The 288,358-nt window shown below is 41.2% G+C and overlaps 2 protein-coding genes across 7 annotated transcripts; one reads left to right on the forward strand and one right to left on the reverse strand.

Annotated features, from left to right (window-relative positions):
* Positions 1–7,358: 7,358 nt before the first annotated feature.
* On the reverse strand, positions 7,359–62,617 carry LOC126334898 (lys-63-specific deubiquitinase BRCC36-like). Of its 3 annotated transcripts, XM_049997606.1 has the most exons (7): positions 62,499–62,583; positions 61,175–61,481; positions 39,283–39,490; positions 39,108–39,196; positions 10,515–10,646; positions 10,323–10,431; positions 7,359–7,655 (listed from the first exon to the last, which is right to left on the reverse strand). In XM_049997606.1, the coding sequence occupies exons 3-7, from the start codon at positions 39,449–39,451 to the stop codon at positions 7,504–7,506; spliced, it is 651 nt and encodes a 216-aa protein (XP_049853563.1). In that variant the 5' UTR covers positions 39,452–39,490; positions 61,175–61,481; positions 62,499–62,583; the 3' UTR covers positions 7,359–7,503. The 3 variants fall into 3 exon arrangements, with proteins under 3 accessions (XP_049853563.1, XP_049853562.1, XP_049853564.1); XM_049997605.1 differs by lacking the exon at positions 61,175–61,481 and having other exon boundaries at positions 62,499–62,617; XM_049997607.1 differs by lacking the exon at positions 61,175–61,481 and having other exon boundaries at positions 39,283–39,459; positions 62,499–62,588.
* On the forward strand, positions 21,951–171,993 carry LOC126334897 (Golgi pH regulator A). 4 transcript variants are annotated; one of them, XM_049997603.1, is made up of 10 exons: positions 63,475–63,728; positions 63,937–63,999; positions 69,679–69,842; positions 80,248–80,354; positions 93,516–93,741; positions 113,063–113,262; positions 142,198–142,379; positions 158,906–159,091; positions 159,332–159,397; positions 167,583–171,993. In XM_049997603.1, exons 3-10 carry the CDS (start codon positions 69,796–69,798, stop codon positions 167,781–167,783), a joined length of 1,215 nt encoding a protein of 404 aa, XP_049853560.1. In that variant the 5' UTR covers positions 63,475–63,728; positions 63,937–63,999; positions 69,679–69,795; the 3' UTR covers positions 167,784–171,993. The 4 variants fall into 4 exon arrangements, with proteins under 4 accessions (XP_049853559.1, XP_049853561.1, XP_049853558.1 ...); XM_049997602.1 differs by lacking the exons at positions 63,475–63,728; positions 63,937–63,999 and adding an exon at positions 21,951–22,161; XM_049997604.1 differs by lacking the exons at positions 63,475–63,728; positions 63,937–63,999 and adding an exon at positions 62,700–62,781.
* The last annotated feature ends 116,365 nt before the right edge of the window (positions 171,994–288,358 follow it).

Here is a 288,358-nt window from a genome sequence, read left to right on the forward strand (position 1 = left end):
GTACCTACAGGATGGCCAAGTATATTAAAGAGATGGTGACTAACTTCCACTGTTCCGACTGCCTGATAAAAGCTTTTCAGTATCTTCTCTTCACACTAGCACCTACATCAGAGTACTGCAGCCACTGCCTAAATACTCATTAGCGACTATCTCTGGCTGCCTGCCTACAGCCCGTTCCTCAGTTCAAGTCAGCTGCTGCTATCCACACTGACTATTTTCGTTACCGGGAGCCAGAGAGAGAGAGAGAGAGAGAGAGAGAGAGAGAGAGAGAGAGAGAGAGAGAGAGAGAGAGAGAGAGAGAGAGGGGGGGGGGGGGGGGCGAGCCCAGAGCAGTGTGCTGTAGCATCAAGTGCAACTTGTCCTTATTGGGTATTTTTTAAATATTAATATCGTTACTTTTCTGCAGAAGCTGGGTGAAGGGATAGAGGGGTCTCTCCCTACTTGGTCACATACTGTATCCTGAGCCCTCCATTGGCTCCTCATGGCACATTACGGTCCCCACCAAGGGCTCGCTCTCTTTCTTTCTTTCTTTCTTTCTTTCTCTCTCCACTCTCAGACTTATCTCTCTAACCAGGAGTGCTTTCTGTTGAGACTAAGTGATTGCTTATTACGGGTCCCTGCACAGAGCTTCTTTGTATCTTTATAACTTGGTGGCTGTTTGCTTTCTTATTGCGCACAGCTGTGCAGCAGGCACCTCGGCTCTCCAGCTGCGCCGTGTTTCTTTTATGACCCCTCTGCCACGCCTTGCATCCAGCGCTGCATTTTTAATTCACTTACTACGTTCTATTTCCAGTGTACTGCCTGAGAATGATTGTAATTAGACTTGGCTTTTTCCTATGGTTCCAACATCTCCCCTGCCAAGGAAATTAGTGTTACACCTCACAGTAGCGTCAGTTGTGACTTTTTATTTTCCTTTTGATTACTACTTTACAGATTTTACATTTATTTGTTACATCAGCATTTGACATGTTATGTTTTTTCATTACACACTTGGTAACTCAGGTCCATTAAGCCCCTTGGTAAAACATGATGACATTATACATGGACAGCATACAGTTACAATTATATCAAAATACAATTACATTAGACATTGATACATAGGATTAAACATTGATATATATCAAAATACAGTATCATTAATTATTGATAAATACAATTACATTGCAATTACAGCAACTTCATTGAGCATGGCCAAGAACATTTAACATTGACATTATACATTTCATAAGACAACTTTTACTTTAATTTTTTACAATTGGGCTTTTTGTATACATATTTTTATCATTTTACTGTTATTTAATGTCTGTTTCTGAACAATACCGTCTCTTCTTGGCCTTTTCCACATCTTTCATAAATTACTACATCTTCAGACCCTTTATACTTTGTCTTCTAGTTAAACTAGTTTCTGGGTACTGGTTCACAATGGTGTTTCTTATGCATTCTTTAGAACAACAATCACTGTCTTCAAAATATTTCCACATGCTCTTAAAACAGTCTTTGCAACATGTGCATTGTTTGCAACAGCATATTATTATAATAAGGATAATTAGTGCTATGGATACATTTGTGGTTAGAGAATAGTGTGTGAAATACCATGAATATTTCAATTCTTCCTCCTGTCTCTCTACCATTCTCTGGACGTCATCCAATCTTTTTCCTGCGACCTTCAAATCGTCCAACTGAGTTACTACATGATCCAATGGTAACTAACGAAACATTGAGACATTTCGCTTTTCTTCATTTACAACACAACAATCGAACTCTAAATTAATCTGCAGTATTATTTCTTTCTTGGTCACATTACTGTGTCTGTCTGTATAAATACTGGTTCTATATCCCATACATTTACTATAGAAACTTATTGACTACCCCTTTCATTATGAGGACCCTTGGTGGTTCCTTTCCACATAGTACTGTTAAGCCTTCTTCCTTAAGAGCTACATATAACCATTCATTACGGTTTAGATGAGTCCAAAGGCTCTCATTCAGTGAGACTACCTTTCGCACACAGTCTACCGGAATTTCTCTCACCATCTGCGACAACTTGGCTTCACACTCTTCGTGGTCAAATGTTGATAACAAGGCAAATGACTGCACAGTCGCCTATTCTTACTTAGTTATTTGCATTTTAGTTGCTCCACAGAAAGTTTAGCGTATTGCAGTTTGGATTCAATTATTAGTAAGAATTCTTTTTCTGGCTGTATATACAGGTATCTCCCTTTCATCTCTAGGATCTCTTAGGTAATGGAAGTACTCTATACAGGTTGAAATTACTATTATCTATCAATGGAATGTTAATTATATATCCTAATATGCTACCTGAGATGAAAACATCTAAAGCAATTATTCTTAGTACTGCTGCCTTACCAGACCTTTTTGCCTTCTGAAACCACTCTATTATTGTATTTAGATGCATATACGTAACAATTCTTCATGTAGTACTATATATTTCTACTTTTCCTACATTATCATAGTACAATCCTGATGAGCTCGGAAACTGTCACCTGGAAATTGTTCGTTGCATACTCTGATGCAGTGATGTATGTTGCTACCACTATGATGAGTTTCACAACTTGCCAATTGATTACCATACCTGAAATTTAAAAGAACTGTTTCAACCTATTGGCATGTACTTTTGTTTCCTTATTTCTCTTAATTTTTATTACTACATTAGGACCTTCCACTTTTAATACTTCAAATGGATCTCTCCACTGCGAATTTAATTTCAGAGATCTACCACGTCTCACCGACTCATCGTGCAGTAACACTTTATCTCCTACCTTGAATTCTTTTGGATTCAGCTTCATGTCATTCTGTCCTTATAATTGGGTTTTCTGCATGCTCGCTCTTAGCCTATTTACATACAATTCATGATCGTAACTTACCTGTTGTGTTTCTTGCTGCAGTGCTCCTGGTACGTTGACCTTTCTTCCACATGATAGCTTGAATGGTGTGTAACCTGTGCTGCTGTGTGGTGTAGTATTGAACACAAAAATTGCATATGGCACCCATTTGTCCCAAGAACTTTGATCTCCTGTTACAAAGTGCCTGAGATATTCTACAAGTGTTCTATGACTTCTTTCTAGTGCACCATTTGATTCTGGGTGGTAAGCTGTAGTATATATGTGTTTCACCCTCAACAATTTACACACTCTTAAAAACGTCACTCAGAAAATTTGAACCCTGATGCATTAACAACACTGATGGAATTCCATATCTTAAGACAATGTTTTTCACAAACGCTTCAGCTACCGTTTCGGCGTCTTGTTTTTCAATTGGAACTGCCAAGGTAAACTTACTTAAATCGTCCTGAAATGTTAACATGTAAAACCATTGTGCATTTTTCAAATACTATTTCAGCTGTGTCTGTAATTTCTAAGGGCATCCTTGTTTTCACCTGTGTGTTTTTATTCTTTTGACATGGTACTATAGTTCAGTTCTGCCTTCTTCAGTGCTCTGGATGCATATGCAATTCTTCGCCAACCTTCTTTCCTTGTGATAACGCAGCTCCCAAGGCTGCGTTACTAGCGTCCCTGGTTTCATAAAATCAGGGTACTGAAGTAGTGGAGGGTTTATCAGTTACTCCTTCAGCTCCTCTAACGCATTGTTCTGTCATTCGCCCCATTGGTACTCCACTCCTTTCTTTAAGAGCTCGTGGAAGAGTTTCGCAATTTTGCTAAGGTTTGCAATAAAACAGCGGTAACAACCTATTAATCTGAGAAACCCTTTTAATTCTTTGGTTGTCCTCGGTTGTGGGAAGAGCTTCACCTTCTCCATATCTCGTGATTTTCCTTTGTCAGTAATACAATGACCTAGAAAACTTGCATCCTTCCTCAGGAATTCACACTCGTCTGGTTGCAGCTTCAAATTGTGCTCTCGCAACCTGTCAAATATTTCCCGGAACTTTTCGTTATACTCCTGCAGGTTTTTCCCATAGCATACTATGTCATCTAAATATACGAAACATTTCACAATTTGCAAACCTGCCAAGACTGTATTCATCAGTCTCTGGAAACATCCTGAGGCTCCCTTCAGTCCCATCAGCGTTCTTTTGTATTCATAATGTTGATAATTTGAGCTGAATGCCGTTTTGTCTCCGTCCTTCTCATCCGTAAAAATTTGACGGTACCTGCTTGTGAGGTCAAACGTCGAGAAGTACTTGGCTTGCTCTAACCCTAGGACGCCCAAGCATTTTTTTCTAACTTGGATGTCTTGGAGGGGGGGGGGGGGGGTTTCGGCAAGCCCACGGGTATTAAATAAGTTTACTGACAAAAAATTACAACTTTCAAAATGGTTTATGTATTTTAATTAAGGCATTGGTTTATAAATGATGTTAATTGTTATAAATATTGGATTGAGTGGACAAAAATTTGACATATTACAATACAAAATATAGATGTGTTCATATACAATAGATTACTCTGAGTCCTCAACTTCAAGGCAAGAGACACACTTCATAATTTTTTTCTGAATGTGTGTTACACACATGTTTATGACACTGTCCACAATACTGTTTCGGCTTACTTAGATTGTTTTACTTCTGCTCCTTTGTTTTAGCTTCTCTTACACAAATATGGAATCGACCTTTCCCTGCGGGAGGCTGACGTCCTCCTGTTGTCACTTCTTTGATTTCCTTTTGTAGAATAGTCTCCATTGATTGAACAATTTGGTTAGATAACCCTCTTGCATTGACACTTCTTTCTTCTACCTGCAATTTTACTAATTCCATCCGAGCTTGCAGAAGATAAAGTTTCTGTTTGTTGTGTTTCTTTTCATTCCATCTTGGATGTTGCTGGATGAATATGGTGGTTGCATTGATAGCGCAAATGTCGATGAGAGTGAAAAATACAGATAGAGGCCATCTCTTTGTTCCCCTCTTGCAGGTGTCCGTACGTGCCATTTCATCAATGGTATCAATTCCACCTTTAGTAGAATTATAATATGCATTTATCTCAGTTTTATTCTTCTCTCCTCCAACAGTGCCTTTATCTTGGTGCATTGTTGACAGCATCAGTAAGTTTTCACTTGGTTTCATTTTTCCTATGTAGGACACCAAAGTTACTGGAGGCCTACCTGTTGATGGGTCTGTGAACAAGAACATTGATGAATATAGCTCTCGATTTGAAGTGTCCTTCTTTATGTCTTAAATATGCTTCCTGTTTGACTGGAGAGTTCCTACTCTAGTAACTTTGTAGTCTTGGCATAACTCTTCAGCCAAATCCACGGGTACGATTAATGTTTCAATTTTTTGGTGGTTATGTTGAAAAGTAACCATAAGTGTACAAAACTTCTGGTAATAAAATAATTGTTTTCTATGACCTTGTCTTTTATTTATGGCCTATCGGAGGTTGGGGGAAAAAAACAGCCCTTGTATATTAAAGCAAGTAATTAATTGGTAGTGAGATTTTCTAATGATGGTGGCCATTTTGATTTACAGTTGTGGGACAAACAACAGTTCAATATCACTTCTTGTGTAGCAGTTAGACCTAAAATCCAAGAATTTTTGGGAGACAGAGCTATACTGAAACAACACAACTACTCCCAACCCCTCCATGCACCAGGCAGCGGAACTTACATTCCTAACAATCTTCATACATAAGAGGAATATGTTCATTTATTCAAAATTGTCCTCTTCTGTGCTCATTCATGGGTTAATCATTATGTTAGCATCAAGGAGAAACTTCTATGGCATGTAAAATATTGCTCAAGAAACTAAAGAAAATAACAGGCAGGAATTGTAACACTATTATCATCTGTCAAACTGTCACTCCCGTAACACATTAAGAAAGTACACTCTGATATCTTCGGGATGTGGTATTCATGCAGCAGATGTCAAACATATTGTTATAGGTACACACACCACAGAAAATTAGGCTCCAGTTGTCAACAACTGTCAACTAATAAATGAAATGCAATGAAATGAAAGGGCTAAAATGAGATCCTCCGTACGTTCTATTGCCATGAAATTCTGCATATGAGGAATCCTCACCCTCAGCATCTTTCAGATAGCTGAGCTCTCATTTGTGGCTCTGAAAAGAACAGAACATGAAGCACATGATGATAGTTATTTGATTTTTGTATCTATTTCTTGGTATGGTTGGTTATATTTGCTGTTTCAGTAGTGCCATTAGGTAGAATCAGACAGTGTAGTTTTTTTTCACAGCATCATAATATCACAGTACGAGGCAATATATGCACACCTGACAAAAAATTAGTCACTTCCAGGAGACATCCTGAGAATACTGTGTAATGCTATCTCAAGTCTCAAAAACGGCCTCGCCTCAAGTTTCTTTAGGTATGCCATGTCCATATGAAGTTACCAAACTGTACAGATGTTGATTACCACATTTCACCCATTGTTCCAAACAGTCCCAAACATTTTCTATGAGATTAAGATTGTGAGAGTTAATGGGTCAAACAAAGTGCGATCACAGTGTGAATGAGCGGGCCCCCAAAGCATCATGAAACCACCTCTAGCCTGAAGTACAGCCTCAACATACTGCTGGTTGAACACCTCATTAATCTGTCAGTGCACTCACTGCCTTGTATAATTGGAAAGAGGCAAAATCACATCTTACCAGCCAACACTGTACAACTCCAGTCAGCTGCTGTTCAGTTTCTGTGTTGTTTGGCCTACAGAAGACATCAAATGGCCTTTCGCAAGGCACCTGACTCCAAATAGCCAATGTGCGCATTTCCTGTTGTAACGTTCTGTCAGAAACTGGTCGAGATGGTGGTGGTTGTTGGGATGTGTAAGGGGGACTAAACAGCTAAGGTCATCAGTCCCCCACTGGTCGAGATGGATCTGCATTCATTGACAGTAGCAATTTCCATAATTTTTTTAAACCTACTGTTATTCTTTGGTTAGCATGTTTCTACAACATCTCTTCTTACATCGTATTACAAGTCTGGGTGGTACACTATTCCTTCTAGTCAACATTGGACGCTCCACACTGATATACCAACGAATTTGGTAATGTCATTCACAATGTGGTCATCGGTAGATCCAAAGACATTTAGCACTGTTCTGTCATTTAGTAACGTCTCCACACTGACCCATCTTACTGCACTGATTCCATACAATCATCACACATACGACTTATGGCAGTGGAAGAGGATCACGTGAATATCTGATACCAGTTCTACACCACCCGTAGCACTCCAGAGTGACCAGCATGCTCTTGTAAGACGGTGACTAATTTTTTGTCTTGTGAGCTAATATTGTGTGGTCTATCATATAATTCAACTGCAGTTACTTGATATGGTAACCACTGTTACCCTTTTCTCTTTATCACAATGTCGATTTGAATGGTTGAAAGTGGAACCACTCACAAACTATTATCTACAAAACAACAGTATTCAAGATTTTCCTGAAGAGGATTTTAGCTGACATTTATTGTAATTTGGGGGTATACACAACATATTAAATTCATTTTGTCCACATTGCATCCCCTTGTAACAACACAAGCACACAGTTTCCACATATCACAGGTAAAGCAATCTCTATTGGTTGGATGATCTTAACTTCAGGAGAGCCTCCTTTTCACGCTGTAGCTCTTGACACCGCTTCTCATTGGCAGTTATCCTTTTTTCCAGAGCTGTCAGTAATGGTCCAGATACGGCCTCAGTAATACGGCAGAGAGCATGGGTTAGTACTGGAAGAAATAATAAAAGTTCAGAGGCAGGATTATCACTAATAATTGCATTCAGCAAATTCAAAAATTACTCATCAGTTACTATTGGCTCACTATTAAACAACATGAAATGCTCTATACGGGACATTAAATTGTTAAATCGAAGAAGACTTTATTCCGTGGCCAATGCGCTGCCTATTGCTGAATACTGACGACAATTAAGGAAGCTTCTTTCAAATCTTCCATGCTTTGTCTCGAATAATTACATATATTGATGTATGTATATGGCTGTTGCTCTACAAACTTTCTCAGAAAAACTGAGGGTTCACATGTTTTTTTGCATTTACAGCCAAGTTTTGTCTATCATGATATCTCGACAACTTCCTTAGTTGTTTTTATACTGTGCCGAGTGCAAATTTCATTGCTTGCTGTTTGGACTGCAACCAAATTGTTAATGGAACATAATGCAGTGATGTGATTGAAACTTCCTGGCAGATTAAAACTGTAATCGGACCATAACTTGAACCTGAGACCTTTGCCTTTTGTTGGCAAGTGCTCTATTGACAGAGATATCCAAGCACAACTAGTCCTCACAGGTCCAGTTCTGCCAGAATTTCTTCTCTTACCTGGAAATGCCTTTAAGGTCATTTCCTGGTGCTGTTAAACAATAAAATGATCAAAAGAAATTCAAAGCATAAATAGTTATATGTAAGAAGAATGCCACAAGACAATAAACTTTACTGAAAAAAGTCTTACTAAGAGTGCATCGAAGTGTTGTCTGAGAAGATCTAAGCACACTGGGTGCCACACTCCATGCTTTACTTAAACAAAGCATCGGCCCTTGTTAATTAAATTATCCACCTTTCTAATTTCAATTGCCTCCTTTATTACACTGTCCCAAAAATTCATCACCTGTGCCATGATGATGGTACTTTCGTATTTCAATTAATGAAGAAGCAGTCAGAATTTTATACCTCACATACACTGGTGCCATTTCAGGGAAGATCAGGAGAATACTGGCAAAATATTGTTTTAATGTATATCAAATACTCCAATAAAATTAAATGGTCTGAAAGGTTATGTGAAAGATAATATGATGTTAAAAAACTAGCTTTATACCATGTGCCATGCAAATGAATGTTGCATGTTGGGGAAACTATAGCACCTGTTGAAGAAAAAAAAATTTAAAGATAACAAACATTACATCAGACTTGAGCAGACAATTCGATCAGCTGCTGCTGAACATTGCCTTAACCGCGAGCAGGAAATGAAATACAAAGAGACCACATATTGGTGCAGGCAGCAAATTTTTGGAACAGCTCAATAATGGAGGCAATTTATATCAGTGTGTCAGATAATTTAATCAACAGGTACAGACACAATAGCTTAAAAGCATGGGTATGCCATTCAGCTTGTTAAATCTCACTGGAAAAATGTCTATGTACCCTCTCTGGTCATAAATAAGTAATTTTCTATTAAGACTTTTCCACAAGGTGCACTGTCTAATGGCATTCTTCTTACTAATAACTTTTTACATTTTGGCATTCTGTTTCTATTCGGTTTGAATTTATGTTGACTGTTTCATTGTTTAATGATGCCAGCAAACAATCACAAGGGTGACATGCAGTGTGTTATGATCAGTTTTGTTGTAGTCCAAACAGCAAACAACTAAATTTGTGCACAAACCTGACAGCTAGGGAAGTTGTTGAAATATTATGTAAAGAAAAAAAGATAATTCTGCTATAAACCAAAAAACTTTTAAATTATATTGATATTATTAAGAGAACAGCTGTTCTAGTAGCAATGTGGATTTATGGTGGTTGGTCAGAAAGTAGTACTTCCTACTTTCAACACATACAGTACTGAAATAACATAGCAAAAGTTTGGTGTTTGGTACCAAAGTACTGTTTTCTAAAGTTTTTGGGAATACTGGTAAGCTTCAGCACTGTTGTACTTGAGAAAACAGCTAATGTCAGCATCTGAATCAGAGAAGTGTATGTGCTGGAATTCCTCAATGCTGAAGGTGAAACCCTGAATTTTATGTATGAGAGCTGTGAGACGACTGTCTCTGAGTGATCAAAAGAAGAGCACCCAGTGCACAACTACCTTAACTGCACTGAACACCCAGTATGTAATCCCTGAAGATACTTCAATCTTATTTTCATGAAATGTGCACATCAAAGTCTCTGACGATTTCCATGATAGTGCAAGAACATATATGTGTAGCAAAGACTGTTCAGTCTGCACAACTTGAATGGGAATTCTGCTTTATTTTCCTAAATTTGTCACTGAATACTACGAAAATTTCACTTGAGTTTTCTCATGAATTAAAATTTATATATTTGGGGGCAGTACTTTCTGAATGACCCACACATTTCAGCTATAGAAAGTCGCAAAAACCAGAAACTTTTATGTAATGAAGTTTATTTTTATTCAGCTATTCTAATACAAAGCAGGGAAAATGGAAATATTAAGCATCCTCACTACGTATACCACCTGGCAAACAGTGTGCAGTACAATTTGTAATGCATATGGCTGTTTACAAACATTGCAACCATAAAAATAGTGAAAAAGTTACTAAATTACATGTGCTTGTCCTTACTGAAGCTACTTTTCTAAGTGCTTGTCTTAAATATAGCCACATTTGTCTGACATCATTTTACATACAAGAATTTAATCAGCAATTACCTGCTCTGTTGTTCAACTGTGCAATGTAGTTCAGATGAGGAATCTTTGTTGTTTTGTCATAGCTATCCTTTTCTTCTTGAAACAGAATTTCTGGCAGTACCGCCATTGACTAAAAATTAATAACTTAATATTAGACATCTTAAAGAAATTAAATATCTATATTGAAATCGAACTTCATCTCTGTAATTCTACCTGAATATTTGGTGTAGATAGTGACACCGTTGGCTCTATATGTAGAGGTACTTCCAGCTGTCTGAACTGTGGAGAATCTCCATGTGGATTTTGAGTGACAGACTGGAAGCATGTGATTTGAATTTTCTGCTCCTGTGGAAAAAAATACAAGTGGGATTTAGTTTTGATGATGGCATATTGCCCAACAAACAAGCCAATATCAATGATTATTAGCTAATTTTCCACACATATTGTTGAGTCTATTTTTAAGTGTTGCCTCTGTACTGATGGTCACCTTTCCTATGTTCAAATTCAAGATGATGCATAACCAAAGGCTATGGCTGCATAACTAAACTCTGTATGTTAATACTAAACTAGTATCGAGCTATGAGCTTATTCTTAGAGGTAGACTTAGATTGCAATCTTGGCTAAAATAAAAACACCGCACAGAGAAAAGTATTCTGACGCTAGTTCATCTACATCTATATCTACATGGATACTCTGCAAATCACATTTAAGTGCTTGGCAGAGGAACTACCTTCACAATTCTCTATTATTCCAATCTTGTATAGCATGCAGAGAGAATGAACACCTATATCTTTCCATACAAGCTCTGAATTCCCTTATTTTATTGTGGAGATCATTTCTCCCTATGTAGGTTAGTGTCAACAAAATATTATCACATTTGGAGGAGAAAGTTGGTGATTGGGATGTCATGAGAAGATTGCGTCGCAATGAAAAATGCCTTTCTTTTAATGATGTCCAGCCCAAATCATGTATCATTTCTGTGGCACTCTGTCCCATATTTCGCGATAATACAAAACTTGCTGCCTTTCTTTGAACTTTTTCGATATACTCCGTCAATCCTATCTGGTAAGGATCCCACACAGCGAGCAGTATTCTAAAAAAGGACAGACAAGCGTAGTGTAGGCAGCCTCCTTAGTAGGTCTGTTACATTTTCTACGAGTCCTGCCAATAAAACACAGTCTTTGGTTAGCCTTCCCCACAACATTTTCTACGTGTTCCTTTAAATTTAAGTTGTTCATAATTGTATAACTAGGTATTTAGTTGAATTTACGGCTTTTAGATTAGGCCGATTTATCGTGTAACCGAAGGTTAACAAGTTCCTTTTAGCACCCTGTGGATGTGCCTCACACTTTTTGTCATTTAGGGTCAACTGCCACTTTTCACACCATTCAGATATTTTTTCTAAATCGTTTTGCAGTTTGTTTTGATTTGTGATGACTTTATTAGTCGATAAATGACAGCGTCATCTGCAAACAACCGAATACGGCTGCTCGGATTCTCTCCAAATTGTTTCTATAGATAAGGAACAGCAGAGCGCCTATAACACCTCCTTGGGGTAGTTAACTCTATTCCTATTCCATTGCCATATCTTTGATTCCTGGAGTTCAGCAAGTTATTGTCTCTAAATAAAAAGTAGTAGACTCAGCTTTTGCAAATGTCACGTAGCAAAATGTAAGGAGAGTAGTAGCTAGGTATGTTATAAAGCCAGTGTCAGACTTCCTTCAGCCCACAACTCTAGTATTCCTACCTTTGAGTCAAATATGGGAAGTTAGAGGAACTGGTAACTGGCCGCAAAACAAACCCCGCTACAAAATGATACTGCAGATCTTAATGCAAAAGAAAGACAATTTCAATAATGACTATTCAGTTAGAAGCTTTGGGACCATACAGGAAATTACAGAGGTCATACATTAGTACAATTTGCCAAAGATGAAAACATGTTTATTGTTAACAGATGCTTAAAAAACAAATAGAAAAATGAATTTGCTAGGCTAAATTAACTAAACATGAAACAGACTATATTATATCAAACAGCAAATGAATTTTACAGATCAACACAGTTTTAAACCATTTTAGACTTTCACAATAAAGGACATAGGCAAGGGATAGAAAACTATGTCTATCAGCATATTCTGTGTAACATACATGGTACTCACCAAAATAACATGTTGTTTTAGAAGTAGATAAGAGCAAAATGGATTATTTGCAAGTTGTGAACAAAATTACAGAATGGAGCAATAGTGGTGGCCTTCTGAATAATACAGGGTGATTCAAAAAGAATACCACAACTTTAGGAATTTAAAACTCTGCAACGACAAAAGGCAGAGCTAAGCACTATCTGTTGGCGAATTAAGGGAGCTATAAAGTTTCATTTAGTTGTACATTTGTTCGCTTGAGGCGCTGTTGACTAGGCGTCAGCGTCAGTTGATGCTAAGATGGCGACCGCTCAACAGAAAGCTTTTTGTGAACTGACGACAGTTGTTCAGCGTGCATTTTGAACGAAGTATGGTGTTAAATCTCCTGATAGGTGGTGTATTAAACGTTGGTATAAACAGTTTACAGAGAATGGGTGTTTGTGCAAAGGGAAAAGTTCTGGACAGCCGAGAACGAGTGATGAAAATGTAACACGCATCCAGCAAGCATTTGTTCGCAGCCCAGGAAAATCGACTCGCAGAGCTAGCAGAGAGCTGCAAATTCCACAACAATTCATATTTCAGCAGGACGGAGCGCCACCACATTGGCACTTATCTATCCGTAACTACCTGCACGTCAACTACCCGAGGCGATGGATCGGCCGCCAGGCAGCCTGTGACAGAGCACTTCATCACTGGCCTCCAAGAAGCCCTTATCTTACCCCCTGCGATTTTTTCTTGTGGGGGTATGTTAAGGATATGGTGTTTCGGCCATCTCTCCCAGCCACCATTGATGATTTGAAACGAGAAATAACAGCAGCTATCCAAACTGTTACACCTGATATGCTACAGAGAGTGTGGAACGAGTTGGAGTATCGGGTTGATATTGCTCGAGTGTCTGGAGGGGGCCATATTGAACATCTCTGAACTTCTTTTCGAGTGGGGGGAAAAAAAAAAAAAAAAAAAAAAAAAAAAACACCTTTTTAAATACTCTTTGTAATGATGTATAACAGAAGGTTATATTATGTTTCTTTTATTAAATACACGTTTTTAAAGTTGTGATATTCTTTTTGAATCACCCTGTACAACACACACACACACACACACACACACACACACACACACCAGTGTGTGTGTGTGTGTGTGTGTGTGTGTGTGTGTGTTTCCATTATTTGAATATACATATAAGTGATAAAGCTTCCAGTTCTAGTGGGAGACTTAGGACTGGAACATAAGGCAGGCAAGGAGATTTCTTATCACATCACTAAACTATCCATAAACTAAAAAGAGGTTGAGGAAAATACACTGATCGAGTGTGCCTGAATCAGCTTCATTTTACTGATGACATACGAGCTGAAGTGGTTAGAGAAGCTAACAAGTTTTTCAAAACCAAACATTTAATGTGACCGAAGCTGATAGTAAGCAATAGCAAATTTTGACTTCTCACAGAGAGAAAGCATTCAAAAATGACATTCAAAACACAGAGCTCCTAAGCAAGAAATGGAGAAACGAATTTAGCAATCACCAAGAGACAGGAAGTCAAACAAATGGCTCAGGGAACAAATAAAATTATTGCAAATTAAAATGAAATGGAGGCGAGTGGAACATACAGTTAGATGTACAGATGGTAGTTATCCTCAGGTATATCTTTTAATGGGTTCCAAGCGATAAGAATGGACTGAGATAACAATGCAACGGAAACTGGATAGATGAAATTCAGAAATATGCAGGAAAACTTACAAGTACATGGATGAGATCTGCAATGCTTAGAGAAGCCTGGAAGTCAGACATTTTATTTCTCTCTGTTTAGCTTTGTGGAACTGGTAGAGTGTTTGAAGATAACTATATTAATTACCAAGTAAGTCCTAGGTTATCTAGATTTGGACAATGAAGGTAACATGCAACTGACATTTTGTCGCCATTTTTTCCCCCTATTCCCAGCTTTCCATTCAACATTTCTCTTTCTGATCTGTTCCAACCTAGTGGTAATTAAATCTACTGTCAATGTCATAATCTGGGGACTGCTATTGATTTCCTTGCTGGAGTTGTTGACTTCTGAACTTCTGATGTATCGCCATTTAATTCCCTATTGTAGATCTCTATTTGTGGCAAACTTCCACAGGGCTGAAGTAAATGATGTCAGCAAAAGTGGTGGCTGAAGGGTTTTACTCTCTTCTCTTTTTCCCCAGGGCATATATTACGACTTCCAGCTGCTGGCTCTACCAATGAGATTTCAGAATTAGGGCTCTGGTTCCCCAAAGGCTGTGAGGGAATTGAAATTCTCCTCTCAAATGCTAAAAGAGAGAGAGAGAGAGAGAGAGAGTAAAAATATTCAAGAATTGTTGGTTTGAAACTGAACTCATTTATTAAATTTCTTATAGATGGTACTGCGCGTCTGTACCTACACACGAGAAAGAGTGCTTATGTAGATCAATAGTTAGTGAAATTTTGTGATGTAATAATAGTCCAGTCAACAAAGACCCAAAAAGGGTCGATTAGTGCAGTAATAACAGGGAAGGCCATGAACAATATACTACAAATTCTGACCAGTGGAGTCTGAGCATAGGGGAAAAGGGTGGGGGACATTTAAAGGTAACTTTTTTTGAGTTTTTCTTGAATAACACCAAAACCGCAGCTTCTACTGAAAATGTTTCGCAGCACAAAATCAAACTACATCAAATTTCCTTTTAAAAAAAAGCCCTGTTCATTTTTTCTCTTGGATTAATAGTTTCCAGGTTCCAATGGATGGAAGAATAACTGATTATTAAAAGTATTGTTTTAATGGCATAAAATTAATGATTATTGTTAAATGAAGTGGTTTAATAATAAATATTAAATGTGTGTACCTCATCTAAGTACAGTAGAGACATATTAAGGGAAAATTAGTGTGCTCGGTGTATAATAGGGGGGAGGGGGTGGAGGGCAGAAGTGCTGAGGACTTCCCTCCTCCATAGACCTACAAACTGAAGAGCAAGCAGGCAAGTCCCCACACTGTTTCTACCCAATTACACCATAAAAGCTACTACAGGGCGTTTCACAAAGTTACACGAGCCTTCTGTAGTGCCCTTTATGAATCACGTGCACAGATACGCCCAAAAAGGGGGGATAAGTTCTTAATAACACTAGTGCAAAAAACATGTATGGACAGACTCTATGTAAATGTCTGCACACTGTTCTACACTGCTACACTGTAAATCTATTCTTGGTCACCCCATACAGCAGCTGTAGCATTCTTTCGCGAAAGGTAACTTCTCCAACCACGAGCACTGCTCAATTTTCAGTTTACAGACAGACTATACCACTCCAGCATTTCTTGTCCAGACATCTTTCGTGAATAGACAAAATAACATCACTGAACTAAATTGGTTAGATTAGATTTACTTTCATTCCAATTGATCCATAGTGACGAGGTCCTCCAGGATGTAGTACATGTCAGAAAAACAATAATACATGACAAATATTTACAACTAAAACAAATAAGCTAATGAACCTTCCACAGCTCCCCAAGTGAAATGATCGTCATATTCTATTTTTATTTGGACACTATATGAAAGGATCATTTTACAACACTCATTTACTAAGATCGCTTTAATGCACTGAATTTAAAATAAATAAAGTTTTTTGTTTATAAGGTAATTAACATATAAGAGAACTAGTAAAATACTTATTTACAATGAACACATTACTGCACTGAAATGGTGCAGAAGTTAGATTGTACTATATATACACAAAGAGCACGTGCCCCCCCCCCCCCCCCACACACACACAAAATCAGTTGGTTCTACTGAGAAATTCATCAATGGAGTAGAAGGAGTTGGCCACCAACAAATCCTTTAGGCCTCACTTAAACTGAATCTCATTGGTTGTTACGCTTTTTATGGTTGCTGTTAAGTTACTGCAAATGTGTGTTCCTGAATAATGCACACCTTTTTGTACAAGAGTAAGTGACTTTAAATCCTTGTGAAGATTATTCTTATTTCTAGTACTGATTCCATGAACTGAGCTGTTGGTTTGAAAAAGTGATATATTTTTAATGACAAATTTCATTAAGGAATAAATACATTGGGAAGCAGTAGTTTGTATCACTAGTTCCCTAAATAGGCCTCTGCATGATGTTCTTGAGTTCACACTACTCTTATTGCACATTTATGTGCCGGTAAAACTTTAGCTTGGCTTGATGAATTACCCCAAAAAATAATACCATATGATATTAGTGTGAAAGTAAGCATAGTATGCCAGCCTTTTCATTTTTATATCCCCTATGTCTGACAGAATTCACATTGCAAATAGAGATTTGTTTAAACGCTTCAGCAGTCCTGTGATGTTCTCCTCCCTATCGAATTCATTATCAAGCTGTAACCCCAAGAAGTTAACACTGTCCACTACTTCTATCTGCTTGTCATCATATGTTAGGCATCTACTCATGGGACATACCTTACAAGTTGTGAAGGGCATGTAGTGTGTTTTTTCAAAGTTTAGTGACAAGGAGTTGGCTAGGAACCAGTAGTTAATATCCACAAATATTTAAGTAGCCGATCTTTCTAAGACTACACTTGATTGCTATTTATTGCAATGTTTGTAACATTGGCAAACAAAACAAACTTGGCATCTGGTAATGTTACTGATGAAAGGTCATTGATATACACAAGAAAAAGTAAGGGCCCTAAGACTGAATCTTGTGGGGCCCCACATGTAATTAGTTCCCAGTTGGATGATGCCTAATAGCTTAATACATGTCTCATTCCTAATAACGCACTTTGTTTCCTGCCAGAGATACAAGATTTGAACTATTTTGCAGCATTTCCTGTTACACCATAATATTCTAATTTACTTAAAAGGATATTGCGATTTACATAGTCAAATGCCTTTGACAGAGCACAAAATATACCACTTGCCGGCAATTTTTTGTCTAATGAATTAAGTACATTTTCACTGTAAGTGTAGCTAGCCTTTTCAATATCAGAACCCTTTAGAAATGCGAAGTGAAACTTTGACATTATGTTAATTGCAATAAGATGGTTATAAAGCTGATTGTACATTATCTTTTCTACAAGGTGTACAACTTTGCTTCCACCGTTTGCCAACAGGTGGTGACAACAGTAAGTAGCGGTCAAACGAAACAGATTGCTGACGTCAGGCAGTTAGCTTGGACCTTGGTCAACATAACCTCACTCATACATTAGTCAATTTGTGTCTGCATCAAAGTTGTTTTTGATTGAAAATGTCAGTTTACGAGCCTAATTCTTGTCATTTGCGAGAGGTGTTACTGTTTCATTTCAATATGAGGAAAACAGTGGCCGAGTCTCATTGAATGCTCTCAAGTACGTACGGTAAGGATGCTATTGGTCAAATAACATGTCATGAGTGGTTTCAAAGCTTCAATAACGGTGATTTTAACATCTTAGACTGGCATAGTGGTAGAAGAGAGAATGTTTTCGAAGATGCAGAATTGAAGACATTCCTGAGTGAAGACTCGCTTCAAACTCAAGAACAACTGGCACGATTCGTGGGAGTGACACAGCAAGCCATTTCAAAACGTCTCAAAGCTATGGGCATGATTCAGAAAGAAGGAACTTGGGTCCCATGTGAGCTGAAACCAAGAGACGTTGAACGGTGTTTGTGTCTTAGTGAACAGTTGCTTCAGAGGCAAAAACGGAAGGGATTTCTTCATTGCATTGGGACCAGGGACGAAAAATGTGTTCATTACGATAATGCTAAATTCAAAAAAATCAGGAGGATATCCCAACCATGCTTCCACGTCAATGGCCAAACCGAATATTCACAGCTCCAAGATAATGTTCTGCATTTGGTGAGACCAGCTCAGCGCTGTGAACTACGAGGTGTTAAAACCAAGTGGAACAATCACAGTTGCCCGTTATCGAACACAATCAACGTGTTGGAGCAGAACATTGAAAGACAAACAGCCACAATACAGTGAGAGGCATGATAAAGTTATTTTGCAGCACAACAACGCTCAAGCCCGTGTTGCAACAGAGGTCAAAATGTACTTGGAAACGTTAAAATGGGAAGTCCTACTCCACCTGCCATATTCTCCAGACATTACTCCCTCTGACTATCACCTGTTTAGATCAATGGGGCATGGCCTGGCTGACCAACACTTCCGATCTCATGAAGAAGTCACAAATTGGTTCGATTTGTGGATTGCTTCAAGCGATGAACAATCATTTCTACGTAGGATTCGTACACTGCCCGTAAGATGGGGAAAAGTAGTGGCCAGTGATGGAAAATACTTTGAATGATACAAGTGTAACCAATTTGTTTCATTAAAGCCTCAAATGTTGGGGAAAAATGGCAGAAGCAAAACTGTACACCTTGTAAAATTTTTGAGAATGCTGGCAAAAGTGAAACTGGATGGAAATTTGATGCTATTTCTTTATCTCCCCTCTTAAACAGTGGCTTAACTTCAGCATATTTTAACCATTCAGGAAATATTCCACTGATAAACAACTGGATACACAGATAGCTTAATATGTTACTTAACTCAGAATCACATTCTGTAACTTTGTTGATGTTTCGTCATACCCACCAGATGTTTTTGATTTTAAAGATTTTATGATGGACAATACTTCTGCTGGGGTGGTGAGGGTCAAATTCATGTTATGGAAGTTACTTGAAATGTGATTTGACGCCACTTCAGTGACTTGCGATCAATGGGGATGAAATGATGATGATTAGAACAACACAACACCCAGTCCCGGAGCAGAGAAAATCTCCAACCCAGACAGGAATCGAACCCAGGCCCTTAGGATTGACAGTCTGTCACCCTGACTACTCAGCTACAGCGGGCGGACTATACTCATCTGTCACCAATGTATCATTTACTCTTAATGCTATTTGCCCCTCTTCACGTCTGGTTTTACCGGTCTCCTCCTTCACTATATCCCATACTGCCTTTGTTCTGTTATTTAATTTGACTCTTTTCCTTGTACTCAATTACAGTTGTTCAGGGCACTATTACATAAAAAACCTCAACAGCAGCAACTGAAATCTGTCTATCACAGTGAAGAGACTGCTCGAAGTGTAACATGCTGTCAATGTGTGTTTCACAATATCTGTTTAATTGTCTCCATTGTCAATGGCTGCAATACTTTTTATAACATGAGAGGTTTAAAATGCTTCACGTCAACCTCAGCTGTCCCAACGTCTGAAGAGGCCCAAAGACTTAAATTGGTTGCATATGCAACAGGTGGAGGTCACCTATGAGTTATGGAACTTCAGATTTTTAACATAAGGCAAGTAATGCATCACAACAAATTACTGTTAGAGACCTGAATATGACCAGTACTATTCCATCAGACACATTCACATCCATCTTGCAAGATATACTGTAGAGGCACGGTAAGCGGCTCGATGCAATGCAGCCCACTCTACACATGCCATGAATTCCTGAATGGAAGAGAATAATGCAGTGTAACAGTAACACAGTTATTGGTGAAAAAAGTGCACATAACTTTCTGGCCATTCATTAATTTGCCACCAACTGTCTACAACATGTTACATGTCTTCGCAATATGGTGTCAATGATAAACAACAGGAAAGAGCCATATTTACTAAGCCAATACCTTTCCTGCTGACACTACATAGGCCACTGACATATTTACAAATTAAATGCTTTTCAGTCATCGTTTATAGGGATGTATTTTACATAAAAGTGCCCACTTAACAACAGTACATAAGCAATCACTCAATAAGCATAAAAAACTCCACTATATAAATGAGCACAATGAAGAAATTTTATCTACTCATATAACACAATTGGACAAGAAATGCTGGAGAGGTATAGTCAGTCTGTAAAGTGAAAATAAAGCAGTGCTCATGGGGGTGAAACTGCCTTTCCCAAAAGTATGCCACAGCTGTTGAACAGGATGACTAACAATGGATTTACTTTATAGCAGTGTAGAATAGTGTGCAGAGATTTACACAGAGTCTGCCCACATGTGTTTCCTGTACTAGTATTATTAATAGCTCATATCTGTATTCCATGTATTGTTAAAATCTCTGCCAGTGATTCATAAGGCACGCTACAGAGGGTTGTCGTAATTTTGTGACATAACTGGGTATAAAAAATGTAGGGATTCACCTGCTTGCTCTTTAGTTTGCAGCCGTGCAAAGGAAAGAAGTGCATGACCACAATCCAGTGATCTACCTTCCCTCACATTTCTAGCCTCCACCCCCTACCCTCTTAGACCTCCAGAACACAATTTATCTCTTAATATTATTCTACTGTGCTTAGATGACATACATACATTTAATACTGTACAGATTCTTAACCGACTTCACTCAACAATAATCATTAATTTTATACAATTAAAAGAGTATTTTTAAATAATCTGCTATTCTTCCATCCATTGCAATGCGAAAGCCACGAATCGCAGGAGGGGGGGGGGGGGGGGGAAGAGGACCATTTTTGGTAGTTTAATTTTGTTCTGGACAACATTTTCGCTAGAAGCTGCTGTTTTCGAGTTACCCAAAGGAAACCTAAGAAAATGCCCCTCCCCCCAACCTACCTCGAGTTTGCCACTCCACCGGTTATCATTTTAGGTACATTGTCTGTGGCCCCCTACCACTGCACAATTTTGCGGATTCACAAGTTTTTTCCCCATTATTTTCCTTTGTGGACTGTAAGTGCATCTATGCTCTATCCATCATACATCTGCATATGAGTGGTTGCCTTTCCTGATTTTTTTTTTTTTAATACTTAATTTCAGATATGCTTCAATTTGTGACCTAAAATTTAGTCCAGTCATCTTATGTTTATTGAGAAAGAATCACACTTTAACAAAGACCTGTAGGTTTGTTCTTCAAAATCTCTTTCTTCACACATAACCATCACATGAACTTGGCCCATTCTTTTTTTCAGAATTATGTTTCTGTTACAGTCTTCAGTGTGTTTTTACATGTGTGCTGCTGATCTGCCAAGTCCTGCAGGCAGATTTTTTTAAAAAAATAATAATTATTTGATTGTAATTTCATAGTAGGCCACTCTTCTAATATTATTTCTGGAGTAAGCTACTGAATTACTGCTGTTTCAGATCTTTAGGAGCCAAAGTATGTGTCACAGGAAATCAATTTATATGAGAATATCTGCAGTATATGCGCACAGAGCAGAGATCACAAATTACTGAAACAAACAGGATCTGCCTATCACTGAATGTACAACAACACAGAAAGCTTATTCAGTTTTTCAATTGACAAACAATATTAAGTTTTCAATGTTGAACAATATCATTTTTCGAAAAGTATTAACAAAAATTGCATCATCATGTTTTACATGGTACTCAACAAATTGACTGTAACTTGTGGGTGTAGTTTAAGCAGACATTTAAATATATATCTGTATTATCTGTTAATAAAAACATGTAAGGGAAAGTAACATCTATTAAAGTTATCCCTAATCCATACCTGCAGCTGTAAATTATCTTCAGTAAGGGGCATGGATATTCTTAGTCCTTCGTTTGTATCACCCAATAAACATTATTTATGTGAACAATAACTGTTTTCTCCTTGCATGTAGCTATATTCCTTTTACAGACCAAAGGGATGTAAAGCACAATTCCAAAGTGCAACAATGCATTCATTCCTTTGTTTGCCCTGGAACAATATCAACTCATCAAGACCAATGGCCACCTACCAGATTTAAAGGGCAAAACATAATGTATAGCTGATAACAGAGAAATTTACATAAAATGGAAGTTTTTGGTGGTTATGTAAGTAGTATTCAAAATGTTTTGCAAACTATAACTTCTTTATTAGCCTTAATAATGTCATGATGCAGAAACCTGATTTCTTTCATTTATATTTAGCATTTACATAATATTTCTATGGTCAGATGTTCTCCAAATCATTATTTTAACCCAAAAATAAGACAGGAGACAACTTTCAGTATGTCATCTTTCTGGAGTTTAGATGGGGAAATTGCCAAGATAGGTGTGTAAAATTACCCCAAAACTGCTCATATTAAAGACAGTCATTAAATCTGAGCATGGGTTCAATGTGCATCTAACTTATTTCCCTGATTCACAATAGAGGATTCTACTTGTTATTTTTATGAGCAAGTAATATGTTAATCTGTTTCACACAGTTAAAACTTATTTCCTCTTAAGGTCCACAAAATAAGTTCTTGGACCCATAAGATATAAAATGAAATATATTAGAAAGTAAACTGCCACTAAACTGGTTTTTTGTGTAGAACTATCCATGTTAAACATTTCAAAAATCTAATAATCAACATTCTAAATGGGACCTATGTAATTGTGTTGCTTACTGCATAGATTCTTTCCAAAAGAAAGAATGAATGGGTGGAGATAATACAGACTAAAGAGGATGCCTAGCAATGCAATACCAGAGACTGTTTTCAAGCAGGAGCAACCAGAATTCCACATACGAAAATCTTATTTCCAACATGGGCTTGGACTGCATGATCTGCTTCCTCTTAGTGACACTTCTCTCCATGATGTGTGTATCTCTTCCAGTATTGCCATATCATCTTGTCAGAGAAAGCTTCATCTCCTTGTTAATTGTGTCTCTACCCTTTCTTTCATCCTCTTTTCATCATCTTTTTTCTCCAACCCTCTCATCTTCTCACATCTGTCACTTTTGACAACTTATCACCCTTAAAAACTCTTATTTCTCTGTCTCACTGGCTGCCTTCAGAAAACCAGAACATCAACTTCTCAGAAATGTAAATATAACCTCTATTATCTAACAGTTATGTGATATAAGCTGTTACAGCTCATCTGATCTGGGATGCTCAGAAATTTTCCACCTGCTCACTATCATTTATTATCTTGCACGACTAACCGTTTCTCCATTTCCCTTTAATTCTAAAAGCAATGGCAATTTGTTACCAAGTGTTTATATCCAAGAATGGTACTCTGTGTTTATCTGTTAGTAATTTTCTTATTTCAAGAAATGAATCACATAATTATTTACAGAATATGAATTACTTTTTAGAGTTTCGTTCCTATTTACTTTAGATACCACAAAATTTTAGGTTTTGGGATCCCTACGCCCATTATAAAGCAGGTGCAAAACAGAAACGCAATGCAGTGTGGAAGCAGGTGCACATAAAGAACCTCATGATATGTAAATTAAACATGGCACTAAAAGCAAGCATGAGAGAACAAGTGACATATAATGTGATGAGGAGGAGTCAGTACTAAAGCCCTGCAGACTAGTGACCCGTCAGAGGAGTCTACATACAGCTGTGGTGTGTGACAGGGTGTGACTAAGCTTCACACAGCACAGTGGAAGTTCCTAAAGACGACTGATGCTGCCTCGCCTAATGACACAATCGAGTGAGCACTCCCCACAGCCATGCAGATGTTACACACACTAGCTCACTTGCACTTACCACTACATCTTGCACTTACCTTCCTCTTTCTGGTCAGTGCTGTTAACATCTGTTATTTGTGCTATTAGTACATTCACTCAATTTATTCATGAAAGCCTACTTTGTAGCTACATTGAAGCACTTTTTTAAATTAATTATAAACAAAATTGACAATTATAATCAGGTGCCACATTCTCTACACTCATATTTACCATTAAATCTGTTCAAAATATCTCTCACTGTCAGTGGGGTTTTAGCTGCAGACTGAATACAAGCATTATTTCATTATCCATTCATTGACACATATTTTCAGTCCCACTGCTAAATCAATTACCTCCAGTAACATTCAGTATTTGATTATCACTATAATTTTAATTATACATAATTATACTCAGTCATTGCGGTAATATCTGGTGAATCTCCGGCACATAGCACACACTTTCTCCTAGCAAACAAGAAAAACTGACACCTATGTTTCTAAATGCATCCCTACACTCAGCGACTGCTTGTCTGCTCGGTGGTGAGGGAGGAAAATGCTGGCCATATGCTTCCACACTGTGTGCATAGCAAACGATGAAGAATGAACACTGCTCACATGGGTGCAGTGCTCTAGCACAACCCAACATAGAGAAAAGTTTGACTCACTGAAAAACGTTCCGAGATGTTATCTTTTTATCCATTTTCCAGCTTTCACCGGCGTACAGAAGGACAGTCTTCACATTTGTATTAAAAATACGGATTTTTGTTTTGTTTGTGATATTTCTATTATTCCATATTGGATACAATTGTATGAAGGCAGCATTTGCCTTTTTAATGCGGTTTTTCACGTCATCTCCAGCTCCACCATCTTCCGCCACTATACTACCCAGATACAGGAATGAGTGGACAGTCTCCACCCGCTGCTCACCTATTAACAATGGCACCTCCATGTTCCCTGATTTACTGTCCTTCCCCATCTTTTGCCTGTATTTATCTTGAGGCCAGCAGTTTCTGCAAGTTTAAATTAGCTTGCCTATCAGACAGCCTTGGAGCTAATAAAACTATGTCGTCTGCAAAATCCAAATCCTCCAGACATTCATGGATCTCCCACTGGATTCCTCGTCTCCTGCCTGCTGTGACTCTTCTCATAACAGAGTCTAGAACAAGTAGAAAAAGTGTTGGTGACAAAATGCAACCCTGCCAGACTCCTGTTACTTTTATGGGCTCTGTTATATTTCCCTTGAGGAGTACGCAGCATTTGTAGCCATCATATAGATCTTTTATGATGTTTAAGATCTTCTGTGGTATGTCATACTTCTGCAACACCTGCCAGAGCACTTTACGTTTCACGGAATCGAAGGCCTTTTGAAAATCAATGAATGCCAGGTACATGGTTGCTTGGAATTCTTTGCTTTGCTCTAAAATGATCCTAAGAGTGTTAATAAGATCAACACAACTGCGTTGTGCCCTAAAACCGGCCTGTTCTTTATGCAGTCGCTTATCAAGGGATTCTTTAATTCTGTTTAAAATAATTCTGGTGATGACCTTACTGGGCACTGACAACAATGTAATACCACACCAGTTATTACAGTCTGACAAATTTCCCTTTTTTGGGAGCTTTACCACCAAACCATTTTTGCACTCCTTTGGAGATTTCTCTTCAAGCCAAATAAGCTTCAGCAAAGGATGGAGCATTTTAACAGTACTTGCAATATCTGCTTTTAAGAGCTCTGGTGCTATGTTGTCTAGGTGTAGAGCCTTTGTATTTTTTAGTGTTTTCAAGGCAATCCTAAATTCGTCCATTGTGGGGCACTGCAAATTTATATCTTGATCTTCTTAGACTTCCTCTGGAACGTCTCTTACCTGTTCCTCTTGGTTGTCTTCACAATTTAACAGTTCCTTGAAGTGCTCCTCCCATCTCTGTGAATGTGCCTGTTGAGTTGATATTTCCTTGTCTTTCTGCCTCTTCTGCCAATTTTGCTTGCTCATCTATCCATTTCCTTTTATCTCGATGTAGTAATATTTTCACTTTTTTGTTCGCCTACGTGTGTTCTTTATGTGCGTCGTTCTTCTCCGCTCTTGTCTTACAAAAATTTAACTTAAGTTTTAGTTCTTTCCGGTGGCTGATTTCATTCCATGTTGCATCGGAGATCCACTCCTTCCTTTGATGTGCCTAAAATCCTAAGATTTTTTCTTCCACATCAAAATAACTAACTGTCTTTGATTTTTTGCCAGCATGTTTCAATTCCCTCTTCCATAAGTTTTCTTCAGAGAGGACCTGGAATCTGTTTCGTAGTTCAAGGGCAAATGTTTCTTTGATCTGTTGGTCTTTTAACCTTGCCACATCTATTTTCTTGCATCTGTGATTGAGCTTGGTTCTATTTGCCACTATCTTCAGTCTGAATTCCGCCAAAACTAGGTGATGGTCACTTCCAACGTCTGCCCCTCTTCTATTTCTAACATCTAACAGAGAGTGTCGGAACTTGCGGCTTATGACTATGTGGTCTATTTGACTTTCGGTAACGTGGTCTGGAGAAACCCACGTTATCTTATAGCAGTTACAATGTGGAAACAATGTGCCTCCAATGACTAGGTCATGTTCAACGCATGTATCTATCAACAGTTCACCATTTACATTCCTGATCCCCATGCTATGCACGCCCATGATATGTTCAAGCCCTTCATTTTCTGAACCAACTTTTGCATTGAAGTCACCCACAAAAATTTTTATGTCCCTAGAATTTGTTTGTCTAAGGACTCCGTTAAGCTCTGTATAAAATGAATCTTTTAATTCTCCTTTAGCTATTTCAATAGGTGCATAGCATTGAATTACAGTGATATATCACACATTTGTTTTAAAGCATGTGGTTATTATCCGTTCTGAGACTGGTTTCCACTCCAGTAAGCTCTTCATGCTGCTTTTAGATAGTAACAGCCCTACACCATTCCTACGCATCACGTCCTCACCTGTCTGACCCGCATACAGCAATACTCCACCATTTTGTGTTTGGAATTCCCCACATTCTGGCCCCCTTACTTCGCTTAGTCCCAATATATCCAGTTGATAGTTCTCCATCTCTTTTTCAGCCTGTCTTAGCCTCCCTGCTTCTCTCAACGTCCTTACATTCCAAAAACCGATACGGGTTTTCCTTTTCAGGCCAAAGATCCATCTGGCTGTTTCTTAGTTTCTGTGATATGTGTTTTTTGGTGATGCAGATTATGAGTCCACAGCCCTCGAGTGTCCTGGTGGGGCTGCCACCTCATGGCCTGGTCATCCCAGTTACAAAGCTTCATAAATAGAGGTCTTCGACATACAATGAATATCTGGTGGCCAGAAAAAATATGCAGTGAGGAGCTCTGGCGAATAACAAACCAGATACCTATAGAAGACCAGATACAAGAGATAAAGTGGGGCTGGTTGGGGCACACCTTGAGAAAACCAGATGGAGCCATCGAGAAAAAAGCATTGGAATGGTATTCCCAGGGAACAAGGAAGAGAGGAAGACCAAGGGGCATATGGAAGAGAACAGTGGAAGGGGAAGCAAAAAGAGTTGGCAAGACCTGGGCAGAACTGAGGCAAATGGCCAAAGACAGAGATGGATGGCGAGTTCTCCTGGATGCCCTATGCCCCCATAGGGGCCAAAGGAATTAAGTCAAGTAAGTCATAAAAAGTTCTGGGTCGTGGAAGAAACAAGACATCATTAATGGCAATAATAATGCTAACTCTCTAAAATCAAGTCAATTAGTCATGGCTGTGGATAAATGTATGTACTTGATAATTTAATATGGTGGGAGCGCATGAAAATAACAGTAATTCAGTAATATAGGCTGGAGTGGACACAAAGGTCACCAGCTTTTCCTGCTGCTGGTATAGTCTGCAGTCAATACTGACTTGGCATTCAAACACAAGATTAAAATCATGCCCATGTCTACTGTTATTTGGATATTGATGGTGGTGGTGATGATGATGGTTTATGGGGTGCTCAGCATCATGGTCATCAGCACCTGTATAAGTTCCAAATCTTTCCATTTCTAGTCTCCACACTTCCCGAATGGTGATGAGATGATGAGGACAATGCAAACACCCAGCCTACAGGCAGATAAAATCTCTGATCCGGCCAGGAACCAAACCCAGAACCCCGTGATCCAGAGACAGCAACGCTAGCCACTAGAACACGAGCTGCGGACTTATTTGGGTGCTGAGTAAAAGATTGCCATAAGCGAAGTGATGACAAATGAAAGAATAATCCTATCAAGATGGCAATAGTTAATGGCAAAGTGTTTGCATCATAGTAATATAATTCATCTTTCTGCTGGACAGCATTCACACTAAGCTCAAGTTAGACACAAGGAATGGGACTACATCCAAAGTACAAAGTTCCAAAATCTTTCAAGAGATGTGGGAGATGATTTACAGAAATAAGTCAGATTTTAAGTTCGCGATGTTCATTGCAGTACACAAAAATATTCAGTACAGCAAAGTTAAAACTGAACAGATTCAGAACTTATTTAGCCTGATATAGACAGTGAAAGTGAACTGAAGTAAGTGATAAATGTTTTTACAGTCCACCAAATCATCACCATCATCATCAATGGTTGTAAAATCAGGCAAATATAGTTTATGTCTTCTGGGCAAATGATAAATAACTTTAACATATATAAAAGGGTGGTTTGAAAAGTTCTCAGAGCAGAATATAAAAAAGCACTCACATCACTGAAACTTTTTTTATTTTTCAATGTAGCACTCAGACCAATGATGTTCCAGTGCCTTGACCCCATCTCAAAAATGAGTTACCTCCATGTCTCCAAAATAGTTGTCAACTCCGGCTACCAATTCATAATTTGACATGAACCTTCATCCATATAGAAAAATTTTCAGTTTTGGGAAGAGATGGAAGTCTGATGGAGCCATATCAGGTGAATAAGGCAGGTGTGCCAACAATTCATATCTCAGTACATGTAATTTTGCCATAGCGACAGCACATGCGTGCGGGTGCACATTGTCTTGATGGAAGATGACTTTCTTCCTTACTAAACCTGACATTCCAGGAGGTTAGCATAGTATTCTCCAGTAATTGTTTGCCCAGTGGGGAGATAACCCACAAACAAAGAAATTGTCTTTGCTTTCTTTGGTGGCAGAGAATCAGCATGTTTCCACTGCTTTGACTTATTTTATCTCTAGGGTACAGTAGTGCACACATGTTTCATCTGTGGTCACAAACCACTACAAAAAACCTTGTTCATTTCTCCTAGAATAGGACAAACATTGTTCAGATATGTCCACTTTCTTACATTTTTGATCCAATGTGAACAGTTGCGGCACTCATCTTGCAGATAATTTTTTCCCGTTTCTAATTCTACAGATGACATCTGGCAAGCACGAGCAATTTCATGCGCTTTCAATTGGCAATCCTGCATGACAATTTTGTGCACTTTTGCAATGATTTTTTGGTTTGTGACACATCTTGGCCGACCACAGTGCGGATAATCATCTAAGCACTCGCAACCAAATTTAAATTCATTTTTCCTCTTCGCAATAGTTGAATATGAAGGAGCAGAGTCCCCCAGTGTATTATGAAAATCAGTATGAATGTCCTTTGTTTTCATACCTTTCTTTATAAAGTGTTCCATCTTCACTAATCACTACACGGAAACGACAGAGCCATGTAACTGCCACAGATCTCTTCCAATAGCACTGGCATTGTTCGTGTTTACAGCCAACAGTCCAATGAACATCATGTGAACAACTCGTTGCGCTAGTGCTGACCTCTTGTGGGGATTCCGAGAACTTTTCAAACCACCCTCGTAGTATTGATTGCACACTTGTGTATGCATTGTCTGTTGTACAAATAAAAATTAATGTTAAACAATCCTGAACACAAGCTCCATAATGCCTTGAAAATAGGGTTGCTATTAACTACAGACGTACTTTAAATCTCTTGTCAACAAACAAAGCTTATTTTAAATAAGCCTAACCTTGCTAGAAACTTTTTATCTATAAGACAGGGATCAGGGAACTTTATATCATTATAATAATAATTTATTTTGGAAAAAACCACAAACAGATAATTGGTTCAAATGGCTCTGAGCACTATGTGACTTAACTTCTGAGGTCATCAGTCACCTAGAACTTAGAACTAATCAAACCTAACAAACCTAAGGACATAACACACATCCATGCCCAAGGCAGGATTCGAACATGTGACCATAGCGGTCGTTCGGTGCCACCCTGTAGTGCCCAGAACCGCACGGCCACTCAAACCGGCAAAACAGATAATTAATCCGATATATTTAACAGTTGTACTTGAAATTTAAACTTGGCATTTACAGAACTCTAGGCATTAGTTCCTGAAGAGGGGCAGCCACCTTTTTAGAAATTGCACGGCCACCAGTCTGAGGATGATTAACTGATCTGGCACTGCAACATTAGCTACCACGGCCTTAATTGGTTGGTACTGTGAGCAGTTATAAGCAAATGGAAACTACAGCTGAAATTTTTTTCCCAAGAGTGTGCAGCTCTACCATATGGTTTAATGATGAGGTTCTTTTGGGTAAAATATTCTGAATGTAGAATAAACCTCCATTCAGATTTCCAGGCAATGATAACTCGGGAGGATGTCATAAAAAAAATTAAATAAAAATGGCTTTCTACATGTCAGAATATTAGATTTCTTAATTAGGTAAGTAGGTTAAATAATTTATAAAGGAAAATGAATACACTGACATTAGGTATAATGTACAGTGGCAGGAAGAACTGGCCTACTGGTCAGATGAGTACAGGGTGGTGGTTGTTGTTGTTGTCTTCAGTCCAGAGACTGGTTTGATGCAGCTCTCCATGCTACTCTATCTTGTGCAAGGTTCTTCATCTCCCAGTACCTACTGTAATCTACATCCTTCTGAATCTGTTTAGTGTATTCACCTCTTGGTCTCCCTCTATGATTTTTACCCTCCACACTGCCCTCCAATACTAAATTGGTGATCTCTTAATGCCTCAAAATATATCCTACCAACCGATCCCTTCTTCTTGTCAAGTTGCGCCACAAACTTCTCTTCTCCCCAATTCTAGTCAATACCTCCTCATTAGTTATGTGATCTACCCATCTAATCTTCAGCATTCTTCTGTAGCACCACATTTTGAAAGCTTCTATTCTCTTGTCCAAACTATTTATTGTCCATGTTTCACTTTCAGACAAGGCTACACTCCATACAAATACTTTCAGAAACGACTTCCTGACACTTAAATCTATACTCGATGTTAAATAATTTCTTTTCTTCAGAAATGCTTTCCTTGCCATTACCAGTCTACATTTTATGTCCTCTCTACTTTGACCATCATCAGTTATTTTGCTCCCCAAATAGCAGAACTCATTTACTATTTTAAGCGTCTCATTTCCGAATCTAATTCCCTCAGCATCACCCGACTTAATTCGACTACATTCCATTATCCTCGTTTTGCTTCTCTTGATGTTTATCTTATACCCTCCTTTTAAGACATGGTTCATTCCGTTCAGGTGCTCTTCCAGGTCCTTTGCTATCTCTGACAGAATTACAATGTCATTGGCGAACCTCAAAGTTTTTATTTCTTCTCCATGGATTTTAATTCCTACTCCGAATTTTTCTTTCGTTTCCTTTACTGCTTGCTCAGTATACAGATTGCATAACATTGGAGATAGGCTACAACCCTGTCTCACTACCTTACCAACCACAGCTACCCTTTCATGCCCATTCATTCTTGTAACTGCCATCTAGTTTCTGTACAAATTGTAAATAGCCTTTTGCTCCCTGTATTTTACCCCTGCCACCTTTAGAATTTGAAAGAGTATTCCAGTCAACATTGTCAAAAGCTTTCTCTAAGTCTACAAATGCTAGAAACGTAGGTTTGCCTTTCCTTAATATATCCTCTAAGATAAATCATAGGGTCAGTATTGCCTTACATGTTCCAACATTTTTACCGAATCCAAAATGATCTTCCCCGAGGTCGGCTTCTACCAGTTTTTCCATTCGTCTGTAAAGAATTTGCGTTAGTATTTTGAAGCTGTGACTTATTAAACTGATGGTTCGGTAATATTCTCATCTGTAAACACGTGCTTTCTTTGGGATTGGAATTATTATATTCTTCTTGAAGTCTGAGGGTATTTCGCCTGTCTCATACATCTTGCTCACTAGATGGTAGAGTTTTGTTAGGTCTGGCTCTCCCAGGGCTGTCAGTAGTTCTAATGGAATGTGGTCTACTCCTGGGGCCTTGTTTCGACTTAGGTCATTCGGTGCTCTGTCAAACTCTTCACGCCGTATCATATCTCCTATTTCATCTTCATGTACGTTCTCCTCCATTTTTATAATATTGTCCTCAAGAACTTCGCCCTTGTATAGATCCTCTATATACTCCTTCCACCTTTCTGCTTTCCCTTCTTTGCTTAGAACTGGGTTTCCATCTTACCTCTTGATATTCATACAAGTGGATCTCTTTTCTCCAAAAGGTCTCTTTAATTTTCCTGTAGGCAGTATCTATCTTACCCCTAGTGGTATGTGTCTCTACATCCTTACATTTGTCCTCCAGCCATCCCTGCTTAGCCATTTTGCACTTCCTGTCGATCTCATTTTTGAGACGTTTGTATTTCTTTTTGCCTACTTCATTTACTGCATTTTTGTATTTTGTCCGTTCATCAATTAAATTCAATATCTCTTGTGTTACCCAAGGATTTCTATTAGCCCTCGTCTTTTTACCTACTTGATCCTCTCCTACCTTCACTATTTCGTCTCTCAAAGCTACCCATTCTTCTTCTACTGTATTTCTTTCCCCCAATCTTGTCAATCGTTCCCTAATGCTCTCCCTGAAGCATTCTACAACCTCTGGTTCTTTTAGTTTATCCAGCTCCCATCTCCTCAAAGTCCCAACTTTTTGCAGTTTCTTCAGTTTTAATCTACAGTTCATAACCAACAGATTGTGGTCAAAGTTCACATCTGTCCCTGGAAATGTCTTACAATTTAAAAACCTGGTTCCTGAATCTCTCTCTTACCATTATATAATCTATCAGATACCTTCTAGTATCTCCAGGGTTCGTCCATGTATACAACCTTCTGTCATGATTCTTAAACCAAGTGTTAGTTATGCTCTGTGCAAAATTCTACCAGGCACCTTCCTCTTTCATTTCTTGCCTCCAATCCATATTCATCTACTATGTTTCCTTCACTCCCTTTCCCTACTATCGAATTCCAGTCACCCATGACTATTAAATTTTTGCTTCCCTTCACTATTTGAATAATTTCTTTTATCTCGTCATACATTTCATCAATCTCATCATCTGCAGAGCTAGTTGGCATATAAACTTGTACTACTGTGATAGGTGTGGGCTTCATATCTATCTTGGCCACAATAATGCGTTCACTATGCTGTTTGTAGTAGCTTACCCGCATTCCTATATTCCTATTCATTATTAAACCTACTCCTGTATTACCCCTATTTGATTTTGTATTGATAACCCTGTATTCACCTGACCAGAAGTCTTGTTCCTCCTGTCACTGAACTTCACCAATTCCCACTCTAACTTTAAACTACCCATTTCCCTTTTTATGTTTTCTAACCTACCTGCCCGATTAAGGGATCTGAAATTGCACGCTCCGATCCGTAGACCGCCAGTTTTCTTTCTCCTGATAACAATGTCGTCCTGAGTAGTACCCGCCTGGAGATCCGAATGGGGGACTATTTTACCTCCGGAAAATTTTACCCAAGAGGATGCCATAATCATTTAACCGTACAGTAAAGATGCATGTCCTCGGGAGTACAGAGTTATTAATACAAAATCAAATACGCGAATGCATACGTGCATCTAACAGTGAATAAGAATGTAGGAATGCAATTAAGCTATTATGAACAGCATAGTGAATGCATTATTGCAGACAAGACTGACACAAAGTCTACACCCAACTTTATGTGCCAAACACCTCTGTATATGACAAAGAGACTGAAATAATGTACAATGAGATAAAAGAAATTATTAAGGTAGTTTTGAGAGATGAAAAAATATAATTTTGATGGGCAACTGGAATTCAATAGTGGGAAAAGAAAGAAGAAAAACATGGACTCAGTGCAAGGAATAAAAGGGAAGCCACCGTGTAGAATTTTGGACAGAGCATACATAAATCATTGCAAACAACAATGTAAGAAAAGACAGATTGCTACTTACTGTAACTAAGACACATTAAGTTGCAGACAGGCACAATTAAAAGATACAAAGTTTTCAGCCACAGCCTTCATCAGTAAAAGGGAGACACACATCATTCATAGACACAAGCAAGCACACCTCGTGCACACATCACTACCAACTCCAGCATCTCTGGCCGGAATGCAACTACCACGTGGGATGCAAACAGTGATCTGGAGGGGGCAGGGGAGAGGAAGGGAGGTCGTGGGGCGGGAGGTGGGGAAGAAATGAGTAAAAAAGGAGAGGAACGTGAAAAGACAGGCAGATGCATTGGCTGAGGTCAGCAAATATATATGATGGGAGGTGAGAATGGGGAGATGACAGGACAGGTGGGATGGAAGCTGTTGGATCGAGGGTGTGGAGACAGTAAGTTACTCTACGCTGAGTCCAGCATAATTACGGGATGAAGAATGTGTTTTAAAGATAACTCCCATGCACGACATAAAGAAAAGCTGTTGGTGGAGGGTAGTGAAGCAGCCACTGAAATCAAGTATGTGATGTTCAGCTGTATGTTGTACCATAGGGTGGTCAACTTTGCTCTTGGCCACAGTTTGGCAGTGGCTGTTCTTTTGATTTCAACACATCTGCCGTCTTTTCCTGTTCCTCTCCTTTTCACCCCACCTCCATGTTCCAAAACACCTGACACTGTACCTGCTGGCATTCTACCCCTGCACACTACACCAGACGGTGTTCACCTCTCTGCCCACCCATACACTACTATCCCTTCCTACTACCCCTCCAGTTTGCTGGTTGCATCCCACATGACAGTTGCATTCAGGCCTGAGATGTTGGAGTTGGCAGTCATATGTACAGTACATGAGGTGTGCTTGCTTGTGTGCACGAATGATGTGTGTGTCTCTTTTACTGATGAAGGCTGTGGCAGAAGGCTTTATGTAAGTGTCTTAATTGCGCCTGTCTGCTAGTCAATGAGTCTTCTTTACGGTAAGTAGCAATCTGTCTTTTCCTACTAAGCTGATATTCCTACCTGGAGGTTCAATTGTTTAATCATTGGAAACACTTAGTTTAAGGATCATTAAAGAACACTGTATACTTGGAAGAGACCGAGAGAGACAGAAAAGTTTCAGATTGATTATACAATAGCAAGATAGAGATTTCAAAATGAGATTTTAGACTGTAAGATATTTTCAGGGACAGCTGTGGACTCTGACCATAATTTATTTGAAAACTTGAGGAATTGCATAAAGGTAGGAAATTAAGGAGATGGGACCTGGAAAAGTTAAAAGAGCCAAATATTACTGAGAGTTTCAAGAGGGAATCAGGCAATATTTGACTGACACGGGGGATGGGAATACACAGATGAATGGATTAGCACCGAGAGATGAAATAGCGAAGATAGCAGAGGATCAGACAGCCACAAAAGATATCCTTTAATAACACAGCAGACATTGAATTTGGTTCATGAACGAAGAAAATATAAAAATGCAAAGCAGGCAAAAGGAATACAGAAGCCTAAAAAATGAGATTGAGAGAAAGTGCAAACTGGTTAAGCAGGTATAGTTTCAGGACAAATGCACAGCTTTGGAAGTATACGTGTTAATGGGAAGGGTAGATGTCATCCACAGGAAACAAACATACAGTTGGAGAAAAAGAGAATCAGCTGTATGATGATAGGCCACTAATAAGGAAAGAAGAGAAAGTTGATATTTGGAAGGAATATAAAAAAGGGGCTATATACAGGAAATGGACTTGGAGGCACAGGAAGTAAATGAAGATGAGATGAAAGATACTATACTGCAATAATAATCTGGAAGAGCACTGCAAGACATAAGTCAAATCAAAGCTCCCCGAGTAGACAACATTTCCACAGAATTACTGAGCTCCTTGGGAGGCAAGGCTATACACTAGATACACGAAATACCATCAAATTTTGAGAACATGAATTCCAGTAAAAGGCAGGTGCTGACGGGTGTGAATATTACCAATATCAGTTAAATAAATCATTGTTGAAAAGTACTGAAGTGAATTATTTACAGAGGAATGGAGAAACTGCTAGAGCCAGAATTTGGGAAAAAATAGTTACAGAGAATCTTAGAAGATAGATTTATGAAAGGCAAACCTATGTTTGTAACATTTGTACATTTAGAGAAGGATTTTGAGAGTGATGATTGGATAACACTCTTTGAAATTCTAAAGGTGTCTGGGATTAAAAAAAAAAAAAGAAAAGAAACAAAAGATTATGCACAAATTGCACAGAAACCTGAATGAAGTTATAAGAGTATAGGGACATAAAAAGGAACCAGCAGATGAGAAGGGATGGAGACAAGTTTGTAGCTATTGCCAACATTATTCAATCTATATGTTGAGCAGAATGTGAAGATGAAATTCAGGAAAGGAATTACAGTTCAAGCAGAAGAAATAAAAACACTGTGGTTTACTGAAGCGAAGGATTTGGAAGAACTGTTCAACAGAATGGCTAGGGCTACAAAGAGATTACGAGATGAATATCAACTAAAGTACAGCAAAGGTAATGGAATGTAGACAAATTAAATCAGGCAATGCTGATGGAATTAGATTATACAATGAGACACTGAATGTAGTAGATTTATTTTGCTATTTGGATAGGAAAATAAGTGACAACATCCAATGTATGGAGGGGTAAAACATTACAATGGGCCGTCTACATTCTAAGCGCGAAGCCTGTTGTGGGCAGTCATGAAAATGTAAGATAACGCAACAGCTGATTTTTATTGCCAATAATGAAATGATATTTTTATTTTGATTGCTGGAGAAATATTAACTATTTAATGTAACAACTTTAATGTACAAGGTGCTAGCAGAAACAAATACACCCTAACACACAAGTTGTTTAACACAGAGCTTTCATTAATTGCTTTTCTGAACCTTGGCCTTTGCAATACTCTCAATGCAACTACACAGAAAATAATGGAAAATTAAACTATCAGCTCCAAAACTAACATAGATCTCTGGCTATACTACAGATCAGTCAGTCACCCACACATAAAATTCAATCACCGAGACAAAATCACTAACAACATTCAAACACAGCCAATGCTATGAATTTTGATTGTGGTGACAAAATTACGAGAATTACTGATGCGTGAAGAGCCCTTTCTTCTTTTTTCATTCTTCATTACCTGCTTACAGGAGTTTTTTTTCATTAATTTATACAACACTTTTTAACTGTCTGTGTTAAAATATAGTGTAAATAAAATAGAAAGAAACTTCCACATGGGAAAAATATATTAAAAACAAAGATTCCAAGACTTTACCAAGCGGGAAAGCGCCGGTAGATAGGCACAATGAATAAAACACAAACACACACACAGAATTTGAGCTTTCGCAACCGGCGGCTGTTTCGTCAGGAAAGAGGGAAGGAAAAGGAAAGATGAACGGATGTGGGTTTTAAGGGAGAGGGTAAGGAGTCATTCCAATCCCAGGATTGGAATGACTCCTTACCCTCTCCCTTAAAACCCACATCCGTTCATCTTTCCTTTTCCTTCCCTCTTTCCTGATGAAGCAGCCACCGGTTGCGAAAGCTCAAATTCTGTGTGTGTGTTTGTGTTTTATTCATTAAAATATAGTGTTTTACATATCAATAACAGAAACATCAATATACATCAAAAGCAGAGTGTGAAGGAAAGACCATCCAAAAACATCATTCTTATGTTAGTGGCATGAATACATAAGCAATTCACAGCGGTTCGTTGGATACCACATCATATCCTCCCAATGGAAGCTGCCAACTTGTTAGAGAGAGTTGTGCAAACATCTTTGCTTTAAACCACGAACAAAAGCAACTTGTGAATGGCCCTTGGTACAGTTTGGCTGTATGGAGGATATAAAATGTAGAACAGAAATGGCAAGGAAAAAAAAATTCTTAAAGAGACAATTTGTTGACATCAAATACAGATTTATAAGCTAGGCAGCTCTTTTCTGAAGGTATTTGTCTGGAATGTTGCCTTACATCGAAGTGAAACAGTGCAGGTAACAAGAGAATAGAAGCTTTTCAAGTATAGTGCTACCTAAGAATGCTAAACATTAGATGCACAGATTGAATAACTGATGATGAGATAGAGAACAGAACTGAGAGAAAAGAAATTTGTGGCATAACTTGACTAAAAGAAGGGATCAGTTGACAGGACACATTCTGAGACATCAACGAGTCATAAATTCTGCAAAGTATAGAAGTATAGGGGTAAAAATTGTAGAGAGAGTCCAAGGTTCAAATAAAGTGAGCACGTTCAAATGGGTAGTTGGTTGCAGTAATTGTGCACAAATGGAGAGTTTTGCACAGGGTTAGCTAGTGTTTAGAGCTGTATAAAACCGTCCTTTGGACTGAAGATGATGACGGTAATGGTGACAATGAAGACAACAACAAAGAAAATGACAACATGCAAATGTTGCTACACAAGTAAAGAATGGAGATGCCACCATAGCTTAACAAAAATATTTGAAAATTTGTAACAGAGCATACACTACCATACTCTTAGCTCAACAGAACGTAAAAAAAAAAACAACTGACAAACTTCAATAGCACACCAACTCCCACAATCATACCTTAGGTATTTTGGAGGACCGAAGAAAATTTTGGTCCTGTGTAAACATGCTTATTATATCAAAAGCTTCTCCCAACTTATTTGATCTTTCAATGCCTGAACAGAAGACAAGAAAAGGACAGCTGAAATCAAAGATATTCAATCTGAAACATGCACTTGTACAAGGAGACAGTATTAACGTAGCTGACTGCTGCATAAATTGTTAAATCTGCGTCATAGAAAAAATGTACATATGATATAGAGAAGAAGTTAAAATTGTTGGAAGCTAATCGCACACATGGCAAGCAGCTATACAGGAATGGAAAAAGAGTATAAGAGGCTGTTATTTATTAGAAGAATAAAAGAGCAGAAAACAAAATTATGGGTAAGTACCATTAATGTACGTGTGCCGTAAGAGTTTAGAGATTATTATATGTTTGAATATAATGATAAAACAGGGACAAAAGTGAACAGGCAAATTCACTATCCTTCTATTCCTGAAATGCATTTAGCGCTGTGCCCACAGATGACAGCAATGGCTATATGTGTGCGAGCTGACCATGTGCGAACCTGTGTCAATGTTTGTCTCTAATTCATATTGCATGGAATTAAAATATTCGTACCTTTGATGACTTATCTTCATTGAAAACAGAAATTATTACTCCCACAAAACCTGGATCCATGACCTGGTACATTGATTGTGTTTGCACATCTGAAACAAATACCATGCTAAAAGTACTACTACAATTAAGTGATGTATTCAATTAAACCATATGAATGACTGAATTATTGTCTTACCCACATGAGATGGCCACACTGTAATATGAGGATGAGAGTGGTACCAACCAATTACTCTCATTGGCTGGTTTAGCTGGCCAGCCAACTTTTCAGCAAGGTTTGATGCATTTGACAATTGTTCTGGAGAAATTTCCACTCTGTCACGCCGTTTATCTGACCGCCTCAGCATTGCAACAGCTGAAATGTGTGCCACTTTGTGTGAATCAATCTGTGGAATGAAAATTTCAAGTTTCACTTTCTGCTGCAACATATCTGCCATTGGAATATTACTTGTCCCTGTGATACAAAGTGATCTTGACTTCTACTGAATTACTGTCTCAAACTTAAATTTCTATGCTGGAATGAGTGGACAATCAATCAGCACCAGGGACACGTAACATAAGCAGCACTGCAGGTTGGGGGCAAACGGAGAAACTGCTGTGGCAGAGCACGCACTATTTGAGACCAACCACATAATAAAATTCCCCGATATGGAAGTTCTTGATAGAGAGAAGTGCTATAACACTCATTCGTTCTGGGAAACTATGAAATCCACAATCCCCGATATGGAAGTTCTTGCTAGAGAGAAGTGCTATAACACCCTTTCGTTCTGGGAAGCTATGAAATCCACAAACATGGCAACAGCTTCAACAAGAAAGAGCAAAGTCTGAAAAGGAATAGATCCTGGATTACTGTGTTGCAGCAAATTACTGTTGGAGGTAATAGTGCCCGCAAATCAGTCGCCAGGAGGCCAATCTCCAGAGATGGTGCACTAGTGGCCTCTTTCACCAGGCAGTCAACAGTTTCATTTCTGGGTATCCCAACATGGCCCGGGGTCCAAACAAAGACCACAGATCTGCCGCAACGGACAAGAGTATGAAAGGACTCCTGGATAGCCATCACCAGATGAGAACGAGGGAAACATTGGTCGAGAGCTCGTAAACCGCTCAGGGAATCGCTACAGATAACGAAGGACTCACCAAGCAGGAGCGGATATACTCTAGGGCATGAAAGATGGCGACCAGCTTAGCAGTGTAAACACTGCAGCCAGCCACCCAAGAACGTTGTTCAGAATAGTCCCCTAGAGTTAGTGCATAACCGACACGACCAGCAACCATCGAACCGTCGGTATAGACAACGCCAGATACGTGGCCAGGATGGAATAAAAGCGGCGTCGGAAGGCCACCGGAGGGACTGAGTCCTTCGGGCCCTGTGCCAAGTCGAGCCGAAGGCAAGGGCGAGGCACACACCATGGGGGTGTACGCAGAGGTGTCCGGAAAGGAGGTGGTACAGGGAAACACACAAGCCCCGAAAGAAGCTGTTTGACACGTACGGCGATCGGACAACCCGACCGGGGCCGACGTTCTGGCAGACGGACGACTGACTGCGTGAACAGGACACGATAATTTGGATGCCCGGGCAAGCTATAAACATGGGCAGAATAAGCAGCCAGTAATTGTTGGCGTCGTAACCACAGTGGAGGGACACCTGCCTCCACAAGTATGTTGTCCACAGGGCTGGTCCTGAAGGCACCAGTGGCAAGGCGTATCACACTGTGGAGGATTGGGTCCAGCAGCCGCAATGCAAATGGGGATGCTGAGCCATAAGCCAGACTCCCATAGTCCAGACGAGACTGGATTAACACCTTGTAAAACCGTAGGAGAGTAGATCGGTCGGCGCCCCACCTGGTGTGACTCAGGCATCGCAGAGCATTTAGATGCCGCCAACACGCCTGTTTAAGCTGCCGAATATGAGGCAGCCAAGTCAACCGGGCATCAAAAACCACCCCCAAAAACCTATGTGACTCCACCACTGTAAGAAGCTCGCCATCAAGATAAAGCCGCGGCTCTGGGTGAACAGTGCGTCGCCGGCAGAAACGCATAACGCAGGTCTTGGCTGCCGAAAACTGAAAACCATGCACTGCAGCCCAAGACTGCGCCTTGCGGATTGCGCCCTGTAGCTGACGTTCAGCAGCTGCAATGCCAATAGAGCTGTAGTAAAGGCAGAAGTCGTCAGCATACAGGGAAGCGGAGACAGAATTTCCCCGGCCGCAGCGACCCTGTTAATGGCTATTAAAAACAGACAGACCCTTAGAACAGAACCCTGTGGCACACCATTCTCCTGGACTTGGGAGGAACTATATGAGGCCGTGACGTGCATGCGGAAGGTACGATACGACAGAAAATTGCGGATATAGATCAGCAGAGGGCCCCAAAGGCCCCATCCAAGAAGTGTAGAAAGGATGTGATGACGCCATGTCGTATCATACGCCTTCCGCATGTCGAAAAAGACAGCGACCAGATGCTGACGGTGGGCAAAGGCAGTACGGATGGCTGACTCCATGCTCACCAGATTGTCGGCGGCGGAGCGGCCTTTACGGAACCCACCCTGAGACGGAGCCAGAAGGCCCCGAGACTCCAGTACCCAATTCAAGCGCCGGCTCACCATCCGTTCAAGCAACTTGCAAAGAATGTTGGTGAGGCTAATGGGATGGTAGCTGTCCACCTCCAAAGGGTTCTTCCCCGGTTTCAGAATGGGGACAACAAGATTTTCCCGCAATTGCAACGGAAACTCACCCTCGACCCAAATGCGGTTGTAAAGGTCAAGGAGGCGTCACTGGCAGTCCACTGAAAGGGTTTTCAGCATCTGAGAGTGGATGCTATCTGGGCCAGGAGCGGTATCAGGACAAGCGGCGAGGGCACTGCGGAATTCCCACTCACTGAATGGAACATTGCACAATTCAGGATGGTGGGTGCGAAAAGAAAGACTCCGACGTTCTATCCGCTCTTTAATGGAGCGGAAGCCCAAGGGGTAGTTGGCAGAAGCGGAATTCAGAGCAATGTGCTCTGCCAAGCGGTTTGCAATGACGTCGGAGTCAGTACAAACTGCTCCATTCAGTGAGAGAGCAGGGACGCTGACAGGGGTCCGATAGCCATAGAGGCGGCGAATCTTGGCCCAGACCTGCAATGGAGTGACATGGAGGCCAATGGTGAACACATACCGCTCCCAGCACTCCTACTTGCGTTGGCGGATAATGCGGCGGGCTCGCGCACGCAGCCGTTTGAAGGCGATAATGTGTTCGATTGAGGGATGTCGCTTGTAACACTGGAGCGCCTGCCGGCGAGCTTTAATCGCTAGAGCGATCTCAGGCGACCACCAAGGCACAGTCCGCCGCCGAGGGGACCCAGAAGAACGGGGAATGGCAGATTCGGCGACAGTAATGATGCCGGTGGTGACCGACTGAACTACTGCATCAATGTCATCGTTAGAGAAAGGTTCAATAGCGGAAGTGGAGGAGAACCAAGTCCCAGTCGGCCTTATTCAGAGCCGATCTGCTAGGGCGCCCAGAAGACTGACGCTGTGGTAGTGACAGAAAGATCGGAAAGTGGTCACTACCACAAAGGTCGTCATGCACTCTCCATTGGACAGATGGTAAGAGGCTAGGGCTACAGATCGAAAGGTCAATGGCGGAGTATGTGCCATGCGCCACACTGAAGTGTGTGGAGGCACCAACATTTAAAATCGAGAGATCGAGCTGCGCCAATAAATGCTCAACGATGGCACCTCGACCTGTTGCCACCGACCCATCCCACAGAAGGTTATGGGCGTTTAAGTCGCCCAGTAACAAGAAAGGTGGCGGCAATTGGGCTATCAGAGCAGCCAGGACATGCTGCGCGACATCACCATCCGGTGGAAGGTAAAGACTGCAGACGGTAACAGCCTGTGCCGTCCACACCCGAACAGCGACAGCCTCTAAGGGTGTTTGGAGAGGTACAGACTCGCTTTGAAGAGAGTTCAGGACATATATGCAGACGCCACCAGACACCCTTTCATAAGCTGCCCGGTTCTTATAATAACCCCGGTAGCCACAGAGGGCGGGGGTTCGCATTGCCGGAAACCAAGTTTCCTACAGAGCAATGCAGAGGAAAGGGTGAAGGCTGATAAGTTGGCGGAGCTCAGCTAGATGGTGGAAGAAACCGCTGCAGTTCCACTGGAGGACGGTGTTGTCCATGGCTGAGAAAGGCGTGACGGAACTGGGAAGGGAGATTACACCACTGGGTCACCTGCTGCCTCCGATTTAGCACCTATGACAGTGCTTTCCATGGCGTCTGATGGACCGGCAAGATCGAGGTCCTCAGCGGACGCCAGAATCTCCACCGCATCCTCAGATGCAGAGCTAGAAGGTTTCGGTGGGATGGCTGCCACCGTGAGTTCCTTGGGCTGAGAGCTCTTCTTGGGTTTCTCACGCCGTTCCTTGGGTCGCACTGGCTGGGAGGGCTTCACCGATTCAGTCTCTGGGACGGAGGAGGATCGTGAAGCCCTGCGACCAGTTGATTGCTGGCACTTACGCCACTGTCGGTCGTCAGCCTTCTCGCTGGCGGAAACCTGGGAAGGGAGGGACCCAAGGGACCCCTTGCGAGCGTGAGAAGCCGAAGAAGTTGGACACTTCTCCGGCTTAGAATTGGGGACGGACGTCCCCGATGGGTGGGATGGTGTTGCTCCTGAGGTAGGTGGCCCAGGAGCAACCTGGTGGGTCCCCCCACTGGTGAGGGGGCAGGAGGAGTTGTACTACTCGTTGATCCGGCCACAATTGGAGAAACAGACAGGGCTAGCACAGGTGTTGTAGCAGCAGCGTAGGAAGATGTCATTCTCACAGGATGGAGTCGGTCGTATTTCCTTTTGGCCTCAGTATAGGTTAGTCGGTCCAGGGTCTTGTATTCCATGATTTTACACTCTTTCTGGAAAATTCGGCAGTCTGGCGAGCAAGGTGAATGGTGCTCCCCGCAGTTGACACAGATGGGAGGTGGGGCACATGGAGTATTGGGATGTGATGGGCGTCCGCAATCTCGACATTTGAGGCTGGAAGTGCAGCGAGAAGACATATGGCCGAACTTCCAGCACTTAAAGCACCACATTGGGGGAGGGATATAGGGCTTAACGTCACATTGGTAGGCCATCACCTTGACCTTTTCCGGTAATGTATCCCCTTCGAAGGCCAAGATGAAGGCACTAGTAGCAATCTGATTTTCCTTCGGACCCTGATGAACGCGCCGGACGAAATATACACCTCGGCGCTCTAAATTGGCGCGCAGCTCTTCATCAGACTGCAAAAGAAGATCCCTATGGTAAATAACTCCCTGGACCATATTTAAACGGCAACATCCCCCAACTTGTCACAAGCGAGTAACCGTCGTGACTGGGCAGAGGATGCCGTTTGTATCAGGACTGACCCCGAGCGCATTTTTGACAAGCCCTCCACCTACCCAAACTTGTCCTCTAAATGCTCGACGAAGAACTGAGGCTTTGTGGAGAGAAAAGACTCCCCATCAGCCCTCGTACAAACTAAGAAGTGGGGCAAATAACTGCTACTGCCATCCTGAGACTTACGTTCCTCCCACGGTGTGGCCAGAGAGGGGAACGTTTTCGGATGCCCGAGAACGCTTAGAGACTGCTGGCGGCTGGCCACCAGCGAGAGACGATGTACCACGCTTCATTGCGGGTCATCCGCCCTGATGCCACCTACTCCGACCAAGGGCCCTCCCCACGGGCGCCACCCAGCCATGGCAAGAGCCACCTGGCAGGATGGCCATTGCCGGGAGTCCCGATACCCCAGGAGGATAGGCATCTACTCCTAGGCACACGTGGGGAGTTAACGGTGCAGGCATCAGTAGAGCGATCCCTGTGTTGTCAGGGGTCTACAACCAACAGGGAACATGGTGGCCCCACCACAACGGACTGGCTACCGTGCTGGATGTTAGGTAACATGCGGTCCATGGTCGCCGTCGGTGCAGAAAGAGGCACTGCACAGTGCAAGGTGTAATCAGCACGCAGAAACAGAATCATGCCCAAGAGATGGAGAGCGGACAGGACTGCAGTTCAACGGTGTATAAGCTGGCGAAAGCTCTGATCGCAAGATGGACACAATGCACCAAGTAAGGCGCCCTTCCCCAATCGGCTCGCTCTTCGGAAAATTGTGAGAGATGGAGGTCAAACCCAACAGGGGACCATCATACAAGGCTGAAAAGTTTGAGACTCCTTTTAGTCGCCTCTTACGACAGGCAGGAATACCGCGGGCCTATTCTAACCCCCGAACCCGCAGGGCGATATTACCCTTCTTAAACACTGGTGCGAATTGCACAATTTTCCAATCTGTAGGTACAGATCTATCAGTGAAAGAGCAGTTGTATACGAGTGCTAAGTAGGGAGCTATTGTATCAGCGTAATCTGAAATGAACCTAATCGGTATACAATCTGGACCTGAAGACTTGCCCGTATCAAGCAACTTGAGTTGCTTCGCAACCCCTAAGGTATCTACTTCTAAGAAACTCATGCTAGCACCTGTTCGTGTTTCAAATTCTGGAATATTCCATTTGTTTTCCCTGGAGAAGGAATTTCGGAAAACTGCATTCAATAACTCCGTATTAGCGGCACAGTCGTCGGTAACAGCACCATCGGCACTGCGCAGTGAAGGAATTGACTGCGTCTTGCCGCTTGTGTACTTTACACATGACCAGAATTTCTTCGGATTTTCTACCAAATTTCGAGACAGCGTTTCATTGTGGAACCTATTAGACGCATCTCGCATTGAAGTCCGTGCCAAATTTTGCGCGTCTATAAATTTTAGCCAGTCTTCGGAATTTCGCGTTCTTCTGAACTTTGCATGGTTTTTCCATTGCCTCTGCAACAGCATTCAGACCTGTTTTGTGTACCACGGGGGATCCGTTCCATCTCTTACCAATTTATGAGGTATGAATCTCTCAATTGCTGTTGCTACTATATCTTTGAATTTGAGCCACATCTCGTCTACATTTGCATAGTCAGTTCAGAAGGAATGGGGATTGTCTCTTAGGAAGGCTTCTAGTGACACTTTATCCGCTTTTTTAAATAAAATTATTTTGCATTTGTTTCTGGTGGATTTGGAAGAAACGGTATTGAGCCTAGCTACAACGACCTTGTGATCACTAATCCCTGTATCAGTCATGATGCTCTCTATCAGCTCTGGATTGTTTGTGGCTAAAAGGTCAAGTGTGTTTTTGCAACCATTTACAATTTGCGTGGGTTCGTGGACTAACTGCTCGAAATAGTGAACAAGTATTTTTGACAACATATCGAGGGAAGGTTGAAGTCCCCACCAACTATAACCGTATGAGTGAGGTATTTATTTGTTACGAGACTCAAATTTTCTCTGAAATGTTCCGCAACTATATCATCGGAGTCTGGGGGTCGGTAGAAGGAGCCAATTATTAACTTAGCTCGGCTGTTAAGTATAACCTCCACCCATACCAATTTGCACGGTGTATCTACTTCGACTTCACTACTAGATAAACCACTACTGACAGACACAAACACTCCACCACCAATTCCTGCCTAATCTATCTTTCCTGAACACCGCCTGAGACTTCGTAAAAATTTCTGCAAAACTTATTTCAGGCTTTAGCCAGCTTTCTGTACCTATAACGATTTCAGATTCTGTGCTTTCTATTAGCACTTGAAGCTCAGGGACTTTCCCAGCACAACTACAATTCCGACTGTTCCTTGATCCAAGCATGTCCTGTATTTGCCATGCACCATTTGAGATTGCAGTCCACCCCATACTTTCCGCCCAGTCCACACCACACAGCCTCCACTGCCTGTGTAGCCGCCAGCTGTGTGTAGTGATGCCGCTCTCCATGCTACTCTATCCTGTGCAAGCTTCTTCATCTCCCAGTACCTACTGCAATCTACATCCTTCTGAATCTGCTTAGTGTATTTATCTCTTGGTCTCCCTCTACGATTTTTACCCCCCCCCCCCCCCCCCCCCCCACACACACACACACTGCCCTCCAATGCTAAATTTGTGATCCCTTGATGCCTCAGAACATTTCCTACCGACCAGTCCTTTCTTCTTGTCAAGTTGTGCCACAAACTCCTCTTCTCCCAAAATCTATTTAATACCTCCTCATTAGTTACGTGATCTACCCATCTAATCTTCAGCATTCTTCTGTAGCACATTTCGAAAGCTTCTATTCTCTTCTTGTCCAACCTATTTATCATCAATGTTTCACTTTCAGACATGGCTACACTCCATACAAATACTTTCAGAAACGACTTCCTGACACTTAAATCTATACTCGATGTCAACAAATTTCTCTTCTTCAGAAACGCTTTCCTTGCCATTGCCAGTCTACATTTTATGTCCTCTGTACTTTGACTATCATCAGTTATTTTGTTCCCCAAATAGCAAAACTCCTTTACTACTTTAAGCGTCTCATTTCCGAATCTAATTCCCTCAGCATCACCCGACTTAATTAGACTACATTCCATTATCCTCGTTTTGCTTTTGTTGATGTTCATTTTATATCCTCCTTTCAAGACACTGTCCATTCTGTTCAACTGCTCTTCCAAGTCCTTTGCTAACTCTGACAGAATTACAATGTCATCGGAGACCTCAACATTTTTATTTCTTTTCCATGGATTTTAATAACTACTCCGGATTTTTCTTTTGTTTCCTTTACTGCTTGCTCAATGTACAGATTGAATAACGTTGGGGATAGGCTACAACCCTGTCTCGCTTCCTTCCCAACCACTGCTTCCTTTTCATGCCCCTCGATTCTTATAACTGCCATCTGGTTTCTGTACAAATTGTAAATAGCCTTTCGCTCCCTGTATTTTACCCCTGCCACTTTTAGAATTTAAAAGATAGTATTCTAGTCAACATTGTCAAAATCTTTTTCTAAGTCTACAAATGTTAGAAACATAGGTTTGCCTTTCCTTAATCTATTTTCTAAGAGAAGTCATAGGGTCAGTATTGACTCACGTGTTCCAACATTTTTACCGAATCCAAAATGATTTTTTCCGAGGTCGGCTTCTACCAGTTTTCCATTTGTCTGTAAAGAATTCATGTCAGTATTTTGCAGCTGTGATTTATTAAACTGTTGGTTTGGTAATTTTCACAACTGTCAACACCAGCTTTCTTTGGGATTTGAATTATTATATTCTTCCTGAAGTCTGAGGGTATTTCGCCTGTCTCATACATCTTGCCCACCAGATGGTAGAGTTTTGTCAGGACTGGCTCTCCCAAGGCAGTCAGTAGTTCTAATGGAATGTTGTCTACTCCCGAGGCATTGTTTCGGCTCAGGTCTTTCAGTGCTCTGTCAAACTCTTCACACAGTATCGTATCTCCCATTTCATCTTCATCTACATCCTCTTCCACTTCCATAATATTGTCCTCAAGTACATCGCCCTTGTATAGACCCTCTATATACTCCTTCCACCTCTCTGCTTTCCCTACTTTGCTTAGAACTGGATTTCCATCTGAGCTCTTGATATTCATACAAGTGGTTCTCTTTTCTCCAAAGGTCTCTCTAATTTTCCTGTAGGCAGTATCTATCTTACCCCTAGTGATATACACCTCTATATCCTTACATCTAGCCTCTAGCCATCCCTGCTTAGCCATTTTGCACTTCCCATCGATCTCGTTTTTGAGGCGTTTGTATTCCTTTTTGCCTGCTTCATTTACTGCGTTTTTTTATTTTCTCCTTTCATCAATTAAATTCAATATTTCTTCTGTTGCCCAAGGATTTCTACTAGCCCTCGTCTTTTTACTTACTTGATCCTCTGCTGCCTTCAATACTTCATCCTTCAGAGCTACCCATTCTTCTTCTACTGTATTTCTTTCCCCTAATCTTGTCAATTGTTCCCTTATGCTTTCCCTGAAACTCTGTACAACCTCTGGTTTAGAGGGAAAGTGTTAAGTGCCATAAGAAGTAACCGGACACAGACTGCAATTGGAATCCTCTATCTGGGCTGCCGGTGCGCGAGATGAATCGCTGTGTTAAGCCAAAAGGAGACAGTAATCAGGATTTTTTAAAATTTTATTATGGATTTAGGGTGCAAAACTACTACAGTTATAAGTAACCATTCTGTGGCTTAGTGAAGGTTAAAAAACAGAAATTTACATCAGCAGCAATGGGAGTGAAACTCAAGAAGGAGAGAAACTAAAAACAGAAGGAAATCTTAGGAAATTGCTATTTGTTTTCCCCGGAAAGAGCTTCTAATGACCGATGTTATCACACTAACACCGATAAACTCAAGGATGGGATCGGCTTAGCGCATGTCATCTGCTAACGGGTGCATAGCGGGTTTAACACTGAAGTAAAAGGTGTTTCATCGTCCACAAATGAGAGCAGTGGGGACAAAGCATGGCAGGATCACCACTTACAGGATGGCAATGGCCATTAAGAAAGTGCCCAGTCCAGTCTAGTTAAAATAATTACCTCCTCCCAATGATGAGGCTGGGAGGAAGAAGTCCAAGCATATGGAAGAGGTTTTACGTCTTGTAATTTACTATCGGCAAGTGCAGACCAATGTGTGCGCCATAAAAGATCAACACAACAACATAAAATGCTCTGTAGATTTGCGAAGGGAACCATGAGAACAGCAGGCTGAGGAAGAGAGGCTGCAGCCTTTGCAACTATAATCAGCTGCATCATTTCTGTGGATACCAACATGTCCCAAGATCCTGAGGAATGCCAAAGAGTTGCCCCTCAAGTGGAGCATCTGGAGGCAGTCCTGAACCTGGTGGACCAGAGGGTGGATGATCATAAAGAGCCTGGAGGTTCGTAAGAGAGCTGAGTGAATCCGAGCATATAGCAACGGGTGTATTGGACAGTGTAACATCATAGATTAAAGGTCGACCTGCGACAGCAATTGCACAACTTACGTGCGGGCCACTAGACGCCACCGCGAGCACTAAGAGTGCATTGCGATTGCAGGCGCGCGTGTTGTGTACTGGCCACGAGGTGCCCCCACGAGTGCAACCGTATGTAAGTGCCGACAGAGTTCGGCCAGCTCTCATTTTGTTAGCATCTCATTTTTGCCTATTCTCTTATTTGCTTAGTTGCTTACCTCTTATTCGTTTATGGCTTATGTTAGTGTGCTCTCTTTCAGCCATTCTGATTGTTTTGATTTACTCCCAATTGAGAAGTGCTCATTTTGGCATTTCACTTTTGCACATTTCTCATTTTGCTCCCTAGCTTTTTACAGTTGAACTGATTAACATAGCCTCATGTTCTGTTTGTTCATTTCTGCCTGTTCATATTTTGATGTTCTTTAAATACTGTAATAATTATCGGAAGCATTTCTTCCCTTAAACTTGTGTAAAGTATTCTCGATGTAGGATTTCTTCTGTGACACAGGTGTAAGGCTTTGAATATAAATTATATAAGAAACTGTGCTTTAAATGGAATTTATTTTTTCTGTTTGTAATACATCAGACGACAATTTTGTGATAAGAGGGAGAAATTTGAGGGGTGAACCCATGGAAATAGTCTTAAGTGACCCCCTTTAAAAATAAAAATGTGTGTGACACTGCAGGCACCAAAAATTTATATATATAAAACATATACGTCACAACAGCCTGGAGAACAGCGTAAAGCTCTGCAGTAAAAACCGAACACTGGCAGGGAAGCCGAAATCTAATAGGGGTGTCGCCAACAATATATGCACTTCCAATACCAAAGGTGGTCTCAGAGCTGTCAGTGTAAATAAATGTGGCATCCTCCATTTGTGCACATAGAGCAGCAAATGGTGTGGTTAAACCCCTGACACTGTGTAGGGTTGGGGATATGAGACCAACTGAAATAATCTCATACCCGCTTTAATACTCGATGGATGTTGAACTCTGTCAAATATCAAGAAGAGAGGGCGGGTTGGTACCAATTCCTTTTCAACCCTTTTTATGACTATGTACGGCCTTAATGCCCTGATTAAACAATTAACTTTGAACGTCCTCATTGGATAAACTATCGAGTGATCTTGTATGAGGTGTGATTGGAAAGTTTTAAGAATGGGCTTGTAATTGTACAATGATGGTACTTATAGGCTACTCTGATGCATCTCCTTCAGTAGTCCTTTCTGACTGAATACACCGACTCCAACGGTGTTTCCACTTTTGGAAACATTACTGGACTTTTCTTCCTGAAGTGTGTTCAGGATGCTCTCCATATTTGCCTGGGTGTCTCCAATCAAGTCAAGTCGCTTCCCTTTCAGTGAAAATTTCAGTTTAAGAAAAAAGGTAGAAGTCTGCAGGAGCTAAATCAGGGGAATATGGCCATTTTGGAAGCACATGCATTTTGAATTTGGTCAAAAATTCAACGATGGAGAAGGCACGATGAACCGGAGCATCGTCATGTTGTAGCACCCAACTCCTGTCTTTCCAGAATGCAGGCCTTTTCTTCCACACCTTTTTGCACAAATGCTCAAGCACACATTTTGAGTATTCCTGTTTAATTGTCTATCCTCCAGGGGTAAATTCATGATGCACAATAGCGGTAGAATCGGGGAAAAAAAAAAAAAATCACCAGCATTGTCTTCAACTTCGACGGACTTTGCCATTCTTTATTCGGTTGTGGTGAACGCGTAGTCTTCCACTGCGAAGACTGAACTTTGGTTTCAGGATCATAACCACATACCCACAATTTGTCACCTGTAATTACCCTATTTAACAAATCTGGATCATTTGCACTCCAGTTAATTGGTTCTTTGCACACTTCAAGTCAGTATTGTCTCTGGTCACTTGACAACACTTTTGGAACGAATTTTGCGGACACACAATGCATGTTCAGATCTTCTTCAGTTAAAATTGACTGAACTGTATAGAAACTGAAATTAAGTTCATCAGCCATCTCCCTAATTGTACGTCTACAATAAGAGTGCACTAAGTCGCGAACTTTCACAACATTTTCCTTTGTTTTTGAGGTGGAAGGGCGGCCAGATCGTGGTTCACCTTCAAATGATTCACAGCCATTTTTAAATATATTGAACTAGACAGAAACATTTGACTGGCTCGTACAATTATCTCCAAAAGCTGCTTTTAACAGTTCGAAAGTTTCAGAAGCTGATTTCCCAGTTTTAAAACACAATCACACACAAACTCGTTGCTCCATTTTTACGTCCATTTTCACGCAGACAGCAATAAGCCCTAACAGATCCGCACTCAACCAACTGCCACAATGAACTGAATAAAGGAAACTCAGTTTCCTGTCACAGGGCATTCAAGGACAAGGCAATGACTCACTCCCCACCCCCCATGTACCTGCCGGGCAAACCAGTAAGCAGTACCAGATCCATTCTTAAAACTTTCCAATCACACCTCATATAAACCACTCTGCATAATGAGTTTAAAGTATGGAGCACACCCACTTGGACAGGAAAGGTTTATAGTAGTGTACTTCAAAGCAATTTATGTGCCTGGAGGGCACTGTCTGCTTCTAACAAGGTGCTATTTCATAACCGGGAACAAGACATTACAGGACCCAAAATTGCGTCGACACCTTTCTGAATAATAAAAGGGTGGACTGTGGAGAAGTCTTGACCTTCGTCAGACCAAGAAACAACTAGGAAACTTGGCACTGACGGAAGAATTGTGGAAGGATTGTCCATGGCTGAGACTCATCTAGCTTTCTCTTGTGGACAGAAGTCGTAGAAGTAGAAGAAACCATTATGAAAGTATCCACCATGATTACCAGCGTCTCTGATGGCGCAGTCCTTCCTAGTGGGGCCCTCTCTGAGGGCACTCCTGCCTTAGGTGATTGTCCACACCTCAGGTCACACCTCTTGAGAAAGGGACAGAGGGACCAATCAGCACGTTCGGAAGGTACCAGCTTGGGTAATTACCCCTCTCTGGGCTTGGCCTTTACTAGGGGATACATATGTGGTCTACTTGGCTACCTGGAGCAGGGAATTACGCATTACCCCCATCACCAGCTACATGTGGGAATGAGTGGGTTGGCCTTCAGACATGTACAGGGAGGGAAGAAAGAGAAAGGGAGGAACAAAAATTGAAAGGAGAGAAGAATTCTCAAACACCACAGCGGAGAAGAAGGTAAAGAGAAAAAGCAAGGAAAAGAGGCCACCGAAAGGATGGAGACTTTCCATTACAGAGATAAAAGAAGAGAAACCATGTCATGTCTTCCAACATATGTGCAAAGGGGCGGGGGGGGGGGGGGGGGGGGGGATCAAGGACAGGGAGGGATGTGGAGAGAGAAGGTATGCAGCCCAGAAAGGAAAGAGAGTTGCACTAACTCGGGGTCCCATGCTCGCCACACATGTATCCACAAAAGAGTTGTGGAGCCCCTATAGGGGAATTAGGATGGTGAGGTGGACTATGAATTTGGGCAGCATAATTTGCAATCAGTTGTTTTCGCCTGATCTGCAATGTAGGAACACCAGCTCCCACGATGAGGCTGTTCGCTGGGCACATTCAGAAAGCTCCCGTAGCAAACTGAATTCCACAGTTGCGTATAGGATCCAGCAGCCCAACGCTAAGGGTAATGCTGAACCATACACCAAGCTCCCACAGTCAGGACCGCACAAGGGCTTTGTACAGCAGCAGCAATGTAGGGTGATCAGCACCCCAGTCGGTGTGGCTTAGACATAGAATAATATTAAGATGCCACCAGGTCATCGAGATAAAGTTCTGGATGTGGGTGGACAGTATGACAACGACAGAAGTGCATCACGCAACTCATGGCAGCTAAAAATTAAAAGCCGTGAACAAGGGCCCACGACTGTGCCTTTTGTATGGCTTTTTTTATGTTCAGCTGCGTCATTAGAAGAGGATCATAAGGAAATACAAAAATCGTCAGCATATAAGAAGGGGACACTGATGACCCCACTGCTGCTGTGAGACCATTAATGATAATTAAAAGAGTGGGATGCTAAGTATAGAGCCCCATGGGACTGCATTCTCTTGGGTGTGGGGCAAACTATGGTAAGCACTGACTCAAACTCTGAAAGTGCAGAGTGACAAAAAGTTCCAAATAAAAATTGGGAGAGGAGCCCAGAGACCACACTCGTGGAGAGTAGCGAGAATATGGTGTCACCAAGTGGCATCGTAAGCTTTCGGCAGGTCAAAAAAGATGGCAATAAGGTGTTGATGCTGGGAAAAGGCAATTCGGATGCAGACTTCAGGTAGACCAAACTGTCAATGGTGGAGCAACCTTGGCAAAAACCGTTCTGGGAAGGAGCCAGAAGGCCCCGAGTCTAAAGGAACCAACACAACTGCTGGCTTGCCATATGTTCAAGCAGCTTGAACATAACGTTGGTCAGCCTGATAGGACAATAGCTATCCACATCTAGCAGGATCTTATCATATTTTAGCACTGAAATGATGATACCTTCTCACCACTGCGACGGGAATTCGCCATCGCTCCAGATGTGGCTGAAGACGGTGAGGAGGTGGCGCTGGTAATCCATGATAGTTGTTTAATTGTTTGGGAATGGGTGCGGTCCGGTCCAGGGCATGTGTCAGGACAATCAGCAAGGGCAATGAGTTATTTCCACTCACTGAAGGGAGTTATAGGGCTCAGGGTGGTGTGCAGTGAAAGATGTGTGTTGTTATTCCACCAGCTGGTTTAGGAAACGTTCCCAACACTCTTGCTTTTGTCATCTGATGAGTTGATGGACCTGGCCGTGGACCCGTTTGAAGGCAGTGAGGTGCTACAGGGGTGGGTGGCACTTATGACACTGGATGGCCCACCTAGTCTCTAATGACCACAGCAATTTCCAGTGACCACCAAGGCACTGACTTCTGCTGGGGGCAACCTGAGGAACAAGGGATTGCTGATTCAGCTGCGGCAACAATGGTGTGGATCACCTCATCAATGTTGCCATGCAGCAGAGGTGAAAGTGTCTCAGGGTCCAGGCGAGTGACACTGGAGGAAGGACAGGAAGAATGGAAAGTGGTTACTACCACGAGTCATCATGAGCTCTCCAGTAGATAGACAGTAGAAGGCCAGAACTGCAGATGGACAGATCAGTGGCTGAGTATGTGCCATGTGCCACACTTAAGGGTGGGGGCACCTGTATTTAGCAGGCAAAGGCCGAGTTTAGTTAGTAGATCCTCGACATCTTTACCAGAAAGGGTTATGGACCTTAAAATCACCTGGAAGTAGAAAAGGTGATGAGAAATGGTTCGGCACTTCACCATCTGGAAGGAGGTAGATGTTACAGAAGGTGATTTCCTGTATAGTCCTCACCCTAACAACCACAACTTCCAAAGGCATTCAAAGAGGCACAGGCACAACAGACAGAGATGGGTCTGCGTTGTGGGAAACCAGGTTTCTCGAAGGCCAAGGCAGGTGTAATGCTTTAAAGTTGTTGTAACTCAGCCAAGTGGGAGAAAAATCCACCGCAGTTACACTGGAGAATGATGCTGTCAGTCATCTGGGAATGCATGGAGGGGCCAAGGAGGCAGTTTACGCCTCTGGGTCACCTTGTGGCACAGGTTGAGTGCTGGTATTGAGCACCATTGGGTCAGAAGCATTGGCAAGATCTAGGTCCTTTGGGGACACCAGAATCTCCATTTCATCCTCAGATGCAGAACTGGTAGGGAGAGGTGGTGTGGGGGCCACCAGAATCTCATGGTTCTTAACCAATTTCTTCTTCATTGGGTTGCCCTCTTGCTGCTCTTTAGGGGCTTGCTCGGAGGGCTTCCCTGAAGCAGCATCAGGGACAGAGGAATAGCATGAAGCCCTTCGATCAGCAGCACGTGAATCCTTCAGCCACTGGCTTAGTGTCCACTTCGGCATTTGTGGAGACCTTGGAAGGGAGAGCCCCTAGGGACCATGTGAGAGGAGCAGTAGGAGGCTGTTGCTTCTCTGCGTGGAGTGTGCGGACCAATATCTCTGGTGTTTGTGGAGGCACTGCCACAAAAGGAGGAAGTTCTGGAAGAAACAGAAGAAGTAGTGCCCTCAACCACCATGGGACGCAGATGTAATAGGGCAGCCCTGAGGGCCCACTGTATGAGGTAAAGGTGAGGAGGCAACTGTCGCCATTAAGGGTGATGTCAATGTAGCTGCAGCATACATAGATATCAAGTGAAAGGGATGTGACTGTTCATATTTCTGTTTAGCCATTTAGTCCAGGGTCTTGTACTCTAAGTTTCTGCTCCTTTTGGAGTACTGTGCAGTCTGGCGAGCAGTGGAAGCAGTGCTCTCCACAGATAACACAGGCGGGAGGAGGTGCATGTGGACTATTCGGATGCAATAGACGTCTGTGGTCTCGACATGTGGTGCTGGACTTACAGGGGAAAGACATGTGCCCAAACTTTCAGCACTTTAAGCACTGCATAGGAGGACAGATGTATGGTTTTATGTCACATCAGTATTTCATCACCTTGACATTTTACGGCAATTAATCACCCTCAAAGATCAAGATGAAGGCACCAATAACAACCGCCATTAAAGGGGGGAGGAACTACATCTCATGGTGGAAACTCTTTTTTAGTGTAAGATCAGTGTCCAGTGGGAAACTCAGCCAGGCAAGTACTAAAGATGTTAAAAAAAGTTCAAGATACTCACAAAAGTAAAGTGAAAAATAATGTTAGTGAATTTCATCAAAATATTGGGGGATTGAAGAATAAAATTGATGAGCTTCTGCTTTGTTTAGAAGGTATAGAAACTGAGAATGTAATAGATGTACTATGCATGTCTGAGCATCACATTGTCACTGATATGCAAAAGGTTAGCATCAATGGGTATAAATTAGCTGCACATGTAAGTAGAGATAATATGAAGAGAGGAGGAGTTGCCATATATGTCAAAAGCTTCCACAGTGTAAAAGATTTAGAAACTAAAAAATTTTGTGTAGAGCAACATATGGAAGCATGTGCCACTGAACTTTAAACTAAATGATGGCACTTTCATAATTGTAACAGTGTATAGGTCCCCCTCAGGGAATTTCCAGCTATTTCTAGAAAACTTGGATGCTTTGTTGTGCTATCTGTCAGACAAGGGGAAGCAAATTATCATTTGTGGGGATTTCAATGTTGATTCCCTGAAAGAGTGTAATAGGAAGAATGACCTTGTAGTATTACTCAGTTCTTCCAATTTGAGCTCCGTCATTGATTTTCCTACTCGCATAACAAAGAACAGCACTACGTTGATAGATACCTTTTTTTGGACCAAAATAAGTTTAAGGACATAAATGCTTATCCTGTTGAGAATGGTCTTTCAGATCATGGTGCACAGCTAGTTACAATACATGACATAGCTCCATGCAGTATATCAAATCAGACTTTCAAAGCTGTGCATTCAATTAACAATATAAATATTGCAAACTTTACGGAAAGCCTACAGCAGCTACACTGGGATGAAGTGTATAAGGAACCCGATGCAAACTTGAAATATAACTTATTTCACAATACATTTTTAAGGGTATTTGAAAATTGTTTTCCTCAGAAAATAGTTAAACATAATTCCAAGAAAACATATAAAAAATCTTGGCTAACTAAAGGAATAAGAATTTCTTGCAACCGTAAAAGAGAACTGTATCTAACAGCAAGAAGGAGTACTGACTCCGAAATTGTTCAATATTATAAAAACTATTGTGCGGTACTAAGAAAAGTTATTAAAAAGTCCAGAAGCATGTATCATGCCTGAGATCAGTAACTCTGATAATAAAATTAAAGCAATTTGGAATATTATTGAAAGGGAAACAGGACAACCAAGAGCACAGGAAGACTTTAGTGCCATAAAACTGAATGACAAGTGTACTAACAAACAATCAGAAATTGAAAATATTTTCAATAAACATTTTTTAAATGTTGTGGAGAAAATAGGATCTAGATCTTCACTAGAAGAGGCAAGGCTACTAATAGAAGAGGCCATACCTGTGCAGTTTGAAACAACTCACCAAACTCTCCTTCTGAAATCAGTAAAATAATAAACTCACTGAAAAGTAAAAGCTCTTATGGAATTGATTGCATTTCCAGCAAGATACTTAAAGCTTGTTCCCCACAGATAAGTAGGATTCTCAGCCACGTATGTAATAGCTCTTTGGGGCAAGGTGTTTTCCCTGATAGAATGAAATATGCCATTGTAAAACTATTGCATAAAAAGGGGGATACGCCGGATGTCAACAACTACCGCCCAATCTCTGTTCTGACAGCTTTATCAAAAATTTTTGAGAAAGTAATGTATTCAAGAGTAGCCTCCCATATTTGTAAAAATAAAGTACTAACAAAATGTCAGTTTGGTTTTCAGAAAGGCTTTTCAACAGAAAATGCTATATATGCTTTCACTGATCAAATATTAAATGCTCTGAATAACCGGACATCACCTTTTTTTTTTTTGTGATCTCTCAAAAGCCTTTGATTGTGTAAATCGTGGAATTCTTTTAGACAAGCTAAATCATTATGGTTTGGTGGGGGCAGTGCACAAATGGTTTAATTCATTGGAAGAATGCAGAAAGTTGAAATAAGTGGTTCATGTAATGTTAAAACAACAGCTGATTCCTCAAACTGGGGGGGCTATCAAGTACGGGGTCCCACAGGGTTCGGTCTTAGGTCCTTTACTGTTCTTGATATACATTTCTGACTTACCATTCCACATTGATGAAGATGCAAAGTTAGTTCTTTTTGCTGATGATACAAGTATAGTAATAACATCCAAAAACCAAGAACTAAGTGATGTAATTGTAAATGATGTTTTTCACAAAATTATTAAGTGGTTCTCAGCAACTGGACACTCTTTAAATTTTGATAAAACACCGTTTATACAATTCCGTACAGTAAATGGCACAAGTCCAGTAATAAATATAGACTCTGAGCAGAAGTCTGTAGCTAAGGTAGAATTTTCAAAATTTTTATCTGTGTCCATTGATGAGAGGTTAAACTGGAAGCAACACATTGATGGTCTGCTGAAACGTCTGAGTTCAGCTACGTATGCTTTTGGGTTATTGCAAATTTTAGTGACAAGAATCTCAGTAAATTAGCTTACTATGCCTACTTTCATTCACTGCTTTCGTATGGCATCATATTCTGAGGTAATTCATTGTTGAGTAGAAAAGTATTCATTGCTCAAAAATGTGTAATCAGAATAATTGCTGGAGCCCACCCATGGTCATCCTGCAGACATCTATATAAGGCTCTAGGGATCCTCACAGTAGCTTCACAGTATATATATTCACTTATGAAATTTGTTGTTAACAATCCAACCCAGTTCAAAAGTAATAGCAGTGTGCATACCTATAACACCAGGAGAAAGGATGATCTTCACTATGCAGGGTTAAATCTGACTTTGGCACAGAAAGGGGTAAATTATGCTGCCACAAAAGTCTTTGGTCACCTACCAAACAGCATCAAAAGCCTGACAGATAGTCAACTAACATTTAAAAATAAATTAAAAGAATTTCTAGATGACAACTCCTACTTATTGGCTGAATTTTTAGATATAAATTAAGGCGTGAAAAAAAAATACAACTTAAACATTAGTGTCATGCAATATTTTGTGTAATGTAATATCTTGTACAGACATCTTTTATTAACCTGACACGTTCCACATCATTACGAAGTGTCGTATTCATGATCTATGGAACAAGTATTAATCTAATCTAAACTCCTATAGGCATGCCGGGTGAAGTGAACACTGTCATTCTAAACTGGCATGGGGCTTGTCAGATTGTACGATATGGTCACAATGGAAAAATAATCCCATGGATCATGTTGAGGTTTTTATGGGAGGTGATGGGAACAGGAATATCACCCAGCTTGTCATATGCAAGTAACATCTGCGACTGAGCTGGGGATGCCATGTGAATCAGGACTGGCCCATTGCGCAATTTGGACAGCGCTGTCACTTCCCCAAACTTATCCCCCAGGTGTTTAATGAAAAATGAGGCTTTGTATCCAGAAAGGAGTCCCGATCTGTTCTGCTGCACACTAAATGCCTCAATGAATAACACTCTCTCTTTTCCACAGTGCTATGTTTCTCCCTTGGTGCACCTAGGGAGAGGAATTATTTAGGGTCATACTTCTCAGCGTGATAGCCTATCTTTCCCTTCTTAGAGACTGACGACGCCATTCAGTAAACAGCAAGAGATGACTTGGTCCGCTTCATTGTGGGTCATCCACTCTGGTGCCACAAACTCCATGCCAAACGGGTGCCATCCAGCCACAGGAAAGGCCACCTGGCATGACAGCCATTGCCAGGAGACTTGATGCCCCTAGAAGACAGGAATCTACTAATCATACATGGGCTGTTTACAGCTCAGGCATCAGCGGTGCGATGCCTGTGATGTCAAGGGGCTAATACCAAATGTATACATGACAGCCCCACCATGACAGATTGGCTGCTGTGCTGGATACTGGATGCAGAAAAATCCAATATTGTCATGGGGGCAATAGAGGGCAGTGGACAACAGAAGCAGATGATTTTCTCCTGAAGATATCCCTGCCCACATAGATGAATTGCAGGTGGATATGCAGAGCCATGAAAATAAGATGTGCAGAAGATCTAATTGCACTATTGATATCTGGTGCACCATGTAAGGCGTCCTTCCCCAAATGGCATGCACTTCTGTGAAATTTTGAAAGTGTGAAGTCAAACCTTAAAAGAGGACCAGAACTTATTGGGCCGAAAAGTGGGAGACTCCTTTTAATCACCTCTTACGACAGGCAGTAATACCTTGGGCCTTTTCTAACCCCCAAACCTCCAGGGCGGGGGGCGGGGGGGTGTTCTGATGAGCCATCATGCATAAACCACATCTGTAGTTTGTCCTGACATGGCACATCATATAGAAAGATAGGCACTAAGTTCTTCTGTGGTAGCACATATGGCCTAGTAATCTATCACCAAGAATGCCCTTCCCGGGAAATTGATTGAGAATGGATCCTGATGCCTTCTATCCTCAAGCACATGGGGAATTTCACTGGCCCACACACGTTGCTTATGGAAACTTACAATGCCATTCCGCATAACCTGTGCCTCATCAGCAAACAAAATCTTGTAGGAACCACAATGCCACAAGAAGTGTTGCCAGAACTGCACTCTGGCAGGACGGTCTTGTATCCTAATGGCCTGGACGCACTGAACATGGTACGGATACAATAACTGCTCATGAAGTACTGTGCAGACCAGAGGATGACTAATACCTTCAGCTGCTGCTATTCACTGCACACTGGTTCCAGTATTGTTGTCCACTGCATGTAGAACACATTCCTCAATTCCAGGTGTACAAACTGAACTAGGCCTTCCACTGTTTACAGAATCTGTTTCCCCAAGATGCAGGAACAATAGGCTGAACAGCTAAACAGATGGTACCCTGCATGCTGGAAATTGTTCAGTGTACTGGTTATGGGATCTTAGATTAACTCCACCTGCTTAACCATAGCAGTAAGTCATATCTGCCATTTCCCTTGTGGAATAAAAGTCCTCCATTGCTAGGTTGTGTTAGAGCATCTGCAAGAGAGAAAACGTGCTGTACCACACCACAAATATCACAATAACATGTACTGTTAATGTGACCTGTAAGTAGGCCAAACATCAAAGTACACACCAGGAGTTAGGAGAAATGTATGTAAATGTAAACAGATGTAACAAGACTTCAGTACAATCACACAACATAAATGGAACAACTCGCTGCAGACCAATGAGCCAACTAATGTTGGCATAGATACTGCATGACAGTATCCCAGCATGCTGTTGACCCAGGTACGACACGGAATGCCAATGCAAGAACATCCGCAACAGGATGTTCATGATGCCTTCCAACCTCGTAGTATTCTATGCCAGGGGCTATAATTAAGGTTAATTATTGGGTAGTTATCTATAGTAGGCCAAGTACTACATTGTTGTATGACATCACAAGAGCACCTCCTATGAACACATGTTCACACGTCATTCATCAGAATGTATGCTTTGCAAGACCCATGATCATAAGACATTTTTCCTCTTGTTTTGATGCATACTACCGTCCCCTGAAATACTGGACAGTTTTTTTAACACCCTATATATTAAGAACAGAATTGGTCCCCAATATACGCCCCTGAAGAACTATGTTAATTGTGTTAGTCATATTATGACTATGACAGACAAACATACTTCCACTTATAAATCTCATTGTCTAACAATCTCCAGATGGTACTATGTCGTTATCTGTATAATTTGTGATGTTAAAATTTGCTTTCGCTACACTAAGTAAGATAGTTGTCCCAACGTAACACTGTAATCGCGTTATTGTACAGTAAATTGCTTTTCTCGTACAAACAATGTACTAAAAATGGTTTACTGTACCAAACAAAAGTAAATAAATACGGTAACGATGAAGATGACATGGTCAAAGGGCAGAGAAGTAACCATAGCCTGATATTCTTTCTTAACACAGTTTATTGTTTGAGGAATTTAAGCTTTATGAAACGTACTCTCTCAACTTCATCTCCCAACAAAATTGAGAATATCAGTGACAGGCGTCCTTACCTCTCCAATAAGAAGTCCCATGACTTCTTCTTTCTCAGTAGATAAAGCATGTTGCAAGCAAACCAAATAGACGTCAGCAGCCATTTTAACGGACGTTAATGCCATGATTAGGTTCAGATTTAATTTATGCTAGTTGCTCTATTTACACTCACTACTTCGCCCACAGTATTCGAATCCCGTGCGGCATTTGTTAAATTGTATGTTTCGTATTTTGATACTGTACCATACTGCCAACTGTACGAAATGGTTACGTCGTTGTTTTTCTTCCAACGAATCAGAATAGGTAATAAATGGCTGTGGGCTGATAAAAGTAACAGTCCTATAAAACTAGGGTCACTGGCCAAATAACAATGAAAGACGTTCATTGTTAATCACTACGCAAAATAGAATGCACTCGTTTGTAATCGGGAGTTCTTCGCCTACGCTGGAAGCGACCGCTTGGTTCTGCAGAGTGCGTGTACAGAAAAGGGACTAAAAGTAGAAATCAGAAGAAAACATGGGATTTGTAGAGGATACCCTTATAATACTTGTAACTCAGGTAGGTGGCTGAACGATTGCTTCGTCACTGAAGGGGGTAACCTCATTCGGCGAGATGCTCTCATGTTTGCCAACATGCATTATCTTTACTGACGTTTACGGGAAATGAAAGATTTGAAAACTTGTATAAAAGCCGTAATTACTCTATTGCCTGATATAATAATTGCATACTCAGCTTGCATAATAATGTTAGCACAGAAATAAACAGAAAGAAACATGTGTAATTAAGTAATCAGTCGCGTTAGTATAAGCCATGATATCAGTTAAAACATCACTAAAAGTGACTTAATATTGTTGCGATACAAAATGCGGGGACGTAAAGCAATAATAATCTTGCATTACCAACCTTTGTATTAACTAATTGTGTAATATGAACTGCGCGATCGTATTAAAAGTAGTGTTGCATTGAATCTGTGCTCTCCAGCATACAGCTGTGACTTTATTTAGTTGCCCTTTAAACTATCTGTAATGTGAGCAATACCTGGCAGAGAAGTATGGGACATCACTCACCAGTTTGCTAAATGACTAACGATTGAAAGATATTTGGAAATGAGACTACAGCCATAGTAAATCAGTTGGCTCTTGCCACTTACGCTGGACTTGCATTCAGTAGTATGACAGTTCAAATCCATGTCTGGTCATCCAGATTTAGATTTTCCATGATTTCCATAAACTACTTAAGGGAAATGCCAGGTTGGTTTCTCTGAACGGGCGTGGACGATCACCTTCCCCATTGTGCCCTAATCTGAACTTGTGCTCCATCCCTATCTTCCCTTTTGCCATTGGAACATTAGACACTAATCTTTCTTCCTTTCTCTTACCATTGATTGAAACTGTCTACAATATTGGCGCTGCTTTCAAGTGATCTCACATATAATTAAAATGTCAATATTATCCCTAGTTCGGGGGCAACTTCATGAAGGAAATGGCATGCTTGACCAGAGGAACCTATAGACAAGCATAGGTACCTGTTTTATTGATGTTATAACAAGAAGTTATTACAGCTGTTCAACACTGGTGCTTTTATAGAACAATAAGCAAATGTTGATTCTGTTCAGGTAAAGAGTACAGCTTTCCAAAAGGCTGTTCGTTCTTTTTTTTAAAAAAAAGGTCATAGGTTTCTGTGTTTGTGAGAGAAACAGAACTGATAATGAAAGTTGGGATAAACATTTTTCGAGACTGGAAAAATCACAGTGTAGAAACTTACATCACTTGAAGTATGTATCCTTACTACACGTAGATTAAATTAACTTTGCACTAAGGAAATGTGTGTCATAACACACACACACACACACACACAGCAGGTGCATGGGAGAGGAATGTACACAAGAGAGCTTGTTCTAGCAACCAGTCAGTCAGTCAGAGAAACTGCGTGTTGCAAATGGTGATGGGTGAGGGTGATTTGGGAGGGGGAGACAGAACAGAGGAAGAGGGAGATTTGGAGAATAGGGTGTCAGTGCAAGAGGAGTGAAATTAAGGACAAAGGTCAGGGTTAGGTAGTTGTGGGGTAGGGGCTAGTGAAGACTGAGCTCAGGAGGACACAGGCCAAAAGATGTGTTTCAGAGGCATCTCCCATCTGTACAGTTCAGAGAAGCTGGTGTTGGGGTAGGGTGGTTGTCAAGTCTGCTCTTGGCCATTGTTTGGTAGTGGCTATTCATTTGGATGGAATGGTAATTGATGACCATGCCCACATAAACTTCTGTGCAGATATTAATATGGAGATAGTGTATAAAGTGACCGCTTTCACTGCATATGATAAGGTGGATGACTCTGTAACGGGTTTGGGCTATGATGTGCTGGGTCAGTGTGTCGGACTGGTCTATCACCTGGTTGATCCACATTATTACAACCCAAGTGACAATTTTTTTTAAACTTCAATAGTTTGTAGGTTAACTTCTGTAGTAGGTTGATAATTCTGTGAAAAAATAGGAGTAAGCAATAGGAAAATATGGGTAATACACAAATGCACAAGAACCAAGAGGGAACAATAAGAATGTAAGTCCCAGGTGTGTGTGCTTGGATTAAAAGGAAGTAAGGCAGGGATGTAGTATTTTGTCCCTACTGTCCATTCTGCGATGGAAATAAATGAAAGGTTTAAGAATGTGGGATTAAAATTCAAGGTGAGATAATGTCAATAAAAAAATTTGCTGAAGGCATTGCTGTCCTCAGTGAAATGAAGAAGAGTTACAGGATGTGTTGAATGAAATTAACAGTCTAATGAGTACAGAGTATGGAATTGAGAGTAAACGAAGAAAGACAAAAGCTATAAGGAGTAAGAGGTGTGACATTAGTGATAAATTTAACATAAAAATTGTGAACCATGAAGTAGATGAAGTTAAGGAATTGTAGAACCTTAGAAGCAAAATAGCACGTGGCAGATGAAGTAAGGAGGACACAAAAAGGAGACTAGCACAGACAACAAGAGAATTCCTGGCAACGAGAAATGTACTAGTATCAAACATCAGTGTTAACTTGAAGAAATTTCCGAGTATGTACATTTGAAGCACAGCATTGCATGATAGTGAATAATAGATTGTGAGAAAACAGGAAAATGAATGTGGTGCCACAGATGGATGCTGAAAATTAGGAGGACTGATAAAACAATAAATGAGGAGATGCTCTGCAGACTTGTGCGGTAAGGACCATATGGAAAACACTGACAAGAAGAAGGAACATGCTCATAGGACATGTGTTAAGACATTAGGAAATAACATTTATTATACTGGAGGATACTGTCTAGCAGGCTGTTCTATCACTGGCCTGTATGACATGGGTAATCCTCATGATTGCTCATGAGCTGGCATAGCTAGTTTAGGCTATCCACCAGATGGTCCTACTACACACATTCTGCATATACATGAACCTCTTCGCTAGCCCTGTTGTTTAGCCAGTGCAGAACTGTTGCATATGACCTGGCATGGCTGCAGGACTGTCCATACAGCAGCTGTTTGCCTGCTCCTGCCCACCTGAGCTTGTGGGTGTCTGGTGGTCCACAGGTCGGCACGGCTTGATGTATAGGGTATAATTTGTCAGGAAAGACAGAGACTGGAATACATGTGACAAATAATTGAGGCTGTAGTATGCAACTGCTACACTGAGATGAAGAGATTGGCACAAAGGAGGAATTTGTAGCCGGCCCCATCAAACAAGTAAGAAAAGGAGCTATCAAGATGGGTGATGCAATTGCTGGTTCTATGTTCCTAGGCATTTGTTTAATGTGACTGTGACCCCCTATGATAGACTGGCCCAACCATCACACATTTATGTCTCCATAATTGTTGGTGTCACCTGAAAATGAAGCTTTAGACTTTGAAACTGGTCGTGTAATAAATAAGAAATTACGGACAACGGAAGCAATTTTTTATTCTACCAATATGTTTCTCAGTTTCTGATGTTCACATTATCAAATAGGATGCACTAGGATACTGCGAGGTTGGGTAGACAATGGGATACCAATTTGGGAGTGGTAGGAAGGATTCTGGACAGGTTGTTCCTAATTTATGGGCAAAAGATAAGTAGTTGGAACCCTGGCAAAGAATACAGTTCAGTTATTACAATCTGCAATGAGGGGAGTGCTCCTTTACAGCTGGTTCCTGGAGATGGCCATAGGAATTTACTAAGAAACTTACAGAAATATAACCATGCTGGTCTAGTGGGTAGGGCATTAGACTCTGATCCTGGAGGTCCTGATTTCAGTACCGGATAGGGTGGGGATGTACCCATGTACCCCTCAGTCCCTGCAGGACAGCCCTAGGTCCACTAAGCTTGCTATCAAATAAATACTGAGGATCTGTGTGAGAGTAAACGGTGGCTGGTGTGATTGGATCATCACCCTCGCTCTCCTAGTGCCACAACAGATAGAAAGACTGAACTCTACTGTAGCCTAGTCATGGGCTAGCGTCACAAACTTCACCTTAACCTATATTACTTATCAAACGGCAGAAGATGTTGGTACAAAGAGACCTAAAGAAATGGAAATCTCAAATAGAGCGTGTCAACTATTAAAAGAGAAGGTGAGTGTTTCAATCAAATGACAGTGGCAACATGGTAGAATAGGAATGAAAACTATTCAGAAAGACTATGAGAGACTGTAAGAGGATACTGTGAAGACATGATAAGAGAAACAGTTGAAAATGTCAGGAGATTGAGAAAGCAAACCAATTTCATCATTTAAGATGGGAAAGCCACAGTAACTAATAACAGAGAGAAAGTTTACTAGTGTTTTTAATATTCCCCTATATGATTGTGTAGTTAAGAGATGAGCCAGAAACACAGGTTACCTAGTGATGGCAATGATGACATTTCAGAATTAATGACAGATTAAGTATAAAAAAAAACTATCTTTCGAAAGAAAGGAAAAAAGGGAGTAAAATAAAAGGGGATAGCATCTGGCACATCAGTAGAAATGGCAATGGAAGCTGGAGACAAGGTAGTATATACATAAAGAACTTGTAAAGTTATTTACAGTATTTCTGTGGAGTAAGACCATTCCCCAAAACTGGATTAATGCTGTAATTATTCTACACCACAGGAAAGGAGACAGACAAGAAATAAAATTAGTTTCTATCAGCCTCCATTCCTTAATGTGCAAAATATTCATTAAAATTGTCACATGTTGTGAAAAAAACACTGATTTTTGATATGGCTCACAAAACACGCTGTTTTAGAAGTGAATGTAGCACAGTTATGCTGTTTCTGTTGTGAAAGAAATTGTAGAACAGATTAATGTGTGTGAATTCAATTTTGTCATGGATACACGAATTTTGAGACAACTTTTCACTCACTTTCAAGAAAATCTATTTGCACAACACTTGAGAAACAAGACATTGATTGAACCTACATTAGTATATTAAAGCATATGTATATCAGTGCTGTAGTTTCCATTGGGCTTCATCTGCACAGTGAGAAATTCAGAATCTAAGGTGGAGACAGACAAGGATATTCCATATGACCAAAACTATTCACAACAGCTTTCAAATCTTTGAACTCGGACGACAAAGAAGAGCAGTGTGTTAATGGAAAATATCGCAAACACTTTCAATTCAGTGATGAAACTGTACTGTTTGTAAACTTCAACAAAAGATGAAAGAAGTCAATAGATCAAGCTTGAAAGTAGACGTGAAGGTCCGTTACATGTCTGAAGTAATGTACAACAAAACATTGAAAAGTATCAAGTTATAAACTAATTAATGAGCTATTGTATTAGGACAGTTGAAGACAATGGGCTGGACAGGAAGAGAAATAAATATGAGCGTAAAATTGGCCTCCACTGCATTTAATTAGACACATTGGTTTTCTAAAACTAAACTTTGAAAGGTGTGACTGAAATAGAAAATTTACTGTTAGTGAGCATTACCGGTTTTGACTTACAACCTTGAGACATGGACAACAGCTATTGCCTGCTTAACTTTCACAACATTGTAGTCCGTCCCTAGGTCAGTGTCAGTTTGAACCCCTTGCCACAGGGGAAGATCCAGGCACAAGACCTGCCTAATCTACCCACCCAACACTCCTGTCACAAGCTTGTCCTACTCCTTCAGACACCGGGCCACCTGTAGAAGCAGCCATGTCATATTCCAGCTCTGCTACAATCATTGCACAATTTTTTTTATATATATTGGTATGACTACCAACCAGCTGTCCACCAAGATGAATGACCTCCACCAAACTGTGGCCAGGAGTAAAGTTGACCATCCTGTAGCACAACATGCTGTTGAATAGAACATGCTTGATTTCAATGGCTGCTTCACAAGTCGAGCCATGTGGATCCTGCCCTCCACCACCAGCTTTTCTGAACTATACTGATGGTAGTTATCCTTAAGACTCATTCTCCACTCCTAAAATTACCCTGGCTTCAACTTACAATAACCTACTGTCCCCACACCCTCCACCCGACAGTTTCTGCCCCCACTGTTCTAACAGCCTCTCCACATACCCTCATTGTGCCCTGCTCCCTGCCAGCACGCCCACCACCAGTCCTCCCCTCTCTCTGTTTCTTTCATCTCCACCCCCTCCCCCCCTCTAACCCCCTTCCCCACAGGTCAATGATGCTTTGCCTGGCAGCATTGTCCTGCTGCCTTATAGTCCCTACAAGCTACAAGCTTTGCCAGACCACACTCTTCTCTCCTCCCCCCCCCCCCCCCCCTCCCCACACACACACACACACACACACACACACACACACACACACACACACACGCACACACACACACAAAAGTTGCAGTCTGGCCGGAGCAACTGAAGATAGCAATCGTGTGCGTAAGGTGTGCCTGCCTGTGTGTGTGTGTGTTTTTTTTTTCCTTTTTCTGAAGAAGGCTTTGGCTGAAAGCTCAGTGTGTAACAGCCTTTTCATTGTGTGTGTCTGCAACTCAATAAGTCATCTTTACAGTGAGTAGTAATCTATTATTTTTATAAATGCAGCTAAATATTTTTCGGATGTCTTCTTTACATTGTCCCTTATTGATTTACTTTACTTCTTCAACTTACAGTGAGTCATACTGAATACTAAGTAAATATTACAAAATATTTGAGCAACTAGTATTTGCATTGCACAAATGTTAGAATGTATTTTTCTAAATAATTAAGTAATTTCAATTTTGTCGGTAGCTTTGTCTTATATCTTTATGAGCTTTTGATTTTTCAGATATTATTCTTTGTTGGAGGATGGGTGTTTTTTGTGAAGCAGCTTTTCCGTGACTATGAAGTTCACCATACCCTGGTGCAGCTTATATTCTCTGTTACCTTCTCCTTGTCATGCACAATGTTTGAGCTGATAATATTTGAAATTCTTGGTATTCTGGACTCAAGGTGAGTGTAAATGTGTGTAGATGTCTGTAGAACTGAATTTTGAAAGATCCAGACTTATAATATTCACAATAGTTCAAATAATTACAGTTAAAGCTAAATATGTGAAGATAAAAAATCTACTCACCAAGCAGTGGCAGTGGAACACACACAAAAAAGGATTTAAATTTTTACAAGTTCTCAAAGCCAGTGGCTCCTTCTCCTGGAAGAAGAGTTGAAGGGGAAGGGAGGGAGTGAAGGAAAAGGACTGGAGAGGTTTAGAGAAAGGGGTAAAAAGTTCAGAAAAGTCACCCAGAACTCTGGGTCAGGGGAGACTTACCGGATGGGATGAGACTGTTGGGCAGACATTTTTTCACAATGTTTAATCTTGCTTATGATGATCATTATTTTGTTTCTAGTTTATGCTCCGAAAAGAAATAAGTAAGTGTATGTAGTGTTGCTATTTTGATCAACAGGGTGGGGACGGACATGAAATTACTCGTTTTATCAAGTGAACTTTTAGTGTTATAGTGTTGCTGTGAATCCTGACTTAAGTATCTGCACTCAGAACAGTGTGTCTGTTTTGGCATTGTTGCAGAGTAATGCCATATTTCTGATTTGATGAGTGATGTCTCATAAATATATTACAGATGTTAAGTGTTCATTGCCAAGAACTCGGTGTTATCTGTGTGTTGGTTTAACATGGCATTTCCAAAAGAAGCAATAAATTTCTATTTTTATGTCACAGATAAACAGAAATATAATGAAAACAATACAGGATAATCCACAAATAATGCTGCAAACACAAATTTAGTTTTAAATATTTTTGATGACAGGAGCTTAGGATACGAGGCCAAATAATGAGAACTTGAAAATAGTACTCATATAATCCATGAAAACTACAAACTATTATCAGAAGCATACCATTCCAAATGACCTGCTGGAAAATATATCTGAAAATCCTGTTCCATGAGCTGTAAGAGATATAATCTGCAATTTATACGGCAGTTTCTACAACATTGTGAGTGAGGGAACATCACACAATTTGCTGATGCTATGTATAGCCATGAACTTTCGTGACATCAAATATTTTGTTACATTGTGGTTAAATTTTTTATTGTGACGTGTTATGGCTCTTTAAATCCACGTGAGAGTGACAAACATTCTGGAATAAATTGGGTCTGATATCCCTTACAGTTTTCTTGTAAAATACTGTCATTTCATAAATGCAGCAAATGCATTGCCAGCTATTATGAAAATATACATATAGATGTATCTTCTATATTGCAAAACAGTGAAGTTGACACTGGAAAGTGAACATCATCTCTTCAGCCCCCTAGTATTCCCTTCTGTAACTAGCAATCACCGCTTTATCCCTTGACTCATGACTACAACAGACAATTTCGCTGGAAATATGGAAGTCTGATGTAATTGCTTTTACCCGCAAATATCTGGGAATTCTAAAAATCTCAGGGAAATCAGAAAGACCATTGAGTATTTACTGCTTGTTGACAGAGACGGATAGATTGAATAATTTGGTCGGAAATTACTGGGTGAGGTTCTGTTTTCGGAGAACAGTTGGTTGTGGAATCATTACGTAAGGGCAAGCAGTGCATTTGTTGTTAATTTTGCTAGTTACTCAGTTGCTATTTGATGGCTAGTACACTTTATGTTTCAGATATTGTTTTGTACCTGACTTTATTGTTTGCATTAAATCAAATAATTAGTGCATTAATGTTTCATTGATCAGCACTGAATAGCCAGGCTCCGCCTGACTAATTTCAGTACAAACTAATACTTTGCCAACTTTATGAAACACTTCAAGTCAATAATGACCATATCATGATTCATTATTGTTTTGAAATGTGATACATTATTGCTAGAAAGTTTTTACATATCAGAGATGCACTAAGTTGGCTCAATACAGAACTGTGATGACGGGTAATCATAACAACAGGCTTTCCACTGGTGGTGAAAGGAACAAGAATTATATCTTTTTAACTTTGATAATCGTTGATAAAACTGTAAGTAAACTAGTATTTGCTTTCTGCAGTATTGGATATAACAAATATTAGACTATATGTTCACAAAAGTCTCCCGGAAAATAGTCACAAAATCTAGCTCCCATACATAATTTACTATGTCTCTGTATTGCCAACAATTTCATTACTGTGAATGAAAAATGACTTATGGCAGAAGTAGGAGCAGAAATAATTTTCGAGAAATGTTTCTTTTGCAATATTATTTACCAATTTTACTGCATGTTATGATAACATTTCACATTTTACTCAAAGCTCTACTATCTAAAGAAGCACTGGTTTATAAATATTCCAGTTCTGATTCTTTTTCTCTCAAGATTTTATGTGAGTGGCTGGAAAATTTGGATGTTGTGTTAGAGATTAGTGGAAATTCATCAAAAGATATGAATAGAGCAAACTTTATCCTAAGTCAGGGACTATAGAGAAGTTTGAGAATGATTTGCTGTTGCATAATAAAGTCACAGTTTTCATTTCACTGGAATCTGATATGAAACCGTTACTTTGAGAATTTCAGATGCATTCTCTTGCAGCTCAATTTTTATGCACTACCCAGACCTTGTTGTTGAGAAACAAAAATGAAATGACTTTGAAGCCTGAAATGTTGGTAAACACTTCTGCCGTAACACTTCAAGATGTTTAACACAACGTAATTTTTTCCCTGTAAAGCTCCGGGATGTGGAACATGTCAGAAAACAAGAATACACAATAAATATTTACAAAATAAGAACAGATATGCTAATGTACCCTCCACAGATACCAATTAAATTGGCCTTGGGGGTGTGAAATCAGGCAAAAAAAGAAAAAATCTTAAACATACTTACATTTAAAAGGATATAAAACTTGTCACCCTTAGGTACATATGATTATTCTTTGGTAGTTGTAGCAATACAGAGCTTTTTTTTTTTTTTTAAAAAAAAGGTTTTCCTAAGAAATTTGTCAGTGGAGTAGAATTGCATGAAATAGCAGAATTGTTTCAATTTCAAGCTGAGAATAAAGCAAGCGGTCAAAAATGTATCTGCAAATGTTCCCCTACTTCCACTGTCTTATAAATTGCCAAAGGTTCAACTTACTTGATACCAGCTTGACTGAGACTAATCCCAATTTGAGCCAAAAATTGTAGGATTAAATTCTGTCAATATTTGTAGGAAATGACACAGTTGCTACATAATTGATGTTGCAGTGCACGAGTTCTATGAACTCTTAACAGGACTACAAATAATTGATGCATTCAGAGCATACAGTCACACATAAAGATAGTTTTGACCTAACTGGAGGGCATCCTGGATGAATATTAGCAGAGTATGTAGTTACAAGTATTTCCTGTCTCTGTTAGCAGAGTACAAATGTACAGCGGCATGACAGTAGACTGGACTGTGTATATAGTATGTCTGTCTGAGAATATGAAAGGCATATCAATCCTCACACATTAAGAGCTCTTTGCCATTATCATATCCAGTTTGAGTATTCTCAGTGTAAATTACATTTATAATAAAACATTTTTCATTTTCTGCAGTCATGTCATTACAAAATTACATGGCTAAATGATGTGCCCAAACAGATGAGAAAAAGTATTTATTTTTGTTTATACCTCATTTTCATTCCAGACTAAATTCAGAATGATCATCGGTAAGTGATGTGGCAACTCAGTTTTATTTGCAACCATGAACATTAGTAAAGCAGACCCTATTCTTGCATACAACAAAAATTATTGATGGGAAAATTTGAATTTCAACCTGGCAACTTAAGAAACCCATTTAATGGTATAGAATTGCTTTTGGAACAGTATAATTTCTACAGTGGGCACCATTCAAATAATGTCAGAGGAAAGCAATGAGTACCAAACAGCTGATTGTCACTGATGTGGTTAATGTTGCAACATTGTGCCTGATTAATACAGCTGTCAGCAGAACTAGTTGCTTATATTCAACAGTAAAGCAACAGCTACAGCTGCAGCTGCCACTTATTTGATTAGGAAGCAAATGCAGTAGTACACCAAGATCTTCCAATTTTTCTGTCACCTCTGTATTGGACGCAGGAATGTGACAGTGAACCAAGCACACAGGCAAGGTCCCATTTTGTCATTGGGGAGTTATATGTTGGTGACAGTAGAATTGTTCTGCAGTCTGTCGCAAATGACAGTTCTGTAAACTTTTTCAGTAGTGTTTACTGAGAAGCACACTTTCTTCCCTCCAGGAATTCATATATTTGAGTTCATGGAGTGTTTCCTTAATGCTCACATGTTGATTGAACCTACCAGTAACAAATACAGCAGCATGTCTGAGAATTTATTCAATATTTTCCTTTAATGTGGACTGTTCCCAAACTCTCAAGCAATACTTAAGAATGACTTGCACAATTGTGTTACACGCAGACTCCATTATAGATGAACTAAACTTTCCCAGACTTCTTCCAACAGATTAAGTTGAGCATTTGCCTTACCCACAACCAATCTTACATGCTTGTTCCACTTCATGTCACTGTAAATTGTTGGGCCTAGTATTTAATCAACATTAGCAGTATCAAGCAGCACACAACTAATGCTGTATTTGAACAGTGCAAGATTGTTTATCCTGTCATCTGCATTAAGACACATTTTTCCACATGTAAAACAAACTGCCATTCATCACAACAAATAGAAATACTATCCAAGTCATCCTGTGTCTTTCTATTATCACTGGATTTTGACACTTTCCTGTGTACTCAAGCATCATAAGCAAACACTCTGTTGATCATTTATGTACATAGAGAACAAGAGCAGTCTGATCACTCTTCCCTGAGACACTCCTGACAATGCTGTTATATCTGATGAACAGTTGCCATTCAGGACTATGTTATGAATTACATTAAAGTCTCTGAGCCACTCACGTTTTTGAGAACATATTTCATATATTCAGACCTTCATTAAATGTCTGCAGTGTGGCTCTGTGTCAGATGCTTTTTGGGAATCTGGGAATATGGAATGTACTTTTTGCCTTTCATATATAATTCACAGGATATAATGCATGAAAAGGGCAAGTTGAGTTTTACAAGGGTGGTGCCTTCTAAATCCTTGTTGATTTGTGGATAGAAGCTTTTCTGTTTGAAGGCTGTCTATTATTGATCTTATAATTAAATGAAATCCTGCTTCAATCATTAGTGTAGCTCTCTATTATATTAAAACTTAGAATATGCTCAGCAACTGTACAGCAAACCGACATGAAATATATTGGACTACAATTTTTTGGGTCCATTCTTTTATGGGGTCATGCTTTTTCCAGTCACTTGGGGCTTTCTGCTGGATGAGAGATTCATGACATGCAAGATAAGTAAGGGGTCAGTGTTGAAGAGTACACACTGTAAAGCCAAATTGGGATTCCATATGAAGACATGTGTGGGGAAAAGGGCTAAACCTCAAATGTAAATACTCAGAGATAAGTGTTGCCATCTGTTCATGCGTACGGGAACTATCAAATTTGACATTGGTATCACCCCTAAATATGCTATTGTGATATTTAGGGGTGAGATCAGTGTCAATTTTGTTAGTTCCTGTACCAGCAACGGATGGCAACATTGATCTCTAAGCTTTTACATTTGAGGATTAGCCCATTTTTCTGTGTATGTCTTTACATGGGTCTGGTGCCTTATTTGTTTTCAACCATTCAACTGCTTTTCAGTGCTGGGAATGCTTATCTGTATCTCCTCCATATGGCAATTTGTATGACATTCAAAAGATCACACATGTCTGAATGATCCTCCTGCATCAATAATTTATTAAATGCAAAATTTAGAACTTCAACTTTCATTTTGCTACCTTCAGTTGCCACACCACACTAGTCTACAACAGAGACTGGATAGAAACCTTTGACCAGCTTAGTGATTTGGAATTTGTTATATGCTTCATGCATCAGTATTTTTATAGATGCACAAATTTCTACAAACTTTAGCCTGACAATATTTCTGCATTCTTTTTTGAACTGAGATAAGCTCTGGTTTCTTGGCATATTTAAAATATTGTTGTTGAACCACAGTGATTCTTTTCCATCCTCAATCCTCTTATTCAGCGCATACTTCTCCAGAGTGTGATTTACAATCAGTTTAAACGTTGTCAATAACTGCTCTACATCCATTATAATGGAACTAAATGTGGCCTGTTCCTTGTCTAAGTAGGATGCTGACAACTGCTTAACTACTTTCCTAGCCTTCTTAGGGATTTATTAATTTTAGTAACCATTGTGGCTCCGATATCTTCGTGACTGCCAAGACCTGTCTCTCTGCTGACGCTGTCGATAGGCTCAGGCTTGTTTGTAGTTTTCTTTCCTTCTCATCCCGTATGGTAAGTCTCCCCTGACCCGCAGTTCTGGGTGACTTTTCCAAAATTTACCCCTTTTCCTTGACCTCACAGTCCTTTTTCTTCACGCCTCTTCCTTTCCCTCCAACTCTTCTGCCTGAAGAAGAAGCCACTGGCTCCGAAAGCTTGCCAATTACAACTGTATTTTTCTGTGTGTGTTCTGCTACCACTTGGTGAGTAGATTTTTTACCTATTCAGTTTTGATTTTGATAGACATAATATTTTTTGCGTTGCAATGAACACTTCCCCTGCATTTTAGATATATATTCCACCTCATCAAATATGTCTGAGCTTTCTACTTTTGGGTCTCATTCAGCTCTCAGTTCTGAATGTAATTTGAGCAGACAGCTTTCCTGGCTGGCAGCAAATTCAGTCACTTTGTTATGAATGCTTTGGCAATTTACTGTTAAAAACGCGACATTCAAAGTCTCTCCACTTTTTATAAAATCTGATTGCTCTCTCTGCATGTTCACTGGCGAGTGATCATCATAGGACGTTACATACCATAACATAGGTCCAGAAACCTGCAGCAAAGACCATCATAGAAACAGTGGAGCCTCTTGTTGAGATCTACCAACCAAAGAATCCTGATTAATTCTGGTTATTATATGGCATATTGTAAGCTCTGCTTGCACCCTACAAGTAAGGCCAGTAATCTTCACCACTTGTGGCAGCCACCTTTTGTAACTGAATATGACCTCAGAACCCTAGCGACAGGGATCATTGGTGCCAACATGAGCCACAACTTGCAGGTGGCAACAACGTTCACCTTCATTAGCTGCAGGCAGGTTGTCTTCCCCATCTTGGATGAGGCTCCTTGGCAGACGTGCTGAGTGTACACTGGACTTCTTTCCAACTCTCAATGCTGTTCCCTAAGGGGATTCATATCACACCTAACATTGGAGCTCAGATAACTAACAAACCCCTCACCCTGTGTGCCAGCTCAGACCTCGCTGCAGGAGTGGCCACTTGACCATTTGTAGGATGAATGGGCGAGGGCGGAGTGTCAGTTTCCACATCCTGAAGTGAGTACAGTTCCTCTCCATCAGGTATGCTGAAGTTGCCTCCGCAGCAGAGCTCATGAGGCAAAAAAGTGTGACACTTGATGTGCACCACTTTCTCCACCACCACTATACCCTGAGGCAGCGGCCTGTGGTTACTAACAACATCTTCAGCTGTTTTTGAACTGCAGACAACTCCTCCTGTGCACATAGATGGTAAACATACTCACTATCCATCGTAATATTAAAATTCAAAACTACACAACTGTGATGTTACAGGTGGTGCTAAGCTACCCTACAGAACTATGAACTACAAAGATTGAAAACAATAAACAAAAACAAACCCTGTTTGCAGTACCAAACTTCCTAAGATAACAAATGCAAGCTAATAGAAAGCATTCATACTCTCACTGATGCTATTTTACTGAACAAGAGCAGACAAGGAAATTTTGTGTGGTGTGCTGTGGAAGTTGCTTCTGGTATCAGTGTTCTGTCCCTGTTTTCCTGCTCCATTTGAGAATTGTGCACATGAACAATATCTGTCTGTCTGTAAGCTTCCATATCAGTTATAATTTCTCTCATTTTTCATGTTATGGTTATTCTGTGAGATATATATACACCAACAGGGGAAAAAAAGAAAAAGGAAATGATAACACCAAGCAGAAGGTGTGTGACACAAGCAAAAGTTAAAAGGCGTGTTTCTGCATCTAAAGATGATGTCTATTCAGATTTCACAGCAGTTGCATAAGAGTGGCACTAGTGGTGCCTCTATGAGAATGCAAATCAAGTTTGCTTTAAATACATGCAGTAACACTCATGAGTGTTAGTTACCTTTGAGATGGATATGGTGAGTTAGTGTTAGTCAAGAATTCCTTTAAGGTGACAAAGGTGCCATTGTCAGCACCTCTCTGAGTTTGAACAAGGTCTTGTATTAGGGCTAGGAGAAGCTGGATGTTCTTTCTGCAGTATTGCAAAAATACTTGGGTGGAATGTAGCCACTGTACACGATTGCTGACCGCCATGGTCACAAGAATGTATGGTTGCAAGATTACTGAGTTGTGGATGGTTACGTGGCATTACTGAGAGCGAAGACCATCATTTCAGCATATAGCTCTGACACATTGTAATGCAGCTGCAGCAGAAATTTGAGCAACAGTTGACACCACAGTGGCACAGCAAACTTCTACAAATCAGTTATTTCAATAACAGCTCCAAGTGAAATGCCCTGTAGTGTGCATTCCACTGGCCCCAAACCACCTCCATTTGCAACTTCAGTGGTGTCAGGCAAGAGCTCATTGTAGGGCATAATGGAGGTCTGTTGTGTTTTTGATGAAATCTGGTTCTGCCTCGGTGCCAATGATGGCCGTGTGTGGGTTAGGAAGAGGCCAGTTGAGGGCCTGCAACCAACCCGTATGCATGCTAGACACATCGGACCTTCATCTGTGTTTATGGTCTGGGGTGCAATTTTGTATTACAACAGGAGCACTCTTGTGGTTATCCCACACCCTGACTGCAAATTTGTGTCAGTATGGTGATTCGACCTATTGTGTTGGTATTAATAAACAGCATTCCAGGGGTTGTTTTCCAGCTGGATAATGCTCACCTGCATACCACTGTTGCCATCCAACATGCTCTATGGAGTGTCAACATGTTACTTTGACCTGTTCGATCACCAGATCTCTCTCCAATTGAGCACATTTGGGACATCATCAGACGATAACTCCATTAATTGTCCCTGTACTGACTGACTTAGTGCAACAGGCATAGAATTCCATCCCACAATCTGACCTGGCACCTGTACAACGCAAAGCATGCACATTTGCATGCTTGTATTCAATGTCCTGGTGGTTACACCAGTTACTGATGTACCAGCATTTCACGTTTGTGATTGCTTATCTCATGCTTACATTACCCTGCAATCTTGCAACATTAATCACTTAAATATCTTACCTAGGCGAATGTGTTCTCAAAATTTCATTAATGTACATTAATTATTTTTTGATGTTGCAACTGTTTTTTCGTTGGTACATTTTCTGTCCTATGTGGTGGGGGTAGAAACTGTTAATTGTACTTACTGTACAGCAAACCACAGGAAAGTAAACACATGTTTTTTTAAGAGACTGAGTCCACAAAGTGAGCGAAGCCCTAATGAGTCCAGGACATAGCAAAGTTGGTGTAGTGATAAAACAGTTCCAAATCAGTAACCATTCGAGACCGGAAACAAACGAAGTCAACTTGGCTGTGCAGTAATGTGATAAGAACAGCTACAAAGTACACCAAGGAATAAGCTATGCCATAAGCCAGGCCACAGGCTCAGCACCAAACATTTGTCACTGTATGGTGCCACGTGAAATGCATATCTTGGCGGTGAGTCCCCTGGTGAGGAAGCCCGCAGCAGCCACTTGCAGTCTTAGTACATCTGATGTTTCCATGCCCATGTTAAATGGGGAATCTGAATCACTGTGAGATACAAAAATATATATCTAAAAAGAAATATATTGCCTGAATGTTTTTGGAAAGTACACTCTCAGAATTTTAACCATAATCCTCTCCATGATCCTCAATGCCACTTTGGCAGGGTCTGCCATTGGAGTCTGAAAAGCATCTACATAATACTGTAATGTTTGATGAGTAAACCTGTGATGATACGCACTGTTCTTGCTTGGATCCTCTATATCTTCTCTATTAGTCCTACCTGGTGGTATCCCATATTGACAAATATGACACAAGAATAGGTTAAAAAAAAGTATTTTGTTAGCCACTTCTTTCCTGAATGAGACTTTTTCTTAGGATTCTTCCAGTGAATCTCATCCTGTATCTGCTTTTTCCTACAAAGGTTTTTTGCTATATGGAAAGTAGCTAATTTTTGCATGTTTATGCTGTGCTAAACAATAAGATACAATCAGAACTACTTCATTGATTGCTTGATAGATATTTCTTTTTCTCATTGCCATTCAAGCACACAGTTTTTTGTAAATTAATGACATTCAGGATAATTTTTGCGATTATTTAATACATGAAACTGTTCTAGGTATCACTTAGGTTAATTCTTTTTTTTCCAGCTCAAGATACTTCCACTGGAATGTTGGATTGTATCTGATGTTGTTCATGGTGATAGTACTTATACCATTTTATATTGGCTACTTCATTCTGAGTAATATTCGTTTTGGTAAGTATACATTCTGTTTATCGGTGACAGCACCTGTATGCTTAATTTTCTCCATCTCTTTGAAGATAGTGCACTGGGCTTGCAGCTGAAAGATTTGATTATGGAAGTCTTTCTTTCCTTGCAACAGCTATTTTCTTTATGCTTTTCTTAAAGAACAACTGGTCTCCTACACCATCATAAGTTATTTATGATCAAAAGAATACGTCAACAATTGAACTATTAATCAGCTTCAGGTAAACCTGTATTGGTGGAAACCTGTACTAGCCATCTACACTTTTCACAACTCCTGATCACAACTTACCACCCTTTCACACAGTAGGCCTTGCATCCAGATGTGGTGAGCTCAAGCAACTGTGTATACATTGAACTTTATGTGGCCTCTCACATAAAAGGTGTGCGTCTTTGCCTTCAGCTCACTGTAGCTATCATGCAGTTTGTGAAGTGAGCTGTCACTGCAAGTTAGTTAGTGAGTTACATGTTCCATGGTTCACTGTACACCTTAGATCGCGATGATGTAGAATGAGTCATTTTACATTCACATCACAAATTAATTTGTCCATGCAATTACATTTGGAACGTTACAAAAAGAAAATAAATATACAGATGTGAATTAGTAATTCCTACTCACCATCTTTACATGTTACAGTAATACAAATTATTCTATGGAACAGAAGTAGTTCTCAAGGAGAAACTTCCTCAGTTTGCCATCAAATTTTACGTTGCTGCCTGTCAGACATTTTGTGTCACTGGGTGAGGTATCAAACATTTTTGTTGCTGCTTTGTGCATCCCATTTTGTGCTAAAGACAACCATAATGTGGAGTAATGAATGTCATTTTTCCCTCTGGTATTACAAATATGTATCTCATTTGTCCTTTTGAACTGTTGTGGATTTTTTACAACAAATTTCATAGGGAAAAAATATACTGTGAAGCATTAGTCAGAATGCCCAACTCCTTGAACAGATTTCTACAAAATGTTCATGGGTGAGCACCACTTATTATTCTTACAGCATGTTTTTGCACATTGAAGACTTTCTTCCTCAAATATGAATTATCCCAGAACATTATTCCATATGACATTGTCAAATGAAAATATGTAAAATATGTCAATTGAGTTGTCTCTCCTCAAGATTTGCAATTATTGTAAGTGCAAATGTAGCTGAACTAAACTGTTTTAGGAGTCCCAAAATGTGTTTTTTCCAATTTATATTCTCATCCATATGGACCCCTAAGAGCTTTGATAGCCACTGACTGTCAGTCGTGCATGGTACTGCTTATCACTCTACACACATTGTTTTGCTACACTTCGGTATGACAGCAACTGTGTTTTTCTGCCTGTTGATTACATTGCTAGTTATACAATATTCCATATTTTTTTGAAACAAAGAAATTTATTTTTTTCTCTTCAGAGTCACACTCACCCTGTTTTTTGTAGTTATTCCGCATATTGGTGTCCCCTTTTTGAAAGAATGATTGTAGTGTAGTTCTGTGGACATCCCCAATATATGCTAAAAACTGAAAAATATTCTCAGGATCCATTTGAATTGTCTTGTGAAGGCAAGGGCAACGGAAAGCCCCCTAAATGTAATGAAGAACTACTTACTGAGTGACCCAATTTTGTTTTTTGGCACTAATGACCTTGCTGTTTAGTGCCCTCTACCATAAATTATCATCAGCTTAATTTTTCCAACAGGCAGCAGTTAAGCTACTATTTGACATTGGAGCCATAGTCAGTGGGAGTTTGATTCAGTGTGCCAATGACTGGTAAAATGAAGCAGCTCACTGCATCCATATGCACAGTCTTCTGGGTGAAAAGAGCCTTAGTCGTATGCTTATATTTACTAGTACCTTTATTTCTCAGTGTTGGGTGTTACCATATTAGTTATTAGACACTGTTGTGAATGAATAAAGGCTCTGAAATTCAAATTTTGGGTTCACTAGCCATTCCACTGAGGATTTTTTAGGAAAGGGTCTTGTACAAATGATGAACTGATTTTCATATTCTTCCATAAATGTGCAGTCTGGAAAAATTGAGCTTGCATTTAGGACTGTGGTTATGATGTGAGTGCCCTAATACAGACAGACCTTTGATAATTTTGTTAAAGGTGTATAAGATGGTAGTTTCTTCAACACTGTTACTCCTGTTCCTTTTACCTGTGGTTATCAGAACTTCCACTCCTCTCATATTACCTTCATTTTGCCACCCAAAGAAAGAATGTTTATGTAGCTCTAACCTCAGTTTTGTGATTTTGGCACCAGGAAAGACATATGCTTAGGGATTATTACTAAACTGAAAAGAATCGGTGACCACACAGAAAATATAGATGTAAATGGAGGTAACAGGAAGAGTATAGCCATTTAACAAAAGATGATTCACTTACTCTTCTGCCAACACAAATATGTTTTCTATGTAGTATTGTTATGAACAGCAAACTATCAACTGTGAAGGAGGCTAAACAACAAAATACTTTGAATCTAATAAGCATACTCTGTGCTTATGATGGCAATAGTAGTTATGATTATATTTCTGGAAGGAGGTGGACTTCCATCTTAATAATAATCCTCTCAATGCATATGGTGATTCTGTAAGCACATGATTCAGTCATTGTTACTGTTGACCACTTTTACTTTAACAGAAAAAGCTTCATTCCCACTTCTGCTGCGGAATCATTTCATCAGTGACATTTCAACAAAGGTGTGTCTGCACAATGCCTTTTTTCTGTTCAACTTTGCACAGTCACTTACATTTCCAACAGCGTATCTATACATATGCATTTCTACAAACCTAATTTTCTAAAAACGGAGCTCACACATGAAAACACATTGCTTCCCAGGTTTAGGAGGGAATCTGTTTCACCCTTTAGCAGGTGACAGGCATTTGGTACCCATGAGTGTTTCGTTGTGTACTATGTCGGCATTATGCTGTAAGGCAGTTTGTGTGAAATAATGTCTGTTGACTCCAAAGAAAGCACACTGAAATTTATGCATGCTGTAATTTCTTGTGAGAGTTGTGTAATCAGCATTTTATAAAATAAAATACAAATGAACTATTGAAAGTCAATTAACCTTCACAGAATGACCATGGATCTCCCTTAAGTATTTCTGCTTCAGGAATAATCACTGAAATATTTTGTTTTTAATTGCAGCTTAATTAGCTCAAACTGGTATATAGGTTGCTGGTTGTCAGCTAATGAGCTATTTTGCCAATTTTGTCTCTGCGATTTTCCAAGTGGGAAATCGTAAGTCTTGCTGTGACCTCATTGTGGAATTTGCAAACAACACGTTGCCATCACTTTGATTTCTTGTATCTACAGTCATCTTGTGATTTCTGTTTGTCACGCCTTTCATCACAATAAACAGAACAAATTTCTGAGCAAAGAATGGATATGTAGCAGACTGCTTGAACGATTAGGCAACATGTGGGCATGAGAACACACTTGAATTTGTGTGCTCTTTCCATTAATTTTTGTGCATACACTTTAGTTCCCATGTGTCAGATTGTTCATGAGGGAAGAGGCATTGTGTTTGACATACCTTAATGTTGTCAGTCTATAGATCTTCACTTTTCCAAGATTTTTAATATCTAGAAATTACATATTTGTTTGTGTTTTTTTTAACACACCAAACTAGTGAGAATTTATAAATCTGTGCAAGTTTAATGTAGGGGAATGAAAAGTCTGTCAGAATTTGATAATGTTGGAGTAGAGATAACAACTCACTGAATAGTAAGTGGCAGTGAGTCATAAACAAGACTAGAAACTTTGAATACTTGGTGGATTTCAAAAGAATCCTTTTCCAAACTAGAGTACGTGCACATGTGCACGCCCCCCCCCCCCCCCTCCCCCACTCACACACACACACACATACACATGTGCACGGGACTGTAGGTCTGCAGCTTGACTGAGGTGACAAGTTTTATTGGGGGGAGTTGGCAAGGGAAGAAAGGAGGTGAGGAGTGGGAGGAGAGTGAAGACTGGAGAAAGATGGCTGGCAGCTCAATGGGAAGCAGCACATCTATGGGGTAAGAATGAGGTAGGGGGAGGCAGCAGATGCATGGGATAGCAATGCAGTGCGGGCATTGGCAGCAGTGGGTTTGTTAGCGTGTTATGGTGCTATGACAGTGATATGGAGAAATGGATTGTGGGAGAGAGAGGGGGCACTGACAGAGCATAGGAAGGGGAGAAGGAGGAATGAATGGGTGCAGGGTGGATGAATTTACAGTCCTGGGGCAAGATGGAAGTGGGTGTGGAGTAGGGGTTTGGCGGATGTTGAGGCCAGAAGTATTGTGGGTGTTACGGACCTGTTTGTAGAACAGCTGCATCTACATAGTTAAAAAAAAAGCAGGTTTTGGAGGGGCTGGGGGACAGGAGGGGGGGGGGGGGGGCAGGATCCACATGGTACAAATTGTGAGAAAGGCATTGAAATTGACAATGTTGTGCTCAGCAGTGTGTTTCATCACTAGGTAGTCAGCATTACGTGATGCCTCTACTATTTGATGAGTTGAAATGTTTACTCGTAGATTACCACATTATGAAAAGTATAGTTGCTACTCACCATATAGGGGAGATGCTGAGTCGCGGATAGGTACATCAAAAAGACTGTCACAAAATGAGCTTTTGACCTACAAGGCCTTTGTCTGAAGTAGAGAACACACACACACACACACACACACACACACACACACACACAAACGCTAATGCAGATAACATTTCACATGATCACATCTCTGGCAGCTGAAGCCAGACTATGAGCAGCAGTGCGGGATGGGAGAAGTAACCGGGTGAGCGTAATGAGGAGGCTGGGGCAGGCAGGGGGAGTGATACCAGGGTAAGGGTGAGGGATGTTAAAGTGCTGGTAGTGAGAGCATGTTAGGACATGGTGGTAGAGATGGTAGGGCATCTAGGTGCAGTCAGGAGGTTAGACAGAGGGCAGGAGAGACAGTGTGGACAGCAGAAAAGGAGAGAAGTAAAAAGACTGGGTACAGTGGTGGAATAGAGAGCTGTGTAGTACTGAAATGCTCCTCTGTGACCTGACGGTGGAACTTTGGCAGGTGGAAAGATATGACAGAGGAGATCTGTTTTTGTACAACGTTCGGAGATGAATTACGGCCTGTAAAGGCCTCAGTGAGATCCTTGGTATATTTTGAGAGGGATCACTATTCACTCCAGATGTGACAGCAGTGGGTGGTTGTGCTGTATGGAAGGGACTTCTTGATATGGAATGGGTGGCAGCTATCAAAATGGAGGTACCGCCGGTGGTTGGTTAAGGTTGAGATTGACAGAGGTACTGATTAGCCATCTTTGGGGTGGAGGTCAATGTCGGCTTGTTGGGTTGAGTAGGACCAGGTGAAGCAAATGGGGGAGAAAGTGTTGAGGTTTTGGAGGAATGTGGATAGGATGTCCTTGCCCTCGACCCAGATCAGGAAGATGTCATCAATGAATCTGAACCAGTTGAAGGGTTTATGATTCTGAGTGTTGAGGAAGTATTGCTTGAGATGGCCCATGAATAGGTTGCCATAGGATGGTGTCATGCAGGTGCCAATAGCCATGTCTAGAATTGTTGTTAGGTAATGCCTTCAAAGGAGAAGTAATTGTGGATGAGGATATATTTGGTCATGGCAACTAGGAATGAGGTTGTTGGTTTGGAATCCATTGGGCATTGGGAAAGGTTATGTTCATTAGTGGGAAGGCCATGGGCATTAGGAAGGTTGGTATAAAGGGAGTCGGCATCAATAGTGAGGAGCTGGGTACCATAGGGTAAAGGAATAAAACTGTGGAGAGTCGGTGGAGGAAATGGTTGGTATCTTTAATATTGGAGAGTAGGTTGCGGGTAATAGGCTGAAGGTGCTTGTTCATGAGAGCAGAGATTCTCTCAGTGGGGGCTCAGTAACCACCACAGTGGGTCAACCTGGGTGGTTGGGTTTATTGACTTTTTGAGGAAAAGTTCATGACTGTGTTTCAAGTCTGTTTCGGTTCTAAGACTGTGTGGTGGTGGGAGTGGGTTTTGGTGGGTAGAGTAAATGTAGCAGGTCTGGGGGACAGGGTTTGTCAGCTATGAGGGGATGTGTGGGAGGTTTGGTGGTTGTTGTTGAGGTGGTGGACAGTGGTAATCCAAGGCGGCAGTAGGAAGTGAGCAAAGTGGAGTGTATTTTGAGGTAGCGTTATGCATGTTGCTTTAGTTCCTGGAGGGCAAGAGTTTGTGTGCGTTAATATGGGATCCAGGAATCTGGGATTGCATAGCAGGAGATTTTTATGGATGGAGACAAGGTACTGCAAGGAGGTTTGGGTTGACTGATATGGTTTTGAAGGACTGTGTTGGTGAGGCATAAGGATTTGCAGAATCTGAACAGATGGAGGTCATTATGGAAGGAAGGGTGGCAGCCAGAGGTGGATAATTTGATGGTAAGGCCATTTGGTGGGATGTGTTTTCCCATTTTTTTTCCACCACCATGGATCCTTGCTCCTTCCTTCTGCGTCAGTAGAGAAAAGTTTCCTTATCTCTAGCCACAACACAGTCCCACGTACTATTCCTATGTTTTTGCTTCGCTCATAGCAAATGGCCTTATCAAATTATCCACCCACCATCGCCCCAAAGATGGTTAGTCAATATTTCTGTCCATCTCAACCCTACCAACTATCAGCAGTACCTCCATTTCGACAGCTGCCACCCATTCCATACCAAGAAGTCTCTTCCATACAGCCTAGCCACCTATGGCTGTTACATCAGCAGTGAATGAGAGGTCCATCTCAAAATATACCAAGGGTCTCACTGAGGCCTTTAAAGACTGTAATTACCCTCCCAACCTTGTACAAAACAGAGCTCCTGTGTTACATCTTTCCAGTTACCCGATACCTCCCAAGTCCCACTGTCCAGCCAATAAGAAGCATTCCACTTATGATTCAGTACTATCCACAACTGGGGCAACTGAATTACATTCTCTGCCAGAGTTTTGACTACCTGTCGTTGTGCCCTGGAATGAGAAATGACCTACCCACTATCCTTTCCACCCCTCCCACAGTGGTATTCCGCTGCCCACCAAACATACACAATATCCTCATCCATCCCTACACAACGGCTGCTCCCAATCATTGCCTCATGGCTCACATCCCTAAATAGACCTAGATGCAAGACCTGACCCGTATATCCTCCCACCTCCATATACTCCAGTCCGATCATAAATATCACCTATCCCATCAAAGGCAGGGCTTCCTGGGAAACCAGTCATATGATCTACAAGCTAAGCTCCAACTGCTGTTCTGCATTCTACATGGGCAAGACAACCAACAAGATGCCTGCCCGCATGACTGGCTAGTGACAAATTATTACCAAGAAACAACTGGACCACCTCTTGCTGAGCACACCGCCTAACACAACATTCTTCATTTCAATGACTACATCATAGCCTTTGCCATCTGGAACCTTCTCACCAACACCAGCTTTTCTGGATTGTGTGGGTGGGAACTTTTTTTGCATTATACCCGATGTTTCCGTAACCCACCTGGCCTCAACCTTTGTTAGTCATTGTCCTTATCCATATGGCCCCTTCCCTTTTCCCATTCCAGGACTGTGCAACCCTCTATTTCAGCACTGCACCCAGTCTTTTTACTTCTCTCCTTTTCTGCTACCCTCCCTCACTCTGTTGCCCCCCCCCCCCCCCCCCATCTAACCTCCTGACTACACCTAGCTGCCGTACCATTTCTCCACTTCGTCCTTCATGCTCCCACTAGCAGCACTTTACCATCCCCCATTCCTACTCTGCTATCCCTTCCTCTGCCCCTGCCACAGCCTTACTCCCACCCTGTTGCTTCTCCCGCACTGCTGCTTCTAGTCTGGCTTTGGATGCCAGAATTGATATATTCCATCCTGGATTTTCCATTGTTTGGTTTTACTTCTAAATTATATACAAGTACAAAGTAGTTCAGTGCAGCAGCTGCTGAATAATGCTTTCTGTGGTTATGTACCTGAGAGGCAGCAGAATGTAGGCACTCTGCAGTGTGTGTGTGCAACTTGTGCTGCCTGAGAACCACCCATCTGTTCCATTTGCAAGAGTGTAGGCTGGGCAAAATTAAATTTCATGATTTGTTTCTAAAATTCTTTCTATACTTAGAAGCACTGATTCTTAAGGTTTTCTTTTTCAAAATCTCTGTATCAATTTACTGGGACAGGTAATATGCAGATGTAGCGCACTTCAGCAGATTCCTGTGAATGAAAAGTCTTGGCGAGTTCTGCTTTTGAATATTCCTTTTGGTTGCTATCAGTATTAGCACCTTCCTTGTGGTGCGGCTAGTGCACCTGCTATTTTGCAAACATTTTTAAAGCAATTGACTATGCCTGTCCTGGGTTGCATTAATTATGTGGATTATATTGTTGTCATGGGCTCCTCCATGGTTGATCACTTGAAAAATTTGTGCACGTTTTTTTCCTGTCTTACAGTCTGCAGGCTTTGTTTTCTGTCTTTTAGTCTGCAGGCTTATGGCATATCCTCACAATTTTTCCCCCCTTCTATTGTTTACTTGGGGGCTCAAGGTTTTGTGTGATTGGGTTTGCCCTCTGCCAGACCACATTTCCACTGTTACATTTATGCCTTATGCCTCGCCCCTCATCCACCAGGGAGCTTCAGGCCTTCTTATGGAGGATAGCCTACTGCCAAGAATTCCTGCCTGGGGCAGCCACATTGGCCCACCCATTGCATGCCTTGTTATGCAAGAAGGTGCTTTTTGCTGGAACTCGGACTGCAAACATGCTTTACTGCTCTTCAAATGTTGAAATCCAAACTACTCTTGGTCCCTTGTTTAGCTATGTTCTCTTGTGACCAGCACATAATTTTGGTAACTGACGCCTTACAGTGTGGCATCAGTATGGTCCTAGTGCACTGATATGCTGACAGCTCTGAATGACCTGTAGCTTTCACCTCTAAAACTCTCAGGCCAGCCCAGCAGCATTACTATCAGGTGGAAAAAGAAGCTTTTACCATAGTCTGTGCTCTCCAGAAATTTCATGTTTTCTTTCTATGGATTCCAGCTTCAACTTATTACTGACCAATAAATCTTTGGTTTCCTTCATTAACCCTCACACTTCCTTGCCCGACAAGGCAGCACACCACCTACACTGCTGAGTGCTGTTCTTGTCTCACTACTATTACGAAATCCACTATAGATCTACGTCTAAACAGCCAATGCAGACGCCTTGTCCCACCTTCCTGTGGACACTGATCCCAACTTTGATCATGAAGAAGTGCTTTGCTTCCATTTTGATACTGAAACGCAGGCCACATCTGAGGTTTTTCCAACTATGAGCTTGTGCATAGCGGCTGCTGTGGCTACCAACACAGTTCTCTGCCAGATGGTTTGGTTTGTTCAACAGGATTGGCCATAAAACTGCTGGGTTGTGCTTTGGACCTCCTGCATAACTATTTTTCGTTACAGTGTCACCTCTGTTTTTCACAGTGTTTTGCTGTTGCCCGTGGAAGACCTCTTTCTTAGAGTAGTCATTCCTGCCGCATTATGGCATATGGGTCTATGCCTTCTCCACCAGGACTAGTGGAGAGTTTCACATACTAAACAGTTAGCTAGGAGACATGTTTTTGGCCAGGGATTGATGGCAAAATTGTCAATTTTATCACAGCTTGTGAGCAGTGTGCCTGACAATAGACAGCTCACATGGCATATCTGTCTGCTTGGCCCGCTCCATGCCAACCATGGGAATGATTTCATGTAGACTTTGTAAGACCCTTCCTGAATTCCTATTGGCTCTTGGTTGTGCACACATTTCCCAAGTTTCCTAACGTTCTCTGTTGTTTGTCGATGTCAGCTAGGATCACAATTTGTACACTTTTGAGGGTTTTTTCTATTGAAGATTTCCCGTGTACCTTAGCTTCTGATAACGGCTACCAGTTTGTTTCTCACACCATTCAGTTATTTTTACCTCATCATGGCATGGCTCCACCATTCCACACTCAATCAAATAGCGAGGAGGAATGACTAGTGCGTACATTCAAGTCCCAAATGAAAAAGTTTGTTCTGTATTATTTGCCAGATGACATCCTTCTACGTTTTCTGAGCACTTGTCGCTTCATGCCTCGGGAATCAGAGTCCAGCTTAGTTACTTCCTAGCTGGCAACCAGGAACGCTACTCCACCTTCTTCTGCCTGCATTGCAACTCCCTTGATTGGGTTCATCCTATCAATTCATGATGGGATCATCAATGTTTGGTCACTGGCCCAAATGAATACCGTACACTGTTGTCCATTGCCGGGGATGCCGTCTATGTGATGCCCATAAGGCCGGCCAGCTGGTGGTGCATCACTTTGATCAGTTGCACTCTCGCTTGCAATGGGCAGCTACTGGTTCGCAGGTGTAACCCCCTGTCGCCATAGCCTTCCATGTTACCCTCTGCCTTGAGCCTGTTGTTGCCTGCTGTGGAGGTGCATCCATCCCATTGGCTGCCTCCTCCACTTGAAGAGCCCTCAGGTTCCAGCTTCCTGGTTCCAAGCATCGGACCATCTGTGGCCTCAGGTCCATTGCCACAGCCTGTTGCTCCGGATAGGACACTTCAAATGGCCGCTTTTGCATTGTCATCTCAGCCTCATCGCCAGTGGATCCAGCACCGTTTACTCTGCACCGGGCCTTCCCTTCTGCTGATGACACCGAGATGACGATGGCACCCTCTCCCCATGTGGTATTTTCAGGTGCCACATGGGCCCACTGCCCTTGGGCATGTTCCCATCTCTGCACATTCCAGCCCTATGCTTCGGTGCTTGCTCAACACATCATCCCGTCCCTGCCTTTGTCACCGGCTGTTGCTGCTCAGGATTCAATCGATGTGATTCACATTGTGCTGCTGGTGTCTCCTCCATCGCCTGGGCACCCTGTTCACGTAAGAGAAAGGTGTGCTGTATGCTGCTAGTACTGCATACGAGTGCGAGTGCGCTGATCTACTTAAATCAATTGCCAACTGTATCGGCTCATGTCAGCCACTAGAGGCTACCTGTAGGAATTGTGCACATGCCATCTACCAGAGACACGCTGGTGTATGCATGGAGCAACACTGACTTGGTTTCTCTATGTCCTTTCAGTTTGTACCTCTCACAACAATTCTTCTGTGTATCGTTTACATTCCGTCTTCTGTATGACTCTTTTGTCTTGTTACATGTGGAGTCACAAGAGGCTTGGTGCAAGACCTGCCATATTCATCTACCCAGCACATCCTTCTGCAATACCATCACAAACTTATTCTATTTAATATGAGGCAGAGCCACCTGTGAAAGCAGCCATGTCATGTAACAGCTCTGGCACAGGTTGTGCACAGGATTTAATGTAGACATGACCACCAACCAAAAAACCATCCAAGTGAATGGTCACCACAAAACTGTAGCCAACAACAGAGGTGACCATGCAGTGTTAGAACATGCTGCCGAACACTGTTTACATTATGCCTGCAGTGAAACAATAAATTTAGTTAAAATGTGTTAATAAATATTTAGAATTGGTTTGGTGGCTAATGTCCACACAAACTGTTTGGTGAGAGGTTGTGACTATGGCCACCCACATGGCACCATCCTATGCTAACCTATTCATGGGCCATCTCGAGGAATCCTTTCTAAACACCATAATCCAAAACCTCTCACCTGGCTCAGATTCACTGATAGCATCATCATGATATGGACTAAGGGTGAAGACAACCTATCCACATTCCTCCACTACCTCAGCACCTTCTCCCCCATTCATCTCATCTTGTCCTACTCAACCCATAAGCCACCTTCCCTGATGTTGACTTTCACTTCAAAGATGGCTACATCAGCAGCACCATCCATCTCAAAGCTAACAGCCACCACCTAAACTTTGACAGCTGCCACCCATTCCATACCAAGACATCCCTTCCATACAGCCTAGCCACTGGTGGCCATTGCATCTGTAATGATGAGCAGTCCCTCTTGAAATATGTTGAGTGTCTCACTCAGGCCTTCACAGACCATGATTTCCCGCCCAACTTTATACAAAAACAGATCTCTCATGCCTTATCTCTCCAGTCACCCACCAACTCCCAATCCCCCTGCGGGCCCAGGGGTTAGAGTAGGCCCGAGGTATTCTTGCCTATTGTAAGAGGTGACTAAAAGGAGTCTCACACTATGAGTTCGAGTCCCATTCTATTGTTTGACCTGCCACTTTCAAAATTCTACAGAAGTGTGGGCCATACGGGAAAGGATGCCTTACGTGGTGCACGAGTGCCCTTAGATTCGATCTCCTGAATCTCTTGTCATGGCTTTGCATCCCCACCTGTGATTCAACTATTTAGGCGAGGACACTTTCCAGGGTATTTCATCTTCTTCTGCTGTCTCCTGTCCTCTTTTGCCCCCCATGACAATATTGGATTTCTCTGCACCCAGTATCCAGCACAGTAGCCGGTCCGTTGTGGTGGGGCTATTATGTACCCATTTGGTGGTAGCCCCCTGACAACACAGGGATCACACTGCTGAGGCCTGAGCTATAAAATCCCCATCTATGCCAAGGAGTAGATGCTTGTCTTCCTGGGGCATCAGGACTCCTGGCAATGGCCATCATGCCAATTGGCCTTTGTTGTGGCTGGGTGGCACCCATAGGGAGAGCCCCTGATCGGAGTGGGTGGCATCAGGGCGGATTACCCGCAATGAAGCAGACTAAGTCATCTCTTACTCATGACTGTATGGCACCAGCAGTCTCTAAGAAGGGCAAGATAGATAAATGCCAACAGGTTTGACCCTAAATCGTTTCCCTCCCTCGCTACACCATGGGAGGAACGTAGGGCTACAGAATGGAGAGAGCCATATTGTCTCGGTTTTTAGTCTGTAGCAGAACTGTGTGTGTGTGTGTGTGTGTGGTCTGTTTCTGACAAAGGCCTTGTTGGCTGAAAGCTCACTTTGTGACAGTCTTTTTTGTGCCTATCTGCGACAGCATCTCCGTTGTATGGTGAGTAGCAATTATTCTTTTCATAATATTGTTACATTCCATCCTGGATTTTCATTTTTTGAGAAAATATTCTTTGCATTTTAATACATTCAGGAAAAGAAACATGCTTGAATATTATTCTCCATTTTATTTATATGGTGCAAAGTGTGGTGTGATATTATGCAATTAGATTGCAAATGAACAAATGATCAGACTATTATTTACTCTTTCTCTATAGTGAGACGACAACTTATTCGACCCCTTACTGTGCTGATCTGGTTGGTTTACATCTACTTCTTCTGGAAGATTGGAGATCCATTTCCAATACTGAGTCCCAAACAAGGCATACTGTCCATTGAGCAGGGGATCAGCAGAATAGGAGTTATTGGAGTCACTGTGATGGCCCTGCTATCAGGATTTGGTGCTGTTAATTACCCTTACACATCAATGGCTTGCTTCATCAGGTAATACTTCCTTTAAGGTACTTTTTTCTGTTAGTTGTTGAACATATGATTGACAGAAGCAGAATACAGATCTTAGAGTAGGGGAGTTGGGGATTGCTATAAACTGGAGATAGAATTTGTTTGCTTATTTGTAGAAAAAGAAAAATGATTTGTGTACATTTCAAGTCATTAATTCTACTTCAGGTAGATGTCTGGGAACACATTAATTAATAGATTTTCATGTTGTGGCAAACATAATGAAATGTCTAGGTTTTATTAATTTACATAATTTTTATACCACTTGTCTTCTACACTGATTACAAAACGTTGTAGAACTTCATAACATGTCAAGGTGTTATTATTATTATTGCTATTATACAGTGCATATGACCAGCAAGTTGTTTCATATTGACTCTTTTTATAGAACAATTTGGAATGAACCAAAAGATATTTGCAGTATGTGCACATTTGTGAACTGCCTTGGTTTATACTGTATGAACTGCAAACTGTCATTGTAGGCTACATATTTATTTTAGATTGTATTGGTTTCAACCTGTGACTGTCTCATTGCTTATTTGTGTATGTGCCATGTCTTTACTTTATCTGCCTATAACTACTGTTTCATTTATTTCAGAATGTAAACACTTCATGCCTCTCTATGTCTGTTAGTGCACAATTTCAGATGCTTAAATTCATGTACATTCATCTTTGTCCATATATAGCAGGGGTAGCCACACAGGCCTCATGAGCTGCATGTGGCTCTTGCTCTTATCTAGTATGACCTACTCTTGTAGCAAGTAATATGATTATTTGAGTAAAATTGTGATTATTGCTATTGCCCTGACAATTATGGTCTGTGAGAAGTGTAAATATTAAACGTAGATGAATGCATAATGTAAATGTAAATATAAAAGATCTACCCACCAAGCAGTGGCACACACACAAAGGGATTTGACCTTTACAAGCTCTTCGGAGCCAACGGCTTCTTCTTCTGGTGGAAGAGCTGAAGGGGAAGGAAGAGGGTTGAAGGAACAGCACTGGACTTCTCAGCCCACTCCCTTCCCCTTCAGCTCTTCTGCCAGAAAAAGGAGCCATTGGCTCCAAATGCTTGTAAAAGTCAAATCCCTTTGTGTGTGTGCCATTGCTTGGTGGGTAGATCTTTTATCTATGCAGTTACATTATATTATCAATAATTGATTATTTTTGTTGTTAGATGAATGTGTGATATACACACTGTGCTGTCATACAATATATTAATTCACCACTGATTTGGACCATCTTCACAGTGCTAGCAAAAAATAGAAAGAAAGTGAAAACTGCGAATATCAACACAAATTACATTTTTGTGAGAATTTTTAGTTGGAAAAATTAAGTGTACATATGAAAAATATCTACTGTGACAACTTCACGTCACACATCTTTTTTAAATTTTTTTAATTTTTTATTTTTTAAGGGAATGAAACCTGTAACAGCAGTAAGTGAACAGCACCATTTGCTTAGGCACAACACCACCCTGTAGGGTAACACACAAATGTTGATCACAGATTCTACAAGGTCAAAGAAAAAGTTCTAAAATATGTGGACGCTATAGTACAGTCACAGAGAGATAAACATGTTCTCAAATTACAATAAAAGAGCTACAATAGAAGAAGACATAAATAAATTAAAATATATTTTTCCCCTCTATACAAATTTTCTTTTCTTCTTCTTTTTTCTTCCTTTTTTCCTTCTTATAATTTTTTCCTATTTTCTTTTTCATTTCTTTTCAGTACAACATTATATAACATAATAGTCACATTACACTATTATAATGTTGCATGATATAATGTCACATGATAAAAACGAACCAACCATTTGGTGAGAACCACCACATATAAAAATATACGTAGGCATATACAATTATATGCAATACAACAGGCGTGTGATGCTTTTGCAGTGTCACTTGATACTAAAATGTCACATGATAAAAACAAACTTACCTTTTGGTAAGACATACGTCATACGAAAATGTACATAGGTTTTGATGTTTAACAGTTATATTAGGCAATCCAGCTACCATGAATCATACAGACTGGCAGCAACAAAACAACTCCAATGTCAAATTCATATCAGAGGTTCGAGGATATAAATAGTGTAATCAAATGTGGAATTGTGTTCTGCATACAGTGTTATGTAATATAATAATCATATGATACTATTAAAAATCCAGTGAAATTAGAGCATCACATAACAAACCAAGACAGGGTGTATACGACCTGGGACAACCAGGAGATATGGGAAAAACCCGGGAACTTTTTAGAATTCCGGGAATTTTTCATTCTTTTAGTTTTCAGTTAGATTTTCATAATTTTGGCTCGTAAGAACCAATATTCTAACAAAGGATATTACTGTATGCCGGTATTGCAGACTAATACTGCAGCAATAAGACATGAACGAGAGAAAAAAAAAGAAAATAAAACTTAAGTTACAAAGGAAATGTGCCGTATACAACAACAAAACACAGTGCTCATACAAGCGTCTGCCAACAGCAAAATGTGTCAAAGGCTTTAGGAAGACTGAAATGCTTCAGAACAACAAATTGCCTCCGATGAGCGTGATGTCACAATTGTTTACATTAGATTTCTTTGAGCAGTTGCGAGCGGGCTCATGCGCATGCACAGTTCGGTCGCATACGAGCAGTACCTTCTCCTACTTCTGGCTACGGAAAAGTGGTTTTTAGCTGTATAAGCAGTAGCATGAAGCAGCCAGATGCTACACGGAAAGATTTTACTGGCGCACCCAATCCGCCGGATTCACTCATGCGCAAGAGACCTAGATCTAGGTGGCGGAAGAGGGGAGGAGCAAACTGAGGTGTCAGCCCTGGGTGGCAATTTCAGGGTGGGGAGGGGGTGGGGGGGTGCCAAATTCATATTCTTGAGGAAAAAGCTTGTTTCACACAGTGACTAGCATCCAGCGCATGTAGGTCTATCGATTATTCATTCATTTAAGTAGCAGTAGCTTACCGAGACATGGAGCAATAGGAAAGTAACCGCTTTTGTGTCATTTACGAGTTCCTAACCAGGAGCGAATTTTATTGTATCATCTGTGTGCTTTAATAGTTTAGTTTCTTGAGTTTCTGCGTGTAAATTTAATATTTAATAGCCACAGTTGTCACGTTTTTACTTGTGTCGGAAAGTAAACTGATTTTGTGACATATTACAAGTTCCTAATCAGGGGCAAATTATTTAGTTCAGTAGTTAGGTTTACGAATACCTGCACATTACAAGATGCAGTTTGTGAGTTTCCATCATGGTCTAGAGTAGACTTTTGCAGCACGTGCCAATAGTCAGTTTATCTGCATAGTTTAGTTTTCCATGGACTTTAGTATGGACAGGGACTGAGAGCTGAGTTGGTGACACTTTGCTCTAAGCTTCCGGCTGTGATGGCTTCGGTTAGACAGCTTGAGGCTGCAATGGATGGGCACCACTGTTGTGGGCCGGCTGTGGGAATCCAACGGACGTCCAGCATGTCAGAGTCCTCCGATCAGTCCTCACCAGTGGCCAACCCAGTTACTGCTCACACTGAGGCTTACCCTTCACCTGTGGTCGAATGGGAGGTCGCCCCAGGGTGAAGCAGGCGTTGAAAGACTTTCCAGGTGGCTGCACTAAGGCCTCCGCGGTTTGTATGACAAACAGGTTCCAGGTGCTGTCTGTGGCTGACACTGTTGCTGAGCCAGATGCTGTCGCCTGTCCTATTTCAGAGGAAACCACTCGGCCTGCAAGATACAGGCAATCACAGAGGGTGGGATTATTGGTAGTTGGGAGCTCCAACGTTAGGTGTGTTGTGAGACCCCTTAGGGACTTGGCTGACAAGAAGGGTAAGAAAACCAATGTGCACTCAGTGTGCATACCGGGTGGAGTCATTCCAGATGTGGAAAGGGTCCTCCCGAATGCCTTGAAGAGCACAAGGTGCAGCCAACTACAGGCGGTTGCTCATGTCGGTACCAATGATGTGTGTCACTTTCGATCAGAAGAGATTCTCTCTGGTTTCGAGCAACTGACAGTAGTGGTAAAGGCTGCCAGTCTTGCTTGCAAGATGAAAGCAGAACTGACCATTTGCAGCATAGTCGACAGGACCAATTGCGGACCTCTGGTACAGAGCCGAGTAGAGGGTCTGAATCAGAGGCTCAGACGATTCTGTGATCGTGTAGGCTGCAGATTCGTCGACTTGCGCCAAAGGGTGGTTGGGTTTTGGGTTCCACTGAATACGTCAGGTGTCCACTATACGCAGGAGGTAGCTACATGAGTAGGAGGGGCTGTGTGGCATGGACTGGGCAGTTTTTTAGGTTAGAGGTGCTCAGGAAAACACAAGAAGGGCTTCAGTCACAAAGGGTGCAGGCTGAACACAGGAAGAACGTAGATACAGGAACTATTGGTATAACAGTTGTAAATTGCCGTAGCTGTGTTGGGAAAGTACCAGAGCTCCAAGCACTAATAGAAAGCACTGATGCTCAAATTGTTAGAGGCACTGAAAGCCGGATAAAGCCAGATATAAGCTCAGCCAGAATTTTTGCGAAGAATCTAATGGCGTTCCAAAAGGATAGGCTAAACACGGTTGGCGGTGGTGTGTTTGTTACTGTCAGAAGTAGTTTATCTTGTCGCTAAATTGAAGTGGATACTTCCTGTGAGTTAGTATGGGCAGAGGTTATTGTTGGCAACCGGAATAAAATAATAATTCAGATGATACAGTTGCTGAAAGGTTCAAAGAATACTTGTTTGATTTCGAACATTTACCCAACTCGTGCAATAATAGTTGGTGGTGACTTTAATTTACCCTCAATATGTTGGCAAAAATACGTGTTTACTTCTGAAGGCTTAAATATCATCCGAAATTGGGCTAAACGCATTCTCTGAAAATTATTTCGAGCAGTTAGTTCATGAGCCCACGCAAATAGTAAACAACTGTGGAAACACACTTGATCTCTTAGCAACAAATAATACTGTGTTAATAAGGTGCATAAAAACTGATTCAGGGGTTAGTGAACACAGGGTTGTCGTAGCGAGATTGCATATTGTAATCCCCAAATCCTTGAAAAATTAGCGAAAAATATACCTATTCAAAAAATCATATGAAAATTCAGTTGACACCTTCCTAAGAGACAATCTCCACTCATTCCAAATTAATAAAATAAGTGTAGACCAGATGTGTCTTAAATTCAAAGAAATAGTATCGGCAACAGTTGAGATAATTATACCAAATAAATTAACAAATAGCAGAGCTGATCCTCTTTGGTACACAAAATGGGCTAGATCACTGTTGCAGAAACAACGAAACAAACATGCAAAATTTAAACAGATGCAAAATTCCCAAGATTAGCTATCTTTTACAGAAGCTTGAAATTTAGCGCAGACTTCAATGGAAGATGCCTGTAACAGTTTCCACAATGAAACTTTGTCTCGAAACCTGGCAGAAAATTCAAAGAGATTCTGGTTATATGTGAAGTATGTTAGTGGCAAGAAACAATCAATGCCTTCTCTGCGCAATAGCAATGAAGACAGTGCTGCCAAAGCAGAGTTACTAAACACAGCCTACCGAAATGCCTTCTCAAAAGAAGACGAAGTGAATATTCCAGAATTCGAACCAAGAACAGCTGCCAACATGAGTAACGTAGAAGTAAATATCCTCGGAGTAGTGAAGCAACTTAAATCACTTAATAAAAGCAAGTCTTCTAGTCCAGACTGTACACCAATTAGGTTCCTTTCAGAGTGTGCTGATGCATTAGCTCCATACTTAACAATCATGTACAGCAGTTCACTTGACCGAAGATCCGTACCCAAAGACTGGAAAGTTGCACAGGTCACACCAGTATTCAAGAAAGGTAGTATGAGTAATCCACTAAATTACAGGCCCATATCGTTAACGTCAATATACAGCCGGATTTTAGAACATTTATTGTGTTCGAACATTATGAATTACGTCTATAGACACACAGTCAACGTGAGTTTAGAAAACATCATTCCTGTGAAACACAACGCTCTTTATTCACATGAAGTGTGAGTGCTATTGACAAGGGATTTCAGATAGATTCCATACTTCTGGATTTCCAGAAGGCTTTTGACACTTTGCCACACAAGCGGCTCGTAGTGAATTTGCGTGCTTATGGAATGTCTTCTCAGTTATGTGATTGGATTTGTGATTTGCTGTCAGAGAGGTCACAGTTCATAGTAATTGGCAGAAAGTCATCGAATAAAACAGAAGTGATTTCTGGCATTCGCCAAGGTAGTTTTGTAGGCCCTTTGCTGTTCCTTATCTATATATATGATTTTGGAGACAATCTGAGCAGCTGTCTTCAGTTGTTTGCTGATGATGCTGTCATTTATCGACTAATAAAGTCATCAGAAGATCAAAACAAACTGTAAAACAATTTAGATATGTGAATTGTGTGAAAATTGGCAGTTGACCCTAAGTAATGAAAAGTGTGAGGTCATCCACATGAGTGCTAAAAGGAACTCGTTAAACTTCGGTTACATGATAAATCAGTCTAATCTAAAAGTTGTAAATTCAACTAAGTACCTAGGTATTACAATTACGAACAACTTAAATTGGAAGGAACACATAGAAAATGTTGTGGGGAAGGCTAACCAAAGACTGTGTTTTATTGGCAGGACACTTAGAAAATGTAACAGACCTACTAAGGAGACTGCCCACACTATGCTTGTCCGTCCTCTTTTAGAATACTGCTGTGCGGTATGGGATCCTTACCAGATAGGACTGATGGAGTACATTGAAAAAGTTCAAAGAAAGGCAGCACGTTTTGTATTATCGCAAAATAAATGGGGAGAGTGTCACAGAAATGATACAGGATTTGGGCTGGAAATCATTAAAAGAGAGGCGTTTTTTGTTGCAACGGAATCTTCTCGCAAAATTCCAATCACCAACTTTCTCCTCCGAATGCGAAAATATTTTATTGACACTGGCCTACATAGGGAGGAACGATCACCAGGATAAAATAAGGGAAATCAGAGATCGTGCGGAAAGATATAGGTGTTCATTCTTTCCACATGCTATACGAGATTGGAATAATAGAGAATTGCAAAGGTGGTTCGATAAACCCTCTGCCAGGCACTTGAATGTGATTTGCAGAGTATCCGTGTAGATAGATGTAGATGTAGATGATTTTGAAACACATCCCTGTTAGTTTTTGAACATTTTGAACACTTTCACAGTTGATATCTGAATGAATCATAAGCTGATTTTGGAATGTGTGCATAGCATACGTGATATCTCTGCCAGGGGAATCCCTGTCGCATCTAGTAATAAACTTCCCTGCAGACAAAAGGGGATGGGGCCATACAAGCTGAGCGGAGTAAAGCCGAACGGGTGAAAGCCAATGTTTGTTTGTGTGGTTGACTGGGTTTGCAATTGATCAGTATTGTTATAATTACTAATGAAAGCCATAGATTTAGACTACCAGAGTGGAAATAAACGACTAAAAGTTAAGAAAAATTCTACATCTACATCTACATGGTTACTCTGCAATTCACACTTTAAGTGCCTAGTAGAGGGTGCATCGAACCATTTTCATACTACTTCTCTACCATTCCACTATCGAATGGCGTGTGGGAAAAAGGAACACCTAAATCTTCCTGTTTGAGCTTCGATTTCTCTTATTTTATTATGACGATCATTTCTCCCTATGTAGGTGGGTGTAACAAAATATTTGGAAGAGAAAGTTGGTGATTCAAATTTTGTTAATAAATCTCACCGCAAAGAAAACTGCCTTTGTTTCAGTGACTGCCACCCCAACTCACGTATCATATCAGTGACACTCGTACCCCTATTGCGCGATAACACGAAACAAGCTGCCCCTCTTTACACTTGTTCGATGTCCTCTGTCAGTCCTACCTGCCATTGCTCCGCAGCAATATTCCAGCAGAGGACGGACAAGTGCAATGTTGGCTGTCTCTTTAGTGGGTTTGTCTCATCTTCTAAGTGTTCTGCCAACAAAGCGCAATCTTTGTTTCGCCTTCCCCACGATATTATCTATGTGGTCTTTCCAATCTAAGTTGCTCGTAATCATAATTCCTAGGTATTTAGTCGAATTGACAGCCCTTAGATTTGTGCTATTTAACGTAGACCCAAAATTTATCAGATTTCTTTTAGTACCCATGTGGATGACCTTGCACTTTTCTTTGTTTAGTGCCAATTTCCACTTTTCGCACCGTACAGAAATTCTCTCTAGATCATTTTGTAATTGAAATTGATCGTCTGATGATTTTACTAGACTCAGATTATCTCCTAGATCATTTGTGTAAATCAGGACCAGCAGAGGGCCTATGACACTACCTTGCGGAACGCCAGATATCACTTCTGTTCTACTCAATTATTTTCTGTATATCACTACTTACTGTGACCTCTCTGAGAGGAAATCATGAATCCAGTTACACAACTGAGATGATACTCCATATGCACACATGTAAGGAACGGTATCAAAAGCCTTCTGGAAATCTAGGAATATGGAATCTATCTGAGATCCCTTGTCGACAGCACTCATTACTTCATAGGAATAAAGAGCTGGCTGTGTTGCACAAGAACGATATTTTCTGAATCTGTGTTGGTTATGTATCAATAAGTCATTTTCTTCAAGGTGGTTCATAATGCTCGTGAACAATATATGCTCCAAAATCCTACTGCAAATTGAGGTCAATGATATGGGTCTGTAATTCAATGGGTTACTCCTATTTCCTTTCTTGAATATTGGTGTGACCTGTGCTACTTTCCAGTCTCTAGGAACAGTCTTTCATCAAGTGAGCGGTTGTATATGATTGCTAAGAAAGGCGTCATTGTGTCTGCACACTCTGAAAGGAACCTGATTGGTGTACTAACAGGACCAAAGATTACTTGTTATCTTCTTGGTGTATCCAAGAAAATGAAATTTTGAGAGAAAGTTTTTGGTGAGACTGCAACACTAGTAAGGGCCAGTTGTACAGTCCTCGGCCAGCAGGCCCTAAGTTCTATTCTGGTAGTAGCATAGAAAATGTGTTGTGCAAACACGTAATAACGCCTAACCGGAGAATAAGCTCGGGATAACTAAACCGGTGATTGTAGCACGGTTAGTGAAGTTAATCGGATAATAAGTTTTCACACAGGCAGAAGACAAGATTGTTTGTTAGAAAGAGGAAGGAGAAGATAAGAAGCTAGAGCGTATGAATGAAATGTGTAACTGTTTCCTAAGATAAAGCTTTTTGATTGTAGTAGGCCTGATAGGCATTTGATAGTGGTTCTTCATGAATTATATTCTGTGGTTTCGTGAAAATGACCATTTGCTCCAAAACAGTCTCGATTATTTGTGGTATATTACAATTGCTGCAATATTAGACAGGCCTATTTCGTTGTATATAGCAGACAGTGACAAAATACAGCTAATCAGCTCCAGAAACAATGCCAGTCTTGGGTACTGTTTGTATTAACAGTATTTCAGTATTAGATGATGACACTTTGTTCTTTCATATAGCAAAATGTTAGTATTTCAGTATTAGATGACGACACTTTGTTCTTTCATATAGCAAAATGTTTGACGAACTTCGATGAGGTGATAGATTCTTTCGCAGAAAGGAAAGCACACCATGTAAAGCTGTAGCGTGATTAGAGACGGAAAAAAAAAAACAAAAAAAACAAAAAACCGCTAGGACTTTAGGATTGGAGAAACGTGTACTGTGTCTTACTTGTCTTTACTGGTTTTGGTTTTATGTATTTTATATTTAATTTTATGTCACACAAAACAGCAAGTTATTAGCTAATAGGCAATAAAGAGTGCAAATTTTCTTAGGAGTTCTTGTTCTTCTGGTTACAAATAATTCCATCCAGTATTAATTGTGAGGGGCTGTTTTTTTTTTCTTTCTTTCTTTTCTGTCTCCCCCCCCCCCCCCTTTTTTTTTAATAGAGGCAGGATGACAAAACAGTTCAGTTGACCGGGAGCAGATAAGGCACCACAGGACATTTTAATTTCCACTGTCCTGAATATGGTTTGATGGCGTCCATTACAAAATATACACATTTGAATTCAACAAAGTGAAATACAGTGACGTGCAATAGAAGAATGCTGTGTGAAGTGGCATGACACTGCACTTTGGCACATTAAAGACCAATAACATGTCTTGCATTTCCTTGATGACACATGTTTTATGTATGTAAATATTTCGATTAGATTTCCTGACTGTGTTATAGTTTTGGGTGGATATTTTAATTTACCAGATATAGACTGGGAGACTCAAATGTTTATAACAGGTGGTAGGGACAAAGAATCCGTGAAATTTTTTAAGCACATTATCTGAAAACTACCTTGAGCAGTTATACAGAGAAGCGACTCATGGCAATAACATGTTAGACCTTCTGGTGACAAACAGACTCGAACTATTTGAAACAGTTAACGCAGAACAGGGAATCAGCAATCATAAAGCGGTTACAGCATCGGTGATTTCAGCCATAAATAGAAATATTTAAAAAGATAGGAAGATTTTTCTGTTTAGCAAAAGTGACAAAAATCAGATTTCAGAGTACTTGACGGCTCAACACAAAAGTTTTATCTCAAGTACAGATAGCGTTGAGGATCAGTGGACAAAGTTCAAAACTGTCGTACAACATCCATTATGTGCCAAGCAAGATCGTAAGAGATGTAAAAGAGCCACCGTAGTACAACAACCAAGTTAGAAAATGGATGCGGAAGCAAAGGGAACTTTACAGCAAACATAAACATAGCCAAAGCCTTGCAGACAAACAAAACTTACACGAAGAGAAATGTAGTGTGAGAAGGGCTATGTGAGAGGCGTTGAATGAATTTGAAAGTAAAGTTCTATGTACTGACTTGGTAGAAAATCCTAAGAAATTTTGGTCTTATGTCAAAGCAGTAGGGGGATCAAAACAAAATGTCCAGACACTCTGTGACCAAATGGTACTGAAACAGAGGATGACAGACTAAAGGCCGAAATACAAAATGTCCTTTTCCAAAGCTCTTACACAGAGAAAGACTACACTGTAGTTCCTTTTCTAGATTGTCGCACAGATGACAAAACGATAGATATCGAAATAGATGACAGAGGGATAAAAAAACAACATCACTCAAAAGAGGAAAGACCACTGGACCTGATGGGATACCAGTTTGATTTTACACAGAGTATGCGAAGGAACTTGCCCCCCTTCTTGCAGCGGTACCTGTAGGTCTCTATAAGAGCATAGCATTCCATAGGATTGGAAAAGGGCACAGGTCATCCCCATTTTCAAGAAGGGACGTTGAACAGATGTGCAGAACTATAGACCTATATCTCTAACGTTGACCAGTTGTAGAATTTTGGAACACTTATTATGTTAGAGTATAATGACTTTTCTGGAGACTAGAAATATAATCTGTAGGAATCAGCATGAGTTTCGAAAAAGACGGTTGTGTGAAACCCAGCTTGGACTATTCATCCCCGAGACTCAGAGGGCCACAGACATGGCTCCCAGGTAGATGCCGTGTTCCTTGACTTCCGCAAGGCGTTTGATACAGTTCCCCACAGTCATTTAATGAACAAATTAAGAGCATATGAACTATCAGATCAATTGTGTGATTGGGTTGAAGAGTTCCTAGATAACAGAACGCAGCATGTCATTCTCAATGGAGAGAAGTCTTCCGAAGTAAGAGTGCTTTCAGGTGTGTTGCAGGGGAGTGTCGTAGGACTGTTGCTATTCACAGTATATATAAATGACCTTGTGGATAACATCGGAAGTTCACTGAAGCTTTTTGCGGATGATGCTGTAGTATATCGAGAGGTTGTAACAATGGAAAACTGTACTGAAATGCAGGAGGATCTGCAACAAATTGATGTGTGGTGCAGAGAATGGCAATTGAATCTCATTGTAGACAATGTAATGTGCGGCGAATACATAGAAAGAAAGAACCTTTATCATTTAGCTACAATATAGCAGGTCAGCAACTGGAAGCAGTTAATTTAATAAACGATCTGGGAGTAGGCATTAGGAGTGATTTAAAATGGAATGACCATATAAAATTAATCATTGATAAAGCAGATGCCAGACTGAGATTCATTGGAAGAATCCAAAGGAAATACAGTCCGAAAACAAAGGAAGTAGGTTACGGTACACTTGTTCGCCCACTGCTTGAATACTGCTCAGGGTGTGGGATCCGTACCAGATAGGGTTGATGGGAGAGATAGAGAAGAACCCAAGGAGAGCAGCGTGTTTCGTTACAGGATCATTTAGTAATCGCGAAAGCGTTACAGAGATGATAGATAAACTCCAGTGGAAGACTCTGCAAGAGAGACCCTCAGTAGCTCGGTACGGGCTTTTGTTGAAGTTTCGAGAACATATCTTCACCGAGGAGTCGAGCAGTAAATTGCTCCCTCCTAAGTATATCTCGTGAAGAGACCATGAGGATAAAATCAGAGAGATAAGAGACCACATAGAGGCACACCAACAATCTTTCTTTCCTTGAACAATACGAGACTGGAATAGAAGGGAGAACCGATAGAAGTACTTGAGGTACCCTCATCACACACCGTCAGGTGGCTTGCGGAGTATGGATGTAGATGTAGACTCTGCACTACGAACATTTTTTGAAAGGTCGATTTAATTTTTAGCGTCCTACCTCAAACGCTGGAGGGAGGGGGGCGCCACTATCTAGTATTGCCCCAGTTCGGAAACATCATAGATCCGTGACAGAGGACTCTTGAGTTGTGGTGGGAAGGAGGGTAGTCTCCACGTGAGCCATGTTTACGTTTAGTGATTTTGCAGTTTCCTTTTCGTTTATTGCTCTCAAGTCAGATGAAAACAAAACAAATTTCTGTGGCCGGTAGCTATCAAGTGAAATAAAATACATTCACATAATTGTGGAAGGCTAAAAGTTGAGTTTCAGATTTGATTTTATTTCATTTCCACCTTTCTAACAGTCAAGCATTAGTCACCTTGCAGAACAATGAAGTTATTTTTGCCGGTTTGCTAAAGAAATTTGGCTTTTATTACTCTTTTCCTCTGAGGCAATCCATTTATTTGAAACGAAGTGTTTGATTCCACACTACTGGCTGCTTTCAACTGTGCACTGCATTTCAAGTGCACGTTTTCATCTTTTAGCACGTGTGGCGTTATGTCATAATAAAGAACCAAACATGAGATAATATAGTACTGGTGCTCCAAGAGAATTTACACCTGAATGTGCACTTTAAGCCAAATTATGCATTTTAGTATGGTTTACGAAATTCCTATGCTCTTGGACTATCCTCACTTGTGAAGGGGTCATACAGAATCTGTAATTATTCATATTATTACAACATGTGTGACCATACTGTCCATCACTAACCAATTTTATTAAATCGAGCAATGGAAACTCCAGGTAGGAATATCAACAATGCAGAAAAAGATATATTAAATCAAATGATGGAAAATCCAGGATGGAATGTAACAATATTATGAGAAGGTAGCTGAGTGGTGAATGCGACAGAATGTCAGACCTAAGGGCCCGGGTTCGATTCCCGGCTTGATCAGAGATTTTCTCTGCTCAGGGACTGGGTGTTGTATTGTCCTAATCATCATCATTTCATCCCCATCGACGTGCAAGTCGCCGAAGTGGCATCACATCGAAAGACTTGCATCCAGCGAATGGTCTACCCAGTGGGAGGCCATAGTCACACGAACATTTACATTTACATGAGAAGGGAAATTGCTACTCACCACATAGCAGAGGTGCTGAGTCACAGATAGGCTCCACAAAAAGACTTTCACACTTAAAGCTTTCGGCCAATGGCGTTTGTCAACAATAGATACACATACGCACACACATCTTTTCATAGGTAGCTATTAATGAGTAATGTATACAGCACCTTATATTAATGATGTGTGTTATGTTATTGTCATCCAGCGGTTTTTTTTTTTTAATGGCGTATCAGTGCTAATATTATTATTATTATTGTTATTATTATTACACACTGATATAAAGCGTATTTAAGTTACTTAATGTGGTTAAACAGGGTGTATACAACCCGGGACAACCAGGAAATCCGGGAAAAACCCGAAATATTTTTAGAATTCTGGGAATTTTGCATTGTTTTAGTTTTCAGATAAATTTCAGTAATTTTGACTGGTAAGAACCGATACTCTAACAAAGGATATTACTGTATCCCGCTACTGCAGAATAATACTTTAACAATAAAACATAAATGAGAGAAAAAAACGAAAATAACTTAAATTGCAACGAAATGCGCCATATACATCTACGACACACAGTGCTCATGCAAGGGCCTGCCAACTGAAAATGTGTCAAAGGCTTTAGGAAGACTTCGCAGTGCTTCATGACAACAAATGCCTCCAATGAGCGTGAAGTCGCAATTGTTCACATTTGATTTGTTTTAGCAGTTACGCAGTTGAGTCACGTTTGAGTAGTAGATTCTCCAGCTACGGGAATGTGGCTGTTGGCTTGCAAGCAGCCGCAGCAAGCAGCTAGATGTTACCGGGGAAGAGGGAGCGCCAAATTCATATTCTTGAGGAAAAAAACTTGTTTCATAAAGCGCCTAGCATTCAGCACACATTTTTCTATCGATTATTGAACACATTGATTTTTGAACACATTTTAAGTTGATTTCTGAATGAATCATAAGTTGACTCTTGAATGAATGCATGCACAGTGTATGTGATGTCTGTCAGGAGAATTCTCGTCGCATCTAGAAATAAACTTTCCGCAGACAAAAGAGGACGGGGCTACACGAGCTTCAGGGAGTGAAGGCGAACTGATGAATGCTAATAGCTGTCTGTTTATGTGGTTGATTGGGTTTGTGAATGATCGGCATTGTTATAATTACTAGCGAAACCCATAGATTCAGACTACCAGAATGGAAATAAACGACTGACAGGAATAACAGGCGAGAAAGATCATGTATTATCTTCTCAGTGTATCCAAGAAAATGACATATTGACAGAAAACTTTTGGCCAGATCACTACACCAGTAAGGACCAGTAGTACAGTCCGTGGCTAGCAGCCGCGTAAGTTCTATTCTGGAAGTAATGCGGAAAACATGTTGTTCGAACACGTAATAACGCCTAACCGGAAAATAATCGCGGGATAACGAAACCTGTGATTCTGGCAAGGTTAGTGAAGTTAATTGGCGAACAGATTTTGACAGTGGCAGCAATAGCTACATAATTGGTGATGACAAGATTGTTTGTTAGAACGAGGAAGGAGAAGAAATGGGGACATCACACAAATTATGGAAGAATAAAACGATTCCAAATTTATATAAAAATTTCGTAATACTACTTTTTGATCTCATGCTTGAGAAGCTGGTGCGTATGAATGAAATGTGAAACTGTTTCCTAACATGAAGCGTTTTGCTTGTAGTAGGCCTAAAGGCATTTGATATTGTTACTTCGTGGATTATATTCTGTCGTGTTATAAAAATGGCCATTTGTGCCAAAACAGTCTCGTTTATTTGGTGTGTTACAAAATTGAGACAGGGTTGTAGCCTATCCCCCATGTTATTCAATCTATACATTGAGCAAGCAGTAAAGGAAACAAAAGAAAAACTCGGAGTAGGAATTAAAATCCATGGAGAAGAAATTAAAACTTTGAAGTTTGCCAATGACATTGTAATTCTGTCAGAGACAGCAAAGGACCTGGAAGAGCAGTTGAACGGAATGGACAGTGTCTTGAAAGGAGGCTATAAGATGAACATCAACAAAAGCAAAACAAGGATAATGGAGTGTAATCTAATTAAATCGGGTGATGCTGAGGAAATTAGTTTAGGAAATGAGACATGTAAAGTAGTAGATGAGTTTTGCTATTTGAGAGCAAAATAACTGATTATGGTTGAAGTAGGGAGGATATAAAATGTAGACTGTGAATGGCAAGAAAAGCGTTTCTGAAGAAGAGAAATTTGTTAATATCAAGTAGAGATTTAAGTGTCAGGAAGTCTTTTCTCAAAGTATTTGTAGGGAATGTAGCCATGTATGGATGTGAAACGTGGACAACAAATAGTTTAGACAAGAAGAGAATTAAAGCTTTCAAAATGTTGTGCTACAGAAGAATGCTGAAGATTAGATGGGTAGATCACCTAACTAATGAGGAGGTACTGAATAGAATTGAGGAGAAGATTGGGGAGGAGAGGTATTTGTGTCACAACTTGACTAGAAGGGATCGGTTGGTAGGGCATATTCTGAGGCATCAAGGGATCACCAATTTAATATTGGAGGGCAGTGTGGAGGGTAAAAATCGTAGAGGAAGACCAAGAGATGAATACACTAAGCAGATTCAAAAGGATGTAGGGCGCAGTAGTTAATTGGAAATGAAGAAGCTTGCACAGGATATAGTAGTATGGAGTACTGCATCAAACTAGTCTCTGGACTGAAGAGCCCAGCAACAATAACAACAATATTTTTATCCCCAAACTTCTGATACGGACTTGACTTTGGAATTGTTTCGATTATTGTTTGGTTTTTATGCTCTTTGTTTTTAACAATACTGCTTCCTATAATTTTTCACCATTTCTTGTCTCTGTATAGGTTTCTCTATGCCGGTGATCTCACCAAATTGTTGTTTTGTTTTGTGACACTGTAATTTCAGTGGATTTCTTAATAGAATCAAGTGAATACTATATTACATAATACTGTATGCAGTTCCTCATTTTGTTAAGCTGTTTGTATCCTAGAACCTCTGATTTGTTCTGATACGGATTTGACATTGGAATTGTTTTGCCGCTGCCAGTCTGAATTATCCATGGTAGCTGGATTGCCTAATATAATTGTTTAACACCACATATCTATGTACATTTTCATATGATGTAGGTCTTACTAAATGGTCAGTTTGTTTTTATCATGTGACATTGTAGTATCAGGTGACTTTGCAATAACATCATGTGACTGTTGTATTACATATTATTGTACATGTCTATGTATATTTTTATACATGGTGGTTCTCACCAAATGGTTGGTTTGTTTTTATCATGTGACATTATATCACGCAACATTATAATAGTGTCATGTGACTATTATGTTACATAATATTGTATTGAAAAGAAGTGTAAAAGGAAATAGGAAAAAATAATAAAAAGGAAAAAAAAGAAGAAAGAAAGAAAAATTGTACCGAGAGGGAAAATATATTTTAATTAATTTGAATCTTCTTTTATTGTAGTTCTTTTATTGTAATCTGGGTGCATATGTGTCTCTCTGTGACTATGCTATAGTGTACATGCATTTTGGAACTTGTTCTTTGACCTTGGCTCGTACCTTATTTGATCAACAGTTGTGTGTTAACCTATTGGGTGTTGTGCCTGAGCAATGGTGCTGTTCACATACTGCTGTTACATGTTTTCAATGTTTTCTGTTTGCTCAAGCTGGTGTTAGAACATTAAGTATCATTTTATGACATTTTAAGTCAGCAATGGTGTATACTTTTGTGGTTAAATAGCATGTATGACATATGAAGTTGTCACATAGATATTTTTCAAAAGTGCATTTGATTTTTCTGGCAAATAATTCTCATGAAAATGTAATTTGTGTTGATATTCACAGTTTTCACTTTGTTTCTATTTTCGCGCTGGCACTGTGAAGATAGTCTGGTGGTGAATAACTATATTTTAGGACGTCACAGTTTACATCACACATTTCTCAAACTTTGTTGGTGCAGTTCAGAGTAGCCTGAAAATTTGTTTGGTAAATGTTAAGAAGAGAAGAAAAGAGTGGTTAATAAAAAGTGGGAGGAGGAATTCATTTTTGCTGAGAGAAACAGTAAATGTGTCCTTTGCGTCAAATGACATTCCCATAGTTAAAAACAAGTCATCTTAAATGCCATGATACTAATCATTGCAATTTCAGTAAAGGCTTGCCTCTGAAATAAGGCAAGGTACTGGCGCAACTAAAGCTGTGAGGATGGGTTGTGAGCCGAGCTTGGGCAGCTCAGTCGGTAGGGCACTTGTCTGTGAAAAGCAAAGTTTCTGAGTTTGAGTCTTGGTCCAGCACACAGTTTTAATCTGCCAGGAAGTTTGTAGGCTTTCCTGTTGGTTCTCAGTTAAGACAATCTGAATCTGCATCATTGAAGGAAAATTTCAAGGTCAAAGTAAAGTTATGTCCATGTTTACAAAATAAGCAGATGTAGTGTGATGCTAGCATTGCCTTGGTTTTTAGTGTGGCAAAAGCAGAGAAACCTCACACAATGGGGGAGTTTATAAAGAAGAAAATGGCACAAGTTGTTTCTATTTAGATCCCAAAAATAAGATTAATTTTGTAAAAACTAAATGGTTAATCAAATGCCCACTGCTAAACATACAGTAGAGATGTGAGTTTCTGTTACAATTTGTAATATTGTATGCAATTTCCAAAAAATATTAGTGAGTGTCCAGCAGTGAGCCAGGCTTTGAATAAGTCTACAGATATTGAAGATCTACTGTAACTTGTCATACTTGCAAGATATCTGTCATATTTATTGGAGGTGGTACAATAGCTCTTAGGCCTGTTAACTCTGAAGGCTGTTACATGACTTGTGTCTTCAAAGAAACTCTGGATGGTGTTTTAGTGAAATTGATTAAATGTGATAATTTTGGGTTCTATCACTTCATTTATGCTGAGTGTTTTATGTTTCATTTTGCTGAACGCCATTTTAATAACTGTTGGTTACTATATGGTATTGTGATTTTATTTAGAGAACCATCACAGCATGTTAAAATAATTCATCACTATTTTTCATATAGTAGTCAAGCGCTATGAAGGCTGCTTCACTTTTTGTTTTTGTACATTATTTGTGTACATTTGAAATACGTTTCTTTCACACAACTTTTTTGAAATAGTTAAATGGAACAATTTCATGTAGAAGAGATTTAATGAAAATTGTGTAATATTGTATACAAATGGTTAAAGGTAAAACATCTAGAACGTTGTGTTAAATCTTTGAGCCTTTGACAAGAGAGGGTAAGTATTAGCAACTTGTAGATTTGACTTTGTTATAAATGATGCACCATTTTGTCACAGATACTTTGTTCTTTATCCATCTTCCGTAACCATCTATTTTTCCTGTGTGATTTCGTTACACAGTTTAAAGGTGAATGAGAAACTGATTCACTTCCAGGTTCTTCTCCCAGTTGACTCACATTGTTACAACTTAAATTTTCTTTTAAGCTCATATGGTGTTTACTTTGTGGCCAATCATTGTAGTGCCCCACTTTGGTGTGGCATGTGGGAGTGAAGGCTTTTTTAGTTTTAATTGAGTACCTGTTATTAATACCATTTATACTAATTTCTTGTAACAACAATAAAAGTTTCAACCTTTGATAATAATTTACTTGCTATGTATTACTTGTTAAACTTGAAATTATCTTTTACTTATATGAAGGCCGGTTGATCCAAAGAATGTCCAGGCTGTGGAGAAACGACTGATGCAAACAATGGATATGATACTAGTCAAGAAGAAGAGAATAGCTCTTGTTAAGAGGGGTACACTAGCAAGTAGTGCAAGAATGGGATCAGGAAACACCAGCATCTGGAGTATGTTTAGGACTGTAACTAAGACCATCAGCAGTAATAGTACAGAAAGTATCCTTTTGACACAGTACTTTTCCCTGCTGTTTGCACTTGCATCTATTTGGGCAGGTTGTGCTTTATGTGCAATCTGATGTATTTAGTACCTAAAATTATTGAATATATTACTTATTTCAGTTGTAAAGAGCACTGTGCATAATAATTTTAGTGGTATGTTTCAATGTTTTTTGCAGTTATTTTTATCTCAATTTTACAATTTTTTCTGAGCATCACATGGAGTTAAATTGAGGAATGGTTGATTTATTAATGGTTGTTGTTGTTGTTGTTGTTGTGTGTGTGTGTGTGTGTGTGTGTGTGTGTGTGTGTGTGTGTGTGTGTGTGTGTGTGCGTGCGTGTGTGTGTGTGCGTGTGTGTGTGTGTGTGCGTGTGAGGGGTGGGGCGGGGGGGGGGGGGGGGTGGGGTGGGGGGGGGGGGGAAGTAGGTTGTAAAACTGGGAGATGGGGCTCGAGTGCAGTGGGCAGATTCAAGTGGACGTGGGATTGCATGGTTGTACAGATACGTGAAAAGACTTGTGCAGGATGAATTGGCATGGAGAGCTGCATGTCAAGCTGTCTTCATACTGTGCCCTGCAACAACAACTAACATAGAACGCTCCAAGTTAGGCGACATAATTTGATAAAAATAGAGGATAGAAAAGTTATTTCACCTTTATTCAAACCGTAAAATTAAAGATTAATACATGAAATTGACTTCAGAATTACAGATTAAATGTCTACTTGGCTATAGCATTTCAACACAGGTTTCATAGGATGTCTTTTGTTCTGTTTTATGTGACAGATGTACACATATATAAACAAAAGCAGAATCATTATTGGCAATGTCATATGTGTTAATGACTTCAACAAGTGAATTTTCATATTCTAGTTTCCTACAAAAATGCAGTCATCCACATGTGCCCAACCTCATTAGACAGTCCCCTAATCATCACACAAAATCTGAAGATTGAAAAAATTCTCCCGTATAATGAAAAACACAAAACAATTAAACTCTTGGTGGTAGCAATGTTTTCATAATTTATTTTGGACTATATTTAATACAGTAATTGCTAGGCAAATCATAAGTGAAATGTTTAAACTGCTTAAGTTGTGCAGAGAATAGTGTCTTGGAGAGGAGGGGAGGGAATGAACTATTTTGAACATGAATGTATTGAAACTGAATGTGAATTAAATGAAGATACGACTTTTGACTTATAACCCTGTGAACAGAAACAGTATAGTTTTCTGTCTATGAGAAAATAATGGTGGCAAATGCCACTTCGTTTTATGTAAAATCTATTAATAATATTTGTAAACCCAGCATGGTATAATATTTCAGAACACATACATAAGATATGCCTGTATCAAAATGAGATTCCAGGCAAGAGACAATGAAATTGTCTAACATTTGCTTTTGTTTATCATGCGGTTACTGACAGTTGATGGAAACAAAACTGTGTCTATGTCTACTTTTATATATATATACTTCTGTCATCATTAATTTCAGTCAGCTTGTGAGTGCTACAGAAATGCTGCATGAACTCAAATGTGAATCCCTATTGTACCAGAGGCTTGCTGTTTATGAAACACTATTGACAAAGTTTAGAGAATAGGTTTTAAGACAGGCTGCAGAATGATCCTACTGTTATCAATATAAATTCTGTGTAAGAACCATGAAGGCAATAAAAGAGAAATCACAGCTCTTATGGAAGAATATAGAACTAATTTTCCCTTACCTTCACTTTTGAGGGGAACAAGAAAGGGAATGACTAGCAGCCATAGAAGCCACCCTCTGCCATGAACAGTGTGGAGGCTTGCAAAATATAATAGAGGTAAACATTCGACGTGGGAAAAATATATCTAAAAACAAAGAAGATGTGACTTACCAAACGAAAGCACTGGCAGATCGATAGACACACAAACAAACACAAACATACACACAAAATTCAAGCTTTTGCAACCAATGGTTGCTTCATCAGGTAAGAGGGAAGGAGATGGAAAGACGAAAGGATGTGGGTCTTTAGGGCGAGAGTAAGGAGTCATTCCAATCCCAGGAGCGGAAGGACAGGTATACATTCGCGCGCGCACGCACGTGCGCCCACACACACACACACACACACACACACACACACACACACACACACACACACACATATATATCCGCACATACACAGACACAAGCAGACATAATTTAGGGAGGAGGTAGTATGGACCAAAAAATGAAAAGGAAAAAAAAAATCATGTTGTAAAGTGGGCTGCAAAATGTATAACTTAAGGGTTACGAGCATTTTTTCAACGAAAGAAATGTGTTTCTCAGTAGCAAAGATGAACAGGTACTCAAAGCTCTTAAGGTATGCACTGTAGATATTTCTAGAAATTTTTTTCTTGTTTTGGTACATAATACCACATCTCAGAATATGGACAGCAAAGAACTTGCAGTAGAAGAGATGTGTTTCACAATATTAAAGGTGAAGGTAAAGGTAATAGTTGGCAAAAGTTCACGCAAGAGAACTTGAACTGGATGATGGCGGCTCACAGTGCTAGTTGCCACCCATATACACCTGCATTGTTGACATGGCAAGCTACTTCCTACATTGTTAAAACAAAGGACTATACCCTCCTGTGCTATATTACATTTATGAAGATTAAACTGCATATCTTACATCTCCATACAGGGAATAAATTAATTTCTTTGATGTAATTTTTTGCTATAAAATTATATTAAGAAACAGAAGTTGATAAAATGTAATTATCCTCCCATCCAGTCTCCCACTACCTCCTGAAGTCCCACAGTCCAGCCACAGAGGAACATTCCCCTCGTAACTCAGTACCATCCAGGACTGGAGCAACTGAATAACATTCTCCGTCAGGCTTTCGATTACCTCTCATCATGCCCTGAAATGAGAAATGTCTTGCCCACTATCCTTCCCACCCCACCTACCGTGATATTCCACTGTCCACCGAACCTGCACAATATACTCGTCCATCCTTACACAACCCCTGCTCCCAGTCTCATACCTCATGGCTCATACCCCTGTAATAGACCTAAATGCAAGGCCTGTCCCATACACGTGTTGTGTGTGTGTGTGTGTGTGTGTGTGTGTGTGTGTGTGTGTGTGTGTGTGTGTGTGCGCGTGTGCTGCATGTGTGTGTGTCTACTGCTGACAAAGGCCTTAATGGCCGAAAGCTTTAATTGTGCTAGATGTTGAGTAGCAACTTTCCTTCTCTGGTATTATTATATATAATGTGTAGTGGAGAGGACATACATCAAACAACAGCATGCAGACCTTCTACAACTCTATCTTCCCTCTAAGTACAATTCACTGTCAGAAATGCATGGTTTTTAACCTCTGAAGTTCGTTTTTTAAATCAACAATTTTGATCATAGAAAAAGAAAAAAAGTAACATACACTGCTCTTGGTTTGTGGCTGTGAAAAGACATCTGTATTCTTCACCAACACCAACCATGTAAATAAACAATTCTGCACCTTACAATGATAGTGTGAACCATTGAAATGCATAGTGAATGTTGCAGAAACTGTTTTATTTGTATCGATCACCGGTCGCAGCCTTCATAATGCCATCTCTTATGGATGAAATATTCGTTCTTTACTCACATCAACACAATACAACCAATGTAAGATGTAACTAATTCTCGTGACTGATACAGTGCATATTTAAAGGAAACATGATTTGCATCCTCCTAGTGGTGCTACTTGTGTCACCCTAATGTGACTGGTGCAGAATTTAAATAGACATCTTTTTTCGGATGAAGACATCTGCCTGCCAACTTTTAATTATCTCGCACAACTCCTTCTTGGTTTTTATTTATTTATTTATTTATTTATGTATTTATTTTTCCTGTCAGTGTAGTGTGGCTGAGACTGCATGGAACATGCTTCCAGAGCCTCCATATGATTTGCATCCTCCTAGTGGTGCTACTTGTGTCACCCTTATGTGACTGGTGCAGAATTTAAATAGACATCTTCTTTCATATGAAGACATCTGCCTACCAACTTTTAATTATCTTGCACAACTCCTTCTTGGTTTTTATTTATTTATTTACTTATTTTTCCTGTCAGTGTAGTGTGGCTGAGACTGCATGGAACATGCTTCCAGAGCCTCCATATGTCTCACTCTCTAAAATTGTCATTAACACTTCACTTTGTATGATGTAGTTTTCATGTAATAGATCTTGCCTTGTCCCCCTCCGGTCTTCAAAACCAACCAGGTCCAGTTAGGAAATTCTTTTAGTTTTCCATTTTTTGATGTGTTGATATGCATTTCTCATTATTATTTCTAACTAGCAATTGGTCTGGTGACCTCCTTCGACTATTCATAAATTTGCAATAACCATTGCATCAGTATCCTCTCTGTTGGAACTGATCACCTGATTATCTTGCCCCTTCATTGTTCCTGTAATTATCGTAAGAACTGTACATCGAGCAGTCGTGAGAAGCATGGCTGTATACTCTCTCTGATAATTGTCGTTCCTGAGTGTCCATTGTTATGGAAATTGCCACAGCTGCTGTTTTTCTGTTCAAGGCCGTGCTATTAATTCTGTTTGCTGCTTCCTTCATTCCTCTGTCTCTACTCTTTGACATTGCTTCTATCTGATCCAGTATTAAATATAATTCCTACACATTGCAGTGTTGCAACAGTGAAACTTTTCCAAGCGTGGATAATGGTAACCTTTGAATCAAAACTTTTATTGATTCTTCTCTATGTACTTGATTATTTTGTTATGCAATCTTGTCCCAGTTGTGTTAGTGTGTGTGTGTGTGTGTGTGTGTGTGTGTGTGTGTTTTAACCATTCATCATTCCAGCTCAGCATGAGTAACCAGTGGCTGTTGTTTGTTTCACAACTAATATTTCTCAGAAAAGTGTCTTCTGATTGTTCATAGCTCACTCTGGTATCCTTTAATAATACTATTAGTTCTTTCTCCAAATGTTTATAATTAGTACAGAAACACAATAGAATTTAAGTTATGAAACAATTACCCTATAACAAAAGTGTTAACTACTAATAGTCAAAATAAATTAGTAAAACAGTTACATACAGAAAGCTAAGCACAAAATTAGATCTGGTATTATATTCTTTAAAACTGAGGGCCTACCTTTCTCTTTTATGAAAATGCAGAATATACTCATGTATATTAATGATAATTAGTCAAAAGTGAAAAGACGAATTTAAAGAGGCAGATGGCAAAACAGAGGGAAGTAAAAATATCCCATCTTGCTTCTTCATATTATTTGTTTTTTACACTAAATTCTTCTGGAAGTTATGTATTAAAATTCTTAAGAACTTCCATTCCTCTCAATTTTCACGCTTAAGTCTTTTAATTTGTGGTGACTTCAGATCCATTCATGATGACAGGTTTCAAATTTCTGGATGAAATTGTGGTTACTGTCTTTAATAGTCTAGAAAACTTGTATTAGAAGTTTGTTACTTTTGGTATCTACTGTCAGTTCGTGGTAACTTATGGATATTGAAGTTTGCATTGTCAACTGCTTGCTAATTACACCATAATGTCCTATTCCTGTGGCACTTTCCTCTCCAGGAAATTCAGAATGTATTAAAATGTTTTCAGTTAGTTTTACTTCTCCAATTTGTTATCCATTCCATCTTCAATGACTGTTGACTTCAGCATGCCATTACACTGTCTGTACCTGTAATTCACAGACACATTGTAAAGTGGGGGAAAAAAAGCAATATCCTAATTAAATTTTGTAGTTCACTCCTAATCAACAGTGTCCTACTTCTTAAACAATGCATACTTTTGCAAATACTGATGCATCTACCATTTGTTGATCCTGCAGATCAGTCATTTCTGAAGATTGCACAGTGTCAGGTCCTGGAACATGTCAGCACTTTGTAACTCCCATTTTATACTTCCATATATGTAGGCCATGTTCAGAGGGTGCCACAGCAAGATAATTTTTAGGATCTGTCATTCAGTTTTCACAATTCATTAGCTGATCAACAACAGAAACACTGTAACACAACTGGACTTGTGATATTTATTATTACCTTTTTGTCACACAGTTCCATAGCGTATGCCAATAGCAATTGCTTAAGAGAAAAGCATCTTTCCTATGAATATTTACGAGTAAGCACCCTGCAGAGACTGATTCTAATGTTAAATAAAGAGAATATCTGGCCAGTACAACAGTTGGTGAAAGTTCACACAAGAGAACTCGAATAAAAGTGATGCTGGCATTCAGAGTTAGTTGCACGTGTATATTCCTGCATTAATGACAAAACTTTCTACATTGTTGATACAAATGAATATGTGCTCATGTGGCATAATACAATTATGGAGGTCTTACGAAGTTTACATGCTTCAATTGTTTCCCTACTACCAATTTTGTGTGTTCATTCCATTTGATATCACTACTTATTATGATACAACTATTATTAACTATATCCCATAACATGAATACAATTGATACTTGACTTTGACATAGCTTCAGAGTAGTAATGTGATGTGTTTAAGTAAAGTATTGCTATGTGTTTTGTAATCTATTTAATCCACTCTTAAAAACCAACTGACATGGAATAACACATGTAGTTTTGAAATGTTGAATATCATATGTGATCTAGTTGAAAAATACTTCATGTTTTGCAGTTCACCTTGATTTTTGTCATCAGAGTGATTAATAATTTGCCATATATTTCTTTTGATTATGGGGTAACACCACTTTATGACCATAAAAAATATTTGCTTGACGATTTTGTTTGGTGATAAAGAAATAATACTTGGGGTAGTTATTGAGCTATGCGCTGAAGAGCCAAAGAAACTGGTACACCTGCTTAAAATTGTGTAGGGCACCCATGAACACACAGAAGTGCCGCTGCACGATGTGGCATGGACTTGACTTATGTCTGAAATAGTGCTGGAGGGAATTGACACCATGAATCCTGCAGGGCTGTCCATAAATCCGTAAGAGTGTGAGGGGGTGCACATTTCTTCTGAACAGCACATTGCAAGGCATCCCTGGTATGCTCAATAGTGTTCATGTCTGGGGAGGGTGACAAGTGGAAGTGTTAAAACTTAGAAGAGTGTTCCTGGAGCCACTCGTAGCAATTCTGGATGTGTGGGGGTGTCGGATTGTCCCGCTGGAATTGCCCAAGTCTGTTGGAATGCCCAATCAACATGAATAGATGCAGCTGATGAGACAGGATGTTTACGTATGTGTCACCTGTCAGAGTCGTACCTAGACATATCAGAGGTTCCATATCACTCCAACTACACACGTCCTACACCATAACTGAGCCTCCACCAGTTTGAACAGTCCCCTGCTGACGTGCAGGGCCCATGAATTCATGATGTTGTCTCCATACCTGTATATGTCCATCCACTTGATACAATTTGAAATGAGACTCGTCCAACCAGGTAACATGTTTCCAGTCAACAACAGTCCAGTCTAGGTGTCGACAGGCCAAGATGAGGTGTAAAGCTTTGTGTTGTGCAGTCTTTCAGGGGTACATGAGTTGGCCTTCAGCTGCAAAAGCCCATATCAATGATGTTTCATTGACAGTTGTTAATTGACTAGCATTGAAATCTGTGTAATTTGTGGAAGTATTGCACTTCTGTCACATTGAACAATTCTATTTATTAATCATGGGTCCTGTTCTGGAGCAATGTTGGAGATTTGATGTTTTACAAAATTCCTGATATTCACGGTACACTCGTGATATGGTCATGTGGGAAAATCCCTGCTTCATCGCTGCTGGTCCCATCGACCATGTGCTGATTATAACACAACATTTAGACTCACTTAAATCTTGATAACCTGTAGCTGCACTAACCAATTTAATAACTGTGCCAGACACTTGTCTTATATAAGCATTGCTGTCCACAGCACTGTATTCTACCTGGTTAGATATCTTTGTATGGGAATATGCATGTCTATACCAGTTTGTTTTGCACTTCAGTGTATTTAAGCAAATAAAAAAAAATCTCAGAAAACTTTAAAAATGTTGACACTACGGGAATTCTGCTGAGGCATGTTGAATTTGAGGCATTCTGCGGCACCCACTATAACAGGTGCTAATTTGAATCTGGAGAAAAGAAAAAAAATTCTACATAATCTACATGAGTGTAGCTAGTGAACCACATTGGGGATTTTGGTATATGTTTTTTGTGTAATTAGTGAGTGTTAATACCTATGCATTTTACTCTGAAACATTATTTCAAAACTGTTGTTAAAGATTAAAATAAAAAGACTGGAAATTGTTTGAGCTATGTCATGTGCCATTTTGGAAAATCATATACCAGGAAAAACACTTTTAAAATTTTTGAATGTGTTGTAGACATGAACGAATGAAAAAATTATGCTTTTGAAAACTCTTACCATTAATCTGCTGTCCCAGGACTGGCATGTCGTACTGTTGCTGTTGCAATCGAAATCATATCCACTAGTTTATCATAGAACTATTGAAGTATCGATTGTGGCAATTCCAAGATCACACAAAACTTTACAATTCCGTTTAGCCCTATGCCAAGTAGGACAGTTTGACTGTTGATTTCATAAGCATTCCATATAAAGTTTTTACTTGGTCTAACAAGTTCTAGGCAGTTTGACAAGCAATAATTATTATGAAGCCTTAGCCTCAAGGACTTGTTCTTGCAACATGATGTCGGCATTGCATGTTTTAAACGTTGAAAAATAACAAAGAAAATGGCAGAAAATTTATAATTCTACACCTCAATCTGTAATTCACATCAAAATCCAGGGTACTGTCTTTCAATTTCGTAGCAGAGATGCTAACTCCTTCTGAACTGATCTCAGCATCATATCTGTTCTTAGGACTTTGCAAAAGTAATGTCTTATGGGATAACAGCATTCAGTGATTTTATAATGTTACTTAGAATCCGTCTTGATCGCATTCTTCCCCCCCCCCCCCCCCCCCCCCCCCCATATGACCGGTTTTGGTTCATTCAGAACGATCTTCAGATCTGACATTTCAGTTACAGGAGTAACCAGTCCAAATCCAGCAACTTTCACATGCTGCGTCACATAAATGTGACATAAATGTGACGCAGCATGTGAATGTTGCTGGATTTGTACAGGTTACTCCTGTAACTGAAATATCAGATCTGTAGATGGTTCTGAATGAGCCGAACCCTTCATTAAAAAATAAAAAAAAAATGCAATCAAGATGGATTTTAAGTAACATGTTCTTAGGACACTTTGATGATACACTGCTTTGACACTGTACTGGATATGATGTTTTTGTACCTCCTCTGCCTGAGTACCCTTTCTTACCACTCATTATCACTTGATAGACAAAACTCTGTACTGTAAGATCAGAAATGCATTATCAAAAGTCAGTGATGCACTCAAAAATCAAGCTTTGAAGTGAAAGACTTGTCTTTTCCATTCATGTACAGACACTTGTTGATGCCAAGATAACATGTTATTGTTGCAAAATGCTTATAACTATACCCAGACACCTATGTGGGGTATTGAGTTTGTGCAGGAAGGACAGTTTGCTTTATCCGAGATGCTACAGGAAGAGCTCGCAGTTTTTCTTTTTTAGTGTTTTTAGACATTTTGTCTCATATTTTAGAAGTTTCAAAGCACCTTTTAATCCAATAAAAAAAACAGTTTTTTGATAATTCTACAGTGGTGTTACCCCCGTAACTACAGCCAAAGGTTTATAGGTGCATTGGATAATTATTAATGTCCCAAATGTTTCGTATGTTTCAGAGAGTTATTTGAAATTTTTTATTGTGTGATCCTGTGATCAGGTCCAAGAACGCTTATAATTTAGCCTAAGTGAAACATCTTTCTTTTTATTAAGTGTTTCATGTTGACTTTTTCTATTTATTCATGTTCATAATTTAAGGAATGTTCTATATCCTTGAAAAAATATTGTGAATTGCTGGCACTGTTCTTACTAAATTGTAACAGAAAACATTGAAACATCTATCATACATAACACACTAGTCCTCAGACTTCTTGGTAACCTACAAGTTTGTATGTGTGTGTGTGGGGGGGGGGGGGGGGTGGGGGGGGGAGGGAGGGGGTGTCAAAATCAGGAGTGTAATGGTTTATTACTGCATGTTAAAAATATTTGTCATATTTAATTCAAGTCATAGGACAGCAGAATGACACATAATGCTCGTTTGGATGACATCACGTGTGATTGGTTCGTTAGCAGGGTGCCCATTATCAGTATGAGATGGACTGGGAGCTGATTAACACCAACAGCTATCAAGAAGATTTTACAGGGAAAGAAAGATTTGAGAGTAGTATGGGCTAGGTAGGCCACAGTACTAAGATCTTTAACTTGACTTAAATGCCTGAGGATGATGAACCAACACAGCACTAGTTCTGGGTGAAAAAATTGTTACAGTCCATGAGTAACACAGCTAACCTCTTCCTGCATTTTGTCAACTGTGGGAGATTCTGTACATACTTAGTGAATATGGCTAGTGTTGTACCTACTGATACCTAAACCAGAAACATTGTCACAATATCCTGTTCACTGAGAAGACATAAATTTAGGCTAGAGACTGATTCTCTTCATATATTCATTTGGCATCCCTCTGAGATACATTACAACTCTACCAGTATTATGGGAAAGGATCAATATTGTGACAACTGTGTTCTTGTCTGGGATGGTATCATGTTACAAACACCAACATGACTATATGTATGATATGTTTTCTAGGGATACTGTTGGGGTTTCAGTTAGAAGAACAGATACTCTGAGATACTATGTGTGCCGTTCTTACCTTGTTGGTACCATTTGATTATAATGTCTGACCACACAGGACTTGCTTGCTGAAGGAGTACCTGCAATATGCGGTATGTATGTGCCTAGTGAGGCCAGCTGTCCCAAGAGACATAAATTCTATTGAGTATGTCTCCAAGCAAAGGGTTAGCCAATCTTCAGAGGACACTTGTCCAGCACTTGGAGGCAATACTGCAAGCAGCACTTTGTGTTCTGAGTCACAGTGTAGTGCAATGTGAGTAAATCACAAACCATATTTACCAGGGTTGTGATAAGTTCTGGAAATAAGGAATTTCAAATGTGTCAGAGAAATTGGGGAAATATCAGGGAATTAAAAAAAAAATACTGGAAAAATCTTGTTTTTATCTCAGTAGATGAAATCATTTGTTTACTGAGATGTCATGCATCCTTGCTGGCTGGAACCAGCTGAGTATGTGTGTCGCTTCCCTACTCTCTCAGTCTTACTGCTTCTTCCCTTTCTACCACTTCCCTCAGCTTGCAGTCAGTGCTGCCACCACTTCGTGCTGCTAGCTTAGCAGCTGCCGACAAGAAGCAGGGAGGCGTGAGGAGTTGTTTATTTGTCTCTGATTCTCAGAGATGGAGGTCATGTTTGCATGAGTTGTGTCTGATTTATTGAATGTGTGTGTGCTCTCATTTTTGGACAAAGGCTGTGGCCAAAAATTTAGTTGTGAGTATGATTGTCTTTTCTCTGTGCCCCCCCCCCCCCCCCCCCCCCCCTGCAGGCCCAGGGGTTAGAATAGGCCTGAGGTATTCCTGCTTGTCATAAGAGGCGACTAAAAGGAGTCTCTCACCTTTTGGCCTTTATGTGATGGTCCCCTGTAGGGTTTGACCTCCATTTTTCAAAATTTTCCCGAATAGTGAACCAATTGGGGAAGGGTGCCTTACATGGTGCATCGTGTCCATTGTGCATTGAGATATTTAGCCTTCTTTATTGCCATGGCATTGCAGACCCACTCATCCTCCATTTCTTGAGCAAGGACACCTTCCTGGGTGTATATTCCTCCACCCACTATGCCATGTCGTTTTCTGTGCCGACAAGGACCATGGAATTCTTTGCACCTCATATCCAGCACGATAGCCAGTCCATTGTGGTGGAGCCGCCATATACCCTGTTGGTTGTAGCCCCCTGGCGACACAGGGATCACTCTGCTGATGCCTGCACCATTAACTCCCCAAGTATGCCATGGAGTAGATGCCCATCTCAGTGGGGCATCACAACTCCTGGCATTGGCCATCCTACCAGGTGGCCCTTGCTGAGGCTGGGTGGCGCCTTTAATTGGGGAGGGGGGGGGGGGGGGGGGGGGAGCTGCGTGGCATCAGGGTGGATGACACACCATGAAGCATAGTACGTCATCTCTTGCTGGTGGTTTGCCACCAGCAGTCTCTAAGCGGGCAGTCTTACTTCAATGTTAGGAAATATGACCCCAAATCATTTCCCTCCCTGGCCACACCATGGGAGAACGCCAGGCTAAAGATGGCAATGAAGCTTATTTGCCCTGGTACCTCATATGTACGAGAGTTGATGGGGCATTTTTCATGCCCTTGAAGCCTCAGTTTTTTGTGGAGCATGAGGGAGGACAAGTTTTGGGAGGTGGAGGGCTTGTCCTAAATGTGCTCTGGGTCAGTCTTGATAAAAACAGCTTACTCTGCCCAGTCACAGGCATTACTCACTTGTGACAAGTTGGGGGATGTTTCTGTTACCATCACGCCCCATAAGAGCTTAAATATGGTCCAGGGTATTATATTGCACAATGGCCTTCTTTTGTAGTCTGACAATGAGCTGCACACCAATTTAGAGCGGCGAGGTGTTCATTTTGACCTGCGCGTCCATCGGTGTAAGAGGGATAATTAGGTTGCCACCTGTGCCTTCATTTTGGCCTTCGAGAGTGACACATTGCCCGAGAAGGTCGAGGTGATGGTCTACTGCTGTGAACTCAAGCCATATATCCCTCCCATGATGCGGTGCTTTAAGTGCTGAAAGTTTGGCCATATGTCTTCCTGCTGTACTTCTGCGTCACATGTCGAGATTGTGGACGTCCATCACATCTCAATACTCCATGTGCCCTGCCTCCCATCTGTGTCAACTGCAGAGAGCATCATTTACCTTGCTCCCCAGACTGCAGGATTTTACAGAAAGAGAGGAAAATCACATAATATAAGACATTGGACCAACTGACCTACACTGAGGCTAAGAGGTAATTTGAGCGCCTACATCCTATGGCTATGATCTCCTCTTAAACCGCCACTACGAGAACAGTTGTCACCCCATCAGTTCCTCGCTTCTCAGAACCAGAAAACTACAGCTGCCCCCTTGATGGTGGCGGGCACTTCCCTCCCTGTTGCTCCAGTACCACCTACTTTGGGAGCAATAAGCCCCCCCCCCCCAACCACCAGGGATATCAGTCCCCACTTCTGAGCTGAAGAAGCATAAGTCCTCTTTGGCTCCTCTTGTTAGGAAGGGGTCCCTTGGGTCACCCCTTCCAGGTTTTTGCTAGTGGGAAAGATGACACCTGCCAGTGGCTGAAGAGCCCAAAAGCAGTTGGTCGTAGGGCTTCATGCTCATCCTCAGTCCCAGATACTGAGTCAGTGAACTCCTCCCAGCCAGGGAAACACAAGGAGCAGCAAGAGAAATCCAAAAAGAAAGTCCCCAAGGCCAAGAGAATTAGGGTGTCACCCACACCACCGCTACCTGCAAGCTCTGCGTCTGTGGATGAGGTGCAGATTCTGACGTCCGCTGAGGACCTAGATCTGACTGGACCAGAAGACACAATGGATATAGACAGCTCAGGCAAAAATCGGTGGCAGCATGTGACCCTGAGACATAAACTGCGTCATTGAATGTTCCATGCCTTCCCAGTCTCACAATGATGTCATCCTCCAGCATAATTGCATTGATTTTTTCCACTGCCTGGCTGAGCTACGGCAGCTGTCAAGCTTTACACCTGCTTTCTGCATTGCCCTCCAGGAAACCTGGTTCTCGACAATATGAACCACTGCCCTCAGCTGCTAAAAGGGGTACTACAGGAAATGTAGCAACTATAATAGAGAGTCAGGTGGAGTTTTCATTAGTGTCCTACACGCAGTCTATAGTGAAACTGTGCCACTTCAAACCCCTCTTGAATCTGTGGCTGTCAGAATAAGGACGACACAGGAAACAACTGTCTGCAATGTATATATTCCTTCAGATGGTGCAGTATCTCTTTCCTACTTTTGGGAGATTGTAATACCCATAACCCCTGTGGGGTGGCACCTTGTTTACTGGCTGGGACAGAGATGTCGAAACTTTCCTGCCTCGTAAATACTGGGGCTGCCACACATTTCAGTGTAGCTCATGGTAGCTACTTGGTCATTAATTTCTCAATTTGAAGCCCAAGATGTCTCCCATCTATCCACCAGAGTGCATATGATGAACTGTGTGGTAGTCATCATTTCCTCATCTTCCTGTCACTGCCCCAGCATCAGGCCCATGGACGCCTGCCCAGATAGGCTATAAACAAATTGGACTGGGAAACTTTCACCTCTGCTGTCACTGCTGGATCTCCCCCACATGGTAACATTGATGTGATAGTTGAGCAGGTTACTACCACAATCGTGTCTGTGGGAGAAAACACGATTCCTCCCTCTTTAGGGTTCCCCCAATGTAAGGCAGTCCCTTGTTGGTCGCTGGAAGTTGCTGAAGAAATTAAGGAGCATCAGTGAGCTCTACGGCGGCATATGCAGCACCCTTCCCTGGAGGACCTCATAGCCTTTAAACAGCTGCTTGCCCGTGTTCGCCAACTTATCAAATGATGGAAGCAGGAGTGTTGGGAGAGATTTGTCTTGACCATTTGGTGCCATACATCACCTTTCCAAGTCTGGGCAAGGATCAAATGTGTTTCCAGGTACCAAACCCCAACAGGTGTTCCAGGTGTTAACATAAATGGCGCGTTATCTACCGACACAATCGCAATTGCCAAGCACTTTGCTGAGCACTATGCTCGAGCCTCTGCATTGGAGAATTACCCCAAGCCTTTTGCACTCTCAAACAGCGACTGGAAGGGAAAGTCTTCTCGTTCACTACATGCCACAGTGAATCCTATAACGCCTCATTTACAGAGTGGGAGCTTCTCAGTGCCCTTGCACATTGCTCCAACATAGCTCCTGGGGCAGATCAGATGCACAGTCAGATGATTAAACATCTCTCACCTTGTCGCGTCCCAAGCGTGGGTTTTGCGAGGGATTGAGCGACACGGTTCGTAAACGGGAATTAGCCGGTTGACCTAATTGAGAGGGAGACTTTTGATCTGGCTAAGATGTTAAATTCCCTGGTGTGAAGGTACAAGGCTAGGATGTTGGTAGAAGTAAACTCGTATGGACGTTATAAAAGTTCTAATTTATTCATAAAGAATACAGATCACCCTAACTGCGTAGTGATTGTACCTACAGAATAGCCAAGCCCATTACAGAGATGGTGACTGACTTCCACCGTTCTGGCTGCCTGATAGAACTTTCCAGCACTTTGCTGCCCACACTAGCACCCTACGTCAGAGTCCCGCAGTCGCTGCCTAAACGCTCATTGGCGACTATCTCCAACTGTCTGCCTGCAGCCCGCCCTCAGCCCAAGTCGGCTGCTACTCACGCTGACTACCGTCGCTGCCTAAACCCGAGAGAGAGAGATCCCCGGAGCGGCGTGCCTCCGAGTTTTGTTAGCTCTTCTCCTTCGACCCCGCCAGCGCTTGGCATGACGTAGCGTTGAGTGCAACTTTTCCTTATTAGGGATTGTTTTAGTATTAACTTCAGTACTTTTCTTCAGAAGCTGGGTGGAGGGGTAGAGGGGCCTCTCCCTATATGGTCACGCACTGCGTCCTGAGCCCTTCATTGGCTCCTCATGACGTAGTGCGGTCCCCACCTAGGGCCCTCTTTCTTTCTCTCTCCGCTCCCAGACTTCTCCCTCTAGCCAAGAGTGTTGATACTGTAAGTTATTGCTTATTAAGGGACCTGCCCAGAGCGCCCTTTTTATCTTAATAGCTGAGTCTGCTTCCTTGCTTATCACGCGCAGCTGCCTGGCCGCTTGGACCGCCGCCTCGGCTATCTGGCTGCGTCGTTATCTTTTGTGACCCCTCTGACACGCCTGGCGTCCCCTGTTAACTCTATCTCCCCGTATGATTTCTGGTGTATCGTCTGAGAACAACTGCATTTAGACTTGGCTTTTCTGCGGTTACAACACCTCCCCCGCCAGGGAAATTGGCGTTACTCCTCAGAGTAGCGTCAATTGTGACTCTTTTATTTTATTTTTTTCCATTACATGCTTTACAGATTTGTTTATTACATTAGCATCTGATATGTTATATTTTTCATTTTCATTTAGTAAAGTCAAATTCATTAAACACACAATAATACAATTACATTATACATGCCTAACATTCAGTTATGTCAAAAGCATTTGCATTAAAATCAAAAGACACTTTCATTGATACATACATTCACATTTCAATTAGAATTACATTTCAAATACAGTTACATTTCAATTACACATTTCAAATACAGTTACATTTCAATTACATATTTCAAATACAGTTACATTTCAATTACACATTTCAAATACAGTTATTTAACGTCTGTTTCTGAAAGCGACCGTATCACCTTGGTCTTTTCCACATCTTTCATAAATTACTATCTCTTCAGTTTCTTTATTACTGTGTCTTCTAGCTGAACTAGTCTCTGGGTATTGGTTCACTATGGTATTTCTTATACATACTTTTCCACAACAATCACTGTCTTCAAAATATTTCCATATACTTTTAAAACAGTCTTTACAACATTTACAGTTTTTACAACAGCATGTTATTATGATTAGAATAACTATTGATATGGCTACATACGTAGTTATGGAGTAATGTGTGAAGTACCTGGAGTACTTCATTTCCTCCTCTTGTCTCTCTACCATCTTCTGGACATCATCCAGTCTTTTTCCTGTGACTTTCAAGTCGTCTAACTGTGTTATTACCTGGTCCGATGGCAAATCTAATGCTAACGTTGAGACATTCCTTTTTTCCTTGTTTACCACGCAACAATCGAATTCTAGATTGATCTGCGGAACTATGTCTTTCTTCGTCACATTACTCTGAATCACTCTATCTGTTTGTATGAACACTCTAGTGCCATACCCCTCACATTTACTGTAAAAACTAATTTTTCCTACCCCTTTTATTACTAGGTCCTTTGGTGGTTCCCTTCCACACAATACTGTTAAGCCTTCTTCCTTCGGTGCTACATATAGCCATTCGTTACTGTTTAGATGAGTCCAAAGGCTCTGATTCAGTGCGACTATTTTTCGCACACAATCTTCCGGAATTTCTCTTACCGGTTGCAACAATTTGGCTTCGCACTCTTCGTGGTCGAATGTTGACAGCAAGGCGAATGCTTGTTTGCACAGTCTCCTATTTTTACTTAGCTCCTTGCATTTTAGTTCCTCCGCAGAAAGTTTCGCGTACTGCCTTTTGGATTCATCTATTAGTAAGAATTCTTTCTCTGGCTGTATGTACACATATTTACCTTTCATGTTTGGAATTTCTTTTGGTAGTGGGAGTACTCTATACAAATTGAAATTGTTATTATTTATTAATGGAATATTAATTACATATCCTAGTATGCTACCCGAGATGAAAACATCTAAATCAATTATTCTTAACAATAGATAACCTGAGGACTCCGTAAGAGGAACAGGAAACTTTACATCTTTTAGTTCTTCCCGTATTAAACTTAGGTATTTTACAATTTGGACTGGATTAATTATATGAGGCTGTAGTATTCCCTTCTGAGCATTTACAATGGCATTTATCATTTGTTCGTATTCCTCTTCGATCTGACCAAACACTGCCGATAGTTGTAATACTTGCTCTGTTACTGTGGCGAAGGATGCTACACGTTTAAACCCTATATCGGTTTCCTTCACGTATTCCTTCATGAATCGTTCTAGTCTTTGCATACCTGTCTTCAGAACGTGCTCATTTGACTCTAGTGTATATACCGTCCTGTTTACTCCCGCCAATGTGGCTCTTACCACTGCCACCTGTTCCTTTGTTAGCCTCAACAACCCTTCTGAGTTTTTCTCAATAGCGTCTATTCTTTCCTTATAGTATGCTGCATCTGCTTCGTCCAACGTCCCGAACAGTATTTTACTTACCTGCCCGACGAAGTTGAATACTCCTCTCTTCCTTCTGGTCTCGTGTTTCGTTAGCTGCTGTACTAAAAGTTGCAATCCTGTGATTTTTTCCACATGATGGGTTACTTGTTGGTCTAGTACCCTGCATTCTATTAATCCTACATTTAATTGTGTTAGTGTTTCTCGGCACCTTTGTACCGCTGCCCTACCATACCTCTCTGCATTCTGAAACCTTTCTGTTATTATATCTAGATTTACGTATGTGACTATTCTCCATGTGGTACTGTATATTTCTACCTGTCCTCTATTATCGTAATATAGTCCTGATGAACTCGGAAATGGCGTCACTTGGTACTCATTTGTTGCCTGCTCTGATGCAGTGATGTAGTATGCTGTTATCACTATGACGAATTTCACGACCTGCCACTTGAGTGCCATACCTGAAATTTAAAAGAATTGTTTCAGCCTGTTGGCATGTACTTTTGTTTCCTTATTTCTTTTAACTTTTATTTCCTACGTTAGGACCTTCCACTTTTACTACTTTAATTGGACCTCTCCATTGTGAATCTAATTTCCGAGATCTACCCCGTCTCACCGACTCATCGTGCAGTAATACTTTATCTCCTACCTTGAAGTTTTTTGGATTTTGTTTCATGTCATACTGTTCCTTACTGATTTTCTTACTTCTTATAATCGAGTCTCTGGCCACTCTGTGGGCTTCCTGCATTCTCGCTCTTAGTTTATTTACATACATTTCATAATTGTAACTTACCTGCTGTGTTTCTTGCTGCAGTACTCCTGGTATGTTAACCTTTCTTCCGTATAGTAATTCAAATGGTGTGTATCCTGTGCTGCTGTGTGGTGTAGTGTTGAACACAAAAATTGCATACGGTACCCATTTGTCCCAAGAACTTTGATCTCCTGTTACAAAGTGTCTGAGATACTCTACAATAGTTCTATGACTTCTTTCTAGTGCACCATTTCATTCAGGGTGGTACGCTGTAGTATTTATACGCTTTACCTTCAACAATTTACATACACTTTTAAATACATCACTCAGAAAGTTAGACCCTTGATCTGTTAATAATACTGATGGAATTCCATACCTTAATACTACGTTTTCCACAAATGCCTCAGCTACTGTTTCGGCATCTTGTTTGTCAATTGGGATTGCTAAGGTAAATTTACTCAGATCGTCTTGGAATGTTAACATGTACCTTTTTCCTGTATTAGATACATCTAGTGGACCCACTATATCCATCGCACACTTTCCGAATACTGTTTCTGCTGTGTCTGTAATTTCTAAGGGCATCCTAGTTTTCATTTGCGTGTTTTTATTCTTTTGACACGATGGGCATTTCGTAATGTAATTTTCAATGTCACGCTTCATTCCGCGCCACTGCTTGTATGCTTTAATTCTTTCGAGTGTCCTGTGCATTCCTTGGTGACCTCCCAAGGAATTGTCATGCATTTCCTTTAGTATATTTTCTTTTTCTTCTGGACTAATTTCCTCACCACTATCCGTTTCCTGTTCTATTTCACTCGACACTTGTGCTTGCCGCACGTTTACGGAACTTTCTTCCCCATTTGCTGTTGCTGCCGAGATCTCTGTCTCCACCTTCTGCTTCGCATCTATCTCTTCCTTCCCTTCATGCCTTATTCTACTCAGCGCATCCGCATTACTATTTAACTTTCCTGGCTTGTATATTACTTCATAATCATACTCCTCGAGTTTCAGTCTCCACTTCAGGAGTCTCGAACTCGGATCTTTGACACTAAATATCCACGTTAGTGGCTTATGGTCTGTCACTACAGTGAACTTTTTGCCATATACATATGGTCTGAACTGTTTTACTGCGTAAACTATAGCCAACAACTCTTTTTCCGTTGTGCTATAATTTAGTTCGGCTTTGTTCAATGCTCTGGATGCATATGCGATGGGCAAGTCTTCGCCAATCTTCTTACCTTGCGATAACACTGCACCCAAGGCTGCGTTACTCGCATCCGTTGTAATGATGAACGGTTTCGTAAAGTCAGGGTACTGAGGTAACGGAGGGTTTATTAATTTCTCTTTTAGTTCTTCGAACGCATTGTTCTGACGTTCGCTCCATCGGTACTCCACTCCCTTTTTTAAGAGCTCATGGAGAGGTTTCGCAATCTTGCTGAAGTTAGCAATGAAACAGCGGTAGTAACCTATCAATCCGAGAAACCCTTTTAGTTCCTTAGTTGTCTTTGGCTGTGGGAAGAACTTCATCTTCGCCATATCTGGTGATATTTCTTTGTCAGTGATGCAATGACCTAGGAAGATTACTTCCTTCCTCAGGAATTCACACTTGTCTGGTTGCAGCTTCAAATTGTGCTCTCGCAACCTGTCAAATATTTCCCGGAGCTTTTCGTTATGCTCCTGCAGGTTTTTCCCATAGCATACTATGTCGTCTAGATATACAAAGCATTTCACTCCTTGTAAACCTGCCAAGACTGTATTCATCAGTCTCTGAAAACATCCTGGGGCTCCCTTCAGTCCCATCGGCATTCGTTTGTATTCGTAATGCTGATAGTTTGAGCTAAATGCCGTTTTCTCTCTGTCCTTCTCGTCCGTCAATATTTGATGGTACCCGCTTGCAAGGTCAAGCGTCGAGAAGTACTTAGCTTGCCCTAACTGATCCAGTATCTCGGAGATATTCGGTAGTGGAAATGCATCGCCTACAGTGATATCATTTAATCGTCTGTAGTCCACTACGATTCTCCATTTCTGTTTGCCACTAGCGTCTAGCTTCTTTGGAACTAACAGTAACGGTGCGTTCCAAGCGCTCTTACTCTCGACAATTATGTCATCTCTTAGCATCTGCTCTATTTGCTCCCTTAGCACTTCCTTTTGCGCTTCCGGGATCCTATACGGTCTAGCGTTTACTACCTTTCCCGCGTGTTCCGGTGCAATCGGTATTCTGTGCTTCACTGCGGAAGTATAGGACAGGTTGTCCCCAGGTAGATGAAATACATCTCCGTATTCCGCGCAAACCTCTGCTAGAGCGCTTTTCTCTTCAGCGTTCAAATGATCCATTCTTAATTGCCTTCGCAACACACTAGTACGACTTTCTGTCTTTCCTATGACATTAGTACAACATTTTACTTCGCGTATTTTCCCTACTTTTTCTAATTCTTCCGTCATTAACCTGATGTTTCCTAACTGCACTCTGTCTTCTGACAAGTTTAATGCTCTTACTATGCATTTCCCATTTCGCACTTTTACTAACGCTTCAGGTACATGTACCCCTTGTGCAATCTCCTGCCTAGGAATAATCATTTCCTTTTCGATTCCCCTTTTTACATTTCCTTCCACCTTTAATAACATTATTTTTTCCTCTCGGGGCCCTATTTCCCCGCCTACTTCTGAATCTTGTTCGTTCTCATGTCTCTTTGGCTCTTCCTCTACTACTAAGGGTATATCTCGCCCTTTTAGTCTCACTATTTTACCTGCATAGTCTAACTTAACTCTATGCTCTGTCAAGAAATTTCTGCCTATCAGTCCATCGTACGGAATATCTAATCCTCTCCCGTACACGTGAAATTTTTGCCCTACTTGCTCAGAACCGTCCACACTGAAGTGTACCTGTACCGTACCTATTGTGCTGACGGCCTCACTGGTTACACCTTTTAGCCGAAGCCTTTCCGCTTCATTAATTGCAAGTGTACTATTTATTGGAATACTCGTTCTCTTGAGCAGACACAACTGTGCTCCAGTGTCTATTAGCAACTTCAAATATCTTTTTAATTCTATGCAGTATAAAACCAAAACGTCATTTTCTGTTGCACAGTCGATTACCCTAACTGAGGGTTTACCTATCGCAACAAGGCCCGAATGTGCGGCCTTGCCGCCTCTTAGTTTCCCTGCACCACTTTACCGGTTTTGCTCGATACTGGCACCCTGCCTTTTCTCCATGCGTGCCAGGGCCCTGCGTGACAATCTTTCGCGTAATGTCCCGGCCGCTTACACTTGAAACAAGCAACGTCTTTTACCCTCGTACACGGAACTCCACAGTTCCCTGGTAGATTACATTGTGGGCACCTCCACTCTCGTAACCCTCCATCAGCTTCCCTATGATTTCCTCTAAAGTCTCTTGTATCTATCGGCTGAATTTTTCTTAATCTTACCCGGCATTCCGTGTCTGTATGTCCTGGCTTGTCGCACCCGTAACAAAAATTCGTAAACTCTTTGCCCGTCATTATCCGTACTCTTCCCTCTGGCCTATTCTTTCTACACTTGCTTGCCATGTGCCCTCTCAATCCACAATTGAAACATTTCAAATCTCTAATATCTCTGGTATTCTTCACCGTTTCCTTTCCCCGGTTGAAAGTTACTCTTGGGGCTAGTCCCCGCTCTTTCATTGACAGTATTGCACTTTCTTTTTGCAATGCTAGTTCCACGGCCGCTGCTAGCGTGATTTCATCGCCTCTACTTCTTACTATCGTCTGTATTCTATCATTGCTTAACCCTTGTATAAAGCATGCTCTTCCTAGTGAATCAACCAGTTCTATTGTGCCCTTTAAGTTCTCCCTAGCCGTAATTCTGCTTACTGCTTCCCTGAAATCCCTTTGCATTTCATCTATTCGGCTTGCCCATGTCGCAATTGGCTCTCCTTGTCCCTGTCTCGATTGAAATATCTTGCACGCGTAGTAGTCAATGGTACGCTTACTCGCATAATTTTCCTCTAGAACATGTTTTACTTCCTGCCATGTCCCCGTGCGTTCCCTTACTTGCAGCCTCGATCTGGCCTCTCCGGTTATTTTGGCTTTAACAAACTTCAGTAATGTTTCGTGTTCCTCCGGTTTCACAAGTTCAAATGCAGCGTCTACATTTTCAATAAACTCCCTAAGATCTCTCTTATTTCCTTCGAACACTTTTGGAACTATACACAAGGCTTCTTTCACTGATATCTTACCGCTACTGGAGGATGACGGAACTTCGTTAGTTTGGGCCATCTTACCAACTTAACTATGTTAGCACTTTACAATACAAGATACAAAATTCTTACTATAATTTTATATGTACCGCTTCTCTTGTGGTGCGCCGTCTGTTCCGCTGATCCGCGTTGTCCCGCGTTGTGCCGCGCTGTCTCTGTGCTCTCTATGCCCGCGCTGCCGCGATGCGTCGGCCGCCGCTCTGCTGGGCTGTGCCGACCCCGTCGCTCGCCTCGGCTGCCGCTGCTACGGCTGCTGCCGCTGCTCGGCCAGGACCCCCGGTCTCGAACGCTGGCTGCTTAGGCACCTCTGTGCCTCGTCGCTCCGCGTCGTGCTGCCGCTATCCTGCGTTGCCCTGCACCCGCGAGGACTACTTCTCTGGACTCTGTCGTAGTGGGGCTACTAATGCTGAAAGTTGCGAGTCGCCACAACTTCCTGCTAATTGCCACAGTCGCTGTAGCAAAATCTACTGGCTCCTATCTACTTTTTGCCTATATGCCTTTGTGGTTCCCCACACCTGGCACCAAAACTTTTATTTATGTCGCGTCCCAAGCGTGGGTTTTGCGAGGGATTGAGCGACACGGTTCGTAAACGGGAATTAGCCGGTTGACCTAATTGAGAGGGAGACTTTTGATCTGGCTAAGATGTTAAATTCCCTGGTGTGAAGGTACAAGGCTAGGATGTTGGTAGAAGTAAACTCGTATGGACGTATTTATTCATAAAGAATACAGATCACCCTAACTGCGTAGTGATTGTACCTACAGAATAGCCAAGCCCATTACAGAGATGGTGACTGACTTCCACCGTTCTGGCTGCCTGATAGAACTTTCCAGCACTTTGCTGCCCACACTAGCACCCTACGTCAGAGTCCCGCGGTCGCTGCCTAAACGCTCATTGGCGACTATCTCCAACTGTCTGCCTGCAGCCCGCCCTCAGCCCAAGTCGGCTGCTACTCACGCTGACTACCGTCGCTGCCTAAACCCGAGAGAGAGAGATCCCCGGAGCGGCGTGCCTCCGAGTTTTGTTAGCTCTTCTCCTTCGACCCCGCCAGCGCTTGGCATGACGTAGCGTTGAGTGCAACTTTTCCTTATTAGGGATTGTTTTAGTATTAACTTCAGTACTTTTCTTCAGAAGCTGGGTGGAGGGGTAGAGGGGCCTCTCCCTATATGGTCACGCACTGCGTCCTGAGCCCTTCATTGGCTCCTCATGACGTAGTGCGGTCCCCACCTAGGGCCCTCTTTCTTTCTCTCTCCGCTCCCAGACTTCTCCCTCTAGCCAAGAGTGTTGATACTGTAAGTTATTGCTTATTAAGGGACCTGCCCAGAGCGCCCTTTTTATCTTAATAGCTGAGTCTGCTTCCTTGCTTATCACGCGCAGCTGCCTGGCCGCTTGGACCGCCGCCTCGGCTATCTGGCTGCGTCGTTATCTTTTGTGACCCCTCTGACACGCCTGGCGTCCCCTGTTAACTCTATCTCCCCGTATGATTTCTGGTGTATCGTCTGAGAACAACTGCATTTAGACTTGGCTTTTCTGCGGTTACAACAACCTGACTACAAGCGACATCTCCTCATCATCAACCGGACCTGGTGCGATGGTGTTTTTCCATCGCATTGGTGGGAGAGCACCATCAATCCAGTGTTCAAACTTAGTAAAAGTCCGCTTGATGCAGATAGCTATCGGCCCATCAGCCTCGCCAATGTTCTTTGTAAGCTGCTGGAACATATGGTGTATTGGTGGTTGGGTTGGGTCTTGGAGTCAAGTGGTCTACTGGCTCTATGTCAGGGCAGCTTCCACCGGGGTGTGCCTCGAGGCTGGCACCCAAACAGCCTTTTCAAGATGCCAACACCTGGTTGCTGTCTTTTTTGATTTATGAAAAGTGTATGACATGACCTGGCAACATCATATTCTTGCCACCTTATACGAGTGGGGTCTTCGAAGCCTGATTCCGATTTTTATCAAAAATATCCTGTCACTTCGTACTTTCTGTACCCAAGTTGGTTCCTCCCATAGTTCCCCACATATCCAGGAGAAAGTGGTCCCACAGGGCTCTGTATTGAGTGTCTATTTTTAGTGGCCATTAATGGTCCAGCAGGAGCTGTAGGGCTGTCCGTCTCACCCTCTCTGTCTGCATATGACATCTGAATTTTGTACTGCTCCACCAGTACTGGTGTTACTGAGCGGAGACTACAGGGAGCCATCCACAAGGTGCAGTCATTTGCTCTAGCCCACGTTTTCCAATTTTTGGCTGCAAAGTTGTGTGTTATTCACTTCAGTTGGCGTCGTACCATTCATCTAGAACCAGAACTATACCTTAATCATGATCCACTCGCTGTAGTGGAGGCATATTGATGCTTAGGACTGGTTTTCAGTGCCTGGTTGACTTGGCCTCCTCACCTTCATCAAGTTAAGCGGAAGTGCTGGCAGCACATCAGTTCCCTCCGCTGCCTGAACAACGCCAACTGACGTGCAGATCACTCTACACTGCTACAGCTCTACAGACCCCTTGTTCAATCCCACCTTGACTATGTGTGGGTGGTTTATGGTTCGGCCATGCCCTCAGCATTGTGTTTGCTCGACCCAGTGCGCCACTGTGACAATTGCCTAGCGGCAAGAGATTTTAGGACGAGGCCAGTGTCCTTGTGGAGGCCGGAGTCCCTCCATTGCAGATTAGGCGTGCCGAACTCCTGGCCAGTTATATTGCACAAGTTCGTAGTTCTCCTGCGCATCCTAATCACCGTCTCCTTTTCCCACCCACGGCAGTTCATCCCCCACATCGGCAGCCCAGGTCAGGGCTTCCAATTGCAGTTCGTGTTTGATCCCTTCTTTCCGAACTGGAGTCCTTGCCTTTACCACCACTTGAGATCCATTCACGTAGACCTCCATGGTGTACACATAGGGCGCAGCTTTGCCTGGACATTTCATATGGGCCTAAAGATTCAGTTAACCCCACGGCTCTCCACTGACACTTCCTCTCAATTCTTGAGATGTACCAAGGCCACGAAGTGGTTTACACCAATGGCTCGATGGCTGATGCTCACATTGGCTTTGCATATGTCCATGGAGGACATATTGAACAGCATTCCTTGCCCAATAGCTGCCGTGTTTTCATGGCCATGCTGGTGGCTACACCTCATGCCCTTGAGCACATCCATTCATGCCCTGGGTAGTCATTTCTTCTGTGTGCTGACTCCTTGAGCAGCCTACAAGCTATCAACCAGTGCTACCCTCATCATCCTTTGGTAGCAACCATCCAGGAGTCTATCTATGCCGTGGAACTGTCCTGTCATTCAGTGGTGTTTGTCTGGACCCCAGGTCATGTTGGAATCCCAGGCAACGTACTTGCCGACAGGTTGGCCAAGCAGGCTACGCAGAAGCTGCTTATGGAGATCAGCTTCTCTGGAACTGACCTGCGTTCAGTACTACGCCGCAAGGTTTTGCGGCTGGGTTATAAAATGGCATAAACTGCAGCACCCACAAAAAATTGCGTGCCACTAATGAGACTCTTGCAGGGACTCTGTGGTTCTCTGCCAGCTCCGCTTTGGCTATACTTTGGTGACACACAGCTGCCTCTTGTGCCATGATGACCCACCTCAGTGTTAGTGCGGCTCCCGTCTGACAGTGGTCCATATCTTGGTAAGCTGTCCTTTTTCTTTGACCGCCCTACAACAACCTCTTCAGTTACCAGACTCGTTCTCATTAATTTTAGCTGACAACACATCATTGGCTAATGAAATTTTACAATTTTTACATGACAGTGAGTTTTATTATTTCATATAAGTTTTAACGTATGTCCTTTGTCCCTCTGTGTTCTGTGCTCTAATACTTTTGGGGTGGATGTTGTAATGTGTCGCAGAGTGGCTGGCTTTTCCTTTTTGTTCTCGTGGTTGGCCAGTCATGGTCATCTTCTCTCTTCTTTTTACCACTTCTACCTGGTTCTTGCTTCTCTCTGTGGTTTTCTTTTCCTGTTTTGTCCATAGTAGTGTTGGTTGCCCTTTTGTCATTCTTCTGGTTCTTCCTTTCTCCTGTTATTGTGCTGTACATCTTCTTTCTTTTCTCCTTTCCCTTGTGTAATTATTTTACCAGAAACAAGGGACTGATGACCTCGCAGTTGCCCCCCCCCCCCCCCCCCCCCCCAATATTTTAAACCAACCAACCAACCAACCAACCTGTCTGTGCCTCAGCAATTATCTTTACGGTGAGCTGCTACCTATCATCATTAGTATTGATTCTCAGAGTATTAACACAAGTTATGTGTTGCATGGATTGATCACCACAGTCTCATTTCGTCAACATCGTGTCTGGACATGTGTATAGCTGGCTCATGAGTGGACTTCCCTGAAGGGCCAAAACTGCAGGCCATTTCTGTGGGTACCTCCAATGGATCGTGCCTGCCAATCTGAAGCCCATCCTTTCCCACTAATGTAAGGCCCTGTCTGGTGGATCTAGTCTCACCGATGTTCCTGCTGGCCAGGTCTGTTAGTGTGTGGCATAATGTGGCAGATTTTTGTCGTTTATCTGTGGGCACAGGACACTGGTGCTCCTCTGCAGGCCAGAGGTCATTGGCAATGGATTTCAGGAATTGTGACTGCCTCACTGCATGTACATTGTACAGTGTGGCATTTTAGAAACATTTTATTTATTCTAGTACATTTTGTCACTTCAAAAGTAGTTTATGTATTAGAAAATATGGACAATAAGGAGAACAAAATTGTTGCAGTCGCTGGCAGTTTGTACGCTATGTACTCATACATTTCTTGAAAGAAAAACCACACAATACCTGTAAAATAATAGAAATAACATAGTGGGTAATAACCGACAAAAATGAACAAAGTAGAACGAACATTTTATTGGTGGTCACCTATAGTGTTGTTATACACAACTCTTCCCTGCCTTATATACTTCTTGCAAGAGGCCTGTTTTTTTCTGAGATTATTTCTGAAATCAGTGAAGATATTTTAAATGTCTTACAACTCCAATGAAATGCATATTTTTGTAACCAAATGTGTTTTGTTTTATTGAAATAAAATAACATCAGTGGTCTTAATAAAACACCTGTACCATTTGGCTTACTTTCTCCATCTAAAAACAGATCATTACAAAAGATGTGGATGTTAGTACTGAAGATTTTTGCACACATGATTAGAAATACAGATGTCCTTACATTTTTTGTCAACTTATTCTTTACTTACCCTTGAGATCGGAAATTTGTCAGGGAAAAACGCTAAAACACATCTGGAAATCAGGAAAATATCAGGGAATTCCAGTTGGGGAGGGACTCATGACTTGTTACTGGTGCCCATGGCCCATAGTTAATTTTTCTGCCCGACCTTGTTTATCCATAACACTATGTCACAAGTTACAGTGTGTCCAGTGAACCTTTTAGTGCACACAGTATCATTGCATGTGGCCTTGAATCATGTATCTTTAAGGTACACAAGATATCGATATAACCATTAGTATTAGCAGTATTATAGTATAAGCAATAATAAGTAGGAACTATACAAAGCTTGAGACATATGAAGAAAAAAACAAATAATGCCATTAAGATATTGGAAGTTGGAACACAAAGAGAAGCATGATTATCACTTGAATAGGTAAGTACTGAAATTCAGCGTAACAGTTAGAGGACTTATTTTATGAACCAAACTAACACGCAGTGTAGAAAGAAAAATTAAGACATCCATATCCTAAAATACTGAGTGTATAAAATCTTACTAACCAAAGAAAAATTTTGTCATTCAAGAAAAATTTGTTCCTGTTGAGGAGTATTCATCTAATTGTACACAAAAATCAAAATATACAAGAAGACACCATGAAAAAGTTACAGTATTTACTGCCATAGGGTTTGTATAGTTTTCACATATTATTGCTGATGTATATATTATCACTGAGAAATTTTAATTAATAATAAGAATTGAATTTGATCGTTAGAAAATAATTTTCTTCACTAGATGTAGTAGAACAGAGTATTTTCTAGCAGAACAGAGCATGTTCACGCATTGAAACTGCTTTTCAGAACATAAAAAACTGTCCCTACCTTTCTTTGTAATCATCACTACAAGGACCTTGACAGTTATTCTCAGATGTGTCTCAGCTGAAACAAGAAATAGCTGGACTGGAGGAATTGAGCAGGCAGCTTTTTCTGGAAGCACATGACCTGCATAACATGCGGGAACGAGCTGAGTGGTCCAATACATGGAAGGGGAAGTATTTCAACTTCCTTGGATACTTCTTCTCACTTTACTGTATGTGGAAGATATTTATAGTAAGTATAAGCTAAGTAGACATATTATAGCTCAGTTAGTTACATGTTACACATATTATTCATGTGGTATATCATAACTGCTGAGTCAGTTTAAAGGCTTTTTGATCTAATTACACTTAAAAATATGGCCAATTCCTAAGTGACTGCCTTACAGATATAGCAGTGAAAAATATCTATTTGATGCTTTGTGGACAAAGGATCTACTGCTGTAGTATTTGACCGAAAGGAGTATGTTAGTGAAGGTCTACGCCAGCTGTCTGGCCTTCTACTTATAGCGGTTGCCATCAAGATCCCGTCCCTGTGTTTCGAATTGCCCTCAAAACCTCAGGCCCCTCACAAGCACTAACACCTCAATCCATAGAACATCACACCTCCACCCAAAACGTGCACCCCAACCTTTTACCTTCTTCCTAAGATTCACAAATCAAATCATCCTGGCCATCCTAAAGCTGCTGTCTTCAAACCACCCACCGAACATATATCTGACTTAGTTGATCAACATCTGCAACTCATAGTACAAAGACTCCCCTCCTATATCAAAGATACCAACCATGAAATCCATGACTGATGTTGAGTTTTAATGTAGTTGATGATTTGAACTACTTCGTAAAATATCTTTTGCAAAGGTTCAGGCAATCTTTTGTCTACTAAGGCTTCCATTTCACCTCAGGGGCTACTGCTTTGATACGAGCTAGAAGTCCTGTTTTTTTGCCAGACATTGACTTTATTTTATGCAGTAAAAATATCATCTGTTGTTGTATGCAATAGTTCACACGGAAAAAAGACAATCTTTGAACACTTGGTCCTCCCATAAGAATCGTGCGAAAACCAACATTATAGCCTTTTTTATATGTCTTTGCTTTCATCCAATTGTAGAGCGTACATGTCACTCGTGCAAAGTCTAGCCAGCAATGTTTCTTCGATGTTAACTGCCATATCAGTAATTCGTCTTTGAACAGTATTATTTGAGAGCGGGACAGTTCCTATTACCTTAGCAGCTGCATCACCTAACATTCTCTTGCAAAGTATTATTCCTGATCGCAGTATAAGTTCCTCAGCAATTGTGTGGTTTTTTCCACATTTAGCAACAAGCTGAGGCACCTTGTAAGATGCAAGGGTTGCGTTTTCATTTACATTTGCACCACAGTGTTTGGTAATTGTTTTATGAGATGTTTTTGACTCTCCTAATTTATTTTTGAAAAATCAAATGACTTACTTTTGTACTCTGGTTACTTTGTTTCAAGATGACATCAGAGTTTTGCTGGTTTCATACACTCGTTCGAAAGGCTTTCATATCAAATTACACATTGAGGTTTAGGCTGTTGCTCAGGTCCAGTGAACATAAAACTGATTTCCAAGTAATCAGAGTTATATTTTCTAATTTTTCCAGTAAGCTTAATACTGATCTTGGAAGGGTTAGGTTCAAGGGATGCCGATGATTTAGGTTCAATAGACACTGACAACTTTGGTTCAAGAGTCACTGACTTACTTGCTTGAACATCAGATGCATTATCTTCCTCTTCATATGTAGGCCTTTCTTGTTTTAACGAACCACTTTTTAACTGACAGTCCATTTTTAACTACGTGATCTGTAGCTTCCGCGAAAAACAACGCTTTACAAACACTACTGTTTTAATACAGGATAATGAATATGTAAACAACATGGTCTGTGAAAGCACTGGCAATAAATTAAGTGGTCGATTGTCGTCTGAAATGCGAGTTTCTGTGTAATGTGACTGTCAGTTGTCAGCTGCAAAGAGGCAGCACGCGCAGTCTAATGGCATACAGCAAAACTATTTGCCTCTAATTCTAGTTTTGTACTAGAGTGTGCTAGTGTCAGTTGGCTCTAGGAAGGTGCTGAGATGCAAAAGTTAGCATCCGCTAAAGCTCTGCTCATGCAGGAAGCAGCCAAAACAAAAAATCTGTTATCATACAAAATATATTTAATATGTTTTTTATTCTAATAGCATCTTGCGGACTCCTCTGGCATAGCTCGCGGATCCCTGGGGGTCCACGTATCACCTGTTGGGAACCACTGCTCTATACCAAATGTTCCCCATGGACATGGTCTGTCTGATGCTGAACATTTCCTCAGTCAGTGCCCACCTGATTCCAGACCTACAATGTTCTTCCTACTCACCTAAATCAACTTCACCTTTAAGGGGCAGACACACAAACCGATCAGGGGTATGACCATGGGAACCAGAGTGGCTCCTACCTACGCCAACCTTTTCATGGGTTGCTTGGAGGTGATTTTCCTGGGATCCATGAGTCTTCGACCCTGGTTTGGTTTAGATGCATTGATGATATCTTTACCATGTGGACTCATGGTGAGGCTGACCTGTTGAAATTCCAGGAATCTCTGAACGCCTTCTCCCAATTAATTTTCACATTCTCCTATTCCAAATCCCATGCCACTTTATTTGATGTTGATCTCGCCCTCGCTGAAGATCAGCTACTCACTTCCATCCACATTAAACCTACCAACAAACAATAGTACTTACATTTTGTCAGTTGCCAATCTTTCCATGTCAAACGTTCCCTCCTATACAGCCTTGGCATCCGAGGCAAACATATTTGTTCAGATGCAGTCTATGTCAGAAGCAGATTTCCCGGGCCATCACATCCAATACTGGTACTGCAGATCCCTCCAAAAAAAACAATTTTGGAGCACACCACTGGTGACTCAGTATTATCCTGGTCTGGAATGTGTAAATCAGCTACTTCGAGAAGGCTGTGACTTCCTAATCTCATGCCCTGAAATGTGATCCATTCTGTCTGAGATTTTACTGACCACACCTAGAATAGCTTTTTGTCACCCTCCCAATCTCTGCAATATTCTTGTCAGACCCTATGTTCCTTCTGCACCCATCTCCCTAACCTATGTCTCCTATCCCTGTGACCGTCCACGCTGCAAGACAAGCTCTATGCACCCTCCTGCCACTACCTACAGCAGCCCTGTAATTGGCAAAACATATACTCTCAAAGGGAGAGCCACATGTGAAATGACACACGTCATATACCGGCTGTTATGTAAACACTGTTTGTCCTATTACATTGGCTTGACTATCACAAAATTATCAATTAAGATGAATGGGCATAGGGAGAGGTGTATAGTGGCAACATGCAATATCCTGTTGCAGAGCATGCTCTACAAGAGAGCCGTGATCTCGACACCTTTTTCACCACACGCGCCATCTGGATTCTCCCCCAGACACCAGTTTCTCAGAACTCAACAAGTGGGAACTAGGGCTACAACACATCCTTGGTTTTCACTACCCAACTGGCCTTATTTTACATTAATTTCTTCCTTCTCAGCATTTCTTCACAGTAACTATTGTTTCCGTCTCTCCGTTTGAGTTTTCTACATCTTTCATTGTCTTACTCATCTACTTTTCATTGCCTCCCCCCTGCCCCGCCCCTTCCTCCATTGTTACATACAGTGCATGTAGTGTTCACTCTTATTAGCTAATGCATGATGTTTAAGCAGTAATATCTGTCTTGCATATTACCCTGTATTCCACCTTTAAGCTCTCAGGTTCTCAACTCTCATCCAATGCAGTTCCTTCTCATCCTATGCAGTAAGTCTCACTTGACCTACAGTTCTGTTATCCTGTAAGTCGTGTATGTATATTGTGAAAATCCACTCCTTTTCCAAGATCTATCCAGTCCTTTTCCTTCCCCTTCAAACGTTTTGCCAGAAGGAGCCACTGGCTCTGAAAGCTTGTCTAATTACAACTGTCTTTTGTGTGTGGGTTCTGCTGCCTGAGTTGATATTTTATCTATCCTATTAAATTGTCTCAATACTTGAAGTTCATATAACAACAATGGAAATTGCTATATGGGAAATGTGCAAAATAAGGGGAAGGCAGTCACTTACCTATAGGGGATTGGTGCTTGTTCACAGAAGAACGCAATAGAAAACAGTTAACACTAGCTTTTGAGCTCTTGCTCTTCTTCTAATAAGACTACATACATGCACATACATGCAACCTCACAGACTCCCAAATGCAAATGCTCACAGTAACAGTCCCTCACTGGGTAGGAAATAGGAAATGCATGATGATACTGTTCAGAGTCCATGTGTTTCTAGTTAGGACTCTCAGCCAAAGTACTAATGTGATGGCAAATTTAAATGTGTGCAAAAAACTTGAATCTTCCAACAGTGAAATATACTAAAACAAGGCACCAGATGGAGAGAACCATGGACAGATGTAAGACCATTGCATGTGTCTCCCCATCTAGGATGGGGTCTCCTGTGACTTTGCACTGGACACTGTGTGCACAAATCAAGGCATGCATGACTTTGCACCAGCACATGCACCTCATTGCCATTTCATGGAATGGCTACATTCACGTAATGTTCATAGAAAGTTGCACAGGTGTAAATATGCTTCTACAGCATGTGGTTGTGGTTATTTTGTGGACCATTGTCACTTCTCCCTTTTCCTGTTCCACTAGCGATCAATTTTTGGGAAGGACAATTAGGGTAAAATGCCATATGAACTTGAATCTCGCTAATTTTACAGTTGTGATCTTTTTGTGAGGTACATGGAGAAGGAAACAATATGTTGGTCTACTCAAAGCTCTCGTATCTTTAACAGTAACCCATACTGTGATGCAGGAAACCTCTATTGCAGCATTTGCCACTGCAGTTGGCTGAGCGCCCCCATGATGCTTTCATGCTTAGTAAATGAACTTTTGGGTTTCTCTGTTTCTTCTATTGATCCTATCTGGTACGGACCACTGAATTACCTGCTGTAAGTTTTATCTGGTTGTTCCACTTTAAATCACTCTGTATGTATACTCCTAGATATTTTATGGATGTAGCTGCTTCCAGTAATTGTTCTGCAGTTGTGTAATCTTATAATAATGGGTCTTTCTTCTTTATTTATATGAAGTGAATTACATTTTCATGTTCAAGATCAGTTGGCACTCCTTGCACCAAGTGTCAATCCTGCATTTTGCTACAGTTTTCTAGTGTTGCAGCTTTTCTTATGCAATACCATAGTTCACAAAAAGTGTCATGGAACGTCCCATGTTATCCAGCGGGTCATATATGTATGTTGTGAAAAATAATGGTCCTCCCTTGGAGTATGCTAAAGCTTACTTTTACATCTGAATATTTTTCTCTTTTGAGAACGATATTCTGTGCTATAAACTTTTCAACCCAATCACTCAAATGATCTAATACTCTCTATGCTCATATTGTGTTCATTGGGCAGTGGTGTGAAACTGTAACAAATGTCTTCTAGAAGTCAAGGAGCACAGCATCAACTTAAATTCTAGGACCTACTGCTTTCTGGCCCTCAGGATGGACAAAGCAAGCTGGGTTTCATATGATCATTGTTTTCAGTACCCATGTTGGTTCCTGCAGAGGAGAGTTTTGGTCTCCCAAAATGTAATACATAAGCGTAAAGCAAGTTCCAAATTGTACAACAGCCTGAGGTCAGAGATATAGGCTTATAGGTTTGCATATCAGTTCGATGACCCTTCGTGAAAACGGGAATGACCTGCACTTTTTTCCAATAATTAGGAACTCTTCGGCCTCCGGCAACCTATGGTAAACTGCTAGTGGAAAAGAAGCAAGTTCTTTCTCATACTCTAAGTAGAATCATATTGGTATGCTGCCAGGTTCGGTGCCTGTTCCTCTGTTGAGTGATTTCACTTGCTTTTCTATCCCATGGCCACTTATTTTGATATCTGTCATTTTGAAGTTCATGGATGATTTAAAGAAGGACTAGAGTGTATTCTTGCTTATTAAAATAGTTTTGGAAAACAATGTTTAGTGTTTCAGCCTTTTCTGTGTTATCATCAATTTTGATGCCATTATGATTACTGAGTGTCTGAACAGAGGGCTTTGATCCATTTACTGATTTAACATAAGACCAAAACTTTTTATGATTTTGTGTTAAATCAGTAGATAGAAGAAATGTTGGCTATGTTTAAATTTACAGTGTAGTTACCTTCGCTTTTGTAACAATTTTCTAACATGTTTGGTAAGCCACGGTGAGTTTTTTCCATCCCTCACAGCTTGTGACAACCACTCAAGTGATCTGAAACTGTTTCTTATCACTCTTGCTATGCAAAAATATCAGGCTTTCGTGGCTGTTTTCACCGAGACTCGTGAATAGGGGTCAACAAGAGATTCGTGAACTTACACCACTTACTGCCCGAACCGCCCGTTTCTGAGCCAAGAATATCCGTTTAGAATGGAAAGAGTTACCCAAAAATATAATACCATATGACTTAAGCAAATGAAAATAAGCAGACTAATTTTTGTGTCGGACAATCACTCACTTCAGATAACATTTGAATAGTAAAAATGGAAGCATTAAGGCTTTGAACAAGTTCCTGAACATGGGCTTTCCATGACAGTTTACTGTTCAGTTTCACTAATCATATGACCATTCTATGAAATTAAAATGTCAGGTTTTGTTGAATTGTGTGTTAGAAACTGTAATAACTGAGTCTTACTGTGATTTAGCATGAGTTTATTTCCTACAAGCCATGAATTTATGCCATGAACAGCACTATTTAAAACCGAACCAATGTTGCACACAACATCCTTTACTACCAAGCTAGTGTCATCAGCAAATAGAAATATTTGAAATATTTTAGACTTAGCCGTAATACTAGAGGGCATATTTATATAAATAAGGACAGGAGTATCCCCAACACTGATCCCTGAGCCTCCCCTTACTTGACTGTACCCCACTCACACCTCACATCACAGCCATTCTCAACATAGTGAATAATGACCTTTTGCTGTCTGTTGCTAAAGTAAGAGATGAACCAATTGTGAGCTACTCTCCGTAATACATAATGGTCCGACTTCTGGAGTATTTTTTGTGATCAACACAACCAAATGCCTTAGTTTACCTCACAGAGAAAAGAGACTATAGCATTTTCAGTTGTTAAATGACTTCTATAGCAGAACTGTACACTTCCCTCCCTGTTGCTCCTGCACCACCTACTACTTCGGGAGCAACACCTGCTTCCCACCCCCTTCCAACCATCAGGGATATCAGTCTCCCTTTCTGTGTCAGAGAAGAGTAAGTCTTCTTTGGCTCCTCTCGTTAGGAAGGGGTCCCTTGGGTCACTCCCTTCCCAGGTTTTTGCTAGTGGGAAAGATGACACCTGGCAGTGACTGAAAAGCCCAAAAGCAGCTGGTCTTAGGGCTTTACGCATATCCTCTGTCTCAGATACTGAATCAGTGAAGTCCTCCCAGCTATGAAAACCCATGGAGCAGCGAAAGAAATGCAAAAAGATCCCCAAGACCAAGGGAATTGTGGTGGCACCCACACTACTGCTACCTACAAGCTGTGTGTCTGCAGATGAGGTGGAGATTCTGGAGTCCACTGAGGACCTAGGTCTCAACGGACCCTCAGACACAATGGATTTGGACTGCTCAGGCAATAAGTTGGGGGTGGCAGCAAGTGACCTAGAGGCGTAAACTGCCTCATTGAATGTTCCATACCTTCCCAGTCTCATGATGACATTATCCTCCAGTGGAATTGCAGTGGTTTTTTCCACCGCCTGACTGAGCTACGGCAACTGTTAAGCCTTACACCTGCTTTCTGCATTGCCCTCCAGGAAACCTGGGTCCCGACAATGCAGACCCCTGCCCTCCATGGCTGTTGTTGTAGTCTTCAGTCCTGAGACTGGTTTGATGCAGCTCTCCATGCTACTCTATCCTGTGCAAGCTTCTTCATCTCCCAGTACCTACTGCAACCTACATCCTTCTGAATCTGTTTAGTGTATTCATCTCTTGGTCTCCCTCTACGATTTTTACCCTCCACGCTGCCCTCCAATACTAAATTGGTGATCCCTCGATGTGTCAGAACATGTCCTACCAACCGATCCCTTCTTCTAGTCAAGTTGTGCCACAAGCTCCTCTTCTCCCCAATTATATTCAGTACCTCCTCATTAGTTATGTGATCAACCCATCTAATCTTCAGCATTCTTCTGTAACACCACATTTCGAAAGCTTCTATTCTCTTCTTGTCTAAGCTATTTATCGTTCAAGTTTCACTTCCATACATGGCTACACTCCATACAAATACTTTGAGAAACGACTTCCTGACACTTAAATCAATACTCGATGTTAACAAATTTCTCTTCTTAAGAAACACTTTCTTTGCCATTGCCAGTCTACATTTTATATCCTCTCTACTTCGACCATCATCAGTTATTTTGCTCCCCAAATAGCAAAACTCCTTTACTACTTGAAGTGTCTCACTTCCTAATCTAATTCCCTCAGCATCACCCGACTTAATTAGACTACATTCCATTATCCTCGTTTTGCTTTTGTTGATGTTCATCTTATATCCTCCTTTCAATACACTATCCATTCCATTAAACTGCTCTTCCAATTCCTTTGCTGTCTTTGACAGAATTACAGTGTCATCGGCGAACCTCAAAGTTTTTATTTCTTCTCCATGGATTTTAACACCTACTCTGAACTTTTCTTTTGTTTCCTTTATTGCTTGCTCAATATACCGATTGATTAACATTGGGGATAGGCTACAACCCTGTCTCACTCCCTTCCCAACCACTGCTTCCCTTTCATATCCCTCGACTCTTATAACTGCCATCTGCAATTTTCTGTACAAATTGTAAATAGCCTTTTGCTCCCTGTATTTTACCCCTGCCACCTATAGAATTTGAAAGAGAGTATTCCAGTCAACATTGTCAAAATGCTAGAAACATAGGTTTGCCTTTCCATAATCTTTCTTCTAAGATAAGTTGTAGGGTCAGTATTGCCTCACGTGTTCCAACATTTCTACGGAATCCAAACTGATCTTACCCGAGGTCGGCTTCTATCAGTTTTTCCATTCTTCTGTAAATAATTCGCATTAGTATCTTGCAGCTGTGACTTATTAAACTGATAGTTCGGTAATTTTCACATCTGTCAACACCAGCTTTCTTTGGGATTGGGATTATTATATTCTTCTTGAAGTCTGAGGTATTTCGCCTGTCTCATACATCTTGCTCACCAGATGGTAGAGTTTTGTCAGGGCTGGCTCTCCCAAGGTTGTCAGCAGTTCTAATGGAATGTTGTCTACTTCGGGGGCCTTGTTTCGACTCAGGTCTTTCAGTGCTCTGTCAAACTCTTCACGCAATATCATATCTCCCATTTCATCTTCATCTACATCCTCTTCAATTTCCATAATATTGTCCTCAAGTACATCGCCCTTGTATAGGCCCTCTATATACCTTTCTGCTTTCCCTTCTTTGCTTAGAACTGGGTTTCCATCAAAGCTCTTGATATTCATGCAAGTGGTTCTCCTTTCTCCAAAGGTCTCTCTAATTTTCCTGTAGGCAGTATCTATCTTACCCCTAGTGAGATAAGCCTCTACATCCTTACATTTGTCCTCTAGCCATCGCTGCTTAGCCATTTTGCACTTCCTGTCAATATCATTTTTGAGACGTTTGTATTCCTTTTTGCCTGCTTCATTTACTGCATTTTTATATTTTCTCCTTTCATCAATTAAATTCAATATTTCTTCTGTTACCCAAGGGTTTCTACTAGCCCTCGTCTTTTTATCTATTTGATCCTCTGCTGCCTTCACTATTTCATCCCTCAGAGCTACCCATTCTTCTTCTACTGTATTTCTTTCCCCCATTCCTGTCAATTGTTCGCTTATGCTCTCCCTGAAACTCTGTACAATCTCTGGTTCTTTCAGCTTATCCAGGTCCCATCTCCTTAAATTCCCACCTTTTTGCAGTTTCTTCAGTTTTAATCTACAGTACATAACCAATAGATTGTGGTCAGAGTCCACATCTGCCCCTGGAAATGTCTTACAACTTAAAACCTGATTCCTAAATCTCTGTCTTACCATTATATAATCTATCTGATACCTTTTAGTATCTCCAGGCTTCTTCCATGTACACAGCCTTCTTTTATGATTCTTAAACCAAGTATTAGCTATGATTAAGTTATGCTCTGCGCAAAATTCTACCAGGCGGCTTCCTCTTTCATTTCTTAGCCCCAATCCATATTCACCTACTATGTTTCCTTCTCTCCCTTTTCCTACTGATGAATTCCAGTCACCCATGACTATTAAATTTTCATCTCCCTTCACTACCTGAATAATTTCTTTTATCTCATCATACATTTCATCAATTTCTTCGTCATCTGCAGAGCTAGTTGGCATATAAACTTGTACTACTGTAGTAGGTGTGGGCTTTGTATCTATCTTGGTCATAATAATGCATTCTCTATGGTATTTGTAGTAGCTTACCTGTACACCTATTTTTTTATTCATTATTAAACCTACTCCTGCATTACCCCTATTTGATTTTGTATTTATAACCCTGTATGCACCTGACCAAAAGTCCTGTTCCTCCTGCCACCGAACTTTACTAATTCCCACTATATCTACCTTTAACCTATCCATTTCCCTTTTTAAATTTTCTAACGTACCTGCCCGTTTAAGGGATCAGACATTCCATGCTCCGATCCGTAGAACGGCAGTTTTCTTTCTCCTGATAACGACGTCCTCCTGAGTAGTCCCCACCCGGAGATCCGAATGGGGGACTATTTTACCTCCGGAATATTTTACCCAAGAGGACACCATCATCATTTAATCATACAGTAAAGCTGCATGCCCTCGGGAAAAATTACGGCTGTAGTTTCCCCTTGCTTTCAGCCGTTCGCAGTACCACAACAGCAAGGCCGTTTTGGTTAATGTTACAAGGCCAGATCAGTCAATCATCCAGACTGTTGCCCCTGCAACTACTGAAAAGGCTACTGCCCTTCTTCAGGAACCACATGTTTGTCTGGCCTCTCAACAGATACCCCTCCGTTGTGGGTGCACCTACGGTACGGCTATCTGTATCATTGAGGCACGCAAGCCTCCCCACCAACGGCAATTTCCATGGTTCATGGGGAGGCCTCCATGGCTATAGGGGGTATTACAGGAACCTTAGTGACTATAATCAAGTGTCAGGTGGAGTTTGGTTTACGTCCTAAACTCAGTCTGTAATGAAACTGTGCCTCTTCAAACCCCTCTTGAAGCTGTGGCTGTCAGAATAAGGGTGACACAGGAAATAACTGTCTGCAATGTATATCCTCGTCCAGATGGTGCAATACCACTGAATGTATTAGCTGCATTGATTGATCAACTCCCTAAACCTTTCCTACTTTTGAGAGATATTAACACTCATAACCCCTTCTAGAGTGACACAGTGCTTACTGGCCAAGGCAGAGATGTCAAAACTTTACTGTCTCAGTTCGACCTCTTCCTCTTAAATACTGGGGCCACCACACATTTCAGTGAGGTTCATGGTAGCTACTCTGTCATTGATTTATCAATTTGCAGCCCAGGACTTCTCTCATCTATTCACTAGAGAGCACATGACGACCTGTGTGGTAGTGACCAGTTCCCCATCTTCCTGTCACTGCCCCGGCCTCAGGCCCATTGACGCCTGACCAGATAGGCCTTGAAGAAGGTGGGCTGGAAACTTTCACCTCTGCTGTCACCATTGAATCTCCCCCACAGGGGAACATTGATGTGATAGTTGAGCAGGTGACTACAGCAATCTTTTCTGTGGGAGAAAACATGATCCCTCACTCTTTAGCATGCCCCCAGCGAAAGCCAGTCCATTGGTGGTCCCCAGAACTCGCTGAAGCAATTAAGGAGCATTGGCGAGCTCTGCAGTGGGATAAGCGGCACCCTTCCCTGGAGCACCTCATAGCTTTTAAATGGCTGCGTGCCCGCGTTCGTCAAATTATCAAACGATGTAAGTAGGCATACTGGGAGAGATACGTGTCAACCATTGGTTGCCATATGCCACCTTCCCAAGTCTGGGCAAGGATCAAATGTTTTCGGGTACCAAACCCCAACAGGTGTTCCTGGTGTTAACATAAATGGCATGTTATCTACCAACGCAGTTGCGATTTCTGAGCACTTTGTTGAGTACTATGCTCGAGCCTCTGCATTGGAGAATTACCCCTCAGCCTTTCGCACTCTCAAACGGTGACTGGAAGGGAAAGTCCTCTCATTCACTACATGCCACAGTGAATCCTAGAATGCCCCATTTACAGAGTGGGAGCTCCTCAGTGCCCTTGCACATTGCCCCGACACTGCTCCTGGGCCAGGTCAGATCCACAGTCAGATGATTAAACATCTCTCATCTGACTACAAGCGACATCTTCTCATCATATTCAACCAGATCTGGTGTGACGGCATCTTTCCATTGCAATGGCAGGAGAGGAACATCATTCTGGTGCTGAAACCCATTAAAAACCCACGTGGTGTGGATAGCTGTTGGCCCATCAGCCTCACCAATGTTCTTTGTAAGCTGCTGGAACATATGGTCAGTTGGCGGTTGGGTTTTGTCCTGGAGTCGTGGTCTACAGGCTCCATATCAGGTCGGCTTCTGCCAGGGTCGCTCTACCACTGATAATCTTGTGTCCTTTGATGCTGCCATCCGAACAGCCCTTTCAAGATGCCAACACCTGGTTGCTGTCTTTTCCTGATTTATGAAAAGTGTATGACACTATCTGGCAACATCATATCCTTGCCACATTATATGTGTGGGGTCTCCAAGGCCTGTTTCCGATTTTTATCCGAAATTTCCTGTCACTTCCTACTTTCCATGTCCAAGTTGGTGCCTCGCATAGTTCTCCCACATCCAGGAGACTGGGGTCCCGCAGGGCCCTGTATTGAGTGTATATCTATTTTTAGTGGCCATTAATGGTCTAGCAGCAGCTGTAGGGCCATATGTCTCACCTTCTCTGTATGCAGATGACATCTGCATTTTATACTGCTCCACCAGTACTGGTGTTGCTGAGCGGCACCTAGAGGGAGCCACACACAAGGCGCAGTTGTGGGCTCTAGCCCACGGTTTCCAGTTTTTGGCCACCAAGTCGTGTGTTATGCACTTCTGTCGGTGTTGTACCATTCATTCTGAACCAGAACTGTACCTTAATGATGATCCACTCACTGTAGTGGAGACATATCAATTCTTAGAACTGGTTTTCAATGCTGTCAACTTAAGCAGAAGTGACGGCAGCACCTCAATGCCCTCCGTTGCATGAGCAACACCAAGAGGGGTGCAGATCACACTACACTGATGCAGCTCTACAGCGCCCTTGTTCAATCCTGCCTTGACCATGGGAGTGTGGCTTATGGCTCGGCAGCACCTTCAGCATTGTGTTTACTTGACCCAGTGCATCATTGTGGCGATCGCCTAGCAACAGGAGCTTTTAGGACGAGTCCAGTCACCAGTGCCCTGGTGGAGGCCGGAGCCCCTCCATTGCAGGTTAGGCTTGAATGACTGCTGGCCAGTTACATTGCACATTCATAGTTCTCCTGCACATCCATATTACCATCTCCTTTTCCGACCCACTGCGGTTCTTGTCCCGCATTGGTGGCCCAGATCAGGGCTTCCAATTGCAATTCATGTTGATCCCTTCTTTCCACTCTGTAGTCCTTGCCTTTATCACTTATACTTGAGGTCCATTCACATAAACCTCCATGGTGTACACCTAGGGGGCGCAGCTTCGCCTGGAACTTTCACATGACCCTAAGGACTCAGTTAACCCAGCGGCTCTCTGCTGTCACTTCCTCTCGATTCTTGACGTGTACCGAGGCCATGAAGTGGTTTACACAGATGGTTTGATGGCTGATGATCACGTCGGCTTCCATATGTCCATGGAGGACATATTGAGCAGCATTCCTTGCCCAATGGCTGCAGTGTTTTCACTGCCGAGCTGGTGGCTATATCTCGTGCTCTTAAGCACATCCGTTCATGCCCAGGGGAGTCGTTTCTTCTGTGTACTGACTCCTTGAGCAGCCTACAAGCTGTCGACCAGTGCTACTCTTGCCATCCTTTGGTAGTGACCTTCCAGGAGTCTATCTATGCCCTGGAACGGTCCAGTTGTTCAGTGGTGTTTGTCTGGACCCAACGTCACGTCAGGATCCCAAGCAATGAACTTGCCGATAGGCTGGCCAAACAGGCCACATGGAAACTATATGTGGAGATAGGCTTCTCTGCATCTGTGCTGCGTTCAGTACTATGTTGCAAGGTTTTGTGTCTTTGGGAGACAGAATGGCATAACCTCAGTATGCACAACAAAGTGCTTGCCATTAAGGAGACTACAAATGTGTGGAAGACCTCCATGTGGGCCTCTCGCAGGTACTCTGTCACAGTGTCATTGTGGTGCCTGACAGGCAGTGGCCCTTATCATGGTAAGCTGTCCTTCTTTCGCCCCCCTGCGACGGGCTCTTCAGTCACTGGACTCATTGCCATCAATTTTAGCTGACAACAGCTCATCAGCTAATTTAGTTTTACATTTTATACATTACGGTGGGTTTTATCATTCTATATAAGTTTTTGCACATGTCCTTTGTCCGTTTGTGTTCTCCACTCTAATGCTTTTTGGCTGGATGTTTTAATGTGCCACATAGTGGCTGGCTTTTCCTTTTTATTCTCATGGTCGGCCAGCCACGGACATCATCTCTCTTATCCCTTCTACCTGTTTCTTGCTTCTCTCTGTGGTTTTCTTTGCCTGTTTTGTCCATAGTAGTGTTGGTTGTCTTACTGTAATTCTTCTGGTTCTTCGGTTCTCCTGTTGTTGTGCTGTACATCTTCTTTGTTTTCTTCTTTCCCTTGTTTAATTATTTTACTGGGAACAAGGGACTGATGAGCTCGCAATTTGGTTCCTTGCCCCTCTCCTTTAAACCAACCAATAAATCTACCAACATCCTTTTTTTTTGCTCTATCACATACAACATTTATATTGAAGTCATCACATATAACTAATTTTTCGTACTTCCTACAAAGCGTATCAAGAACCCTCTCTAGCTTGAGCAGAAATGCTCTGAAGTCAGAGTTAGGGGAACTATAAACAACAACAACTAGAAGTTTATTTTCATTAAATTTAACTGCCCCTGCACAAAATTCAAATATGTTTCCATTGCAGTGCCGTGATATGTCTGTGGGCTCAAATGGAATACTGTTTTTTGTGTACATAGCCACTCCCCCACCCCACAAGCAACTCCTTGAAAAACAGCCAGCTAATTTGTATCGTGGTAAAGGAAGCCTCTGAATTGCCAAATTATTTAAGTGGTGCTCTGACATCTATAAGCAGTTCAGTAACTTTATCTCTAATACCTCTTATATTTTGATGAAATATGCTAATTCCTTCTCTACTTGGAAACATGATGTCCTCTGAAGGTGAGCCCTTAGTTAGAGGGACTTCCTTTAAATAGGTGTACCCATCAGCTGACTTCAATCTAAAAAAGGTGCAACTTTAATACCAGCTACTACAGGAATTTTTCCATGAGTGATCCCACCACCACCCACTACACTGTCACCTACAAGCTTTGCCACCCCCCCCCCCCCCCTCCCCCCACACTTTCTTACAGCTATAAACATGTCTGCACCACAGGCATTTGACCTATCTTTTCAATATATATTCCAGTCAGAATTTAGAATTTAATTGCTATTAACATCTGGTTTCAGCCAGGTTTATGTCCCTGGTATTATATGGGCATTGTTACCCTTTATAAGGGAGACTAGTTCTGGAGTTCTGGCACCTTTCCATAGATGCTCTTGCAGTTAACTAGTACTATATTAATATTTTCTTTCTCCAGTCTGCCATGACAAATGCTACTTTCTTTAATTACTGGGGGTAGTATTCTTCCCTGTCTACTGTTGGGTACAAATGCCACCTTCCAATAGATTCATGAGGATTGGCACAGGAATATTGCAGTAGTATGCTTGAAGCATGGGAAAAGTTTATCTACAGTATACTAATTGTTCACAACTCGCTTTGGCACATTAGCACAAGCTCTTAGTAGGGTGCGATTAAGTGCGTTAATGCATTTAAACTGCTAAAAGGGTCCTGTTCATGTAAGTAAGGAGTTATTCGCTTATAGATACTTTACACAGGACGAAATGAGCTCCTTGATAAATGGAAGTCTCATATACAAAACTTGCAGAGTCTGCAATCCAATCATGTACATCCGTTTGTTCATCTGTTGTAGCATCAGGTGATCTGTACCATTAGCAAAACAATGCACCAACCTGCCTCTCCTGAACTGTGTCAAAATGGTTTGAGGAACACTCGATGAGCAAAGGGGTGCTATCTGGTTCCCATATCATCTGACAATCCTATTTATCACAACTGAGGCACAGCTGATTGAGATTTGTCTACTCAGATAAATCTCAGTGAGCTGTAGGTGTTTGAGCAGTCATGTATCAAGAGGACTCCCCACAATTTCAGAGTTTCATCAACTTGTTCAGGGCAACGTGGATTGGTGCACATTAATAGGTTGATTTCTTTAATTCAGTTGCTTGCAGATTTATAAGTTTTATAAAAGCTATGCAAATGTATGTAATGCTGTTCACCAAGTTATTGAAAATGGATGTAACTATGAAGATGAGCGTAAAGTTTCATTTGTAGCCTTTCTTATTTTACAGCTACAGAAGTTCACTTATCATTTCTGGATCTTTTCAGGTACCAATAAATCTATTTCTCATTTTTTCTTATATTTAATTTAATTTTACAGTCAACTATCAACATAGTTTTTGACAGAGTTGGAAAGAAAGATCCAGTAACCAGAGGCATTGAAATTGCAGTACATTGGGTCGGCATTAATATTGATGTGACTTTCTGGTCACAACATATTTCATTCTTTCTTGTTGGCTGCATTGTGGTCACTTCTATTAGAGGTCTTCTTCTGACACTTACAAAGGTAAAGACTAGATTTTAAGTTTCAAGTTTGTTAAAATTTGTTCCTTTTAGTTGTATCTTGATTGATGTGAAAGGCATAACTATTATCACCAGCTTTGCTTTGTTAAAAACATGCAGTGTGAAAATAAAGAATCTGTTGTTACCAAGCTTTAATATATTATGCTGAAAATAATATAACAAATATTTAAGCATATACAAAGCAAAATAGTAATGCAATTAATTATATTTATTTATGTTACAGTTCTTTTATGCTATATCCAGCAGCAAGTCCTCGAACATAATTGTTCTCATTCTAGCTCAGATAATGGTAAGTCAGTACTTTCTAAATGTTTCATTTTTTTACAAAAGAAATTTTATTTTTAAACAAGATGGAAAATATCCAAGCTTTTGTTGGAGCTATGAAGTTACCAAACCACACACACACACACACACACACACACACGTATATGTTCTGGTCTGGTGCATTGTTCCACTACAGTAGCCTGACTGGTTGTGCCACATGGAATAGCTGAGAGAAACAAGTAGAGGGGGTGGTGGGAATGAAGGATGAGAGCAGGGAGGGAGAGGCAGCATGAGGACAGGATAGAAACTGGTGAGCCTACCCTGATACAGGCACCGGAAGTTGAATATGGCACACAAAGTAGAGGAGTGGTTTGAGGAGATAAATAGAGAAAGAGGCAGAATGCAGAGAGAAGAATGTGAATGTAGATTAATAGAGGGAAGTAGGATTCCTGGGAACAGGTGTGCATGTGGGTGACTAGGAAACATGGCAAGCGGAGACTGAGATCACGAGGATTTTAGGATTGGGGGATGTTTTGAAAGGACAGTTCCCATCTATGTAGTTCAGAGAAGCTGGTACTGAGAAGTGAAGGATTCCCATAACCAAATAGCCATTGAAGTAAGCATGTTGTGCTCAGCAGTATGATCTGCCACTATGCAGTTAACTTTCCTCTTGGGTGGACTGTTGGTTGCTGGTCATATCCACGTAAAACTGTGCAGAAGGTACAACAGAGAGGGCATGTGGCAGGACTGCTTTCACAAGTGGCACTGCCTCTAATACAGTAGGATATCTCCATGAGGGAACTGGAAGAGATAGATATAATAGGCTTTGCACCCAAGTCTTCCACGAAATGTGGGTCATGTGGTAAAGGGCTGGGGTAGGCATAGCACAGAGGTGAACCAGGAGATTTCTTTGATGGTTGAGCAGTGGAATACCACTTTGGAAGAGACAAGAAGGATTTTGTAGGGAAGTTCCTTATCTCAAAAGCTTGCTGAAAGGTAGTATAAACCCAGTGGACTACGTGCTTAAGTAGTACCACCACATTCTTATTGCACCCGCTCCAGTATGACTACTTCTCTGTTGAGGGCAGATATATGAAAAAATCTGAGGCATGGTCAAAGGCACCTGCATGACAGTTTCATTTGCCAAAGTGTTTAGAAGTAGCCCAGAGGATGGTGCCCAGATATCCAATATCCGAAACACGTGCTTGGTATAGGTTCCTTGTATATATCTTAATAATGTCCTGTATCCAGGACACTGTACCATCCTTCCTCTACAGACTCAATGCTTTCTCTCCTATTCGTTTCTGCCAATCCTCTTCAGCTCATTGTGTCAAGGAGGTCATTGACCTCCAACTTTCCAGTGACTCCATAAAACCTACTGTCCATATAAAACCTGTGAACCATTTACGGTAATTCCACTTTGATAGCTGCTATCCTTTCCACACTAAGAGGACTCTCACATACAGTACATCCACCCACAGACAGCGCAGCTCTAGTGATGAGCAATCCTGTGCTCAGTACGGCGAATTCACAGCAGATCTATGCCACATCCACACATGCCAGTGATTCTCCAATCACCTCCACAAATCGGCTGCAAAGAATAGTCTCTATGCTCCCCTTCTCCCTCCTATTATTGAAGATCAGTACAGATTAGATTAACTTAACATTGTCCACTAACATGGCTTTGACTACCTCTCATTGATGAAATGAGGAACATCCTTCCCAGAATCCACCCCATCTCACCTAAAGCGGTAATCCACAATCCGCTCAACCTACAAAATACAATAGTCAATCCTTAAAACACACATACCCACTACTCCTTGTCTCATAGGTCATATGCATATGGAACATCCAGGTGCAGAACCTGACCCATTCTGTATATCCTGTTCAAGTCCTGTCACAGGAAAATCCCATCCTATCAGCTGTTCTGTCATACACCAGTTATGCTGTAACTTTTTCTTGGTCTTTTATGTGTGCATTACCGTCATCTATTGGTCCACCTTCATGAATGGCCACCATCAAACTGCAACCAAAAGTAATTTAGACCCCCTAGTGGCAGACCATACCACCAAGCATAAAATACCCATTTACACTGGCTGCTTCACAACCTTCTGGATTTGAATGCCCCCTTCCCCTGCCAGTTCAGTTTTTTTCATTGTCTATATCTTCATGATGTAAAAGGTAACTGTCATTATAGAACATCCTTCCATCATGCTGTCTTCATGGCCCAAATCCCCACCAGCTGTTGTCACTATGCCTCACCTCTTTCCCTACTTCACTCAATTAATTCACTCCCACCTTGTTCTTTCTGCAATCTCCCTCTTCTTTTATTCTATACCCCTTCCCTTACCAATCCACTTCTCCATTTCTTCACATGCCATTTGCAATTTTCCCTACATGTACCAAGGCAGGCTGTAGGTGCCACAGTCCTATGCCATTCTATTTCCAGCATACTGTGCAGTAGTGTATATACTTTTATAATATTCTCAAGAAGATTAAAACAGTGTGATAGTCAGCGTATCAGCCATGAACCCTCTCAATGAGTCAGGTTGGACTGAAAGTTTGACTTACAGTTTTAATCTATCAGAAAGTTCCTGTGTAATTTTGGTGTTGTGTGGATGACATATAGAGTACAGCATAGCAGGAGAGTAGTTTCCAGCTCAAGAAGGATACATATACGTAGTGTTGAAGCAGCATATTTCACCATTGAAATGCGGCGGATTAGATGAAGCAAAACATGTCTGACAAAATATGAGGTGTATTTTTAAGTAAGTACTGTTTTTAAATAAAACTAAAACAGTTAGACTTTTCTTAGCAATTTCATTTTTAAATGAAAACCTGTACTTTAATCTACTTTTCTACATAATTCATGCAATAGTTTCTACACAATTCATACTACCAGCTTTTGAATACCATCCTCATAGAAAACTGCCACCTGAGTAGACAAGCATCGCAACAAGGTCATTTTGACACTGTTATCATCATTGTAGCACTAACAAGTCAAAAGCCTCTTCAATTGCAGGAACATATGGCAGTCACTGGGCACTAGATTGGCACTGTATGGTGGGTAGTCAAGTTGTTCCCATCCAAATGATCCGCTCTTGAATTTGATTGGCCATGTGTGGACAGGCATTCCCATGAAGCAAAACAATCCCCTTACTCAGCATGCCATGCCTTTTGTTTTGGATTGCACAGTTTTTCTAATGTCTCACAGTAAGTCTGAAAGTGGATGGTCCCATCGCAAGTCCAAAAATCCACTAGAAAAAAAAACACTACACATGATTTTTCTGGGCTGAAATTATTTGCTTGAACTTCACTTTCTTGGGTGATGTTGATTGCTGTCATTCCATGGATTGCTGCTTTGATTCATGTTTAACGTAAGCTACTCGTGTTCCATCAGCTGTGACAGTTTGGCTTAAAAATTCATCACCCTCATCACAGTACTGCTCTGTTGTTGTTGTCTTCAGTCCTGAGACTGGTTTGATGCAGCTCTCCATGCTACTCTATCCTGTGCAAGCTGCTTCATCTCCCAGTACCTACTGCAACCTACATCCTTCTGAATCTGCTTAGTGTACTCATCTCTCAGTCTCCCTCTACGATTTTTACCCTCCATGCTGCCCTCCAACGCTAAATTTGTGATCCCTTGATGCCTCAAAACATGTCCTACCAACCTATCCCTTCTTCTAGTGAAGTTGTGCCACAAACTTCTCTTCTCCCCAATCCTATTCAATACCTCCTCATTAGTTACGTGATCTATCCACCTTATCTTCAGTATTCTTCTGTAGCACCACATTTCGAAAGCTTCTATTCTCTTCTTGTCCAAACTAGTTATCGTCCATGTTTCACTTCCATACATGGCTACACTCCAAACAAATACTTTCAGAAACGACTTCCTGATACATAAATCTATATTCGATGTTAACAAATTTCTCTTCTTCAGAAACGCTTTCCTTGCCATTGCCAGTCTACATTTTATATCCTCTCTACTTCGACCATCATCAGTTATTTTACTTCCTAAATAGCAAAACTCCTTTACTACTTTAAGTGTCTCATTTCCTAATCTAATTCCCTCAGCATCACCCGATTTCATTTGACTACATTCCATTATCCTCATTTTGCTTTTGTTGATGTTCATCTTATATCCTCCTTTCAAGACACTGTCCATTCCGTTCAACTGCTCTTCCAAGTCCTTTGCCGTCTCTGACAGAATTACAATGTCATCGGCGAACCTCAAAGTTTTTACTTCGTCTCCATGAATTTTAATAACTACTACAAATTTTTCTTTTGTTTCCTTTACTGCTTGCTCAATATACAGATTGAATAACATTGTGGAGAGGCTACAACCCTGTCTCACTCCTTTCCCAACCACTGCTTCCCTTTCATGCCCCTCGACTTTTATGATGGCCATCTGGTTTCTGTACAAATTGTAAATAGCCTTTCGCTCCCTGTATTTTACCCCTGCCACCTTTAGAATTTGAAAAAGAGTATTCCAGTCAACATTGTCAAAAGCTTTCTCTAAGTCTACAAATGCTAGAAACGTAGGTTTGCCTTTTCTTAATCTTTCTTCTAAGATAAGTCGTAAGGTCAGTATTGCCTCACATGTTCCAACATTTCGACGGAATCCAAACTGATCCTCCCCGAGGTCCGCATCTACCAGTTTTTCCATTCGTCTGTAAAGAATTCGGGTTCGTATTTTGCAGCTGTGACTTATTAAACTGATAGTTCGGTAATTTTCACATATGTCAACACCTGCTTTCTTTGGGATTGGAATTATTATATTCTTCTTGAAGTCTGAGGGTATTTCGCCTGTCTCATACATCTTGCTCACCAGCTGGTAGAGTTTTGTCATGACTGGCTCTCCCAAGGCCGTCAGTAGTTCTAATGGAATGTTGTCTACTCCGGGGGCCTTGTTTCGACTCAGGTCTTTCAGTGCTCTGTCAAACTCTTCACGCAGTATCGTATCTCCCATTTCGTCTTCATCTACATCCTCTTCCATTTCCATAATATTGTCCTCAAGTACATCACCCTTGTATAAACCTTCTATATACTCCTTCCACCTTTCTGCCTTCCCTTCTTTGCTTAGAACTGGGTTGCCATCTGAGCTCTTGATATTCATACACGTGGTTCTCTTCTATCCAAAGGTCTCTTTAATTTTCCTGTAGGCAGTATCTATCTTACCCCTAGTGAGATAAGCTTCTACATCCTTACATTTGTCCTCTAGCCATCCCTGTTTAGCCATTTTGCACTTCCTGTCGATCTCATTTTTTAGACGTTTGTATTCCTTTTTGCCTGCTTCATTTACTGCATTTTTATATTTTCTCCTTTCATCAATTAAATTCAATATTTCTTCTGTTACCCAAGGATTTCTAACAGCCCTCGTCTTTTTACCTACTTTATCCTCTGCTGCCTTCACTATTTCATCCCTCAGAGCTACCCATTCATCTTCTACTGTATTTCTTTCCCCTATTCCTGTCAATTGTCGCCTTATGCTTTCCCTGAAACTCTGTACAACCTCTGGTTCTTTCAGTTTATCCAGGTCCCATCTCCTTAATTTCCCACATTTTTGCAGTTTCTTCAGCTTTAATCTACAGGTCATAACCAATAGATTGTGGTCCGAGTCCACATCTGCCCCTGGAAATGTCTTACAACTTAAAACCTGATTCCTAAATCTCTGTCTTACCATTATATAATCTATTTGATACCTTTTAGTATCTCCAGGGTTCTTCCACGTGTACAACCTTCTTTCATGATTCTTAAACGAAGTGTTAGCTATTATTAAGTTGTGCTCTGTGCAAAATTCTACTAGGCGGCTTCCTCTTTCATTTCTTAGCCCCAATCCATATTCACCTACTATGTTTCCTTCTCTCCCTTTTCCTACACTCGAATTCCAGTCACCCATTACTATTAAATTTTCGTCTCCCTTCACTATCTGAACAATTTCTTTTATTTCATCGTACATTTCTTCAATTTCTTCATCATCTGCAGAGCTAGTTGGCATATAAACTTGTACTACTGTAGTAGGTGTGGGCTTCGTATCTATCTTGACCTCAATAATGCGTTCACTATGCTGTTTGTAGTAGTTTACCCGCATTCCTATTTTCCTATTCATTATTAAACCTACTCCTGCATTACCCCTATTTGATTTTGTGTTTATAACCCTGTAGTCACCTGACCAGAAGTCTTGTTCCTCCTGCCACCGAACTTCACTAATCCCCACTATATCTAACTTTAACCTATCCATTTCCCTTTTTAAATTTTCTAACCTACCTGCTCGATTAAGGGATCTGACATTCCACGCTCCGATCCGTAGAACGCCAGTTTTCTTCCTCCTGATAACGACATCCTCCTGAGTAGTCTCCGCCCGGAGATCCGAATGGGGGACTATTTTACCTCCGGAATATTTTACCCAAGAGGATGCCATCATCATTTAATCATACAGTAAAGCTGCATGTCCTCGGGAAAAATTACGGCTGTAGTTTCCCCTTGCTTTCAGCCGTTCGCAGTACCAGCACAGCAAGGCCATTTTGGTTAATGTTGCAAGGCCAGATAAGTCAATCATCCAGACTGTTGCCCCTGCAACTATTGAAAAGGCTGCTGCCCCTCTTCAGGAACCACATGTTTGTCTGGCCTCTCAACAGATACCCCTCCGTTGTGGTTGCACCTACGGTACGGCCATCTGTATCGCTGAGGCACGCAAGCCTCCCCACCAACGGCAAGGTCCATGGTTCATGGGGGGGGGAGTACTGCTCTAGAAAAGTTAAAGAACTGGCTACACATTTGCTTTTGTGCACCTCAGTCAGCATTTTTGGTACTCATTGTGAGCTTAACTTTCCATAATTTAAACATTTTGTAACAGCTGCATAATACACACTTCTTGACACTTAATGTTGAAAGAGTAAAGTGTCTGTTCTGTATCACTTTTTCATCAGTTTTCTGCACCAAATCATCAGTAACTACTGAATGTCATGCACTTTGTTACTCATTGTGCACATTCGTACTGCCATCTTTAAAAGATCTCATTGATTTACGAACCACCCAATCATTTATAATCTTTCCTCCATACCCTTCTGTAATCTGATGATGAAATTCAGCCACTTTCATATCTTTAGCACAGCATGTATTTTGCAGTCAGTGGGATTCTCAATGGAGACCTTTCAGATACTCACAAACATGCCAAATGACTCTGCAATGGAGTTTGTGGCTTGCCAATTGAGTGTGGTACACATCGTGCATGTGCCAAATGCTGACCATTATGCTGCAACGGTGGAACCTCAAAACGGTACTTACTTCAAATACACACCTTGTATAAAATCATTTTTTTCATTTATTCATCAGACAGGTCCTTGAATTAAAACTGTAGTATAACATAAATGTTCATTCAGGTTTCATACCTGTTTCTGGATAACAGAGGGCTGTGAATGTAGGATTTTTTAACCAGTTTTAAATGGGGTGGAGCAGAGTGTAGGAGGCAAGGAAAGGAAACTCGATCACACACACAGAATGCTGTGGAAAGAAAAATTGTCTGAGGGAAGTAAGCTTCACCTCCATTTAGTAATACTGTCAGTTGCAGAGATGATAAACACTGAAATATTTCATATGATCACAGTTAAAACTGTCTTGTGCACATAATGCTATGGTGTGTTGCATCATAAAAAATATTTTTTGTTTGTTTTAATTCCTTCCTAAAAGCACATAAATGTGTATTCTCAGAATTCATAGAGTTGAGTTAACAGGAGCAGAAGAAAAGTATAATATTAATGTTGCATATCATGTACTAGAGATTTCATGGAAATTAATGTAAGGTAAGCAGTCAACCATGGATAACATTAGAGAACATTCTTAAGTGAATTGTGTCTCAGAATTTAATTTAATTGTTTGCTATTAACAGTTATTTTTTTTTCCTTAAAGAGAAAGAGGAAAAATAAAATAAAATGTTGTGATTTCATCTAAAAGCTAAACGTTGAGACAATCAAAACCTTTAAAGGTCTCAGTCAAATGTGTTCTCATTCCCTACTTTGGACTTTGTCATTTTATTCATATTTTACTCCACCTTTGTTTTCCCGTTTTACACTCAGATGAATACATTGTCAGCCCCCACCCCTCAATGAAGTCCAAGATGCTGCATTTATTACATCCTTTATTACTGTCTAATGGCTTTGTCTTTGAGTTCCCTCTCTCTAACATACTGTATTTATTTTATTACGTTCTAGGGCATGTACTTTGTGTCATCTGTGTTGCTGATGCGGATGAACATGCCACCAGAGTACCGAATCATCATTACACAAGTCCTGGGTGAACTACAGTTTAATTTCTACCACCGTTGGTTTGATGTCATTTTTCTTGTTAGTGCTCTCTCATCAATTGGCTTCTTGTACCTTGCTCATAAGCAAGCTGTGGGTGATGGTGGCTAAAAGCTGCCAGCATATGGCAGCAATCGGAGCATAATGTGTCAGTCAAGATATTAATATCTCTAAGGCTGCTGTTTTATGGAGGTATTGTCATATTTTGACATTTATGTTTGTTCAGGAATAATGTAACATCAATCACAAACAAATAATGATGATTCATTTTTTAGAAGTCACTCTGAGAGAGAGACAATTAATAAAAATCTGTTTTAATCTTTCAGTCAGCAAAATACTTCCAAACAATGAAATTTGCTTTATTAAATTTTATAATGTTATTATGGTTTTGTTCTTAATACCATCTATTGCATCCAGATGTTGCAATACATGGAACTGACTGAATATTGTGAAATTCATGCAACAGACTGGTAATTAATAAATGATACTGCTAACTATTTGCAATTCCAATAGCATAGTGATGAAGAAAACTATATCCAAAAATATATCAAATGAGGATGTCAAACTGTGTGATATCATTCTAAAAGTTGTTATTGGTAATTTCAGTAGTGAAGTGTTTTGTACATACTAAGTTTCAGGTGACTGATGAGTCACATATCATGCATCATCTTCCAAAACCTTCATTCATTTGTTTGTGTGTGTGTGTGTGTGTGTGTGTGTGTGAGAGAGAGAGAGAGAGAGAGAGAGAGAGAGAGAGAGAGAGAGAGAGAGAGAACAATCTAACAATTTCATAGATGTGGGAAGGAATTATTTACTAAAATGTATTAGAAATTGGGTTCCTCTGCTGCTCTTGTTAAATTACACCTGTAATTTTATGCTTCTAACAACAATACAGTGCTTCACTAGGATAGGAAATTCTTTATTAATTGTGTATTGCTTTCTGAAGATTTGAATGAAGTATAGTGGAATGAATGTCTACATAGAGAGGCACTGCACCTTGATTCGGCACTATGTAGTCACCGAGAAGTGCGTGTGTAGCCTATAGTTCCGAAGAAGCAATATTCTCAGTCTTGTTCATGTGCTTGTTGATGGCTCAATGTCTCAGCTATTCAGCTTTACTACTCCCATTATTTCTCTTCCACCAAGGACTTTCCATTACCATTTTAAGATGTGAGTTAACTCTATATGACAATAACACATTTAAACAGAGCATAAAATATGAGTGGCCAATACTATACTAATTTCTGTTTTTAATCATGTAGAACCATGTTTTGTATACTGAATGTGAATATAAAAATTAACTGAGAATGATTGTGAAGAAAGTGAAGTGTATGGGTCAGTCAACACCGTCATCAAGTGTAATTAATGAGATGTGTGAGAGTTAAGACATGAAAACAAACAAACTACTACAAAGATGATACAGACCATAACTGAAGATACCTTTTTCTGTACTTCAAGTTTAGTGGTCATGTTTAAAGGAATGGGTAATCTGGTAGGTTAGCTATTCATTCATCATCAGGATCTGATTTGTTTGTCCCTGCTAGAAGTTTTTGATATATTTGCATACAGTTGTCTTCAGAAATGTTCATGCACAACCTTTGTTTCTTGTACTTCAAGATTTCCTTTCTTTTTGGGCCCACGTCATTATAATAATCTTTGTGGCATAATTTTAAATAATTATGGAGACCAAATGTTAATGCACTTGTGGCTTAGGACTGCTACATATGGCTTGTTTTCTGTCCAATGCTCTATAAGAAACTGTCACACTTCCAATATTCATTTTGACATCTCTAAAACGTATTTCCATAAACAAATTTTGCAAGAATAATACATGAAACTATATAAACTTAAACATACCTACTTCTCTGTATGGTTCATGATGTATACTAGAACACTCATTGTCAGTGTCCTTTGCTTACCTTTCATCAATAGACCACCTCTTCTGATTCATCACCACCTCCTGTGACAGCATTATAAATAATAAGAATGAACACACTTGGCAAAATCTCTGATTTACTCATCAGTTAACTAGTCAGCTGATTGTCTTCTAAGTTTCCTGCTACCTGTTTCCTCGTGATGACTGGGTGTTGTGTGATGTCCTTAGGTTAGTTAGGTTTAAGTAAGTCTAAGTTCTAGGGGACTGATGACCATAGATGTTAAGTCCCATAGTGCTCAGAGCCATTTGAACCATTTTTGCTGTTTCCATTTGATTGTTGGCAGCTGTGGTGGTTCCAGAGATAACCAGAGAGAATGCAATATTTAGCTGCCACTTTCACACATCTTAATTAGACACATCCCAGAAATTCAAAATGTCAAAGCAGTTCCATAGTCAGGAAAAGAGTGTAGGGGTGCAGATGCAGGAATCCTGCAGTGAAATTCTAGGAAAAGTCCTAATGAAGATAGTTTGCCATTGCTTTCATCCGACTTGTTATTAAGGATCATGCATGTAACACGGACAACTGCGAGGAGGGCTTGTACGATGTCTTGTTGTGTTTTTGTTGTGATGGATGAAGTGAAGGGAGAGGAGGAAACCCATTGCTTGCATATAGTCTATTCCTCTTGAATAGCACCAAGGGAGCCGACTTGCTTAACATCCCCCTTTAACAGACGACCACCATCAACAGTTATCATATGCCTTCACTTCATGAGACACTGCAGAGAGGTTTGGAATTTAATCAAGGACATTGACACAGGGACTGGTGGTCAGTGACTTTCCACCACCACCTCTCCTCCCCTTGCTGGCCAAATATCGGCATTGCAAATTTTCTACCATCAGGATTCAAATTGGTTCACCCCTGAGTTAAATGCCACTGCACAAGCATACATAAGTGATCTCAGCTATGCAGGTGGGTTTTCGCAGAAATTACTTAAATGAAAACTGCAGTGGTTTCTAGGAACTGAGGGACTGATAACAGAAACACAAAATGAACATTATGTATATCTGTTGGCACTGCTTACATTGTTAATGGTTCAGCAGTTCTGTTCCACATAGAGAAACTCTGTATGTTCAATTACTGTACTTTGAATTTAGTGTGATGGTGGAAAACTGATTGAAAGCAAGCAAGCAAGGGTTTAAAAGGAGACACCCACCCACAATAAAGAAGAATTACTAAACAGTAGATAGGCATACAAAGAAGATGTCAGTGACTTGCTTTCTTCATTGCAGCATAGTGGGTTTTCTCATGCCATATTTGGAATGAGAGTAAATAGAGCAATTTGAGTGTGTGTTATCTATTTAAACAGCTTGATGTTATCCTTTTTGTATCACTCCATGTCTGCTAGTTCCTCTTTCTTATCATATGCTCTGTTATCCAGTGCTATTAACATTTTCCTCTTAATTTGCTGAATATATGTTCCCTCTGTTGATGTATATACTTTCTTCACTGAAAGTATCCAGTCTTTGACAGGTAGAGATCATGAGTCATGGTAGACTGTGAATACATTTACCCAGTGCTTGATTTGTAAAAAAAGAGGTTCTGGTACTGTTACTTCCTGGGGAGGAGGTGGGTGAGAGGGTGGATTGTTTTTGAAATTTAGACTTCTTAAAGTGTTATTTTAATGCTTTCTGCACATTTTAAATGTCAAATACAACATTTGTACTGGTAAAAAATAAGTTATATCGTACAATACCTCAAAATCTGTGGTTCTTAATTTTTTTTTTTTTTTTTTTTTTTTTTTTTTTTTTTTTTTTTTTTTTTCCCCCCCGGTATGGAGTACTGGTGTGTACTGTCAAAATCAAGCACTGCATTTATCTGTTTGTGCCATGTGTAGATTTCTTATGGACCTATGTTGTGTGCTGCAAAGACTACTGGTGCTATAAGCTATGGTGAAAGACATTTTTAGTGGAATTTCTTGTACCATTGCTACTGTGAAATCCTTTGCAGAAGAAGAGCACCAGAATATTAAAAAAATGTAATTAGCATTTATTTTGTTTCCTCTCACTTTTGTAATGAAGGTTGTGTTACATGTTCATTCATATCACATGCTTCACAAATACCTCTAAATAAACTGTGTTCACTGTGGCCTATTATGTAGATATTCAGTTGTGTTCAGTGCATTTCAAATTGTTATTATGTTATAAAATTGTAAACATTCCTCCATTTCCAAGTACATAGTTCTAGCATGTGTAATTTGTGAATCAAGTGGGCTGTGCTTATTTCCTTAAAAGGCTTTACCGCATTGTGTTCAAAATGAAACTCGGCAACAGAGAGAGAGAATTTTTTTAGCAATATTTCTTGTACTGTTTCTGTATTGAAACTGCAATTTATGCATCGTTATTGTATCATTTTCATTCAGCTTACATAAAGGAAAGTTTTATAGATGCAGAATAATAATTTCTGAATATGTATGACGTAAATACCCAGGATCCCACTATTGTTGTACACTGATAAGCCAAAACATTATAATCAGTGCCCACTGCAATATCAGATGGCACCTAGTGGCATTGTGGGCACAAGACACAGTAACAAAAGTTTGTTAGCAGAGCAGGCACAGATGGGGGATCACACTAGTGAAGATAAGGGCTGCAGATGAGGAAATCAAATGATATAAGTTACTTTGACAAGGGGCAGATAATTACTAACGAGCCTTTGAACAAGTGTCTCGAAAATGGTGAAGCTCATCAAATGTTCATGTGCTACTGTTGTGAGTCTCTACAGAAAAAGGTAAAAGGATACTGGAACTGTCACTAGGCACTATATGGTTGAATGCCCATGACTCTTCACAGAACATGGGGTTTGGAGGCTTGTCTGCCCTGTAAAGTATGATTGGTTGTGATCTGTGGCATCTCTGCTGAAAGAGCACAGTGCTGGTCCATGCACAAATTTTTCAGAGCACCCCATTCATTATACAGTGTTGAACATGGAGCCCCATAGCAGAGCAACAACTATGTGTTCACATGTTGATCCATCATCATCAGTTATGATTGCAGGGGGTACAGGGTCATTGGGATTCAACTGTTGATCAATGGAAACATGTCGGCTCTCTGTGTGAATCAAATTTTTGCTGCACTAGGTTAATGGATGCCTCTACAGATGCCGTCATCTAGGTGAATGGCGGCTTGGAATATGCAGTGTGCCCCAGCTGGTAATAATTGAAGACATGTTGATAGCTGTGAATCACCTGCATCCCTTCGTGCTTGGTGTCTTCCCCAATGGCAATGTCACATTTCAGCAGTTTAATTTTCTGTGTCTTGGAGCCAGAACTGTGCTACAATGGTTTGAGAAGCATTATAGTGAACTCATATTGATGTCTTGGCCACAAATTCGCCTGCAGAACTCATCTGGGTCGCTGTTGGTCATCATCAATACGCAAATCAGTGGCCTATTATTTACACAAATTACACGACCTGTGCATAGACATCTGATGCTACATACCTCCACAAACCTACCAACAAACTGTCAGGTCCCTGACATGTATTTCGTTCCAAAGATGGACAAACAAGCTATTAAGGAGGTGGTCATAATGTTTTGGCTCATCGGTGTATAAGTGCTTCTAGCATCGTAGTAATTGATAGAGTGTATATCCTCTTTATTTCAAAGAATGTGCTTTTGAAAGCGATACATACAATTCTGTGCATACTCTATAGCCTAAGGAATTCACAGCGAACAAATTTTTTCCTCAGCACTATTTACACTGCAGAAGACTACCTGTGTCTCATGGTATGTCATATGATGCCTCTTTTCAATCAAGTAGCACACAGCTTCAATGTTTTTGGGAGCAACATCTGAATTTGGTCAACCTGTAAATGTTCCCAATTGTAAACTGTTTTTCTTAGGGGGATTGATTACCATAATTTGAATGACATGATTTGAGGCATTGTCATTGAGTTTGGTCTTAATGAGAATGTAAAATATCAGCCAGTGAAAACCTTCATGTGAAATTTTTATTTTTTCACCATATTTTTTTTTAACACTCACAGTAACACTTTTCATTAGTGACATGTAGTGGTCATTTGTGAAAACCTAAACATTGACCCTCATAATACTGTACTTTCTGTGTCATTAATCATGTTAATGATAATGTGTCCACTTTATTTCATGCTTATACTGTTTGCACTGTTAATTGTGTGACTGTTTTTGCCATTCACTCCTTTACAGTCTCACAACATATATCCCCTATGCTGGTTCTGGGTATTATAAAAAAAAAATGTTGACACTTTCGCTATCTTATTTATTACATCCTTATTCTACCTTGATTAATCAATTTTAAAGAACTTATCAGTTTATGAAAATTACAGATCATTCAGTTCTTTACTCTACCCATGTTTTTGTTGATCAGCCAGTGTTCACATGAAAAACAGTTTACCCTTTTTGAGTAACCAGGGAAACCTTTTTATGCTACAAAAATTGTTACAGTGTGAAAGGACATTTCATCTTGTTGTGTAAAATATTCTTCTAAGGCAAGCCTCATTTCCATAAAGAAAGATTTTATTCCGCTAAGCTAATTTATAAACCTATGGTTGCAGATAAGGGTGACTTTGTGATTTGTGCCAAATGACTGTGCATGCATGCGTGCGTGTGTGTGTTTGTGTGTGTGTCTTGTCTAATTCAGTGTCAAAAGCTTACTTGTTTAGCAGTGTTTTTGCTGTGCCTATGTGTGACTCAACATCTCCATTATATAGTGGGTAGAAATCTATTCTTTTCATTAATATTGTCATTACTCTATCCTAGACTTTCCATTGCTGTTTGCCATTAAGGCCTTCATCAACAGAGATCTCTCTCTCTCTCTCTCTCTCTCTCTCACTCACTCACACACACACACACACACACACACACACACACACATGGGGGCATGAGGAAGTGCATGGGTTGGGGTATCTACCTCAGCACTGTTTTGTAAAGGTTCATATTCACCTTGACTGCCCTCCCCCCCCCCCCCCCCCCCCCACCTCCCCACCCCCATGCCATGGAAACTTGTGTGTGTGTGTGTGTGTGTGTGTGTGTGTGTGTGTGTGTGTGTCATACATAGTTGCCGAAGGCCTTACTGGCTGAAAGATTTATTTGTGACAGTCTTTTTGTTGTGCCTATCTGCTTCTCAGCATTCTGCTATATGGTGAGTAGCAACTTTCCTTTTCATAATATTGTTACATTCCATTGTGGATTTTCCATTGTTTGATTTCTAGAAATTGATCATCTGCAATTCTACTAAATCATAAGTGTAGCATTTCCAAGTGGCAGGAAACACTGTATACTGGGTTTGTTCAGTTGTTACTGTACTCATGTGAAATTAAGAAGTTTTCATGGGGGGGGGGGGGGGGGCACTTTTACACTGTCATGCAATCAAGGTGAATATGGACCTATACAAAACAGTGCTGAGGTAGATACCCCAACCTATTCAATTCCTCATGCTCATGCTTATTGATCTGCAGAAAAAGGAGAAATCCAATGCTGTGGTGTCTGGAGACTCACCAGTTACCTGAACACCCCTCTCCTCTCTCACCAGCACATCATCATCATGGCTGTAATACTCCTGGCCAACATCAGTCCCTAATCCCTTCAAATACATCCCCTAACCCAGGTGCATAACTTAATCACATCAGAGTTTACCTTTTGTTTGTGTATAAATAAAACCTGTGACGGCTTGCTAACACTATGAGGTCTGTTAAAAAAAATTTCTGGAACTTTGTCCACAAAATTTTTCTATGCCGACATTGTGCATAGTCTATGCCTACTTATTGCGTGTGGTCCCCTTCAACATACTCTCCTTCACAACTGATACACTGGTCCCAACAATGTTTCTGCTTCCAGAAGTAGTCTCGGTACACCTTCTACTGGATCACATGAAGTGCCGTCTGCGAATTTTCTTTTATGTCATCTATCATTGCAAGTCTTTGTCTTTTCAGTGGGGTTTTCAACTTTGAAAATAAAAAAATAAAAAATTCCGCAGGGGCCAGGTCTGAAGAGTACAGAGGATGAGGTAGCATAGTGGTTTCATTTCTTGTGCAATAGTTACACACAAACAGGGATGGATGTGGGGGTGTGTTATCATGATGCAAGAGCCATGAATTGTACACCGTATTAAATTTGTGACATGAAGCACTTGTCAACATAGAGTTTGAGTACTTAAAATGAAAAGGTGCAACATATGCACAAAATAGTGAGGCAGTTAACATACGTAGGGTAACAGTAAAGTCTACAGACAGATTATGTTGAGGGTACAGTGGTTACACTGGAAGGTTGTCTGCTAAGACACTAGATTTCTATTCAGCAGTATGGCAATCAAAATTCTCCTCCATCTATTCAGCAGTATGGCAATCAAATTCTCCTCCATTCATTGGATTTGTGCCTCCTGCAAGAGATGGGGGTGGGGTGGGGGGAGGGGCGGGTATATGCTACATCTGAATTATGGGCTACGGGCTACTTATTCAAGATGCAGATTCAGTATATGGCCAAGTTTCTTAGATTATGTGCTAAGTGGCAGTGATGTGTATGTGCCACTAGGTAGTGTGGAATGAGTGCAGTAAGATGGGTCAACATGGATTGTAACAATGTGGAGTATTTAACGTATCTGCAGGGAATCCACTCAGCCATGTAACGTGGAGTAAGAACAGAGGTTGATGACAATCGAGTTCAAACCATACAGGAAGTGATACTGTCTGGTCCATCTCAACCAATTGGTGAGTAAACATTACAGAAGGAATGGTAAGCAATGGAATTTTAGAATTGGCTACCTTTCAAATGTTCGTTGCGTGCAGTGGCACTTAAAACTGCATGTGTTCAAGGTGCCAGACAATACTGAAACTGGGCAGTAGCTGACTGGAGTTATATAGCCAGGTCTAGAAAGTCACGATTTTGCCATAGAAAATGACTGGGACTGTTTGGAAGGTGGAGGGGGGGGGGGGGGGGGGGGCAGGGAGTGAAATATAACAGTCAACATCTGTGCAATGAGATCAATGAGATAGCAGTGCAGGATCTAATTATCAATGAGTGGCTTTAGCTGGATATGGAAAACATGAAGAAACGTGTGGACTCTCTTCCTCACCTGTGTCCATTACCAAAGCCAGATGCATGTTACATGGTGTTAGTGTGATGTCTCCTTAAGGTGTCAAATATTTTGTCTGGTGTGCTTATGTATATTGTTGATCAATTAAATACAGACTAATTCTTAGTATTGTTTACAACTCTGCTTCAGCCTGTGTAGGAGGCAAGTTGTGTTAGGAGAAAAAAAAATCATCCAGTGCCCTCCAGTAGCCATCTATGACCTACAGGTGTTATGTGAAATGAAGTGTAAGTCATGCAACCCATTTGCAAAAACATCCCACATGGACTCAATTGTATTGGAGCCAAGTTGGCATATGGGAGACACAAGTAGACCTACAAATGTGGAGGCTTCATTGAACCACTATCATTCAGTTTTTGGTAATGGAGTAATATGTTGTCATTATGAGCATTTGTAAGTTGGGAACATGTGCTTGTCTCTTGTTAATAAAAGTGTGCATGTGTTACTCTGCCTAGCGGTTCTAGGTGCTTCAGTCCGGAACCGCGCGACTGCTATGGTCGCAGGTTCGAATCCTGCCTCGGGCATGGATGTGTGTGATGTCCTTAGGTTAGTTAGGTTTAAGTAGTTCTAAGTTCTAGGGGACTTATGACCTCAGATGTTGAGTCCCATAGTGCTCAGAGCCATTTTGTGTTACTCTGTCACATACTGTTCATAAAGACTACTTCAAGAACTAAATATAGTCATGAACAAGTCATAGATTTTCAACCCTAAGTCAAATGCTGTTCTGTTTCCAACCACTTTATATTTGCTGCAGGAATACCTCAGATGTATTTAACTGTGATTTTGTCATTTTAACTTGTTAGAGTTACAGAGTGTCTTAAGTATCATGTACCTGAAGAGGATTCCAGTTTTTTATCTGGTCCAGCAATCCTAATGTGAATTTCTACCCAGTATCATTCTATTTGAATATTACCTACCCATTATTGGTAATTTGAATCAACATGACAGAGGCAGTCACTTCATTGTAGTGCAATTAGTCAGTGGTCCTTTGGAATAAAAAAGAAAGAAAAAATCTTGATTAGCCAGTGCTCTACTGTCAATCACATGGGTGGTGCAAAGTCTGACAATAATATGGTTACAATACCAAAATAGTCAACTTGGGCATGTGAGGAGTACTTTGTCTCCTGCATAACAGCTCTCTCTTCCTTTAGTACCTCCTCTATAATACAATAGGAAAATTCAGAAATTGCTGAATGTGGCTTAGCCAACAAAATATTTCTGTCAGAGCTGGTAGGTAGTGCAGACTTGGTTGTACAAAAGATATAAAATGCAGCCACATAGAAACAACTCATAGACAGAATGTGTGAGGTAAGGCTTGTAGCTGAATAATTGGTCCAAAGTTTATGCCACTTTTTAATTCTATTAGGATGAAAGCATTGTGTCCACGTAACATTTTCACTTCAAGATGGCCAAACTATCAGCAGACATTATAGAACAAACTATCAAAGGATGACATCCACAACTGAAGACCCCTGCCCTTACCTCATTATGGGGTGTAATATCTAAAAGACATGGTCTCAGAACAAATATGCAAGATATATGTAGTGCCAGATGTGTTAGATTTTTAAAAAAAATGTGATGTGCAAAGCTGAATGGATCCTCTACATTCTATTGTCTGATTCAATCTGACAATTTGACTGGGAAGAACCAAAAGTGCGATGGCATCTTAACTTCATTATTGAGATGGTTGCATCTAGGGTAGCTCTAGTAAAACATGGATATGTGTCATAATGTATCTAGAAAGTGAATAGCTATCTCTTGCAACATAGAATCTTGTTGGCACATCATTGGTCCAAAAATCTTTGTCACCATATTCATATTTTTAATGGAATACTTAATCTAGATTTTCTACTTATGGAAACTAATACAGGGCTGAACTGTGCTCATTTGGCTCCTAAAATCATGGGGAGGGAATAGTCCTGTTATCGAAATTCCTCCATATTTGCCAGATTTTAATTCTACAAAACAGAAATGTCATGTTACACATTCTGGAAGACAGTTATGCCTTTTGCACACAATTATATCTTCCATATCACACGACAGTCTTCCAAAATGTTTTGAGTTTTATATCTTTTTATTTCTAAGAAAAGATTGTTATTCATGCTGGGTTCTGCTGATTATGTAAATGTCAGCGGCTGTTGTGAGTTTTCACTTACATCGTCAGTTTTGCTGGATAGACTCTTTATCAGAGAGTATTTACTGCTGTTGCAAATTGATCTTTTATTTAAAAACCCTAGTGCAGTGATGTTGTGGAATCAGAAGTGACACCTGATGGTGGCGATGGTTGGTTGCCTGTTGACTACAAAGTTGGTTTTGTTGTAGGGTGCATCAGCCTCCTCCTATGATGATGGCCATGTGAGGTGATCAATGTAGTGGGGGTCACTGCAGTCTATGGCTTATGTTAAGAGTCTGAATTAAGTCAGTCTGGTGGCATCAATGGGTATGTTTGAAGCAAGTGTGGCATATCTTGCAGCTGCTGCCTGCGGAGGACCTCAGCCAGAGCCTACCTATTGACACAACCATGGATCCATACCTGCTGGGGAGGGTTGTCAACACCTGAGATGGAATAAGACCAAGTGTTGTCTTCATTTATTGCTTGAAAGTCTTGACCATTTCTTCAGACTCTTCTTTCGTAGAAGTCAATATGATGGTATGTTGGCAGTATATGAGCAATTTGGCAGAACATCACTAATAACGAATCACATTATGCCTCTGATGGACCACATAATAATAATTAATTTGGTCCTGTAGACATCAGATCCCCCCCATGAACCATGGACCTTGCTGTTGGTGGGGAGGCTTGCGTGCCTCAGCGATACAGATGGCCGTACCGTAGGTGCAACCACAACGGAGGGGTATCTGTTGAGAGGCTAGACAAACGTGTGGTTCCTGAAGAGGGGCAGCAGCCTTTTCAGTAGTTGCAGGGGCAACAGTCTGGATGATTGACTGATCTGGCCTTGCAACATTAACCAAAACGGCCTTGCTGTGCTGGTACTGCGAACGGCTGAAAGCAAGGGGAAACTACAGCCGTAATTTTTCCCGAGGACATGCAGCTTTACTGTATGATTAAATGATGATGGCATCCTCTTGGGTAAAATATTCCGGAGGTAAAATAGTCCCCCATTCGGATCTCCGGGCGGGGACTACTCAGGAGGATGTCGTTATCAGGAGAAAGAAAACTGGCGTTCTACGGATCAGAGCGTGGAATGTCAGATCCCTTAATCGGGCAGGTAGGTTAGAAAATTTAAAAAGGGAAATGTATAGGTTAAAGTTAGATATAGTGGGAATTAGTGAAGTTCGGTGGCAGGAGGAACAAGACTTCTGGTCAGGTGACTACAGGGTTATAAACACAAAATCAAATAGGGGTAATGCAGGAGTAGGTTTAATAATGAATAGGAAAATAGGAATGCGGGTAAGCTACTACAAACAGCATAGTGAACGCATTATTGTGGCCAAGATAGATACGAAGCCCACACCTACTACAGTAGTACAAGTTTATATGCCAACTAGCTCTGTAGATGATGAAGAAATTGAAGAAATGTACGATGAAATAAAAGAACTTATTCAGATAGTGAAGGGAGACGAAAATTTAATAGTAATGGGTGACTGGAATTCGAGTCTAGGAAAAGGGAGAGAAGGAAACATAGTAGGTGAATATGGATTGGGGCTAAGAAATGAAAGAGGAAGCCGCCTAGTAGAATTTTGCACAGAGCACAACTTAATCATAGCTAACACTTGGTTTAAGAATCATGAAAGAAGGTTGTATACGTGGAAGAACCCTGGAGATACTAAAAGGTATCAGATAGATTATATAATGGTAAGACAGAGATTTAGGAACCAGGTTTTAAGTTGTAAGACATTTCCAGGGGCAGATGTGGACTCTGACCACTATCTATTGGTTATGACCTGTAGATTAAAACTGAAGAAACTGCAAAAATGTGGGAAATTAAGGAGATGGGACCTGGATAAACTGAAAGAACCAGAGATTGTACAGAGTTTCAGGGAGAGCATAAGGAAACAATTGACAGGAATAGGGGAAAGAAATACAGTAGAAGAAGAATGGGTAGCTCTGAGGGATGTAGTAGTGAAGGCAGCAGAGGATACAGTAGGTACAAAGACGAGGGCTGCTAGAAATCCTTGGGTAACAGAAGAAATATTGAATTTAATTGATGAAAGGAGAAAATATAAAAATGCAGTAAATGAAGCAGGCAAAAAGGAATACAAACGTCTAAAAAATGAGATCGACAGGAAGTGCAAAATGGCTAAACAGGGATGGCTAGAGGACAAATGTAAGGATGTAGAAGCTTATCTCACTAGGGGTAAGATAGATACTGCCTACAGGAAAATTAAAGAGACCTTTGGAGAGAAGAGAACCAAGTGTATGAATATCAAGAGCTCAGATGGCAGCCCAGTTCTAAGCAAAGAAGGGAAGGCAGAAAGGTGGAAGGAGTATATAGAAGGTTTATACAAGGGCGATGGACTTGAGGACAATATTATGGAAATGGAAGAGGATGTAGATGAAGACGAAATGGGAGATACGATACTGCGTGAAGAGTTTGACAGAGCATTGAAAGACCTAAGTCGAAACAAGGCCCCCGGAGTAGACAACATTCCAGTAGAACTACTGACGGCCTTGGGACAACCAGTCCTGAGAAAACTCTACCAGATGGTAAGCAAGATGTATGAGACAGGCGAAATACCCTCAGACTTCAAGAAGAATATAATAATTCCAATCCCAAAGAAAGCAGGTGCTGACAGATGTGAAAATTACCAAACTATCGGTTTAATAAGCCACGGCTGCAAAATACTAACGTGAATTCTTTACAGACGAATGGAAAAACTGGTAGATGCAGACCTCGGGGAGGATCAGTTTGGATTCCGTCGGCATGTTGGAACATGTGAGGCAATACTGACCTTACGACTTATCTTAGAAGAAAGATTAAGAAAAGGCAAACCTACGTTTCTAGCATTTGTAGACTTAGAGAAAGCTTTTGACAATGTTGACTGGAATACTCTTTTTCAAATTCTAAAGGTGGCAGGGGTAAAATACAGGGAGTGAAAGGCTATTTATAATTTGTACAGAAACCAGATGGCAGTCATAAGAGTCGAGGGGCATGAAAGGGAAGCAGCGGTTGGGAAAGGAGTGAGACAGGGTTGTAGCCTCTCCCCGATGTTATTCAATCTGTATATTGAGCAAGCAGTAAAGGAAACAAAAGAAAAATGTGGAGTAGGTATTAAAATTCATGGAGACGAAGTAAAAACTTTGAGGTTCGCCGATGACATTGTAATTCTGTCAGAGACGGCAAAGGACTTGGAAGAGCAGTTGAACGGAATGGACAGTGTCTTGAAAGGAGGATATAAGATGAACATTAACAAAAGCAAAACGAGGATAATGGAGTGTAGTCAAATGAAATCGGGTGATGCTGAGGGAATTAGATTAGGAAATGAGACACTTAAAGTAGTAAAGGAGTTTTGCTATTTAGGAAGTAAAATAACTGATGATGGTCGAAGTAGAGAGGATATAAAATGTAGACTGGCAATGGCAAGGAAAGCGTTTCTGAAGAAGAGAAATTTGTTAACATCGAATATAGATTTATGTATCAGGAAGTCGTTTCTGAAAGTATTTGTTTGGAGTGTAGCCATGTATGGAAGTGAAACATGGACGATAACTAGTTTGGACAAGAAGAGAATAGAAGCTTTCGAAATGTGGTGCTACAGAAGAATACTGAAGATAAGGTGGATAGATCACGTAACTAATGAGGAGGTATTGAATAGGATTGGGGAGAAGAGAAGTTTGTGGCACAACTTGACTAGAAGAAGGGATCGGTTGGTAGGACATGTTTTGAGGCATCAAGGGATCACCAATTTTGCATTGGAGGGCAGCGTGGAGGGTAAAAATCGTAGAGGGAGACTGAGAGATGAGTACACTAAGCAGATTCAGAAGGATGTAGGTTGCAGTAGGTACTGGGAGATGAAGCAGCTTGCACAGGATAGAGTAGCATGGAGAGCTGCATCAAACCAGTCTCAGGACTGAAGACAACAACAACAACAGACATCAGATTGCTGGTTAGTGGGTGAATTTATGGGATGGGCCACCTGCTTGTGTCCTATAGTGGGCACTCTGCCACTTGAGGTGATCAGTGTTAACCCTCAAGCGGGTGCACCGTTTTTCATAACACAAGAAGGCACGTGGCGCACTTTGTACACATAAAAAGAATAGCTTTCCTTATGTTACCAAGGTAAGTCCAGTATGATAAAATCATAGTTTAATCTAAGTTTATTTAAACAAGGAGAAAATAAACTTACATAATATGAGCTAAACTACTGTTTTATTAAACAATAATGAAATAAATTTTCACTATAACCCTCTTTTTGCCAAGGACAGGTGTTAAAGAGACAGTAATGATGCATCCAAAGCATTAAGCAGTGCAGTTGTATCAGATCTCGGTTAGCTGCTTATTCAATCACTAATTATCTTGTAGACAACTGCCTCAATGTGGAATTATGTTGCTAGTTCGTAACTGGGGTAATTTTTTTTGCACTGATCTTAAATTTTTTCTCGCCAAGTTCAGTTTGTATTTTATGTTACTGTTGCTCCCTTGGACGAATGACAAAGCAATTTATTGCTGCATTACGTGAAGCAATACTGAAAGAATAGGTATAGGTTTGCAGTTGTGAAACAAAAATGGAACTGCAAAAAATCATTTTATTTTTGGTTGGCGCACTTTATACACAGGCGCGCCCGCTTGACGGTTAAAGTCAGTATTGGTTCAATAAGTATGGCACTTACCTAGTGCCTTACTAGTGACCTGAAGGTCAACAACAACTGACTGTCACAGACTGATACAATTTGTCTTGTTGTTAAGTTCTTTGTATTCTGTTTCAGAGCACTTTATTGTAACCTAGTGACTTTTAGTGTGTGAAAAAGTTTGTGCGTATTAAAAGTATCTATTAATGAGCTGTGTGTGCATTTACTTCACACCAGTGCAGCATCCAAAAATCCTACTGTGGTTATCTGAGTAAGAACACAGAAAAATGATGGAGCAACATGGAAAACAGAGTTAAATGGGAGGGCGTGAATGATGTACAGGAAACACCACACCCTGCTGCAGCATCCACTGTTGGGGCCCAACTTTTTGCGTGAGAAGTAACTGAGAACGCTTTGATTAAAAATGCTTCCTGATAAGACAAGAATGATATTAGTCACAGACACAGATTTGCCATTAACAGTATTGGCAGAAAAAGCAGAAGCCATTGCTGTTTTCATGCAATTCAACATTGGCAGTGTTGTAGCTAGAATACACACAGTGAGTGGGCCAGAACCAAATATTTAATGAGCAGTTACATTGACCAGTATCGGGCTAAGCATTCACTTGGATGCTCCAGTGAATTTCATGAACTGCTGACAGAGAGCGTTCATGCACATAAGGCGAGCCACAGCATTACAGAATAGACAATGTTCAGAGGACGCAATTGCTAATAGAGGAAGTCATCCCCCCAACCGAGCAGTATAAAGACAGAACAGATAAACATTACTGATGTATGTTTCACCAGCATTTTGGATGCAGGGCGTAAAAGGGCACAGCCCCTTGAAAACACCCAAACTCTTTCAAAGGCCTTTAAATGGAAATACAGGGTGTCATGCTGCATTCTTCAATCTCCCCTCTCTAATTGCGACTACTGCACCAGCTATGTTGGTGACGCTCGTAAACAAAAGTTCCATGGTGTGTGCTAGGGTGCATAACTCAAGATGTCTGTTGTGTGTTTTTGTACACATGGCACTAAACAGGCACATTGATCTAATTTTGAAGTGTGTCAGTTTTTGAAAATGGAAGAGGTTCTCAGTCCTGGTGCACAGAAGAGCAGTACAAGAGATGTTTTTCCTGCACATCAAAATGTGAACAGGCAACACAACACCGTGAACCTGAGCTGGTGCCTCGCACTGAACCGATCAACACATGGTGTCTACATCTACATCTACATCTACATCCATACTCCGCAAGCCACCTGACGGTGTGTGGCGGAGGGTACCCTGAGTACCTCTATCGGTTCTCCCTTCTATTCCAGTCTCCTATTGTATGTGGAAAGAAGGATTGTCGGTATGCTTCTGTGTGGGCTCTAATCTCTCTGATTTTATCCTCATGGTCTCTTCGCGAGATATACGTAAGAGGGAGCAATATACTGCTTGACTCTTCGGTGAAGGTATGTTCTCGAAACTTTAACAAAAGCCCATACCGAGCTACTGAGCGTCTCTTCTGCAGAGTCTTCCACTGGAATTTATCTATCATCTCCGTAACGCTTTCGCGATTACTAAATGATCCTCTCACGAAACACGCTGCTCTACGTTGGATCTTCTCTATCTCTTCTATCAACCCTATCTGGTGCGGATCCCACACTGCTAAGCAGTATTAAAGCAATGGGCGAACAAGCGTACTGTAACCTACTTCCTTTGTTGTCGGAATTCATTTCCTTAGGATTCTTCCAATGAATCTCAGTCTGGCATCTGCTTTACCGACGATCAACTTTATATGATCATTCCATTTTAAATCACTCCCAATGCGTACTCCCAGATAATTTATGGAATTAACTGCTTCCAGTCGCTGACCTGCTATTTTGTAGCTAAATGATAAGGGACCTATCTTTCTATGTATTCGCATCACATTACACTTGTCTACATTGAGATTCAATTGCCATTCTGTGCACCATGCGTCAATTCGCTGCAGATCCTCCTGCATTTCAGTACAATTTTCCATTGTTGCAACCTCTCGATACACCACAGCATCATCTGCAAAAAGCCTCAGTGAACTTCCGATGCCATCCACCAGGTCATTTATGTATATTGTGAATAGCAACGGTCCTATGACACTCCCCTGTGGCACACCTGAAATCACTCTTACTTCTGAAGACTTCTCTCCATTGAGAATGACATGCTGCGTTCTGTTATCTACGAACTCCTCAATCCAATCACACAATTGATCTGATAGTCCGTATGCTCTTACTTTGTTCATTAAACGACTGTGGGGAACTGTGTCAAACGCCTTGCGGAAGTCAAGAAACACGGCATCTACCTGTGAACCCGTGTCTAAGGCCCTCTGAGTCTCGTGGACGAATAGCGCGAGCTGGGTTTCACATGATCGTCTTTTTCGAAACCCATGCTGATTCCTACAGAGTAGATTTCTAGACTCCAGAAAAGACATTATACTCGAACATAATACGTGTTCCAAAATTCTACAACTGATCGACGTTAGAGATATAGGTCTATAGTTCTGCACATCTGTTCGACGTCCCTTGTTGAAAACGGGGATGACATGTGCCCTTTTCCAATCCTTTGGAACGCTTCGCTCTTCTAGAGACCTACGGTAACCGCTGCAAGAAGGGGGGCAAGTTCCTTCGCGTACTCTGTGTAAAATTGAACTGGTATCCCCTCAGAACCAGCTACCTTTTCTCTTTTGAGCGATTTTAATTGTTTCTCTATCCCTCTGTCGTCTATTTCAATATCTACCATTTTGTCAACTGTGCGACAATCTAGAGAAGGAAGCACAGTGCAGTCTTCCTCTGTGAAACAGCTTTGGAAGAAGACATTTAGTATTTCGGCCTTTAGTCTGTCATCCTGTTTCAGTACCATTTTGGTCACAGAGTGTCTGGACATTTTGTTTTGATCCACCTACCGCTTTGACATAGGACCAAAATTTCTTAGGATTTTCTGCCAAGTCAGTACATAGAACTTTACTTTCGAATTCATTGAAAGCTTCTCGCATAGCCCTCCTCACACTACATTTCGCTTTGCGTAATTTTTGTTTGTCTGCAAGGCTTTGGCTATGTTTATGTTTGCTGTGAAGTTCACTTTGCTTCCGCAGCAGTTTTGTAACTCGTTTGTTGTACCACGGTGGCTCTTTCCCATCTCTTACGATCTTGCTTGGCACATACTCGTCTAACGCATATTGTACAATGGTTTTGAACTGCATTATTTTTCACATATGGCTGTGAAAACCTGAGCTTTGAGTAGTTACAATATTACACTGCTGGCCATTAAAATTGCTACACCAAAAAGAAATGCAGATGATAAACAGGCATTCATTGGACAAATATATTATACGAGGTGCATTCAAGTTCTAAGGCCTCCGGACTGGAAAGAGATAGAAACATGCGCATCGTTTTAAAATGAGGCAGCGTTCATTGTCAATACGTCCCAGAGATGGCAGCACCGTGCGGCAGATGGAATTTTACCGCCAGTGGCGAGAATAAGAACTGTTTTAAATACTTAAAATGGCGGTGTTTTCCTTACTTGAACAGCGTGCAATCATTCGTTTTCTGAATTTGCGTGGTGTGAAACCAACTGAAATTCATCAACAGTTGAAGGAGACATGTGGTGATGGAGCTATGGATGTGTCGAAAGTGCGTTCGTGGGTGCGACAGTTTAATGAAGGCAGAACATCGTGTGACAACAAACCAAAACAACCTCGGGCTTGCACAAGCCGGTCTGACGACATGATCAAGAAAGTGGAGAGAATTGTTTTGGGGGATCACCGAATGACTGTTGAACAGATCGCCTCCAGAGTTGGCATTTCTGTGGGTTCTGTGCACGAAATCCTGCATGACGACCTGAAAATGCGAAAAGTGTCATCCAGGTGGGTGTCATGAATGCTGACGGACGACCACATGACTGCCCGTGTGGCATGTTGACATGCAACGACAGCATGAATGGGACTTTCTTTTCATTGGTTGTGACAATGGATGTGACGTGGATGCTATTTTTCAATCCAGAAACAAAGCGCCACTCAGCTCAATGGAAGCACACAGATTCACCGCCACCAAAAAAATTTCGGGTAACCGCCAGTGCTGAAAAAATGATGGTGTCCATGTTGTGGGACAGCGAGGGCGTAATCCTTACCCATTGCGTTCCAAAGGGCACTACGGTAACAGGTGCATCCTACGAAAATGTTTTGAAAAACAAATTCCTTCGTGCACTGCAACTAAAAACGCCCGGGAAGGGCTGCGCGTGTGCTGTTTCACCAAGACAACGCACCCGCACATTGAGCTAATGTTACGCAACAGTTTCTTCGTGATAACAACTTTTAAATGATTCCTCATGCTCCCTACTCACCTGACCTGGTTCCTAGTGACTTTTGGCTTTTTCCAACAATGAAAGACACTCTCCGTGGCCGCACATTCACCAGCCGTGCTGCTATTGTCTCAGCGATTTTCCAATGCTCAAAACAGACTCCCAAAGAAGCCTTCGCCGCTGCCATGGAATCATGGCGTCAGCGTTGTGAAAAATGTGTATGTCTGCAAGGCGATTACGTCGAGAAGTAACGCCAGTTTCATCGATTTCGGGTGAGTAGTTAATTAGAAAAAAAATCGGAGGCCTTAGAACTTGAATGCACCTCGTACTAGAACTGATGTGCTCGCATTTTCACGCAATTTGGGTGCATAAATCCTGAGAAATCAGTACCTAGAACAACCGAACAACCACCTTTGCCCATAATAACAGCCTTGATACGCCTGGGCATTGAGTCAAAGAGAGCTTGGATGGCGTGTACAGGTACAGCTGCCCATGCAGCTCCAACACGATACCACAGTTCATCAAGAGTAGTGACTGGCGTATTGTTACGAGCCAGCTGCTTGGCCACCATTGACCAGATGTTTTCAATTGCTGAGAGATCTGGAGAATGTGCTGACCAGGGCTGCAGTCGAACATTTTATGTATCCAGAAAGGCCCACACAGGACCTGCAACATGTGGTCATGCATTATCCTATTGAAATGTAGGGTTTCGTAGGGATCGAATGAAGGGTAGAGCCATGGGTCGTAACACATCTGAAGTGTAACGTCCACTGCTCAAAGTGCCGTCAATGCAAACAAAAGGTGACTGAGACATGTAACCAATGGCACCCCATACCATCACACCGGGTGATACGCCAGTATGGCGATGACGAATACACGCTTCCAATGTGCGTTCACCGCGATGTCGCCAAACATGGATGCAACCATCACGATGCTGTAAACAGAACCTGGATTCATCCGAAAAATTGACGTTTTGCCATTCGTGCACCCAGGTTCGTCGTTGAGTACACCATCGCAGGCGCTCCTGTCTGTGATGCAGTGCCATGGTCTCCGAACTGATAGTCCATGCGTTTGCAAATGTTGTCAAGCTGTTGATGCAGATGGTTGTTGTCTTGCAAACGTTCCCATCTGTTGACTCAGGGATCGAACGTGGCTGCACAATCCATTACAGCCATGCGGATAAGATGCCTGTCATCTCTACTGCTAGTGATACGAGGCCATTGGGATCCAGCACAGCATTCCGTATTACCCTCCTGAACTCACCGTTTCCATATTCTGCTAACAGTCATTGGATCCCGACCAGTGCGAGCAGCCATGTCGCGATACAATAAACCGCAATCGCGATAGGCTACAATCCGACCTTTATCAAAGTCGGAAACGTGATGATACACATTTCTCCTCTTTACACGAGGCATCACAACAATGTTTCACCGGGCAACACCGGTCAACTGCTGTTCGTGTATGAGAAATCGGTTGGAAGCTTTGCTCATGTAGCACGTTGTAGGTGTCGCCACTGGCGCCAACCTTGTGTGAATGCTCTGAAAAGCTAATCATTTGCATATCACAGCATCTTTTTCCTGTCGGTTAAATTTTGCGTCTGTAGCACTTCATCTTCATGGTGTAGCAATTTTAATGGCCAGTAGTGTATTTCCTGAGATGACCAATAGTCCTAACGCACCTGATTACAGTCTTCAAAGAATTGGTTTCATTAGTGCACGCAACATTTCTCAATGGCTTTTTGTGGTAAACACAAAGTCTGAACCAGAGCTTTTGGTGGACACAGGTTCAGACCTAAGTGTGCTGCCAATGAGCCATTTCCAACTCAACAGTACAGTCTCGGCACTACATCTTGCAGTAGCAAACAATTTAGTCATCAAGACATATCACAAAAAGACTGTGAAATTAGACATCGGCTTCAACAAACAACTTGAGTGGAATATTTTGGTAGCAGATGTCAGTGATCCCATTTTAGGAGCAGATTTTTTATATCATTTCAAACTGATTGCAGACCTCAACTATGGATAACTACAGACATTCCAGAGAGCAAAGTGGCAGAGCACAGAATATTTGAGCTATATTTTAGGCAAGTTTCCTGGTATTACGTTAATGATAGAAGCAAACAGCAAGATGCGCCTCAACACGATGCACTTCATCCACATCTCACTGGGTCCACTGGCCACAGTCAAACCATGATGGGTCGAGCCAGAAAAGTTTGCAGCAACAAAGAATGATGTAGAACAGCAAATTAAGGAAGGCATGATAAGGCCATCAGAAAGCCAGTGGGCTTCTCCATTACATATGTTAAGAAAACACAGTGGCACTTGGCGATTATGTGGCAGCCACCATACATCATACTCCAGAACAATGCCTGACATGTACCCGATACTACACATCAAGGATTTTGACAGCCACATGGAGACAACTGAAATCTTTAGCATCATTGACTGCACACGAGCTTACTTACAGATTCCTATAGCACCAACTGATGTAAAAAAAGAAGGCAGTCACCTTACCAGTTGGATTATTTGAGTACCATTACAAGCCATAATGCCAATGGTCCTATGGCGGTGGTAAGACCAGTTCCCATTATATCATCAAGTTAAGTGCTGTCGGGGTTGGCTAGCATTTCGATGGATAACTGCCTGAGTCTGCTGAGCACTGTTGGCAAGCGGGGTGCACTTGGCCCATGTGAGGCCAATTGAGGAGCTACTTGACTGAGAAGTAGTAGCTCTGGTTGCGAAAACTGATAATGGCTGGGAGAGCAATGCTAGCAACATGCCCCTCCGTATCTGCAACCAGTGATGCCTGTCAGTTGAGGATGACATGGCAGTTGATCAACACTCTTGGCACCTTCTGAGGCCTATTTGGATGGAGAGTTACATGCCATACAGGATGGAAAAATGCCACCCAAATCTGCACACAGTACGACTGTTATGTGCAGGCACCCCATCTTGCTGCAACCACACACATAGTTGTATGTCCAGGGGACCATCTTCCAGCAGGCGAGTAGAATTTCTTGCAGAAAGTGCCCCAGTAAGTCGAGGAGGTTGATGGACAGGTCCAGTCAGATGGTCACCCACAATGCCTGCCCAAATGTTAAGCGAAAATCATTCCTGCTGTCCGTGGACACACGTGACATGAGGACTTCCCCTTGCCTAGTAATATTTTGAGGGTTGTAAAGGCCATCCTGATGGAAGGTGCACTCATCGTCAAACAACACAATGGCGGGGAAGTCGTGATCTCATGCAACACGTTGCAGAAACCACCGGCAAAACCCCAGCCTGTGTTCATAGTCCACCACAGGATTTAGGTCTTGGAGAGGGTGTAAACTAAATGGATGCTGGTTGTCATCCCTGAAAACTTCCCAGACTAACCGATGAGTGACCCCCATGCCGTGTCCAACTGCTCGAATTCTTGTCGTAGATGCTTCCTCAAAGTGCTCAAGAACAGTCTCTTCAAATGCAGCATCCCATCATGTTTGAGGTCTTTCAGCATCACCATGACATCCCAGTAATGAGCCTGTTTTGCCAAGTCGCTGGTGAATTGCTCTAAACTTTTGTAGGTGTGGGTGGTGTCTCGCTGGGTACTGTTCCTCATACAACCATCGAGCTTTATGCGCATTACCATCGGCTGGTCCATAAACAAATACCATATCTCATTGTTCTTCAAACGAATTCTTTGCAGCCGTGCTTAATCTATGACTAAATCACAGGTGACGTGTGTGTGCTGCAAAGCGAAGCTTATGTGTGAATGCCTCTGACATGATGTAGAGACAAACAGAAAGACCTGTTCAACACGTGTGCGTATCACGTTGGGGCAGTGACAGAGTGAGGGATGTTTGCATGTGTGAATGGACAACCATAGCGCTGATCGTCAACTGATGAACAGCAACAGGGCAATCCCATGGCTAATTGGAGTGTATGGCACTAAGTTTTCGTAGCTCAAGTTGGTGCGCTGTTGACCTACACAACATTAGTAGTTTGGTTCCTACTGCCATCAGCTATCCAGGGTTAAAATTTCGTTACACAATTTTTCTCCACCCTGTATATAGACTGACTGACTACAGTAAACTTTCCAGTCAGGGAAGCACACTCTTTTACAGGCTGAACGTATCTGCTGCCAACAACAAGCCCAACAAGGTTCAAGAGACCAAAGTTAGAGATCTAACAAACCACAGAAGGTGGTGTTAAACAAAAGATCGTCCACTAAGGAAAAAATAACAGAAAGATTAACTTCTCTGACTGGAAGCAAAAGCAGCTGAAAGAAACAGCACTCTTCTTTATATACTAACACAGCCATATTCTGCATCATGTGTTGATAATGGCAGAACAAAGTGGATTGCTGATAATGGTGATTCCACATTTTTTATACCTTATCAGTTATGAAGTTGTGAAAGTTTGTTGCTGTTACATTTCTTAAATCAACTGCATAACCTGTGAATTTTACAAATACTTTACAAATTGTGTAATTTTCTGAAGTGCAATTTTTTGAACTTATGCTAAAGTAATGTACTAAATGCTTATGTAAATAAATTATCCTCATCATTATTATATTAAAACAATTTACGTATTGTACCATCATTGTTGAAATTCTAGGCATCTGTGTCACATTGCAAGTGATGGTGACAACAAATTTTTTTTGAAGGGGGGGGGGGCGTAGGAGTGACTTGAGTAGTGAAAACATAACAAACAATGATGTCATCATCATCCCGCTTACCCCACCAAAACTGCAGAACCTAACCCTGAATCTGCACATGGGGAAGGGGGATGTGGGGAGGGCAGATGGTAACAAATTTTGATTGTCTCCAGGCCTGGTCCTGAGCCGTAGATCCACACATGTATGTCAGCATATATGACAGTGACATCCCATTGCTGCACTTCACTGGATAAACAAAGAAAGGGGTGCCACAGTGAGTCCGCTACAAACTGATGAGTGACAGTGGGTGATATAATAACTCTAGATGTGCAGACTTACCTACCACAATCACAAGTTGAAAATACACACACACATTAAATGTATGCAAAATGAGATAGCTGGATTTAAAAGGTTGGCATCAACTGTTACTAATGAGCTACAGCAGAAACTCAAAGCAAACTTCATATCAACCACTGTGTGAATTGTGCAGTGGATAAGCCACTGAAATCAAATTTCCTTAACTGGTGGTGATGAAGATTCTCAGAGACAGGGTACCAAGTTAGAGAGTTCTATTTATAACTGATGAAGTTCATTGCAAAAATTATTACAGTGTTTCAAAATTTTGCAGATGTTGATATGAAAGAAATATGTTGTTTAGAACAATTTGTAGTATTGGCAGTGCAGAGGTGAGACCTCATCAATCAAGAGTGATGATGTAAGGGTGGCATATGCGTTGAGGAGGAGTGCATACCAAAAAGTGAAGCACCATCAGCAAGCAGTTAATAGTCTGCAGTGACTTCACTGTAGATTTTCTAAGGGATTCTGATAAGAAAAATGATATGGAATCCTTATTTGGATCCTACAATTTAATCTCAATAATTAACTTTCCATTGTAAGTGGATAAAGACAGTAGAACCCTAATTGATAATGTTTTCTTTGATGAAACTCAAAGTGAGAAAATAACTGTTTACCCAGTGACAAGTGATCTCTCTGATCATGGTGCACAGCTAGTTGGAATAAATAATATAGTGTCTTACAGTATGATACTCCCCAGTGGAAATCAGTTAGAATAATTAATGACTCCAGTACATTTGTTTTTAAGAATAGTTTACAGGAGGTGGCCTGGGATATAATTTATAATGAACCAAATGCTAACATAAAATTTAATCTATTCCAAGATAAATTCACATCATTATTTGAAAATACCTTTATCCATAAGCTAATCAGAAAGGACATTAAATAGCCATGTGAGAAACCATGGATCACTAGAGGGATTAAAGTACCTTGTGTAAGGAAAAGGGAAATGTATCTTTTGGCAAGAACAAGTAGGGATCCTGCAGTAGTTGTATACTGCAAAAACCACTCAAAATTGTGAATAAAGGTTATTAAAAAAATCAAGGAACATGTACATGGTGTCAGGATCAGTACTTCGAACAATAGACTCAAATGTCACATGAAAAAAAAAAAAAACTTTGTTTTTGAACTTCCACTGCTCTGAGTGTGAATGCTAAATCCTTCCTGGTCATGCTGACAAATTTTATTAATTTATTTGTAAAAGTATAGACAGTGGAAATTAAAATGACCTGTGGTGCCTCTCCTGCTCCAAGTTGGCCCATTTGACATCCTATCCCCCTTGTTAAAGCTATATGGAATGTAGTAAAACGAGAGAGGATAACCAGCCACAAAACAAGATGACATCACTATTGAACTGAATGAAAGGGCTATAAATGATGAGTCACAGGTAGCAAATGCATGTAATAATCATTTCTTAAATATGGTAGAAAGCATAAGGACAAAAAGTTCAAGAGCAAAATCACAGCAGTATGTGGAAAATGGAACTCTCATGAAATTAAATCACATGAATGTATCACCGTTTCTGCTTCTGAAATTAAGAAAATAATATAGTCTCTCAAAAATTAAAGCACCTCCGATTTTGTTGATGTTTCCTTAAATATTTGTTTCAATGTAATAAACTCGATCTTATCCGAAATCTGTAATGTACCACGAGCCCAAGGCATTTTTCTAGAGACTGAAATGTGCCGTTGTTAACCCCTCTTTAAGACAGGCGATAAAAGAGACATCAATAACTACTGACATATTTCACTGCTGACATCATTCTCTGTAATTTTTGGGAAGGTGATGTATTCCAGAATAGTATCTTAACAGCAGTAGTATCCTTAGAAGATCAAAGTTTGGGTTTCAAAATGGTTGCTCTACTGAGAATGCCATTTACATGTTGAGTCACCAGATTTTACAAGCATTAAATAATAAAATAGTGCTGGTTGGTATTTTCTGTGACCTCTCTAAGACTTTTGTGTGTGTGAATTACAGTAATTATAAATTGATATTTTATGAGACTCATGGTATAACCAACTAATGGATAATGTCATATCTAACAAAAGAATGCAGAAAATTCTGACTGGGAAGAAATTGCGTATATTTTTCCCCAAGGTTTAATCTTAGGTATACTACTGTTCCTCATATATGTGAATGATCTTCCATTCAATATACAACATCAGAATTAGTTCTTTTTGCGGAACTAGTATTGTAATCTATCCAAGCATTCATACAGAAACAGAAGAAATGGTAAACAAAGTTCTTAAAAGTATCATTGACTGGTTTTCTTTGAATGCTCTCATCCCCAATTTAAAAGAAGAAAAAAAAACATATTCAGTTCTGCATATCTAGGGGCACTACACCAATGATAAGTGTAACACAATGTGAGATAATAATAAATAGGGTGGAAACTTCAAAATTCTTAGAGGTTTATTTTGATGACAATTTAAGTTGGAAAGAAACACATTTTGGAACTTGTAAAACAACTTAGTTCATCACATTTGTGCTTAGAATCATTGCAAATCTTGGGGAGAGACAAATCGGTAAGTTGACACAATTTGCATATTTTCATTCAGTAATGTAATATGGAATAATGTCCTGGGGTAAGCCATTTTTAAGAAAGAAGGTGCTCACCCATGATCATCTTGTAGACATCTCTTTAAGGAGTTGGGTATTATGACTACTGCTACACAGTATAATTATTCTTTCATGGGGTTGTTGTAAATAATCCATTACAGCTTAAAAGGAAGAATGATGTACATAATTACAGTATGAGAAGGAAAAGTAACATTTATTACGCAGTGCACCAAAAAAAAATTTTTGATCACATACCCAGTGATATAGAGTGTCTGAGGGACGGCCAAGTAAAATTTGAAAACATACTGACAAAGTTTATTTTTGACAACTGTTTCTATGCTGTAGAAGACTTTCTATTACTGTAATGTGCAAAAGTTGGTGGGTAGGAATTACTAACATATATCTTTTTTTCTTTTTGTAATTAAAAAAATAAAAAACCTTAAAAATGATGAGAAGTAACTGTTTGGACAAATTAATGTGTGATATGAATGTAAAATAACTTATTTCTCATCATTATGATCTATTGTGCAAAATGATCAATGGAACATGTGACTAACAGTGACACTAACAAAATCATTCCAGAAAAAAATGGCTAGATCAACAGGGAATGAGAATATTTTAGATTTCAGTATTGGTCTGTGGAGAGAAAAAAGCACTACTGCTGTTTATATGTAGAAGAAACTGGTGAGGACATGAGGAAACACCAAAAAGACTGCTGTGGGACAGAAAGAGTAATCAACCTTCCTTTTCAAATATATCTGAATGCATCTTAAAGAACTGAGAAATTTCAAAAAGTGTCTGGCTTGTCTGGAGCCAAGAAAAGTTTTTTGTTTATTCATTTATAAGTCCGCAGCTTGTGGTCTCGCGGTAGCGTTCTCGCTTCCCAAGCATGGGGTCCAGGGTTCGATTCCTGGCGGGGCCAGGGATTACCATCCACCCCGAGATGACTGGGTGTTGCTGTGTTGTCTTCATCATCATCATTCATCCCCATTACAGTTGGAGGAAGGCAATGGCAAACCACCTCCATTAGGACCTTGCCTAGTACGGCGGTGCAGGTCTCCACCATCGTTCCCCTACACTCTGTCAAGAAGCATGGGACTCCATTTCCATTCATTTATAACATGCTCCATTACAATACTTATATAACTATATGTATGTACTGTGTGTGTGCATGGAGTGTAGTGTAAGGTTTCTGTTGTATGGTGATGATGATAGAAGGGAGAGAGTGAAACCTGGTGGTATCACCTAGCGTACTTCTTCTCTCCTCCCCTTGCCAAACAAATAGTGGCCATGAAATTTTTTTTAATCACCAGGATTTGAACCGGCTTAGCCCAAGGCGAATGTTACTGCACAAGCATGTGTTGGCGACCTCAGCTGCAGAGATGGGTTAAAAATAACCATTATACTGTTTTGCTTAGCAACTGCTTTCTTGACACACCGATGTCTCAAGTCTCATTTGGCCCTTGGCTACAGCTGGGTATTATGAAGAGGCTGAAAAAAGCTAAAACAAAAACTGAGTGAACATGAAAGCAGAGCTGATGACAAAAAGTCGTACTTTAAGTGGCACTGATTAGAAAATGTGCTAAAAAGCAGTTCAGCCATAGAAAATCTTTTAGGCCACAACATTTTAAAGAACAGTATTGAAATGAAAAACTGAATCATATAATCAATGCGGTTTTTTTTCTCACAGTAAGAGTTTTAGCTTGATGAGGGGATAGTAACTTCAAGGGAGCCCATAACCAGGAAAAGGAAAAAATACAGTGTAGCCAGGTATTTTTCTTTTAGGAAAATTATTTAAACACCAGTATTATGCAGGTTTTTAACAGGTTTGGAACTGGAACTTTTTATGGCCACTTACAAGTACAAGTTGCCATTCATCATACAAAATTTTAAAGCTACTCCATACCCACAGGTCTTGCCTCCCCCCTCCCACAAACTGCCGTAAGGGTGCCCTTGAGTAAAGCAGTTGTAGTTAATAGAAATGGCACTTTTTTGGACCTCTTACATATTTTAGTGACGTTTGATACAGTTATAAAACAGCATTTATGAAAATTCAAGGCATCACAACAAGGAGTAAAATGGATCAGTTATTATTGTCTGTCATATGATGCACAGAACGAATTTATTGAAATGCAGACTGCCTGTTTGCTCCTGTCTTGTGTTCTTCGGACAATGTTTGTTTGCTGAAACAAGTGTTGGCCAAAGAGCTCAAGACAGAAGCCAAAAGGCAGTTTGTCAACAAGTGGCAACAAAAACATTAACAATTTTTTTAAGTAGTTGAAGACATTGATTTCCTAACTTTTTCAACAGAGAAAAAATGTAATAAATATTTTTCTGATATGGTAGATGCGAATCCTGATGAAGCTCAAGCAGAGCAAAATGTTTTTATACTGTGTTGTTTTTCCCTTGATGAAGAAAATCAACACAGAATTTGAGTGTTTTCTTAACTTTGTTGGCTGCGACCAGTAGACTGGTAAGTACAATTTGTAATGAGCTGAAACATTTTGGCGTAGAGCTTCAGTCTATTGTAGGTAGGGCTGTGACAGTGGGAGCTATATGAGTGGCACCTGTCAGGTACCTCAGTTGCATAGGGAAGGTGCCGCAAAATGTTTGGATCTGATTATTTTTCATCAAATAATCAAAGTCTTATTTCTATTACATATATGCATTTATTACACTGTGATGAAGTACAAAATATGTCTAGAGCGGATATTTAGCTCTTGCAACTTTTTAAATCAATCATTTAGCACCAAAGTTTGTTCTGCCCAATATGTGGGACACAGCCAGGTAATATTTTTTTCGTCAATTAAATGTTAAGTATATCCTGCAAGAAAATGTAAACTGAAGAAAACAGTTCTATTCACATAATGCACAAATGTGTGTGGTTTCTTCATCATGTGCATCAGCTCCTGCACATGAGTTGTCGGCACATTTCTCGCATGATATGCATCGAATTCATCCTTCTTCAGAAAAATCTCGACAGTAGAGACAATCATCTTCTACACTATCACATGATTAAGCCTGTAGGACAAGCACAACCGGTCTTGTTGTTACTTTTGCCATGCTTAGAAGAAGGTTTTGTTCTTCTTCCTGCAAATTTGGGACATTTTTGTGGTAAATCCAAGCAACATTCAACACTTCCCTTACATTGCTTCCCATTCTGAGTGTGTCGTAACTCCTTCTTGTACAGGGATGACATTAAGATGGTGGCCCAACCTCGTTTTCTTTAAATCTGTTTAGTACTTTGTGTAGCTGTAAGAGTGGGCAAAACTTTGTCTCGGCCTACACACTGGAAACTACTGCAGGATGGCGAGTCTCTGGTGTTGTCATCAGATGATAAAGTCAGAGGCTCCTTGCTAGTTGAAACTCATGGTGGTCCTTCCATGACGCTGAATATCTGTTGTTGCATATGGAAAGAAATCTCTGTCACTGAACACATTCCACTTGACAGGCTAAATTCCATTTCATCAGAACCCATTCACAGCAGTGGTCATTGTTGCAGATTGCGTATAATAAGCTGCACCAAACAGACAAGTGATCTAAAATAAGGTTACATCTCTTACAGGATTAGAACCATTTTCATACTTCGTCCTTGTGATATTTTTTCAATGGTTTCATAAATGATACAGCCAATGGCTGCAGTCTTTGAGATCAATGTAGTGGGAAACACAACAGAATCACCCCATTTTCCCATTCTAGGACAATCAGGTTCAAACTTTTTGTGTGGATTGAGTGTCCATCCAAGAGAAGCAACACTGATCTTTCTTTCGTCACTCCTGTGAGCGAAAAGAACTTTTTGAACCACACTATAAAAAGTTCTATAGTAAACGATCATGTTTCATGAACTTTAGCAGAAGTACCAGGAGGAAGTCCAGTTTGGAATTATTGTTGCATCCATTTTCTTGGCAAGACCAGTATGGATGGGACATTAGCTTTGAATGGCCTTTAGGATTCGCAGTTAGTTGAAGATCCATTCATTGGTGAGCTTGTGAGTGTCTACTACCGCGAAATGCTGGTCATAAAATTGTTCTACTGCCACCTTGTTGAACGCCATTGCACAAGCTGCCGATGTAGCTTGGGTATTGTCATGCTTAAATTAGGATGTCTCTTGCCAAATCTGTACCTCCTTTCCCATCATGAAATGCATGAGGGAGCTTATTATGCTTGACTGACTGGAATGCAAGTTCACACAACTCATCAAGGGTAAGTCCAAACAGCTGAGCTTTCATTTTTATTGGATACTGAACAAGTTCTTTTTCCTGCACCTCATGTGATTTTGTTTATGAACTTTGAAGTCCAGATTCTCCCATCTTTTCTTAATGTGGTGCTCTTAAGCTGTCTGGGGCACATAGGATTGAGTAGCGGCTCTTTTGCATCCCATAGAGCAATTCACAACTGCCTGGACTGCTGATCCCACGAATACACTGCACCACTGTTTCCTTTCTGTCTTCCTTTTATATGTTCTTACCATTATGAAATATAGAACTGAAAAATAAATCCATCAGAATAAATAAAATGTAATCAAATATGAAGTGGGGAAGAAGATGGTACTACCCCATTATGCCCCACACATTTTGCCACAAAAGCACATTTTGCAGTTATGAGGTCTTGACAGCGAACGTATTTCAAAAATTTTAAGTAATATAATGGAATAAAAAGCTCATAAGGCACACTTCAAAATAACAATACAACATGTTATCTAAATGTATATCATTTCTACTTACTTAAGGTGAAAGAATGCAGAACAACTGCAAAACAGTGTGATAATAATAGGCAGGGCCAAAATAACACAGACACATGCAAAGTATGGTGTTAAACATTTGTGTGGTAGCAGATAGGCACCTGATGTCAATGTCTTGAAAGATTTTAACAGATTGCACAAACTACCACAGAGACAAGAGCTATACTCCATTCTGCTCCACTACTCTGTTTTGTCCCATCTTACTAAAATAATATCTGTTAGGAACTTTTTCTGCTTGCGCCACTCAGTCATTAAATCTTTGTGGCACCCACTCTGTGGAGTGTCGCACAGATGTATTCACTCTTTTTGCAATCGTTTTGAAAGCATATTTTTTTTTCATTCTAGTCGTCATAGAAATTTTAAAAAGAAATTATTGGTTCGTCCCTTCTCAGGATATCTGCATGGATACATGCTATGCATCTACTTGCTAAGCATCCTGCACAATTACGAAGGGTGTTTGAACTTGTTTTTAACTTTGATTGTGTAGGCACATGCTGAACTAAGGGGTATTTGGAAATATTTGAAAACATTTCAGAGTGTCTTGATGTCTTCAATGTGGTACAAAGTATTAGCTGTAATAAACATATGTAACATTGTGATTCAAACAAAGGAAGTCACAATAGATGTTGAAGTGCTAGTATCAAGAGTCTAGCAGAAGAATTAAATAAACTGAGAAATAGCTGGTATGCTATTTACATATGAAGTTGTAGGGTGGCAGAAAAGATTGGAATATCACATAACTTGAATGTAATGATTAACTATTTGGTATGCTGCCATAAACAACATGGTGGAAAGCTTTGGTTTTTTACTGAACTGCATAAGTTTAGATGATCAAGGCTTTCATAGTGCATAGCAAAAATGGCATATTTGTACGAAGTAGATGTTAATAAGCAAGATTTGAGACAACAAAATTTTGCAGTAAAGAATGATTTGTGCAGCTAATTTTGGGTTCATGTCACTTTCCCCTCCACACCTTCTCAATGCTATCCATAAGTACAAGTTAAAGAAAATTTATTCCTGAATATAATGGTAGGCCCGTGCAATTGAGTCAAAGTTGGCCCCATCATTATGGAATTTATAAAAAAAGTTTGCATCTAAAAATGTTAGAGAAAATGTTTAATTTTGTAAAGTAGTGAATTTATGTAAACTGCAAGCTTTAAAAGAATTCCTGAAAGGTGTTGATTTGGACTGCTGGTAGCTCTTTTGAACTCACAAGTGATTCCTTCCACTGATTTCAGGTGAGTTTCTACAACTATCCTCTGCTGCGCTTGATGATCTCTGTCTGTCAGTGTATGAGACCTGCCTGGTCTTAGTTTAGCTGTTGTTGCTCCTTCATGTTTCCAATTCACGTTTCACAGTCGCATCGCCAACAGTTGACTGGGGCACCCTTAGAAGGGTTGAAATACCCATGATGAATTTGTTACTCAGGTAACATCAGATGACTAGTCCACATTCAAAGTTGCTGAGCTCTTCTGACTGATAATGCTGCTTTTATTGGTTCCCTACTGGCAACACAGTACTCCCTTTCTCCTTTTATACTGGCAGATCTGCCCCTCATGACATCTAGCATTCACTTTTGTAGTAGAGAGATAGTATGATTGTGGTTCGATGAACCCTCTGCCAAGCACTTAAATGTGAATTGCAGAGTAGTCATGTAGATGTAGATGTTGTGTTACTTATGCATGTTGGGGTACTTTTGATCAAATAGTATATGTAGACCGACTCGAAAGCAGAAAATGTTGGACGTTTTTTGGGATTTATTCTGGATGCTGCAGGAGAAGCTCAACACAGCTGCACTGATGAATCTTCTTGCTGGTTATGTTCAGTAACATTTTCCCTCAACGTCATGTGCAGCCCCAGTATTGGGAAGTACCAATGATCCCAATACAATAAGAGACAATTTTTCATGAAAATCATACTAAAGCATCCCTTGGTTTCGGGATTAGTATACCAGTGACAGAAGGAGGAGGAAACTGGGATGCAGAAAGCAATAAAATGTGATAAATGGTGTATTGCAAACTGTGTTACATTTAAACAAGGACTTTTTACACCAATACAATATCACAATGAATGTAAGAAGGATCTGTTAATATCTCAGAGACATTAACTTGTACTTTTCATCTCTTTAGAACACTTCCTTAACTGAAGGGCCTACTCATTCTTTGACTGAATAATTCCAAGATACAGTAAAACAGAACTGCCAATGACCTTGCCCTTGTAGCCAAAATCCAAAAGGATGTGCAAAGAATGCTGCAGATCTTGCATGAAATTGCTGGAAAAATGGGCCTCAATGTCTTATATGAAAAGATGGAATATATGGAACACAGATACCAAGGGGAGAAATAATTGGAGGCAAAATATGTAAACATTAAAACTACAGATAAATTTTAATACTTAGGAGAATGGATGCAACCTAATGGGAGATGCAACTATCATTGCTTTTGATTATTTGTACATATGTTTGGCAATATGGGCACTGTAACAATATTTGATTAGTGATTAATGGTGTCAGTTAACTTAACTAGGTATGATTTTTCATTTTAGGTAAGATATTTCATATTATCTATCATAGTTTTGCACACTGTTATTGTGTCATGTTTTAATATTTTTCGTGCTGTGCCTATGTGATATTTTTTAAATTATGGTGGCTTAGCCCTAAAAATATGATGGTGTGTAATGACTGTCACACATTGAACAACATTTTAGATTGTTATGTGTTGCATAATGGGAATTCAAATATTGAATTTATTTCGTATTGTTCACTTTTTATGTGCAATATTCTGTACTTCAGATCTGAAGATGGCTATTCAATAAGGCAAATCCGGTAACCAATAAAGAAAAGTTACGATCTTGATGTAGGATTTTTATCCACAGATTTTTTAAATCATCAGATTGTGTATCTCCCCTCTGACACTGTCAAAGAGTAACACAATGTTTTGTTATTTACCAAACTTATTGCACCACAATTGTGGCATCTTCAATGGGTTTGTCTTTTATTGCTTCTGGTTGATGTACAAACGTTTTTTCAACTTGCAGGTACCAGAACTGTGGTGAAACATTTCAAATTTGCGAAAATAGGGGGGGAATGAACATCCGTATAGGGTTTCTGGAAAATATTCACTACATGAAGAAAACAACAAGAATGGGGACTTATATGCCAATTAACAGGAATGAATAGTATGATTACTAAAAGTACCTACTTCCCACACAAAAAGGATCCATCTGGGTACCTGGAAGTCTGCAATCAATGGAGTAGTCAGTCAGATTGACCATATTTTAATGATTGCACACCAGTCCACATCAGTCGATATTCCACACAGGTATGACTTGCCCCAATTCTCATGTGTAAACAGGGCAGTAGCATATACAAACAGTTAATATGCAGAAATTTGCAACCGTTATGCAAATGTACAAATGGTTAACGTGCAACATTTTAGTAGAAGTCTTTACACCACTCACGGCCTTCACCTCAATCGGCACAGAAAAAATCACTTAGCGTCCATTATTTGTGAAATTGTCGTAAATGCTAGGAACAATGTATACTCAAAACACACACATTCGAAGAATGAGTGCTCCACAACACAAGAAGACTGCAGGAATGGGTATAGACATACGACATTGGACAAATGGCTGCTGAAAACATCAGGTAATGCTGATTCTTCCCAGGCTCTCAGTACATGGAAACAGACCAACTTGAATAAATGGATAGTGAAAAATACCAAACCCACTCTGTCAACTGATATTTCTTTTTTAGGGATAAATGTATAAGTGGTTCTGGTATGGTGACACGTCCATCAAGCGTTCAACAATCCAAACTCACTTTCAAATTAATTCAGCAGAACTTTCAAAGTCTTGACAGTAAGCACAACGAGTTGGATACCATTGCAGCAATTGATAAGCCTGATGTTTTAGTTATAAGTGAACACTGGTACACAGATGAGCTAATTAGTGTTTGTAAGCCACTTTCCATGAACTTTTGCTCTGCCTTCAATAGAAAAGAGAAATGTGGTGGTGAGCTATCTTTGCAGCCAGTGGTAGTAATTATAATGTAATAGATGTAAGTGCTTTCAGCATTGAGAGTGTAATAGAACTAGGAGCAATTAATTATAAGTGAGGGAAAGAGAACTTAATTATTATAGGCCTATATAGACCTCCATCTGGTAGTCTAGATAGTTTCTTTGATGTTCTTAATGACCTGCTTTTTGACATTGACAGTAAACACTGCAATAAAAATGGCTGGGTTAACATAATACTAACTGGAGATATAAACATTGACTTGCTGTCCAATGACTCTGTATCTAAAAAACTAATGCTAATACTAGCTGAATTTAACTTAATATTTCTGATAAACGAGCCCACTAGAGAGGTCAATAGTGTAAAATCATGCATTGACAACATTATAACTAACGTGTCCCACTTTACATGCAGTGCATCAGTTCTGAAGCTTGCCATTTCTGACCACCACGGAGTATAGGTATTGATAGAAGCTGAAAATCTTCATGTCAATAGAAAACAGAAACAATATGTGACAAAAAGAATGACCAATAATGACAATGTTAAAGATTCCAACAGTTTGCTAAAAAGCTTACAATGGGGTGAAAAAAACAGCATTATTTTCAGTGAATTTTCATCAGATTTTTATTATTGCTTCAATGTCTCATGTCCAGAAATGACCTTTACAGTAAATGACAGCAAAGAGATACAAAAAAATAACTGGGTAAATCATGAAGTTAAAACAGAAAGAGAGAATCTTAGACTTTTCCCATATGCAATGCTAAGTAATAACAATAATAATAGACTAAAGGTAGAATTTAAGAACTATCAGGATTACTATAAAGATCTTCTGCTAGAAACTAAAAGTAAATATGTAGCCACAATGTTAAGAAACTCTACGAACACAGGTTTAGCTGTTTGGAAAGTAATAAATTGCTTTAGGGATTGTAAGGACAGATCAACAAGTGATTTTACTATGAACCATAAAGGGCATATCATGAAATGTCAATGTCAGATTGCAAATGTTTTTAATGAGTACTTTTCTTCTGTTGGAAAATTGTCAATGACGATTTTAAGAATCTTCAGCATAGATATAGGGGCATTCCAATCAAACAAAGCATATACTTGGCCCCAACCAATAACAAGGAAGTCAAAAATATAGTAATGTCTTTAAAAAATACAAAATCAGTAGGCTATGATGGATTGTCTATCTGTACACTGAAAAGATGCATAGACAACGTATCTGATGCCATGGCCACAGCAGTAAATGATGTAATTGCATCAGGTTGTTTCCCAGATAGTCAAAGATAGCACAAGTAACCCCGATTCACAAGAAAGGTGATAAATCTAAAATTGAAAACTACCGCCCTATCTCAATCTTACCTGTATTTTCGAAGGTAGTTGAGAAAGTTATTTATACTAGACTAATGACATTCCTGAGGCAACACAATTTAATATTTGAAAATCAGAGTGGCTTTATGAAAAACAAGTCAACATCAGTAGCAGCAGCACAATTAATAGACAAAATAATAACGGCCATAGAGAACAAGGGGTATGTAACTGGAGTGTTCCTTGATCTAGAAAAAGCTTTTGATTGTGTCAACATCACCATATTACTTGACAAGCTGTGGAACTTGGGTATCAGAGGAACTGGCTATGAGCTAATAAAATCGTATATGAGTAATAGAAAACAATTTGTCTTGCTTAAAACAAACAGTGGGTCTTATAAATCTAAAATTACAGACATCAAATATGGAGTGCCTCAAGGTTCTGTCTTGGGACCCCTTCTTTTCTTGATATATGTCAATGATATACAGTATTGTTCTCCTAACTGTACAAAAATATTGTATGCAGATGAGACATCAATAGTGTGTAAACACAAAGACTATGAGAGTCTGGAGGTACAGTGCAACAGTGTAACTGATGAAATAGTCAAGTATTTTAATGAAAGCCATCTAAATGTAAGTGCTTCAAAGACTGCAATGGTGGAATTTAGGAAAAGGAAACAAATAGAATTTGACATGAAATTATCCATAGGAAATGCCATTGTAAAAAAGGAAAAATGGACAAAGTTTTTGGGAAGTACAAATCCAGGACAGCCTCAAATGGGACATGCATATTCATTCCTTAGCATGTAAGCTGTCGAAGAATGTGTTTGCTATAAATATGATTAGCAAATATTGTAAGGACATGGGTGTACTAAAAACTGCTTATCATGCCCTATTCTCATCAAACTTAAACTATGCTGTAGAAATATCGGGGGCAACAACTCAAGCCAACCTAAGTACATTATTAATACTACAGAAAAAAGTTATCAGGATCATTTGTGGTGCCAAACCTCAAGAATCATGTTGGAATCTGTTCCCAAAATTAGGTGTGCTTACCATTATAGGTGTGTACACATTGAAAGTTATATTACTTGTGAAAACAATAAATCCAAATTTCAACTGTGACCTGCACCAATATGATACAGGGCAAAAGTTCAGATACCATGTAAATAGCCACAGAACAGCTTTATATGAAAAAAATGCTCTTCATGCTGGGCTGAAGCTAGCTAATGCCCTACCAAAAAGTTTCACAACCCTTCCTACTAACAAATTAAAAGATCAGCTAAAAAGAATTCTAATTGAAAACCCCATTTATTCGGTAGATGAGTATTATATCTGTATGAAAGGTGTTTCATAAGTATGACAAGTTCATAGTTTTAAGTAACCTACAACTAATATAATGTTGATAAAAAAAATATTTGTAATATCGTGATTGTTTACTACCAGACGTAAAATCCATCAAAATGTAAAATTTATTAATACAAACAAATCTTTAGTTTGTAATTTATAAACTGATGTACTCAGAAGAATACGGAGCTGCAAGAGGACCAAATTGTCAATAACATGTGGCAACAGAACAGGAAAGATGATGCAATGGAATACTGACAAACTGAAAATCTTTGAGAAGTAAAAAAATACCAAGTAACACTAAGCAGAAAGTTGAGCAATGAAGTGACCGCAGCAGAAGTAGACAAAAGGTGGAGCAGGATTGAAAAAGTCAATAAAGATGCTGCAGAAGAATTAATAGACATAAGAAGAAGGAGAAGAACCCAGGAATGGTTTGTCAAAGATTGCAGGTTAGCAATAGAGGAAAAGAACAAAAGTGCTACGGACAGAAACCAGATATAATGTGGACCAATATAGAGAATTAAGGAGAAGAGCTAACAAACTGTGCAAAAGAAAGAAAAGAGGGTGGACTAAGAAAAAATTTCAAGAACTGGAAGAGTTAAAGGAACAGAGTGAAATAGAAAAGTTCTTTCACTCTGTAGGCAAAATAAAGAACAGATTCCAGCCAAAAATAATGACATATTCCAGCAAAGATGGGAAAATTATAAGGGAGCAAGAACAGATAGTGGGAAAATGGGCAGAGAATTTCAAAGATACACTAAGCTCTAACCAAGAGGGTGAAGAGACAGCTTCACAGGAGGGAAGAGTGGAGCTGGAACTAGTCAATGAGGCAAGTGAGTCAACACTACAATAAGTTTCCGAGGCTGTGCTCAAGTAAAAAAAACTATTGAGCCCCGAGGAAAGACAGCATAGTCCCTGAATTAATAAAAAACTGATGGTGAGGAAGTGCACACACTAATGTCAGATATATGGGAAAAGGGAACTATGCCAGATAATTGGAAAACTGGAGTAATAATTTCCATTTACAAGAAAGGGGACAGAACACCATTTGAAAACAGTAGAGGTATAGTATTCCTAAGCACAGCTTATAAGATCTTCAGAAGTATATTAAATGAAAGGATACAGAAATGTGCAGAAGCCATACTAGGGGAATATCAGTGTGGCTTTCGACCAGACAGAGGAACAGTTGATCAAATATTTGTGATAAGACAAATTATGAAAAAGTTCCATGAATATGATATGGATCTGCATTTCCTATTCATTGACTTCAAAGTAGCCTTTGACAGCATAAACTGGCAAGAACTATAAAGAGTACTGAAAGAAGTTGGTATATGTGCTAAACTAATAAGACTAATCACAATGACAATGAGAAAGACAAGAGCAAGAGTAAAGGTCTTCAGCAGAACAAGTGAAAGCTTGGACTTTAGTAAAGTTGTGAAGCAAGGTGATAGTCTCTCCACTGTCCTGTTCAATATAGCCCTGCATAGTGCAGCAAATAAAATCAACAAAAGAGGCACCATATTTATGAAGACCAGCCAGATACGTGTATATGCTGATGTCATTGCTATAATAGGAAGAAATATCAATACACTCCAAGAAACATACCAGGGGAATGGAAACAGAAGCCTTAAAAATTGGTGTCATAGTAAATGAAAACAAAACAAAATATATGGTAATCTCACAATATGAGGCCAGGAGACCCCTAAAGACCTAAACATCAATGGGAAATGCTTCAAAGGAGTGTCCTCTTTTAACTATTTGGGAGCTTTAATAACAAATGATAACAGTATTGGAAAGGCTATAAGGGAACAAATACAAGCAGGAAACAGAGCTTACTTTGCAATTATGCAACTTTTCAGAAAGAGCCTTGTTACAAGAAAAACAAAAGTGGTAAATTATAACTCCTCAGTCCACCCAGTTATCACATATGGGTCAGATGTGGGTGCTGATATAACATGACAAAAATGCACTAAGAATCTTCAAGTGGAAAATATTATGCAAAATCTATGGTCCAATAAAGGAAGAAGGAGGCTGGAAAATATGCTACAATGCCAAATTACAAGTGTTAATATAAAGCAGGGGCGTAAACAGATTTGTGAAATCACAGCAAATATGATGGCTAGGACATGTGAAGAGAATGGCAGAGGATAAAATTTCAAGGAAAGTGATGAAACATGTGATCTGTTCAGCTAGGTGAAAAGGGAGATCTAGAAGATGGATTGACAATGTAATAGTGGATCTGACCAGTCTGGGAGTCCAGGGGTTGAAAGGATCAGCAAACAACTGAGAAATGTGGAGAAAGATAGTTGAAGAAGCCAAGGCTCACCAAGGGCTGTAGTGCTATCAAAGAAGATTTTACCACGATTGTGGCTTCTTTATTGAGTTGTTCTTTTACTGCTTCTGAAAGATAAACAACATTTGTTACGTTTATCTTGGAAAAGCAGTGAAAATCCGCTGAATATGCCAGAACCATGGTGAAACCTTTTTAGGCCTAAAATTATGTGGTGTTTTGCAAGAAGACCTACCCTTTTAATTCATTATTTTTTCAGCCAGCACGGGAACAGAGCTTAAATTCCATTATCAACAAATTCAATATATCATGTTAGGAAAAAAATGCAAGTTACATAAACGTTCTACAAAAATAGGAAGTAAAACAAAATCTATATCTATGTGTGGTGTCTGTTCTTCCAGACACGTACAAAGGAACAGACACTCATATGTATATAATAATCATTTCTTCAGTGCTGATGAACACTAGGCTCAAACTCTTAGGAATCGGCAAAATGCCATGAATAATGAGCAAGGGGCACTACATCTATAGTGTGTAGGTAGATTGAGAATATGGATCTATTGAAGGCATGCTGGGATACTCTGTGCTGTTGCGATGATTACTGTGTCCAGATACTGAGTGAGGCTGTGCAGTGGTTAGCACTGGACTTGCATTTGGGAGGCTAATGGTTCAAACCCAAGTCTGGCCATCCAGATTTAGGTTTTCCATGATTTCCTAAATTGCTCCAGGCAAATGGTTCCTTTGAAAGGGCATGGCTGATTTCCTTCCCCATCCTTGACACAGTCCAAGCTTGTGCTCCGTCTCTAATGACCTCAATGTTGATTGGTTGTTAAACTCAATCTTCCTTCCTCCTTGTTGTGTCCAGATGGTGCAGTGGTCAGCACATCTGCCTAGTAAGCAGGAGACTGGGTTTGAACCCCAGTCCGGCAGGAATTTTCAATCTTCCCCATTGATTGAAATCAATGGCCACTCACAGCCAATGTCATAATTCCTTTGTGACATAAATCTATATCTTATTTTTTGTGGAAGGACTCCATAGGAAAATGTGAGCATTGTTGCCACATAAAACATGTTAGCAGTAGAGGTGTGAGGTAGTTGTCATTTCCTTATGTTGATACTCAGACAAAATGACACTGTAGAAGTGAAAATGAGCCAACAATGTGTGTTTACAGTTACGGGCCAGTGGAAAAGCTTCTCTTAGGCAGAAGATAGGGTTAGGTGAACTTGCGTATCACTTTCAGTAATTCTGAAACCTCCTTTCTTTTCCAGTCAGTTTTTTCGCCCCCTCTGTGGCGACCTTGGCAGGAGCCAATCTTGTCATCTCCTTGGTATGGCCTCATTCACTACACACTGGAGTCTGCTACTGCTCGCGACCCATCTAATTCAAAATTTTCCTAATCCTCGTATTCTCCTGACGCACCTAACGGCTGCTTCCCCTTTCCTCAGGTGAGGAAACCATTGCTAACAATCATTTCCAGGACTTTGGCGGGGTAATTTTCGAGGTGAAACGTTTCCTGAACACCCAGAAAACAAACTTGTACAACCAAGGTCTCCCCTTAGTCACTCATCGTAGGAAAAAAGTATCGAATTAAGTGGAGACTCTGCAGAGGAGGACTGACGCCTGCACCAAGTTTCTTGATCGCAGCTTGACTTTCTCTTGGTGATAATCAAAATTTTTATGACTACTGCTCGTAGACAATAGAGGTTAAGTGAAAATGATATTTCTGAAATAAATATACGTCATTTCTATGTTTATGGTTGCTATCTATCTATACTTCACAGGTCACCTTGCAGTGTGAGGCAGAAGGTTCTGCTTTTCTCCCTTTTCATGTTACCTTCGGTGCGGGATGACCGACTGTTGGTAAACGGCTTGAAATTCTGTAAGCCTCCTTGCTAGTTCTAAAAAAATTGTTCTGAGCACTATGGGACCCAACTTTTGAGGTCATCAGTCCCCTAGAACTTAGAACTACTTAAACCTAACTAACCTAAGGACATCACAAACATCCATGCCCGAGGCGTAATTCGAACCTGCGACCGTAGTGGTCACGCGGTTCCAGACTGTAGTGCCTAGAACCGCTCGGCCACCCCGGCCGGCTGCTAGTTCTAGTTTCTCTAATTTTCTCGTTGTGGTCGTTATGCAAGCTGTAAGTTTTTACTAAAGTAACGAAGCAATTTATTTGTTGTGATTTCAACTAAGTTTTCTTTTAAAATTGGGTGTATCTGTTTTTCAAACTGATAAATAAGCTGTTTGGTACCAGGAATTAACTTGGACGATGACACGTTTATATAAAAAAAATAGCTCTGAGCACTATGGGACTTAACAGCTATGGCCATCAGTCCCCTAGAACTTAGAACTACTTAAACCTAACTAACCTAAGGACATCACACAACACCCAGCCATCACGACGCAGAGAAAATCTCTGACCCCGCCGGGAATCGAACCCGGGAACCCGGTCGTGGGAAGCGAGAATGCTACCGCACGACCACGAGATGCGGGCACACGTTTATCACCTCGTAAATTTTGAAACGAGGCAATTACCATCCAGCATCAGTTTTGTCGTACCATACTGACTGTTTCCTGTTTGTGCATAATGTTTCCCGTAATTGGGTAAACTGCCCGTTTCTGGTACCAGAGAAGCTACGCTATACAACATGCTTCGCCGATTATGCGGGTGCTGATATGATTACTCATACGTGCTTTCGATGCTTTCTGAGTGCAACCACAGTAGCTGATACCGTAGCTTTTTGTGCTTGCATCAGTCGCTCACAGACTTTATCTCTCTCTCTCTCTCTCTCTCTCTCTCTCTCTCTCTCTCTCTGTGTGTGTGTGTGTGTGTGTGTGTGTGTGTGTGGGCGCAACGTTTAAAACGCCGTCGTATATCTGTTTCAAGTTACGGTTCGTTAATGAGGCTTATCTCTGTTTACTGGATATGCTTTTCAGTTTAGTGGCAACAAGAAAGGAACAAAATGTGTAGCTCTGACAGATGGGTTATTTATATATTTCTGGTCTTCGGGAGTTTCCAGAAGCTGTTAATAGATGTCGTCCATCTCACTGCGACCGCCACGCTTGAGATGCGTATAGCACGCGTGAGGTGACACGCGACGCGCACGTGTCGCTCTGGACCAACGCATATTGAGACGTGTACACGTACTTTGCACACGCCGGTTGGCGTTGGCGGCGCTCTGCGCTTACAGAAACGAAGCGCGAGCACACTGAAGTCTTTCTCAAATGATTTTACAGAAACTATTCAGTAAAAATATTTGATTTTTGCCTTGCTTGTAGCGTTATATGTCAGCTTCAAGACGACGTGCCCATCATCTCGCTAATGGTCATACTTATTGTGATATACACATTTTAGTAAGACGTTACGCACGATTCGAAAGGTTGCAAATGAAATCTATGGGTCGCCATGATTTTGCGTTTGGTGCGTATTACACCAAACGTTGCTGCGTATGAAATTTTGCCAACGTGTTGAATTTTTCTTTAGGCTTAGAGGGAGGTCTCTATCTGTCTCTGATCTCGAGAAAATGGATCCCACGTAGCGCGCTCACTCCCGAGCTCATGTCCGCGAGAATGAAATATTCACGACAGTCCTCATATCTCCTAAATCGCTCGAGACATGGAAACGGGATATTGGCGAATGACAGCACACAAGGAGGAGAGTATTTTGCCAGTTCGTAACCACCTGGAACTTCCTAATCTATGATGATATATCAATAGTTATACTGTCTTATCTATTTTTTAACTCCAATGACTGCAATTTTTTAAGAGTTATCGACAGCTAGTGAAACAGGAATTTCCTACTGTGAAAATAAACATGAAACTTGTTGTCTTATGTTAATGAAAACCGACACAATGAGGTTTTTCGTAAGCTATCGAGCTCTCTGGTTGCCAATTATTGGTTTAATGAGGTTTCAGAATTATGACGCAATAGTTACTGTAAGATGAGTTTGTGCAAATTATACTGTGTTTTGGCAAAGGAAGTACAGTTAAACAAATCAAAAAGAGAAATGTGGCCGTTACTCATAAACGGTGATGCTTCTTCCAATAAGAAAAGGTTAAGAATTCACACAAAATTAAATGACCAGTTCTGTTGGAAATTTGGTAGAATCCTCGTAATCCACCGTATTTTTAACACCTAACAACTGGAATGGATACTTACCAGAGGATTTTATTCCTTTTCTTTATCTGATCAGTATTAAAATGCTGACGAGCGTTCCCTTCAGGCGGAAAACAGGCACATGCCAGATGCTGGTTACTCATGTACGGCTTGCCAAACTGACAATGTGTGATTCGCGAATAAAATAGTTGTTATTGAGAAAAACAAACAATTGATCTGTCGCACAACGCAATGGTCAGTGTATTGTTAGCAGCTAAGAATACCCGGCCGGGTTGGCCGAGCGGTTCTAGGCGTTTCAATCTGGAACCGCGCGACCGCTACGGTCGCAGATTCGAATCCCGCCTCGGGCATGGATGTGTGTGATGTCCTTAGGTTAGTTAGGTTTAAGTAGTTCTAAGTCTAGCGGACTGATGACCTCAGATGGTAAGTCCCATAATGCTCAGAGCCATTTGAACCATTTTTGAGCTGAGAATAACGCGCCACAGTTTTGCAGAAGCTAGCCATGTGTGCCTTGTGAGCGGGAGTTCACGTCGTTCGAAAAACATTGTCATGTAATTAGATCTGCCTTTGTCAGCTATACATTTCAACAAATTAAATATATCAGATCACCACACTCTTTCAGCATATACTTTCGTAATGATACCGGCCATAATCTCATTTGTGTAGCCTGTTGTATAATTAGTTTATTAATGCTGATAGTGTGTATGCAACCACTGAAATTCTTTTTCTCGTCACGACGAGCCGATTAAAACATCGTTATTCATGAGGGCATCTCGACTCTTTCTAGATTGCAGTGGAAATGTGATGTCCACAGGTATGTAGTTTAATGTCTCTTATATCCAAAAAGTGATGATGAAACTTATGTACGTCGTATCTTGGACTCTTTTTACCAGGAGCACAATGGTGCCATGCCTGTGAAAATTACGTCTTCTCGACTTTTTGTAACAGATCGTAGAGATACGTTAGCATAACAGGCAGCAAGTATATAACCTTGTATTACTTTCCTGCCTTGCTTCTAGACCACATGATTTTATAATATTCCTTACTTCCTTATTCACTACCCTCTCGATGAATCGTCTGTCCCTTCTTAAGATATGAAAATATTGTGGAGGCAGAAGATATAATTCCAGTGGCTAATGGCTCACCAGTTACTGAACTGGGCATTGTTCTTGCCAAAAGAATAAACAAAACAAAAAAGTATACAGATATATGTAAATGAAAACTATTATATACTGACGGAAAGCGAGGGGGCTTTTGCCGGCCGCTGTGGCCGAGCGGTTCTAGGCGCTTCAGTCTGGAACCGCACGACCGTCACTGTCGCAGGTTCGAATCCTGCCTCGGGCATGGATGTGTGTGATGTCTTTAGGTTAGTTAGGTTAAAGTAGTTCTAAGTTCTAGGGGACTGATGACCTCAGATGTTAAGTCCCATAGTGCTCAGAAGCATTTGAACCATTTAGAGGGGACGCTTAAACGGCGAAATGAAACATTACTCAGCGACAATAAAATGCAGTGCTCGGCTGGCGCGCAGCCCGAGAAACTGTGCCCCAACAACCACAACGTCCCGCGACCTGGCGCAGGCGCGTGTTCCCATCCCAGTTGCATCGCGTCGCAATTTGCCTACCAAGGCTAGGCGCAAATTCAGACGCGTATAGCGCATGTACGAGGAGCAGTGCAGTTTTTTGTAACTTCACGAGTTCAAATGGGACCGCGCGGCGTTGTGGTTGTGGCACAGTTTCTCTCGCCGCACGAATACTGCGGGAGGGGTGAGTCGGGGAGCAGGAACGCAGTCCTGCCTTATGTTCACTTCGGCATGGCGCATATAGACAGTGGAAGTATTGCCTATCCGAAAAATACGGCCTTACTGTATACCGAATTTTATCATCACTGAGTAATATTTCGTTTTTCGCAGTTTAAGCGCTTCATCTCTTTTCGTTAGTACATAACAGTTTTCAGTTACATATAACTCTACAGTTATTTCGTTTTGTTTATTCTTTTGTTAAGAACAATGAACAGTTTAATAACTAGTGAGCCATTAGCCAATGGGATTGTATCTTCTGCCTCCACAATGTTTTCAGATCGTAAGAAGGGACAGACGATTCATCGTGAAGGTAATGAATAAGGAAGTAAGGAATATTGTAAAATCACATGATTTAGAAGCAAGGCACAAAAGTAAAGGAAGGTTATTTATTTGTTGCCTGTTATACTGACGTATCTCTATGATCTGCTGCAAAAAGTCGAAAATGCATAATTTCCACAGACATGAACCCTTCGTGCTTCTGGAAAAAATCGTCCAAGGAATGAAGTAAATATGTTTCGCTATCATTACTTGGATTTGGATGTAATAAGAGACATTATACTACATACATGTGGACATCACATTTCCACTGCAAGCTAGTAATAGTTGAAAAGCAGTCACAGATAGCGATGTTTTAATTGGCTCGCCATGTTGAGAAAAAGCATTTCAATTTGTTGCATACACATTATCAGCATTAATAAACTAATTATATTAGCCGAGCGGTCTAAGGCGCTGCAGTCATGGACTATGCGACTGGCCCCAGTGGAGGTTCGAGTCCTTCCTCTAGCATGGGTGTGGGTGTTTGTCCTTAGGATAATTTAGGTTAAGTAGTGTGTAAGCTTAGGGACTGATGAGCTTAGCAGTTAAGTCCCATAAGATTTCACACCCATTTGAAAATTTTTGAAACTAATTATAGAACAGGCTACACAAATGAAAAAAAGGTTCAAAATGTCTCTGAGCACTATGGGACTTAACTGCTGAGGTCATCAGTCCCCTAGAACTTAGAACTACTTAAACCTAACTAACTAAGGACATCCCACACATCCACGCCCGAGGCAGGATTCGAACTTGCGACCGTAGCGGTCGCGCGGTTCCAGACTGTAGCGCCTAGAACCGCTCAGCCACTCCGGCCAGTGAAAGAAAAAGATCGGTATTATTACGAAAGTAGGAGTATCCTGAAAGAGTGTGGTTATTAGATATAATTAATTTGTTGAAATGTATTGCTGACAAAGGCAGCTCTACTTTCATGGCAATGTTTTTCGAACTCCCGCTCACAGGGCACACATGACTTCTTCCTTTCGCGTGCGTTATGCTCAGCTGCTGAAAATGCACTGAACTTTGTGTTGTGTGACAGACCAATCGTTTATTTTTCTCAGTAACACCTATTTTATTCGTGAATCACACATTGACAGTTTGATGAGCGGCAGGTGAGTAACCAGTATCTGGCATCTCGCCTATCATTCCACCTGAAGGGAATGGTCGTCATTATTTTAATACTGCTCAGATCAGGAGAAGGAATAAAATCCTTCGGTAATTTTCCATACCAGCCGTTCAGTGTTAAAAATACGATGGGTTACGGGGATTCAACCAAAATTCCAACAGAATTGGCAGTTTATTTTTGTGTGAATTGTTAACTTATTCTCATTTGAAGAAGCATCTCCATTTATAAGTAACGGCCACATTTCTCTTGTTGACGGGTTTAATTGTACTTCCTTTGCCAAAACACAGTGTAATTTGCACAAACTCATATAGGGAAGCATAACTATTGGTATATCGCCATAGATAAGAAAGTTCTGTGTGTTTACAAATTGGCAAAATACTCTTCTCCTTGTGTGCTATCATACGCCAAACTCTCGTTTCAATGTCTCAAGCGGTTTAGAAGATATAAAGGGCTTATTTCAATGGTGGTACAGGTCCATTTTTGTTCCTTTTGAGATACAGAGTCTTAAAGTTAAATGAGCGCTAAAAATCTGCAGTTGAGATACCAGAAATAATCAAGCATATGGCTTGTTGCTAGAGATGAACCTTTCTTTCTGTTTGTTTGGATCATTAATTTCAGAAGCATTATAGGCAGAAAAGTGGAGTTAATTGACTATTGAAATAGGAGGTAATGGACTATTGAAATAAGCCCATCATATGAGAGATGTGGATGTTTCATTCTCGCGGGTGTCAGATCGGGAGTGAGTGCACTACATAGGATCCATTTTCTCGAGATCAGAGGCAGATAGAAGTAGTGGGACTACCTTCGTATTGCCCCAAAGTACCGTTATCCAAAATGGCGGCGATGACGTCATCCAAGATGGCGGCCGTGACGTTTCCCGATGACGTCATCCAAGATGGCGGCTTTTGGTGGGAAGTTTGAATTTTGGCGGGAAGACAGGTCAATTGGGCTACAAACTCTAACTTAACATTCCCAGAAAGTGGTGGGAAGTAAAGATTCCATTAGGACAATGCAATACACTTCTACTAAACTAAGAAAATGGCAGGAAAGAAAGTGCAGAAGTGCAGTTGGGCTACTTCCACTAACCTAAGTCATCTGACCGCCACCTCGTCCTAGGAAATGGTGGGAAGAGGACTTGACATGTGCTGGACATAAGTCTTTATTTTCGACGTGTGCTGGACATAAGTCTTTATTTTGCATGCACTATTTATTTGAACAACTAGAGGCAGTACCACCATCAAATGTAGTTGCCACAGGGTCCGGAGTCCTATTGACCTAGTACACAGTACTGCCACCAGAGGGCGCTATCATCAGTTCTGTGATGTAAGCCAACATGGCTGTCTGGAGGGAGAAATGACTCAGCCTGTGCTGGGCTGCTGGAGAGAGGAAGGAGTGTACTTTATTTATTTTGAAACAATTTATTTAGGAATGGATTTGAGATAATGTATTTATCACTCTGATACAAAGCACACATGCTGACATGCTTGGAATCACGCCACACAGCTCACAGACCTGTAAACTACTCCTAAATAACGCTCTGTAGATACGCAAACAACCCCTAAATTACCGAAATAATTTCAGTACAGAACAGACATGCAAACTCCTCCTAAACAATGCAGTACACTGATGTGCAGACACGAAATCAGCTCGCAAAGTATCAAAATAACACACAGTATAGCATACAGATGTGCTCACAAAATAATGCAACAGGCATATGCAGGCACTGCCCACTGCCCCCTGTCCACTGGGTTGCACAGGAGGCTACCGCGCATGCTCCCAGAACTCAGGATGCACCGGCACCCCCACGTGAATTGATGCGCAGGTGCCCATTCGGGTCTCACAAGCATGAGGCAGTGACATCCATTTCATACTTGGTAACTGAGAAATTCCTCTCGAAATACATGTTCACCTAGGAACCGTTGCTACATGACCAGGTGGGAGTGGAGGCAAGGCACCACCAGACGCAAGCTAGTGCAAGCCATCACTCTCTCTCAGCTGCCGATGGCATGTGAAAGTTCTTCGAATGTTATACTGACGTCACATGTCTATCTAAATAAGCGCCAAGTCATTCTCTGGACCATGCGTGTGTGTGTTAACATTGCTGGCGCAATGACGCATAGCTGCGGTGCGGGTCCAATGGGAGCACCATTCTCCATTGCTTTCTGCAGACAAGACTTTCAGTGGTAAAATTATTTTGCATAGATTACTAAATGCACTGACAGTTAAACCTGCAAAAGTTGCCTACAGATTATCAAATACATTCAAGACTTACAAGAATATTAGAAGCCAGGAACATATTTACCAGTGTAACTACAATTAAATATTACGATTGCTGCTACAGTCTGACACCGATCGATGTACAGGTAATGTCTCCTCTTGACGGTCGTGGTCGTGGAACGAATCTCAGTATCTGTAGTGCACATAATTTTTCACATAAAAAATAACCTCGCAGTTAGTGATGTGCTGAATCTATACATCCCTCATGATAGGACACACACTCACCTTCTCTGGTCATGCCACAACATAAGCCACAGTAACTTTACACTGCAATATATACACATTTTACACAAACAGTGCAGTTATCTTCTATATCTGTACAGCGCCTGAAAAAAATATGGTATGCCTACACTCTTACCAGCTATACATCTCGATTATCCTCAGGAAATTATCTGACAAAGTCTAAGAAAAAGCGCTTCTGGTAGGTGTTGCAGCCTGCCAAGATTCTCTCAAACAAGTATTATGAAGGACAGGCGTCCGGTACTATGTGTGATAATGAATACTGCACCCGTGGACTTAATGCTGGCCGGCCGGAATGGGTGTGCGGTTGTAGGCGCTACAGTCTGGAGCCAAGTGACCGCTACGGTTGCAGGTTCGAATCCTGCCTCGGGCATGGATAGGTGTGATGTCCTTAGGTTAGTTAGGTTTAATTAGTTCTAAGTTTTAGGTGACTGATGACCTCAGAAGTTAAGTCGCATAGTGGTCAGAGCCATTTGAACCATTCGAAATTAATGCTGGAAAGACATCACTGACGTGGGTTAGTGTACTGTAATCATCGTCACTATCGATAGAACAACAAGGAAAATGCGAATTACTGATGCCACTGGTGTGGAAGCACCATCTGCCTTTTTTTTCTTTCTGCAGACGAGACTTTCAGCAGGAAAAACTATTTTACACTGATCGCCTTATTGCACCAACTAAACCTTACAAAGTGTCCTACATATCGTCAAATACAGAAAGAATCTTAAACAATTACACTGCTCTCCCACTGAGGACAGGAGCTTGAATATTAGAGTGTGAAACCGATCTCCAACCCAGCAATATATCAATCTGTACTGTGTCGATGTAGTAAACATACAATTCGTATCCTGCACCGTACAAAATCAACTCTCTGATTTGTACATATACCATGAAGACAGACAGCACCGTATATACCCCTTGCAGTCTTAGATATTCCCCTGCGAGGTCGGCGATCATCCATTCCCAAAGGGTGACCAGAGTGCCCTCAGCGGACTGAAGTCACTCTAAGAACTGTTCTACAAATTTGGGCTCGTTCCCACTTGGCAAAAATGCATTACTGTTTCTGGTCCAGACCTGCTTGCTTGCTTGCTTTTCTACACCCATCTCCAGACTCTGGGATTACAAGAACACATGTGTTTTCGCTTGTTTGCCATAATATTATACCATTCTCGGTACTTCTCGATATCAAGCACACAGCAGTATCCTACCTATCTCTCACGCAACCTAATTCCGAAAATATAGACTGGAAATTATTTCTCTACAAATCCCAAACTCGAGCGAGCTGGAGCTGCTCTAGACCACCGAGTAACTAGAAACTTATCCTGTCTGCCAATACCTTTACGTGAAAACTCAAAACAAATAGAGGAAAATGGTATTTCCACTCGCGAATATCAATGTTGGTGATGTAACAGATTCCAAATCATCCCTATAATTTACAAAGTCAACTAAGGTGTTTCTCATGTCTAGAGAGCCGGAAAACGTGTCTTCTACCTGCTAGATGCACACGCCACAATCGATCCTCCATCAACTAAGTAAAGATGTCAAATGCAAAGAAGCAGTCAACCAAACAATTTGCATTGGAAGGAATAATGGCCCAGCAGAAACACTTGTCCATATTGAATCTTGTCAAATTTCCACTTGATCACGAAAGTTGCCCAACAGCTACTAAGTATTAGTTCGCTGTTCGTCTAGAGGACAATACAGTTAAGTCAGCTGCAGGGGAAGTTGCTGCAGGTCTTTTGACCATTTCTTTCCCTGACGTTCCGTCAGAATGCATCACATGTGTGACATCACCTGTATTCAGCTCGTATACAACCGCTTGTTCTGTGCAGGTCTTAGAGCAGTGTCTACTTGCGATCGTTAACAGTAAACCTTTCGGTCATCAGAGTACTTCCATCTCACATGTGATGAAACGTGACACATTACTCTAAACGACTGAAGATTTATGCTGTGTATTCCATCCCATGTCGCATCTTAAATGTAAAATCGATACTTCAGTTTCGTAACTAAGTCAGCGATAGTTGTTTTTTGAGATACTGCTATCCGCAGTGTATACATGTGCTTGACAGATGTGCTGTTTACAAAGTTAGTGGCGGTATACTTGTAATTTCACATGTCGGACGCTGCTGCTATGCGTTTATCTGTTTCCTTGTAGGAGGTATTCTCCGATACTAAGGATCATTTTATCTAGGACTGATGTGGGCATAGTATAATTTCTGAACCGTGATTTGATGTGGACAGTGGATGCTACACATCCCTGGAAAGCTATATTGTGCATGTATCACACAGAGCCACTGTTTTAAGGAAGTAGTTTTCTCGTTTTACCGTTCGATACCATAGTTTATCATAGAGAAACCAAGAAGAAAGATGTATGTCATGTGCTTGAAATATATGTCTTACATTGATTGGAATACACTCCTGGAAATGGAAAAAAGAACACATTGACACCGGTGTGTCAGACCCACCATACTTGCTCCGTACACTGCGAGAGGGCTGTACAAGCAATGATCACACGCACGGCACAGCGGACACACCGGGAACCGCGGTGTTGGCCGTCGAATGGCGCTAGCTGCGCAGCATTTGTGCACCGCCGCCGTCAGTGTCAGCCAGTTTGCCGTGGCATACGGAGCTCCATCGCAGTCTTTAACACTGGTAGCATGCCGCGACAGCGTGGACGTGAACCGTATGTGCAGTTGACGGACTTTGAGCGAGGGCGTATAGTGGGCATGCGGGAGGCCGGGTGGACGTACCGCCGAATTGCTCAACACGTGGGGCGTGAGGTCTCCACACTACATCGATGTTGTCGCCAGTGGTCGGCGGAAGGTGCACGTGCCCGTAGACCTGGGACCGGACCGCAGCGACGCACGGATGCACGCCAAGACCGTACGATCCTAAGCAGTGCCGTAGGGGACCACACCGCCACTTCCCAGCAAATTAGGGACACTGTTGCTCCTGGGGTATCGGCGAGGACCATTCGCAACCGTCTCCATGAAGCTGGGCTACGGTCCCGCACACCGTTAGGCCGTCTTCCGCTCACGCCCCAACATCGTGCAGCCCGCCTCCAGTGGTGTCGCGACAGGCGTGAATGGAGGGACGAATGGAGACGTGTCGTCTTCAGCGATGAGAGTCGCTTCTGCCTTGGTGCCAATGATGGTCGTATGCGTGTTTGGCGCCGTGCAGGTGAGCGCCACACTCAGGACTGCATACGACCGAGGCACACAGGGCCAACACCCGGTATCATGGTGTGGGGAGTGATCTCCTACACTGGCCGTACACCTCTGGTGATCGTCGAGGGGACACTGAATAGGGCACGGTACATCCAAACCTTCATCGAACCCATCGTTCTACCATTCCTAGACTGGCAAGGGAACTTGCTGTTCCAACAGGACAATGCACGTCCACATGTATCCCGTGCCACCCAACGTGCTCTAGAAGGTGTAAGTCAACTACCCTGGCCAGCAAGATCTCCGGATCTGTCCCCCATTTAGCATGTTTGGGACTGGATGAAGCGTCGTCTCACGCGGTCTGCACGTCCAACACGAACGCTGGTCCAACTGAGGCGCCAGGTGGAAATGGCATGGCAAGCCGTTCCACAGGACTACATCCAGCATCTCTACGATCGTCTTCATGGGAGAATAGCAGCCTGCATTGCTGCGAAAGGTGGATATACACTGTACTAGTGCTGACATTGTGCATGCTCTGTTGCCTGTGTCTATGTGCCTGTGGTTTTGTCAGTGTGATCATGTGATGTATCTGACCCCAGGAATGTGTCAATAAAGTTTCCCCTTCGTGGGACAATGAATTCACAGTGTTCTTATTTCAATTTCCAGGAGTGTATTAACAGCAATACATTCCATACAACTGATAGGTCGGAAATGCAAGCGATCTAACATTATAGCTCGGTTTAAGTGCAGAACATGGTAGCCTTATGAGTGCGTGTGTTTATGTTTGCTCTTACCGATGCCTTCCTGATCTTAGACTCTATAATGATACTTTAAAATTGATAGCTTGGATGATTTATGTAAAATGCTTCGAACTCCATCCATCTGGAGCTCCATCATGCATAAAATCCTCACCCTGTATTGTTCTTCTTAACCATCTGCTATTACATCACAACACTTTCAAATCTGTTACTATACATCGATGAGGAGTGCTAACCTCCTCAACATGGGCGAACCTCGAGAAATCCTGTGCACTTGAATGGGTGTGGACTCGGCAAGCCCCATTCATCCATTAGACGTGGAATGTTCTGGTCGGTTGCAGATTAAATTGGTAATGGTGCTGCAGGGTGGGCTGGTCAATGACAATGTTAGGTGTCTTTCAGTCTCTAATTTTACCCTAAGACTGTGAGAATGCTCTGTGACCCCCCCCCCCCCCCAGCATAGAGCTAGATCGTAAATTAAGCACTATGCTCGAGTTGTTAGAAATATGTAGAGCCCTGTCTGGTATACTTTGATGATGTATGTGTTCGCCAGTTAACAATGAATGGACACACTGCACGGTCATCTATCTATATTCACAATGATACTCACAAAGCAGAGAAGGGGGGCGGTTCAGCTATGATACTGAAATTGGGAAACATGTTGTCACAGCATTGCTCGGTGTTGAAATTACTGTTAAGTTGCTAAAATTGTTCACGCCATCAACTATGATGCTTATTATTAGAGTACATTGATGGTGTCTTTTCCACCCCATCTGTACACTGGTACGCTGTTGGTTACCACATAATGATTGACTGACATTGATTGTTTGAGTTGTAGAAAGGGTTTTGGTGGAGAGACACCTTCTGGGGATGGTTAGCAACGAAACAGCGATCGCATACATGACTACAATGTGAGAAATCAGTCGAAATGGAATGAAGAGCCATCAGCTATTCCCTCACTGTGACAGATGAGTTTAAATGTAGAGGTCGTCAATCACCTTCAGACAGAAGTTTGGAAACTCTCCACAACGTCAAACTCTTCCAGTTTCCTTATGTTGTAACTGTCTTTTATTTAAAATCACCCAGTGTGTGTGGTGTGTTATGGTAGCCTTAGTAACAAGATGATTTACACTGTGCGACGTCTAGTTTTCTGCAAGAGGCAAAGGATCAGAACGTGTTAATGTCAGTTTAGAACCTGACATGGACCTCGAAGTCGCGACGCAAAAACAGATTGTATGGCAGTGTACAGAGCGTGTTACTGCAGAAAAAAAGACAATGCTTCAAACAATGAGACAGGGTCACAGGGAGTATCTCTTGCAACTTACAGGATATTGTCTGTGGGATACAGTCATCCTCGTACAGTACAGGTGACGAAACTTTAAACTGGTCTGTGCAGTGGATCGACACCTTTGTATTTAATAGGACTGGCCCATGTGCTCAATGCCGGCATGCATACGGTATTTGTTTTCGATATATGGGAAGAGAGAGATGCGGTAAAAATCTTATTGAGTTTTCTATTGGATGAAGTTAGTGGAACTTTAATAGTTCGTAATTTTTCTCTGATGGATGGAACAGAATACCGATGATAGAATGTTGAGGTACGTGCTTGCAGTTTGGAGAAACACTAGCAAAATGCATGTTCTTCCTCCAGTTCCCATACAGTCTTTTATACTACCTCGTGTTGCAGGAGCAGGCTTCGTTTCTGTCGAATGGTCCAAAGACAGTTCTGTCACAGTAACTCAGCTTTGCCTGTTTCTACACGGGTTGTAGAAGGTGGCAGAAATAGCTTTCTCCGACTTCTGCTCAATTCCAACTTACTTTGGAACAATCACATGGGCGAAGCTGTAGGGGCGGTAGCGCCGAGTCTGAGGGGTAATTGACAGATACATAGGGGCTACCTAAAACCATGTTGGAATTTTACTGTAGCATATAGGTTCCAGAAAGGTGGCTCGTTTCGAGATATGAGAGTGCCAGAAATTTGATATGGCATCGAGACAGAATGCATTACAAATACTAGAGAAATATCTAGTGATGGTGGCGTGAGGATGTTGCAAACATCTGTTTCGTACCACGCTCCTTAGCTGCATCACTTTCATAGTTTGATAATTTTATTACAAGGGTGCATTGTCGGCGACATGTAACCGCTCTGCTGGTGTGATAATATACACCCCGCTGGTCAACGTCTATATTCCGTGTCATGGTATTTGTCTGGAAAAACCACGTCATTCATAGGTGATGCCATATGGGGATTTATAAAGCCGGTAAAGCTTGTAAAATGGATACTAGTGTGCACCTGTAGAACCAAGACCGCTTGTGATGGCAATGTGGTTGTGTGTGTGTGGTTTTTTTTTCACATATAGCTGTTTGTAAGACGATTACGCCTCTCTTTCTAAGACATGGTGGTAGCACTCACAAGAAAAACTTATGAGACATGTCCACCCATGGTTCATTTTCGGTCACTATTATTTTGTATCGTCTGCAATCATTTATTGTTTAGTGGAGGTAGCCCAATTGACCTATCTCCCCGCCATAATTCAAACTTCCCGCCAAAAGCTGCCATCTTGGATGACGTGATCACATAACGTCATGACCGCCGCCTTGGATGACATCATCGCCACCATCTTGGATAACGGTACTTTGGGGCGACACGAAGGTAGTCCCACTACTGATGGAGACTTCCTCCGAAGCCTAAAGAAAAATTCAACATGTTGGCTAAATTTCATACGGCAGCATATGGTGTAATACGCACGAAATGCAAAATCATAGCGACCCCTATTTTTCATTGCAAACTTTTCGAATTTTACGTAGTGTCTTACTAAAATTTGGCTACCACAATCAGTATAACCATTAGCGAGATTATGGGATCTTGGCTACGAAACTTACATATAACGCTACAAGCTCGATAAAAATGAAATATTTTACTGAATAGTTTCTGTAAAATCGTTTGAGAAACATTACAGTGTGCACACGCTTCGTTGCTGTCAGCCTAGAGCATCGCTAACCAGCACATGCAAAGTACATCTACGCGTCTTAATATGCGTTGGACTCAAGGGTCATGTGCCACTTCATGCAGTAGTGTCGTGTCACGCAACGCGTTTCACGTCTTAACTTTTGCACAGTTCTGTGGCCATCACTAACCTTGGCATCAAAGTGTGGCGCACTTTGTCAGAACACAGTGATAGACCATGATCACATCACGGTTACCAACACATTAATAGTGAGCTTAACTGTCATCTGTAAGCATAAAACGACGCAGGTTCCTACACTTCATATTCCATCCAATACAGGGGACATGTTTACGTTTGCATCCCTACTCTGCGATCAACTCTAAGGTGTGCAGGTGAGATAATTTCATCTATTATCGTCGTTTCTTTCCTTTCCTGTTCGTGAATGGTGAGCGGGAACAGCAAATCTCGGTAAACTTCCGTATGAAGTGGAATTTATCTGACATTCTCATCATGGTTATTTGCGAGATTTTATCCAGAATGTCAGTTCAAGAAGTTTCCAGATTGGATTAATAACAAATAGAGAAATTTAAGAGGGTGAGGCAGCCTCGCCCTCACCCCCCCCCCCCCCCCCCCCCCCACACACACACACACACAAACTTGAGTACATCTCAGTGAAGATTCATACAACCATGTCAAACAGTGAGAAAAGTCCTACTTTGGGATATTGTTCAACTTGTACGTCAGATTGGCGTCAGATGTCAATTATATCGTAAAAACGTTGACTATTCATGTGAATTTCTGCACTTTGTCGTTTTGTGATGGTTTACATCTATATCTACCCGACCATTCCACTCTCGAACAGCGTGCAAGAAAAACGAATTCTTAAAACTTTCAGTGCGACCTGTGATTCCTCATATTACGATGATCATTTCTCCCTATGCAGGTCGGTGCCAACAAAATATTTTCACGCTTTGAGGAGAAAGATGGTCATTGAAATTTCCTGAGAAAGTCCTGCCACGATAATACAAAACGAGCTGACCGTCTTTGAACTTTCTCGATGTCCTCTGTTGATTCTGTCTGAGTGGATCCTACGCCACACAGCAGTACTCTGGAAGAGGGCGGATAGTCTCTTTAGTAAACCTGTTACATTTTCTAACGGCTTTGCCAATAAGCAGCAGTCTTTGGTTTGCTTTCCCCACAAAATTACCTACGTGATCGTTTCAATTTAAGTTATTCACAATTGTAATCCCAAGATATTTAATTGTGGGATTTATCGTGTAACTGAAATTTAGCAAATTCTTTTTATTGCTCATGAGGGTGACTTTACTCATACACATATGCTGTGTAAATAATTCTGCAAGTCGTTTTGATCATCTGACGACATTACATGACGGTAAATGGCAGCAACATCTGCAAACAATCTAGGAGGACTGCTCATATTGTCTCCTAAATAGTTGGATCAGGAACAACAGAGGGGCGATAACACTTCTTTTCATGTTGATAAAACAAAGAGCCACCGCCATTTATGATTTTTTACAGTAAAGAATTGTCCGTGTTCCGCATTTCAATCAAACCAGGCTTGTATTTTCCTTGTGACTCAAGATTTGCGGGACAAACTTCACACTCAATTTACTCTTCTTTAAAATATGCTGGAGAATGTCTTGAACTTTTGAGTTTAGACGTTGCTCCATTGTGATTTGCGACAAGATGACGTCGGCTCACTACGCTCGCACGTCTACTACGTAACACCGTCTGCTTGCAACTGGCTGTTCGAATGCACATCTGTTTACAGTTGCTAGTTGAAGCTGACACCATAGTTATAACACCAACGTCGCTTATAAGCCAGGAATAAAATCAGTGCCGAAATTTTTTGGTTGGGCGGTGTATGTGGAAGTAAGAAATACATAGCTCAACTTTTCTTAGAACAAAACTTCTAGAAACTTCAAAAGCATGGCCCTCTGTGTGCAAAGTGGCTCTCTTGCAACGTTAGTATATCATCCCGAACACACTTATCCAAGATGGCGGCGATGACGCCAGAAAAGATGGTGGCTGTGACGTCACCTGATGACGTCATCCAAGATGGCGGATTTTGGCGGGAAGATAGATCACTTGGGCTACCTCCACTAACCTCCCCCCTCCCCTCCCCCCAGACAAATTGTGGGAAGTTCAAATTCCAACAGGACAATGCATCACACTTCTACTAAGCTAAGAAAATCACAGGAAGATGGGTCACTTGGGATACCTCCACTTACCTAACGCTACAGTTGCAGGTTCGAATCCTGATTCGGATATTGACGTTTGTGATGTCCTTAGGTTAGTTAGCTTTAAGTAGTTCTAAGTTATAGGGGACTGATGACCTCAGAAATTAAGTCCCATAGTGCTCAGAGCCATTTGAACTAACCTAACCCCCTTCCCCTTCCCTTCCACCAGAAAAATAGGGGAAAACTCAAATTCCAACAGTTTAATGCACCACACCTCTACTAAGCTAAGAAAATTGTGAGAAGATAGGTTACTTGGGCTACCTCCACTATCCTACCACCCCTCCCCTCCCCCTCCCCCTACAAAAATGGCGGGAAGTTCAAATTCCAACAGGACAATGCATCACCTATGCTAACTTAAGAAAATCGCGGGAAGATAGGTAACTTGGGCTATGTCCACTAACCTAAGCCACCTCACAGCCACCTCTTCCTAGGAACTGGCGCCAAGTTTGAATTTTGGTTGTAAAGAAAGGTCGATTCGTGTATCTCGACTAAGCTAAGAAAATGGCGTGAAAGAAAGGACGCTTGGACTACCTCCACTAGCCTGTCACCCGGCTGTCGCCTCCTCCTAGGGGTTCGTGGGAAAAGGACTCAACCAGTCTTTAATTTGCATGCACTATTTTACTTAAACGATTAGAATCACTGCCACCATCCAGTGTGGTCGCTAAGGGGTCTGGACTGCAACTGACCTAGTACAAGTACTGGCACCAGAGGGCGCTGTCATCTGTTCCATGACATAACCCAAGATGGCGGTCTGGGGTGGGGGAAAATGGCGGGGAAAGGACTCTGCTTGTGCTGGACATGAGACTTTATTTTGCAGGCAGTGTCTCCACCACGAGATTTAGAGCCCAACTGACCTAGTACACAGTACTGCCACGAGAGGGTGTTGTCATCTCTCCTGTGATGTAATCCAAGTTGGTGGTCTGGAGGGGAAAATGCGCGAAAATGTCTCAGTCTAGTAATTGTAATGGACCATGCATGACGTGTGGCTGACGCATTGTCTCGTGTAGCTACATACCACCGCAAACGCGTCTAGCAACATTCACATTGTTATACTGAAGCCACAAGGCTATCTAAAATAATAACCAAGCCGAACTCTAGTAAATTGCATAGTGTCCCAGAAATACTTAACGTGTGCTTTTGTCGAAGTTTTCGTCTTGTATCATCTTATATGCACGGAAATTCTTTCCCTAACAGAAACTGTTTACGACAATAGCGCAGAATAACATCGAATGCACTCTTCCCAGCGGTCCTAATGTGATACCCTTCCTGCTCTAAACATACGCCAACGTTTTCACCACTATTTTACAGACTCCTATATCCCAGCGCAAAGAATGTCTTGTAAATGAATCGAGCATTATGACTGGCTCTTATCGAATTTGCCCACCGAGTTACTGATGCCGCCAGCACTGAAGCACCATCCACCTTTTCTTTCTGTCTGCAGACGAGACTTTCAGCGGTAAAATTATTTTGCACAAGATCGCTAAATTGCATTGACACCCTCAAATTGTCTACAGATCATCAAATACATAATAGATTCACAAGAATATTGGATCCAGGAACATATTTACTAGTGTAACTACAATTAAATATTATGATTGCTGCTACAGTCTGACACCAATTGATGTACAAGCAATGTCTCCTCGTGATGGCTGTGCTTGTGGGACGAATCTCAGTATCTATAGTACAATTAATTTTCCACATAAAAAATCCCTCTCGTACCCTCACGGCTGTCGATGTGCTGAATCGACCCTCGCCGTAGCACATGCAGTCATCTTCTATTCTCATGCTACAGCATAAACCACAGTAACTTTACAATGCAATACATACACATTTTACACAACATAAGCCACAGTAACTTTACAATGCAATATATACACATTTTACACAAACAGTGCAGTTGTCTTTAATATCTGTACAGCATCCAAAAAAATTATGGTATGCATATGCTCACATCGGCTATATGTCACGATTCTCCTCAGCTCTAGGGAAGCACCGTCTGCCTTTTCTATCTTTCTACAGACGTGACTTTTAGCGACAAAAAAGCTATTTTACACTGTTCGCCATATTGCACCGACAACTAAACCTCGCGAAGTGCCATACATATAATCAAATACAAGACTCTTACTCAATGAACCATGGACTTTGCCGTTGGTGGGGAGGCTTGCGTGCCTCAACGATACAGATAGCCGTACCGTAGGTGCAACCGCGACGGAGGGGTATCTGTTGAGAGGCCAGACAAACGTGTGGTTCCTGAAGAGGGGCAGCAGCCTTTTCAGTAGTTGCAGGGGCAACAGTCTGGATGATTGACTGATCTGGCCTTGTAACACTAATCAAAATGGCCTTGCTGTTGTGGTACTGCGAATGGCTGAAAGCAAATGGAAACTACAGCCATAATTTTTTCCGAGGGGATACAGTTTTACTGTATGATTAAATGATGATGGCGTCCTCTTGGGTAAAATATTCCAGAGGTAAAATGGTCCCCCATTTGGATCTCTGGGCGGGGACTACTCAAGAGGACGTCGTTATCAAGAGAAAGAAAACTGGCGTTCTACAGATCGGAGCGTGGAATGTCAGATCACTTAATCAAGCAGGTAGGTTAAAAAATTTAAAAAGGGGAATGGATAGGTTAAAGTTAGATATAGTGGGACTTAGTGATGTTCAGTGGCAGGTGGAACAAGACTTTTGGTCAGATGAATACAGGGTTATAAATACAAAATCAAATGGGGGTAATGCAGGAGTAGGTTTAATAATGAATAAAAAATAGGAGTGCGGGTAAGCTACTACAAACAGCATAGTTAACGCATTATTGTGGCTAAGATAGACACGAAGTCTACGCCTTCTACAGTAGTACAAGTTTGTATGCCAACTAGCTCTGCAGATGATGAAGAAATTGATGAAATATATGATGAGATAAAAGAAATTATTCAGGTAGTGAAGGGAGACGAAAATTTAATAGTCATGGGTGACTGGAATTCGGTAGTAGGAAAAGGGAGAGAAGGAAACGTAGTAGGTGAATATGGGTTGGAGCTAAGAAATGAAAGAGGAAGCCGCCTGGTAGAATTTTCCACAGAGCATAAGTTAATCATAGCTAACAATTGGTTCAAGAATCATAAAAGAAGGTTGTATACATGGAAGAACCCTGGAGATACTAAAAGGTTTCAGATAGATTATATAATGGTAAGACAGAGATTTAGGAATCAGGTTTTAAGTTGTAAGACATTTCCAGGGGCAGATGTGGACTCTGACCACAATCTATTGGCTATGAACTGTAGATTAAAACTGAAGAAACTGCAAAAAAGTGGAAATTTAAGGAGATGGGACCTTGATAAACTGAAAGAACCATAGGTTGTACAGAGTTTCAGGGAGAGCGTAAGGGAACAGTTGACAGGAATGGGGGAAATAAATACAGTAGAAGAAGAATGGGTAGCTTTGAGGAATGAAATAAGGAAGGCAGCAGAGGATCATCATCATCATCATCATCATCATCATCATCATCATCATTTAAGACTAGTTATGCCTTTCAGCGTTCAGTCTGGAGTCCCCCTTATAAAATTCCTCCATGATCCCCTATTCAGTGCTAACATTGGTGCCTCTTCTGATGTTAAGCCTGTTACTTCAAAATCATTCTTAACCGAATCCAGGTATCTTCTCCTTGGTCTACCCCGACTCCTTCTACCCTCTACTGCTGAACCCATGAGTCTCTTGGGTTACCATGCTTCTCCCATGCGTGTAACATGACCCCACCATCTAAGTCTGTTTGCCCTGACTGCTACATCTATAGAGTTAATTCAGAGTTTTTCTTTGATTTCCTCAGAGGATCAAGTAGATAAAAAGATGAGGGCTAGTATAAATCCTTGGACAACAGAAGAGATACTGAATTTAATTGATGAAAGAAGAAAATATAAAAATTCAGTAAATAAAGCAGACAAAAAGGAGTACAAACGTCTCAAAAATGAGAGCGACAGGAAGTACAAAATGGCGAAGCAGGGATGGCTAGAGGATAAACGTAAGGATGTAGAGGCTTATCTCACGAGGGGTAAGATAGATAATGCCTACAGGAAAATTAAAGAGACCTTTGGAGAAAAGAAGACCACTTGTATGAATATTAAGAGCTCAGATGGAAACCCAGTTCTAAGCAAAGAAGGGAAAGCAGAAAGGTGGAAGGAGTATATAGAGGGTCTATACAGGGGCGATGTTCTTGAGGACAATATTATGGAAATGGAAGAGAAGGTAGATGAAGATGAAATGGGAGATATGATACTGCGTGAAGAGTTTGACAGAGCACTGAAAGACCTGAGTCGAAACAAGGCCCTGGGAATAGACAACATTGCATTAGAACTACTGACAGCCTTGGGAGAGCCAGGTCTAACAAAACTCTACCATCTGGTGAGCAAGATGTATGAGACAGGCGAAATACCCTCATACTTCAAGAAGAATATAGTAATTCCAATCCCAAAGAAAGCAGGTGTTGACAGATGTGAAAATTACCGAACTATCAGTTTAATCAGTCACAGCTGCAAAATACTAACGCGAATTATTTACAGACGACTGGAAAAACTGGTAGAAGCTGACCTCGGGGAAGATCAGTTTGGATCCGTAGAAATTTTGGAACACATGAGGCATTACTGACGCTACGACTTATCTTAGAAGAAAGATTAAGGAAAGGCAAACCTACCTTTCTAGCATTTGTAGACTTAGAGAAAGCTTTTGACAATGTTGACTGGAATATTCTCTTTCAAATTCTGAAGGTGGCAGGGATAAAATACAGGGAAGCGAAAGGCCATTTACAATCTGTACAGAAACCACATGGCAGTTATAAGAGTCGAGGACATGAAACGGAAGTAGTGGTTGGGAATGGAGTGAGACAGGGTTGTAGCCTCTCCCCAATGCTATTAAATCTGTATAATGAGCAAGCAGTAAAGGATACAAAAGAAAAATTTGGAGTAGCTATTAAAATCCATGGAGAAGAGATAAAAGCTTTGAGGTTTGCCGTTGACAATGTAATTCTGTCAGAGACAGCAAAGGACTTGGAAAAGCAGTTGAACAGAATGGACAGTGTCTTGAAAGGAGGGTGTAAGATGAACCTCAACAAAAACAAAACGAGGATAATGTTATGTAGTCGAATTAAATCGGGTGATGCTGAGGGAATTAGATTAGGAAATGAGACACTTAAAATAGTAAAGGAGTTTTGCTATTTGGAGAGCAAAATAACTGATGATGGTCGAAGCAGAGAGGATATAAAGTGTAGACCGGCAATGGCAAGGAAAGCGTTTCTGAAGAAGAGAAATTTGTTAACATCGAGTATTGATTTAAGCATCAGGAAGTCATTTCTGAAAGTATTTGTATGGAGTGTAGCCATGTGTGGAAGTGAAACATGGACGATAAATAGTTTGGACGAGAAGAGAATAGAAGCTTTTGAAATGTGGTGCTACAGAAGAATGCTGAAGATTAGATGGGTAGATCACATAACTAATGAGGAGGTATTGAATAGAATTGGGGAGAACAGGAGGTTGTGGCACAACTTGACTAGAAGAAGGGATCCGTTGGTAAGACATATTGTGAGGCATCAAGGGATCACCAATTTGGTACTGGAGGGCAGCGTGGAGGGTAAAAATCGGAGAGGGAGACCAAGATATGAATGCACTAAGCAGATTCAGAAGGATGTAGGCTGCAGTAAGTACTGGGAAGTGAAGAAGCTTGCACAGGATAGAGTAGCATGGAGAGCTGCATCAAACCAGTCTCAGGACTGAAGACCACAACAACAACAACATACTCAGTTACTCTGCTTTCCCACTGAGGACAGGAGTTTGAATCTTAGGGTGTGAAACCGATCTCCAACCCAGCGATATATCACCACATGCCGTGTTGATATATTAAACACACAATTCATATCCGTGACTGTTCGAAATCATCCCTTTTACATCAGAAGGTCGTCAGTGGGTCGAAGACACTCCCAGGAATGTTGTGCAAAGGCTGGCCCGTTTCTCACTAGACACAAATGCGTAACTGTTTCTGGTACGGACCTTCTTCCCTGCTTGCTTTTTTCTACACCCGTCTCCAGACTCTGGGATTGCAAGAACAAATATATTTTTGCATGGTTTGCACAGAGCAGAAACCTACCAATCGCTCTTGCAAACATTATTCCGAAGATGCGGACTGGGAATTATTTCTCTCCAAAACCAGAACTTTTGATATGTGGAGCATGCTCTAGACCATTGAGTAACTAGAAACTTATCCTGTCTTAACCTTTACTCGGCAACTCAAAACGAATAGAGGAAACTTATATTTCCACTCTCAAATACCGCTGTCGGTGATGCAGTAGATTCCAAATCATCCCTATAATTTACAAGGTCAACTAAAGTCTTTCCCATGTCTAGAGAACCGGCAAACGTGTCTTCCACATGCTAGATGCACACACCACAATCAATCTTCTCTCAACTAAATACAGGTGCGAAATGTGCAGCAGCAGTCAGCCAAACAAATTACATGGGTTGGAATAACGATCCAGCGCAAATGCACCTCCATATTAATTCTCAAATTACCCCGCGATCACGAAAGCTATCCAACATGTACTAAGTATTAGTTCGCTATTTGGTCGTCTAGAGGACAACACGGTTAATTCATACACATTCCTACATTCCAACAGGCATCTCCAGTCTGACAGCTCCTATCATTAATGGGAGACGTGAATCACCCCACCACAGGTCACCAGTGCTGCAGGCCGAGCACGTACAGCTAGAATGTTTATCCTAAGAAATAGGTCACATATATACTTTATCCCTGTACTTACAAATAAATGTTAAGATCGCGATCTCAGCTGAATGACATTCGACAATGAGCGAAGTATCGGAAATACACTCTGTTTACGACTGAGGCTCTGGAAATAGAAATATCAGTATCATTTTTATGACCTGACATACTCTTCCCATGCTATCACAGTAATCCACGTCAAATCCACACCCTGCTTATGACTGGACATAGTCATTTCCTTTACACATGTTGGAACACAAACACATACTTTATAAAGCCTGCTGCTCAAATGCGAACATATCATGCACCCGCTACTACTAAGTATAATACTTCGTCAGTAACTGATTATCTACATTACAAAATAATACTGAGAGAAAATCAAGCATGGGTGGATGTGGGTGGATGTTAAAAGCTATACTGGCTTTATAAATCGCAGTACGACATTACCTCTGAATCAGGTGGCATTTTGTCTGGACAAATAGCGTGACGACGATTGCACGAGTATATAGTATCAGACCAGTCCTCTGATTACACGTCACCTATGGTGAGACCTCATAATAAAATCACTGATTTTAAAAGTGATTCGGCTAAGGAACGCGGCATGTAAGAGGTATTTGCGACTCCCTCACGCCGCCCCAGTTACATATTTCTATAGCACTTGTAAAGTTTTCTGTCTCGATACCATGTCAGAGATTCGGTGATATATCCAGTGAGTTACAGGCAATGACTGAAAGGATCACAAACTGTAGCAGTAGATGTTGTGCTGATTGAGATAGTAAGAAAATGTACACTTACTTCTCAGATCTCTAGTGTTACGCTATCTGCTGGAAATGATGACCATGATTTGGAATCAGGTCTTTCCATTCAAGCACATACCTGCTTTGCATCCTATTGATAAGTCATTTAATAATCACAACCACTACTCAGTCATATTTCTAGCATTCCCATATCACGAAACGAGTCACCTTTCTGGAAGGCAGTATAAATGTAGATGTAGATGTAGATGTAGATGTGTACTATTGTTCGACTTGGTTATTATTTTAGATAGCCATGTGGCTTCATTATAACATTGAGAATGTTGCTAGATGCGCTTGGCATGGTATGTAGCTATGCATGGAGATGCGTCAGCCACACGTCACGCATGGTCTGTTACAGTCACTAGGGAGAAAGCAGCTTGTGCTATTCGGGAATGAATTTCTGCAGCATCGCTCGGCAATAAGCTCTTCGCCGGACCGCAGGTAGAGGGAGGGTTCATACCAGGAGCAATGAACATTCGTGCGCTTCCCGCCTTGGAGCGTCTGCGCAGTGTATATAGGTCTTCACTCCCATCTAGTTGCATCATCAATGGTGCCTAGGTGAACACTCATTTCGAGAGGAATTTCTCAGTTGTTGAGTATGAAAGGGATGCCACCAACTCATGCGTGCAGGACCCTAATGGGCGCCTGTGTGTGGTTTGACAGCTGACGGCTATGTCACTTCGCTTCATGGGGCTGTCGGTGCATCCCGACTTCTGAGAGCATGAGAGCATGTGCGGTCCAATGGATAAAGCCGGCGGGGGGGAGGGGGGGGGGATGATGCGGGTGTGCAGTGGCTGTGCGTGTCTCTTGCATTATTTTGCAAGGGGGTCTGTAGGCTGTGTTATGCTCTATTTGGACAGTTTACAAGTATTGAGTGTGTCTACACATCACTGTGCTGCATTATTTAGGAGCAGTTTACACGTCTGTACTGAAATTATTTCGGTAACTTAGGAATTGTTTGCGTGTCTGCAGATAGTTATTTAGGAGTAGTTTACAGGTCTGCAGAGTGTGTATTGTGACCCCAAGCATGTGTTTTGTAACAGTGTGATAAATATACTCCGTCCCTAAATAAATTGTTCCAAAATAAATAAAGTACACTCCTTCCTTACTCCCTCCAGCAGTCTAGCGCAGGCTGAGTCATTTTTATGCCGTTTCCCCCCTCTAGACCACCATCTTCGATTACGTCACAGGAGGGATGACAGCACCCTCTGGTGGCAGTACTGAGTACTAGGTCAGTTGGACTCTAGATCTCGTGGTGGAGACACTGCCTGCAAAATAAAATGTTCAGCACAGGCAGAGTCCTTTTCCCACCATTTTTCCCCACCCCAGACCGCCGTATAGCATTATGTCATGGAACAGATGACAGTGACCCCTGGTGGCAGTACTGTGTACTAGGTCAGTTACAGTCCAGACCTCTTGGCGACCACACTGGATGGAAGTAGTGCCTCTAATTGTTTAAATAAAATTGTGTATGCAAAATAAAGACTTATGTCCAGCACTGGTCAAGTCCTTTTCCCACGAATCCCTAGGAGGAGGTGGCGGTCGGGTGACTTAGGTTAGTGGATGTAGTCCAAGTGTCCTTTCTTTCATGCCATTTTCTTAGCTTTGTAGAGATACGTGAACTGACTGTTCTTTACCACCAAAATTCAAACTTGGCGCCAGTTCCTAGGAAGAGGTGGCGGTCAGATGACTTAGGTCACTTGAGCTACCTCCACTAACCTATCTTCGCGCGATTTTCTTAGCTTAGTAGAGGTGTGATGCATTGTCTTGTTGGAATTTGAGCGTCCCGCCATTTTGCTGTGCGGAGGGCAGCGGAGGGGTTTAGGTTAGTGGAGGTAGCCCAAGTGATCTATCTTCCCCCCCCCCCTCCAAAATTCAAACTTTCCACCAAATATCTGCCATATTGGATGATGTCATCAGATGTCGTCGCAGCTGCTATCTTGGATGACGTCATCGCCGCATCTTGGATAACTGTACTGTGGGTGACACCACCCTAGTCCCCCTACTAACGTCGCCACTGGAGTGAAGCGTTCTTGCGCTTATTAAGTAGTCCTATGGAGAACACTCTGCTCTTCGTTGCATCTTCTGGATCTGGCCTATTAACTGTACCTGATAAGCGTCTCGCCTGACGAACTATATTCAAGATTCCTCCAGTGAATCTCATTCTGGAACTATATTCAAGATTCTTCCAATGAATCTCATTCTGACTTCTGCCTTTATCACTTATCAGTGTCACCACCCAATGTAGTTGCTCTACAGTTCTGTCTACAGTTCGCTACAATTTTCTGGCATTGAGACTTCATTACATACAACAGACCATTCACAAACAGCTATGACGATATGACGTTATCCATCATGTCAGCTATACACGCAGTGAACAGTAATAATGTTATAGTACTGCCTTGTCGTACACCCAAAGCTATTTCCCCCTTTGATAATGTCACTTCGTTATCAAGGAAGTGTAGGAAGTTATAATCCGCTGTTAAAACTGGTTTGATATTTCCGAAACTCTTATGTGGAAATGAACCTAGGTGCTTTTACATACGATGTGGATTCAAGTTCTAAGGCCTCCAATTTTTTTTCTCCGGACTGGAAAGAGGTAGAAACACGCGCATTGTTTTAAAATAAGGCCGCGTTCATTGTCAATACGTCCCAGAGATGGCAGCACCGTACGGCAGATGGAATTTTACCGAAAGCGGCGAGAATGAGAACTGTTTTAATACTTAAAATAGCGACGTTTTCCTTACTTGAACAGCGTGCAATTATTCGTTTTCTGAATTCGCGTGGTGTGAAACCAATTGAAATTCATCGACAGTTGAAGGAGACATGTGGTGATGGAGTTATGGATGTGTCGAAAGTGCGTTCGTGGGTGCGACAGTTTAATGAAGGCAGAACATCGTGTGACAACAAACCGAAACACCCTGGGGCTCGCACAAGCCGGTCTGACGACATGATTGACAAAGTGGAGAGAACTGTTTTGGGGGATCGCCGAATGACTGTTGAACAGATCGCCTCCAGAGTTGGCATTTCTGTGGGTTCTGTGCACACAATCCTCATTGACGACCTGAAAAGGCGAAAAGTGTCATCCAGGTGGGGTCCGCGAATGCTGACGGACGACCCCATGGCTGCCCGTGTGGCATGTTGCCAAGCAATGTTGATGCGCAACGACAGCATGAATGGGACTTTCTTTTCGTCGGTTGTGACAATGGATGAGACGTGGATGCCATTTTTCAATCCAGAAACAAAGCGCCACTCAGCTCAATGGAAGCACACAGATTCACCGCCACCAAAAAAAATTCGGGTAACCGCCAATGCTGAAAAAAATGATGGTGTCCATGTTCTGGGACATGAGGGCGTAATCCTTACCCATTGCGTTCCAAAGGGCACTACGGTAACAGGTGCATCCTACGAAAATGTTTTGAAGAACAAATTCCTTCGTGCACTGCAACAAAAACGTCCGGCAAGGGCTGCGCGTGTGCTGTTTCACCAAGACAATGCACCCGCACATCGAGCTAACGTTACGCAACAGTTTCTTCGTGATAACAACTTTGAAGTGATTCCTTATGCTCCCTACTCGCCTAATCCTGGCTCCTAGTGACTTTTGGCTTTTTCCAACAATGAAAGACACTCTCCGTGGCCGCACATTCACCAGCCGTGCTGCTATTGCCTCAGCGATTTTCCAGTGGTCAAAACAGACTCGTAAAGAAGCCTTCGCCGCAGCCATGGAATCATGGCGTCAACGTTGTGAAAAATGTGTACGTCTGCAGGGCGATTACGTCGAGAAGTAACGCCAGTTTCATCGATTTCGGGTGAGTAGTTAATTAGAAAAAAAATAGGAGGCCTTAGAACTTGAATGCACCTCGTATTACCTTATGAACATCATGCAGGAAAAAAAGCGAGCTGAGTTTCGAAATACATATCGATTCACAAATAGGAAATTTTCTGTCTCCAAAGAAGTCACAGTGGTGATGATCGTGAATTTTTAATATTTTTGTGTGTTACTGCCAACTAACTCAATACACTTGTATAACTTGTGTTGGCTTTCTGTACAGCAGTGGACAAAGAATATTTGTCTTGAGACTACAACCATGATGTCACAGTTTGTGTGGCCTCAGTCTATCCCGAAAGGCTCATCCATTTAGATATTCCTTGAATTAGATAAACATAAAAACAAATCTAAGTCACTGGAAGCTAGAAATGCACAATGAAGTTGTAAAAAGGATGCATAAACGAACATTCACCAATAACTGTTTATCGCACATATCTTAATGCGCGTTTGAAATATTTCTTCTGTGGAAATTAACCACTAGCTCAGGAGAATACAAGAGAGAGCCGTTTGAGTTGGTACAGGGAGTAGAGCTTGGAAGTTATATAAATTGTAGTTTAAAATACTGCAAGAGCTACGATAACGGTCATGATAATTAACATAATTTATAAGCAACTTGGCGGTCTTGGTTTATGTACACTCAGGTGTTCAATGCTTTTATCTTAAAGTTATAACTATCATTTTAATCATCGTAATTTATAACCCAAAAGCCTGATGTCTTCCTGTCTCCACTGCGCTGTTATTGGCCATTCCCCAACACCACCACCACCGCTGCTCCTTAGTGTCCTCTCAGTATCCTGAGACAGGTATTCCTAATGTGGTCCTCAAGCAGCAGCACCCGCATCAGTAAATTCATGTGATAATACAGATGTCCAACATAGTACCCAGCAGTATTGGTCTTCCTTTCGTGAATTTTCGGCACCCAACGCTGTTGTCTGCAACATACGACGTTATTTACGGTTATAGCTAATTTTTATCGATTTTTCAAAAAGAATAAGTACATTTCATTGCTGTTTTACTCATTTCCTCCACTTTTTAAGCAGATACACGTAAATATGGGTTTCACTGCTATTTTCCCCCAGTTTTTAGAAAAATACTGGTTTCGTGACTAATATCACCAATATTTTTAAGACACAAGTAAATACTGGTTTCGTAGAACTAACTTGTTATGAAGACAAACGTAAATATGATTTTCTAAATACGACCAGCAGGCATCTCAATGCATGACTCTATTTACAGGTTTGAGTAATTTAACCAATTTTTCGGGAAGATACACATGAGTATCTTCTGTGAATGTACAAAAAAACTTGTGCAGATTATGATCTATAAACACACCACTGCTATGTGCGGTTGTAAAGATTTTTTTCCTAGTGTTCCACAGATAGAAACTTTTTTTCATGAAGACAAACGTAAAAATATCAGTCAAACAATCACCACATCAGGAGCTGGCATTTTCACTAGGTAAAGCATCACACAAAGTTGGGTAGAGGCTGGCTGGTTAGTGAATGCCAGCCTATCATTTGGCCACAATCCAGGTACCTTGATGCCAGATGTGATATTTTCTGGGTTAAGAAAAATGGAAACGCTGTTGCACAAAACCGTGATATCTGAAATAGTGAAAGGGCAACCATTATATGTCCTCATCCACTCAGCCATTGCTATTCTTAGATATCTCTTAAAAAGCCCGAACACCACGATATTTAGCGATTGCAACATGTGGGAACAATGTGGTGAGAATGTCATAAGCGAGACTCCAGTACTCCTGGCTACTTTGATAACATCAGTGCTGATGTGATTTCCTTGGCTGTCCAGAAATATGAGTAAGCGATTATTTTATGAACATCACATGTGCTTAGTTAGGTTCTACTCCACTCTTTGAAAGAAACTTCTTTTACTGCTCTCTGAAATTTTTGTTCTCAATATTAGAGACCTGTCATTTTTGTGGATACACCTCCTCACCAACTACAATAACGTAATTTATTTAATGTCACTACCTAAAATCACCTATAACACTAAACTTATGAAACTGGAAGTTAGCGTCTGTTCTAAACCAGTAGACGGGTAAAAGTTGACTCTGTACACAATTAATCCTCTTCAATTGTCCACACTTGCCTCAATAGGCCATTTTGAATATTAAGCCAAATAGTAGCGAATGTAGTTAGACGAAATGTACCAGGAAAAGATAGTCCATCATTTACAGATTGTAACGTTACACGTATGTAGGCGAGAAAATCAGATGCCTAGAACGGGTACAAGGTAAGATGAATTTCTTTGTATGGCTGAACGATAGTGGACCTACAGGCCGAGAGTGGCCGGCTCCAGGCAGCCCCGTGTGCAGAGATGTGGAGCGAGTAACAGGAAGCGGATAGAACTCAGTTTAGGTAATTTGGCAGGTGATGTACCAGCACTGGCGATGTGTGGGCCAAGCTGAAAGAGGGGTTCATGCAATTTCAGCAAACGATATCTCAGATGATAACAGTGTGCTATAGCTACCATCCCTGAGAGCTGTGATCAATTTAATTTCTTGATTTATTACGTTTTTCATGTCTTTTCGTTATGCAAATGTATGTCAGAACACCGTACTCTCCACAATAACACAGCAAATGAATGCAGCAGGAAAACCACATATTTGTCATACTGCTGTATTTAATTATTAAATGTGTAACTAATTTTGCCCGTGACTTTAATTATCTGTTGATTACAAGTTCTATTAACAACCATAGTGAATTAAAAGTGATCATTCACATGTTAGCTGACACCATTATTATGAAGAGTGGAAAAGACACTTGTATTAAGCACACCTAAATCATTGTTTAAGGAATACTTAATGACATTTGTTATTATTTAACGTGAACCCACTTGTTCAAGAATGCTGGCTGATTTATTTACGAGCAAACTAGTATTTATGTTTTTGTAGATGATTCGAGAGTGACTCAATGTTTATAACATTTCTTTTATCTAAATATTGTTGCAATATATTATTTTAGTGCAGAAAGTGGAGAATGGCACTTGTCGATTGGTGCACTCAAGGCAGCAATTCTGGACACTTTCGGTTTAAATCTTAGGTTGTGCTCTGGGAGAAGGCAGAACTGCCTGAGGTGGCGTGAGTTTTTCGATCGTGTAGGCGATTTCTCAGATTATTTCATCAAAATTATTCCGTCTCAACTGTCACTCCATGTCCACACTAGCCCTACTCTCCCCTGCATGCTACTCGTTTACTCTAGATGGATAACAGATGCATCATAATGTGCAATTGAAATGGCGGAGCAACTGGAAACATAATCCAAAGTTGAAGGGACAGTGTGATTCTTGTGAGCAAAACGTCTAAGCTGCACACAGATTCACTTCGAAATTCTGGCGGTATATGGACAAAATGCAGTGTCGTGTTCAGCCACAGTGATATGGTATCAACAATTTGACCAAGGCCGCTCGGACGTGGGTTTTTCTGATCGGGTAAGTCCAGATTTGCGCCATGCGATTTCCATCTTTTAGGCAAGCTGGAAGAACGTCTTTGGGGGGAAAGATATTTTTCAACGATGAGGACGCTTACACAGTGGTTCTCGAATGGTTCCAAGACCAACAATATTCTACGCCCTGTTTTGTCACCCTTCATGGCAAGTCACCCTGGGCGTACATTTCAGCTAGATAATGCTCACTAGCATATGGTCAGAGGTTGTAGTGCTTGTCTTCTTGCTCACCAAACCCTACCTTGGCCAGTAAAGTCGCTGGGGCTGACCCCAATTGACAACGTGTGGAGCATTATAGACAATGTTCTCGAACAATCTCGTGTTTTTGACAATCTAAAGCACCCATTGGATAGAATTAGGCATGGTATCCCTTGCAAGGATATCCTACAAATCTATCGATCAATACCAAGCTGAATAACTGCTTGCTTAAGAGCCAGAGGTGAATCAATGGATTATTTATTTCCTCAATTTCTGAAGCTCTTTCTATTGAATAAATAATCCAATTTTTCTGAAACTGCAACAATTGTTTATCTCTACATGTACTTCACATCTACCGATTTCCGTCCCATTCGGATAATTCCTTCTTGGAGTGCCTTCTTCTATTTCTTTGGTCTTACAGTGGAAAAGCAGAAATGCTAAACTTAGTTTTCAAAGTTTCCTTCACAAGGAAAAATCCATGATTACTGGCACAGTTTAACTGTTGCACCCTGCAAATGTGAGTTACGTAGATATTTGTGTCAGTGGTGCTGAGAAACAGCTCTAATCGCTAAAACTAAACGAAGCTCAATGGTCAAATGTAATTCAGTACCACACATGTGGGTGGGTCAGTGACTCTTTTTGCCATAATCTGTAGTAGCTTCCACGAACAAAACACCGTGTCTAGTAGTTGACTTCCGAAAAGCATTTGATTCAGTACCACACCTATACTTCTTACTCATCTACATCTACATCTACATTTATACTCCGCAAGCCACCCAACAGTGTGTGGCGGAGGGCGCTTTACGTGCCACCGTCATTACCTTCGTTTCCTGTTCCAGTCGCGTATGGTTCGCGGGAAGAGCGATTGCCGGAAAGCCTCGGGCGTGCTCGAATCTCTCTAATTTTGCATACGTGATCTCCTCGGGAGGTATAAGTAGGGGAAGGCAATATATTCGATGCCACATCCAGAAACGCACCCTCTCGAAACCTGGACAGCAAGCTACACCGCAATGCAGAGCGCCTCTCTTGCAGAGTCTGCCACTTGAGTTTGTTAAACATCTCCGACACGCTATCACGCTTACCAAATAACCCTGTGACGAAACGCGCCGCTCTTCTTTGGAACTTCTCTATCTCCTTTGTCAACCCGGTCTGGTACGGATCCCACACTGATGAGCAATACTAAAGTATAGGTCGAACGATTGTTTTGTAAGCCACCTCCTTTGTTGATGGGCTATATTTCCTAAGGATTCTCCCAATGAATCTCAACCTCGCATCCACCTTACCAACAATTAATTTTATAAGATCATTCCACTTCAAATCGTTCCGTACGCACACTCCCAGATATTTTACAGAAGTAACTGCTACCAGTGTTTCTTCCGCTATCATATAATCATACAATAAAGGATCTTTCTTTCTATGTATTCGTCATACGTTACATTTGGCTATATTAAGGGTCAGTTGCCACTCCCTGCACCAAGTGCCTATCCGCTGCAGATCTTCCTGCATTTCGCTGCAATTTTCTATTGCTGCAACTTCTCTGTGTACTACAGCATCATCCGCGAAAAGCGGAATGGAACTTCCGACACTATCTTGTAGGTCATTTGTATATATTTTGAAAAGCAATGGTCCCATAACACTCCCCTGTGCCACGCCAGAGATTATTTTAACGTCTGTAGACGTCTCTCCATTGAGAACAACATGCTGTGTTCTGTTTGCTAAAAACTCTTCAATCGAGCCACACAGCTGGTCTGATATTCCGTATGCTCTTTTGTTTATCAGGCGACAGTGCTGAACTGTATCGAACGCCTTCCGGAAGTCAAGGAAAATGGCATCTACCTGGGTGCCTGTATCAAAATTTTTCTGGGTCTCGTGAACAAATAAAGCGAGTTGGGTCTCACACGATCGCTGTTTCCGGAATCCATGTTGATTCCTACAGAGTAGAATCTGGGTTTCCAGAAATGATATAATACGCGACCAAAAACCACGTTCTAAAATTCTACAACAGATCGACGTCAGAGATATAGGCCTATAGTTTTCCGCATCTGCTCGATGACCCTTCTGAAAACTGTGACTACCTGTGCTCTTTTCCAATCATTTGGAACCTTCCGTTCCTGAAGAGACTTGCGGTACACGGCTGTTAGAAGTTATAGCACGAATGTGTTGGGTATCAAAATTGGTTCAAATGGCTCCGAGCACTATGGGACTTAACAGCTGAGGTCATCAGTCCCGCATAACTTAGAACTACTTAAACCTAACTAACCTAAGGACAGGACACATATCCATGCCCGAGGCAGGATTCGAACCTGCGACCGTAACAGCAGCGCGGTTCCGAAGTGAAGCGCCTAGAGCCGCTCGGCCACTCCGGCCGGCCTGACACCCAGGACTAATGGTCTGGGGTGCCATTTCTTTTCGTAGGAGGACCCCCTTAATTGTTATCCGCCGTACTCTTAGAACACAGCGGTACGTCGACGATATTCTACACCTCGTTTTGTTGCCCTTCATGTAAAGCCATCCTGGGCTTACATTTCAGCAAGATAATGCCTGTCCGCACCTGGCGAGAGTTTGTACTGCTTGTGTTCGTGTTTGCCAAATCCTACTTTGCCCAGCGAGTTATCCAACTGTCTCCCCAACAAAGAACGTTTGAAACATTATAGGCAGAGCGCTACAACCATCCGGGATTTTGACGATCTAACGCACCAATAGGACAGAATTTGGCGTGATATCCCCCGAAAGGACGTCCAGCAACTCTGTCAATCAATGCCAAACCGAAAAATTGCTTTGATAAGGACCAGACAAGGACGAACATGTTACTGAGTTGCTCGATTTGTGAAACTCTTTCTCTTGAATAAATAATCCAATTCCTCTGAAATTGTAGTCATCTGGTTGTCTGTACATGTGCATCACATCTACAGATTTCCGTTCTCTTCGGATAATTCCTTCGTGGTGTATGTTGTTTTTGTCATAGAGTGTATGTTTATCGTATCCTACGTCGTTCCTCCTGCCGGATAGGCCATCCTCCCGACGTAGCGGTATGTCTTCGTGCCTATTTCGAGGTGAGGTCAAATGGGACGAGGACATCGGCGGTTGCCCCAAATGCCATGAGCGGCGACTGCACTATTTTGCCATGTCTCTTTACGTGCCATAATAGAGCAAAACGATGGCATCATTCTTCTCATGGAGCCAACGAGCGGGATGAATGTTGTCGCCAGCAGTACCACCCAATCATGTGAATTCAGTGTAGTAATTCGCATGGTCAGTACCTCAAAACCCAGCGGGTCAGAACACAGTTCATCGACGTATCTCATCATCAGTGTAGCCAAGAGGTTGGGTTTCCTCGGCAATCAACAGCCAGGAGTTGTCTTACCAGTTCTTGGTCAGAGGACATCATCTATGCAGGCTGGAATTCGAGTGTGCGTATTGAGAGCTTATGGACCCTTTAAGGAGAGGTTATCAGCATCCTTACAAATGTTAAAAAGGCGAATGTGGATAAAATGGCAAAAATTGTTGTCACACAGAGAGGAGTAACCCTACAAAATGACACACACTCACTAATTCACACCTCACTGGTGTGGACCCACGACCCTATCTCACACGCTTTAAAACGGCGAAGAAAGGGTGAATAGGTGCTATGGTGGAATTAAAACATAGATAAAAGGACAGAGGAGCTAAAATAACGGCACAGGGAAAAGTGACTGGCTGACCACTTACAAAAAACATAGGTGAGCCAGTCACCCTGTTAACACACTAGGGAAATCTCCCTAAAATTTTAGGAAACACTTTGAACACATCACATAGCCTTAAAATTCTCACCACATTCCTTTGAACGTCACTTAAAATAGAGGGTATATCTACCAGAAAACTGACCACTGTCCTCTGATATGAAAATAAAACACAGAGTAATAAAATGTGGCGCACAGTGATCTGTACATCACAAGCACCACACATAGGAGGGTACCTTCACTGTAGCAATAAGCCCTGTATTTTATTTTTAATTCACACGTCAAGTTCCGTATGACCAAATTGAGGTGCAAATCTCCAAGATCATGGAACGTTGTAAGTAGGATGTTTAGGTTTTTTTATTGGTAACGCCGCCGCCACGTAGCGCTCTGTATGAAAATCACTGGCTGTGCCATGTGCAGTCTGTGGCTGGTTTGCATTGTTGTCTGCCATTGTAGTGTTGGGCAGCGGCAGCTGGATGCTAACAGCGCGTAGCGTTGCGCAGTTGGAGGTGAGCCGCCAGCAGTGGTGGACGTGGGGAGAGAGATGGCGGAGTTTTCAAATTTGTAAGAATTGGTGTCATGAACTGATATATATATATATTATGACTATTAAGGTAAATACATTGTTTGTTCTCTATTAAAATCTTTCATTTGCTAACTATGCCTATCAGTAGTTAGTGCCTTCAGTAGTTTGAATCTTTTATTTAGCTGGCAGTAGTGGCGCTCGCTGTATTGCAGTAGCTTGAGTAACGAAGATTTTTGTGAGGTAAGTGATTTGTGAAACGTATAGGTTAATGTTAGTCAGGGCCATTCTTTCGTAGGGATTTTTGGAAGTCAGATTGCGTTGCGCTAAAAAATATTGTGTTTCAGTTTAAGCACAGTCGTGTATAAATTTTTCAAAGGGGACGTTTCAACGTGTCAGTACATGAAATTACAACATAAAAGTAATAACAGATAAAAATAAATATTTATAAACCTGAAAAAAGTCAGTCCATAAGTTTAAGTAAGCGCAATCAACAATACGACAAGAATCAGCTTAATTGTTCAAGGAACTCCTCGACAGTGTAGAAGGAGTGACCCATGACTCTTCAGTTTCGATCTGAAAGCGCGTGGATTACTGCGAAGAGTTTTGAATTCTAGTGGTAGTTTATTCAAAATGGATGCAGCAGTATACTGCACACCTTTCTGCACGAGAGTTAAGGAAGTCCGATCCAAATGCAGGTTTGATTTCAGCCGAGTGTTAACCGAGTGAAAGCTGCTTATTCTTGCGAACGAGCTAATATTCCCACATGCGTCATAGGAACGTGGCACATGCAAATACGAGTAAGGAGTACATCATTCCACCTCTGTGGCTGGAAGGAGATGCACCACGGCCGCGTTGTGGACTTCACTAGACGCAACTTATCGTCTGCCACCTCCAGCTGCTCTTCCTCCAATCGACACATGACTCTGTACCTCAACAGCGAGGTCACAAATTCATGTCACACTGAACACTCAGTACACCTCGTTGGCTGCTGCATCCATCCTTTCATTTCCCGCTATACTCATGTGCCCTGGCGCCCAGCAGATACACACCTCCTTCCACAGCCTTCATAGTCAGAGGAGGGAGTCCCAGATATTCTGGGCTACTTTATTTGCTGTGTACAAGCGTTGTAGAGGCAAGTGGAACTTGAGGATACGATCAGGGAACAGAGAAACCAACAGAGACCCACTGTTTTGACCCTTCTGCATATACAGCTAGAGAGTTGTGGTGTTGTGAGGTAACGGGCTAGTTGTGAAGCCCTGGAATTATTCAATGTTCAGAGTTGGCATGGCCGCGTTGGGGCCTCTCGGCAGGCTGTGGCTCGTTGGCGGCCACGTGGTGCCAAACGTTAGTTGGGGTCCATCGAAGGCGTGGCTGGGAATCCATGGTCACGCTGTGTCAATGAAGGAAACACAACAGGAGTGCCCGAAGATGGCGGACTTTGTGAAACCTTAATGGCAGACATTTCACAGTTCGTATAGAAATTAATAGTAGCTAGCTGAATGATGATACCTCAAAAAGAAACATGTACATTACCATTATTTGCACGACGATTCTGATGATGGAATCAGATTTTCAATATCTTTATGAGTTTTAAGTTTAGTATCTGACTGTAAATTATATAAGCAACACCCAACAACGAATTTCCAAAGTCTAAGGGCTTCATCCGATTTCGTCGATCGACGTGTCTTAGGAAAGCTATTAGTGTAAACCTAAATTGGTATGAATTACAGGCAGGTAACTTCAATAGTAGATGAGTTATTGGAGGTCAAAGTGGACGATTACTATCGATCGCGTCAGGCCATAAGTACCCCACGGTTACACTAAAAAACCGTAGCAGCGTGCTTATAAATATATTTATTCATCTATGTCTTTGTTTATATCCGTTATATGCTTATGTTATTCATGAAGTAATTGGTCAATTATTTATTGCGTATTAGAAAGCACTTTGACATTAGGTTACTGGCTTAATTTTGTTCCTATTCCTTTGATATACGTTTATTTAATTTGTTTATGTATTCAATAATGTGTGTTAGAGCGTGTTTATGGTCCAGCTGTAGGAATATTTATTTAATTTCAAGTTATTCAAATGTAAATCCAGTATTTAAAATGTGTTTCAAAATGTTTGTGAGTGTGCGTTGGCTTGGAAACATGATGGAAGCGCTATCACCAATCACAGCGCTGGTTACTAAGAGAGGCAACTACCGAGGTGAATGGAGGGGGAGTTGTGAAGAGTGCGGCGCGAAGGACAGCACGGGAGAGGACAGGGGAGTCTGGGACGTGATGGTGCGACGGACGTACGGTCGCAGGAAAGACTTGGAGAGTGTGGAGCGGTTTGCACGTGATTGCAGGAGATAGAAATACTTCGGAGTGACGACATTTGATCGTGTGAGCAGGCCAGTGTGGCCGAGCGGTTCTAGGCGCTTCAGTCTGGAACCGCGCGACCGCTACGTCGCAGGTTCGAATCCTGCCTCGGGCATGGTTGTGTGTGATGGCCTTAGGTTAGTTAGGTTTAAGTAGTTCTAAGTTCTAGGAGACTGATGACCTAAGGTGTTAAGTCTCACAGTGCTCAGAGCCATTTGAACCATTTGATCGTGTGAGATTTCCGTGGTGAGTGAAGACGTAGCATGCGTTTAGAAGTGAATATCTTGCGAGCTATATTGTCATTCTTAACTAATTATGTGAATTAGGAATCTATTGTTTCCCTGTTATTCGACTTATATTTTATTTAATTGCTGGGCCAGCGACACAAATAAGTGTTTTGCAGAAATGTACCGCATTCTCAACAGTGCTTCTACTATCATACAAATCATTTTAAGTCGTAAGGTAGTATCTGCAGATTTTATTTAATTGAAATCTTTCATTTCTAAATTTCTGCGTTACATTCGCAATTGCCGAGTGATAGGAACCTTTGACCATTCGATTCACATGTCTATTCACATTGTATACTGTAGACTCAGCAGTATTTGGCTTGTAATGCGGCAACTACGTATCCCAGCCCCTAGACAATGAAACCAGCCAAAACTTTCAATATTTCAACACTGAGTCTACAGGTACGTAGTTGAGGGTCACCATCACCATTTGATTTATGTTTTTGAAAGCCCGCAGTATTCAGTTAAAATGTCGTAAAACACTGTACTAAAAACATATAAAGGAGTGCACCTCACCTGTATTGCACTAAATCTAGAATCACTCTTGGTCTCTGCAGTAACTAGGATGGCAGATGGTTAAAACCATGGATTAGGGGTTGAACTTGCTCCACACTAAATTATGCCAGTTCACACTTGGGCGGATCCCAAATGGCCTTTTTGCCCATGGACGTTTAGTGAAGAGGCGTTCATTAGCCAGACAGACAATGTTAAAGTATGTTGGTGAATTAAGAGTAGCGAGCAACTTAAATGCCTGACGCACCATGAGTAGATGTGGCTGGATTGTAAGAGGTGGTTGAACAACCTCAGCACAGAAACTGGGCCTGGGCTGGTCCTGCAAGCGCCCATAGCCAGCCTAATCCCTTCATTGTGGAGAGTGTCATTAATCTTCAGGTAAGAGAGCCTAGCCGATGTATACACTAGGAACCCATAGTGTAGCCACGATCACAAGAAAGCCCTATAAAATCATGGCAGACGCGACTGTCCGTTCCCTGGGAACTGTGGCTAAGACACTTCAAGATGTTCAGTGGCTCAGAGCCATGGTCTTAAGGTTCTTTACGTGTGGTAACTACGACAGTTTTGAGTAGTTAATGAGGCCCAGGAACCCCACAAAGTCTTTAAAAGGAAGCGTGGTGTGCCACATATGCAAATCGAGTACAATAAAAATATGACGAGAGTGATTAAGATAGACACACATTTACTTCTCTGCAGAAAACTGAAAATCCTTCTTTGCACACCGCTCCAGTAGCCTCTGCGCTGTATGTTGCAACTGTCAAGTCGCTGTTGCAACACTGGAGGAGGAACAGACAACTGCAAAATCGTCACAAATAATACGCAATGTCCAGGACTCCTTACCAAGCTCGCATCAGTGGCAGTCAGAAGAGGCATGCGACGAATGTGACATCTGCCGTCCACGAACGAACAACTCATGAGGTTAGGGACCACCACCGACTTGCAGCGATGCAGTAACTGACTTTGCCTCTGGAAAGGTGTTTACTTCTGGAAGCGATTGCTTGTATGGGAGTTACTTAAGTGTTTAATCGGAACTGGATGTACGTTTGTATTAGAGTTGCAACGAACAAATGTATATGTGCTTCCAGTAATTGCTTGTGTGAGAAGTTGTACAACATATACAGTAACCGCAGTTTCCGTTCCTACCTCGCCCATGAGTGGCCAGGCACTAACTTCGGGACCACCAGTAGCCCATACATATGATCAGAATTTCTCTGGGTTTTAAGAGAAATCTTTTGAAAATATTTTACTACAATAGTCGTAGAAGCGCTTACGTATTGCCCTCTCAACAGCCAAACATTCTGTTATGTGACAAGTTAGTGTGGGAACGAGAGAGCAAAACTCTCGTAATTCGAATAGCCAGCGTTACTCAACCACAGGGAAGTGTCAACAGCCACCAACTGGGACACGTAAATATTCCAACACTGTTACTCAATCAGAAAGACATCAAAAACGACTCTCTAAAGCGAGACTGCGTGTATGCTCAGCAGAAAATCTTCTGAAGAGTACTGACAGAACTGCCTTCATAGACATGACATGCAGGAATTTTAAAATACGGTACACAGAACATATCAGATGTTGGAAGTATGTAACAAACCATTCAACATTTGCAAAGTGCTTAAGACACCACAACCACCATCCTGCAAACATGGAACAGGATATGGAAATAATCAGAAGAAACAACCATGACAAATACCTCATACAAATACAGGAAAACTACCACCTCCAGAAAGCCATTGCTGCAAACAAACATTGGATGAAAGAGCAAACACATATCAGTAAGTACAGACTCTCTACTACAATTAATGCGCGCACACACACACACACACACACACACACACACACACACATATATATATATATATATATATATATATATATATATATATATATATATATATATATATATACGATTTACAGGTATCACAAAAATACCCTCAATGGTTGCCAATAACATTCGATCTTTGGCAAGAGCATTCGATAGCTGGCAACACAAACCAAAACATAACATTAAAACAAGTATTCGGTTCCTAGTACTGTGAAATCTGAAAAAAATTTAAAATGGTAATTATAGGAAGAAGAACAGCGCCAAAAATGAAACAAAAGCACAACATCCCCAAAACTATAAGTAGAACTTTAAATTGTTCCTGTGTCATACAAAAGCAAACTGCCAAAGCTGTTCATAATCTACTGTATATATACACTCCTGGAAATGGAAAAAAGAACACATTGACACCGGTGTGTCAGACCCACCATACTTGCTCCGGACACTGGGAGAGGGCTGTACAAGCAATGATCACACGCACGGCACAGCGGACACACCAGGAACCGCGGTGTTGGCCGTCGAATGGCGCTAGCTGCGCAGCATTTGTGCACCACCGCCGTCAGGGTCAGCCAGTTTGCCGTGGCATACGGAGCTCCATCGCAGTCTTTAACACTGGTAGCATGCCGCGACAGCGTGGACGTGAACCGTATGTGCAGTTGACGGACTTTGAGCGAGGGCGTATAGTGGGCATGCGGGAGGCCGGGTGGACGTACCGCCGAATTGCTCAACACGTGGGGCGTGAGGTCTCCACAGTACATCGATGTTGTCGCCAGTGGTCGGCGGAAGGTGCACGTGCCCGTCGACCTGGGACCGGACCGCAGCGACGCACGGATGCACGCCAAGACCGTAGGATCCTAAGCAGTGCCGTAGGGGACCACACCGCCACTTCCCAGCAAATTAGGGACACTGTTGCTCCTGGAGTATCGGCGAGGACCATTCGCAACCGTCTCCATGAAGCTGGGCTACGGTTCCGCACACCATTAGGCCGTCTTCCGCTCATGCCCCAACATCGTGCAGCCCGCCTCCAGTGGTGTCGCGACAGGCGTGAATGGAGGGACGAATGGAGACGTGTCGTCTTCAGCGATGAGAGTCGCTTCTGCCTTGGTGCCAATGATGGTCGTATGCGTGTTTGGCGCCGTGCAGGTGAGCGCCACACTCAGGACTGCATACGACCGAGGCCCACAGGGCCAACACCCGGCATCATGGTGTGGGGAGCGATCTCCTACACTGGCCGTACACCTCTGGTGATCGTCGAGGGGACACTGAATAGTGCACGGTACATCCAAACCGTCATCGAACCCATCGTTCTACCATTCCTAGACCGGCAAGGGAACTTGCTGTTCCAACAGGACAGTGCATGTCCGCATGTATCCCGTGCCACCCAACGTGCTCTAGAAGGTGTAAGTCAACTACCCTGGCCAGCAAGATCTCCGGATCTGTCCCCCATTGAGCATGTTTGGGACTGGATGAAGTGTCGTCTCATGCGCTCTGCACGTCCAGCACGAACACTGGTCCAACTGAGGCGCCAGGTGGAAATGGCATGGCAAGCCGTTCCACAGGACTACATCCAGCATCTCTACGATCGTCTCCATGGGAGAATAGCAGCCTGCATTGCTGCGAAAGGTGGATATACGCTGTACTAGTGCCGACATTGTGCATGCTCTGTTGCCTGTGTCTATGTGCCTGTGGTTCTGTCAGTGTAATCATGTGATGTATCTGACCCCAGGAATGTGTCAATAAAGTTTCCCCTTCCTAGGACAATGAATTCAAGGTGTTCTTATTTCAATTTCCAGGAGTGTACATAATCCAAAAATCCAAACTGAATAATATAAACAAAAATATAAACATGTTGCAGGCCAAACAATAAATGAAAAACGCGTATAGCACGAAAATTGCGTTTCATTCAGCTGTGATTAGACGGTCCAAAAGTAAATATTATCAATGTACCAATGTAGCAGGGTAGTTTCAATATGATGATTAAGGGAAAAGAAAATTTAGGCTATCTGATTAGGTTTATGTGTGGTTAACGAATAGCCTCAAGAATGGCGTTGTAAGAAACTATAAAAGTTACCGTTTCTTCGAAATAACTGACAGCACGATTGCAGCCTGAGCGTTTAACAGAGTGCAAAGCCTCTAAATTTTTTGCGCTGTTCTCAATATTGGTTGAGGTTATGGCAGCCGTACCACAGAATCGCTTGGACAGTGGCATACCAGTATTCACCTACGAATACAGACATTACTGTTAAGCCAATCTTCAGCAACTGCGCAGCGCCTGAAAGCAGTGCAAGCTTGATCTCTGTGCCTTGTGGACGTTTACTCTGACTGCAGAGTCCGTCAACCGCAGACCACGGGGGTCGAATAAATGCGCCTTCCCCACCGATTGGCAAATCTGAACAGACACCAATCGTTTGGTCCATTCCATCGCGTCTGCGAATTAAATAGCGCCCCGCAGAACGAGAGGTAATTAGCATGTTCAGCTGGACACACGTACTACGTCTCTCTGCGGCACCGAGGCCATGCAACATGCTCGGTTACCGAGGAGTGTGCACCCTCTGGGGTCAGTGGTCGAACTACTTACTGCTGTTATGTGATCACAGTGTGTGAGCATTTCAGACAGCACTTCTGCAAGTTTATAGTGTACCAAACATTGGCAATAAATGTATTATTACGTAATCGCGTGTTTGATCAATAACCGTCACCTGAGCCTACACCCTGAACTTAGTGCATGGGTGTGGTAGGACGGCCGGTCTGGCCGAGCGGCTCTAGGCGCTTCAGTCTGGAACCGCGCGACCGCTACAGTCACAGGTTCGAATCCTGCCTCGGGCATGGATGTGTGTGATGTCCTTAGGTTAGTTAGATTTAAGAAGTTCTAAGTTCTAGTGTGGTAGTAAACGCTGGCTCATCTCACGACAGACTTGAAAGCAGTAAAAACCACCCATATCCCGCTTCACTGGTGACTCTGCCTTGATCTGAAGTGATACAGGGCTGTGAGTGGACTCCTGGACAAACGTTTCTGTGCTTACCCATACCCGTGGATGAACATAGGTTGGGGTTGAATGTTTACTTTTCTGTATGCGTGTTTTCTTCATGTGTGTCACATTACTCTTAGTGTGTGTTTTACCATGTGTAAGAGAACTTAGCTATTGCATTATGATGACTATGGAGGATCTTCAAAAGGCAATAGAAGTGCTGTCATCATGCAATCGACTCCAGTCCACCCGGAGCCAGCTCATGAGAATGTGCATGCGCTAAACAGCGCCACACCGACACCACCCGCCGCCATTGGGGCAACGACTGGCACAGGATGAATGTTGGTTAGACTGCTCCCCTTTTGGCGCCATGATCCGTTCATGTGGTTTAGCCAAGTGGGGGAAGCTTTTCTAAGTAACAACATCACTTGTGAACTCGGCAAAATTTGGACACGTAGTAAGCCAGTTCGATTAAAACTGTGTAGGCAAAAGTGGGACATAATCACCGTCAGGCCGATGCAGTCGTTGCATAAATGGGCGAAGGAGGAATTGATCTGCTGGTTTCGATATTTGAAGAACGACGGTTGCACCAATTGCTGTGCCAAGAGGAATGCAGCCGTCGGAGACCTCCTCAGTTCCTGTGCCACCTATGGGGCCTCACACAGTCTGATATGGTCCCAAATTCGCTGTTATACACTATCTGAAAGTGCAGCCTCCCTCATAGGTGCAAGCAGCAATAGCCGTGCATAAAGATAAGCAGTTGGACGCCATTGCAAACTTGGCCAATTGGGTGCACAACGCACTGGCGATGGCACCTAGTTCTGCAGCCACAGTAGTCTAAGACACTGTATCCCCACCTTAACGACGGCACGCATCTCCTCAGACAACTGCCTTGGACGCTGATCTACACCACCTAGTGCAGAACTTGGTCAGCCAGGTGGCAACACTTACTACACATGTCAATCAGTTGGTGCACTCATGGGTACAGGGAAGCAGGCATCGCAGCAACAGCAGATCTAGCTACAACTGACTTTGCTTGCATAATCGACACCACAGCAACAGCCGTTCTAACGGCACCCCATTGACAGCGAAATCACCACCAATTGATTACTGTTGGTACCAGGCCCGTTTCTTCAATGACGTGACCAAATGTAATTCGCCATTATCAAACTCAAATGCCAGTTGTGACTGGACCTATAAGCAAACAGCTACAGTGCAGTATCAAAGCATATGTTCGCACCAAAAAGGAGTGGGGCGTGAGGTACCTAGTCGACACTAGTTCAGATTTGTCCATTTTCCCTCAGACAATGTTGAGAGACCTTGGGGTATCGAAAAGTCTGTCCTTATGGTGGCAAACAATTCCACCATAAACACATACAGTACTCTTTCCTTGAATGTGGACCTCAGACTGTGCTACACATTCAAGTGAACATTCACTGTGGCTGATATCTCTGAGGCAGTCCCGTGAATTTTCTCAGCCACTAAAAGGTGCTTGCTGATGCAAATGCCCAACTGATCGACTCCACAACAACATTGATGATAGCAAGACAGCGACAGCAGGCAGTGTTCTTCAGCATCAAACCCATGTTGTGCTCCAGACTGTACACAGATTTCCTGAGGAAATTCCCAGTGCTTACTCGCCTATCTGGGGCACCAAGGGGAGTCAAACATATGACGCTCCACCACATTATTACCATGCCTGGCCTTCCCACCTCACGCTACGCACGTCGCCATGCACAAAATAGGCTTGTGGTAGCAAATGCTGAGTATGAGACCATGCTGTGACAAGGCATCATGTTACCATCAAGCAGTCCATTGTCTTCGCCTTAAATTTTGTACCAAAAAAGGACAATTCATATCGTCCTTACAGGGACACCACACACCGCATTCAAGGATGGAGCCAGACTGCTGAATTGTAGGTACACTTTGGCAGGCTCAGCTATATTCAGTAAGATCAACTGCTCAATGGAGTACATGGAGATTCCTGTGGTACCAGAAGACATACAAAAAGCAGCGATTGTCACCCCTTTGGGCTCTTTGTGTGCATGTACCTGAGCTTTGACCTTCGAAATGGTGCCTAGAATTGGAAGGGTTTACAGGATGGCGTTTTAAGGGACTTGCCAGGCTGTTCCGAATATCTTGACGCCATCGTCATGGTCTTGAAATCACCCAAGCTCGAACGGAGCCACCTAACGAACGTATTTCGTCTTCTCACAGTGGCTGGCATTGTTACAAACCCACTGAAACGTGTATTCAGGGTAACAGAGATCGAATTTCTAGGGCATCTTATCACGCCTAGCCTAGCTGGCCGTAGCTGTGAACACCAGCCAGACCGCTGTGGACGCAGCACTCCAGCAATGCATTGGCAGAAGCTGACAGCCACTCAGTTTCTTTTTGCGCAAATTATCAGCGTTGCAACACTTGTGGAATGCATACGACCACAAATGCTTGCAGTGTATCAAGCGGTGAAATACTTTTATTCATTGGTATTCATTATTTTCATTGACCACAAGCCAGTAATTCATGTGTTTCGGAACAGAAACATCAAATGTTCACCACACCAACAACAACAGCTGGATACGTGTCACTGCTCACCCCAGATCTTCGCTACATTTCTGGGAAGGACAACGACGTCGCCAACTGCTTATATCGTGATTGTGCTATTATCTCCTCCCTTGTGAATTTTGAGGACGTCGCACCACAAAAGGATGGGGAGAAAAATTGGACAGCTTCCACAATGACACCTCCAGCGACCTGCTTGCACTACTCTGTCAAATTAATTGTTTAACAATTTACCGGTGTCAAATAGCCCGCTTAAAACTCTCACTTCCACCTTAAGATGGTCCTTCTTCATAGTAAAGCATACTTTCAGCGTTTGAATATCACACGCAAACACTTTGCAAATAGATTAATAAAACTTCTATCACAAATAGATCGCAGTGCTAAATATGTCCAAGGTCTTGTACGAGCCCCTAGTCACAACATTTCTGGTGAAAAGGAAAGGACGCTGTGCAGGCCAGTCCATTACAGGGATGTTATTGTCGTACAACCACTCCGCCACAGACCGTGCATTATGAACAGGTGCTCGATCGTGTTGAAAGATGCGATCGCCGTCCCCGAATTGCTCTTCAACAGTGGGAAGCAAGAAGGTGCTTAAAACATCATTGTAGGCCTGTGCTGCGACAGAGCACCGCAAAACAACAAGGGGTGCAAGCCCCCTCCATGATAAACACGACCACACCAGAGCACCACCGCCTCCGAATTTTTCTGTTGTCACTACACACGCTGGCAGATGACGTTCACCAGGCATTCGTCATGCCCACACCCTGCCATCGGACCGCCACATTGTGTACCGTGATTCGTCAATCCACACAACGTTTTTCCACTGTTCAATTGTCCAATGTTTAGGCTCCGTACACCAAGCGAGGCGTCGTTTGGAATTTACCGGCGTGATGTGTGGCTTATGAGCAGCCGCTCTACCATAAAAATCCAAGTTTTCTCATCTCCCGTCTGACTATCATAGTACTTGCAGTGGATCCTGATGCAGTTTGGAATTCCGTTGTGATGGTCTGGTTATATGTGTGCCTGTTATACATTATGGCCGTCTTTAATTGTCGGCGGTTTCTGTCAGTCAACAGTCGAGGTTGGCCTGTACGCTTTTGTGCTGTACGTGTTCCTTCACGTTTCCACTTCACTATTACGTCGGAAACAGTGGCCCTAAGGATGTTTAACAGTGTGGAAAGCTCGCGTACAGACGTATGACACAAGTTACACACCCAGTCACCTAACCATGTTCGACTTCCGCGGACCTCCCCATTCTGCTCTCTCACTATGTCTAATGACTACTGAGGTCGCTGATGTGGAGTACCTGCCATTAGGTGGCAGCACAATGCACCTAATATGAAAAATGTATGTTTTAGTGGGTGTCCGGATACTTTTGATCACATAGTGTAGTGGTTTTGGTATAGAAAGAGCGAATGATACTTTGACAGTGTGGGAGAAAGAGAGGGCACAGTGGCAGTGGAACATAGCTAACAGTGACAGAACAGTGCTAGGAAAAGAGTGGAGGAGACGGTGCCAATGGGAGAGGAGTAAAGAGAAGGAGGAAGTGGACGTGGGTGACAGCCAGTGATAATGAGAGACTGAGTCTATGACAGTGACAACGAGGAAGAGAGAGATAGTGACAGTGAGAACTAACAGCAGCAGTGGTGAGGATTGATGAGATAGCAGCAGTAAGAGAGCAAGAAGGAGACAGTGACAATGAGAGGATACAGTAGTAGTAGAACAGAACGAAAGATATTGTGGTTGTAGCTGTGAGTCAGGAGATAGTGACAGTTAGAGGGACACAAAGAGATAATGACAATGAGCTGGGCTGAATGACCGAGTCAAAATGGTCAAGTAGAAATGGATCTATACCTACATAAACTAGATACTCCCTAAGCCGTCGTAACGGCGTTTGGCGGAGTGTACCTGCACGATTACTACTAATCATTTCCTGCCTAATCATTCACTGCCCACATGCCTCTTATGAGCCCTAATTTCTCGTATCTTATCTTCGTGGCCCTTTCGCGCAATATGTATTGGTAGTAGTAGAATCGTTCGGCAGGCAGCTTCAAATGCCGGTTCTCTAAATTTTATCAAAAATGTTCCTTGAAAAAACTTTGCCTTCCCGCCAGAGATTCCCATTTGAGTTCCTGAAGCGCTTCCGTACCACGCACGTGTTGCTCGAACCTACCGGTAACAAATCTAGCACCCCGCCTCTGAATTAACTTCGACGTTTTTCTTTAATCCGACCTAGAACGGATTCCAAACACTCTAGCAGTTCTCAAGAACAGGCGGGCACCAGCGTTCAATCTGCGTTCAGCTTTACAGGTGAACCACACTTTCCTAAAATTCTTACAGTAAACCGAAGGCGACCATTTGCCTTCCGTACCACACTCCTCACGTGTTCGGTTCGATTCATATCGCTTTGCAACGCTACATGAGAAATTTGAATGACGTGACTGTGTCAAGCAGGACACTACTAATGCTGTATTCGAACAAGACGGGTTTGTTTTTCCTACTCATCCGCATTAACTTACACTTTTCTACATTTAGAGCTTGCTGCCACTCATTACACACCAAAGTCATGTCGTATCCTCCTACAGGTACTCAACTTCGGCACCTCACCGTACACCACAGCATCATCGGCAAACAACTGCAGATTGCTGCCCACTCTGTCCGCCACATCATTTACGTATATAGAGAACAACAGAGGTCCTATTACTCTTCCCTGGAACACTCCTGACGATACCGTTGTCTCTGATGAACTCTCGCCATCGACGACATCCTACTGGAGTATTGGAGCCATTCACATGTCTCTGAACCTATTCCATATGCTCGTACCTTTGTTAACAGCCTGCTGTGGGGCATCATGTCAAATGCTTTCCGGAAATCAAGAAATATGAAATCTGCCTGTTGCCCTTCGTCAGTAGTCCGCCATATATCATGTGAGAAAAGGGCAAGCTGAGTTTCACATGAGCGACACGAGCAATATTTTCTAAATCCATGCTGATTCGTAGGCATAAGTTTCTCCGTCTCAAGAAAATTTGTTATATTCGAACTGAGAATATGTTGAAGTATCTGCAACAAACCGTTGTTAGGGATATTATTCTGTAAACTTACGGGTCCGTTCTTCTGCTCTTGTTGTAAACAGGAGTCACCTGTTCTTATTTTCTGTCGCTTGGGACTTTGCGCTGGGCGAGAGATTCGTGATAAATGCAAGTTAGGTAGGGACCAATGCCGTAGGGTACTCCTTGTAAAACCGAATTGGGATTCCATGCGGACCAGGTGACTTACTTTCTTTCAAATCTTTCATTTGTTTCTCTACGACAGGGATGCTTATTACTATATCGCCCGTACTGGAGTCTGTCCGACTATCAAATGGCGGTACGTTTGTACGATTCTCCTGCGTGTACGATTTCTTGAACGTGAAATGTAAAACTTCAAATGCCGCACCAGGCTACTCAACAAGGCACTCGATGGAAGCCTTAGACTCAATTAGTGATTTTACAAAGGACCAAAACTGTCTCACCTTGTCTGCCAGATCATTTGTTAAGGCATGACGGTGGTAGTTGCCGTGTGCTTCACGTGTAGATCTTTTCACAGAAGTCCGAACTCTACTAACCTTCGCTTGTTATCATTTGTGCGTTCCTCTGCTTCCTCAGCATCCTCCAAATTTCATATTAAACCAGGGTAGGTTTTTCCATGCTAATCCACTTATTAGGCACATAATTCTCCTGACCACGATTTACATCCTGCTTAAACGTTGCCCACAATCCTTCTACGTCCAACTTGCTAGAACTAAGTGATCTCAGTTCACTGTCTAAGTGAGATGCTAGCAACCTATCGATTATTGCTGTTACAACTGGAACTCAAAGGTAGGAAAAGTAAGAGAAGATAATATGATAAGAGAAGATGGTGTGGGAAAAAGGATGCACAGGGAAGCCACATGGTAGAATTATGCACAGAGGAAAAATTAATCATTGGTGACACTCGATTTAAGAATAAAGAAAGGTTTTATACGTGGTAGAGACGTGGAGATGTCTGGAGGCTTCAGACAGATTATACAACGGTAACACAGACATTTAGAAATCAGAATTTAAACTGACTAATCTTTCCAGAAGAAGATGTGGGCTTTGATCGCAACGTATTACTTATGAAATGCAGATTAAGTCTGAAGAAAGAGCAGAGGTACATAAGTCAGACGATGGCGCTTGGATAGCTTGAACAACCAAAGGCTGTTGAGAGTTTGGAAGGTAGCACTGGGCAGCAACTGACAGATGAAATAAATACAACAGAAAACGAATAAGTAGCTTTGGGAGATGAAATAGTGAAGGCACCGGAAAAAAGTAAGCTAAAACCCAGGGCCCAGGTGGAATGTTTTGATAAGAAATGAGACAATGAGTTAACTGATGAAAGGAATACTTGTAAAAAAAAGCAGGTGAACGAAGCAGATAAAAGGAAATAATTTCGTCAAAAAATTAAACAAATAGAATATGTAAAGTGGCGGAGCAGGAATGGCTGGAGTAGGCATGCAAACTATAGAAGGATGCATGACTTCTAGGAAAATTAGAAGCCGCATATAGGAAAATAAAATAAAGCTTTGGAGCAGGCAGAAGCAGCTTCATGAAGGTCAATAGCTGAGATGGCCAGTCAGTATTAAGCAAAGAAGACAGGGCTCATAATTGAAGAAATATACAGGGTGGTTCATTGATAGTGACCGGGCCAAATATCTCACAAAATAAGCGTCAAACGAAAAAACTACAAACAACGAAACTCGTCTAGCTTGAAGGGGCAAACCAGATGGCGCTATGGTTGGCCCGCTATATGGTGCTGCCATAGGTCAAACGGATATCAACTGTTTCTTTTTTTTTTTAATAAGAACCCCCATTTTATTACATATTCGTGTAGTACGTAAAGAAATATGAATGTTTTAGTTGGACCACTTTTTTCGCTTTGTGATAGGTGGCGCTGTAATAGTCACAAACGTATAAGTAGGTGGTGTCACGTAACATTCCACCAGTGCGGACGGTATTTGCTTCGTGATACGTTGCCCGTGTTAAAATGGACTATTTACCAATTGAGGAAAAGGTCAATATCGTGTTGATGTGTGGCTATTGTAATCAAAGTGCCCAACGGGCGTGTGCTATCTGCGCTGCTCGGTATCCTGGACGACATCATCCAAGTGTCCGGACCGTTCGCCGGATAGTTACGTTATTTAGAAACAGGACGTGTTCAGCCACATGTGAAACGTGTTACTACAAGATGTTTCACTGCATGACAGAATGACGATGTACTTCCAACATGATGGCACATAGCTCGCGTGCAGTTGAAGCGCTATTGAATAGCATATTTCATGACAGGTGGATTGGTCGTCGAAGCACCATACCATGGCCCGCACGTTCACCGTATCTGACGTCCCCGAATTTCTTTCTGTGGGAAAAGTTGAAGGATATTTGCTATCGTGATCCACCGACAACGCCTGACAACATGCGTCAGCGTATTGTCAATGCATGTGCGAACATTACGGAAGGCGAACTACTCGCTGTTGAGAGAAATGTCGTTACACGTATTGCCAAATGCATTGAGGTTGGCGGACATCATTTTGAGCATTCATTGCATTGATGTGGTATTTGCAGGTAATCTCGCTGTAACAGCATGCGTTCTCAGAAATGATAAGTTCACAAAGGTACATGTACCACATTGGAACAACCGAAATAAAATGTTCAAGCGTACCTACGTTCTGTATTTTAATTTAAAAAACCTAACTGTTACCAAATGTTCGTCTAAAATTGTGAGCCATATGTTTGTGACTATTACAGCGACATCTATCTCAAAGCGAAAAAAGTGGTCCAACTAAAACATTCATATTTCTTTACGTACTACACGAATATGTAATAAAATGGGGATTCCTATTTAAAAAAAAAAACGCAGTTGATATCCGTTTGACCTATGGCAGCGCCATCTAGCGGGCCAACCATAGCGCCATCTGGTTTGCCCTTTCAATCTAGGCAAGTTTCGTCTTTGTACTTTTTCGTTTGACGCTTATTTCGTGAGATATTTGGCCAGGCCACGATCAATGGTTCACCCTGTGTAGATGGAGGAGTATGTGAAAAAAACTTGAAAACAGTATTATGGAAAGGGGAGAGAAATTGGATGAAGCTGAGATGGGAATGCGATATTGCGAGAGGAATTCGACAGAGCACTGAACGACCTTAGTCGTAGCAAAGCAGATGGAGTAAATCATATTCCCTCAGAATTATTATCCTCGTGTAAACTAACCATGACAGAACTGTTCTTTCTGGTATGCAGGATATATGAGACTATAAGAAGAATGTAATGATTCAAGTACCAATGAAGGCAGGTGCTGAAAGAGGTAAATATTATCGAAATGCATTTCAATTAGTACTGACTGCAAAACACTAAAACGGATTATCTATGAAAGGATGAAATGAGTGGTAGTAGCCGACCTCGGGTTCCGGAGAAATGTAGGAACACGCAGTTCAGTGCTGCCTGTGTGAATTATTTAAAGAGATGGGTTTAAGAAGGGTAATCCACATTTACAGTATTCGTAAATTTGGGAATAACGTTTGACTGGAATACACATCTCAGAATTCTGAATATCACATAGATAAAATTAAAATGTTATCTATAACTTATAGAGAAACCAAACTGCCGTAATAAGCGTGGAAGGCCATGAAAAGGAGGTAGTATCTGAGAAGGGGGTGAGACAGGGTCGCTGCCTATCCCCAATGTTATTCCGCCTCTTCATTGAGCAAGCAGTAAAGGAAACTAAATAGAAATTTGGAAAAGGAATAACAGTTTATTTGAAAAATAAAATGAAAACTTTAAGGTTATAAGATGAACATCAGCAAAAGTAAAGCAAGAGTAACGGAAACTAATCGAATTAGATCAGGGATGCTGAAAGAGTTAGACTAGGAAATAAGACACTGAAAGTATAGATATTTGGGCAGCAAAATAACTCACAAATGTAGATGTAAAGAGGATGTGAAATGCAGACTGACAATAGCAAGGAAAATTTTTTTGGAGAGTCAAAATTTTTTATTATCTTATTAAATTTAAGCGTTAGGAAGGCTTCACTGAAGGTATTTTTCTGTAGTGTATCTTTATATGGAAGTGAAACAAAGGAAATGAAAAGCGCAGACAATGAGAGAAGAGAAGCTTTTGAAACATGGTGTTGCAGAAGAATGCTGAAGATTAGATGAGTGGGAAGTATAACTAATGAAGAAATACTATATCGAGTCAGTATGAGAAGAACTTTGTGGCGTGACTTGACTAAAACGAGGGATAAGTTGGCAGGACACAGTCTGAGGCATCAACGAGTAGTTATCTGACACTACATGGAAATCGGGGAAGGGGGGAGGGGGCGGAATCAAAACTGTAGAAGAATACCAAGGTTCTATTACAGCAATCAGGTTGAATTGGACGTAGGCTGCAGTAGTTGTGCAGAGATAAAGGACTTTCGCACTAAGGACTAGCATCGAGAATTGGCTCAATCAGTTGTTAATACTTATCGAGGAACGAGAAGGTGAGGACTGTAAAAGGAACGCACACAGATTTGATTACCTGAATACTTTCCTCGTCACTGGCCGGATACCACGGCCTTTGGACCAATTTTCTGTAACTCCATGTTAATCACTCGGAATATATTCCTCACTAATGTAGAAGCGTTACTGATTTCAAGAAGATCATTTCACTGTGAAGCAATATTGATCCATGTTTCCTAAACTCTTCTTAAACGTTTCCGGACTTAATTTATGAACGAAGTCATGGTCAAATATTTTCTAAATATAACAAAATAGGAATATAAATGAAGCACCTAAACAAAGATCGCCGTTGATGGGATGATACCGAACAAAAATAATCTCTAGGAGGAAAGGTTAAGAAAAGGGTTTATTTGTACTTGAACGGATAAGAATGCGACAAGGCAATAAATTTGACACGTGTCAGCTGCAGAAATTCAGAGGTTATAACAGCAATTAGGAAGAATTTCTATGACATTATTGATAGCCTCTTTAACCCTCGCGAGGATTAAAATGTCAATTTACATAAATATTCGATATTAACGTGAACTACTGTTATTCAGAGTGCCCTTTTCACTTTTCCGGGCTTAAAGATTGCCGTGTCATTTCTTGTAATACGAAGATGACCTTCATTTCCGTCCTCTACGCTCTCCTCGCCGATTTGCACATTCCAGAAATAGCCTAAGAACAATATTGTTCTCCCACGTTTCTCTCTGAGCTCTCCAATCTATTAAGCAAAAGCGTGACTCTTTGGGGTATTGTGATGCTCGTTGCTAATTAGTAGCAATCCACTTCCAACGAAAATAAGGCAAAACTTTTTGCAATATGTTTAGAAATACCTTCATCTAAATTTATCTTACATAAAGCACCTACAAAAAACTGAATGCTGCCGTATTCACAATTAGAACAGTACCTGGAACAAGCGATAATCCAACACGAAAATTAGACTATTCAGCTTATTTTCATTCGCTTATGACACACAGCCTTATATTCTGGGTAACTGGTCCCCATTCACAAAGGGTATTTTTGCCTCAAAAACGTGCAGTTAGAGTAATGTGTGGTGTAAGTTCGCGAACCTGTCGTCGACGGCTGTGCAGAAGTCTGAGGATTCCGACATTCGCCTTGATTCTTGTGCAGAAAGGCGTGCAGTACTCTGCTGCATCATTTTTCTATAACCTACCACAAGAATTAAAAAGGCTTAACAATAATCCACACAATTTTATGTCCAAACTGAAGAATCTCATCAAGGTTCACTCCTTTTATACTGTTTGGATGTTCTTCGAAAAAGATTAAGCAACTTCAGTGTTATAATGTTGATGCTAGTATGTACTCAGCAGGTCGTCTGAACAGTATTCGTGTAAATTTTATTCCATCTGTAAGCAGGGACGGCCAGAGGACAAATGTAAGGACGTAGAGGCTTATCTCACTAGGGGTAAGATAGATACTGCCTACAGGAACATTAAAGAGACCTTTGGAGAAAAGCGGACCACTTGTATGAATATTAAGAGCTCAGATGTAAAACCAGTTCTAAGCAAAGAAGGGAAAGCAGAAAGGTGGAAGTAGTATATAGAGGGCGATGTACTCGAGGACAATATTATGGAAATGGAAGAGGATGTAGATGAAGATGAAATGGGAGATACGATACTGCGTGAAGAGTTTGACTGAGCACTGAAAGACCTGAGTCGAAACAAGGCCCCCGGAGTAGACAACATTCCATTGGAACTACTGACAGCCTTGGGAGAGCCAGTCCTGACAAAACTCTTCCATCTGGTGAACAAGATGTATGAGACAGGCGAAATACCCTCAGACTTCAAGAAGAATATAATAATTCCAATCCCAAAGAAAGCAGGTGTTGACAGATGTGAAAATTACCGAACAATCAGTTTAATAAGTCACAGCTGCAAAATACTAACGCGAATTCTTTACAGACGAATGGAAAAACTAGTAGAAGCCGACCTCGGAGAAGATCAGTTTGGATTCCGTAGAAATGTTGGAACACGTGAGGCAATACTGTTCCTACGACTTATCTTAAAAGCTAGGTTAAGGAAGGGCAAACCTACGTTTCTATCATTTGTAGATTTAGAGAAAGCTTTTGACAAATTTGATTGGAATACTCTCTTTCAAATTCTGAAGGTAGCAGGGGTAAAATACAGGGAGCGAAAGGCTATTTACAATTTGTACAGAAACCAGACGGCAGTTATAAGAGTCGTGTGGCATGAAAGCAGTGGTTGGGAAGGGAGTGAGACAGGGCTGAAGTCTCTCCCCGATGTTATTCAATCTGTATATTGAGCAAGCAGTGAAGGAAACAAAATAAAAATTCGGAGTAGGTATTAAAGTCCATGGAGAAGAAATAAAAACTCTGAGGTTCGCCGATGACATCGTAATTCTGTCAGAGACAGCAAAGGACTTGGAAGAGCAGTTGAACGGAATGGATAGTGTCTTGAAAGGAGGATATAGGATGATCATCAACAAAAGCAAAACGAGGATAATGGAATGTAGTCGAATTAAGTCGGGTGATGCTGAGGGAATTAGATTAGGAAATGAGACACTTTAAGTAGTAAAGGAGTTTTGCTATTTGGGGAGCAAAATAACTGATGATGGTCGAAGTAGAGAGGATATAAAATGTAGACTGGCAATGTCAAGGAAAGCGTTTCTGAAGAAGAGAAATTAGTTAACATCGAGTATAGATTTAAGTGTCAGGAAGTCATTTCTGAAAGTATTTGTATGGAGTGTAGCCATGTATGGACGTGAATCATGGACGATAAATAGTTTGGACAAGAAGAGAATAGAAGCTTTCGAAATGTGGTGCTACAGAAGAATGCTGAAGATAAGATGGGTAGATCACATAACTAATGAGGAAGTATTGAATCGGATTGGGGAGAAGAGAAGATTGTGGCACAACTTGACCAGAAGAAGGGAACGGTTGGTAGGACATGTTCTGAGGCATAAAGGGATTACCAATTTAGTATTGGTGGTCAGCGTGGAGGGTAAAAATCGTAGAGGGAGACCAAGAGATGACTACACTAAGCAGATTCAGAAGGATGTAGGTTGCAGTAGGTACTGGGAGATGAAGAAGCTTGCACAGGATAGAGTAGCATGGAGAGCTGCATCAAACCAGTCTCAGGACTGAAGACCACAACAACAACTGTCACTAGTTTTTATGATGTTAATTTTATGCACTGACTTGTTCCTTGAGCATGGAAATTTGCTTCTCAATTTGGTCCTACAGAGCTAGAGATAATTATTATTGACGTTCGGCCGGTTAGAAAGTGAAACATTTAGTAGCCGTCGTTCTACAAGTCTTAGAAATCTTAAGCGCTGGAGTCTTCGATGCTTAGAACGATTATATTTTCTTCAGAGCGTGACTCCAAGCGGAAGGAGCATATGCCACTATTTGTAGTATACTTCGTTTGTAAATTATTTTCATTGCTCCTGAATCAAGACCCCAATTGAGCCTTCCGATGTAGATGGATAATAAATTAGTTTTGTGCATTTTTCAGTCAGTATTGTGTGTGTTCATTAAAGGTAAATCTGGAACCAATAATTATTATATCGAAATATTTAATCGTTCAACTTCTTGCAAAACGTTATTGCTTAGAATTGTACTATGTGTTGCTGTGTCTTTATGCGTTGTCCTAGTTACTCGCATTACGTTCAACTTTTGATCATTAAATCGGATTTTGTTGTTTTGAGTCCAACCAGTGATTATTTTTCTTTTCTCTATATCGGTGCTCCTCACCAATAATAACAGTCTTTTGCTGGGTCATTGTAAGTCGTCTGCAAATGCTACCGTGTTTGTGTTAGCTGTGTAATGCAAATTCGGCACGGAATTGTACTGGATATTCCAAACATCTGGATCACAACCCCTGTGGGCACCCTTTTGTCACATTCTTTTCATGTGCGATGTTAAACGCGAACACTGCTGTTTTGTCACTGAAATAGTTTTTAACTAGGTTATGTAAGCCACTAAGACATTGAAATTCTCTCATTTAGGATGCTGAGCCGCAAACCCTGGGGCAAAAGCTCCCTCAACGTCGAGACTGACCGTTATTACATACTGTCTTTGTGATATGCTTTCGTCTATGAAGTTATTACAAACAATGCATATACCGCACTGTTCCTTTCTATGGACTAATTCCGTACCAGTTGTTGCTCAGAAGGTCTTTAGAGAAGACATGATGCATCATTCAGTTAATAACTTTTCTAATACTTTTTTCTGCGTACACAGAAGGCTGATGGAACGGAATTTGGACACTTCTGTTTCCTTTACCAAATTTGAGAATGGTTAGTATTTTCGTCCTTTTCCATAATCTTGGAAAACAAGCCTTTTTTAAGCAGCTGTTATATATAGCGGAAAGACAGTTGGGAAAAATACTGTATACTCGAAGAAGGAGCTTACTTCTAACACCATTTTCGCCAGGAATCTTGTTTACTGGCAAGTCCTTTATTAGTACCTCTATCATTGTCTGTGTAAAAGCTACATCACCTACCATTCCGCTGGATCGCAGCGGTCACGCGGTTCCAGACTGTAGCGCCTAGAACCGCACGGCCACCCCGGCAGGTTTTTCGTGTTTTGTGTTTGATCGTGCTCAGGAACATAATATTGAAGCATATAGGTGACAGATTCGGTGAAATCCTCTCCTGTCATGGCAGTATTATCTCCGATTTTACGTGGTGTGATTCGACAGACTACGTTGCAAGGGTTATTGTTGGTGTCACTCTGCAGTATTGTTTCCAGGATTGTGTTTTATCTTTCTGAATAAGTGTTACAATACTGTTGTCTTCGTAGCTCGCTGTCTGTTTGGTCCAGTAGAATTAGCATTTAAATCGGAAATAATTGCTACAAAAGGTTTTATTGTTTTAATGACTTCGTTTGTATCCCAGTACGACTATCATAGGTTTTCCCCTCGGCGGATTTTTGGAAAAGTGGTGATCGACAAAAATGTACCCGAAAAAGGGGTATTTTTCGGTTTTATGATTATATCTAGTAAATGACTCACTACATCGAAAACATAGTGAAATTACAAATTCTAGGGCATGAAATTCTGCATTGAATGAGATCATCTGCATATTTTTTGAACCACCCGTTTCCATACTAGAGCTCTTCAAAATTGGACCAATTTCACATGTTCATGAAAAGTTTTCGTTTTAAACTCTGTTTTTTGGTAATATCATTGAAACTAACCCACCTATCAATAATGTCGTTCATAAAAAAGATATAGAGATATAAATTCTGCATTCGATGAAACCAAAAGTGAATTTATTGGACCACTCATTTGTGCACAGCTCCTCATTAAAGTTGGACCATTTCTCATCATCAATGAAGACAATTTCAAATGTAGTTCTCCAGTAATTCTTATGTCCACTGTTTTAAATACAGAACTACAGCAACCCATTGTCTTGTACTTATTTAATACAGTAATAAAATATTAAAATTTAGTAAAATTTAAAAAATAATATTAAACAAGTTTTTCATATATCGAGGGTTAAGAACTGAGATCCCGTATCTGACAGATGTCAGAAAAAGTCCTGACTCAAAAAAACTTGCTAGTGAAAAAAATATATGTTATAACAAAATGTTGCAAAAAGACAATGCATAGCCTGAGAGTAATAAATGATTATACTCTAAATAAAAACTCAAAGCAATCAAAATTTTTGTCAAAAAGTTATATTTTTTAGCTTGCTTGTTGAATTTGTCTTTTGTCAGATACGTAGTATCCATTCTTAACCCTCGATATAATATAGTGATATGAAGGAGACAGAAAGAGAGAGACACTCCTTGAAATTAAGTAGTGGCTATTATATTTCATAATTTCAAAATTTTACATAAATGTATGAGATGAAAAGGGTAAAAGCAGGTAGGCCTATGTACACAAATTTCACATACGTCGACGTTTGACTGTCATTGCACCACTCGGATCCCCAAGGTCTGTAATTTCCGTGTCCGACGCCTCGGCACTCGGCTCCTCAAAGTCAGTAATTTTCGTCACCTCATATATACAGTCCAGGTCTTCGTCAACATCTGGTTCGTCAGTTTCATCTGGTTGGAGGGAGTTAGTGCACGAGTTCCCCTTCAGTTGGCACAAATTAATGAGCACTTAATACCAGTCTTCCGACACTCACAACTACCTGCACAACCCTTGTTGCATTTGCAGAAAACTGTTGAGAGAAGAGACTGTGGAGCTTGTTCTTTGGATGTAGGAACGGGACCAAGACCAAACTCTCAAGCCTGCCATCCCCACCATCCCCAAAGGAGTGGATCCATCTGGTGTGCAATCCACATTTGTAATTGTAAGTAGGTCCTCAAGCAATGCTGGCGAGCTGCTTCCGACGTTGGTGGTAGGTCAGCTAGGGTGAATCTGGATTTCACAATCACTTTGGAAAACACGTCGAATAGCAATTTGTCTAAAGTGTCTCCTGCCGTACCTCCATAGAGGGTTGTTAAAAATCGGAGGCCAGTTTCGACAATAGCTTCAGCATGAGTGTTGTGCTCTAAGAAAGGTTTGACATCTTCCAGAAGACATTTATTTTTGACCAGTAGATTGACCAACAAGTCCTCAAACATAATATTCTTCAAAGTTGTTCCAGTATGTTCAAATTTTGGTACTGGAATTACACACAAATCGGCAATATTGCTGGCTTTTGGAACAGTAATTGTTCTAGCAATTACTGTACCTCTTGAAGAGGGAGAAATTGCTGGCGTTACACATTGGATACCACCGATAGCACGGAAATTATTACGGCAAGCAATAGTGTCAACATTGACATCTGCATTGTCAAACGCCCATTGAGAGAAAATTTGGGTGGATAGGGCTCTGAGGGTGGTTCATACAAGACACCTCAAACATCCTTGCCTCGTCATAGGAACAGCTGAAACCAAGTCCACTTGCTATTTGTATTAACTCCCTTGAGCCATATTTCCTGGACAGGAGGGCTCCAATCCCATCTTGGAAGGAAGAATGGAAAGATCTCGGTCTAGTGGCAGATATTACACCATGAGAAATAGAAATTACTTTGGTTCTGTCTTTCTGCCGTTGGCCTCGCTTGCCTGTATGTATGATTGAATCAAGCAACACATGTAGGGTTTGTGGAATATCCTCCTCACAGTTTTCCAGAAAGTGTTGGGGATCTGGGTAACTTTCAAGGCGATACAATTTTTAACGGATTTCCCGGATTATGTCAGCTACTGCTCGAACAACTCGGAGGCATTCTTCCTCCTCATTTGCCTGTTTGGATGTATACCACTTCTGTGACAAGACTTTGTAACCAGTATTGCGGAAGCAGAGTACAGTCTCTCGGCGTTGACCAACTGATATGATGATGTCCCTCCCATAATAGTCTCGCAATCTTTTCTTCAGAGTTTTCTCACTTACTTTGGGGCCAGGGAAGTCTTTCATGACGTCTTTCAAAGAAAATTGGCACTCATCTTCCATGCCCTCAATGTAATTGCAAACGTATTGTAAAGCATTAGTGATGTCTTTATTCTGAGGCCTACCTTTGATTTTTGTTGGACGTAGAGGCAAGAAAAATTTTCTCATACAGTTTTGACGGTATCTGTCCTCATCAGCAATCAAATCATTCCCTAGTCTGGATGTAACTTACTTTGCCCACTGGTCATCTCGGGCAGCTGCAGTTTCCATAACACTGTCTCTAAATCCTATAGTGGTTACTGTGCTAACAGCAACCCGACGATGGACACTCCGTCTTAACTGCCTGGAAATGAATTAATCACTGGCATCCGTGTTAAAAAAATAAAAATAAAAAGAACATGTTGTTTTAAAATTGAACACTAGCTGACTTAATCGGTCTTGACGTGTATATCCACTTCCACTTGCTTTCTCTGCAGCAGCCACATTTTTGTCCCTGGTGTAGGATTTGTGACGAGAGACATGAAGTTTTACAGTATTACATGTCTCAAAAAGAGCATCCACTCCATCACGTCTCTTCTTACTGCACTCCAACAAAGTTCTGATTCCTCTTGCTTTCACAGTCGCTGCTTCATCCTCCACTATTGACTTTTCGCACACGGAGCGCAGTTCTGTCATTTTTACGTTTCCAACCTGCAACAAAATTAATTTTCGTTTTAATCTCTGTTTATCGTTGAAACTAACCCATCTATCAATAAACTGATTCATACAAATGATATAGAGGAATAAATTCTGCGTTTGATGAGACCAAAATTGAACTGGACCACTCGTTTCTGTACATCCAAGTTTGCACTTTCATTGCTCTGCATCTAAAGTATTCACATTTACGAGTCTAGGTTTCTAGATCAGTTTTGTGCAGATAATTTAAAAATAATATTTTGATGGGTAAAGCTTGAGTAGTTTTTTTTTTAATTTTTGCAAAGGCAGTTGTAAATTCCGTGACAAGAAATGTAAGGCCAGTTTCGAGAATTCCTATTAAACGACAAAGCCTTTTTACACCTTGTTATTCTGCTTTTGTGTATATGTTCTTCCGGGTAAGCCAGCGTAATAATGAAAAAACTGTATCTTTTGTACTTCCTGAGATAATGGACCAGAAAGTTGGCTCCAAAAATTAGGACACCATATTTGACCAAATTTGCAGGCAAATATCTTTATAGAGGTTAGCTCAGATTTTAATTTAAACTGCGCCATTATAAAGTCTAGCTTATTCTCTACTAGAATGCTGTTTGTTTATCCTTGGTCCTCTATGGGTTGAATGGTTATAGGACTTGAAAGATGACGCAACTCGTCATATGCAATGTATGTGTTGATATGCAAAAACATGATGCTCTTACTTACGGGATCAGTGACGATGGCACAAGGGCGGCGAGGTGATGTGTGATGAGTAAATGCGTCGGAGGCGGCCCGAGGAAAATGTGGGTGTGAGCCGCGAAGGCACAATGGCGTCGCGGCATGCTGCACCTCGCACGTTGCCGTCGCGCGAAACACCGGCACTTATCGCCGCGTGGCGTGTCGTTCTCTATGGGTAAATAACTGAGTCGTTTGGCAGTCATCTGAAATAATTTCCTTCATAGGGAACCTGAATCATGGATGGTACGTTGCTTAAATCACCGAATATGTGTTAAGCAGTACGGCGAAATCATTTTATATGCGAGCATCGCTAAACCTTGAAGCCGGTTGGAGTATCTCTGACACCTCCTAGTATACATACCTGTTTAGAGATTTTATTAACTACTAGCTTAACTCTCACTGCTTCGCTCGCGTAGACCGTATGGCCCCCAGAGTTTCGAATTTGTTTTTATTTAATCGAATTTTTATGTTGTTCATAAACAGGAACACCTTTTAAGCTTTTCACGCTAATTAAGGCCATATAAGCCTGGTCTTATCCGAATGTACTTCTGACCGAAAAGCGATTGTATTAGCTGAAGTCCAAAGTATTTGTTAATCATGCCGTCTGCGTTCTTGTGGAGATATTTTCATAGAAACTTCCATCTCCTAACAAACATTCCTTTATATCTAGCTGAAAAGTGAAGTACAATTTTGACAAATTTAGCTTTAATATTTTTTAATGTAATGAAGAAAATTTCTTAAGAATTTTCATCCGCTACTGCAATCCTTGCGGGGAGGGGGTTGATTTTCCAGATACACTGAAACACTTATTTTTTTCTTTTGTTTCTAAGCGAGAAGACAAATATCAGTTGTCGTAGATGCAGCCATAAAAATCCTTTAGTTGTTCTTAGTGATTATTTGTTTTCATAAAACTTTTACGCACTATTTTATCGCATTAGTGGTTGAATTCCCAAAAATGCTGAAACACGAATTTTTTATTTTCTTACTGTGAAACGAAATACCAGTTTTCGTAGTTCCAGCTTCAAAATTCTCTTAATAGCGACAAACTTTCATAAAGCCTTTCATCCGCTACTGCGCCCACTTAGGAGTGGAATTTCGGACAATACTATCTTAAACGATGCCCACAGTATAAGATCCAAACTTTCTCCGAACTTCAAGCTTCTGTCCTTAGCAGTTTGGTCTGGGCAATGATGAGTCAGTGAATCAATCTACCCTATTTCATCCCCTGGGGGACTGAATTTCCAAAAATTGTGAAACAGGTATTTTTTAATTTCCAACCGAGAAGCCAAACACCAGTTTTCAAAGGTTTAGCTTTAAAAATGCTTTCGCAATGAAATGTTTGTACAAAACGTTTCACCCGCTATTTCACTTCCTTAGTGGTTGAATTTTTTTTTTTTTTTAAATTTGTGATAAGCTTCTATGAGACCAAACTGCTATGGTTGTCGGTCCCTAGACTTGCACACTACTTAATGTAACTTAAACTAACTTATGCTAAGGACAACACACACGCCCATGCCAGAGGGGGCAGCCGAGCGAATCGTGCAAGGTGCCCCAGACAGCGCGGCTACCCGCAATGCTTGAATTTCCAAAAACAGTTACATGCGTGTCTTTTATTTATAACAGAGAAGCTAAATGCAAGTTCTCGTAGATTTTGCTTCAAAAATGCTTGCACAAATAAATATTTTCGTAAAAACTACTCATCCCTCGTTTCATCCCTATAGTGGTTGAATTTCCAAAAATATTGAAATATCTTCATAGATTTAGCTTTAATAATTTTTCATAATAAAATATTTTCATAAAAAATCTCATCCTCTATTTCACCTCCTTCGGGGTTCAATCCCAAGAACACTGAAACACGTTTTTTTTTATTTGCAACCGAGAAGTGAAATACTAGTGTTCATAGATGTAGTTTTAAAAATACTCTAGTAATTCTTTAATAATGATGTATTTTCAACAAAGGTCTTGCTTCCACTATTTCAGCCTCATAGAGTTAAATTTCCAAAAACGTTGAAACACGTATTTCTTTGTTACTGACTGAGAAAGCAAATACCAATTTTCGTAAGGCTAGCGTCGGAATCGCCTTAATTGCGGCATTTTTCAAAAAAAACCTTCATCCCCAATTTCATTTGGTTGGAATTTCGAAAAGTCCCTTCTTGAACAACGCCTACAGCTTACATCTTCTCCAAATTTCAGGTTTCTGTCTTTAGCGGTTTGGGCTAGGCGATGATGAGTAAGTCAGGACATTGCCTTTTATCCCTTTCAGACCCCCAACCAAATTTGAAATAAAACTTTTGAAATAAATGCAATTTTGTAACTAAGAAAATATAGAATCGTGGACCAACTGCTTAGAAAATTTTATTTGTGAATTTTGATACAAATTTTGAACCCACGCGATTGTATGGTTCGGGATTATCTTACATATTTATGTCATTTCTTGCAGTGATATTCAAGAAAGCAATTACACTTCAGACATATTGATATCATCAACAGTTGGCCAGTGATGATATCCGTCTAGCCGCTTTTCATCACATGGAATGTTTGCTGGTTTGTACATTTTATGTGGTGGCTCTTCATCGGATTCACTTTCATGTTCCTATCCTGAAGAAATTATCGCTTCCCCAGTCACTTGTCGGAATCCAAGAAGATCTAAAATGTTTTTCTTTTGTACTTTATTGGCATCGCATTCGACTTTGTATTGTAACCAGGAATTGACGCAAACCAAATCAAGTAAATGATTCAAAACTTTTAAAGTCTACTTTTTTGTCTTCAAGAAAGTCCTGTAGGTCTCCATCATTTGATCGCAGAGGTCCACTCCTCCCATGCACAGGTAGTACTTCACTACGGCTGCAGGACATGGCACTAAGATGTACAAGTAGAGGCAAGGGTCACAGCTTTTGAATCTTTCCACTGGACAACGACTATTTTATCATCGTCCCTGCAGAATCCTTCCGTATCTCCTCTCTTCAGTCTTTTTTCTTCTGTCAGGTGAACTGGTTTCACTCTGTTTTTCATTATGGTTCCTGTTCCTTCCAGCCCTACGTCAAGTAACTGTTGCAATAATGGCAAAGCTGTAAAATATCTGTCAAAATATAGTCTTCCACCTTGAGATAATGTTTGAGCAAGGTGAAGTATTACAGATGGCCCAAGACCAAGGCCAACATCTGGCAGAGAAGTTGATTTACCTTGATAAAATTCAAAATCTATTACTAAACCTTTCGTTGTTACCAAAACAAAGTTTTTAATTCCCAGAGGGCGCGGTTTGTTTGGAACATACTGAGACAATGTGCAGCGTCCAGTAAATGGCACCGTTTGCTCATCAATGGAATAATCATTTTCAGAGGGGCGTGGAAGTCTCAAACAAGCACTGCATACAACAATAATTGCAGGTTGTACTTTGCACAATCTATTAGTTACTGATTCACGTGGGATGTTGTTAGTGTCCACAACATGCAGTGCTGTTCTGAGAGTGAAGAACCTGTGTCTAGGCATACAATCTGCAATAGTTGGCATACGCAATGACTTCTGCCAGTACATACGTGTACGAGGATATCTAATGCATCCCATAAGTACATGCATGCCATACAGCTTTGTTATCTCTTGAGGATTTGAACGATGCAACTTCCCATTCTTCGAAAAGTAGTAACTGTTAGTGCAGTCAGATGCTAACTGAAAAAAATATTCTGGGTAGTACTCGCTGAAATAGCTCATTGGAGTTTTAATTTCCTGTCCTACCTCACTCTCTGAGTGCGCAAAAATTTTGGAGGTGAATGGTCTTTTTCTGGACAAACGACGATGTTTTTCCACTTTTATTTATTTATTTATTTATTTTGAATTCTTTCTACTGTGTTGACTGGGAAAATTGTCCTGAACTTCTGGAGCAACTGGTAGTATTGTTGCAGAAGCATTGTTACAATTTTCCTCCTTGTCAAAAGACTCAGAGCTTTCTCCAAGTCTAGGTTTGATTGTTGGAAGAGTCCAAGTTGTATTTAACAATTCGTCATCACTACTGAAGACTTCCACTTCAGAGTCATCTAATATGGCTAGAATCTCGTCAGTAAGCCCTAAAACGAAAAAACAAACGAACTGTGAAAATCATGCGTAAATATAATAATAAAATGACTTATCTATTCCGAATCGTAACCACAAACATAGACCGAAAACGACCATATGCCGATAAAATAGTCCCAACACACACAATTGTGCGTGTGGATGTTACAGTAATTGTAGCTATGAAAGTATTCCAATAATTATGGCGGACATATTTTTATTTACTTCTGTACACCTTTCGGAATCTGAAACACATTTTTCCAAATCTCAAAACGCAATAAATGAAGCACAATAAACATTTACCTCGACAGACATGCTTCCGACCCGCCATCTTGAGAATTACCATAGATTAAGACACAATATCTCGCGTCTGTAACGAGATATCGATATAAATCGAGTTGTATATGAAACAGCGATTCCAGCACACTCGTGTGACTTGGAACTCAACTGAATAGCGGAATATACGATGCTACAACGCAAATAAACCGCACCCACAGAATTGTGCGTATCGGGTCTGAAAGGACTATGTTTAGAGACTACAGTATTAGTAAAAAAAAGAAACACAATTGAAAACACAACTTGTCTACTAGCACTTTTCGCTACGGTCGCAGGTTCGAATCCTGCCTCGGGCATGGATGTTTGTGGTTCCGGACTGGAGCGCCTAGAACCGCTCGACCACAGTGGCCGGCCTAACTTAATTACGCAGGAATTGTAGCCTCTGCGCTAAAATGAATTACACCTCTGTGATACTCGCGAAGTAGACCATAACACAGCCGAGTTCTAGAAAAGTAACGGTTGCTTTAAACTGCTACAGTATTCGGAGAATTGTAGCAACAGAAAACGAACACACGTGTTTACGTTAGTTTCTTGTCAAAAACTGCTGCGTGTAAGTGTATAATTTCTTACTTCCGTACGATTCATTACCAAAGGGGGAGTTATTTTCCAGAATATTAGCCTTTCACGGAAGTGAAACTTTGGCGATAAGTAGTTCAGTCGAGCGGAGAATAGAAGCTTCTGAAATGTGGTGCAACACAATAATACCGGAAATTAAAAGTGCATATGGGGTAGCTAATTGAATTTAACTGGGGGAGAAAGAAATTTGTGGCACAACGTGACTAATAGAAGGGATCGGTTGATAAGACATATCTGAGGTTTCAAGTAGTCGCCAATTTAGTAATGGAAGGAAGTGAGCCTGTGTGTGACGAGGAGGGTGGGATGCGTGGAAGGTGTGGGAGGTGGAGGGGAGAGCGTAAAATTGGAGAGGAAAACTAAGAGACGAACACGGTGCACAGGTTCAAATCGACGTAGCCTGTAACATTTATTCAGAGATGAAGAGGCTTTCGTAGGATGGACTGGCATGGAGAGCTGCATCAAACCAATATTTGGCCTCAAGAGCACAACAACAGATCTTAATAATTTCTGACATAATTATACCCCTGACTACCTTTGTTTGTTTGGTTTGTAGGGTGCTGAACTGCGCGGCTATCAGCTCACATCAAAGACCTAATATTTACACAGTCCAATTTCGCCAGTGTCACAAATGATGGCGATGATGATGAAATGATGAGGACAACACAATCACCTAGTCCCCAGGCAGAGAAAATCGCAAACCCAGCCGGGAATCGAACCTGGGACCACATGATCCAGCGGCAGCAACGCTAGACTCTAGACCACGAGCTGCGAGGGAATTTCAGCACAAGCTAAATTACTGTCTGAAATGAAGGTGAAGCATCCAGAAGGGAGGGGGAGACGAGATGAATATGCACGGATTGAGAGAGTACGTGATGTTTTTGGACTGAGCCAAATTTACAAAGAACTAGGCAGCATGGGCCCACTTATCACTATGACGTTCACTCCCTCTGACCTGGATGCATGCACTGAATCAGTTGGGAATATTTATGTCCTTCCTAATGGCTCCACGCAAACAAGTCATGATTGGGTAATGATTCTCAGGTAGCATTCAACCACACTTCTGTTTGGACAACACACAAAAGCGAAGTTCAGGATAAGGCAGTGTCTGAGCAACACTTTTGGAGGATCGTCCTGATCTGATATTAATATGAAACAACCAAAGTTTACAGTGATAGCCTCGCGCGGTTAGAGGCGCTATGTCACTGACTGGGCGGCCTCTCCCACCGGAGGTTCGAGTCCTCCCTCGGGCATGGGTGTGCGTGTTGTTCTTAGAATAGATTAGTTTAAGTTAGTTTAAGAAGTGTGTAAGTCTAGGGACCGACAACCTCTGCAGTTTGGTCCCTTAAGAACTCACACACATTTGAACATTGCAGTAATAATGGCCGGGGCGATCACTACTACAAAGCAAGTAAACACTTTAAGTTCCGCAGAAGCAATACCAGTTCAACGGCAATGAATCCTGGTAAGGCCAACGTCGGAAGTGGCAAAACGCTCCGAGGAAGAAGGCTGGCGGCTCGGTGTGACTGCTGTGGAGGGTCATCCCTGGCGGATGCTGGAACGGCGTCGCCGTGGGGTGTAATTGTGATTGCGTCCACGTCTCTTCCTAAACCACAGGACCAATTTCAACCAAAATTAGAACATGTATTACTTAATGTCTAGAGGTAATCGCTATGGGGGTAAGAACCCTCAAACTACCCTATCATAGGGGCGGGGTGGGGATGAAGAAGTAGTGCAGCTCACGATGCGCGAATCCAGACTTTATTCATCCAGTATTTGAGAATGAGAACACTTAGTGACCTGCAACAAACTTAACAGACGATTTAAACATTGACGAAACTTTTACGCTAACAGCTCCCTACAAAATCATGGTCCAAATAGTTCAAATGGCTCTGAGCACTATGCGACTTAACTTCTGGGGTCATCAGTCGCCTAGAACTTAGAACTAATTAAACCTAACTAACCTAAGGACATCACACACATCCATGCCCGAGGCAGGATTCGAACCTGCGACCATAGCGGTCGCTCGGCTCCAGACTGCAGCGCCCAGAAGCGTACGGCCACTGCGGCCGGCTACAAAATCATGAAAAAGGTTTACCACTTACTGCATGTTCGCTGTATATACAGGGTGGTCATTGATAGTGACCGCGCCAAATATCTCACTAAATAAGCATCAAATGAAACAACTACAAAGAACGAAACTCATCTAACTTGAATGGGGCAACCAGATGGCGCTATGGTTGGCCCGCTAGATGGCGCTGCCATAGGTCAAACGGATATCAACTGCTTTTTAAAAAAATAGGAAACCCCATTTCTATTACATATTCGTGTAGTACGTATAGAAATATGAATGTTTTAGTTGGACCACTTTGTTCGCTTTGTGATAGATGGCGCTGTAGTAGTCACAAACGTATAAGTACGTGGTATCACGTAACATTCCGCCAGTGCGGACGGTATTTGCTTCGTGATACATTACCCGTGTTAAAATGGACCGTTTACCAATTGCGGAAAAGGTCGATATCGCGTTGGTGTTCGGCTATTGTCATCAAAATGCCCAACGGGCGAGTACTATGTATGCTGCTCGGTATCCTGGACGACATCATCCAAGTGTCCGGACCGTTCGCCGGATAGTTAGGATATTTAAGGAAACAGGAAGTGTTCGGCCACATGTGAAACGTCAATCACGACCTACAACAAATGATGATGCCCAAGTAGGTGTTTTAGCTGCTTTCGCGGCTAATCCGCGCATCACTAGCAGACAAATTGCGCGAGAATAGGGAATCTCAAAAACGTCGGTGTTGAGAATGCTACATCAACATCGATTGCACCCGTACCATATTTCTATGCACCATTAATTGCATGGCGACGACTTTGAACGTCGTGTACAGTTCTGCCACTGGGCACAAGAGAAATTACGGGACGATGACAGATTTTTTGCAAGCGTTCTATTTAGCGACGAAGCGTCGTTCACCAACTGCGGTAACGTAAATTGGCATAATATGCACTATTGGGCAACGGAAACTCCACGATGGCTGCGACAAGTGGAACATCAGCGACCTTGGCAGGTTAATGTACGGTGCGGCATTATGGGAGGAAAGATAATTGGCCCCCATTTTATCGATGGCATACTAAATGGTGCAATGTATGCTGATTTCTTACGTAACGTTCTACCGATGTTACTACAAGATGTTTCACTGCATGAGAGAATGGCGATGTACGTCCAACATGATGGATGTCCGGCACATAGCTCTCGTGCGGTTGAAGCGGTATTGAATAGCATATTTCATGACAAGTGGATTGGTCTCCAAACACCATACCATAGCCCGCACGTTCACCGTATCTGATGTCCCCGGATTTCTTTCTGTGGGGGAAGTTGAAGGATATTTGCTATCGTGATCCACCAACAATGCCTGTCAACATGCGACAGCGCATTGTCAATGTATGTGCGAACATTTCGGAAGGCGAACTACTCGCTGTTGAAAGGAATGTCGTTACACGTGTTGCCAAATGCATTGACGTTGACGGACATCATTTTGAGCATTTATTGCATTAATGTGGTATTTACAGGTAATCACGCTGTAACAGCATGCGTTCTCAGAAATGACAAGTTCACAAAGGTACGTGTATCACATGTTTCTATCCGCTTGACCTATTGCAGCGCCATCTAGCAGGCCAACGATAGCGCGATCTGCTTTTCCCCTTCAAGCTAGACAAGTTTCGTTCTTTGTAGTTTTTTCGTTTGACGCTTATTTAGCGAGATATTTGGCCCAGTCACGATCAATGGACCACCCTGCATATTAAAACTGCTGTATCAGACATGTCATTTTAATTTATTACTTCTTTTCTACTAACTGTACTCACGAGGAATTTTGCAGACAGTATTCACTTATACCACTGAATGTAGTTGAAAAATTTCCCAGGTGATCTCTCTCTCTCTCTCTCTCTCTCTCTCTCTCTCTCTCTCTCTCTCTCTCTCTCTCTCTCTCTCTCTCTCTCTCTCTCTCTCTCTCTCTCCCCCCTCCCTCCCTCCCTCCCTCCCTCCCTCCTATCAACTCTGATCCTCAACCCCCCGCCCTCCTTTCCTCCGTCCTTTTCCTGCACTTCCTTGTCCCCCTTCCATCCTGTGTTTCTTCCCACCTAACCTCTCCCTTCTCCCTTCTCCCTCCTGCGTCCTTTTGTCTTCCTGTCCTCTGCTTTCCCCACTCCTTGTTGCGTCTGCCCAGCACCCCTCACACCTCTTAAGGGTCCTCATCCTCCATTGGCTCCTTTCCCCCCCTCCACCCCCCTTAGCTTTTCCTCATCTTACCCCCTTTTCTATTTTCCCATCATCTGTGCAGTTTCCCCCAACATGCTCTGAGCTGTGGTATGTCATACTTTAGTGTAGTGTTCTAGTGACTGTTCAGTGTTGTTTCGTCTTTTGCCGTGTTGTGAACAGAAACCATGCTGGGTGTGAATTTTATGTCTTTGCAAACAGAAACCAGACTGTAGCCGTGTTTTTTAATTGCCTGTCTATTATTTTGCCTGTCTGCTTCATATGTATTTTATTAGCATCATCATCCCTTTGTTCTATGTTTTAATTATTTTTACTATATATTATCTTCCCCTTTTTTAAAACAAAGTCTGTAGGCTGAAAAGTGGCATACTAAGCTGCTCTGCCATCCCGCCCCCTTGGGGGGGAATCGAAATTCAATAAAGAAAAAAAAGAAAACAACTTGAAAAATTACGTCATTGTACAACACATAATGCAGGAGATATGACATCATGAACACTGAGATGAGTCAGAACAGACCACATCATGCACGACGGATTAATTTATTATGGCTATACTACTGAATCTATTCGCAACACATTCAGCAGAACGTATAAAAATATGCTACTGAATATAACTGCGAAATTATATAAATGTTCAGGAGACATGACGTCATAGAGATTGACATAGAATGTTGGAGGAAGTCCATTATTTGTTCTCGGATGGCAGGTACAGATATAAAGGATTATCATCTGCTTGGTGCACATGAGGATCCACCCTTATGGTGGTCAGACGTGGTCGACCAAAACCTTGACGATGAATATGCCTCTCCTCAAGTCCCCATGCAGCCCAACATCAGGCCACTGTCAGATCTGAATGTCGAAAAAAATCTTGGTATTGCACGATTCGACCAACTGCCCAAATGGAGATCCACAATGAGACCCCTTTCAAACTGTCATGCTTATAACGGCGTATTACACGAGTGCATGGCGCCTCTGTGTCATATACCCTACTAGGTATAGTAACAACACTGGAGGCGAACAACACCAATATACTCTGGTGTCCATTCTACCTGTTACATAATATTGCAACATTTTCATAACCATCAATGGTGTGATGGAAGAGGTTCCTAAATTGATATACCACAAGGGAAAAATTCTACCATGCATACATTTTTTGAAATAGAAGTTTTAATTCTGTAAGTTAGCATTAAAAGCTATTAACTACATAGTGATACATGAACGAAAAATGTATTAGATCTTATTATTACAGTTTGTTATTAGAAAGCTTACAGAATGTCATGTCACGACAGTCGTTGGTCAAAATGACAGGCTTTTGCATCTTCTGTAGATGTTCACGTTTATTTGCCGACGTAGCAAATAGACATCTTCGCACTTTCTGAAACCCCAGCACATTTACTGAGAGCTCAAGCTGAGAACTTGGCACCACTAGTCATGTATCTTTTGTTTTAGAGTGAATAAATAAGTCATTACATTACAGACAAGGAACTTCATCACTGAAATGATAGCAACGGGAGGGGGGTGGTAAGGTATTAAGCCACTTTACCAACATACCTTAGAACAGATTTATTGTTAGTCAACTTGAAACACCTGAACACAGATGGTCAGTTCAGAAGACTTTAAACAAACTCTGATAACTAGCATTATAGGACACCATGAACTTCACAACTCTGATTGCTGACAATAAAATAATATTGACAATGATCAGTATGTACAAAGAATTCCAAGAATCTTCAACTATGACGTTGCTCTCAAAAAAAAAAAAAAAAAAAAAAAAAAAAAAAAAAAAAAAAAAAAAAAAACAATTTCACTAACTTCTGACTCGAGAAATCACCCAAGACAATCAATTGAATAACAGATGCAATCCTTGCAGATCCATTAACAAACAAGAGATATACGGCAGTACCCTTGGTGGTGGTGGTGGTGGTGGAGGGGGGGACAGGGAGAGTTCATGCGCTACAATACTGGTCTTAGGTTTACATATGGTGGGTACTTAAGTTTCTCTTTACAATAGTCCACCACACACACACACAGACACACACACACACACACACACACACACACACACACACACACACACAGAAAATTTGCAACGAAACGCCATTACAAGTATTAGAATTATTCCTCGGCACTGAACGTCACAAACTCATTTAGTTTTATCCTTTCCATTTAGTCACCTGTGAATTAAGACAATGCATGGTTGCTACCTCTCATATTAATTTAACAAAGCACAGTTTGAGTGACTTCCAAGTAAGAACTAATTAATTAACCAATGCAAACAATAGCGCTTGAGTTTCTGAAACAGTTCCGAATCAACAGCAGTGCAAACAGTTTAAGCCAGTTTCTTATAGTCCACACGCACCCAGTAAGTCAACAGTAGTTCACAGCTCAGCCCACTTAACCGTTCTAGAATTACAAACAATTCAGACTCCCTTTAAAGCAGACCCCCTTTCAAGCAGAAAGTATCTAAAGTACGGTGAAACAACAAAAACAGCCCATGGTAGTTCTTTAAATATAAATGTCGTACTAAATTACAGCAAAATGAGCTTAAGACATTTTTTAACGTGTGAAAGAAACTTGAACAGTAAAACGTGGACAAATTACTAACGTGAAATCACTTAGACCCACCAAATGTTATATGCTCAGTAGTGCAATCCGGTCACAGAATAATACGTAATAGCGTAACTGTACTCATACACTACTTGCCATTAAAATCGCTACACCAAGAAGAAATGCAGATGATAAACGGGTATTCATTGGACAAATATATTATACTAGAACTGACATGTGATTACATTTTTCACGCAATTTGGGTGCAGAGATCTTGAGAAATCAGTACCCAGAACAACCACCTCTGGCCGTAATAACGGCATTGATACGCCTGGGCACAGAGTCAAACAGAGCTTGGATGGCGTGTAAAGGTACAGCTGCCCATGCAGCTTCAACACGATACCACAGTTCATCAAGAGTAGTCACTGGCGTATTGTCACAAAACAGTTGCTCGGCCACCATTGACCAGACGTTTACAGTTGGTGAGAGATCTTGAAAATGTACTGGCCAGGGCAGCAGTCGAACATTTTCTGTATCCAGAAAGGCCCGTACAGGACCTGCAACATGCGGTCGTGCATTATCCTGCTGAAATGTAACGTCTCGCAGGGATCGAGTGAAGGTTACAGCCAGGGGTGTCTCGCAGGGATCGAGTGAAGGTTACAGTCAGGGGTCGTAACACATCTGAAATGTAACATCCACTATTCAAAGTGCCGTCAATGCGAACACGAGGTGACCAAGACGTGTAACCAACGGCACACCATACCATCACGCTGGGTGATACGCCAGTATGGTGATGACGATTACACGCTACGGATGCGATCATCATGATGCTGTAAACAGAACCTGGATTCATCCGAAAAAATGACGTTTTGCAATTCGTGCACCCAGATTCGTCGTTGAGTACGCCATCGCAGGTGCTCCTTTCTGTGATGCAGCTTCAAGGGTAAGCGCAGTCATGGTCTCATGCTGTTGCAAACGTCGTCGAACTCTTCGTGCAGATGGTTGTTGTCTTGCAAACGTCCCCATCTGTTGACTCAGGGATCGAGACGTGGCTGCACGATCCGTTACAGCCATGCGCATAAGATGCCTGTCATCTCGACTGCTAGTGATACGAGGCCGTTGGGATCCAGCACGGCGTTCCTTATTACCCTCCTGCACACACCGATTCCATATTCTGCTAACAGTCATTGGATCTCGACCAGCGCGAGCAGCAATGTCGCGATACGATAAACCGCAATCGCGCTAGGCTACAAGCAGACCTTTATCAAAGTCGTAAACGTGATGGTACGCATTTCTCCTCCTTACACGAGGCATCACAACAACGTTTCACCAGGCAACGCCGGTCAACTGCTGTTTGTGTATGAGAAAGCGGTTGGAAACTTTCCTCCTGTCAGCGCGTTATAGGTGTCGGGCGTGGTGTAACAATTTTAACAGCCAGTAGTGTACTTCTGCTGTAAAGGGGCTGTGGCACTCTAATGCTTTTAGCAGCCTTTTACCAATCAAATCAACCAAACTAATGAACGGTCGCCGCTGTTTGTGAACACCAGTGGGATTTGGCCCCCCAGACTCGAGTACAGTACTCTCGTCGGAATCGTACTCAGCGACCACGCCCGCTCCGCACAATCACAGCGGACAACACGGCCCTCACTGCACCGCCTTCTCGCTCTCTCTCTCTCTCTCTCTCTCTCTGCCAGCAGCGGCGTGACGCGCCACCTCGCACAATATCCTCGCACCATCGCCGAACTAAACTTGAAGGACTCGATTTAACTGACATGCCGTGCCTGCTTAAATAGTCTTCCAGTCATATACTCTCGGATCAACGTCTCTGATCGGAAGACCAAACTACGGACGACCATTGATTATCAGAGGGGCACTTCTCTGGCCGCGAAGACAGCGCGCACCGCTCAGTCATAATCATTAGAAAAGGGCAGTTCTGTTCCATCTCCAGTAGGCCTTTCAAAACAAAGTTTTTTCTTCGCCTATTTAGCTGCATGTCTGCGTGCCTACAGTCTTTTCTTGATGACTTTGTTTTTACCTCTCAAGCATATTGAGTGCTGGTCTGAACTTGTGAACTCATCAGTTTCCATTTGTTAGAGACAGGCCTAACCTGAGTCCCAGAAGGAGATATCTCATCTGGCATAATATATGTCGGTTGTTCTCCATAAGATGTTGCAGTATCAGAATGTAATGTAGATGATGAAACTTGAGGTGCAACTGCAGCAGTACAGTTTTCTACTTGTTAGTCTCCTTTGGTTGTTCCGTTTTCTGCATCTTCTTTTTTTGGAAGAGATCTATTAGTTGCAGTATGTGGACAAAAAAGATGATCTGAGAAAATACTGGGGTCTGAGTGGCCAGATTCCGGTTTCTGCAGAGCCGCTAGTTGCACTGTGAATAGCGGAGCTTTTCCATATGCTGCTGATAACAAACTGACCACATGAAACTGCCCAACAACTCTCCCACGATGATTTCTCAACCAATTAGAGACATCTTCGTTGAAGTA

The sequence above is a fragment of the Schistocerca gregaria genome, chromosome 2, assembly GCF_023897955.1.
Source record: "Schistocerca gregaria isolate iqSchGreg1 chromosome 2, iqSchGreg1.2, whole genome shotgun sequence".
NCBI lineage: Eukaryota > Metazoa > Arthropoda > Insecta > Orthoptera > Acrididae > Schistocerca > Schistocerca gregaria.

What these genes read in the sequence shown, in the direction of transcription:
- LOC126334897 (XM_049997601.1), top strand. Translation starts at nt 62,995, where the DNA reads ATGGGATTTGTAGAGGATACCCTTATAATACTTGTAACTCAG. An exon ending in TCTGAGTAATATTCGTTTTG is followed by an intron (nt 80,355 to 93,515) that starts GTAAGTATACAT and finishes CTTTCTCTATAG; the next exon opens with TGAGACGACAACTTATTCGA. An exon ending in TCATTCTAGCTCAGATAATG is followed by an intron (nt 159,398 to 167,582) that starts GTAAGTCAGTAC and finishes ATTACGTTCTAG; the next exon opens with GGCATGTACTTTGTGTCATC.
- LOC126334898 (XM_049997605.1), bottom strand. Translation starts at nt 62,603, where the DNA reads ATGGCATTAACGTCCGTTAAAATGGCTGCTGACGTCTATTTGGTTTGC. An exon ending in AGTGTGGCCATCTCATGTGG is followed by an intron (nt 39,197 to 39,282) that starts GTAAGACAATAA and finishes TATTTGTTTCAG; the next exon opens with ATGTGCAAACACAATCAATG. An exon ending in ACAGTTGAACAACAGAGCAG is followed by an intron (nt 7,656 to 10,322) that starts GTAATTGCTGAT and finishes TATTTCTTCCAG; the next exon opens with TACTAACCCATGCTCTCTGC.